At 53.6% G+C, this 221636-nt stretch overlaps 4 protein-coding genes, 2 long non-coding RNA genes and 1 other non-coding gene across 26 annotated transcripts; 5 read left to right on the top strand and 2 right to left on the bottom strand.

Moving 5' to 3' along the window:
- Window positions 1-17279: 17279 nt before the first annotated feature.
- DNAAF5 (dynein axonemal assembly factor 5) lies at window positions 17280-64912 on the top strand. Of its 2 annotated transcripts, none has more exons than XM_028091900.2 (13): window positions 17280-17916; window positions 19997-20181; window positions 28583-28707; window positions 29111-29229; window positions 40922-41154; window positions 42264-42476; window positions 46393-46536; window positions 48070-48238; window positions 50487-50634; window positions 53062-53212; window positions 53920-54076; window positions 56446-56637; window positions 63855-64912. In XM_028091900.2, the coding sequence occupies exons 1-13, from the start codon at window positions 17280-17282 to the stop codon at window positions 63989-63991; spliced, it is 2610 nt and encodes an 869-aa protein (XP_027947701.2). In that variant the 3' UTR covers window positions 63992-64912. The 2 variants fall into 2 exon arrangements, with proteins under 2 accessions (XP_027947701.2, XP_087872899.1); XM_088016773.1 differs by lacking the exon at window positions 63855-64912 and adding an exon at window positions 58515-58809.
- On the top strand, window positions 47223-47413 carry LOC114199966 (U2 spliceosomal RNA). The gene has a single exon (XR_003607374.1). It is a non-coding gene; the product is annotated as a U2 spliceosomal RNA (small nuclear RNA).
- A 6234-nt stretch (window positions 64913-71146) lies between the features above and the next one.
- LOC114199945 (uncharacterized) lies at window positions 71147-72756 on the top strand. Of its 2 annotated transcripts, XR_015766518.1 has the most exons (3): window positions 71147-71311; window positions 71689-71756; window positions 72512-72756. It is a non-coding gene; the product is annotated as an uncharacterized LOC114199945 (long non-coding RNA). The 2 variants fall into 2 exon arrangements; XR_003607367.2 differs by lacking the exon at window positions 71147-71311 and having other exon boundaries at window positions 71324-71756.
- Window positions 72757-85727: 12971 nt separating this feature from the next.
- Window positions 85728-92991, bottom strand: LOC148162889 (uncharacterized). 6 transcript variants are annotated; one of them, XR_015766429.1, is made up of 5 exons: window positions 92759-92991; window positions 90820-92290; window positions 90398-90496; window positions 89034-89091; window positions 85728-86868 (listed from the first exon to the last, which is right to left on the bottom strand). It is a non-coding gene; the product is annotated as an uncharacterized LOC148162889 (long non-coding RNA). The 6 variants fall into 6 exon arrangements; XR_015766431.1 differs by having other exon boundaries at window positions 90820-90973; XR_015766432.1 differs by lacking the exon at window positions 92759-92991 and adding an exon at window positions 92639-92748 and having other exon boundaries at window positions 90820-90973.
- A 288-nt stretch (window positions 92992-93279) lies between these two features.
- On the top strand, window positions 93280-145996 carry SUN1 (Sad1 and UNC84 domain containing 1). 7 transcript variants are annotated; one of them, XR_003607363.2, is made up of 24 exons: window positions 93280-93367; window positions 108036-108132; window positions 114341-114529; window positions 116202-116386; window positions 117379-117405; window positions 117520-117717; window positions 122473-122670; window positions 123236-123319; window positions 123601-123720; window positions 124897-124995; window positions 125499-125592; window positions 126577-126635; window positions 126771-126916; window positions 127327-127566; window positions 130592-130678; window positions 131874-131917; window positions 133567-133702; window positions 135009-135263; window positions 135759-135843; window positions 138654-138769; window positions 141275-141442; window positions 143202-143294; window positions 143668-144294; window positions 145420-145996. XR_003607363.2 is itself a non-coding variant. In XM_028091828.2 (23 exons), exons 2-23 carry the CDS (start codon window positions 108056-108058, stop codon window positions 143779-143781), a joined length of 2790 nt encoding a protein of 929 aa, XP_027947629.1. In that variant the 5' UTR covers window positions 93280-93367; window positions 108036-108055; the 3' UTR covers window positions 143782-145418. The 7 variants fall into 7 exon arrangements, 6 of the variants coding, with proteins under 6 accessions (XP_027947629.1, XP_027947627.1, XP_027947630.1 ...); XM_028091828.2 differs by lacking the exon at window positions 145420-145996 and having other exon boundaries at window positions 130616-130678; window positions 143668-145418; XM_028091826.2 differs by lacking the exon at window positions 145420-145996 and having other exon boundaries at window positions 143668-145418.
- A 2731-nt stretch (window positions 145997-148727) lies between these two features.
- Window positions 148728-166683, top strand: GET4 (guided entry of tail-anchored proteins factor 4). Of its 5 annotated transcripts, none has more exons than XM_088016769.1 (9): window positions 148728-148940; window positions 153741-153819; window positions 154129-154210; window positions 154739-154888; window positions 159810-159948; window positions 161236-161376; window positions 161485-161560; window positions 161699-161771; window positions 162075-162166. In XM_088016769.1, exons 1-9 carry the CDS (start codon window positions 148789-148791, stop codon window positions 162149-162151), a joined length of 969 nt encoding a protein of 322 aa, XP_087872895.1. In that variant the 5' UTR covers window positions 148728-148788; the 3' UTR covers window positions 162152-162166. The 5 variants fall into 5 exon arrangements, with proteins under 5 accessions (XP_087872895.1, XP_027947644.1, XP_027947645.1 ...); XM_028091843.2 differs by lacking the exon at window positions 162075-162166 and adding an exon at window positions 166395-166683 and having other exon boundaries at window positions 148731-148940; XM_028091844.2 differs by lacking the exons at window positions 148728-148940; window positions 162075-162166 and adding exons at window positions 149385-149936; window positions 166395-166683.
- A 315-nt stretch (window positions 166684-166998) lies between these two features.
- Window positions 166999-221387, bottom strand: ADAP1 (ArfGAP with dual PH domains 1). 3 transcript variants are annotated; one of them, XM_028091840.2, is made up of 11 exons: window positions 221104-221387; window positions 195135-195265; window positions 190744-190835; window positions 185440-185522; window positions 179021-179133; window positions 178299-178445; window positions 170869-170952; window positions 170625-170687; window positions 170044-170115; window positions 169604-169856; window positions 166999-169519 (listed from the first exon to the last, which is right to left on the bottom strand). In XM_028091840.2, exons 1-11 carry the CDS (start codon window positions 221183-221185, stop codon window positions 169491-169493), a joined length of 1149 nt encoding a protein of 382 aa, XP_027947641.1. In that variant the 5' UTR covers window positions 221186-221387; the 3' UTR covers window positions 166999-169490. The 3 variants fall into 3 exon arrangements, with proteins under 3 accessions (XP_027947641.1, XP_027947642.1, XP_027947643.1); XM_028091841.2 differs by having other exon boundaries at window positions 169604-169832; window positions 221104-221386; XM_028091842.2 differs by lacking the exon at window positions 195135-195265 and having other exon boundaries at window positions 221104-221177.
- Window positions 221388-221636: the final 249 nt, after the last annotated feature.

Genomic DNA, 221636 nt, shown 5'->3' with positions numbered 1-221636 from the left:
AGAGCTATACCCTACGGCCAAGGCTTTTTTTTTTTTTTTTTAAGATTTTATGTATTTATTTGAGAGAGAGAAAGGAGAGAGCATGAGTGGGGAGCAGCAGGCAGAGGGAGAAGCAGGCTCCCCGTGGAGCAGGGAGCCCGACGTGGGACTCAATCCCAGGACCCTGGGATCACGACCTGAGCCGAAGGCAGACGCTTTACTGACTGAGCCACCCAGGCGCCCCCACAGCCAAGTCTTGTAACCTGCTTTCCTACTCACCACTGGACTTCCGTCGTGGGTAGGCCTACCTAAAGCCGCCCTACCCGCCCCTGAGAAAGTGGCTATTTGCGGTTGAATTGTGTCCCCTGAAAGTTCACGTGTTGGGTTCCCAACCTCAGGACCTCAGACTCTGAGCTTACTGGTGACGAGTCTTTGCCGATGTAATCAAGTTATAATGAGGTCATTGCGGGGGGGGGGGGGCCCTAACGCAATGTGACACAGCCTCCGGTTAAGGAAGGAGGCCACGTGAGGATGAAGGCAGAGGTCAGCACCAAGGTCCTACGAGCCAAGGAACACCAAAGGCTGATGGCACACCATCAAACGCTTGAGTGCGGACTGCAGCCTGCAGGGCCCCCTCCCTGCCCATCTGCTCCTACCGCCCCCATCCACTCAGGGGTCCGGACGAAGCCCCAGGAGCCACGCTTCCTGCTTCTGTCCTCACTCCACCGGCAAGCCCTGAACACCCTACCAAACGGAATGGCCCGAGCTGGCCATGTTGCTCCCCCTCCGCTAACCCTAGATGCTTGACTAACTGCAGCCATTGCCACAGGTCCCCTGGGGGCAAAATGTCCCTGGTTGAGAACCTCTACTTGGGTCTCACTCTGCTGCCTCAGCCGCCAAGTGGGTTCCCCGACTCCAGCCACCCCCATCAGGCCCACCCCTGAGACACGTCACCTGGAGGGCATCACTTGTGAGCAAACCACGGGAAGTAACTGGGGCCCTGACAGAGTGAGGGTTTGAGACGGGGGAGGATGGACTGTCCCCTGCCTGATTCTCCCAGCACGCAGGGAACAGCACATCCCACAAGTCCCCTGTGGAATGCCTCTCCTCAACCACGGCCTCAAACGCAACCAAAGGAAAACGGATGAAGGCTACATGACCATCTTCATCTATCCTCTGAACAAAAAGAGCTTTTCAAATTAACACAGCCAAAGCTGGCTAGTGTGGGCAAACCACCAACCAAACCCCGTGGTGGTAGTGTACAAGGACGCGAACAAGATCACTTCCGCCCGGTATTGCCATTGGGAGTTTCAGTAATCCCGTGTCTGAAGACAAACAACGCCACACACAGGAAAAGAGTCTACATGGGAACGTGTTAGCGTGGCATTATTTTTAACATTAAACAAAGCTGGAAACAACTCAACTATCCAATTGCAAGGGAAACGTTGAGAAAGTATCAGCACATCTACTCAACCCAGCACTGCGCACCCACCTGAGTGAGGTCTGTGAAGAACGCGGAGCAAATGAAAAATGCACGGAGGGGACCACATGTGACTGTGACCCCTTCTATCTCTGAACTTTCCAAACTTGCTTTAAAAGCCATGCACTCATACTTGAAAATGTTTTTTTAATGGATTGTTTTAAAGGAAAGAAATTCACCCCTTTGGGTTGGAGCTCTGTGTCCACAGGAGGCCCCCATTGAAAGTGAAACACTAATGGGCGGGGACTCAGAGGGACTCAGATCTGAGCCTGACCCAGGGTTCCATTCACCCTTGAGACCAGGACAGGAACAGTGAAGTTGTGAGCAAGGGGCCCAGAAGAGGAGTCTTAGGTGCCGCCCAGAGAGTGTTCAGGGTCGGGAGCCGGAGGCAGGAAGGAAGGAGCCCACCACGGAGGGACAGGTTGCCAAGGGGCTCAGGGACCCCTCCTGCTCTGAGCCTGTCCTCCCACCGATGAGCCAGGAAGGGGTGAGGGACATCATTCACAGAGGAATGAGCTGGGGGGGTCCCCTCAGAAGAGACGTGTGGATGGACGTGTGCTTTCCCACGCTGCACGAGTCTGAGAGGCGTTCTTCTCTGCCTATGCCCACCTCCTCCCAGAGGCGCAGATTACTGCCGAATCCGGTCTCAAACGCCCCACGTCACATGCCTATCCCGGCTATGGCCAGCTATGTTCTAGCAGCCCAAATGCCAGTGGCACCTGTAACTACACCCGGTCCCCATCTCTGTCCCGAGTTGGAAACTGTCAGTGGGCCCCAGAAGCTATCTTCACAGTCAACTCTTCCCCAAGCTCTGCAAGCGGTAGAGCCTGTACCAGCGGGGGTCTGTGGCTGGGACTAGGAGCCCTGGAACGGGTGAGGCAAGGTCAGGCCCCACGGAGGACTGCTCTCCCCACACTCCCTGCAAGAGCCAGCACGACACAGGGAACAGGTGTGCCTCAGGGGAGAGCAGGGGGTGGTCGTCACTGACCTTCTCCAGCTTCTCGAAGTGCTCCCGCAGGAACTTCATGGGCCTGTCGGGCTTGGAGATGCACAGGTGCACGATGCAGTCCTTGAGGACCTGCTGAACGCCATGCTTCTGAACGTAGAGCTCACACCCCTTCAGACTCTCATCCTCCTCCGCCTGGTAGGACGACGGGGACGCCATGGTGACCCCGCTTCTGGCTGCCTGGTAGGGGAAATGCACATCACAGGTTGCTGGGGACGGAAGCCTGGGGCGGCACCCCACAGGGCCCCAGAATGTGTCATTGTAGTCCCATCCAGTGACTGATGGGACACGGTCTCAGGGTCCGTGCTTACAGGCCTTTCCTTCTGAAGGGCTGGATGAGCCGTTAACATGACAGCCACAAAGCCTTACCTTACAGATCTTTGCGGGCATGGAGGAGACTCAAACAGACTTGTACATGGCTGAGCAAACCCTCCCCTCTGAGAAATCTGAAGGTGGGGAGTGGGGTCCCCAGGGGCCTGAGTGGCCAGCCCAGCACTTACGTGGTCTCACTTGCCACCATCCCTCCTCCCTTTTTAGGGACAATTGTGTGAACCAGGGATATGGGGAGGTGCTGCTACAGGGTTGGGGTAGCCTGTTTGGCAGGAACAGAAAGAAAACAAGGCAAACAGTTGAATCCCAGCTGAGGGGCCTTCGGGAAGGATGTTACATGGAGAACAATGGCAGGGCCGCACATTCTCAGCCCGGCGTTCTCGGCCCAGCGCTCCGGGCTAAGTCACAATGACGGCTCAGGAACCGGGAGCCACGCAGCCGCTCCGCTGCTGGGACCCAGACCCGGGTTCTCGGCCGCCAGGAAGGCCCCAAGGCCGCGCCCCCTCCCCAGGCCCCGTGCCCGCGGTCCCTGCGCCGCCTCCCCAGGGCCCGCGCCCCTGGTCCTTGCGCCCCCAGCCCCCTCTTGCGGCCCCGCGCCCCCAGCCCCCGCGCCCCTTCCCCAGGCCCCGGCGCCTCCGGAGCCTGAGCCCCCGGCCTCTGCGCCTCTCCACGACTGCGCCGCGGGCACAGGTTCGGCCAAGGGGGCGGGAGCTCCCCAAAGGCCCACATTTCCCGGGGCCTCCGGGCCGGCCGAGCTCAGCCCCTCACCCGCGCAGGCCAGGGAGCCCGACGCAGACCCCATCCCAGCCCGGCGTACCTGGATGCGCCGCGCCCGAAGCCCGAGGCGGCTGCGCGGGGACGCAGCGGGGACGGCCGGCGAGCGGGTCCCGCACTGCAGCGGCGCCGCCCTCCGCCCGCCCCCGCGCCGCGCCGACCCACCCCCACCCCCGCGCCCGGCCTGTCCCCCTCCCCGCCCGCCCCCGCATCGGGCCTCCCCACCCCCCACTCTGCTGTGCTTCCTGCCCCCCAGCATCCCTCCATCTGCCCCCCCCACAGACCTCTCCCCACCTCACCTCTAGCTTACCCCTGTGCCCCCTCCTCCTCCCTTCCCCCCACCCCAACGACCCCACGCACCTGAAGGAAGCCACAGATTTTCATGCACAGGCAGCCAGGACAACCACCATTGCCCTCCACCACCCACTCCTCACACCTCAACCCCTCCCAACCCCCCCCCCACCGCCACTGAAGACCATGTGACGGTGCGTCTCAGGGTGATGTCCAGGACCCCCCACTGCTCACCCCAGGCAGGTTCATCTACACGTCTGCAGGCCCCCACTCTCCAGCTCAGGGCCAGAAGAGGTGGCCAGAGGGCCCCAGGCCACCCCAGGGAGAGGTGAGCTGATTTCCTTTTCTTAGTTAAGGGCACCAGCTTCATCCCAATGCCCCAGTGGGAAATCAGTGGGTCATGCTGAATTCTTCCCACCCTCCTCCAGCGTCCATGAGGTCCCTGAGGCCTGCGGAGTCCCTGGGGTGACTTCCTAATCTATAAGCCCAGACCTGCAGAAAGGAGGACTGCCCTTCTGTCCCTGTTGCCCAGCGTCATGCTTTGCCCCCCTTCTGGCAGGGGGTGGCAGAAACTTCATCTCAATCAGTTGGCGGTCCCCGCCCTTTCCATAGAGTGGTCTAAGCACCAGGAGAGGGGCTAGGGAGCTCAGGCCTTGAAGGGGAAGGTATCTGCTCACCTCTCCCACACTCCCCTGTCCCATACTCACCTGTCCACAAAAGCAGGCTGAGCACAGCGTGGCCGGCCTCCGCCGGCATGCCCCTGCAGCAGGGCTAACACTGCCCGACTTCCTCCTGCCTGTGTGAAGGGAGAGGAACAGGTCACACTCAGGTAGACAATCTGGGAACTCCTTTCTGCCTCCCCAGCCCTTGCCCTCAATGTAGGGGGAGGTCGTCAGCAGGGAAGCCAACTGGACAATCAGTAGCCAGCGCCCTTACGTGAGGATGGTAGGAATGTCCCTCACAGAGCTGGTTGTAAAAGCACGGGCACCACCATGCTGGCATTCACAGGTCGCCTCCCCACTGGATAGTGACAAACCCTGGCTTTTGTAGGGTGTCCAAGCAGCCACATCCTTCCACCAAAAACATACCACTGGTATCAGGTTACCAAGTAAATTGTGCTTGTCTGAGAATGTTCCTTCCGCCCGCAGGGAAGGACCACCCTATGTGCTCAGCCCTCCTGTGTTCCCCAGCAGAAGGTATTCACATTCCCCAGCTCCGGGGGGCTTTATTTCACCCCTAGAACCTGGGCAACCAAGCCTTGCAAAGACCCAACTTCAAAGCCACATTCTTTCCCAACCACTACCCACCCCCAGACTCCTGCCTCTGCCCGCTCCAGTTTACCCACCAAGATTCAACTTGAGTGTTCTTTCTGCAGGAAGACTTCCCTGGGGCACCGCACCTCCAGACGGGGTGGGGCTCCCTGGACTTTGTAGCTCTCGCGGCAAGTGCCACACAAGAACTACGTGAGTTTGTTGGCTTGATGCTGAGAGCAGTGCATGGGCATGGGCACTGTTCGTTGTATTCTTTATTCAGTCTGCATGGCACGGAGACTAAACACAAACATTCTCTGCGATGCAGAAAGGCAGACTACTCGTCCAACCCGGGTCTCTGGAGAGGTGGCAGAGTATCGTGGTCTGAGATGGGCCTGGCAGGGGACCACTCCGTGCGCACGGTGCCTTGGGCAGCGTGCAGACGCCCTGAGGGTTCAGAGGGTGGAGGAGGTGGCTGACTGCTGTTTACCAAGGGCTCGCTCTGGAATGACACCTGGGTGCCAGAACCTTCCTGGAGGAGACCCTCCCATCTCAAACAGGCGGATGCTACTCAAGTGCAGCTTTTACCTGAGGCTGGAGGTACAGGGAGGAGCACGCAGCAGGGGTCCAGTGACCATGAACACCAGGGGTTATTATTCTCAGGGCCACAGCTGTTCCTCAGGGAGAGAGCTAAGTCCCGTCCCCAGTACACAGGGTCAAGGGCCCTGGAGGGATGCAGGAAACAGGGCCACAGGGGAAGAGAGAGGAGAGCTACGGAGGAAGAGAAGGCAAGGGAGAGGCGGAAACCACCCCGCAAGCTCCACGCCTCCGAAGAAACTGCTATCGGCGAGAAATTCCCCGGGGAGGAGGCAGCAGGAGACGTTATAAGAAAACAGTGCTCATTTTCAGCTTTCACATTGCTCACCAGGTAGGTCTGAGATGTAAAATTTCACACCAGTATCGCCACCGTATGTCAGCGAACTCTTGATCATGCACGCTCCCTGGTGTGGCCTTGGGGTGTGGCCCCCGGCGGTGGCGGCCCAATAGCATGCACGGAAGCAGACACCCCGTGGAGCCTCGGGGGAGAACCCAGTGCTGCCTCGAGTGTAGCCGCCAGAGGACCCAGACTTCCCATCCGCAGACATGCGAGATCATCAGTGTGTGTTGTTTTAAGCCAAGTTCGTGGTGACCGGCATGCAGCCTGTCACGGGGGGAATCCAGGAAAGAGCCCAGCCCTGTGTCTGGGTTGGTGCTGGACGAGGTGGAAACCACTGCAGAAATGCTATAGGCTGAATGCTTGTGTCACCCCAAAACTCCTGCTTAAATCCTAACCCCGTGTGGGGTGCTAGGAGGGGCTTTGGGGTGAGTCAGTCATGGGTGGGGCCTTCTGGATGGGATCAGTGCCCTCATGACTGAGACCCCAGAGCGCGCCCTCGCCTCTGCTGCGGCGCGTGGACATCACAAGAGGGCCTTCGTCTCGGACACGGCCTCCAGAGCGGGGAGAAAGAAATGTCTGTTGTTCATAAGCCGCCCAGCGTGTGGTGTCTCTGTCACAGCAGCCTAGACAGACTCAGACAGGAAGAGGCGTGAATACTCAGAAAAGCCATATATGAAAATACATTATAGAGACAAAGGAATTAAAATATTATGAATCTGGCAAAGGAACGAACAAACATTAAGGGATCAGAACAAAGAGCCCAGAAATAAACCTAAACCAATATTTACAGGGATTTTGTATGTGATAAAGGCGGCACTGCATATTTGTGGGGATAATAATAATTCAATAATTAGTTTGGGGAGAATAAAGTCACCTGTTGGGGCGCCTGGGTGGCTCAGATGGTTAAGCGTCTGCCTTCGGCTCAGGTCATGATCCCAGGGTCCTGGGATCGAGTCCCGCATCGGGCTCCCTGCTCCTTGGGAGCCTGCTTCTCCCTCTGCCTCTCTCTCTCTCTGTCTCTCATGAATAAATAAATAAAATCTTTAAAAAAAAAAAAAAAAGATTTCCTTAAAAAAAAAAAAAAGTCACCTGTGCCTCTGGACTTAAATATAAAAGCAATGGAAGAAGCGTTGGGAAATGTCTCATGATCTCGGGACGCAGGAGGCCTTTCTAGTCCTACTACGACATCAAGGAGCCATGAATGTAAAAACCACATACTCTATAAAAATGAAAACTTTGTGCATAAAAACCCTCACACGTTCAAAATAAAAACAAAACAAGAAGTATATTTGCCACACCTATCACAAAGGGCTGATTTCCTTACAGGAAGACGACACCCAGCTACACTCAAAGTAAGAACAGTGCAAATTCAAAGTCCGTGGAGGTGCCCTGTGCCTCCTGGGAGGCTGGCCCAAGTCTCTGCGGATAGGGTGCAGGAAACGGGCCTCGCAAACACGGCTCCAGCAGAGCCTCTTTGGACTCCCATGCAGAGGACCTCGAGCCCAGATTCAAACGCACACATCCCAGCAACTCCACGTCGCTGGGTTTATCGATAACGTGATAAAAAATCAATACTGTCGCGACTATCCTTCCTCACACATTTTTCTGCTCACGGGTAAATGTATCTACCTGCCCAGGTGCACAGAAACACATGAAATAACAAAAGTGGGAGGAAAAACTAAGTATCCATCAACAAGGGCCTGATGTGACACCCCGCGGCACATTCGGACAGTGGAGTGTCACCCAACTATTCAAAAGGACATGACAGCTCTGAGGCAACGCTAACCTAGCTCCACCGTATGTTCCTAAGTGAAACAAAAAACAAAAACCATGGTATGAAACTTGGCGTGCATGCTACCAGACTTTACAGGGCACCTGGGGGGCACAGTCAGTTGAGTGTCCAACTCTTGGTTTCAGCTCGAGTCATGATCTGAGTCATGAGATCGAGCCCCACGTCCAGCTCTGTGCTCAGTGCAGAGTCTGCATGTCCCTCTCCCTCTCTCGTCCCCACCGCTCAGGCATTCTCTCTCCAAAATAAATAAAACCTTTTAAAAATAAAAGGGACTTTACAATTCGCACACGTGGATCCACGTAGATTTGGGCACAGGATACCTCTAGCCAGACCTGAAGGACAGAGGTGGCCTGAGGGGCAGGGAGGGCAGAAGTCCTAAAGTGACCATGTCCTTGAGTGCCGTTCCTATTGTACACCAAATACGTGTATTATCTATTCAAAAGTAACTTTCTGTCTATTAAAAATTTTTTAAATCTTCCTGGAAAAGACGGGGAATTCAAAACACCCATTATTTTCACTCTACAAACCACAATAAAATCACAATAAAGGGATTTTTTTAAAAGATTTTATTTATTTGAAAGAGAGCACGAGTGGAGACAGAGGGAGAGGGAGAAGCAGGCTCCCTGCTGAGCAAGGATCCTGATGTGGGGCTCGATCCCAGAAGCTGGAGATCATGACCTGAGCCGAAGGCAGAGGCTTCAACGACGATGGAACCTGACTGAGACCCCAGAGCGCGCCCTCGCCTCTGCTGCGGCGCGTGGACATCACAAGAGGGCCTTCGTCTCGGACACGGCCTCCAGAGCGGGGAGAAAGAAATGTCTGTTGCTCATAAGCCGCCCAGCGTGTGGTGTCTCTGTCACAGCAGCCTGGACGGACTCAGACAGGAGGAGGCATGAATACTCAGAAAAGCCATCTATGGAAATACATTAGGGATTTTGTTTTTAAAGGCACAAGCCCTCGAGGACTGGAAGGACCCAGAGAAGACCTTAACAAAATTCTGGGAGCCTGAAGGAGAACAGGAGAGTCGTCATTGACTAACTGGACCCAAGAACGCTGAGTGGTGAACTGTGAACATCAAGAGCCCAGTTCACACCACAGAATCCCCCAAAACCTCAGGAATGGTTTCACCAGATACCAAGGAAGTGAGAGCCAGTGGTGGGGGGAGAGTTGGCCTCATGCCCCACGGGGACTAAGACGGTCTCCAGATGGGGGGGTGGCACACCAAAACCAGGCAGATGCATCAATGCGTGTGCGCACCGGGTGCTGACCACGGCCCTTTACCAGAACGCCAGGGGCCCCGGGGCGCTGGGAGAGTCTTGGGAGGCTCACGGTTCACGACGCATGAGGCCCAGCTGGTAGGGCCCACGGGCAGTGGCCTTCCCACGTGCTCCCAGCTTCCGACCCCTCCTCAGCTTCCCCAGTGGGCCTGTGTGGCTCACAGAGCGAGTGATGCCGCATCCTGAGGCCAGATTTAAAAGGCCTTTAGAGCCCACCCGCCAAGCCACGAGGAAGCCTGCGTCACTGCCTCCCAGTGAGGCCCCAGCCTTCGACCAGGCCCACCCATCACAGAGCTGAAACCACTGTCCCCAGAGCACTCGGCGTCACGCGGAGGCTGTGGACTCGTGGGCGACACTACGTTAGATAACCAGAGCCTGCCTCCAGTTCTGCAAGCTGCAAAGCAGACGCTCCCGCCCTGCGAGGCTGGCCGCCACCCAGTGTTTGTGCGTCTGGGAAAGGCAGGGCCGTCTGTGCAGTTACCCAAGCCAGAAACTTGGAGCGCCCCGGACATCGCCCTCCCCCTCAGCCCCGAATCTTGCAGGTTCTGCAGAGTAACTCTGGCCCTGCCCACAGGCCCCACCACCTCCTGTCTCTCCCGCTGCCTCCTGACTCGCCCCCCTCAGACCTGTCCAGAGGCAAAGCCAGTGACATCTTCAGGCCACCCGAGGTCCCACACTCCCCGCCCTCTCCTCCCTCCCCAGGCCAGCATTCCCTTCCTCTGTGCCTGCTGAGCTCCTGCGCCTCGGACCCCACTTCCAGAGTCTCTCCTGGAGGCGCCTGCACCCCCGCTCCACGTCCCACTGCTCGAGGGCACTGTCTGTGTCACATTTGATCAATGACCTCCCTCCCGGCCATCAGCTCCATGAGAGGCAAATGCATCTGCTTTGACTCACCGCTGTATCCCTGTGCCTCACAGGACACCCAGAAATGTCGAACACCCCATAAATATTTGTTGGATGAGATTATGAATGAACCAACTACATGCTCTCTGCTAAAATCAGTTTATTATACTGACTTAAATGACACACTTTAAAATATATGTCACCAGAACAGTGAACAAGCAAGACTCCGGAACAGACTTGGAGATCACTTTTTCCCCACCTCTTCCTGGCTCTTTAGTATTTACTCAGTGGAGGAAGTTCTGTTCCTGCTCTAGATACACATTTGGACAGCTCCATCACATTTTGGCTCAAACAGAGAATTTCAAAGTTCTAGGGTCATGTTAAGATACAAACCCAGTGTCAACTCAGTCTTTCTAAGTGTCCGGGACTAGGAAGTAATGGAAACTCCAAACTCAGTTTAGAGAGTTGGAACATGCCCTCCTCCAGCGAGGCATCTCTGCGGCTTCGAGCAGGTGGGGAAGGAAAGGGGTCCGCTAGCTCCTCCCTGAACTCACTGAGGGGGCTCTGCCCTCTCCCTCTGGCCTCTAGAATTCCCAGAAGAAGGTCACCGCCCCGGACACTGTGTCACCACCGGGGACCTCACAGTAGAATCTACAATACGGGGTCTTCTGTGTCTCGCTTCTCACACGGAGCACTGTGTTTTCGAGGTCCATCCCCATTGCAGCCTGCGTCATCACTCCTTCCTTCCTAAGGCTAAATTACAGCCCATCGTGCAACGGACCACGTTGTGTTGCTCCATCACCCATGACGGACACTGGGGATGCTTCTGCCTCTCGGCTGCTGTGAGCATGGGAGCACAGGTATCTGCGTGATACCTTCTGGCTACAGAGCGGGACGTGGAATTGCTGGATCGTACGGGAATCCTAGGCTTAATTTTTTGATGAGCTGCCAGGCTGTTTTCCACAGCAGCTGCACAGTTTTACCTTCCCACCAGTGGCAAACAAGTTTCCAATTACTCCTGTCTTTGCCAATACTTGTTACTTTCTGGTGGTTTTTTTTTGTTTCGTTTTGTTTTGCTGTCTTTTGTGTTTTTAGAGATAGCCCTTCCCATGGGTGTGAGGTGCTGCCGGCTCTCTCCAATGCTGGGCAGAGAAACGGCTCACATCCTTTCCGCCACGTTCCAGGGGCCAAGGTGCGTCTGCAGGCCAGCTCACATTGGACACGAGGCTGGATCCATGTGCAGGCATGGGAGAAATGTCAGTGGCTATCTTTGGAACCTGTCCACTGCATCTAATAGGACATTTGCTATGGGATATTTGTCGTTGTGCCTTCTATTCCTCATTCGCTAAGCTGTTACCCTGAATAGGTGTCACGTTGCATCAAATGCTCTCTCTGCACCTATTGAGATGATCCCGTGATTTTTCTTCTTCAGTTTTTCTTAATGCAGTAAATTACATTAATTTCTTACATTAAATTAACCTTGTGTTCATGGAATAAACTCAATATATTCTTTTTAAATTCCTTATTTCCAGATTGAGTTGGTTAACATTTTCTTTAGGATTTTTGCATCTGTGTTCAATGAAAAAGGTCGATCCATAATATTCTTTTTGTGTAATGTCTCTGTCACTGTGATGCTGGCCTCACAAAACAGGTTGGGAGATGGTCCCTCTTTCTGTTGTGGGGAAGCGTCTAGGATGAGAGTTATTTCCTAGTTAAATGTTTTACAGTTAATAAAGCACATGTGCTTACAGCCATTATTGTGGGAAGCTTTTAAGTCACAAAGTCAGTTTCTTTACTAGGTACTAGATTCTCCTGCCTTCCTATTTCTTCTTGGGTAGTTTTCCTTAATCACATTTTCCTAGGAATCCTCCGTTTCATATACTTTGGGAGGGATAAAGTGGCTTATATGATCCTTTTGGTGTGTTTTAATGCTCACAACCTGTAGGGGTAACCTCTTTACACTCCATGTTATTTTATGCTTTCTCATCTTCTTCCTTTGCCAGTCTTGACAGAGATCTATCTATTTTATTAGGCTTTTAAAAGAACAGACTCTTGGTTTTATTGATATGCTCTATTGTATGTTTGTTTTTCTATTTCCCTAGTTTCTGTTCTAACCTCCACTATTCTCTTTCTGTTACTGGATTCAGATTTGTCTGTATATTTTGCTATTGGGTTAAAAAATCAACACTTGGGGGCATCTGGGTGGCTCAGTCAGTGAAGTGTCTTGAGTCTTCATTTCGGCTCAGGTCATGATATCAGGGTCATGAGACCAAGCCCCGAGTTGGGCTCCACACTCAGCATGGAGTCCGCTTGAGGATTCTCTCTCCCTCTGCCCCTCCCTCCGCTCACACACACTCTCTTTCCCTTCCTCTCCCTCTGCCCCTTCCCCCGAGTCACGCTGTAATAAATAAATAAATCTTAAAAACCAACTAAATGTCCGTGTAGCCCCCATCACCAAAATGCTTAAGTACTGTCACCACACACAGCTGCCCTATAGACACCTTTATGGCTGCACCTAACCCCAGAGAACACGAAGCTGCATCTCATGAATGCCATGTAAGTGGGATCATTCTGCAGTCACCCTTCAATGACTGACTGAGCATAATTCCCTAGAGCCGCCAGGCTGTTGTGTGTAGCAGCAGTTCATTCCTTTGTATTTGAGTAGAACCGTGTTGTTGAATTTCCACATTTGAAGCGTTCCTTGTTCTCTGCTGATTTTCAGTTTGATTCCATTTGTCAGAGAACATACTCTGTATGATTTCAACCCTTGACATTGAGTAAGGCTGTTTTACGGCCCAGGATATGGTCTACCCTGGAATATGTTCCATGGGCACTGGAAAACAATGTGTATTCTGCTATTGTTGGGTGGAGGGTTTCACAAATGTCCATTAATCCTGTCGGTTGATGGTGGTGTTCTTCTATATCCTTGCTGAGTGTCTGTCTAGTAATTCTAGCAATTGCTGAGAATGGGTAGGGAAGTCCTCATATGAAGTCTTCTGTATACTTTGAACGTCTGTCGTTTGGTGCATGTATCCCTGGGATGGCTAGATCTTCCTGGTTGATTGATCACTTCGTCATTAGGTAATGTCCCTCTTTTTTCCAAGAAATTTTCTTTGCTCTGAGGTCTACTTTGGCTATTACTATAATCTGCTTTTTAAAAATTAATGTTTACATGATATATCCTCTCCCATCCTTTTACTTTCAATCCACCCATGTCATTGTGGCCGAAGTGAGTTTTAGCATATATTAGACGACGCAGTGTCAGGTCGTAGTTTTTCTTCACTCTGCCAATCTCGGTCTTCTAACTGGTGTGTTTACACTACTTACATTTAAAGTGATCGACAGGGGCGCCTGGGTGGCTCAGTCGTTAAGCTTCTGCCTTCGGCTCATGTCCTGAGGATCGAGCCCCATGTCGGGCTCCCTGCTTGGCGGGAAGCCTGCTTCTCCCTCTCCCACTCCCCCTGCTTGTGTTCCCTCTCTCGCTGTGTCTCTGTTAAAAAATAATAAAAATAAATAAATAAATAATAAAGTGATCGACAGATTAGGGCTTCCATCTACTATTTCATTATTTGTGTTTTTTCCCTCTCTTGTGCCCCGTGAGATCTTTCAACAGGCCTTTGGAATTCCACTTAATGTTTTTGCTTGTACCACTGTTTAGTTTCCTAATGGCTTCTCTAGACATCACCACATACATGTGCACTTGGGGAAGTTGTGTCACATCGCGTGCAGTATAGAAACCTTACTGCCACTTGCATCCCTTCGCTATTCCTGTTTCTCAAACATAATTATCATAAATATTTCCTCCACATACACTGAGCACGATATCAGTGTTATTACTTTTGCTTCAACCATCAGCTACAATTAAAGAAACTTATGAAGTGAAAGGTGGTCAGTCATGTTTACTGCCATGTTCACCCATCCTACTGTTCTTCATTTGCTAAGGGTCCCTGCCTTCTTGTTACAACTTTCTTCTGTTTTGGAGAGCTTCCTTTAATCATTCACCAAGCGCAAGCCTCCTAGCAACACATTCTATTTGTCAGCCTCCGTCTGAAAATATCTTTATTCCTCCCTCATTCTTGAGGATGATTCTGTTGGTGGGATTCACTTCTCTTTCAACACTTGAACAACATGCCACTTCCTTCCGGCCTCTGCAACTTAGGATGAGACACCTGCTGTCATCCACATTGGCGTCCCTCCACAGGTGATGCATTCTCTCTAGCTATGTTTAGCATTTTTTTCTTCTGTCTTTAGTTGTCAGAAGTTTAACTATGATGCGTCTGGGTTTTTAGAGGTCTTATTTAGGGCTTGCTCAGCTTCTTTAATCCGTGGATTTATGTCATTTGCCAAATTTGGGGAGTTTTCAGCCATTATTTCTTTAAATCTCTCTCCAGCCCACATTCTTCCTCCTCTTGTTCTAGAACCCTGGTGATACAAATCACTGCCTTGCAGGTCTCAGCTTTTTCTTCCGTCTGGTCCATTTGCTCTGTCACTTAGAGGCAGTAAACACTACTGTTTTACCTTCAAGTTCCCCGAGTCCATCCGCTTGTCTCTCTGCTGTTGTGTCCGTCCAAAGGTGCAGCGATCGCTGTGTCCCACTGATGGACACAATACTAGTTTGGCTGTTATAATTTTAAGTTCTATGATTTCCATCCAGCTTATTTTCATAGTTTTTACTTCTTTGCTGAGACTTTTTTGTTCCATTTGTTTCAAAAGACCTCATATTTTTTTAAATATTTATTTTAGAAAGAGTGAGAGAGAGAAAGAGTGCCATGTGCACGAGAGAGAGGAGGGGAAGGGCAGAGGGAGATAATCCTCCAGCAGACTCCTGGCTGAGCCCAGAGCCCAACTGGGGTTCAGTCCCACAACCCATGAGATCATGACCTGAGCCAAAGCAAGAGTCAGTGCTCAACCGAGACACCCAGGCACCCCAAGACTTAATAAATGATTTTTAAAAGCGTTTCTATGACTGCTTTACAATCCTTGTCAGATAATTCTAACACCTGATCTATCTGGGATTTATGTCAGTTAATTGTCTTTTCAGCAAAATAGTGGTTTTCGTGGCTCCTGATAGGACAAATGATTTTTGATCGTATCCTGAACATTTTGCGTATCATGTCAGAAGACTTCAGGCATTACTGAAATCTACTGTTTTAACAGAAGATTGCCCTATTTAGGTCTAGCATATAGATTCTGGCCTACTTGTGTGGCTCATGGTGCCAGTGAGTTTCATTTCACAGCCCTGGCAATGCCCTCTTGGTCTGCTTTCTTCTTCTGGCTGTTGGGGGAGCGGGGCAGCACCTGCTGGTCCTGGGTCTCCCTGTGCCAGCAGGTGGAAAGCTGGAAGATACTGGGCTGCATGGACTCTGCCCCTGCATAGGAGACTGCCCGTCAGCACTACAAGAGTCGGTGGGCCTGTGGGGCTGTGATGCTGGTGCATACTGTGGGCTGGAAGTGTGGCTCCCCACTAGGTCTCTGCTGGGTCTCCCCTTTCCCAAGCCCTGTGGCCACAAAGACATGGCTTTTCTTGCAGTTTTCTTGCCTGTGCTCTGACTTTGTTAAATTAACATTTGTTAGATGGAGCCTGGGGTGTCAACAACGACTGTGTGGGGAAGCGGAAGAGAAAAGCTTATGACTCACAGCTCCTGAAGGTGCACGGCACAGCACGTGGGGAGATCAAGGCCGGGTGTAGGCAGAGAGAGGGTCTGTGGATGGAGTGCTTTGGGGTTTCTGGGCAAAGGCCGGACTGGTCAATTCAAATCAAAAAGAGCGGGGCTTTGGTAAGCTTTGCAGGGGCTTTATGTAAGAGGCGCACAGGGGTGGGCCCTGGGCAGCAGGGGGACATGCTTACCACAAGGGCTATAGGAGAGTCACATCAGGAACTTCACTAACTGTGACTCTGCAGGCTTTACCTAGGACATGTGCTCACGGCAGGGACTGGTGTTGGTCCAAAGCCCTGCAGGCCTCCTGGCTACGCTCCATGGACGTCGAGGCAGCAACATCACAGGCTACTTTAATGACACTCCCAGGGGGCTGCAGGCAGTTCCGGCTTGGGTTGCAGACCTCTCCGGCACCTGTTCTGGGAAGCTGTAAGAGAGAACAGGAAAACCCAGGGAACCCACGGTGCTGCCACCACCCAGTCCTGAGGACTGCAGCCAGCCAGTCTCCCTGCAGCAATCAGAGCCCCTTGCCCATCCACGGCTGAATTACTGGCAAGGTACTCAGTGGTACCTGGAGGAAGGGGCAAGGAGCAGTGAGCCTGCAGCACCTCTTCCGGGGGCAGGAAGCCTCCCCATGCTGCATGTTTGCCGTTCCCCACCTTGGGCAGAACCTCAGCCTTCAAAGAGCCTCAAGCCCTTCTTTCCACCTCCTCTTCCATGGCAGCCAAAGTAGTCTGGTAAACACGCAAACCTGATGGGGCCCACTTTCCCACCCCAGAAACCGTCCTCCAGTCCCTGTTCATTTAACAGAACGGCCCCGGTGGCCAGACCCAGCCGCCTCCCTGCTCCCATCCCTGCTCCCGCCACGAGGAGCTTCTCTTCGCCTCCCGGAACAGCATCAGGACGCTCCCGGTGTCAGTTCCCGGGGCAGATCGGGTGCTGAGTCCCTCCGTCTGGAGGCCGGAAGTCGGAGGTCAAGGTGTCGCGGGGCTGGGGCCTCCGGGGGCTGCATGGGGCAGTCCGCTCCAGGCCGCCCTCCCCGGCCTGCAGACCGCCATCCGCGCTCATGGCGTCTCCCCGTGTGCTGCGCGCAGCTTCAGGGCCCCCCTTTTAGAAGGGCACAGTCACATTGGCCTAGGGCCCCCCGATAACCTATTTCTAACTCGATGAGCCCTGTAAGGGCCCTATCTCCAAATAAGGTCACGTTCCGAAGCCCTGGGGATTGGGATTCCGATACAGGAACTCTGCGGGACACAATTCAATGCAGCACCCCCACCCCAGGGCCTTCGCCCCTGCCGGTCATCCCCCTGCAACGCCCCCCGCACCGCCTTCGCCGAGCGAACTATCACCAACCCTTGTCAGTCACCTGTGTTGGCGTTTCACGGGCAAGCCTCACCCGTCTATACCCCAAATTCCTCTGCCATCCACTTCCTCGGGGCCGTGCACCTCAGACTTGTGCCTCCTGTCGCTAGACTGAGCCCTCAGCCCGTACGGACCCCGGTGCTTCCGGCTCCCCGCCTCCAACGCGCCCCGGAAGTGTCCTGTCCGCGCCCGGAGCTGCCAATAAAGTTGTGTCCGGAGCCGACCGGAAGACGAGCCGCAATCCGCACCGCGGCCGTCGTGAAAGCGCCGGTCTCCCCTGGCGACGGGCAACGCGCGGAAGATGGCGGCACTGATGGCGGCGGAGGCTGCGGCGCCCCCGGGCCCGACCGAGGCGGCCGAGACGCCTGAGACGGCCGAGGCGGCGGAGCTGAGCCGCGCCCTGAGCCGCCTGCTGCCCGGGCTGGAGGCCGACAGCAAAGTGGGCCGGCGGCGCGCGCTCGAGGCGCTGCAGCGCGCGCTCGAGGCAGCCTGGCCCGAGGCACCCGACGCCGACCCTGCCGCCGCGGCCGCCGCCACCGCCGCCTTCCAGGGCCCGTGGGCGCGCCTGCTGCTGCCGCGCCTGCTCTACTGCCTGGCTGACCCGGCCGAAGGCTGCCGCGCGCTGGCCGCGCGCCTGCTGGACCTCGGCCTGCGGCGCGCCGCGCGGCCCCGCGACGCCCTGCCGCGCCTGCTGCCCGCGCTTGCCGCGCGCCTGGCGGGCCCCGAGTCCGCGCGCGGCCGGCCGCCGGAGGCCTGCGAGGAGCTGCGCCTGGCGCTCGTGCAGCTGCTCAGCCTGGCGGTGCGCCTGGGCGGCCCCGCGCTCGCGCCCCACCTGGACGACGCGGTGCGCGTGCTGCGCCGCACACTGCTCGACCCCTTCGCCGCCGTGCGCCGCGAGAGCTGCGAGTGCGCCGCGGGCCTGGCGCGCGCTACGCCAGGTGCTCGCCTGCCTCTCGCCGGGGTCGGGAATGGGGGCGCGGGGAGGTGGAGGCGCGGCCGCCAGCGGTGAGCCCCTCCCGGACCCCGGAAGCAGCCGCCGCTCTTTGAGATCGGTGGTTCTCAAAATGCAGATTCGGGGAAACCACCGCTGACATTGCTAAAAGGGTCTGGGATGCGGTGCGTTTCGATCACTGCCCCGCGCCGGGGTGAGTAATCCAGGCGGTTGTGGTTGTAGGTTTTGAGAAACACCGCTGCAGTATTTAACTTCTCATCCCCTTTTCTCGACAGAGTCTACCTGTCTTCCCTCTTTGGGTTGGACGGCTGTCTTAAATGGAGAGAGGCCGCTTCTCTCCTGTTTTCCTTTAATCCATTTCCGTGATTTAAAAAACTCTAATCTGATCAGGACAGTCCCTTTTTCTAAGTAGCCATTTCTGCAGGATCTTGCCCCGCTTACCTCTCCTTGCTGCCTCAGTCTGGGATGTGCAGTGGTAGGAGGCCTCTCCTTAGTCCCGTTGGGAAGGCTTCCTGTAGGACCGAACATTTAAGTTGAAGATCAGTGATCGGTTGTCAGGAGGAAACTACTTTTGAGAAATAAACTTGGCAGATCTGAGGAGCAAAAAGGAGGTCAAGGCGGCTGGAGGGAAGGAGGGCGGGCAGTGGGGAGCTGCTGGGGTTTTGAAATTATTAAATGCAGGGTGGGTGGAGGGTGTGGAGAAGGGCTCGAGAGGCGTAGATTCAGATTTTTTAAAAGATCACTCTGGTGCTCATGGAGAATTGATTACCAAGATGGCAAGAAGGAATGAGGTCAGTTGGGGTCATAATTAATCCATATTTAGATGATGGTTAGCTTGGACTTGAGTAGGGGTGAACAGTCTGCTAATAGAGATGGAGGAAAATGGATTCATGTTGATCATGGAGCTGGCAGGATTTCCTGTTGAATTGGGTGAGGGATGAGGGAGAAGGAGGTTTTGGTGGACAGGAGACAAAGGAAGAACAGGGATTCCTTTTGGCCCTTCCCATTAGGGACTGTCGAGATTTCCATTGTGAATCATAAGTTTGGGTTCAAATACTGCAGAATTCTAGTAGAACTGGGGGTGAGGCTTGGGCTGGACACAGCCATTGGGAATTACAAGCTTTTAACATATTTCTCATTGACCTCCCCCCCCCCACTTCACTCCCTGGTGTGTGCATCAGCCAGATTGACTGCTTCTCATGCCTTCCAGCCTTTGCATGTTCCCTCACTAGATTATAAGTTTGGGAAGTGTAGGACAGTGTGCCTTGCACATAGCAAGGTACCTGCGCACAACCCACGTGCCCGCCAATTGTTGAGTGAAGGACTGTTGCCTCTGCTTGAAGCATCTCCCTTCTCAGAACCATCTCCCTGCTCTGCCCTCTCTTGGTGAGGGGCCTCTCTTGGATCCCCATCACACTGGGAAGTAGTAGATTAATATCCTGCCTTGATCTGAGGACCTCAGGGTTAAAGAAGTCAACCAAAGCATCTCTGAAATAGCCATCTTTTGTATGGGTCTCAAGCAGCGGCAGAACTGAGGTTAGAACTCCAAGACCAGGACTATAAGAAACATTCTGGTTCCGACTTTCTGAGAGGCCCTTAAAATTGGAAGTGGAATGGCTTTATCCAAAGCAATGTTGGCCCTGCTGTCTACGGTAGCGCTGGGTGTCTGGCTTCAGGCACACCCGATGTGGGGACTTTCACAGTGTCCTCTAGACTTGATTTCTCTGCTTTGGTCAGCATCCCTCTCAGGCACCCAGTGCCACTGTCATCAGCTTCAGACTCTCCCTCACAGCTTCTGCCTCCAGCTGAGATGGGGTCAAACCCCCAGCCTTTTCCCTTTGGTGCTGTTTGGGTCCCATGCCTGTCCTGTGCCTCTCCCAGTGCCCGGGGTACAAACCTCTACTAGGCAGGCCTGAGCCGAGTGCCGTGCCTGCAGCAGGGACCTGGGTGGGGAGAGGAAGTTCCAAGGCACAGGTGGCCTATCCTCTTGGGGTCCCAGGGTGCTGGGCTGGGCCCAGGCCCCCAGGGAGCAAGCCTGGTAACTGGCGTCCTCCTCTGTCTCACAGACCACTTCCACATGCAGTCGGAGTCCTTGATCGGCCCCCTGATGCAGAGCATCTCCCACCAGCACTGGAAGGTGCGGGTGGCTGTCATTGAGGCCACGGGCACCGTGATCCAGTTCGGCAGCAGCAAGTCGGTAGACGATGTGCTTCCTCACTTTGCTCAGAGGCTCTTTGACGATGTCCCCCAGGTAACAAGAGTTTCTCCTCTGGGTGGTCCCTCCTCTTCACCAAAAGCATGCTGTTGGTAACTCACTCCTTTTTCTTTTTTAAACTGTTAACCTATTACACCAAACATCTTTTATCGTTTATCTTTATTTCAGTCACAAGGTGTTCTTAGTTCATGTCTCTGAGAAACTGGAGAGAGTTGAATTGTTTTAATATATTCGTTATTCTTAACTGTGAGGAATATGGAAGAGGACTATTTCCTCTTTGGAAAACAGTCTGTGTATACAGCACAGTTTCAGAGGCATCTTTAATATGCCGATCCATCAAGGCAGATTTACTTGACAAGCCACAGTGGTTGGGGTACCCAACCTGGGAGGGGAAGGATGGATCAGGGTAATCACTCTGTCGGGCCTTGGGACCCGCAGAGAGACAGAGAAAGATCAGAATACTGGCTTTTGTGTTGGCAAAAGTCAGCTTAGAGGCTGTGTCATGGATCTGAGGCCACATGTACTTGTAGAACTTCACAAACGCCAACAACGAGGAGCAGAGCGAAGGCCCCAGTGGGCAGGCCCCCTCCCCGGGGGAGGGGACAAGTGAAGCGGGAGCGTGTGCTTCTGGCCACATGGGGCTGGGAGGAGCAGTGGTAGTTGGCAGAAGTCCTCCGGAGTGCTTATAAAGTGCCCCTGCCTCATGGCTGGTGGGATATGAAGTGTCCTGAGGTGGCCAAGGACTGAAAAGTTGGTGGTGCGGTAGCGTGGCCTCTGCTGTCTTGATGGTAGAAGTGTTGGCTACATGCATGAAGCACGTGTGTGCCTTCCTGTCCTGCTGTCCACGCACCATCTCATTTCATCCTTCACATCAGCGGCTTGCACGTCCCCTGCAGTTGGGAGGTTATGTTATCTGCTCAAGGTTGCCCAGCTGGGGCTAGCCTCTGGGCCCAGGTCTGGTGACACCAGAGACTGTTCTCTGGCACTGTCCAGCCTCCCAGCCACAGGCACACTTGAGTTTTCTTCCAAGGTACTTTGGTTTTTTTTATTTTTATTTTTTAAAGATTTATTTATTTATTTTAGAGAGCGTGAGTGGGAGGGGCAGAGTGGGGCAGAGAATCTTAAGCAGGCTCTGTACTCTAAGCAGACTCTGCGCTGAGCACAGAGCCTGACACGGGGCTTGAGCTCATGCCCCTGAGATCACAATCTGAGCCGAAACCAAGAGTTGGACACTTAACTGATTTTGCCACCCAGGCGCCCCTTGTTTTATTCTTTTACATAGCTTTATTGAGCCACAACTCACATACTATGTAATTCATTCATTTAAGTGTTCAATGTTTTTGATACATTACATTATTTTTTTTTAAAGATTTTATTTATTTGACAGAGAGATACCCAGCAAGAGAGGGAACACAAGCAAGGGGAGTGGGAGAGGGAGCAGCAGGCTTCCCGCTGAGCAGGGAGCCCATTGCGGGGCTCGATCCCAGGACCCTGGGATCATGACCTGAGCCGAAGGCAGGCACCCGACGACTGAGGCACCCAGGCGCCCCAACATTACGTTATTTTCAAAGTATTTGGTAAAAGATACATAACATAAAATTTGCCATTTCAACCATTTTGAGATAAGAGTTCAATGCATTAAGTACATTCACAACATAGTGCGACCATTGCCACCAACCAAAATTTCTTACCATCCCAAGCAGAATTGAGCAGTGACTCCCCATTTCTGCCTGCCCGCCACTTCTAATAGCCTCTTTCTGCGTGACTGCGTCTACTGAGGATACTTCATAGAAGCAGAATCCATAAGTGACCGTTGTGACAGACCTCCTCCCCTGAGTGTGATGTGTTTGAGGCTCACCCGTGCTGGAGCACGCAGCAGTGCTCCCTTCTTTTCTAAGGCAGAGTGGTACGCATGGTGTGGATGGGCCGTATTTGGTGTGCCCCTTCATATCCATGAATGGACACCTGCATTGTTGCCACCTCTCGGCTGCTGTGAATAGTGCTATTCGAACATGAAGGTGCAAGTCTCTGAGGCCAGCGTCCCTTCTTTTGGGCGTGGGGTGTAGACCAAGGAATAGGATTGCTGGGCCCATAGCAGCTCTACCATTAGCTTATTGAAGAGCCACCAAACCATTCTCCACAGTGACTGGATCGTCTTAAATGCCCAGCAACAATGCGTAAGGGCTTCAATTCCTCTAGATTCTCCTAACACTTATTTTCTGGTTTTTGTTAATTTATAGCCATCCTAATGGGTGCGAAATGGTGTCTCAGTGTGGTTTTGACTTCTATTTACCTCATGATTAGTGACGTTGAGCATATTTTCATGTGCTTATTGCCAGATTGTCTACTTACATGCCATAAGATTCAACTCGTGGGGCTCATGATGCGGTTTTGCCTGCGGGCACGTGTGCACATGTGGATTGGAAGGGTCGCGATACCTATTCATCCACAGAAGGTTTAGAGTTGCTTAGCACCTGCTCTGGGAGTCCTGAAGAGGCAGAGGGGCCAGCGGGAGTGGTCTTGGCTCCTCTTCAGGACTGGGCGTGCCTCTCAGCCCTTGGGGCTTTAGGGGCCGGGACAGAAGGCCCCACTCAGGTGCGTGTCTGTGATGTCTTGCACCAGGGTCCAGGTGTGGCGTCCTGGTGGCATCCCAGGATGTCTGCTTCGCCTTGCTTGCCAGGGTTCATCCTCAGCGTGTCTCCCTGATTTGTAACAAGGGTATAGGCAGAGACGAAGGGACCCTCCTCCACCCAAGAACAGGTCTGTCCGTTCATGTCAGGGCCAGCTGGGTGGGTCAGCACGTCGCAGCATGGGAGGTGGGGACCCAGAGCAGAACTGGGCTCTGCCAAGGGAGGAGAAGGCAGGGTGGTAGGTCAGCGCTCATGAGAGACCTGGCTGCAGGAAGTGAGGCCCAGAATGGATTCCAGTGAAAAACAACAGCACTGCCCTGACTGGGACAGTGTCTCAGCTTGCTTGAGACAGAGCAGGGGCAGTGAAGACAGTGGCTTCCTTGTATCGCAGATGAAATGGTTTTCCTCAAATTAGTGTAGAAACTACGCACTGACAGCTTTCTATAAACAGCATAACTGTGTATCAACCAGGAGCTTCCTGTAAATAGCTTAGTTATGTCAAAGCTCCCTGTAGACAGCATAACTGTGTATCAGCGGGTCCCTGTAGACAGCATAACTGTGTATCAACCAGGAGCTTCCTGTAAATAGCTTAGTTATGTCAAAGCTCCCTGTAGACAGCATAACTGTGTATCAGCGGGTCCCTGTAGACAGCATAACTGTGTATCAGCGGGTCCCTGTAAATAGTGTAAGTATCGATAGCTCCCTGTAAATAGTATAACTGTGTATCGATGGGTCCCTGTAAATAGTATAATTGTGTATCCATAGCTCTCTGTAAATAGTACAACTTTGTATCGATACCTCCCTGTAGACGGCATAACTGTATCGATGGGTCACTGTAAGTATTGATAGGTCCCTATAAATAGTATAACTCTGTATCGATAGCTCCCTGTTAAAGTATAACTGTGTATCACTGAATTCCTGTAAATAGTATAAGTGTGTATCGATAGCTCCCTATAAACAGTGTAACTGTGTATTGATGGGTCCCTATAAACAGTGTAACTGTGTATTGATGGGTCCCTGTAAACAGTGTAATTGAATCAATGGGTCCCTGTAAATAGTATAATTCTGTATGGATAGCTCCCTGTAAATAGCTCTCTGTATATAACTGCGGAATAGCTTCTATCTGTTGAGCTTAAAACATGAGTGTTTGGTGCCCTGACCCTAGGTGGTAAGAGTTTGCATTTCCACAGAAGACGGAGGAAGTCTTCAGCTGATTTCTTTCTCTTTGGTGCCGCCAAAGACAACAGTATGTTTCTTTGGTGACAGGTTTTCGCAAAATTTGGGGCTGCAACTATTTCTTGTTACTTGATTTTCCAAAACAAGTGCACTCCACTGTTAAAAACTATTTTTGTTTCCACTTCTTCCCAGTGGTATTTGGTTTGCTCTATACAATTTCCAGGGCTGATTGAGGTAGGATTTCAAATCCAGCCCGGCTGCCACCCACCACCTTTCACGCTGATGCTGTGTGACCACAAAATTCCTTACCATAAGCAGTCAGGGAAGTCATGCGCCACCTTCCTGCGTCTGCATCAGCTCTCGGGCCCTCGTGGTCCTGGGCTCTGTGGATATTTGCTGGGACTTCAGGGGCTGGGCCACTTGCAGCCCAGGGCTGTGTCAGGATCCCACCACGCTCTGTGAAGAAGGTGAGGTCCTCACTGCTTTGTAACTTGTAGAAACATCTAGCAACTCCTGTGCCTACTCAGTGCCAGGTCCCTGAGCTACATGGTGAGTGGCCACCTGGAAGTAACTTCCTCTAAGTGCTTTGCCTGAATTGACCCATTTGGTCTGTGTGGTCCTCCCATGCGGAGGAGACTGTGATGACCTCCATCTCACAGATGGGGAAGCAGGGCAGGAGACACAGAGCTCACCTAGGGACATGGGGCACAGAACATGGGCGGTGTAGCTCCTGGAATTCTCCCTCTGGAGCTCTGTCACCTCGGGTCTCCAGGACATGTCTGAGGACATGGAAAGGGGGTGTCCCAGCAAAGCGGGCTAAGGTAGCTTCCCCAGAAAGTCCCACCCCATCCTCCTGCGTGCACCATTCAAGTGGAAGAGTACCAGCTAGGGTTATGCCATGATCCATTGTCATATGTGTCCATGACAGCCCTCGGTTGCCCCGGGGTCACCCTTACCTTCAGGAACCCCTCTACATTATCGCAGGTGATAATGTTTCAGTTAGAAGCTGGAATTGTGTGTGCTCTTTGTAGTTTGGATAAAACACTTCAACCTATTGCCAAAGCACCTAGGATGTGTGACCTGCATGGGTGTCTGCGTGGGAGCCTGCCTGGGAAAGCCAGGCTCAGCAAGCTGGAGCTTGGCTGGCCCCACCTGCCCCACTGCTGGTGGCCCCGCGGGCGTCCAGGCCAGGTCTCAGGCATTTCTGAGCACCTGCCCTCTGCCAGCATCCTGGTGACGCATAAAAATGAGCAGGTCCTGCCCTAGCCCTCGCAGGGGACTGAGTCTCATGAGCTCCAAGGACTTCACTGGTGCTGAGGAATGATCGGTGTAGGGACAGAGGGGTGCATGCCAGAAGGAGAGTGTTCCCCCATCAGTTCTGGTGACTTTTTAGAGTCTGTGGGATTGGATGTTAAAACTCCAGACCCTGCGGGGTGGAGTCCTGCCTGAGTGAACTTGAGCAGGTATCAGAATCCTTGGGTCCAGTCAGAACATCTTGAAAATAGAAGCCTGTTGCTCTATCAGAGAAGGGTTACACTCTGTGGCTATTTTTGTTAGAACAGGTCTGAGATTTCTACCACGTCGGTAAAAAACAATCCATGTGTGGGTGCAGGGGAACGAGGTGCAGGGTGGCTTTGCTGGTTGTGGTGACCCTGCCCCCCCTTCCCGCTTCCCGCCTTTAGCCCCGTCTCAGACTGAAGGAAGAGGAGCAACAAAGGACGGCAGCTTGCCCGCCCGCTGCACACCTAGTAAATACCATGGTGAATCTTCTCAGACGGAAAATAAAAATGTTACAGATTCAGTTGAAGCCCCTTGTGCTAATTTTTCTTTAACAGAATTTGGATACTCTATATTTGAAAAAAAGTTGGCTTGTTAATAAATATTGTGTTGATGCTATTAAAACTTTATTTTAAAAATGGGGCTTACTTAAAATGATGGAAGGTGCTTAAAATCCAAGGCCTTTGGTCAGCATGGGACAAAGTGGTGGTCTGCAGAGCAACTTTGCATGAGACAGTTATTTGCACTCAGGTGCTGGGCAGAGAGACCCCCTTGCCTCCCCCAGCCCTCACACGCTGAAGTCTGAAATGCTCGAGCTCAAGGGAGTGAATTTGAAAAAGGTGATTTCTTCCAACGGGCTGTGCCCAGAGCTGCTGCGAGTCTTGGTGGATGGAATGAAGAGTCGGCTGAGGGGTGCATCGTTAGCATCTGCCGAGGGCAGGGTGCAGAAATAGAGGGCCACCTGATGAGAACTGGACATTTCTTTCATCCTTGACTGAACAAACTGAGGTGAAACGTTCCAAGTTAAAGGAGAGTGGAAAATTATCTTTCGTTTTCATGTGTTTCCCCCGGCTCTGTGTGCTGATCTAACAGATCGTATGCCTGCGGGTTCTCCAGCCCAACACCCCGGGATCAGTAAACCTGACTCAAGAAAGTAAGAGTGCGTTTCTCTTTTTTTTTTTCTTAATTGATGGATTTCCTGCTTAGTCAAACTGTTACTTGGCAACTCTGTTCAGTGCTCTTTTCCTGAACTGGGTGAAAGGGGTAATTTGTCTCATGATAATGGTGATCAGCAGGTTTCTTGAGGCTGGCAGAGGCCTGTCTGTGTGGCTCGGGAGCTGCTGGGAGGCCAGCCCTCAGGCTCTCCCAGCTCAGAAGGGGAGACGCAAGAAGTCTCCAACCTGCAGAAGAGCCTGGATCTTGGGGGACGTCAGAGTGACTGTCCTGGGTGTGGGGCCCTCCTGTTGCCCCGACACGTGGGTAGGGTGTCATGGGTGAGCGCAGCCGGACGGGTTCCTGTGGGTCCCTACAGGTCCCTGACCCCCCAGCTGCTGGGGCCACCTTCGTTAGGAGTCCTCCGGAGTGTCTGGTGCCGGGCTGGGTTGCGGTTGGATTGTGTCCGTCAGGCTTTCGAGTGCCGCCAGCGTGTGGTGTTGGCAGAGCTTCAAGTGTGGTGCTGCTTCGTACAGGTACTTTTTCAGTAAGAATGACCCTCAGGGGGCGCCTGGGGGGCTCAGTCGTTAAGCGCCTGCCTTCGGCTCAGGTCGTGGTCCCAGGGTCCTGGGATCGAGCCCCGCGTCGGGCTCCCTGCTCCGCGGGAAGCCTGCTTCTCCCTCTCCGACTCCCCCTGCTTGTGTTCCCTTCTTACTCTGTCTCTCTCTGTCAAATAAATAAATTCCTTAAAAAAAAAAAAAAATAATGACCCTTGGGCCTCTCACAGCATTAGCTTTGAGGCACCTTGATTCCTCAGCAACCCCTCGGGGCCCTAGGATCATGCATGAGGACAACATGGAAAGATTATTCTGTGCTAAGTCAGTCCTCGCTGTTGCGGGTGTCCAGTTGTTTCTAGGTACTTGGACCTCTCTAATCGTGCATGTTTTTGTTGAAAGAATAGCTGAGATTCTCTGGGATCTTTAGTTGTGGTTTTGATTGTTAATTACATGCTTATGTCGTTAATAATAACCACCCTTTTATTTCATATTGTAACTTTTCATTTTAAAATAGTTTAACACAAGAAGTTGCAACAGTAGCAGGAGCCCGAGGGCCCTGCTCCCAGGCTTGTTTGCCTCCCACGGTCTGTGCTGTTTACACTGGCGGGCAGGTGAGTGAGCCAGGTGCCAGGGGCCTCCTGCGTGCAAGCACTGTGCCAGGTGCTTTCCCTGCTCGCCAGAAGCCAGTGGCACGTGTCCTGTTATTCTCACTTTCCAGAAGGGAGAATAAGCTTTGGAGGAGGCATCAGGGCCAGGGTGCACTCTGCTTATCTAGCTGCCTTGCTGGAGCTGGGCTGAGCAGCCCACCCCAAGTCCAAGTGCCTAAACATGCACCCTAACCTGGGTGCTGCCTGGGGCACACTTCACCTGAAGTCCCTGCGAGTGTTTCCTCTCCCATTGGCAGCCCCAGCCAACAACAGACACGCACCACCAGTGGTCGGCCCCCTTGCCCCTGGTGGGACAGCCTTGGTGTGGTGCCGTTGTGCTCCTGAGCCCCCCAGGATTCAGCCGAGCCACATCTCTGCTTGGCCTCTGCCCCATCCTGCTTCCCTCCCATGATGATTTAGGGTGTCTGGATTCCCACCTCAGGCTCTGCTCTCAGGGAGCTAGACCTTGAGCACCTGGTGTGTTTCTAAGCTCGTTTCTTCCCTGTGGTGGACAAAGTGGGCAGAGGCATGCACGTCACCTCAGGTCACCAGCAACAGAGCTGGGGGTGCCCTGCTGGCTTCCCCAGGAGGCCCTGGAGCTCCAGGACTGGAGGCCTTGGCGGTTTGGCGCTGCAGGCTGACATTTCCTGGTGGCTTGCCATCTACCGTTTAAACACCCACGGCGAGAGCGCCCAGCCTGGCTGGGAGGGCCCCATGCAGAAGACTTCGCAGGCGCCCTGCGTTGCCCAGGGCAGCGGTGTGGCCCTGCGCTAGCCAGCAGAGGGTCAGGCCGCAGCCCAGGGATGTGAGCTCTCTCCAGCAAGACGAGGTGGCCCTGACGTTTTCTCCAAGCCCGAGTGTGGACGGCAGAGCTGCTCTGGGACCTCAGGCTGGCGTCTGGCCCCCACGGGTGTGCACAGCGGGCCCAGCGCCACCCCGTGGTTAGCCTCCGCGTTCTTGGTGCCCGGCTGAAGCCTCCCCTTGCCTTTGCGTGTAGGTGCGGCAGGCGGTGACTTGTGTGGTGGGGGGCTGGCTGCTGGACCTGCGGGACCGCTATTCCTTCTTTCACAAGCTCATCCCGCTGTTGCTGAGCAGCCTTGAGGACGACATACCTGAAATTGCGTAAGTGCTGAAATCGTGCTGGTGGTGGCCGTGCTGGGGGGACTGTCGGGCCTTCGGTTTTATGGGGCTCAGAAGCCTTAGCTCTTGCAGATGTGGGTCCCTTTATTTTCTGGATTATCTGTCACTGAGAGCCGTGGTTGTTGCTCTGCTCCCACAGGGTCCCTCCCGGAAGCCCACCTTGTCCCCTTGTTCACAAAGAAGGTTTCCTTGGTTTTTAAATAGTCTTGTGTTTGTAGTGCTCAGGGCACACACGTAGAAATCGGTCATGGTCTCGTGCCATCAGCAAAGGGCTCAGGAGCCCGATGGAATTCCTGACCCCCGCGGGGAGAGACTCAGCGCCACGTCCGCAGGCCCCACCGGCTGCGCAGGACCTGCCTGCCCTGACCCGTACATTGTGCTGCAGGCTCGCGGCCGCTGGCCTCTGGGAGAAGGTCGGCCTGCAGTGGCAGAGAGAGAATGAGGACGACCTCAAGGACAAGCTCGACTTCTCCACGCCCCCCCCAGCCCATCACCCCTCACCAGGTGAGTGCGAGGGGAGGGTCTGTGCCCGAGGAGAAAGGTGTGCCCCAGCGGCACTGCGGAGCCGCGTGGAGCCCGGGCTCAGGCAGCACGCCCCAGACAGGCGCTGCGGGCAGGAGGAGTACCCCAGCCTCCAGTGCCATCCAAGGCCATGAGCACGCCTCTGTGGTGCCCTGTCCTCCAGGCCCGCTTTATTCAAGGGAGCGTGTGGCCGCCGCGACGCACTGGGCTGTGAGCATGGGCGGCTGCAGCTGCCGTAGGGCAGACCTTAGATTTGGGGTGAGGTGCGCGCTCCGAACAGAGGCTCCCCCTCGTAGGCTTCCATCCTTCCCTCATGGTGGTTCCCTGCCGCGCCGCGGACACACGTGTGTCGTGTGTGCGTGTGTCTCCCGCGCGCCTGAGTCCCACGTGAGCGGTGTTGGCGAGGAGCCCACCCCGCCCTCCCCCTCCTCTGCCCTGCGGACCCGCACACCTTTGTTTCTTTTGTTCTGGAAAACACTTTCTCGTGGAGACGAGGCATCTCCCGGTTGCCATCTATCTGCCGAGAGTCTCCGTAGAATAAAACGCTGATGAGGTTCACGCAGGCGGGGGCCAAAAGCGGTAAAGACGCACCCCGTCAGAGACCACAGCTGTGTGGGAGCCCGCGGCCCCAGTGCCCTGGCGCGGGCGCCGCACACCGCAAGGCCAGCGAGGAGACAAGCACTTGTAGGTTGTATTTGGTGTGATGTTGACTTTGAGGCCCCTCCTCCCTCTTAAGCCTGCGAGGGCCGTGACTGTGATTCTTCCTGCTCAGCGTGCCTTCTCAGGCAGCCTCGCCTCCTGCACTGCACGGTTGGTCTGAGGGGAGATCACACATATTTTAGAAAAGGGACAAAAATTAGGTGCCAGCAGGGATTGTTCTCATTTAGTAAAGTCCGACAACATAACGTCTTTTTAGAAACATAGGCCTTAGACATAAAGGTTGCTGTGGTTTTATTTTTAAACCCGACCTCATTGCCTGTGAGGGAAGCGCAGTTCTGAAGGGGGTTCCTGCCCCACCTGTGTGTGCCCTCTGCCCAGAGGCAGCGTCTCGCTGATCGGCCCTGGCGGCAGCCTGTGCACTCTGCTTACTTATGGGCAGTCTCACCAAGGCTGGGATACGGTGACCGACCTCGGATGTGAGGTCCGGGACGGCTCCCTCCCTGGTCCTGGACAAAACCTGAGGCTCTCTGCTGATAGCACTCCACGAGTCACCGTGGCTCTTTGCCCACACGTGGTCTGCATACACAGGGCTGTCCTCCTGCTGCAGAGACATTTGTACCCGGTGCTGGCGTGGCCTTGGGTCTGCTCTCAGGTCACCCTGCAGAGTGGGGTGCAGGGGCACAGCAGGCTGGCAGCGAGGGATAGGCAGCCTCCAAAGGCTTGTTTCAGTCCAAGCAGAATGAATTTAGAATGAATTACAATCACGTTGGCAGGATCAGGGCGCCTGGGCGGCTCACTCGGTTGGGCATCCCTCTTGGTTTTGGCTCAGGTCATGATCTCAGTCACGGGGTCAAGACCCATGTTGGGCTCTCTGCTCAGTGGGGAGTCTGCTTGTTCCTCCCCTCCCCCTCCCCCCACTCACGCCTTCGCTCTCTAAAATAAATAAAACCTTTAAAAAAAAAGTTAGCAGGGTAAGCACTAGATTTTGTTAGACTGTGGACAATTTTCTCCTAAAATTACTTCTTTAAAATTGGAATTTTATTTATTTATTTTTTTAAAGATTTTATTTATTTATCTGTCAGAGAGAGATAGCGAGAGCAGGAACACAAGCAGCAGGAGTGGGAGAGGGAGACGCAGGCTTCCCACCGAGGAGGGAGCCCGATGTGGGACTCGATCCCGGGACACCGGGATCATGACCTGAGCCGAAGGCAGACGCTTAACGACTGAGCCACCCAGGTGCCCTAAAATTGGAATTTTAAAATCTAAGTTTTCAGATTCTTTTTACACCATTTCACACGTCAGATGTCATCAGCCACTTCCTCGGAACCTTGCCACTGGCCGCCTGCTTCTGCACACACACGGCCCCCCTGCCGCCCCCGGCTCAGCCGCCGGCCTCCCCTTGGGTCCTACGCTGTCCCCCACGCCTCGGCCACACCACAGCCCCGTGAGATAATCCCTGTCAGTACCCTCACCCTTCGAAGGTCGAATCTGACAAGCACATCGCTGCATGACCACCACGCGGTAGGATCCGGGGCATTCTGTCAGCCCCCGACCGTGCCCGGCCCCTGCTGCCGGCACTCCCTTCCCTCTGTGTGGTTGTCTCCCAGGACGTCGTCACTCACACGGTGCAGGCCGCCCACAGCCTGTCTGACTTCAGCATTCAGCCCCTGAGGCTTGTCCGGGGGCCTGCCTTCCTGCTGTGGGGAGCATTCCCTTCCGTGGATGCACGTGGCTTACCTCGGGCCGGGTAGGCCGGGGGAAAGGACGTTTGGGTCATTTCCGGGTTTTGGTGATTTCGAACGAGGGTGATCTAAGCACTTGTGTACGGTCTTTGTGTGAACTCAGTTCACTCTTTGGGTTAAGCCCCGGGGAGTGGGACTGCTGTGAACTGGGAGCTGCCTTTCTCCTCTCTGTGGCCGGCTGCACGTTTGTGTCCCACCTGCAGGGGGCGGGGTTCCTGTCGGTCCCCGTCTGCACACTCAGTGGCCCTGGGCCTGGCGTGTATGTTACGTGCTCACGTCATGTGCTTGTCCACATCCCTTCCTCCGTCAAGCGTCTACTCAGACTTTTGTCCACGTTAAATTGGGTTGTCATCTTATGATGGAGCTTTGAGAATTCTTCGTCCGTTCTGGGTACGACCCTCTGTTGGATCTGTGTTCTGTGACACTCCTCTTTGGATGGGTTCCCTCTGACGTCCCCAGCTTGCTGGCAGCCGGTGGCCCTGGCGGGACCTTCCCCCACCCCCGCTCCCTGTGACTGACGCGGCCGATGACTCCCCTCCTGTTTCACGCGCCTCGCTCCCTGTCCCGATAGCACACTTCTCTAAGTGTGGACAGACAGACCTAATGAGGTGCACAGCTCACTGCTGCGGGGCCCGTGTCCTGTCCAGTCTGGGCCTGGTCCAAACACTGGGCCAGAGTCTTACAGAGCCCCGTGTCTGCTTTGCTGAGAAAACAAGGTGCACGTAGCATGGGCCATCATCTGTCATCACGCTGTGTGCCATTTGACAAACACAAGTTTCCTGTTCCAAAATGGAAATGAAGGTCCACTTTTAAAACCCAGCTATGTGTTGGGAAGATTGGAAGGGCGTCATTTACTGTCCCCGAGTCAGTCATTCCCTGAACAAAGTGCTCTTCTGGGGCAGAAGGGCAAGTTCATGCTTGGAGAGGATCTGCCCATCTGTTGCTGCCTGAACCGCCAGCAGCAGGATCAGGTGGTGACAGTGGGTTCCGGAGTCCTTTCTAAAAGCTGGAAGTTAGCCTCCTGTTTAAAACTGTTTTCCTTGGTGATGCTTGAGTGAACAGGGAAGCACCTCTTCATAATGATGAATGGCTTGCCAGATCTGACGCAAGAGAATAGAGTTGGTTTTTTCCCCCCATTTTAGGAATCAGTGGAGTTCCGTTTGAATAACTACCATTGTAATGTAGATCGCGTTCTTATGCCCTTCAGGGTTTTCATGTTTTCTTGAGAGCTCAGACCTGCTCTGCTTGTCTGTTTCATCCAGGTATTTGGAGAGGTGGAAGTTGTCAGAAAAGGTACATTGTGCAGAGGAGAGACGGGGGGGCGGGTTTGCTCTGGGGGGACCAAGTGAGGGTCTGTGGCATGGAATATTACCCACTTGAGCTAGCCTCAGGTACTAGGGAGCAGGGTAGCTCCCTGTTTGGTGCTATAGGAGAAGGGTGGGTTCCCACCACTCAGAGGCTGCAGGCAAATCTGGTTTTCCCCTTATCAAGTGTTGAGGCACCCAGGCCCAAAGGGGGTAGCAGCTTGTCAGGACCTGCACCCAACTGAGCCAGGTTCAGGTTCACACAGGTTCACGCAGCTTCAGGTTCTCCTTGGTGACCCTCCCTTACACTCTTCCCGATGTCCCCTGCCCCCTGCACTGAGGGGTCTCCATTTCTTCAAGGAGGTCAGTCTCTTGTCGTTTCTGAGATACCTCTGCTTCGCAAACACCTGGAGCCTTGTGCAGAACACCCAGTGTCATCCTGCCTATTTGTGGTGGTTTATAAATACATAGTACAGGGTAGGTCTGCCGTCTGAGTTAGATAAACTTGGTAAAAACAAAACTGATCATCTGTTTTTCTCGTTGCAATTAAATTACACTTTGTCTAACTGTTCAAAAACCAAGCCGATTTAATGTTCCATATGCTTCTGGCCCAGCTTAGTCAGGGTTTGGTATTGACCTCTCCTTGAGTTAAAACTCCAGTATGGTGGGGGGCGCTCTGCCCATTTGCAGACCACATCCCTCCCCTGAAATCAGGACTCATGTCAGGCTGCTGCTGTCTGCACCCGGGATGTCACCCCCAGGCCCAGCAACCCCCAGGCAGGGCTCACGCTCCTCATGACGGCAGGGGCTGTGCAGAGCTCTTTCGGGGGGTTCAGGCCTGCCTCATGGGCACCCGCCCAGATCAGTGATAAAGCCCCAGCTGAGCTGATCGGGGGAAAAATGACCTTGGGAGGAATCGGGCACCTGAGGGGAAGACAAAGCTCACCTGGGCTTTGAGTGAGGGTTTGAACTCTGACCCTCAGACCTGAGAGGTCAGTTCCCAGAGCCTCTCTGCCTCCTGTGTATACAGACTTGAGTTTTGACACCCACCTGGCTTTCACTTTCCTTCCCAACCCACCTTTACAAACGGCATCCCCTCCTTAGGTGACGCAGGATTGTCATGTTGCTTCACCGTTGGTTTCTACGAAAGTTAAGCAATTTTTTGTTGCCATCGTATTTAATTTTGTTTCAATTATGAAAACAAATTGGCTTTACGCGTATTTGCGTCTGGTCTGCTTGTTGTAAGGTTGAGCAAGCCTCATAACCGCAGCTGGTTCTGTGGGGCTGAGCCAGTACACCAAGCCATCTGCCCGCCCCTCTGCTCCTTGTCCACTTGAGCTGTCTTTGCATGCTTGCTGCTTGCGGAAGTACTGCAATTATGTTTTCAAAGAAAAGATTAGTAGATAGTGGCTGAGTTGTAGTCTGGACTCTGGACATAAGAAGTTAATCATCGCTCAGGCCTCCGGCGCTTCCTGGGATTCCAGGACAAACAGAAACACTGACCTTGCGTTGTTTCCTAAAATCAACAGTAATTACATATGGAAAGAGAACCCTCACACATTGCTGGTGGAAAGACAAAACGATGCAGCCTCTTTAGAAAAGAGTTTGGGAGCTTCTTGAAGTGTTAAACATGCACTCTCCGTGAGATCCCGTGACCCAGCTGTCCCCCACCCCAGGTAAACATTCAACAGAGATGAAAACCGCCCCCCCCAAGGCGTGTGCATGCATGTTCACAGCAGCATCATTCACAGAGCCCCAGAGTGGGAACAACCCAAGGTCCAGCAGCTGGAGCCTGGATCAACCAGTGTGTCTGTCCATGTGCCGTGCTGCAGGGCTCAGCCGTGAATAGGAATGAATTTGGACGCGTGCTGCAACATGAATGAAGCTCAGAAACATCATATTTAGTGAAAAAGCTCATTCATATGAGATCTCTAGGAAAGATGGAACTGTAGGCAGGGAAGGCAGACCCGTGGCTCCTTGGGGGCAGGTGAGTGGTTGACCACGAGCAGCACGGCACCCTGGTCGAGCTGGGAGTGTTCTGAGACTGCGTGTGCATCGACTCAGCTCACGGGGTTGAGAGTAGCTTCGATGACACATAGGTCACACCTCAGTAAAGCTGTTTCTAAGAAACTCACGGAGGCTGTGTCCATGTTAGCGGTCTGTTAGTGTTCAGTGAGCATTTCCTGGGGGCTCCCCACCCACGGTGCAGAAGACAGCAATTCGATGGCCCCTTCCCCTGCCTGGGACTCAGTCTCCAGGGATAGCCCTACAGTGATGGGCCTTGGAGCCACTGCACCCTCAGGGTGCAGGTGCCGGTGAGTCCCACTGCCCAGGAAGAAGGGCACCCTGACAGCAGGCTGCTGGAGGGGTGGTGGTTTTGCGTCACGTCTGGGTTGAGCATCTTGAATGTAGGAGCTGCTGAGGATAGGGCCGGGTCTGGGGCCACCCTGGCCACAGGCCATGGCTCGCCCGAGGTCTGCCTCGGGGTACAAGTCTCTGTGCTTGGCCACCTAAAGCTCTCCCAGGATTAGGAATTGCTGCTATGGCTCGTGTGTGCAAGGGTCATAGCTGTTGACAGTGCAGAAGCTGCCTGTGTCCCTGGGCCTGGCGAGCACCCCATGCACCACGAAGACCTGCCATCACCAGAGCTGAGCCACATGTGATGTGGGGAGAGTGATGGGAACAGCCAGGCCCAGAGGCATGTGCCCTTGTGTCTGGACGCAGCAGCCGTAGGAGTGGTGTATCCACCTGGGGGGCGCAGTCACTGTGGGCGGGTGGGATCCCTGGGCAGCTTAGCTCTTTATTCTCTTTGGAACTATTTGGTTGGTTGGTTGTTTTTTAACTTTGGTTTTGCATTACTTTTTTGGAAAGAAAAACAGAAAAATATCTCTCTTAAGTAGTGCTGAGTTCATACCCTCCTTGTGGGCAAATAAATACGTGGAGGTAGACGTAGGTAGATGGGACGGGCTTCCTGCATGTCAGAACACTGAGCATGGCCTCTGACCGTTTGTAGGATTTGTTCAAGTTATCAGAAATATGCAAACAGATGTAGTACGAAGATGTTCATCATAGTGTTAATTGTAACGAGAGTCCATAGATTATAAAGCTCTGTTCTCTTAGCTACTTAAAATCACACCCTGGATTCTCGAGTATTCTTTTGGTGAGTGCTGAACGAGAACGGTGACGGGAACGTTCTGTTTGCCGTCGGGACAGTACTACTGAGCACTTCGTGGGACCGAGAAACTAAATTGTGATTTATTTAAGCTTGATGAACTTCAGCCATGTGTGGCTAGCAGCTACCGTGCTGGCAAGTGCAACTCTGGCATCTAGAACGGGGTGGGGGGCCAACTTTTCCTGTAAAGGACCGTACGGTTGGTGTGTCCGATGTAGGGCCCCATGTGTGTGTCACAGCGGTTTTGCCTGCTGGGGTGACGTCCCCACGGCCCTGGACAACAGTAACTGAGCAGGCATGGCTGCATCCCACTGCCACTTGATTCCCAGAAACAGACGGCAAGCCAGATGTGGCTTCAGAATATTGTCATTTCCACTCCATTACGTAACACAGAACAGTGGGCTTTAGAACACACACGTAGTGAGGCCCCGTGTTTCTTTGCAGTTACCGCGTAGGCCCTCATGTCCCCAGGCTTGTGCCACCAGCCGCCCTGTTTCACGTACCCTCGTCCAACAGACTTACCACGGTGGATACGCCATCAGGAGCATAGTATCGTTTGCTTGTTCGTTAACAAGCGCATGTAAACAGCCAACATAGAATCATTGGAACTAATTTTCTAACATAGCATAAAAATAGAAAAGTAACAGGGAAAAAAATGAAAATGGGGTCTCATGGTAAAACTGGTGCTTACTAAAACACCCTCTAAACTCTGACCTGTCATGATTTCATCATCTTTAGAGTCTTTTAATTAAGAACTTCTTACTAAGTTTTTATTTTAATTCCGGTGAGTTAACATACAGCGTTCTTTTAGATTCAGTGTATAATAGAGTGACTCCACACTTGCCTGCGTCACCCAGTGCTCATCATCAAATGCACTCCTTAATCCCCGTCGGAGGCAGTCACCCATCCCATCTCCCACCTCCCTTCTGGTCACCGTCACTTTGTTCTCTAGAGTTAAGAGTATGGCTGAATAATATTCTAGTGTGTGTGTGCAAGTGTGTGTGTATACATTGCACCTTCTTTGTCCATTCATCAGTCAGTGGACGCTTGGGCTGCGTCCATAGTTTGGCCATTGTAGATAATGCTGCTATAAACATAGGGGTGCACGTCTCCCTTTGAATTAGTATTTTTGTGGGGTTTCTTGGTAAATACCTAGTAGTGCAATTGCTGGATTGTAGGGTATTTCTATTTTTAATTTTTGAGGAACCTCCATACTGTTCGCAGTTTGCGTTCCCAGCAACAGTGCACGGGGGTTCCTTTTTCTCCGTATCCTCACTGATAGCCACTGTTGCTTGTGTTGTTGATTTTAGCCATTCTGACAGATGTGAGGTGGTACCTCATCATGGTTCTGATTTGCGTTTCCCTGATGATGAGTGATGTTGAGCATCTTTTCATGTATCTGTTGGCCATCTGGTTGTCTTCTTTGGAGAAATGTCTGTTCATCTCCTCTGTCCATTTTCTTATTGGATTATTTACTTCTTGGGTGTTCAGTTGTATCAGTTCTTTATGTATTTTGGATACTAACCCTTTATCAGAAATGTGATTTGAAAATATCTTCTCCCATTCAGTAGGTTGCCTTCTAGTTTTGTTCATTGATTTCTTGGCCATGCAGAAGCTTTCTATTTTGGGGCACCCAGGTGGCTCAGGTGGTTAAGTGTCTGCCTTCGGCTCAGGTCATGATCCCAGGGTCGTGGGATCAAGCCCGACATTGGGCTCCCTGCTCGGCGGGGAGCCTGCTTCTCCCTCTCCCTCCTCCTGCTGCTGCCCCTGCTTGTGCTCTCTCTCTCTCTGTCAAATAAATAAAATCTTAAGAAAAAAAAGAAGAAGCAGCAGCTTTCTATTTTGATGTAGTCCCAGTAGTCTATTTTTGCTTTTGTTTCCCTCGCCTCAGGAGACAGATCTAGAAACATGTTGCTGCAGCCATTGTCAGACATTACTGCCTGTGTTTTCCTCTAGGATTTTTATGGTTTCAGGTCTCACGTTTAGGTCTTTCATCCATTTTCAGCGTATTTTTGTGGATGGTGTAATAAACTGGTCCAGTTTCATTCTTCTTAATGTTGCTGTCCAGTTCTCCCAACACCATTTGTTGAAGAGACTGTCCTTTCCCCATTGGCTCTTCTTTCCTGTTTTGTCAAAGCTGAATTGACCATAGAGTTGTGGGTTCATTTCTGGCTTTTCTGTTCATCTATGTGTCTATTTTTGTGCCAGTACTATAGAGTTTTTGATGACTACGGCTTTGTGATATAACTCAAACTGTAGAATTGAGATGCTTCCAGCTTTGTTTTTCTTTCTCAAAGTTGCTTTGGCTATTCGGGGTCTTCTGTGGTTCCATACACATTTTAGGATTGTTTGTTCTAGCTCTGTGAAAAACGTTCTTGGTATTTTGATAGGGATTGCATTAAACGTGTATTTTACTTTGGGAAGCATAGACATTTTAACAATATTCGTTCTTCCAATCCACGAGCATGGAATAGCTTTCCATTTCTTTGTCCTCTTCAATTTCTTTCATCTGTGCTTTCTAGTTTTCAGAGTATGGGTCTTTCACGTCTTTGGTTAGGTTTATTCTTAGGTATTTTTATTATTTTTGATGAGATTGTAAATGGGATTGCTTTCTTCATTTCTCTTCTGCTGTTTCATTATCAGTGGACAGAAATGCAACAGGTTTCTGTACCTCGATTTTGTATTCTGTGAGTTTACTGAATTGGTGTATCAGTTGTTTTCTGGGGGGAGTCTTCCGAGTTTTCTACATAGAGTATCATGTCATCTGGGAATCGTGAAAGTTTCACCTCTTCCTTACAATTTGGATGCCTTTCATTTGAGGCTAGGACTTCTGGTACTGTGTTGAAGAACAGTGGGGAGAGTGGACCTCCTTGTCTTGTTCCTGACCTTAGAGGAAAAGCTCTCCGTTTTTCCCCATTGAGTACGATGTTAGCTGTGGTTTTTTCATGTATGGCCTTTATTATGTTGCGGTATGTTCCCTCTAACCCTACTTTGTTGAGGGTTTTTCCCATGAATGGATGTTGTACTTTGTCAGACGCTTTTTCTGCATCTATTGAGAGGATCATATGGTTCTTGTCTTTTCACTTGTTGGTGTGATGTATCATGTTGATTGATTTGCAAATACTGAACCATGCTTGCGGCCCAGGAGTAAATCCCATTTGTCCATGGTCAATGAGGTTTTGTGTTTTTGTTGTTTTTTGTTTGTTTGTGTTTGTGTTTGTTTTGTTTTTTTAGAATAGGAGGATGGGGGGTGGTAACGGAGGAGCAGAGGGAGAAGGAGAGAATCTTCAGCAGGCTCCATGTCTAGGGCAGAGGCCAATGCGGGGCTCAAACTCATGACCCTGAGATCATGACTTGAGTCAAAATCAGGAGTCGTCCCATCAACCAACTGAGCCACCCAGGCACCCCCATGAGTGTTTTTAATATATTGTTGGATTCGGTTTGCTAGTATTTGTTGAAGATTTTTGCATCCAGTTTCATCAGGCATACTGGCCTGTAGTTCTCTTTTTTTGAGTCTTTCTCTGGTTTTGGGATCAGGGTAATGCTTGTCTCACGAAAGTTTTCTTTCCGTTTCTATTTTTGGAATAGTTTGAGAACTGAGTTTTGATTTTTGTAGATCAAACCTTTTTTTGTAGAAATTGACAAACATTCTAAAATCACCTGGAAATGCAGAGGACCTAGGGCCGCCACCACTTTGACAATGAAGAGCAAAGATGAAAGGCTAACACTCCTTTTTCAGAGTAACCCGTGGAGCGAGAGCACAGGACTCCAGTCCATGTGGGGCTGGCGTCCAGAAGACAGTGGGAGGGAGGTCAAACATTCAGAAGCAGATGCCCACATCTGTGGACAGCTGCTCTTGGACAGGCTCCATGACAGTTCAGTGGAGAAAGGATGGTCTTTCAACACTGATCACTAAAAATAAATAAATTTCAAAAACAATCCACTTTCTTAGTGGGCAGAAAGGTTTTTTAGGGCACCTCACCAGCAGAGATATAAATGAGCACATCAGGGAGTGAGTGTGAAGCCAGATAAGCACCACACAGCTTCTCAGTGGCTTTCACTGAGGACGGGCCACCCAGGCACAGTTGAGGACATGGAGGAGCTGAGCCCCTGCCCAGGTGGTGAAGACAGGAAACAGGGCATCCACTTTGGAAAACCGCTTGGCAGTTTCTTCAATCAAATGCTGCCTCCTGTGGAACCTAGTGGACGCAGCCTCGGGCACTAACCCTCAGGAGTAGCCATGCCCACACAGGCTTGCGTGCGGTGCTCGTCACAGATTTTTTGGCAACAGCCCAGCCCGGGAAGCAGCCTGAGGTCCATCAGCAGGTGACAGACAGGCAGAGGGTGAAGGCACAGCACCACGCGGATGGCCCCGGGATCACTGTGCGGGGGAGGCAGCTGGGCAAACTCGGGTGTGAGCCTCTCGGTTCTGCCCGGAGACGGTCCGTCCGTAGTGACGGGAAGCAGAGTGTGTCTGTCTGGGCAGGCAGGGAGTCCTGGGGTTGCTGCAGGGTCACAGGAAGCTTTGGGGTGATGGGTGCATCTGCGTTCTGATTAGAGTGTTGGTTTGAGGTGTGTCTGTGTGTCAAAACTTAAATCAAATTAGGCACACTTGGTGTATTTTATTGTGTGTCACACATCAGTCTCTGACACAAATTTTAAGCTAAATGAGGACATTGTGGCTTCATTTCTGGCCTCACGGTGTCCCTTAAACGAGGGACACGTGATGAATCCACTTCCCCAGGATCCGTGGAGGTTTAACTTGTGAATTTCCAGCTTCTTCTCTCTGCCTCCAGAGACTCGCCCCGTGTTGGGCTGCCGGGAGCTCGTCTTCAGAAACCTGTCCAAGATCCTTCCCGCCGTGTGTCACGACCTCACCGACTGGGTGGTGGGGACCAGGCTGAAGGCCGCGCAGCTGCTGCTGGTGCTGCTGTTGCACGCCGAAGACCACAGCACGCAGCACCTGGACACTGTCCTCAGGGCACTGCACCGTGCCTGCGCCGACGATGACCCGGCCGTGGTCCGCAGCGTGAGTTGCCTTTTCCTGGTCACGTTGGTTGCGCTGTAGCTTACGGGGTCGTAGAGGTCACCCGTGTCCGCTCGTGGGTCTGCAGGTTCGCATTAAGTGTGAGCAGCCGTGGAACTGCCTTCACAGCTGAGGTAACGTTCACATCGCCCTGAGAGCCCCTTGGGTCTTGGCATCCGCTGCCCCCCCTCGGCCCCCGCCCCCAGATCTGTCCTCTGTACCCGCAGAGGGCGGCATGTAAAGGTGACCCTTCAGGGGACCGAGCCCCCGCTCCTCACGCCTCCTCTCTCAGCTCGAGCAGGTGGGTTGGGGCAGGGCGCCAGCGCGCTTCTGACAGACTGTCCCCGTGAGCCTCGCTGGGGCAGGCAGGGCACCTCCCTGGCTCTGACGGCGCGGCCCTCGCGCGCCCACGGGCTCTGCAGGGAAAGCCAGGCAGGGGCTCCCGGCCTCAGTGTGACAGCAGGCGTCTCCTTGCCAGTTCTCGCTGCCGCCCACCAACCGGCCGGTGGTTAGTGCCACCGCCTGCGTGGATAGAAGCAGGTGAGCCTCAGGTTTGCTTCCCCTGTCCCGTCCGCCCCCGGAGCTTGGCCACTGGACGCCTTCGCTGAGCACTGGGCCACGTGGACCTCACTTTGGATGTGCATGGCATGCTCACACCTGCCCAGAGGATGCGTCGTGGGGCCCATGACAGTGGCCTGGCACACTGGGGAGCGTCCCCATATTATGTTATTTGGGAACGTTGTGTAACTGGAATCACGCAGTGAGTGTCCTTTAGAGATTGGCTAATGCCCGAGGCCCACTGTTCTGACTGCCGAGTGGTGCCCACTGTGTGGAGATGCCAGCGTGTGGCCGTTTGCTCGTAACAAGCTTAGGTCATTGGCAGCAGATGAGGGGCGTGAGGCCCTGTTAGGACTTGGCCCTCCTGGGAACCAGCTCCCTGAGGAAGCTCTGCGGGCCGTGGGGGCGTCCTGTTGCCCACACGCTGGGCGGACCTTCAGTCAGGGCTACGCGCCGGGCTGCAAGCGCGGCAGGCAGATGCGGGAGTGCCGAGGGCCGTGTGGTGGGCCCTCCAGGGCTGGGGCAACCCATCAGCCTCCTGCCTTCTCTCGCAGTGCACCAGATCTGCAGAGCTGGTTGGGGTGTTCGTCAGCCCAGAGGTGTTTCTGAAGCTGATCTTGTCCACGCTGAAGAAGTCGCCCTCCCCCTCTGGCCTCCTGGTCCTTGCTTCCGTCATCCGAGGCTGCCCTCGGGAGGCCCTCCAGCCACACCTGAAGGTCATCGCCGTAGAGCTGGCCCGGCCCCACATCTGTCAGGGGTCTGAAAACGTAAGCTGTGGGAAGGGTGGAAGGCGGAGCACGTCATGAGGTTAACCCTTCGTGCAGGGGAGGTGGGCGGCACTCCCTGCCCACGGCTTTCTACACATACCTGTTGATCACTATTAGTAGATCCCCACAGGCCCATTGGAGGTTTCCACCCAAAAGTACCGTCATTGACACCATCTTGTCTGGAGACCGGCGTGCCTCCTGCTCTGTCCAGTTGGTGGGCATTCACGTTGAAACTAAACACATGGAAAGGGCAAGTCCTGCCTCACGCTGGCCGCCTACCCCGTGGCCACTGGCCACTGTGCGGGACAGTATGGGATAGGGCAGGTCCGTGCCGGGGACGGGCTGTGGGGCCACAGCGCTGGGGCTCACGCGGTCAGCACCCTTCCTGCCACCACCGTCAGCCCTCAGCCCGTCACCACCACAAGCTGGTTCTTTGCTCGTGTCCCTCGGCATTGTCATAACGTGCTCAGAACAAGCAAGCTGAGCTTGCTGAGCTTGCTGAGCTTGGCTGGGAAGTGGGTATGGAAATCCACACATGGCTACGAGGTATTCACTTTATTCTACCTCGAAGCAGTCTGGGTAGCCAGACTTCGTCATTTGGAATAATTTATAATTGTCTGCTATTGAGAGAAAAAATAAGGACTTTGTTTTTGTTTGGCTGTGACAGGCTTAAACCCTGTAACCTTAGCACTGGGTGTGGCCCTCCCGCTCCTCTGTAGGGAACGGGGGTCTGCGCCAGCCCCTTGTCTGTCCCCCGTGGTGCAGGCTCAAGGCCCCGCAGCCGCTGCTGGGCCATGACTAACCTGGGGCTGGGGGACCAGCTACGTCTCCGGGCACGGCCAGCTGCATCGACTCATCTGGTCCTTCTCTGGCTTTGGGTGGCAAAGTGGTCCCATTACGGTTGCAAACCCACCGTGAAGGCCGCTCAAAGCACGGCAGGTGGGAAGTGGGGCTGAGGTATCAAGGAGGGAGTGTCGGTGAACCGTTCTGCCTGCTCTTTGTGCTTTTAACAGATCTCACCTTTTCCCAAACCCGTTTTTAACGTCATCATCAAACCATGTGAATTCTGCATTTTTACTCAGTGTGGCCTGGAAATGATTCTGATCCCTCTACATAGATTTGTGAGCCAGAAGCTTTCTTTTTCCTAAAAGGCTAAATTTGAAATTTTGCAAACATGCTTAAATACAGATCTTACAAGTTTTATAGGCAAGGAAATATAATTTTCATGTCTTAGCATTATTTACAGGAAAACTTAATCCCTTAATCCACAGAGTTCAGATTATGCCTTTGGCTCCTCATCTTCCAGTTTTTTTAAGGAAGAATTTCTGTAATGATTCGTTTTGTTTCGTTTTATTTTATTTTTTTAAGTAGGCTCCGCGCCCAGCACGGAGCCCAACGCAGGGCTTGATCTCATGACCCTGAGGTCATGACCTGAGTGAGCTGAGATCAAGAGTTGGTCGCTCAACCGACTGAGGCATCCCTGTAGTGATGTTTTAAACAGAGTATGATCACACCTAGTGTCTCCCCCGATGTGTTCCAGGCTCAGGCTGAGGAACCAGCCACAGTGAAAACCCAAGATGCGCATTCTGCCCCTTTCCTCACAGACTCAGACGTTTAGCAAAGGGGACGAACACTCAGGTTTAGGCAGAGGCACCAGACGCAGCCCTGTTCTCCCCAGGGCAGGAGAGTCTGGTGCAGCCGTGGTGACATGGGAAGCAGCACGAGCTTCCTGCAGTCCTTCCCCAGGAGCTGGGAGGACCGGCTGCAGACGTCTTTCAAGAACACACTGAGGTGTAGAAACTCCCTGTCAGCCAGACAGAGGAGCCCCGAGGGCACTGCTGGGCCGCTTCTTGCGGGGCCTCCTGTGCTGCAGGGCGGGGTCGAGGCAGGTGCCTCCCCAGGTGTGTCTGGCCAGTGCTGCACCTGGGACTGAGCTGAGGGAATTGGATCCTTTCCTTTGTAATGTTTGTTTTGTGACAGGTAACTGAGCTGAGGAAATAGTTTGATACCGTACGAATAGCTCATTTATTCATTCCTGCTTAACGAGCAAAGACCAGGAGTGCAGGGGCACAGTCGTCATAGAAATGTCAGCCTCTAGCACTTTCTCCCGTAAAGTTTTGACAACCTCAGATGACACTGGGTTTCAGGAGCAGAAACTAAGACATCACTTTGGAACCTGTCGCCTCCCCCCTGCCTTTGTCTCCCTCTGGGGTGCAGGTGAAGGGAACATTCTCTGCTTAAGTGGGAAGAATTCCATGAACGCTGAGACGCGGTTTCCCAGAGACGGTGCCGCACTCCCCGCAGGAGGGGACATCTGTGAAAGCATGAGGCTCCTCGCTGGCTCTGGGTCCGGCGCACCCCACGACCGCCAGCCCCGACAGCCCACCCACGCTAATAGTGGCTCACATCTCAGGAGCTGAATCCCTTCCTAACTGAAAGTGATTCCTCCATAAGCGTTTAGTATAGGCCGTTCTAGAGATGAGCTGAAATCACGTCCTTAGAAACTGGGTGGCTGCCCGTCCAGGTCTAGAAGAAATCGGGCCATGGGACACGTGAGAATGTGAATTAAACACTGGCCTGGCTTCCCCAGGGGAGCTGGACGCCATCGCTCGAGGCCACCTCCCATGCTGCACGTGAGCAGTCGGGTGTGTGTGGGCCACACTCCTCTGTGATCCAGCATGAATTCTTTGTTTGAAGTCCTGCGATTTATGTCACTTGTGCATGAGCCACAGAAGTCCAGAACTGCCTGTGCGCGGGCCCTTGTTAGTGAGACCGCGTGCGTGTACAACTTCAGTGCCAGCCCACTGCTTCGTGAGCACCACCCTTTCTGTCCTTTGTGAAACCCACGTGAGGCACACACGTGGAGGGATGTATGTGAGGAGCAGACACGGACATGGGTGGGAAGGGGTCCTGCCCCACGTTTGATGAGGCTGCAGTCCGGGAGGTGAGCGGCCGGCTGGATAGACCTGGCTGAGCTGCCCCCTTGTTGTCACCATCCATCAGGAAGCGTGTCCTGAACCACAGAATTGTATTTCTTTATTTTTTAAACTTACTATTACAGAAAGACTCAGAAACACATAGCAGTAAAGGGCATAGCAGATGAAGCCCCACATGCCCCCACCCAGCCTCAGTGGCCATGGGCTCTGGGGCTTCTGTTCTGTCCACTTCCTCCACCTTTTCTGTTACCTTGGGGGCGGGCTGGGAGGGCTGAGTGTTTGCAGGTGGCTCCAAGATGCCCTGTCGTTTCCCTTGTGAATTTTACGGGATGTGTGGCTAATGCATAAGAACGTCTTTAAATGTAACCAAGAGACTGCTAAGCATCTCTTTCTTGGGCCATGTTCAGTTTCCCCTGGTAAAGAACACCATGAAAGTTTTCCATGAAAGAAGGCACTCCTGTGGTCCGTGTGTTTCAATCTGTGGCCCTAGTGTGCTGTGTCCTGTCAGTGTGGGCCCTGGGGCAGGGAGAGGGAGCTGGGAACTGGGGTGCGGCACAGGGGGGCCCTGGGGCCGGGGGGCAGGATGGGGGGAGCAAGGGGGAAGGGAGCAGGGGGGCCCTGGGGCAGGGGTAGGGAGGAGGCTGGACCTTGGGGGGGCGGGGGGGCCCTGGGGTGGGGGTGGGGAGGAGGCTGGACCTGGGGGCTGGGGGGGCCCTGGCGTGGGGGTGGGGAAGCTGGACCTGGGGGGCGGCAGGGGGGCCCTGGCGTGGGGGTGGGGAAGCTGGACCTGGGGGGCTGTGGGGGGCAGGGTAGGGGAAGGGAGAAGGGCAGCCTTGGGGTGGAGGGAGGCAGGACCTGAGCAGAGGGGGGCAGAGGGTCAGGGGGGATGTTGGGGAGCTGTGGGGTGGGAAAGGGGTGTTGGCAGGGGGCGTGTGGGTGGGGGCAGAGCTGGCTCACGGTGCTCCCTGCTCTCTTCACAGCGCCTTTATGGGGAGCACCTACTGCTGTGTGTGCAGACGTTGGCTTCTGTGTGCCAGGAAGACTGCAGAGGGTGCAGCTTACAGCTCATGGAGGTGCTGGTGACCGTCATGGCCCTCTCGGGTGCCACGGGCCTCAGCGACAAGGTGAGGCTGCAGGGAACCCCCGCTTTGCTGTGTGGGTGATGGAGCTCATCCTCAGGAAGGTGCTCATCTCTGAGCAGACGGAACCGCTGTCTAGAAATCCTCCTGCTCTGAGTTCAAAGCCTCCGGCTCACCTGACTCAGCTGACTAGCAAGGTGGAGGAGTGTGTGGGACATTTGGGATGAGTCGCTCATGAGGTGGCCGTAGGCGTGCCCAGGATTCTGGAAAAGCCCCAGCTGCCTGCTTCTCATTGTCGCAGAGGTCAGGACAGCTGCTGACAGGCGGACAGGACAGGAGCCCATCCTCACCTCTGGCCTGTGGTTAAACACATATGTGACCAACAGCCCGGAGGGAAGATGGCGTCGTGATTTCCTGTCTAATCACGGGCCAGCCTTGCAGAATTACTTCTGTTTCTTCCCCTCTGGGTCTGAGCTTTAAAAACTCTGATGTCCAGGTTCCCTCGGGCTCTGGGACCATCAGGAGGCCGGTGTCTTGCCACCTCTCCAGGAGAGTGTGATTTTCGTTCTGGCTCTCTCTCGCCAGCCGCGGGCAGATCTCTAGGGGCTGACCCGCGTGATGGAGAGGCGCCCGGGCACGTCATGGGACCCCGTAACCAGGAGGCCCTCTGCCCTCCCTCTCCTTTCTTGGGCCTCCAGACTTTGTTTTCTCTCTGTAAAAACAACCTTTCCATCGCTTCTCAGCCTTTTGGCTAAGATCAAGTGTAGTGTCTGTTCTTAACAGTTTAATATCTGATACGTTCTCTATCTGAGGACAATATATTGAATGGATTCTTGGAGCAGGAAGATGGAATAGGAGCTTGCTCTGTCCACTCCACGTATGCACCTGGTATTGCAGTACTTCCAGGAACGGTGCACCCCCACCTAATTAAAAAAAAAAAACTTTCCAAAGGGCACATATCTTAGCAGGCCACTTGTCAGTACAGGGCCACAAACAGAGCTGCGTGCCTGGGACCCGAGCGGAGGAAACCGGCCAGCCGTCAGGCTGCAGGCTGGGAGGATGGCTGTTGGCCTGTTTCTGGTCCCCTTGCCCTCTGTCCCCCCAGAGGGCAGTTGTGTCCACCGGAAGGCCCGGTCACATGGTGATCTCAGGCCAGCATTGTGTATGTCTGCTCAGTCCAGTGCCCTGCTGCCACCTGGCGCCCAGCTCTCCCGCCGCAGAGGGGAATGCGGACCCCCAGAAGAGGGCGGTCTCCCAGGAAGCCTGCTGTCCCCAGGCGCCCCTGGCATTGTGCAGAATGAGGGCACGGTGGCTGAATCTCTCATAAACACACGTCTGTCTGTATTGTTACTTGTTGTCCAGATGGCATTGACGCAGTGTGCACAGTGGCTGTCAGTCGGGCTCCTGCCATCCTCACCGCAGCAGGCCCTCCAGGGGCTGCTCATGTCACACTTCCTCGCCGGTGGAGTGTTTCCGGTTGGCCTGAGCGGCTCTCACTCTCTGATGATAAGGATGGGTCTCCACGGGGCTTTTGAGCCTTAAGAGCGGGGTTTCCCAGCCTGTGGCTCACACTTGCAGGTTCAGGAGACCATGGACGCACTGGCCGCAGTGCAGGATGTGGACGGCAGCCAGGATCTCTACCGAGAGCACGTGGGCCCCCTCATGGAGTGGGTGGCGGCTTCGCACCATGACTGGACCATCCACTCCGTGGAGCTCCTGCAGTTCAACGTCGTGGTCACCCATGCAGGTGAGTTCCCGCCACGCCCAGACTGGTTCAGGCCACGCCAGGAGGCTCCCAGCTGAACCAGGAGGCCACAAGCCAGCTGAACCGTGGGTGACTCAGTCTCTCCGGCCCATGGGAACCAGCATTTTGAGAACCGAAACCTTAATTTTAAAAATGCAAGAACATTATTTTTGAAGACTGTATGTAACAGGGATCTTCAAAGTCTGCCAGGCAAATGGTTTTGATGTTAAGCCTCGAAGGTGTGATTTCTCAAGGCCTCCTCCTCTGTAGCCCATGTTCTTTAGGGATGCCTCAGCGTTGTTGAACTTAGCGCAGCAAACGGGCGTTCTGTGTGGGCCCCCACGCCCATCCCCGCCAGGCCGCGGGGATGATGGAAGAACATTTCCTTGGGCAAAGCTCATGCTCACACCCATGCCTCCTCCCTGCCTTGTAGAAATTCCTCTCTCGGACCAGTCGTGGAGAAGGTTTCACTGGACATACTTCATTCTAAAAGATGATTCTTGAGAAAAAACAACAAAACTTACTCTCAGACCCTGATCAGCAGCTTCCCTCCCCAATTTAGAAAGCAGCCAGAGGCTGCAAACCCACATGCTGTTGGGACTGATCAGGAAAAGCTGGGCCATTGGCCACAGCAGGGGCAGCAGATGGCCTGGGGGAGGCCCGGCCACTCTGCACTTTACCTTCAATGAATCAAGTGTTCTCTCAGAGTGTAAATATAGTGTATTTGCTCCCTTTGTTTGATAGCATCCTGTGTGTTCTGGAGGGGCTCATTTCCAGATGCCCTGCAACCTGGGAGGTGTGGGCATGCCTGCACACGCCGGTCGTGGGTATTGCTCTTCAGCTCTCCAGGGCCATGCAGTCCTTAAGGACTTTCTGCCGGAGCTCAGATTTACCCATCTTTTTATACCGTTAGTGCGGACAAACGCCCTGTAGTTTGGATGGGTTTTTTTCTCATTTTTACAGAGAGCGTTTAAAAGACTTGACATGCTAAAAATGATGGATTTTTGGTGCCCAGCTGGTAAAGAGGAGACCGTGTGTGAGCTGGAAGTGTGTTTACAGGAGGGGCAGGAAGACGTTCACGGAAACTCCTCTGTCCTTTTGCTGGTGCATTTTCTCTGTGTTTTGTGAGAAAGCAGTAGCTTGGTAACTACTCCTGAATGACCCTGCCGTCCTCCTCCAGTGAGAATCATCTGGACGTTGGCCTTCGGTGCGATATTGAAGGAAAATACACCACAGGGTGTGTGAGCCCTTGGCGCTCACCCGAGCTGGAGGTGTCCTGCTCCTAGGCCACAACGTCCTGTCTGGTTTTGTTTCTCTTTCTTCCCCGAAACCCACACCTGGCCTCAGGTTAACGAAAGGCCTTGTTTTTCCATCTTTTTTTTTTTTTTTTAAGATTTTATTTATTTATTTATGACCCAGAGAGAGAGCACAAGCACAAGTAGGGGGAGCGGCAGAGGGAGAGAGAGGAGCAGACTCCCCGCTGAGCAGGGAGCCCGATGTGGGACTCGATCCCAGGACTTGGATCATGACCTGACCTGGAGGCAGACGCTTCACTGACTGAGCCACCTAGGAGCCCCTTGCTTTTCCATCTTGCAGCTTTGATGCCGGGTTTGAGTTGGAGCATCTGAGAAGACCCCAGTTGCTTTGCTTGTTCTCAGGCTCGTTGCAGAATGAGCAGGGTGGCTGGGAGTGGCCCTGTTGGTTGTGGAATGCCGGCGGGGGCGGGGGGGGCTGTCTGGGCGGCGCTCCATGACCCATGTCCATGCGATCAGAGTGCGTGTCTACACCCCGGGGACTGTTTATTCCAATCACGACTCAGCGTGATTCCAGATACTGAGAGTCATTCCGCGTGTCTTCGGCCCCTGCTAGCTTGGGGAGACCTGCACCGGTGCCCACCCAGCAGCAAGCTTGAGAAGAGCGATGGTTGCCAAGTGTAGGGGCAAATATTAAACACCTTACGTGTTCTGAATAATTTATTTTAGTTGATGTTTAAAATATTGCTTGACTTGAATTTTTTTTTAAGAATCTGGAAAAAATATAAGGAAATAAGTTTCCATATGGAATGATTAGCATGATTTTGGGAGTTAAATGTTTTCTTTTACAATGACACCCACGATCTAAAAGGAGGGGAAGGTGGTGGGACAGGCCGTGGCTCCGCCTGCGCTGACGGCCCCTCTCCCGAGCCCGCGTGCTGTGGTGGGGCCCGCTGACCGCGAGCAGGACCTGTGGGTACCGCGTGTGTGTTTTCCAGGCCCAGCGCTGGGAGAAGTGCTGCCCCACCTCGTTCCCATCCTCAGGAGCTGCCTCCAGCCAGCCAGAGACCCACAGATGCGCCTGAGGCTCTTCTCCTCCCTGTCGCGGGTGCTGCTGAGCGCGAAGCAGACCGTCGACTCCCAGGGGTAGGTCTGCCCAGCCTCCGGCCTCTGCGGGGTGCTCTCGGGCCGGAGCTGGGTCACCCCTGGGCTCTGGTGCCGGCCGCCCTCCCTGGGTAAACAGACGGCTCTGGCAATGAGCGCCCACCTGGACAGACACGAAGTCAAAGTCGTTTTCATGTGGCCATTAAAATTCCATCAAATGAAGAGGTTTTAGGGAACATTAACTATTAATGGTTTATACATTAGGTGTTCTCAGTTTTAAAAGCCTTTCAAACCTAACAGAATGGATTGACTCACCATTGGTGGTTAAAGCGTTAGAAGAACCTTCTGTCCACACAAACCCGTGAAGGGCCTCCAACGTGACGGCTCTTCAGTGAGGGAGAGGAGACAGGGATGCTGGCGGGAGGGAAGGGGGCAACCTGAATCCGCAGCAGGGCCGAGGCCCGTCCAGAGCAGAGCTGGGTGCCAGGGGAGGGCAGGGTGATGAGGCGTGTGGGTGCCTGTCCCCTCGGAAAAGGAGCATGTCTGTCAGGAGCGGCGTCCTGCCGTGTCACTAGCATGCTAGGACGCATGCTGTGAGCTCTGCCGGCCCATCGAATTGCAGGGAATTCTGTGTCCTGCTCGTCAGCACGAACTCTGAGCCTGCAAGAGCCATAAAAACAAAGTGCCGCCCTGGGCAGAGCTCCGCCCTGGATGAGCCACAAGGGTGTGAGGGCACGGGTTGCCGGCCGCCCCAGAGCCTGTGCTCCCGTGTCCTCGCGAGGGGCCTGAGCAACCCCCAGGCAAGGGGAGCCCTGGGGTGCCTCGCTGACCCTCTACTGATGCTGGAGTGTGTCCACTGGCCATCTGCAGGTCCTGCTCAGAGGGCAGGTGCTGAGAGGGCTGCCCTGGGCCCTCGGCCTCACGAATATCTGACAGTGACGAGACGGGGCTTCTCAGTGTGAGAAGGTGCTGTTTTGGGGGGTCCCCTCCATGGACGGGCTGCTCCTCCCACAGAGCGCCCCCAAGCATGGGCCCTGGGTACCATCCCCACCCCCAGGCACACAGCCTCTGCTCTCCAGGGTGTCTATGGATGTGCAACAGGCCTTGTTGGCCACCACCTCAGCTCTGTCTGCTCCTCGAGGTTGACTGAGGACTGGGGAAGGGGTGGTAGGAGGTCTGTCTTCAGAGTGCTGCCTGCGAAGGTGGCCGGGGCTGAGGAGTAACGCACCCACGGTCTCCTTGGGCGGTGCGCTCATTCCAGCAGGGACCCAGCTGCAAACCCTTGTACAACTTCCCTTACACAGGAGGCGCCGTTCCAAAAAGTCAGGTGCTGCGTCTTCCTCCGTGATGTGTCGCTGCTTCCAGCGCAGGTTCTGATTGACCCAGGCTACACATGGGGCCTGCGTGGTGGTCCACGGCCGAGTGGCAGTCGGGCCAGCGCTTGGCGCTCCACTTTTCCAGCCACTTGACCTGGACACCTCGGGGGTTGGCACTGGGGGCTAGGTCTTTCTAAAGAGACCTCTTGTGAATCACTTTGCAAGAAACAGCAGCCCTTTGCATAAAAGTTAAAGATCATGGAAAACCTAATCCGTGTGTGTGTGTGTGAGCGTGCGTGCGCACGCACCTGTGTGTGTAAATGGCTCAGACCACAGTCATTCATTTACCAGCATTGCTGGTTCTGGGATGCCCCCTGCTGGAAGCCAGCAGGTGGAGCCTCCCGCAGAAGGGAGGGTCAGCGGGGGACGAGGCCGGGGACAGACCAGAGGGACGGCCGCAGGACATGGGGAGCAGCCAGGGTGCTGCGCAGCTCGGGCCTCGCCCTGGAGGCTTTACCTTTTCAGAATCCAAGACCAGCTGGTATTTGGGATGGGAGCCACCTTTGCAATATGCTTTGGAATAATGTTCAGAAATAAGTTGATGGATTCTTTGTTGATCCACATGTGTTTCGATGTAACGGTGGAGGCGCAGTGGGATTTGTGAGGACGCTCTGGTGTTCCTCTGTGCAGCTTTTAATGGGGTGCTCAGCGTGTGGCCCCACGCCGGCCAGGCCAACTGGGATGTGGGAGTTTACCATTGAGACGACGTGCCCTGACTGCTGGCATTCAAGCCCCGGGTGCAGACCTGCGGTGCCCTCCCCTTGGATGGAGGGGTGTGTGCCCACGGGGGACGGTTGGGGGCGGTGTGTGTAGGATGGACACACATGCAAGTGACTTTGCTGGCTTGGTCACCTCACACCTCCGCTTTCAGAGGCAGGAGGAGGGACAGGCAAAGCCCCTGCAGCAGAGGGGTGGGGGCACCCTGGAGGCTCAGAACCTGCCCTGGGCCCAGCAGAGGACAGGAGGAGCCCTCGAAGGCTGTCCGCTCCCCCACAGGGCTCTCCCTGCCCCGCAGGGCACCTGCGCCAGGGAAGCCAAGGCCCGCTGGTTCTGGCTCTCTCCTCTTCACCTGTGTTCCGTGTTTCTGCCCCAGGCAGTTTCACCACTATCTCAACACTGTGGCAAAAGACATCTTGGTCCCCAACCTGCAGTGGCACGCGGGGAAGACCGCTGCAGCCATCCGCACGGCAGCCGTGTCCTGCCTCTGGGCGCTCCTCAGCAGCGACGTCCTGTCGGAGAAGCAGGTGGGGCTCCCAGGGGCACCTGCCGCAGGAGGGGTGCACACACACGCAGCTGCCAGACCCCGCGTTCCACAGCCCACGGAGGGGAGGGAGCATGGGGGCTGTGGGCCAGTGTGCCCCACAGGCAGCAGCTTGTGTTTGATCATCGGGGGTTTTCCTGGGCTTACATGCTGAGTGTTGCTTTTGCAGAGCAGAGAGTGTAACCGCAGGAACCTCCCTGAGTTGGGCAGATCTCAGGGTTTCTGTGCTGCTGTCAGGGCAGCGGGGACAGCAGTTTGAAGGCCTTCCTGTCACTGTGCTCAGCCCCACGTCTGCACACCCTGGCCAAGGGCTTGCCTAATGCACAGGCTCCACTTCCCGCTACGCTGAACCACCCCGATCCAAGTTACAGCATTCTCCAAATCTCGTTGGACACAGTAGACACCATGCTAATAAGGAGCAGAATATGTAGGATCTTTGTCTCTCTAAGATTGTGTGAACAATGGATTTATCAACTCACCAAGTTAAGCAAAATTATTCAAGTCATCCAGATTTTAAAATCAAGGTTCAGGTTTTCTTATGTAAAAATTTCAGATGGTATTCCAGACTCCTTTCTGTTTGTATGAGAGCCAGGCTCCTTCTGTGACAGGCAGGGTGCACACGGCACATCCCAGGCAGCGTCCTCACCGGGCCAGGGCCCGTCACCAATCCCTCGTGTCCTCTCGTTGCAGATCTGGGAAGTGCAGGAGACGCTGATGCTGGACATTCTAACCACCCTGGAGGAAGACTCCCAGATGACTCGATTAATTTCGTGCCAAATTATTAACAGATTTCTAAAAACCTCCAGTGGTGTTGGCGATCCAGATAAGTTCATCAAGATTTACCCTGGTAGGACGTTTTTCTTTGTTTCTTTTATAGGGAAACTAGGAACTGCTCCTTTGACTCCCAGTCAGGTCGGTGCTGAGTCCCAAAGCGGCCGTGACGGATGAACCGTCTGTGGGTAGATAGCATAGCACAGGAAACAGGGTGGCCTGTGCCCAGGAATTGGGTGCCCGGGAATTGGGGGCACAGCCCTGCCGCATGGCAGGGGTCCCGTGGTGCAAGGGCAGGCACCCAGCCATGCCTGAAATCCCGCGTCTCCGCCCTTCTGGAGCCCAGGCACCGGGCGAGTGTCAGATATCAGATGCAGGAGCAGAGTAGCAGATGCAGAGAGTCCCTAAAACACCAGGAAAACCCAGCAGGAAGAAGGATGGCAGATATCCCCATCGCCGGGAGGGAAGATGTGAATTCTAGAACCCACCTCCACGTTCAAACAGAAATGCAAACGGGAACCAAGGTGCGACCGAGAAAGAGCCCCGGAGACCTTCTTGAATGCCGCGCAGAGACCCCAGGGAGGGGCCCCGTGGAGACGCAGGAGTGGGGTTGGCGCTGGCTGGGGCTGCAGTGTCCGGACACACCTGCGGCTCTCGATTCCTACGCCCGATCACAGCCACACAGCTGAGCCCCGGCACCTGTCCCTTCCCTGGGCCGCAGCAGGTGGCCTAATTCATGATTCTAAAAGGTGGTCAGAAGAATTCCTGAAAATGAGATTCAAAGTGGGGCCGCTGGGTGCACGAGACCAAACACGGGAGAGGGCAGACTCCGTGAGAGGAAGACGCGTGTCTGTGCGGAGAGGCTTGGGCTGTGCACACAGAGCTCCGGAACGAGGGACGGGTGGACGGACGGCCAACGTCAGAAGAGGTGGTGGCCCGGAATGTTCCAGAATTGCAGACCGTGCATCTTGATGAAACCTGAAGTCAAAGTCCCCTTTCCTGTGCATTCTTACAAGTTAGGTTTTGCTTTTGTGTTTGTTTCCGTTGCAACAACTGATGACCTCTGCACTCCTGTCTGTGAGCAAATCCAGCCGGCGTTTGGTTTGTGGACTGTCTGGACTTGTTGGGATTTTGCTCACTTTTTAAAACACAAGCCAGTGGAAAGATGGCTCATTTGGGGGTATTTGGGGTTAAGTCCAGAAGGATTTTCTCAGGGCCTCTGTTATTCTGTGGCAGCAGCTCGTGCTCCTGGAAGCGGTGTGTTTACAGAAGTATGGCTGCGTGGCCGCAGAGGGCAGATGTGCCCTAAGACCTCCCACGATTTGGATGCGTGCACCCAGCACAGGCTCCACGTGAGCCACCTGTCTTCCCGAGCCAGCCGGTGCCCATGACGGCTGACCCCCAACGATCCCAGAAGTGAACTTCCAGGCCATCTCTTCTACTTAAAACAAGAGGGTTAGGAGTCAGCATCACAGGAAAACGCACCACCCAACGTTGTCCCGTGCCGGCGGGAGTGAGCACAAGGGAGGGATCCCTGCCAGAGACGCGGGTGATGGTATGCTCGCTGGCCATCCCAGGACTGGGTGAGGTGGTGCTGGCCGCGCCCCTTCAGTCTCTACAAGGTTTGCTTCCATGAGGCCCAGAACCTTAGGAAAGAGCACCTCCCACAAGTTAACGCCCATCAGGAAGCCAAGAGCCACGTACTGAGAGCAGAACCGCGCAAGCCCAAGGCCCTATATGCCTGCGTCCAGGGGACAGGCCTCCCGCCAAGTGAGGCCACTGTCCTGCTCCCCACCGATGTCCACCTCCTGTCGTGCTCACTGAGTCTCCAGAGACACCCACCAAGGGCCAGAGGTTTCTTGTAGTTTGGGTGAGAAAAATGTACATTTGATAAAAACCTCACCCATTAACAGTGAGAGTTTCTACCCACAGGAGAGATGATTACTGTTTTCAGCGGCCAGGTGGTCCGGCCCCAGAGCTCAGCAGAAACAAAACTGATGCAGGTGCTGGTTGTCACCTCACCAGGCCCCGAACTCTTTCCCTAGAGCCCACAGTGTTGGGGGGAGGGCCATCTGCATGTCAAGGGGCCGGGGCAGCCAGGTGTCCGTGATGCCCGTGGTGACAGACTCTGAGCGTCTCGGAGCTACAGAGGGCCCGGGGCTACCTCGCAGGTGAGGAAACAGCTACAGAGCAGCTCAGGCCTGCCTACACACACGGCAGGCACAGGGCCAGGCACTCTGCCGCCCGCTGGCCAGTGTCCACCCTCTGGCCAGTGCAGTCGAGGGGTCCTAGGACACCGGGAGCTGCCCCCAGCCCCTTGCATGTGAGCACCAGTCTCCCGACAGGATGTGGGTTTCCCGGGGCCCAAGGGTGAGTATCCACCGCTGTGGGGTCAGGTCACTGCTCTGGCCTCGGTCTCACTGTCCTGTCCGGCCCTGTCTCCAGAGCTCCTGAAGCGTCTAGATGACGTTTCCCACGAAGTGAGGCTAGCGGCCACCTCCGCCTTGGTCTCGTGGCTGGCATGTATCCAGAACGACGACGGGAAGTCCTACTACCAAAGCAACATTCAGTTCCTGTACAGAGAGCTCCTCGTGTACCTCGATGACCCGGAGGGCGCTGTCCAGGACGCGGTGTTAGGTAGGCATGGCGTGACGTGTGCTTGGTTCTGAGACCTGTCTTGAGTGTGTGGAACTTGGCTCTTCGAGCACGGGGCAGCAGGTCCACGGCCTTGGGACCCCTTTGGACCGTCAGGGCCGACCCAAGGGCTGGGTGCCCGAGTGTGCTTGTGCGGTACAGCCTGTGATATTTGCCGTGTTAGAAAGTAGAGTTGAGGGGCACCTGGGTGGCTCAGTCGCTTAAGTGTTTGCCTTCAACTCAGGTCATGTCTCAGGGTCCTGGGATAGAGTCCCACATCGGGCCCCCTGCTCAGCGTGGGAGCCTACTTCTCCCTCTGCCCCTCACCCCACTCAATGCTTTCACTCACTCACGCACTCTCTTTCTGAAACAAATAAATAAGATCTTTAAAAAAAAAGTTAAAGTTGAGAAAAATCTTAGATATTTATTAATTTGTTTAGAGTAACAGTAAGCCCATTGTATATTAACATAAATGACATGTGGTTTTGAAAGATATATTTTCCAAAACAAAATAACGAGCAAGAAGAATGGCATTGTTTTACTTCTTTGCGAATCTCGATGAAAGACAGCTAGGTGTGCACAGCTTCTGCGTTCTGGAGGCCGTGATGTGTGTCGTTGGGTGAAGAACGTGAAGAAAATCTGGCCTCAAGCAGGTATGCAGCTGGAAGAGAGAGGCGCCACTTCAGGTAGTTGTGGGCATGCTTTTTGCTATTGCCCCACACTGGACAGGCGGTCATCCCCCGAAGGCTACCTGGGGGTGGACCCTGGCGATGTTCATGCCTGATGGTCTGTCCTGCATGTCAGCCGTGTCCAGAAGTCACATTGGTCAGCGTGGAGCTCAGAACAGTCTTGGGAAGAAAAGCTTCAGGAAGCTGTCTAGCTCACGGTGGCAGAAGCAAGTTTCCTATACTCACAGTTTCTGCTAAAAAGTCACAAACGCTGTCACTGGACTGATTTCTGAGCAGAGGTTCTGCTGGGTGCCCGAGTGTGCCTATGCTGAGTGTGTCCCGTCCTTTGTCAGTTGGTCGTTCTTTGCGGGAAAAGCGTCAACCTGGAGACCCAGGCACACCCCTGCCGTGACCCCGTCACCGCCCAGGATGCTCAGAAGGCGGGCCCAGCTGCCCCGGGGAGCGTGGCTTCAATGTCATCCCTGCAACAGCCACGGAAAGCATAATGCAAAGACGTAGAAGTAAAACGCCAATCGGTAGATCTTAGAGTGAAAGTGTAAAAAATATGCATATAACCCAAAAGAAGTCAGGGAACGCAGACAGGAAGAACACAGGAACAGGGACAAACAGCAAACAAATAGACCAAATCCAGCCTCAGCTGCAGGCTCGTGGAATGTTAATGAGCCAAACGTTCCAGTTAAAAGGCAGGCGTTATCAAGTCAATAAAAAAAATCACAACTCTAAATTAATGAATTAAATTAGAAGTTGGGTGCCAGAGGACTGACCTAATAAAGGAAGTTTTACTGCTTTGTTGAAGACATTCTTGAGGGAACTTGCCGGACGTTGGTGGCGGCAGGAGGCTCGTGGACCCCACGGCCGCCCAGCCCTTGCTTCCTGCCGCGCAGTGAGCAGATAGCCGCGCCTGGTAGTGTCATGGACACAGTTTTGACTCCCAGACCCAAGGGCCCGCAGGACCCCCCAGGGACCCTCACGCACACAGAGCCGCCACCTTGGGCCGTCGCAGGCGGGAGTGGGTGACCGTGCAGCCCGTTCGGACAGCTGGGCATTATTCTCCGAGCACCAGCAGCTGGAGGACACACGGGTGTCCTGGCTCCGCTCCACAGCCATACCCAGTGCGTGTGTGGGGTCTGGCTTACTCGGCCAAGTTCTCACAGACCCCACACCTTGCTCTCCTCTCTCCTTCCTCTCCAGCGAGAGAAGTGATGAGTTCTGTCCATCTCCGAATCTCCACATCCTGCGACGTGGTTCCCACCAGGGGGCAGTGTGTGCACCGTCCATCGTCCACCTTCCAGACGTGCTAGGACTCAGGTGACGCAGTCATGGCGGCAGGCCGACCGCACCGCTCCTTTCTTGCAGCCTCTGCCCCTGCACCGCTGACCTTGGGGTGCTTACGGCAACTCCAGGCTCGAACACATCCTGCCCCTTTGCTGTCCCATCTCAGCAGCCAGCCAGCCGTGTTTAGAGTCCTGTATGGACACACCCCAAACGCCCCAGTCTCTCCTCTCCAGTCTCCCGGATGACTGGCTCTCCTCTTCTGTGCTCCCCTCAACCCCTCGCGTCTCCTGGGCCTCCTGCCTGATGACCTCGCTCTGTCCCACTGACAAGGTGAAGCTCCCGCGTGCCCTCTCACCCCCCAAAGCCACTCCCGTCATGATGCCCATGAGCCTTGCTGCCAAAGGCAGCCTGCTGCTCGGGTCTCTCCTGCACCTGCATGCACTCCACAGGACCGCTGGTCACCGCCTCCGTCCTGTGGCCTCCAGGACGCCCTGGCTCCTGGTTTCCTCCCATCCACCTGGCCGCTGCTTCTCTCTGCACTCACTGTCTTGGTGACCTCTTCTCCTCTCTGACTTCAGATGCCACCCATGTGCTGGCAACTCCCAGATTGAAGTCCAGAGCAGATGTCTGCCCCCAAACTCTAGACACACACGTGCCCAGACCTCAGAGGGCACAAGGGTCTGCCAGGCATGGAGGCCGTAGCATGCAGACCAAGCCGGGATGGCGCCCCCATTCGCCGACCCTGCGCCCCCTGCTCCCCCTGCTCTGTCTCTGTGGCCACCAACGGCAATGCCGTCCTCCTGCGTCTGAGGGCAGAAACCTCCTGAGTCTGCTTGCCTGTATCCGCCAGAGTCGCCCTGCTAGATGGCGTGGATGACACCAGTCCTTGGCCCACAGTGCCCCCCGGGTCCCTTCCCACCCAGAGTTCAGCCGCCGCCAGCCCAGTTACCGCAGTGATCACCAGTAACAACACTGCGATTTCCTTCTTCCTTCTGATTCTTATCTGCTGCCCCCAGACTAAAATGTGAAAGGATCCACAGGATGGATTTTTTTGCCTGCTGTATCCACAGTGCCTGGCACGTAGTAGGCTTGCAGTGGGCGTTTGTTGACTGAATCAGCATCAGTAAATGTGATAAGAAAATTGATCGTCTTTCTAAGCCAGTTTATCTGCTAACACAAAAACTGTTTCTAAAGCCAAAATGCCACACAATCACCACCCTCGGGGATTTTGAAAGATTTTCATGATCCACTAACAACTCCAAGAAGGTTCTTTTTTCAAGTTCTTTTTGTCCACACTGTGACTATCATGTATTGCATCAGATGACTTTAAAATGCTGTAATAACTTTTAGGATGGTTTTCATGCCGCGGCTAAACTGAAGGGAAGGTACAGAAGTTTCCCACATACCCGCTCCCCCCACACATGCAGCATCCCTCCCCACAGGTGGTCCATTTGTCAGCAATGATGACCCACAGACACGTCAGCACCCAGAGTCCACGGTCCACAGGAGGGTCACTCTGGGTGGTGTGCCTTCTGTGTGTGTGCACAAATGTATGACTTGGATCCTCCGTGACAGTCGCACAGAAGTGGTTTCACTGCCCTGTGTGTGCAGCCTGATAGTGTCGAACCCCACCCCCCACCCTGACAGCCTCTGGTCTTTCACCATCACCACTTTTCCAGAATGTCATAGAGTTCAAATCCTGCAGCATGAAGCCTTTTCAGATTGGGTTTTTTTTTTTCACTTACTAATACACATTAAAGGTGCTTACATGTCTTTTCACAGCTTGCTAGCTCATTTCTTCTTAGCACTGGTTAGTAATCCATTGACTAGATGGACCACAGATCATCCACTGTTGAAGGACATGAAACTTTGGCAACTATGGAAAAAGCTGCTCTATGTATATGGATGCAAGTTTTTGTGTGGACCTAAGTTTTCAGCTCCTTTGCGTAAATACCAAGTAGCACGATTGCTGGATCGTGTGGTAAGACTGTATTTAGTTTTGTAAGAAACTGCCGAACTGTCCTCCGAAGTGGCCGCCCCATCTGGCACTGCCACCAGCAGCCCGCCGCTCCGCATCCTCTCCAGCATCTGCTGGGAGACGGTGTTGTGGATTTTGGCTGTTCTTACAGGTGTGTGGCTGTGTCTCCCTGAGCACACTCGAGGTGGAGCGTCTTCTCAGATGTGTTTGCCCTCTCTCTCTCTTCCTTGATGAGGTCTTCAGCACGTTTCTTACTTGCATTGTTTTCATATTGTTTAGCTTTTGGAGCTTTTTGTGTATTTTGGATAACGGTCCTTTATCCGATGTGTCTTGTTAGTATTTTCTCCCAGTGTGGCTTGTCTTCTCAGTCTCTTGATACAGCTTTTTGCAGAGTAGAAGTTTTTAATTTTAATGACATCCAGCTTATCGGTTATTTCTTTTGTGAATTGTACCTTTGGTGTTGTGCCTAAAGTCATCACCAGAATCTCTGGCTGCGGGCCAGTGGGGAGCATGGCGGCGTCTCCGAGCAGAGAGAAGGAGAAGGAGCTGCTGGCGGTAATAGCCCGCGAGAGCTTGTCGAGAGAACTTAGAGAAATGCTGGCAATTTCAAGAAATCAGAAGTTGTTGCGTGATAAGGAAAAGCAGGTCCTGGAGTTGTTAATTCACAGAGATGGGGAATTTCAAGAACTGATGAAATTGGCACTTAATCAGGGTTGTAAGTTTTAGAAAAGGAAGTGGAGAAGAGAGACAGTGATATTCAGCAACTACAAAAACAGCTAAAGGAAGCAGAAGAAATACTGGCTGCAGTGTTTACCAAGAAAAACACACATCAATAGAAAAGGCAAAGAAAGGTGCCATCTCCTCTGAAGAAATAATTAAGGGTGCACAAGTCATGCTGTGTGTGTCCCGCTGACCTGGGTCCCAGGGGACCCACGGAGACCACAGCTGGCGGGTTTAGAGAGAAGTGGGTTATTGGGTCAGATGAACAACCCTTCCACTAATGGCGTAAACGGCCATTTACTGGGGACGCATGGCAGTCAAGTGACCTAAGTAAATAAAAGTCATCGCCGCACCCAGGGGCACTGGTTCTCTCCCGAGTTCTCTTCCGGGATACTGTCGTTCTTCCAGTTTCATATGTCAGGAGTTAATTTTGGGGAAGGATGGAAAGTCTGTATCGAGATCCTCTCTTCCCTCCCTCCCTCCCTCCCTCTCTCTCTCCCTTCACACGGGCATCCACTTGTTCCAGACCATTTGCTGAAAAGGCTGCGGGCTCCCCCGTGCCGCCGCTGCTGTTACCAAAGGTTAGAGGACCGTGCGTCTGCGTCTGGGCTCTGTTCTGGTCCATCAGTCTGTTCTTTGAATAAGACCATGCTGTCCATTACTCTGGCTTTATGGAAAGTCTTAAGTCAGATCGTGTCGGGTCTCCAACTTTTCTCCTTCAGGGCTGCACTGGCTGTTCTGGGACTTTGGCCTCTAGATTGAGTTGGTCAGTATCTGCAAAATAACTTGCTGGGATTTTGATTGTGATCAAGTTGGGGAGAACTGGCATCGTGACAGTATTGACTTCCTATCCATGAACATGGGCTCTCTCCATTTATTTTATTATGTTTTATTTTCTTTTATTTATATATTACCTTTGTTTTATTTGCACATTATCTTTTTTTTTTTAAGGTTTTATTTATTCGTTAGAGAGAGAGCAAGTGCAGGGGGAGCAGCAGGAAGAGGGAGAGGGAGAAGCAAACTCCCTGCTGAGCAGGGAGCCAGATGTGGGACTCGATCCCGGGACCCTGAGATCATGACGTGAGCTGAAGGCAGATGCTTAACGACTGAGCCTCCCAGGCGCCCTGATCATGTGATTTTCTTTTCTAGCCTATTGATGCAATGGATTATATTAATTGATTTTGAAATATTGGACTAGCCTTGTGCACCTGGAATAAACCCCACTTGGTGTTCATGCATAATTCTTTTTATACATTGTTGGATCTTATTTGCTACTATTTTGTTGAGGATTTTTGTATCTAGGTTCATGAGAGATGATGGTCTATAGTTTTCTTGTAATGTCTTTGTCTGGTTTTGTACTAGGGTCATGCTGGCCTCGTAGAGTGAGTTAGGAAGCTTCCATCTTCTGGAATAGAGTGTGGAGAATTGGTATAATTTCTTCCTGAAAGTTTGGTAGAATTTACCAGTGGACCCATCCGGGGCTGGTGGTGCCTTCTGTTTCGTGAGGTTATTAATTATTGATTCCATTTCTTTGATAGATATAGGTCATCTGTTCTTGTGTGTCTTTCCAGGGATCAGCCCACCTCATCGGGGTCCTTACGTCTGTGGGCCACGACTTGTTCAGAGGACCAGCTTTTGGTTTTGTTGATTTTCTCCATTGATTTCCTGCTTCAATTTCACTGATTTCCACTCTAATTCTTATTATTCTTTTCTTCTGTTCACCTTGGATTTGTCTTTCTTTTACTAGTTTCCTAAGGTAGAAACTTAAGGTATCGATTTTTAGATTTTCTTTTCTCACATATGCATTCAATGCTGTAAATTAGCCTCCAAGCACTGTTTTCACTGCATCCCACAAATTTTGGTTGTGTTTTCCTTTTCATTCAGTTCAAAATGATCTTTAGTTTCTTTTCAGATTTCTTCTTTTACCGTTGCATTATTTGGAAATGTGTTGTTTAATCTCCAAATATTTGGGGATTTTCCAGTTGATCACTTGTTGATTTCTGGTTTCATTCCATTATGGTCTGAGAGCAGACATTGTAGGACTTTTTTTTTTTTAATTGGTTACGGTTTTTTGCATGGGCCAGAATGTGGCCCATCTGGTGAGTGTGGCAGGGGAGCTTGAGAAGAGTGTGTATTGGCTGCTGTTGGACGGAGGTGTCTGCAGATCTCTGTCATAGCCCCTAACGGATGGTGCTGTGGAGGTCGGCCACATCCTCGCTGACCTTCCGCCTGCAGGCCTCTCCACTCTGATAGTGGGTGTGGAAGTCTCAGCTACAGTGTGGATTCATCTGCTTCTCCTGCACTCCTGACCATTTGGCCTCGTGTACTTTGGTGCTCTGTTATCAGGCACGTGCATATTAGGGATCCTTATGTCTTCTCCGAGAATGGACTCTTCCTCATTGGGTCACACGCAGCCTCTGAGTCCTGGATAACTTGCCCCACTTTGCAGTCTGCTCTGTTTCTAGCTGTTTTAACTGGAATGTGCAGCTTACTCCCATAAGCAGCAGTTGGTTTACTATTGATTCCTGGTGTTTGAAGGGTGTGTTGCTGTTTTACAGAGGTCCTCAAAGCAGGCAGCGTTCTGTTCCCTGAGCTCCTGGTGAGAGAGACCGAGGCAGTTGTCCACAAACACCGCTCTCCTGCCCACTGCCAACAGCTTCTGCAGCACCTGCAGGCCCTGCCGCCAGCCCAGTGAGCATGGACGGCAGACGGCGGAGGAGCGCGGACGGAGGAGGAGCGCAGACGGCGGAGCCTGGAGCGAGACCCAGCTCCCGTCCTTCCCCGGGCTGGAGTGTGTGGCCTTCAGACCTCACAGCACGGCACCTTTTAGTCAACAGCCTGAGACATTCACGAGCAAGACTTTGATAGCAAGAATGTATTCCCTAAGAAATGTGCCCGGGATTCTCCTCAGATGGATCTCGAGCCCGGGAGTTTCGAAATAATATTCACTCTGTGGCTTCTATACATTTAGGTCTTATTTATACCATGACAGATCTCCCAAACATCTATAGGTAATTTGAAATTAAAACTAAATGGCATCTGCTGACACCGGCAGCCAAATCAGCCTGTTTGTTTGTTTCAAAGTTACATGCACCTGCTGCGCCCTTGAGTTAGGATATGTGTTTGTGCAAATGCCCACCCCACCAAGACTGTTTTGTAAAGCAAAAGTTGTTAAAAAGAAATTCATTCTTTCCTTGGGTTGTGTCTACTGAAACTTAGTATCACAGTGAACAGACTAAAAGGAACTTGAAATTTTTATCAATTAAATTTTTGCTGTTTAAAATATGCTGGAACTCAAAATGCTATATGGATACATTCTGTTACAATGTTTTTTCCTTATCTCAGTAATGCGAACAATGTTGAAAATAGAGTATTTAATCAGATAAAATTTTGGTTGCTCTCTTATAAGTAGGAGTAAAGTAAAATTGGGTTTTATTCTCTAGCACTTTCTACACCCAAGTGCCTAAAAAACTTCATTTTAAATGGGTATTATTTCCATAACCCAATTATTTATGTTAACACAGGGGGCGGGGAATATTGTGTGTATTTTCTAACAACCAAATATTAACATTTATGCTTAAGTGTTTGAAAATGTAATTAAAAGTATTTATTATAATATCTTGTACGCCTGTCTTAATGTGCTTGGTAGTTAATTGACATTTTTAGATTCACTAATTTTTCCCTTAGATCTAAATCTCACAGTGATCCCGGACACTCCCCCACTGCTTGGTGTAGTGCCCTTTCTGGACGCCAGGTGGCAGGCGCCCCAAACCCCATCAGGAGGGCGTCTGCAGGAGAGCCTGGCTGTTTGGTCAGGGCGGCAGGCCTGCTCTAAGAGGTGGGATCTGAATCTGCACCACAAACTTAGGTTACTGCCTCCCAGGCCCCATCTGCTTTCCCATCCCAGCTGTGACAGGATGTCAGCCTGTTCTGTGATCAACCGCAGCTGCAGGGGGCTTAGGATGCCCTCAGGGACATCACCCACCAGTTCCCTGATGGCCCCCTTATAGCCTCTGCTGTTTCCTTCCTCAGCATCACCTGGAAACCTGTGAGGAATGCAAATTATGGGGCCTCAGCCCAGATCTGCGATGGACCCAGTGGCCAGCCCTCCAGGGGACTGATCCCCTAAATTGTGAGGACCCTGCCCTGAGCACAGTGCATTTTCGTGTCCAGCAAGAGCTCCAGCTTCCATCTTTGATCAGTCACAAAGGGTCACGGGAACCAAACAGAGGTGGCAGACAACTTGGCTGGAGGTCACACACACAAGGCAGGCATGGTTGGACACTGGCATCGGCTGCCAAAGAAAGATGAGCACGGCATTCCGGTTTCTGGCCGTCTCTAAGGGGACGTATTCAGAGCATCACAGTGAATCAGTGCTGCCTGGCATGGTGTCAACAGGTAGGTGTGTTCAGAGAAAGACACAAAAACTCAGCTGACAAAGGTTAGTCATCTAAACACCTGAGAACCAACGCGTCCCTCTTAATTTTTTTTTTTAATTCTCGGGGTGCCTGCGTGGCTCAGTCGGTTGGGCATCTGCCTTCTGCTCAGGTCATGATCCCAGGGTCCTGGGATCGAACCCCGCATCGGGCTCCCTGCTCAGCGGGGAGTCTCCTTCTCCCTCTACCCCTCCCCCCAGCTCGTGAGCTCTCTATCTCAAAATCTTAAAAAAAATTTTTTTTGAAATTCTTGTCCACGCTCAATTAAATCAACTATTTGTGGAGCCCTAACTTTCCTGTACAAGTGGCGGAGAACAGGAACGTGTAAAATGTAGACCCTGAGAGTTGACGGTATCACTGAGATGTACTTACATACTGTGACAGTCAGCCTGCTAAGTGTACAGCTGGGTGAGTTTTAGCAAGTTTTCAGAGCTGTTTTAGAACACTTGTGTCCACCAGAGAGCGCCCCGGGGCCAGGTGCCGCCGATCCCTGCCCGCATTCCCATCCGAGCAACCGCTGAGCCGCTTCCGTCTCTAACCTGTCTGTTCTAGATGCTTCATGTGCATGGAATCATGTCTGTGGTCTTCGGTGTCTGGCTTTTTTCTCATAGCACAAAGTTTCTCAGGTGATTGATTTATTCATGCCGAGTTCAGGGGTCAGCAATCCCTTTCTGTCAAGAGCCAGATAATAAACATTTTAGGCTTTGAGGTCTCAACTCCGTTTTCTGTTCACCCGTTGATGGGCATTTAGGTTGAGGCCATAGTGAATAAAACTGCTCTGGGCTTTGTGACATGTGTGGGCATGTTTCCGTTGTCTTAGGTGGGTTCCACAGAGCAGAATTGCTAGGGCACATTTGATATGTGTCTGTAGCTCCTGATGGATGGATTGATTGCTGTTTTTAACTGCTTTATTGAAGGATGCCTGCCCTGCAGTTCACTGCACCCATTTAAAGCGTGCAGTTTGACAAGTTCTGACACATGCGCACCCACGAACCTCTCCACCCCAAAGCTTCTTCCTGCCCTCTCCCGCACCCCCACCCCACCCCCTCCAGGCAACTCTGGTCTGGTTTAGTCACTAGAGTATGCCCTGCACATTTTGGACTTCCACAGCACGTGTTTTCGGCTTGGCTTTTTGGTCTTCTTGCATGCGGCACAATTATTTTGAGATGCATCCACATTGTAGCGCCCATGGGTGGTAGCACGTTCCTTTTTGTTGCTGAGCGGTATTCCACTGGATGGCCACACTGCAACCCTGACGCGTGTTGGCTCCTGGCTCCCAGCTATCACAGAGAAGCTTCTCACAACACAGCAGTACAAGTGTCTGTATGGACATAGACTTTCATTTCTCCCAGGGGAACATCAAGGAGGGGAATGGCGATCACACTAGATTCTATTTAAGTTTTTAAGAAACTGTCAAACTATTTCCCATTTTATATACCCACCAGCACCATATGACAGTCCTGGTTCCTCTCTTTTTTGCCAGCATTTGATATATTGGCCTTTTTAGTTTTAGCCATTGTAATAGGAATGTGGTGGTATTTCAATATGGTTTTAGTATGCATTTCCTTTATGTTTAATGATGTTGATATTTTTTCACGTGCTTATTTGCCATCTGTAGCTCTTCATTGGTGAAATATCTTAAAATCTCTTGCCGATTTTTTAAAGATTTATTTATTTTGAGAGACAGAGCTCATGCGCACTCGCAAGCAGGGGGAAGGGCAGAGGCAGAGGGGAGAGAGAATCCCAAGCAGATTCCTTGTTGAGTGCAGAGCCAGACATGGGGCTGGATCTCACGACCCCGAGATCATGACCTGAGTCAAAACCAAGAGTCAGTCGCTCAACCGAGCCACCCACGTGCCCCACCCTTGTCCATTTTTTTTTAAAAATCAGGTTTTCTATTGAATATGAGTTGTTCCCATATTCTGGATACAAGTGCTTTATCATCTATGATGTGCAAATATTGTCTCTCATCATGGAGCTTGTTTTTCACTTTTTTTTAAGATTTCATTTTTAAGTAATCTGTACACCCAACATGGGGCTCAAGATCACAACCCAGAGATCAAGGGTTGCACGCTCCCCCAACTGAGCCAGCTGGGCACTCCTGTTTTCACTCTTTAACAAGGTTTCTTGAAGAACAAAAGATTTTAGTTTAAAAGGAACTTATCAGTGTCTTTTATTATGCTTTTGGTGTTATATCTAAGAAATATTTGCTTTAAACCCAAGTTTCACTTCCTAAATTTTAAGCTCAAAAAGTTACTTTCATAAAGAGGATTCGTCTACTTGCTGTACCATAGTTCAAAGGCAAGGTTTACTTCCTTTGAAAATCTCCTTTCTGTGATCTAACTGAAAATATGAGATCTCTCTGGGGTAAGTTCGTTGAAAATAAAACCCCTACCTTTTAATAACCAGAGACAGCCCCCTATGTGCCAGTATGGGATGATCTTTAAAATACATTAATAATCATAAACAAGGAATACAACACTAGGGGTGTCTGGGTGGCTCAGGTCGTGATCTCAGGGTCCTGGGATCGAGCCCCGCATCGGGCTCCCTGCTCGGCGGGAAGCCTGCTTCTCCCTCTCCCACTCCCCCTGCTTGTGTTCCCTCTCTCGCTGAGTCTCTCTGTCAAATAAATAAAATCTTTTTTAAAAAGGAGCACAACGCTGTATAGGATGAACCAGATGTAAAAGGAGGAAAGAGGTAGCAGCCGCTGACTCGCTCTCACGCGGATACACTATTCCTGGAAGGGTACAGAAGAAACTACGGGCGTGGCCTCTGGGGAGGGACCTGCATGACAGGGACTGGAGTGGGACTTAAGTCTACGCCTTTTGGTACCTTTGAATTTACTTTCTTGTGCATGTATTTCCTATTCAAAAACAGAACTCCGCTGAGCCCCACGGACACTGGTGGTGTTTTTAGCTCCTAGGTCACACCTGTTTCCTCTGTAGAGAACAGGGCCCTGTTCCAGGCAAGGATATTCAGGAGGTTTATCAAGAAAGCTGTTTTGTTGAGAAATGAAAATGTGAACACAAGTGTTCGTAGCAGCTGCGTTCCAGCCCCAAACGTCCATCAACAGTTATAAGTAAGCTGTCCACCCGACAGAACAGCGCGCCCCAATGGGAGGAGCAGACCCTGAGGCGCACCGCGGGCGTGGCTCTCTCAGCCATCCGCTGCCTTAAGGCGGCCAGGGTTTCAGTGGGAGTGCAGGGCTCTAGAACAGGCAGAGCAGATCCACAGGGGCCGTTCCACTCTCTCCTCTACTTCTGTTTGTCTGAATCTTGTGTGCTTTTTCATAATTGAAAGTGTTGAAACTTTAGAACAATCTTGGGATGAGCTTGGAAGGCAGAAGCTAAGACTGAGTGCTCTCGGGGGCTGCCTCTCCTCCAAGCCAGAGCAGGAAGTGGGATGTCCCCTTACACAGACCCGCCTGTCCACTGCCAGTTGCCTTACAACCAGCTCGGAAAACTAAGTCTTCTCTAACGATAAATCTTTCTTCCCGACTTTTCCCCATTTTCCAGGACTCTCCAAATACCCAGTGTCATCTAGACGTCCAGTCATTGCCCGTGTGATAGAAGACGTAAGAGAAACAATTACTGGATGTTGCTTGGGGTGGTGGGCTATGGCTAGTTTGTTTTCCTGGCTTTGAGTCATTTAGAATTTTAAAATCCTTTTCAGAGGCCATGGGCAGTGCTGTTGTGGGTGACAACTGGGATCTCAGAGGGAGGCCGCCGAGTCCCCAGCCTGCCCAGCACCAGCCTCCACTCAGCCGCGTCTTTGACCTAGGCTTGTCCTTGGCCTTGTTCCCAGGGTCCTGAGCCTCTCCTGTGACTCTTCCTATAAGCCAAGGATGGTTTCAGGAGCTGGCTGGGACACTGAGGCCGGACCCTACGCCAAGGACAAGGTGCTGATTTGTTCTTAGGCATCTGGGCAGGGTTTTCTGGTCTCGGAAAGTGTAATCTGAAGAGACACGAGGGTGCCTGTTGTTGGGGAACAGCAGGCGTAACCGTAGACGGAAGGATCTTGTAGAAGTCTAGGTGTTGTCTTCCTCCAGGGCTGTTAGTTTTCATATTTCTGTTCTTCAGAATGTGAGTTTACAGTTGTGGCTAAGACTGAGAGCAGAGAGAAGTGGTGGTGTTGGCACATGTGAAGCAGGGGACCAACAATGGCCTTTTAAATTAACAAAGGTGAACTAAGGGGTTTGGTGTGGGGGACCCTGGCTCTTTTTCAGAGTCTCCGAACAACAGGCATTTCGATTACGATTTTAATCCTTGTGGGCTCTCTGTTCGTGCAGGAGGTACTCTGGTTTTAATATAAGTACACACACCAATCCTGCTGTTTACAGGTAAACAGCCTGCTGGAAATTACCCTCCGGGAAGCCTGATCATCCCTGAGAAGGGGCCTTGGTCTTCACGGTGGGACGACAGCTTTAGCAACCAGCCCCTCTCATCAAAGTGCTTGAGCGTGTACTTCTTCCCCTTTCTCACGAAGTAAAATTGATGTTTCAGAAACTACTGTGTACTGTACGTTTCACGTACAACTCGAAGCGCTTGACAGGTAGTGCCAAAACCACGATTAGGCACTGCTAACCTGGGAGTGTATGACTCCTCTAGGATAAGACCCTATCTTCCTACAACCGGGCAGCGTGGGATGCCTCAGACCGGAGCCCTAGAGCCCCGCGCCCTGCGTGGCCCAGGTGCATGATGGCAGCCCCGGCCATCAACTAGCAGCCAGTCCACACCCAAGCACGCCAGGCTCCCTGCGCACACAGTCCCCGGCAGGCCCGCCCGCGCCCCCAGCATCCGCGCCCTCAGCGCCCGCAGCCCCAGGCCCCCCCAGCGCCCCCAGGCCCAGCACCCTCACCCCCAGCGTCTGCGCCCCCAGCGCTCGCACCGCCAGCACCAGCAGCCCCGGGCCCCCCAGCACCTGCGCCCGCACCCCCAGGCCCCCGCCAGCGCCCCCAGGCCCTCCAGGGCCCCCTGCACCCGCAGCCCCCAGCAACCCAAGTGCCCACACCCTCAGCACCCCCGCTGCCCGCCTGCGCCCCCAGCGCCCGGCTGCCTCCTACTAGCCCGACGGGTGCCCCTGCTGTAGCGGGAAACATGTGACCACAAGCCGGCTGCCCTGGTGACCCCCGCCTGCACCTGTCGCCGCCGCACAGCGCCCGCTCCCGCTCCCGCACCCCGCAGCTACCCAGGACCTCGACTACGCACTCGGGCCCGGGCGGTGCCCCACGGAGGCGGAGGTCGGCGCCAGCCACTTCCCAGCCGCCCCCGGGGCGAGGGCGCGGACACGTGACCCGGACACAGACCGTCGCGGACGCTGCCGTCGCCGGAAGGCAATGGCGCGGGCGCTTCTGCGCGTGCTCCGCCCGAGGCCGCGCCGGCGCCGCCGATTGGCTGCGTCCGGGTCACGTGACCGCGTCCCGCCGCCGGGAGGAATGCCGGCGGGGTTTTCCAGGTGTTTGCCGCCTGCGGTGTTGGCGCGGGCTCCAGCCCAGCGCTCTTCCCTCGCGGGTGACACGCCGTCACAATGACCTGGGCGAGGTCAGCGCGTCCGTCCCCGGAGCGTCGGTCTGACTGAAAGCAAGTACTGCGGTCACTAGGGCTCGAGGCATCCTCCCCATCCTCCCTCGCCCCGCCCTCCTGGTCCGGGAGGGGCCCCGGGGCGGGGAGGGCGCTCAGCCGACGGGTGCTCCGCGTCCCCGCCCTGCTCCTCCCAGCGCGGCCCCGCGCCGCGACACCACCCCTTGGGGAGCACCCGGGGCCCCTGCAGGGCTGGGGGGGGGGTGTGGTCCACAAAGAGCCACCCACCTGCTGTAGCCACATCCTTCCTGGTGGGACGTACACTTCCCCGGGGCCGCGGTGGGGGGAGGAGGCCGGGAGTGCCCTTCCTTCCTTCATCACCGCACTCTCCTGCTCCTCCAAATCAGCCAGCACTTACAAACGGGCCTCTTGAACAGGTGACCGATTCCGGGGCCCGGACAGGGAAAACAGGAGATGAGCCTGGCGCGTCGCGTATCACTAGAAAGTAAGGGGGTGCACACAAAGTGAGGCTGGGGTGTAGGGGGACTCAGGAGCCACGCTGGATGGCGAAAGCTGGGACAACATGAGCAGCAAAGTAAACCATCCTATCGAATCATAACTTACAGGGTAACATAAATACCCAGGAGTCCATAGAGATAAAAGGTAAACAAGTGAGGGAGAAAGGACAGCTCTTTCCCACGGAAATACCACAATTAGTAGATGTAGGAATAGGGAACTGGAAAAACAACTTTAGGCAAATGACAGCGTAGTACTTGTCGGGAGCCAGATCTAATGGATGCTAAGATTAGTGGGCAAAAGTTTTGAGACAGATACTGCTTCAAATCTCTCCCCCAAGATATTTATTAACAGGGACAAATAGCAACCTCAGAGTGGAAAAACCCGACCAACACACCTCAAGCAGGTAATCAAGGTGTAAGATAAAACAACAGCATTGACCCCTGATGTAATAATGCACAGAGAAAGACACAACAGCACTCCTGTGGTTTTCTTGCCAAAAATGCATACCCTCCATCAAATCATGGGAAAGCTTCAGAGAAATCCACGCAACGACATGGTACAACATAACAGTACTCTTCAAAAGGGCCGAGCTCCTGAAAGATAAGGAAATTCTGAGGAACTGCCCCACATTGGCTGTGTCTAGGACTAGGTTAAGTACTAGTGTGGAAAAACATGAAATCTGAATAAAGTCTGCAGTGTAGTTGACAATATTTGCCATAGACTGAATATTTGTTTTCCCAGAACTTCATATGTTGAAACCTAATCCCCGGTGTGATGGTGTTTGGAGGTGAGACCTTTGGGAAGTGCTTAGATCGTGAGAAGGGAGCCCTCGTGAATGGGTTCAGTACCCTTGAAAAGGAGCTGAGAGAAGACAGCTGTCTATGAACCAAGAAGTGGACTTTCACAGGCATCAAACCTGCTTATAACTTGGTTTTGGACTTCCAGCCTCCAGAACTGTGAGAAATAAATTGTTTTTTAAGCACCCAGCCTCTGTTAATTTGTTATAGTGGCCCAAACAGACTAAAGACAGTATTCCACCAGAATTGATTACCTGACTTTGATATTTGTACAATATATACGTAAGATGTTAACCTTAGGAGAAACTGGGCAAAGAGCATTTGGGAACTCTCCGTGCTTCTTTTTTGTTTTGTTTTGTTTTTGTGAAATACAGGTGGGCTATGGTGAATTCATCCTTCTCCTGGACCAGGTGAGCAAGGGATATTCAACATCAGGGTTGCCCTTGTGTCCCAGAAAGGGGCAAGCTGATGAGAAGCTCAGGCGGGTGCCCTTTCATGAACTCCCCGCTGCCCACCCTGCCTCTCCTAGCTTCTCAGGTACAAATGTCCCGAGCAGGAGCAAGCTTGGCAAATTGGAGAGCAGCAAGGAGGCCAGATGAGCGGGAGGAAGATGGCAGGAGGCGAGCTTGGACAGACAGCAAGCATCAGATGGTTGGGGCCCCATCAGGTGGGGCTAGAGGAGGTATTCTCACCTACCCCTTCACATCTTCCATCTCCATTTAGTACAGTTTTGTGCTGTTGGGTTTTTCTCAGTTACCTGTGTAACATTATGTAACATTTAGCACTTAAACGTCTGTATCTTGCCCAGCAGCGTGGGACGGTATCTGTCCTTTCCTACCACAGAAGATAGGGATCCCATCCTTAACTCTCCTCTGCTTCCACCCACTTCTCAGCTCACAACATCTAGACGTTTGCTTATACAAAGGTCAAGGTTGCTGCCTACCATCAGAACAGATTGAAAATACTTAATTTTTTTCATGCTTTGTTCGTAGATGGATTCCCAAGGCTAGAAATCCATCAGTGGTTTTTCTCTTTATGGCTGCATTTTCCTCTCTATGCTCAATGGCCTTAAAATGATTATATTCCATGAGTTGCCCAGAATAATGCCACATTTTGGTTTGCTCCGTATTTGGACCACAACTTATGTTACAGCTTTTGTTTTATTTATTGAGTTTCTAACTGCCTGTATTTTTTTTCTCATTGACAAAAAGTGTGCCTTCACCATATCCCTCACGTTGACCCAGCCTCTTGTGCTAAGTCTTGCCCCAAATGCCCACCGTTTCCCCTGGAGTTGTATGTCTGAGAGCCCTCGGGCCTCTGCAGGCCTGCTGCCCAGCCATCACTGTGGACATCGCCCCACAGGCCTCCAGACCACTGCTCCACTGGTCCCACGCTTTCCCTGTTCTTGGTGTCCTTTGTTCTCTGAAGTGCATTATAAGCATGTCCTCAGAAAGGGATGTCTGCATACCAAAAAGGCCTTTAATTTGCCCTCACAGCCAAACATAGACTTCTAGATCCCAAGTTTGCCCCCAGAATTGTGACCGCACAGCTCCGTTAGTGTCTTGCTATTGACAGTTGGGTGATCCTTCTTTTGTAGGAGTCATACGAGTTTTATTTCTGGATGATTTTAAGGTCTTTTTCCTAATATTCTGAAATTTCACAAGAACACATCTAAATAGGATCTTTGTTCACTTTGCAAGAGGGGCCCTTTCTCTTAGGTTCTTCCATTCTCTGGTTCTAGAAAGTCTGTGTGCGTGATGTTGAACTGATCCCCCCATAATTTCTCACCTAGTCCTCCTTTTTGGGTCATTTTTTCTATGTTCTGAATAGATATTTGGCTTTATTTTCTAACCTTTCTATTGACCTTTTTATTTCTACCACTTATTTTTAGAAGTCTCTTTTTTGGGGTACCAGGGTGTCTCAATGTGTTAAGCGTCTGCCTTCAGCTCAGGTAATGATCTCAGGGTCCTGGGATCGAGTCCAGCGTGGGGCTCTCTGCTCAGCGGGGAGCCTGCTTCTCCTTCTGCCCCTCCGCCTACTTCTATTCTCTTTCAAATAGATAAAATCTTGACAAGAAAAGGTCTCTTTTTCTTTAAATGAATTTTATTGATATTTGGTTTACGTACAACGAAATGGTCCCATTTTAAATGTATGTTTTGATGAGTTTTTGTGCAGTTTTGTAGTTACCACAGCAATCAAAACACAATTGTCTTGGTCCCCTTCCCAGTCACACCCCAACCCATACCCAGGCTTTGGGCAACCTCTGATCTGATCTGCAGATTGGAGTTGTGTTCTCTAGACCTTCGTGGTCGGCACAGTGTTTTTGAGATCCACATTCTTGCATCTAACAGGACTTCACTGCATTTTTATTGCTGAGTAGCATTCCACTGAATGCATATAACACAATAGTTAAACTGTTTATCAGTTGATGTTTGTTCTTTGCCAGTTCACTTTTGAATGATGCTTTATAAACATAAGTGCACAAGTCTTTGTGTGGACATGTTTTCATTTTGCTTTTGGGCAAATACCTAGGAGTGGCCCAGCTAGACTGCGTGGTAAGTATATATTTAACTACATACTAAATGGCTGATGTGTTTTCCAAAGGAGTTGTATCATCTGACGTTCCCACGAGAAACGTAGGCGTTCCGTTTGCTCTGAATCTTTACCATCACTTGGTGTGGTCAGAACGTTCTCCGTTATTCCAGGTAACTCTGTGTCCTTGATAGGCCTCCCTCCTCAGTAAGAGAGTTGACAGGAGCTTCATGTCCAAGGGTTCACCAGGCTCTTTTTGTGAGGTAGAGAAAGGAAGGAGCCATTAGACACCTTCCCAGATGCCAGACGGAGGGACTGAGGAAGGAATTACTTGGGAAGATGAGAGCTGCCCAAAAAAGCTCCCAAGCACTTTGGGAGAAGAGGTATGTGGCTTTCTGAGCAGTTGCTATGTGGCAGGCGTGGGGAAGCAGCCCAGAGCTTCAGTTAATCCCTGTGTGCCAGCCCCACCCCCAGACCTGGTCTGAGCCCCTGAGACCACAGGAGACACAGGCCCACCTCTGCCCAGACCCAGCCCCCAGTATCTACGCTGAGATGCAGTTCCTCCACCCACATCTCTGCCTGCTCTTCCCCTACCCCGAAAATGTCAAGTCTCTCTTCTCCTGCTGCCTGTGGCCTCCCACTCTGCTAGTCTCTGCCGGTCATCTCAATGAGGCCGCAGGTGAGAGGGAGGGAATTGCCTGTGCTCCATCTTCATCTTGCACTGGGGTCTGGATTTCTGTGGCCTGGCGGGACATCCACACGCATGGCTCGGTAGTGAAGGCTGATTATGAAACAGTATATGTAGCATCCACTTTTATGAAAATATGAATTATGTACAGAGAAAAGTGACAGAACAGGCCTTAAAATGTTTGCAAAAGTTACCTCTGGGTGGTGGGATTAAAGTAGTCTATACATCTTTTTAACTTCTTAAAAAACTGTCACATGCTTTCTGAAAACTTTGGTTATATGGACAGAGTCTGCATGGTGGCTGAAGCCCCAGGCTGTGGGGTCACCTGGATCTGGATTTTCAAGCGTTAGATCTGCCCCTTACTAGCCGCAAACTCTCAGACTCAGTGCCCTGATTTGCCATGGAGCTGTTCTGAATATTTGGTGAGGCAGTGCTGCCGGGCCCACAATGGGCAGATTTGATCAATGTTGGCCACTATCCTACTAACATTAGTTTTAAGATAAAAAACAAACAAACGGTAAACAATTTACACCGTCCAGCTCTGAGCTGAGAGCTTTCCTGGGCACTTTCCAGTGTGAATTAACTGCAAAGGTGCTAGCAGCCAGATACCCGAACCAACTGGCTTCTGTGGGTAAAGCAGTTGATTGTAGGGGCGTCTGGGTGGCGCAGTCAGTTGAGCATCCAACCCTTGGCTTCAGCTCAGGTCATGATCTCGGGTGCGGGATTGAGCCCCACCCAGCAGGGAGTCTGCTTGGGATTTTCTCTCTCCCTCTCACTCTGCCCCTTCCCACCCCTCACAAGTGCTCGCACCATCTCTTTTTTTTTTTCTTAAGATTTTATTTTATTTTTTTGACAGACAGCGAGAGAGGGAACACAAGCAGGGGGAGTGGGAGAGGGAGAAGCAGGCTTCCCACAGAGCAGGGAGCCTGATGTGGGGCTCGATCCCAGGACCCTGGGATCATGACCTGAGCCGAAGGCAGACGCTTAACGACGGAGCCACCCAGGCACCCCCCCCCCAGCACCCTGTCTTTCTAAACAAATCTTTTTCAAAAAAGGCAGTTAATCATAGGCATCAGTTGGATTCTGGGGAATATCTGCTAAAGATAATTTTGGTTTGGGTAGAGTTGGCATTGGATATTTCACTGTGACATTGCTTGGCTACCTGGACCAGCTGTTTATTGGGGCCATTTCGGAATGATCATCAACTCTCCATGCCAGATACTCAGCCACTTTCCCTAAGGCAGCTCATATAACCACCAAGGGACTTGATGCTCATGAGTAAGAACGTGACAGTCGTGTTAACCACCGGAGACCGCGCCTGACTCTCAGCAGCCTGTCCCACCGGACCAAAGTCCCGCAGACTTGGGTGAAACGCAGGTTTTCTCTATATATCACGTTGTTTATGCGTGCCCTGAAAGGCCGATGAGCTACTGAATGCTGACATAAACTGTCTGAAATAATTCTTGGCAGGCTTCTCTGCAAGGAGAGAGCAGCTGTGCTGGGAGCCCCTCAGCACCATCAGGACTGGACTGAGACAGGCCTGGCGCTTACTGGGGCAAAGCTGACCTCGAACATTTTCTCAGGTTTTTAAAAAAATATTTTCTGCCCTAATTTTTCAAAGGGGCGGGTGTCCATGAATCTAATAGATCAAGAGTCCATTTGTTGTGCGGAATCCATCCACCTGATATGGGTGAGGCCCTGTGCCAGGCACAGGAGAGCTGGAGATGGTGGCACAGGCCCACCCCTGCCTCCCAGAACCCAGAGTCTGGTACACCATGTCCAGCAGAAGTATAATGCAAGATGGATGGCATCTAAATTTTTCTAATGGCTGCAATAGAAAAAAGAAAAAAAGATGTGGGTGAAATTCGATTGGATAATATATTTTATTGCACCCAGACCCAGTATATTAAAAAAAATTTCACTAATCAGCATCAAACAGGATGAGATATTTTACATTCTTTGCTTCATACTGAGTCTTCCAAATCTGTTGTGTTTACACACATAGCATGTCTCTCTGACGACCAGTAGGATTTTCAACCATCCTGGTTTACGCAGAGCCACCTGGGTTCTGGCTCTGAAAGGCCTGCATCTCAGGAAAGACTCCAGGGGATGCATAAAGTGCTGTTTTTCCTGAAAGGGTGTGGAAGGCTGGGGAAAAGTAGAAAACTCTTGTGGCAGCCCCCAAATAGGAGCTAGAGCACACAATATTCTGTGTCCATTGGAAGCAGCATAAATGCCCCCCGCGGTTACTGCCACTGCTTTTCCCCAGCTGTTGGTGGCAGCCACGATTTGTAGTTTACGTAACGACCATGTGCCTTGCATCACTCCAAGAGATCCAAATTGCTAATGCAGTGTAGCGCCTGCCTTTAACGTTGGCTGGGGCTTGACTGTTCTGCTTTGTGTTGAGGTAGTGCTGGTGTAAGTTTTCACATGGCAGATGCCGTGGCCGTGTTGTCTAAGGGTTCAGATCGTGAAAATGAGAACAGGGACCGTATGAATGCTGGTGTGACCCAGACGTCGCTGATAAAGGAGGCTCACGAGTGTGACTTTGATGGCAGGTGAAGCACATACAACTGGACTAGGGAGCTAAAAACCAAAACAGCGTCCTGCGCAATATGCAGAAGAGACGGGGTAGGGATGATGAAGGAACAGATGAGGGCACATACAGAGACCGAACTCAAGGCCCAGACATGTCAGGAAGTTCTTCTAAACCAGTCACAACTTTTTTTGTCTCCCCCAAAGCCACCAATATTCAGTCCCCAACACTGGCCACGGAATGAGCTCAGGCACACCCACCCCCCTACTGAACTCACGTTGTCCACGCACTGCTCTGTGCAGCTAAGCGAAGAGACCCTTCCTCACCCATAGATTGGAATTAAAATTTTGAGAAGGGATGTGTATAAATGGGAGAAATTTTGATGAGCTGTGTTATCTACCCAACAATGTAGAATGGGTCTTGTCACATCCTATGAACCATGATGTTGTTGACAGTCTGTTAAGTGATGCACCGAATCCCGGCAGCGAAACGGTGTTTTCCCAGCTCCTCGTTACTTTGATTTGAAACAAAGAGTTTCAAATTGTCTTCTTGATTTCAATGAAGATTTTGATGAAATCAAAATGCAGAAAACATGACTCAAAAGATTGTTGATACCTTGTCCAAATACAAACTAGGGCGCTTGGGTGGCTCAGTCGTTAGGCGTCCGCCTTTGGCTCAGGTCATGGTCCCAGGGTCCTGGGATCGAGCCCCGCATTGGGCTCCCTGCTCAGCGGGAAGCCTGCTTCTCCCTCTCCCTCTGCCTGCTTGTACACTCTCTGTCTCTGTCAAAATAAATAAAATCTTTAAAAAAAAAAAAATACAAACTAGACTCTGCTCATCCATCTGTGTATTTGGTGACAGGGCAAGTGTAAATTCTGGCAAACTCCATTTAGCTGATTATCTTATTACCAAAGAAAATGAAAAGCTCTTACCTGCTCAGTGTCCTCCACACCTTGTATACAACACTGCTGTTAAGGTGAGGTCTGCTTACCTGTTATATTGGGGTTTCCAAAAGGAAAGTTTTGGGTTACCTTTTAGTTTCCTCAAATATGCGGAAACATGATTTTTGACTTTATAGAAATGGAAGGAGAAAGCCTTCCTACAAGGTGTCCGTCATTGTTGCCGTAGGAAAGATGTTAAAATGTTTGCCTGCCATAAAATCTAATCTTATTCCTCAAAGTGTGAGGCACGAGGAATGTCCTTCTCTAATTTGGAAATACATAAGGATGAGAACAAAGAAAGGGGTTACAGGAAAATGGAAATTTATATGCTGTTTTTCCAGAACTGCCACCAGAGTGTCTGATGCCCTGTGTAGACTGTGGATGAGAGCTCACGTGGCCAAAGAACAAACTCACTTCACGACAGCAGGACTGCTTCAGGACTCAAACGTGTCACCAGAAAAAGGTAACTAAATTTGACAGGACTTTCTCATTCCTTTAGTAAAACTATAACTTATTTGAAATCCAACTTGGATTTCAAGTTTTGATGACCTCTGTGCGTTAAGACCATTTCCTGAGAAAGAGAGTTTAACTTCTGGTGACTTCCACTATGCTTTGGAGTTTGTTTTTAAGATTTTATTTATTGGGGCACCAGTGTGGCTCAGTTAAGCATCTGCCTTCCACTCAGGTCTTGATCCCAGGGTCGTGGGTTCAAGCCCCACATTGGACTCCCTGCTCAGTGGGGGAGTCTGCTTCTCCCTCTCCCTCTGCTCCTCCTCCCCCCACACTCATGCTCTCCCTCTCGCTCGCTCACTCTCTCAAATAAATAAAATGTTTAAAAAAAATAAAATGGACATTTGAGACGTGGGGAACCAAAATGATAAATTTACGTATGCAAAGAGCCTGATTAACAAGTGGCTGGTCTACCAGAGTGAGCCTGTGCGTACAGGCGGGTGGATGTTCTTTGAGCACTGAAAACAAATTCCCACAAGTGCTCGTAAGGTGTCATCACATTGGACTGACACCAGGAATCAGAGTTTCAGTGGCTTGATAGGAACAGCGCTGTAAGTCAGCATGAGCTGTATGCTTGACTGCATCCCAAGTTTCCCACTGCCTAAAAGAAGAGAGGGACGTCCTGAGTTCAGAGACACAGTGTTGGAAAAGGAAACTGGAAGAGTTAGACTGCTCAGAGCGTCATGGGACAGAAGGAAGCGGGTCATGACCCCCTTAATTGGTCTTACCGTATTTTTGTTCTCCTTTTAAAGAGTCTTGCGTTATAGAGGATCAAAGTATGGGTATACACAACAGCTTGGACAAATGTCCAGGGAACTATGACAAGTTTAAAAGGCCAACCTCAGAAGCTTACCTCCTGTGTGATTCCACTTGCGTAACATTCCTTTTAAGTAACCTACGCCCAAGGTGGGGCTTGAACAGCTCATGACCTCGAGATCGAGTCAGAACGCTCCACCCAGTGAGCCAGGCAGGTGCCCCAATTTATATAACATTTTTGAAATGACAAAACTGTAAAAAGCAGGGCAGATTTGTGGTTTCTAGAGGTTAAGGACGGGGGGAAATGGGACCAGGGGCTGCAGAGGGTGGAGATGGTTATAGAAGTTTACAGGGGAGACCCCTGTGGGGCTGAAACTGCCCAAAGAACCTCACAGGTGCAAAAATCCGCAGAACTACACAACACACACACACCCAGGAGTGGAAATGAAATCGGGGAGATCTGAATATATGGGTGGATTACATCCACCTCAGTCTCCTGGCTGTGATAGTATATTGTAGTTTTGCAAAATGTTACCATTGGGGATGGAAATGGTGTATTATTTCTTACAACTGTATGTGAGTCTACAATTACCTCAAAAATTTCAGTTAAACAGAAAGTTGTACATGTATGTGTCTTCAGAATACTTAATAGCATAGACTCCAAAATTTAAATATCCAATAAAAGATTTCTTAAGTGTAAAATAATGTGTCGTAGTGGAAGACAGAAAGAAACATACAATTTTTTCATGATTTCTTCTATTCATTACTACTAATTGCACTGTTAACTAGTCCTGTGGTTAACTAGTCCTGTTTTGTTTAAATGTAACAGAAAAGTAAGTAATACAAAATAATGCATGGTTTCAAAGAAACACCTATTTTCATTTTTCATGTGAAGTGATAGCACACATGTGGGTAATTCTTTTCTATGAAAGCACTGTGTTTTGGGGTGAGGTCTGGAATGTCTTTGTCCCGGGTTGGCATTCTAAAACCTCGGCCCCTTAAGCCCATCCCAGGTGCTTGGGTGCACCTGCGGCTACAGCCCAGAGGGCATTGGTGGGGAGGACTTGGGGGTTGTCTCTGCAAGAAGGGGACGCACTACACTTCTGTCGAAGCTGAAGTGGCCATCACCGCTGGGGAGATAATTCGGGAGGCAGGAAAGTTGCTCATCTGGCAGGCACTTCACTGAACTTCTGGGCAGGGGCTCAAAGGGCAGGGGCTGCAGGACTGGAAGCAACCCACTTGAAGACACAGTCCAGAAAAACAGGCGCCTGGGGTTTCCTGAGGACATCTTCCACCAAGACCTGCAAAAGTCCCCAGACCCATCATCCTCAAATTAAAGTGATCTATGGCCCTTCTCAAATGGAAAATCATCTTCACAGACCCCCACCTCCATCCCAGCGTGTTTAAACTATTTTAATTGTAAACTTTCTTAAATACGTACAAATGTAAAACTAAATATGAAGTCCCTGTGTTCTTGGCACTCATGCAGCTATGAATCCAGCTGTGTCTACAAACTAAATCTTACCAGAAATGGTGCCCTAATTGGGCCCCAGTGGGCAATCCTGCCGTGGCTGAGCCCACCTCTGTGTCGTACCCTGAGTGAGGTTGGAGCAGTCTGGCTCTCCCCACTCCTCCCCTGCTTGAATCCCTGAGTGGCCCCAGTGCAGCAGTTATGGGTCCATTAGGGTGCAAATGAATCACTTTCATTGTTTTCTCTTCTGTCATCTTTGGCTCACAGCAATTACCCGAAGGCCCTTTCATGCCATTGTGTACTTCCTGAAACACCACACCTGCCTTCACAGGAGCCACTCACGGGGTGCCCTCAGTACCCTTCAAGAAACTCCTTGAAGTTAAATATAAAACTGTTCTAAAAATCTCAAAATAAACAAACTAACATTTCCCTAAGGAAGCTAGAAAAAGAAAAGCAAGACCCAAGACCAGCAGAAGGAAGAACATAATAAAGAATAGAGCCGAAATAAATGATAGAGAAATGAAAAAAAGCAAAAGAAGAGATCGATGAAACCAGAAGGTGTGGTTCTTTGAAAAGAATAACAAAATTGATAAACCTCTAGCCAGACTCATAAAAAAGAAAGAGAGAGGCCTCAAGCAACACCACAAATGTAAGAGGAGAAATAACACCACCACAGAAATACAAACAATCATAAGAGAATATTATGAAAAATTATATGCCAACAAACTGGACAACCTGAAAGAAATGAATAAATTCCTAAAACCATACAAACTACCACAACGGGAACAGGAAGAAATAGAAAATTTGAACAGACTGATAACCAGCAAAGAAATTGAATCAGTAATCAAAAATCTCCCAAGAAACAAAAAGCCCAGACACCTTCCCGGGAGTATTCTACCAGACATTTATAGAAGAGTTCTTCTCAAACTAGTCCAAAAAAAAAAGAAATGGAAAGAAAACTGCCAAATTCATTCCATGAGGCCAGCATTACTGTGATACCAAAGCCAGAAAAAGACACCACTAAAAAGGGCCATTTATCCCTGATGAACATGGAGGCAAAAATCCTCAACAAAATACTAGCAAACCAAATCCAACAATATATTAAAAGGATCATTCACCACGATCAAGCGGGATTTACTCCGGGCTGCAAGGGTGGTTCAGTATTTGCAAATCAATCAACATGATACATCACACCAACAAGTGAAAGGACAAGAACCATATGATCCTCTCAATAGATGCAGAAAAAGCATCTGACAAAGTACAACATCCATTCATGGTAAAAACCCTCAACAAAGTAGGGTTGGAGGGAACATACCGCAACATAATAAAGGCCATACATGAAAAAAACCACAGCTAACATCGTACTCAATGGGGAAAAACGGAGAGCTTTTCCTCTAAGGTCAGGAACAAGACAAGGAGGTCCACTCTCCCCACTGTTCTTCAACACAGTACCAGAAGTCCTAGCCTCAAAAATGAAAGGCATCCAAATTGTAAGGAAGAGGTGAAACTTTCACGATTCCCAGATGACATGATACTCTATGTAGGAAACCCGGAAGACTCCCCCCAGAAAACTACAACTGATACACCAATTCAGTAAACTCACAGAATACAAAATCGAGGTACAGAAACCTGTTGCATTTCTGTCCACTGATAATGAAACAGCAGAAAGAGAAATGAAGAAAGCAATCCCATTTACAATCTCACCAAAAATAATAAAATACCTAGGAATAAACCTAACCAAAGACGTGAAAGACCCATACTCTGAAAACTAGAAAGCACGGATGAAAGAAATTGAAGAGGACAAAGAAATGGAAAGCTATTCCATGCTCGTGGATTGGAAGAATGAATATTGTTAAAATGTCTATGCTTCCCAAAGTAAAATACACATTTAGTGCAATCCCTATCAAAATACCAAGAACGTTTTTCACAGAGCTAGAACAAACAATCCTAAAATGTGTATGGAACCACAGAAGACCCCGAATAGCCAAAGCAACTTTGAAAAAGAAAAGCAAAGCTGGAAGCATCTCAATTCTACAGTTTGAGTTATATCACAAAGCCGTCATCAAAAACTCTATAGTCCTGGCACAAAAATAGACACATAGATGAACAGAAAAGCCAGAAATGAACCCACAACTCTATGGTCAATTCAGCTTTGACAAAACAGGAAAGAAGAGCCAATGGGGAAAGGACAGTCTCTTCAACAAATGGTGTTGGGAGAACTGGACAGCAACATTAAGAAGAATGAAACTGGACCAGTTTATTACACCATCCACAAAAATACGCTGAAAATGGATGAAAGACCTAAACGTGAGACCTGAAACCATAAAAATCCTAGAGGAAAACACAGGCAGTAATGTCTGACAATGGCTGCAGCAACATGTTTCTAGATCTGTCTCCTGAGGCAAGGGAAACAAAAGCAAAAATAGACTACTGGGACTACATCAAAATAGAAAGCTGCTGCTTCTTCTTTTTTTTCTTAAGATTTTATTTATTTGACAGAGAGAGAGAGAGCACAAGCAGGGGCAGCAGCAGGAGGAGGGAGAGGGAGAAGCAGGCTCCCCGCCGAGCAGGGAGCCCAATGTCGGGCTTGATCCCACGACCCTGGGATCATGACCTGAGCCGAAGGCAGACACTTAACCACCTGAGCCACCTGGGTGCCCCAAAATAGAAAGCTTCTGCATGGCCAAGAAATCAATCAACAAATCTAAAAGGCAACCTATAGGGCGCCTGGGTGGCTCAGTCATTAAGCGTCTGTCTTTGGCTCAGGTCATGATCCCAGGGTCCTGGGATCGAGTCCCACATCGGGCTCCCTGCTCGGCAGGAAGCCTGCTTCTCCCTCTCCCACTCCCCCTGCTTGTGTTCTTGCTCTCGTGCTCTCTCTCTCTCTCTGTCAAATAGATAAATAAATCTTAAAAAATAAAAATAAAAATAAAAAAAATGCAACCTACAGAATGAGAGAAGATATTTGCAAATGACATCTCTGATAAAGGGTTAGTACCCAAAATATATAAAGAACTGATACAACTCAACACCCAAAAAACAAATAATCTAATAAAAAAATGGACAGAAGAAATAAACAGATATTTCTCCAAAGAAGACAACCAGATGGCCAATATACACATGGAAAGAAGCTCATCATCACTTGGCATCAGGGAAATGCAAATCAAAACCACGATGAGGTACCACCTCACACCTGTCAGAATGGCTAAAATCAACCACACAGGAAACAACAGGTGTCATCGAGGATGCAGAGAAAAAGGAACCCCCATGCATTGTTGCTGGGAATGCAGACTGGTGCAGCCACTCTGGAAACAGTATGGAGGTTCCTCAGAAAGTTAAAAGTAGAGCTACCTTATTTACAAGAAAAAAATATGTATATACACAAAAACACTAATTTGAAGGGATACAGGCACCCCATATTAATAGCAGCATTATCTACAATAGCCAAGTTATGGAAGCAGCCCAAGTGTCCACTGACTGATGAATGGATAAAGAAGATGTGGTGTGTGTACACACACACACACACACACACACACACACACACACACACACACACACAATGGAATATTACTCAACCATAAAAAAGAATGAGATCTTGCCATTTTCAGTGACATGGATGGAGCTAGAGGGTATAATGCTAATCGAAATAAGAGAAAGATGAATACCATATGATTTCACTCCTATGTGGAATTTAAGAAACAAAACAAAGAAAAAAAGAGAAACCAAGAAACAGACTAGTTATTTATTTGAGAGAGAGAACACAGGTGGCAGGAGGGGCAGAGGGAGGGGGTGAGGCAGACTCCCCACTCAGCGGGGAGCCCCGCTTGGAGCTCCATCCCAGGACCCCGGAGTCATGACCTGTCAAAGGCAGATGAGACGCTCAACGACTGAGCCACCCAGGCTTCCGGAGAACCCGACTCTGAGCCATAGAGAACACACACACTGATGGTCAGCAGAGGGGCGGGCTGTGGGGCTAGCACGTGGCCCACAGAATTCTGCCAAAGGACAATTGTTGGTGTTGTATGGAAGTGATGACTCACTCTGTTGAACACCTGAGACGAACGTTACACTGTATGTGTACTGACCGGAATTGGAATTTTAAAGTAAAATAAAAAATACTTTGCTAATTGCTTGGTAGCAAACATCCCTCTCCTCAGAGAACCTAGAGCATGGGGAGGCCCCGCGGCCTGAGCGACGCCGCCTGGCTCCGTGCTCTGCAGGAGGAGGTCATCTTCTCTGCTTCTAGGGAAGAGAAGCCATCAAAATATCTCTTGCCTTTGACCCAGTGACCCCACTTCCAGTAGTTTATTGAAGGAAATAGTTGGGCCAGAGAGCAAAAGTGGGTGTTCAGGTGGTGCTCCTTCACGGTGGGACATCTCCAGCCACAAGGAAACGCAATGAGGAGAATTCATCCAGACAGCGATAGGGGTGCTCACGAAAGAAGACGTACAGTACAATTCCAGTTTTGTTTTAAGAAAAGAGAGACGTATGTCAGAGGATGCTCTAAAGCGTGAAAGGTGGTTCTTTTTTATGGCTTGCTGCAGTGATGTCCTAAAGTGATATTAGGTACCCCCCCTTACTGGTTGTTTTTTTTTTTTTTTTTTTTCATTTTTTCCCTACAACACAGCTTGCCTTGAAGTAGAAGAATAATAAAAACTGAGAGAGGACTCCTCGCAGGGGTGGCCTCCGCTCCGGTCAGAGGGCAGCCTCCCTCTCTCCCGTCTGGCTCCCAGGTCACGGTGTTCAGGCTGCCCTTTCTCCTCCGAAGGGGTTGGAGTCCCCAGGCAGGTGGTTTCACAATCAGCGGGAGAATTGCATCCACGGGAAGACCCCGGGGAAGGCTGCTTTCCACATGGCCCACAGAATTCTGCTAAAACACACATAGTACACAACTTACCGTCTCAACCATGTTTAAGTGGGTAGTCGGTGGGTGGAGCACATTCACACTGTTGCGCAGCCGCCACCGCCAGCCATGTCCAAAGCTCTTGCGTTCTCGCAAGACAAATGGTCCCCATTAAGCTCGAGCCCCGCTCGGCCAGCCCTGGTCCCACAGCCTACTGTCGGTGAGTCTGACAACTCCGGGCGCTTACGGAAGTGGACCAAACACACCGTTTGTCGTCTTGTGTCTGGCTTATCTCACGGAGCATCGTGTCCTCCAGACTCATCCCTGTGGCAGTGGGCGTCAGAGTCTCCTTACTTTTGTAAGGCTGTGACATCCCACCACGTGGATGGGCCACCTCGTGTTTATCCATCATCTGCAGGAGACACGTGGACTGCTTCCACCTCTTGGCTGCTGTGAACGTGGGGGAGGGGTTGCTCAAGACCAGGATACGGACTTGGGCTTTTCCCCTGAGTGACCTGAGAGCCATGGAGAGGTCACAGGATGGAGGAGTGTTGACAGCTAAGGGTGGGTGCAGGGAGACCAGCTGGGGGGCCCCTGTGGTCATCTGAGCAAAGGCTGGTGGTGGCTCGTGTCAGGGGCGTGGCCACGGTCAGGGGCATCTGTTTGAAAGGTAGAGAGGAACTGAGGAGAGGTGGAGTAAAGGTAACAACATCTGCATCCGGAATTCAGAGGTTCCCGTCTAGAGGCATGCATCTTGGCATCATCAGCTTATGACGTGTTGAAAGGAATGAGCGTTGGATAGAAATAGGACATCCAAGGATGAGCCCCAAACTCCTCAGCATCCAGGGGTCAGAGGGATGAGGAAGGACCCGAGAAGAAGCTGAGGAGGAGCCAGAGACCCAGGGGAAGGGTGTTGAGGAGGAGCATGATCCAGATGAGGCTGCCACCAGCCACTGGCTTCTGTGAACCAGAGGTGCAGGGTGACTAAAACAGAAGCCCGTGTTGAGAGCGAGCGCATCCTGATATGGATCTTTGAATTCCAGAGTTTGGAACAGCGGGCCAGAGCAGGGACGGCCAGCGCCGTCTGCTCGGTTCCTTCTAGGAACCCCTACGTCTGTTGTGCGTGCGAAACCACACCCGGGCCGGGGAGCTGCCGATGCCAGCCTCAGGGTGCAAGCACAGGCGGCAGAGACCAGCATTCCCTTCTGGATGCCACCCCCCCCCCCCGCCCCCAGCCCCAGGAGGAGCCAGAGGTAGGCAGCACAGGAACCAGCACCAGGAGAAGTGAAATTGTTTCCCTCGAGGCACTGCTCCTGGTAATTTTCCTTCACCGGCTTCTCCGCCAGCCCTGCCTTCTGATCTCACGTTGGCCCCAACATCTAGATGCACAAAGCTCGGGCTTGGGTTTCTGACCCCGTCTTACTTACTCCTCTCCCAGGAGTCGGGTTCTGTTTACAGCTGAAGGTATGAGTTCACGGAGAAGAGAGGACTCTTCCCTCTGGCAAGGTAGCAAAACAGGTGTTTGCTGCCCTCCATCTGCTTCCCTGCTCTCAAGACCACGAGCGGACCCACCTGTCTCCTCTTTCCACTCTAGCCAGGCTGCTGGTGCAGCTTCTGCCTCAGTTTCCCTGACCAGCAGCAGTGGGAAGACAGGAGATGTCAGGGACAGGCTGTTCGCTGCCCAGGCAGAGAAGCAGACCCTGGCTGCGCTCTCCCGCCGCCTGTCCTTGGCCCTCCCTCACGTGCTCCTCCTGTTCCTCCTTGGATGGAGGCCTTCTGTGCCTCCAGCGTGAGAGGACCAGCACTCCCAGGGGCAAGGTCCTGGTACCGGGATGTCCACCATCTCAAGTGAGAAACCCAGGCAGTGGGCTCTGGGTGCAGAGCACAAGGACGTTGGCCCCCACAGGAGCCATGCCCCTGAAAGCCCTTGTCTTCATGCATGTGACACGTGACAATCGTGAGTGTCCCTTGGCCTGGTCTGCAGGAGTGCAAGGTAGTGCCTTGGGCCCACAGAGTGCTGGGGTTTCGGAGGTGTGTGACCCACCTGCCTGCAAGCCCACGATGGGGGTCCTGAGCCCCCTGCCTGTCCCCAGACGTCAGTGGGCTTTGGCCTCAGACTGCCTCTGCTCCACGGCATAGCTGTAGGCAGCATTTCCCACCAGCATCCCTGTGTAATGGACGTCACTTACCTATCGCTTCCAGAGGGCCAGGTGCTGCAAACACATTGCCTTCATTCTCCCAGAGGCCCTGCAGGCAGACATGATCAATCCTGTTTATAGTGGAGGCCCCTGGGGCCCAGGGAGGCCACGGACAGGTTGTGCCACACAGCTCCAGTTGGCTGACTGAGGGTGGGTGGGAGGCCAGAGCTGCTGGCCCCCCAACCCACACTCCTCCCACTTACCCCTCAGGGAAAAAAACCACTTACAATCTTCCATCCTTAAAACCTGTCATTATTTTATGCCACATCCATGGGTTAAGACATTGCAAAGTGGAATCTCTTTGCTATTTATTTAAGTGATGTGAAGTTATGTTGAAAAATTGCTTTTAGGGGCGCCTGGTTGGCTCAGTCATTGGGCGTCTGCCTTTGGCTCAGGTCATGATCCCGGGGTCCTGGGATCGAGCCCCGCGTCGGGCTCCCTGCTCAGAAGGGAATCTGCTTCTCCCTCTCCCTCTCCCCCTGCTTGTGTTCCCTCTCTCGCTGTGTCTCTCTCTGTCAAATAAATAAGTAAAAATCTTAAAAAAAATTATTTTTAGTTCCAAAACATGGGAAAGTCGCAGAGAAAGTTTGATTATGTTGCTTCTCTGCCTTGACTGAAACATTTCTTCATTAATTCTTTGGAATTTATGTAGTTGGAAATAAATGAATCATAGTTGCATTCATTCATATAATATACAAACATATTAAACCCACCTTATTTATCTCTATGATACATGCAGATATCTGCATGATATATAAATGTACTGTTTGTAATCATAATCTATATTTACTAACTTTTAAAAAAGATTTTATTTATTTATTTGACAGAGAGCAAGCAAGAGAGCACAAGCAGGGGGAGTGGCAGAGGGAGAAGCAGACTCCCCGCTGAGCAGGGAGCCCGACGTGGGACTCGATCCCAGGACCCTGGGATCATAACCTGAGCTGAAGGCAGACGCTTCACCGACTGAGCCACCCAGGTGCCTCTGTATTTAGTAACATTTTAATAAATGCTTTACATATATTATAAAATAATCTTTATGGAACATTTATTATAAAGATAATTTTGGTCTATCTATAACTGGTGACATGTTGTCTCTGCACTGAGAGGCCCTACTTCTGGGTAGAAGGCATGCCCACAGGTGGTGTTCACCATAGTGAGACGCAGGAAGGGCTTGAACACCCATCGGTACAAGAATGGTTGGGTCAGATTTGCTCTGTTCTTATCGTGGAGTATGGTACATCCAGCATAAGGAATGGAGTAGAGCCCTTGGTACCAAGGGGCTCCATCTCAAAGCCTAATGTGGGGAGCGGGGCCACGCTGAGCAGAGCGGCCGTGCACTGGTGGTCCGCACGCACCTGACACCCAGCGGCAGGGCGTGCATCCTTGTGGGAACCTGCTTGTGTGCGGGAGGGTAGAGCCACTGCGAATCTGTCCACGAGCCTCCCTGTTGAGGGCTGAGAAGGGGACCAGGGAGCTTTAGGTTTATGTATCATCTATCAATCATCTACCCTTCTCTTTACCTACTTAACTACCATCTATCTGTGTGATTGCTCCCCCCTCTCCTGTCCAGGGTGGAAGGGGGAGGTAATTCAACCCTCCTCTGTGGCTCACTGTCATTGTTGATCCCTCCTTATTTTCCCCAGTTAGTCTCCGTATCATTCCCTACTCCACTGCCGTTCCCTTCCCCGCAGGCACCCATTTTATGGTTGGTGTCTCTCTTTCTTGCTCTAAGTGTCCTTATTACACTCCAGCCCTCTTTGGGTGTGTTTTCACTCACCTAAATGGTGTTATGCTGTATAAGTCTGTGTTCTCCAGAGAAACAGAACCAGTGGAAGAACACACGCCGGGGAGGTGCATACACATGGAAGAGATTTCCTTTTCATTTAGCTTTCCAGTCATCTAGCAGTAGTTTTATTTCTTTAAAAATGAAACTTCAAAAATAAGAAAAATGTTAATAGTTAATTCGGGATAGTGGAATCAAGTTGCATGTTGCAGTACTTTTTTGTAGTTTAACGTTTAGAAACTTTTAAAACTTCTAAAACTTTGAGTTCATTGTGCAAAATACAGTAACATCAAATAGGACAAGAGCAATCTACGATGCCCCTACTTGGATAGAATCACTGGCATCATCTTTCTGTGCTCTGTGTATGTGTGTGAACACATGGAGTCCCACAGCACATAGAATTTTCAGTTAAAGGCTTGTCATTTCCTGAGTGCATTTCATGTCCCAGCCTCTACACATTTGTGTGACACAGTAAGGTGCTGTTTCTTTCCTTTTTTTTTTTTTTTTTGAAGATTTTTGCTTATTTATTTGAGAGAAGCAGAGCAGAGGCGGAGAGAGACAAGCAGACTCCCCGCTGAGTGGATCCCATGACCCTGAGATCACGACCTGAGCTGAAACCAAGAGTCAACGTCCAAACCAACTAAGCCACCCAGGCGCCTGTTTCTTTTTCCAGAACTAGCTTTGTTCTTGGACGTGTCTCTTCCATAATTTAAGTCTGCGAGGTCACGTTCACGTCACGTTCCCTTGTGACTTCACACTGACTAGCTGTCACTCGAAGGATCCTTTCCTTTTCTTTCCATCTGGAAGCCAGGGTCCACACATACTCTGCGTCCTTGAACAGTGAGTGAAGGCCTCCAAGTGTTTAACTCCCACCTCAGGGCGCTGGCGTCTGCGGTTCTCTCTGCCCAGAACGTTGCTGGTTCGCTCCGTCCGGGTCTCCTCCGTCACCACCACAGCAGCTTTCCCTGCTGCCACATCTACATCTGCAGGCCTCCCACGTCCTAGCCCTGCCTCTGCTTGTTTTCCTCCAAGCTGCTTACCCCGTTCCCCAGGCCACTCTCTGAGGCTTGCCCAGGTGCTGTTACCGCACAGCTCCGGCCCTGGAGTGTGGGGACATTGTGGGAGTGCAACCCCAGTAAGGAGGGTAGTGCGCCCAAGGAGCTGTCCAGGAGGGTCACAGGTGGGCCAGGTGAGTGGGGAAGGCCCCGTGGAGTTGCTGGCCCACAGCCAGAGGGAGAGGAGAGGGGCAAAGTGGGGGAGATGGGCAAGCAAGGGCCCCAGTCGTTCCCTAACGGGGCCCCGCAGAGAAGTCTCCGCCTTCTCGGGCCTCCTCCGGAGGGGTGGACCAGGTGCTCTCAGAGTACTTGTTACTTGGGCTCCCACCGCGACGGTAGCAGATGGACTCAGACCAATTCACTGGTACAGACGAGTTCCAGCCAGTGAGTCCAGACGAAGCCAGCACAAACTAGGTGGAAGCCAGTAAGGGTGGGTGTGGGTCCCAGGACGGACTCCAGGTGTGGAACCCGTCCCCTAGCTCAGGTGCTCACTGGAGTGAGCACCGGTGGGCCTGTGCCTGGTTTCGGCCTCTTTCCCCAGGTGGCAGAGACAAGACCCAGAGGACTGCGGGTTTCCTCCCGGCACTGTGTGTCCGCACGGGGGACAGTTTTATCCCTGCTCTCAACTGCTTCTCACTCCTCCGAGCATCCCGTCTTGCTTGTTAAATCCTAAAAAAGTCCCTCCCTGTTTTTGTTGTTTTTGCCAGAAATAGTTTTGCCCTCCCCCCCTCCCCCTACCTAGGGACCAAAACGTTTACCTGGGCGGCCACCTGTGCCGGCCGCTACTGCGCACGCGCGCGTCCCCCTACAGGACAGCGGACTTCTCCCGGCTCCTTCCCCGCTCCCTCGATCCAGCAGCCCCCCACCCCACAACTCACTCCCGGGGAACGCGCCACCGCTGCCCGAGAGACGCGGCCGTTGCGTGCGCTTGCGAGCGGAGAGCAGAGGGCTCGCCGGGGCCCTCCCGCCAGCCGGAGCCTCAGTCTCCCCTCCTGTAGAGGGGGCGGCAGTCGCCCCCGTCCCGCCCTACAGCGGTCCCCCCAGCGGCCCCTGCAGGGCCTGGGGCGCGGGACCCGCGGGGCGGCGGAGCGGTACGGGGACGGTAGCCTCACGCCCCTCCCCCCGCGGCCCCTCCCGCCGCGGCCGCTCTCCCGCCTCCGCCGTACGGCCCCCGCAGCGTACGTCCCCCCTTGCCGTACGGCCGGGCGCGTCGCCTCGCAGCCCCGCCCACTTCTCCGCCTCGGGACTCGGCCTCAGCTCGCGATTGGCCGGGCTCCTAGACAGGCCGCCTTCTCCTTGGCCGAGGGGGCTTTAGGTGGCGCGCTGCAGATTGGTGGAAGTCCGCGTTGCGCCCGCCCCGCCTCCAGGCGCGGCCCATGATTGGTTGGCGTCCGCAAGAGCTCCTCTCCGGATCTGGTCTGGGTGGCGCGGACCAGGCCTGGGAGGGCAGCGGCGGCGCCGTCTGTGGTGGCTGTGGCGCGAGGCAGGTGAGCTCCTGGGCGGGGGTGGGGCGGCCCGGAGCGAGGTCGGCTGGGGGGACAGGCCTGGGGCTAGGGCGTCCCTCACGGCAGGCGGGAGCTGCGGGCCGGGGACGGAGGGTACGGGCCGAGCCGCAGGCCCCGCCTGGGCCGCCAACGGCCGCCGCCCCCTCCTCGGCCCCGCGCGTCCCCGCACCTGGCCCGAGTCTGCGGCAGGCCTGTCTCGGAGCGTGCCCTCCGCCCGACGTCACTGGCGTGCCGGGGTGCCGGCGGGACTGTGGGGGCGCGTGCGCACCCGGGGACCTGTGTCGTCGCTGCCCGCCCCCACCCGGGCGCCCTCGACCCCAGCGCCCCGGATCCCCTGCACCCGGGAGCCCCCGCCTCCCCCGCTCACCCACACCCGGGAGACCCGGACCCCCACCCCGCCAACCCCCGGGAGCCCCCGCCTTCCCCGCTCACCCAACACCCGGGAGACCCGGACCCCCACCCCGCCAACCCCCGGGAGCCCCCGCCTTCCCCGCTCACCCAACACCCGGGAGACCCGGACCCCCACCCCGCCAACCCCCGGGAGCCCCCGCCTCCCCCGCTCACCCAACACCCGGGAGACCCGGACCCCCACCCCGCCAACCCCCGGGAGCCCCCGCCTTCCCCGCTCACCCACACCTGGGAGCCCCGCCTTCCCCACTCACCCAACACCCGGGAGCCCCCGCCTCCCCCGCTCACCCACACCTGGGAGCCCCGCCTTCCCCACTCACCCACACCTGGGAGACCCGGACCCCCACCCCGCCAACCCCCGGGAGCCCCCGCCTCCCCCGCTCACCCAACACCCGGGAGCCCCCGCCTCCCCCGCTCACCCAACACCCGGGTGCCTCCGCCCCCCAACACCCGGCAGCCCCCGCCTTCCCCACTCACCCACACCTGGGAGACCCGGACCCCCGCTCACCCACACCTGGGAGACCCCGACCCCCACCCCCCAACCCCCGGGAGCCCCCGCCTCCCCCGCTCACCCAACACCCGGGAGCCCCCGCCTCCCCCGCTCACCCAACACCCGGGTGCCTCCGCCCCCCAACACCCGGCAGCCCCCGCCTTCCCCACTCACCCACACCTGGGAGACCCGGACCCCCGCTCACCCACACCTGGGAGACCCCGACCCCCACCCCCCAACCCCCGGGAGCCCCCGCCTTCCCCGCTCACCCACACCCGGGAGCCCCCCCCCACCAACCCCCATGCGCCTCGGTCCCCTGCTCCCCTGACCCACACCAGGGTCCCAGGCTCGGACTCGGGGTGCTCGGCCTCCTTGGAGTTCCGGGTGGGGGTGGGGCGCCCCCTTGACCTGTTTTGCAGCCCTCCTACAGGATCAAGGAGTTTGCACCTTGTGCCCCTGTGCGGGCCGGTCGGGGCCTAGTGTTTGTGGGACCCTCACCCTCAGCCCGCACGTGTGAGCCAGTGTAGAGTGCACGCTACCCACCTGGCAGCACAGCGCTCAGGAACAGTGGGGAGGGGGCCCGGGGACTTGTTCGTGCGCCCCACGAGCACTCTGGTATGCCAGGCCTAGCATGCCAGGTGGTGCTCTGTCGTATCAGAGCTTCCAGGAGCTGCCCCAGCATGTGCTGCTCTGGTCTCAATCCGGTGTGTACAGACTCCCAGGGTCTGCAGTGCTCAGAAACTTGGGTTTTGGTTTATTTTCTTCCATTTCGTCGGACACTGTGTAGTTCTTCTAAGTCTGGAAGCTCATGATGGTTAGTTCTGGGGGATTTTTCTCTCACTGTTTTCTTTGACACTTGTTTTAGTTGTCTGTTTTCTGTGTGTTTGGGAAATACTATTATTTGGGCGTTGGACCTTTTGGACCCTATTTCTACCTTTTAAAAATAAAATCTTTCTCTCTCTCGTTTTCCATTTTTGTCTTTTTGTTTCACTTTGCCAGAGATTTCCCCAGTCTTTTTTTCTCCTTTATTTAGCATTTTATTTTAGCCATCGTATTTTAACCTTCCCAAAGCTTTTTTGGTGTTTTTTCCCTCTAAAATTCAGCAGTATGTTTCTTATTTCATAGATGCAGTAGTGTCTCATTCTCTTCTTCCATGACCTCACTTTTTGCTTGTTTTGGTCTGTCTTTCCTGAAATGTTGGGTAATCTTGGTTGAGCATATATATCTGAGAGTGGGACCCTGCCCTGTCCTTGGGAAGTTCTGTGCACCTGCTCTGGCGCTTTCACTGTTGGCTCATAGGAGTGGGGCTTCCTGGAGGAACCCTCAGCGGTATTAACTTTAGGTTCTTTTATTGGGCTTTTTATATTCTCAAGGGCTTTCCACTCTCCTGCCTTGTTTTCAAAGTTGGGTAGAAGAGTGTGGCTGTGACCCTCAAAAATTAGTAAGGAAGTGCTCACTCATCTCCCTTTTCAGGAGGCCATCCTGGAGCTTCAGGATTCCTCTTCTGCTGTAGAGACCCCTCGTTTTTTGTAATTGTTTTAAGATTTTATTTATTCATTTGAGAGAGAAACAGAGCACAAGCAGGGGGAGTGGCAGAGGGAGAGGGAAAGCAGGCTCCCCACTGAGCGGGGAGCGCAACATGGGGCTCCATCCCAGGACCTGGAGATCATGACCTGAGCTGAAGGCAGACGCTTAACGACTGAGCCACCCAGGTGCCCCGAGACTCCTTGGTTTTATCCTCCAGTCTTTTTTGAGGGAAGGCAGGAAGCAGGAAGGCTACCTACTACTTTTTTGTGACTTGTGAAATACACAACATAAAATTTGCTCCTTTGATGTGTAGGGAGCTGCATTAGGTATGCTCTGCAACCATCATCACTCTCTAGTTCCTGAACTATCTGTTTGCCCCCTTAGTGGAAACCCCATACCCATTAGCAGGCAGATCAGACAGTTCATTGCTAGTTTATAGAAATACAACTCATTTTTGTGTGTTGATCTTGTAATGTGCATCTTTGCTGAATTTGTTAGCTTTTATAGTTTTTTGCGAATTGTGTAGGATTTCCTATATATGAAATCATGTCATCTGTGAGTAGAGATAGCTCCAATTTGCTGTCTTTTGTTTCTTATTCCTTCCTAACTGCTGCAGCTGGAACTCCAGTACCATGTCAAATAGCAGTGCTGAAAGGAGACATCCTTGTTCTGTTCTTGATCTTGGGGGGAAGCTGTCTTTTACCATAGAGTATGATGTGAGCTATGGGTTGAAGTAAATGCATTTTATCAGGTTGAGGAGGTTCCCTTCTATTTCTGGTTTGCTGAACATTTTTATCATGAGAGAGTGTTGGATTTTGACAAGTGCTTTCCTGCACTGAGGTGATCTTGTGGTTTGCCTAACTGCTTTTAAACAGACTTTAAGCGTTCGATTCCTCCTGTATTTGCACTCCAGTCTATACTCTTCCAAATGGAGACGGGTGCCACTGTTGTAACCATTCGGGGGTTCCATGATGACAGCTGGACTCTTTCTCAGTGTTCGTCATTACAAGCTTGTGATTCAGCTTTTTCTGGCTTAGGTGTGTTTTCATTTATCCATTTGCATTCTAGCTTCTAGGTTTCTTGCTGTTGTCTTTTCTTCCTTTTGTTTTGCTCTGTGGTTATGTGCCTTTAGGAAACAATCTCTTTTTAGGAGGGGTATCAGAAGAGAGTGAGAGCTACCATCTTTGTTCAGTGTACCATTTTTAACTGGAAATTCCTGGGTGACCTATTTTCAGACAATACTGGCATTTGATGGAGTGTCTGCTCATAGCCATTGTTTCCTGGTTCTGAATTTATGGTGATCAGATGGTCTCCAGACTCTGAAAGTAGAGCCAGTTTGAATTTGCTCACAGTACAAATGCCAGGCAACATTATTTGGTAGAAGTGACACAGGATGGAACCATCCTTTAGCATTGCAACTCCTGCCCCTACCTAAGTTATTTCAAGGTGAGGCAAGAGCACAGGGAGTCACAGTGCCTGGGAGACCCCCCGGGATTCAGGGGAGGTCATCCTGAGCACATCGCAGAGGGGAGCACCCACATGTAGGTTCGCAGGGCAGGTGGAAATAAGACAGTGACAGCGTACACGCGGGAGTGACGTGGGAGCTGGGGTGTGCCGCACCTGGTTCCACGCGGGAGTGACGTGGGAGCTGAGGTGTGCTGCACATGGTTCAGTGGGTAGTGATGGTGTCCATGCGGGAGTGACGTGGGAGCTGGGGTGTGCTGCACCTGGTTCAGTGGGCACCTGTGCTCGTTCTTTCTTGCTCCCCTCCATCCCCAAATTTGGAACTCGTTGCTATTTTGGATTGCTCACCTGTCCTGATTTCAGGTAGAAGAGACTGGATCTGCTATGTGCTTTTGAAACCGTTTGCTTGCATTGGGCCAAAACAAGCAGGATTCGCCGATGGGAATACGGAACACACCGTTACTGCCCATGGCATATATTGTGATTGGTTCCACTTTGTTGGGGAACTTGTGTCGTTCATTAGGCAGTTCTGTAGTTTGAATCACATGCGTCATCAACCATGCTTGTTATCTGGGTGCTTCGTTCATTTAGTCACATGGGGCACTCAGTGAATGGTCATCGGTTGCAAGTTTCAGTTTAGGAGCTAAGAGCTATGTGACGCGTGCTTCTTGACTGTGCAGAATAGAGCTGCCGTCCTCGATGTAAGTGGTGGGGAGAGCGCTCAGGTACGGGTGAGTGACTCCCGATGGGGAACGAGCAGCTGCCCCCGGGGACACGTGTAGCTGGAAAACAAAGCTGTGCTTTGCCTGGTTGCTTTGTTTTTCAGTCATTGTCTGTATTTTATTGGATCTTCAATTAATATTATTGGATGATGTGAGCTATATCTAGAAAATGGAAAACAGATCAAGTTGATGATTTCTTCACTCTCTACTACTTACGCTGCAAACCTTTTTAATACCAGAAGACACTGACTTTGAGCCTGCTGCTTCATGTTTGGGAGGACGGAGCATGAAAAGGGTTATTGAAAACTGGTGTGGATTTAAGTGTTCACAGTACAAGTAAAAGCCTGTAATTGCTGTTCCTAATTCTCATTCCCAATTATAGTTAGAAGTAAAGCGCAGATGATACAACTGTTCCAACCGGACGAGCACACGTGAGCAGCACTTTGAACCATTAGTTATTAGTTAGGAGAAGAGTAAGGCCCAGGTGAGCGTGACCTTTTCTGCTCATCACACATTTGTATTGCTCTTGGCATGGTTTTGCCAGGTGTGGTCAGACAAGCAGCAGAGACTGGATTTTCAGATTAAAGGCAAAGCGAGGAACACGCACAGCAGTGAGTTCTCCCCACTGTGCAGGCACCTACATAGTGTTGATTTATTCAAGTGATGTTTGGGCGCTGCCCTCAGAGAGTGCAAGGTCTTGTCAGAGAGAAAGACTCATTAATAAGCAATTATTACAGTTTTTGTGGAGTGGTGAGTGCCGGGGGAGTGCTAAAGCTAGCAGCTAACTTGGATGTGGGGTTTGGGGCTCCAGGAGCGCTTCCTGGACGTGGAATCTCAGCTGAATTCTGAGGTTGGGCAGAAGGTAGCCAGGAGCATTTGGGATGGAAAGAGACCAAGGGAATGAGGGTGGGGAATCAGGAGGGCCTCCCAGACAAGGAAAGAGCATGGGCACTGTGTCCATGGGGTGAAGAGAAGAGCATTGTCTGAGTCCAGGCCCTCGTGAAGCTCCCCCAGGGGTGGGTGGGAGATGGAGAGGAGAAGTGAGACGTCTGGATGGAGGGCCTGGTGCCGTCTGTTTCTTGGGTCTTATCTGTGGGTGCTGGGGAGCCATGGTGGGATGTGAAGGCAGCGAGGCGGTCGATCTCTTTGTAGATAGACCATTCTGGCAGTATTCTGGCTTGAGGGGGCAAGGCTGGAGGGCAGGAACTAGTCAGGAGTGCTTGCTGGAAGCCAGCAGGAGATGGAGCAGCAAGAGGAACCAGAAGGAAGAGGTGGTGACCCACTGGGAGGGGAGGAGCAGCCTGAGAGGTGATTTGGACATGCTGGATTTAGTTATTCGTAGATCCCAGCGGAGATGCTCAAGTACAATCAGATGCTTACCTCGCTGTACACAGAGAAGTTACAGACAGATGACAGGAGTCAGGTCAGTAATAGAATCCACAACAGACTGTTCATGTGTTCTTGGGTTGGAGGAGGCCTTTCTGAGCCGGACAGGAGGGTCCAGGAACAGCCGACAGTGCAGCCCAAGTCACTGGAGGCCGGCAAGGGGGTTATCCCAGACACGGATGAGACACGTCTGGTTAGTGTCCTGTCAAACAGTAAGAAAAAGGCAGCACCCCCAGTCTTCCCGAGTCAAGAGTCGTCACACACAGTCCGGCCCTCCCAGGGCCAGGAGGGGCCCCATCAGAGAGTCACTGCCCAGCCCTGCTGCTTGAAGACATTGGCCAGGGACAGCATCTTCGCCACAGAAATGGCGTCCTGGGCAGTCCTTCTAACTGTGCTACTTATAAGGAAATTTAGTGCATCCTGGGTTTGAAGCAAATACAGTAAAACTATGTTGTCATGCTTTCTGGATTCTCAGAAGAAAGACCCTTTATATTAACACGTACAAAATAAATAACTTGACTTTGGGCTTTTGCTGAAACACTAGGATAATACCACTGTCAGAGGCAGTGGGTTTTTTATTAAAAAGATCTGGAGCACTTTTCATCAGGAGATATAAGTGTGTGATAACGTGTCTTCACATAGAAGTAATTATCTTCCCTAAAAGTCAGAGCTATTTTCTTACGTAAACAAGCCCATCCAGCCTACATCTCTTCCTGTTGTCTCATCATTCCCCCCAAAAGGGAAGAAGCACCCTATCTTGGCTGGATACTGTTTTTCAGTACAGACTTGCTGCTGATAATAACTAACTTTCATTGAGTATTTTTATCCTGTGCCAGGCAACACCAAGCAGGTTAGGTGTACTCACTGGTTGGCTCCTCCAGTAACACTCTGAGCAGGGGCGCTGTTGGTATTCCCAGTTGATGGCACCACAGAGGTGTGAGTACATTGTCCTCTGCTCCCGGGTTCTCACAGTTGAGTAAAAGAGCCCGAAGGGACCCCGCGGGTCGGCCTGCCCCCATACCACTCCACAGATGAAGACCAAAAAAAATTGGTTTTGGAAAATAATAGTTATTGGGTTAGTTGTTGAAATTATAAGACTAACACCTACTCTTTATTTATTTATTTATTTTTTATTTGAGAGAGAGAATGAGAGAGAGAGAGAGAGCACACGAGGGGGGGGGTGGGCAGAAGGAGAAGCAGACTCCCCGCCGAGCAGGGAGCCCGATGTGAGACTCGATCCCGGGACTCCAGGATCATGACCTGAGCCGAAGGCAGCCGCTTAACCAACTGAGCCACTCAGGCGCCCTAACACCTAACTCTTTAAAAACAATGTTGAACAGTACAGAAGGGAGTGAGGAGTAGAAGTGTCAGTCTCTATAATTTACCATTAAATTTAGTGGTTTTTTTCTTCAAGTTTATTTTTTTTATTTTTTTAAAGATTTTATTTATTTATTTGACAGAGATACAGTGAGAGAGGGAACACAAGCAGGCGGAGTGGGAGAGGGAGAAGCAGGCTCCCCACTGAGCAGGGAGCGCGATGCAGGGCTCGATCCCAGGACCCTGAGATCATGACCTGGGCTGAAGGCAGACACTTAACGACTGAGCCACCCAGGCGCCCCTTTATTCAAGTTTAAAAAACATTCAAGTGTGTATACACACACACACACACACGTAACTTGTAGCATTCTGTGAAGCTCTCTCAAGTATTTTTGTTTTAGTCATTTGTGTCTAATTCACTGTTGTACTCAGTTCATTTTTAGGATTCTCAGTATAAATCACAGTTTTTCATAAACTAACATTATTTTATTTCTTAAGATAAAAACAGATGAATGCCAATTCCTTTTTATATGGTAGAAGTAATTACACTGAACATGACGTTTGGAAAACACTCATTTCTTTTTTTTTTTTAAGATTTTATTTATTTGAGAGAGAATGAGATAGAGCATGAGAGGGGGGAGGGTCCGAGGGAGAAGCAGACTCCCTGCTGAGCAGGGAGCCCAATCCGGGACTCCATCCCGGGACTCCAGGATCGTGACCTGAGCCGAAGGCAGTCACTTAACCAATTGAGCCACTCAGGCGCCTGGAAAACACTCATTTCTAACCCAAATTATGATCTTTTTTATGGTCTTACTTAGACCAAATTATGATCTTTTTAATATGTAGGCAAAAATAACTGATTTTTTTTTAGTCTCTACATTATTTAGTTTTAACAGGACTGATATTGAGCAGAAGAGGTACATTAAGATGTAGTTCTAGGGTGATGGGCACTAAGGAGGGCACATGATGGAATGCGCACCGCGTGTTGTATGCAGCTGACGAATCACTAAACTCTGCCCCTGAAATAATGCTACACTATATGTGAACTAACTTGAATTTATATAAAATCTTGAAAGGAAAAAAAAATTAGTTCTAAGTTTTAAAGGGGCACCTTGGAATTTTATTCTGAAAAGTAATCCTCTTTGCAGAGGAGTGACAAAGGAAAACCAGTGTAGCTGCCCTCCAGGTGATAAGGATCGGCCAGGGCGGTGGTAGAATGTTGGTCAGGTGTGCATGTGCGTACGCACGGCCCCTGGTCCCTCTCTGGAAGGTCCTTGAGGGACTGCCTGGCCAGACGCGCCAAGGCTAGCAGGCCAGCAGAAGCCGTGTGTGGTCAGCGCCTAGCATCCAGCGTCCCTGTGGGATGGCACTTGTGGCAGATGGCGTCTGAAGCTGTGCTGAGAGCTGGGAGGAGCGTCTTGTCTGTTGCTGTCCCCTTTGATTGCTTCTGTCCCCGTGGACAGGTTATGGGCAAGAGCCACAGCTCCTGACCTTCACCTCGGGGACCCGCCGCAGGTCGTTTCTAAAGATTTCTGATCGGAAGGCGGCGTTGGCCTCTTCTGCCTGGACTCACTCTGTCTCAGCCACTTTGCCAGTGACTAAATCACCTGAGGGAAAGTTTGATTTTTAACCTGCTCGTCTCTAGAAACACAGTGCTTTGTGCACTGCTTGATAAACATAACTGTCAACTAGGTGGTGCTACTTGGGGTCTCCAGGGGGTAAAAGGAGGTTCCTTTTTCCAGTTTTTCTTCAGAACTGATAGCATTTCCTAAGAAAATGTTGTGTGTTGAGATGTTAGTTTTTTTTCTGTGTCTTTGGTTTTGCCATTTCCTTGAAGCTGTTTTTCAACCCTTGCATGACTTGTAATTTTTGAGATTTTTCAGGCATGTTTTCTAGATTGTTACTAGTTTAGTACATTCTAAATAGTAAAAATTCAAATTATATGTGCTCACAGAACTAAAATTCATTCTTGGTTAAAGCATTCAAGAACACAGCTTTATATTTTCATCTCTACTGTATGATGTCCGTATAGCAGTGTGTACTTAAAGGGCATCGAAGGAGAAGCCTAACTGGGGCACCTGGCTGGCTCAGTCAGTTAAGCCTCCGACTCTTGATCTCAGGGTCATGAGTTCGAGCTCCTCATTGGGGAGCCTACTTAAAAAAAAAAAAAAAAATCTTAACTCTGATTTTATTTTTATAACTTTCTTTAGACGTTTTTTTAAACTCTGATTTTAGAACCCTACTAAGAACTGCATGTCTGTAAAGGTACTTAATTCCTTAGGTCGTAACCAAAGTTCAGCCTGAACAGAGGCCCTCTCCTTTTGTGCTTGCTAGCATGCATGTTCTCTTAGCCACAAGTAGAATGAGCTACAAGGAGACAATGATCTTTTCTGCTCGCAGATGCTGCACTCAGCCCTGTGACCCCTAAGATGTGTGCTTTTCCCGGTTAGGCATGGCAGCTCAGAGTCTGATGCTGCCCGTCCTGAAGAAGCTCTCTTTTACCAGGGCGGAGGAGGTGCCCTCATGCACTCTGCCAGGCTGCCCAGCTGGGGAGAGTCCCACCCTGCAGCTCTGGGCCTGGGTCCTGCCATGACCCCCGACAAGGTCCTAGCAGCCAGAGCAGAACACTCTGAGGACAGTGGAGCCTGGACAGGGCCCCTCTTTTGTAGCACATGCGTTTGCAAAATGTCAACCTCAGATTCTTTTCAGGGTTTTTTGATGCCATTGAAGACATTTTCAATCTGCTTTTTCACCTACTGTTGTGTGAGTGCAAATCAGCTTTCCCTTGAGTCTCAGGCTGGGGCTGCTGGAGGCAGGGCCCTGAAACCAGCAGGAAGGCTTTGGCGTTACAGGGATGGATGTGGAGGCTGGGAGCAGCATTTTGAAAATGCTTAGGACTCAGTTTAGTTAGTAGTGGGTCTAGAATCAGAGTTCTGACATACTTCTGACGGGTCTGAGACTGGTGCCCCTCCCATCCGTCAGCTCCCCGTGGAGCTGTCCGCACTGCCAGTGGCCTTTGCCTATCCTTTAGGCCTGGGGTTGAGTCAGTGTCCGTCTCAGGGGTTGCTCACTCAGAACAAAAACAATCCATGTTTAAAGGATTGAGAGCATAGGCTGTGTAAGTTCGTTCTACCAAATATTGACGCTCACGGTTGAGTGTCGTGTGCCGGGCACTGCCTTGCACACATGATTTCATCCCTTTTTCCACTTTATTTCATTTTCATCCTCTGACTGTATTTAGTGCTCCCGTTTCATGGAGGGAACTCAAGAGTGATTGCGAGTGTTCAGGGAGAGAGGGAGGGAAAACAGGAAAGAGCAGGGTCAGTGGAGAGAAGGACCAGGTAAATTCCAGGACCATGTGCCGTCACATCCAGGAATTCTGTGCTGCAGTAAGCTTGGAAGAGAGCAGCAACCCTCTCTCCCTTCGGAAACTCTGCGTCCCGCGTGGTGGAGCCTCCACATCCACCTGCCTCTGCAGGTTTTGCTTTGCCTGAGTTTGGTCCTCTTGTGCTTCTCCAGGGGAGAAGTGGTTTTCTGGCCTGTGGACTAAGTTGTGGCCAAAACACCCCCCTGGGCAACGGGTCTCATGAAGCTGGGGCTGGGCTCCGCACGTAGCTTTGTACTTAGATGTGCTTCACTAGAGAACATGACATAGAATTCATGTGGTTTGGGGAGTGAAATCAGAATCAGCTGGCAGAAGTAAGCATGTGTGTCGTGCCCCGGCCCCTCCTGTCTTCCTTTCCTCCAGAGCCATGCTGACCGGTGTTCGTTCTAGAGTCTGGTGTCTGTCCACACTGGTCCTCTCTGGAGGGTGTCCTCTTTGGGCATTTTATTACATCTGTATCTCCTCTCCTGACACATTTTATCAGAAGTCTACCACTGTCTCTCATGTCTCCCTGTTCTCACCGGTTGGATTTTTGATGCAGTCACTGCTGGAATCCTGTCATTCCCGGGATTCCGTGATAGCCAGTAGCTGTGCTTGGTTCTTTGATTGGATTTATTTCAGACACAAGAAATTAAATGTATTTATTTAGGAATTTCTTTTTTTTTTAAGTAGGTTCCATGCCCAGCACTGAACCCAAAGCAGGGCTTGAACTCATGACCCTGAGATCAAGACACAAGCTGAGATCAGGAGTCAGACGCTTAACCGACTGAGCGACCCAGGCACCCCCAAATTAAATTTATTTAAAATTGTGTAAGGCCTGCCTGAAACCTGGCTAGAGGTGGGATGGCTCAGCCTTGTCCTCTGGCTCATTGACGGGAAGAACAGGTTGCAGGACTGTAGCTGGTCCTGCACCTCCTGTTAGCTTCTGAAAACACCATTCTTCCTGCATTAGAAATTAACCAAAATCTCTTTCAGGTGGTTAAAAATGTGAGCACATATAAATTAACTTTTTAAATGAGGCTGTGAGTTCTCACACATGTCTTCCTCAGGCTCTAGCTCTTCTGTGCTGAGTCATGGGCTGAGCTCCTGGGTCCTCGGTGGCCCTTGTCGGTCAGCTAGTAGAGGTCGAGCTGGGAGCCCAGATCTGAGGGCTCTGCCCTGTCCTCAGCGCGGCTCTAGTGTCTCTGTGTCCTGGTCCTGATCTTGGAAGTAAATGCTCAGGTATTGGCTTTAGGGCTTCTGCCGTTCTCATTTGTAACAGTGACCTCCGTACACTTCAGGGATGTAGTCGCTAAGGGCGTATCAGACACCAATTGTAGCCTAGTTGGGGGAAGTTAGCGATCAGGACAGCTTTTTGCTGGGGTTTAATCACGTTGGTAATGCAGGTATTGAAGAATGTTAAGGTGAAAGGTCACTTTGGGAATGAAGTTGGGAAGATTGGGTTTTGTTAATCAAGTGAGTAACTAATAGGGGATAAAAACCCCGTCCGGTGTCCACTCTGGAGAATGAGGACAGTTACGGGGCATTTATAGTGTCACCCTCCCCAGCATTTCACGGTTGCTTGGTGAGTGAGTGCTCAGCGTCAGGGTAGTCAGGAGCCATTGTGAGACGCTGCCAGGGCGGGGCTGGGGCCCAGGGCCCCCGGAAGCCCAGGAGCGCTGGGAGCCGTGCTGCTGGGAGGGGACGCGGCAAGAAGACGCCCGGTTCTGCTCTCCCACTGCCCCTGCGCCTGCGCCTGGACTTCAGTGTTGGCCAGAGTAGACACTCGGGGGTCAGGCAGGGGAACAGGTGGACGAGCACACGGGTAATGCCAGAGTTAATTTTATCTGTCCAAAGAGCTTGAAGTGTATGCATTAATAGATTGCCACATGCGGATGCCCTTGTTGAAGTGCGTTTCACGGGCAAGTGGGCTAGGTCTCTGAGAGGGACTGAGGAGTATTGAAATGTTTAAAATGGAGGAGTTTCGTGGTGTTTGTTGAAATTAGTAGGCAGGATAATTTTTATAATGTAAACAGTGTTTTTTATTTCTGTGTTTCTTAACTCCTTAAAGAGTATTTGTGGAGCACCCAGGTGGTCACTTAAGCATCTGACTCCTGATCTCCACTCAGGTCTTGATCTCAGCGTTGTGAGTTCAAGCCCTGCGTTGGGCTCTGCACTGGGCATGGAGCCTACCTAAAAAAAAATTGTTTTTGGACTGGTTCAAAGAAAATGGTGTGAATCAAAGTACTTTTGGTTTAGTTTGTAGACAAGAGTCATTTACACATAAATACTTTTTGTCCATGTTGGTCTTTAATTTTAGTTTTATCTTTCATAGATTTTTCAACAGTAGGTTATGAATCATATCACTACCATGTGGGTTTTTTTTATATTTATTTGAGAGAGAGAGCATGAGTGGGGAGAGGGGGAGAAGGAGAAGCAGGCTCCCTGCTGAGCAGGGAGCCCGATGCGGGACTCAGTCCCAGGACCCTGGGATCATGACCTGAGCCGCAGGCAGATGCTTAACTGACTGAGCCACCCAGGCGCTCCTGTTTATTTTTAATTTGGAGGGTGTGTGTGAGTGTGTGAGAGAATATTTTTAGCCAGAGTCATTCCAAAGAAATTCAGATGACAATCTGAAAAACAAAACTTTTATTTATTTATTTATTTTTAAGTAGGCTCCACACCCAGTGTGGAACCCAACATAGTGCTTGAACTTCCGTGAGGTCAAGACTTGAGCCAATATCAAGAGTTGGATACTTAGGGGCGCCTGGGTGGCTCAGTCGTTAAGCGTCTGCCTTCGGCTCAGGTCATGGTCCCAGGGTCCTGGGATCGAGCCCCGCATCAGGCCCTCTGCTCCGCGGGGAGTCTGCTTCTCCCTATCCCACTCCCCCTGCTTGTGCTCCCTCTCGCTGTGTCTCTCTGTCAAATAAATAAAATCTTTAAAAAAAAAAAAAGTTGGATACTTAACTCAGCCACCCAGGCACCCCAAACCTTTTCTTTTTTTAAAGATTTACTTATTTATTTTTAGAGCGCATGCTCGTGCAAGTGTGCGGGGGAAGGGGTGGGTAGGGGAGAGGGAGAGAGAGAATCCCAAGCAGACCCCTTTCCCTGAGCAGGGAGCCTGACAAGGGGCTCTATCTCACGACCTGAACCAAAACGAAGAGTCGGATGGTTAACTGACTGTGCCACCCAGGTGCCCCTAAAATTTTTTTTATGATTTTATTTTTAAGTAATCTTCATGCTAAACATGGCTTGAACTCACAGCCCAGAGATCAAGTTGCATGCTCCACGGACTGAGCCACCCAGGCATCCCCCCAAACCTTTTTAATTAAAAAATTATGGTCTTTGGGGGAAAAATAAAAGTGTAAGCTGTGCCTTCTGCTCGTGCATCGTTCAACCTACAGTTTTCTGGTTTGGCAGCGCATGGGCAAACGGCATCTAGAATGAGCGCTTGACTGTGGCCTAGGAACATCGTTTAGCGTGCAGTCTTCTGGTTTGGCAGCGCGTGGCAAACGTGGGCATCTAGAATGAGCGCTTGACCATGGACTAGGAAGCCATTCTGTTTTAGTTAATAACAATGAAAACTTAGTACAGGAGAGTGAGAACATTTTGATACCTTTAAGAATTTAAAAATACATTTTAAAAACGGTCTGAGTCCCTCTCCGTTTTTTGGAAAGTGCCCCAGTTTTCATAATTATAAATGAGTAATCTAGGGTTTCCCTTTTCACTCCTGTGGGTGTATCATTGTAGGGAGCTAAACATAACAGAAGGACTTGTAACTATGAGAAAATTTTGTCTCCTTTGCTTAACAAATAAAAAACAAAAACCGACTACTAGCTTTGTTTCACTCAAATTGTGATAGTGACGTTTGGGTCCCCAAGTATGTGCCCTGCGTTGGCTGCAACAGACAGGACTTGTCTGTGTGTTTCTACCCTGTTAACACCCTGCATTGCTTTTTCCCCACTTCTGCAGTATGACTTGAGGCCGTGACCATGGATTTTTCTCGGCTTCACATGTACACCCCTCCTCAGTGCGTGCCCGAGAACACTGGCTACACCTATGCACTCAGGTGAGCGTGCTCGCGACCCGTCCCATCGTTGCCCGGTCACCTCTCCGCTCTTGAATGCCTGGGATATGGGAGCTTCTTGCCACTTGCAACCAAATGCTGTCTTTTGAAAGGGAAAATAGCTGCAGAGTTCCTGTTGTACGAAAGCTTTACAAAACTGCTAAACCGTGGAGACGGGGAGGTTGTTTTGACAACCAGACATTGGGGAGGTTGTTTTGACAACCAGACATTCCGGTGACTCAGGGTGAGTCATTGCCAATGTCCTGTTTTAGACCCCACCCAAGTGGCTGTGGTCTTCTGGATGAATCGTTGTGGTTATGGGTACGGTTTTATGATTTGTATTAATGGCGGGGTATTTTGAAGTGAATAGAAATAACCTGGAAAGTGATTTACCTGTGAGAGGAGGAGGAACCCTAAACAGAGTTTTGAGGAAGCCCACGGTTTCCAGAGCGGCACTGTCAGAGGCTCAGTTCTCTGTGCTTACTCTGACATGATACTGAAGTCTGAAAGTGGCTGAGTGGCCCCTTGCCTGTCTAGTTCACCAAGTAGGAGGGATTGTTGAGACGCAACTGAAGAGTTACACACCACGGGTTAGTGCTAGAGAACACAGCACTCGGCGGGAAAGAGCGCTGTGTTCTGACAGGACCTTCAAGGCACACAAGGAAAATGCTTGTGTAAGTTTTTGCAATGGCTTATTTTCTGAAGAATAAAAATAGAAACTAATAAAACTGGAAGGTATTTTAACAAAGGTACTCTTTAACCACGTTAGTCAAACCTCACATTAGATGATTTTTTAATGTACAATTTTAGATTTTGTCACCTTTTGACTATTTTTGTCAAAAGTCCTGAAATACTTTAGAACAAAGGGAGTGGGCCAACTCAGGTAAAACTGTTCCTTATTCTGTATTGTAGAGCATAAAAATAATTACTCCTGGCAACTTATTTTTAGCTTTTAGAACCTATTTTAAAATACAGATTTTTAAGAAATGCACATGTGTAGGTCTCTGCCTTGGGGAAGCAGCACTGTGAGTTTCAGCACGCCACACTCCACAGCCTTCCTTCAGGTGGACATGTGGGTGGATGTGGGAGCAGATGAGAAGTGACGTAGGAAAGGTGGCGGGGGGGTTCGTGTGCCGTGCTGGGAGCTTGGACTTTCATCTGAGGGCAGTGGGACCCAGCGAGGGGTTTTAAGCTGGAAGTGGCCTGACCAGGCTTCTGCTCAGAAGGATGTTGAGGCCGGCAGCGTGGGTAGGGGGTGGGGGCTGCTCAGAGACCAGGGTCCATGGTGGCCAGCACCGGGTCCTTCCCCTCAGTGCTGATGACTGCACCTCTAGCCGACGACTTGTCCAGCACGTCTTCATTGTGGTCTTCTTTGTCAGCACGTCACTGAGCGCACGGAGGATCCGCCAACATCCTGGTCATTCCACTTAATTAAACTACTTCTCTACGGTGGTGACTGCCTTAGCGTGAAAGTCTGGGGGGCGGTAATAAGCCCCCTAACTCTTTCTAGCTTCCACCCCTCTGGCGCTAGGCCCCTCCCTCCCTCTCCAGTGGATTGTTGTGAAGCAAATCTCTAAAAGGTGATACTTTAAAAAACAACTAGCCAAAATACTAGTATCACACCAAAAGCTCCAAGTAATTTAAAATAACCCCCGATATCTCTGTAATATACTGGAGAATCACTGCTCAGTTTCCCGGATCCTCATTTTTGTTTTAAATCAACCTAAACAAGATTTTCCCATTCTTCTGAGTATTTACCTCTGAAGTTCTCATCTGTGTTTCCTGTGGTGATTAGATGCAGAGGTTTGATCAGGGCTGGGTTCGTGTGTTTGTTGGCGGGACTCCACACTTCCTTCCTGTCAGGGATGCCTGGCGCCTGGGTTGGTGTGGAGGCTGTCCAGTGCTGGGGGCTGGGCCGGACCGTCCCTGAGGAGCCCCCCAGCTCCACGCACGTTGGGGGTGCAGCCACTGGGACATTGCCTTGGGCAGGAGGCCGATGTTCCCAGAAGCCCTTCAGAGACCCCGGCCCCCCCAAAGACGAGGAGACCCCCCAGCTCAGGTGGCAGCCCACACTCTGGAGGCAGGTGTCTGACTGTGCCAGCCTCTGGTAAGTGCACCACGATCTCCACCGCAGAAGCCGAGAGCAGTGTCGAGGAGGGTCCCGTGCTGCTGGAAGGCCACACCAGCAACAGGACTGGGGCATCGCTGGTGAATCCAGCACCGTGGGAGTCTGTGTACAGAGGCAGCCTGAATGCAGCAATGGGGGCAGGAGTTGGAATGAAATGCGTTGAGGAGTGAGTGTAGACAACTTTTTCAACCAGTGTGCCTGGTCAGGGGAGGAGAAAGGACCCGGCTCTTTTTACATTTTGTTTTTCCCCCACCGCACCATGGGGACAGATGAGAGTGTGTCTAGGTGCTGATGGTTGGGAGCCATAGAGAGGTTGAAGGGGAGGGAAGAGGCCCTAGACAGAGAAAGACCCAGCCCGGAGCGCACAGATGGCTTTCGGATGGCCCATCTGCAGTAGCGGGAAGGAAGGGGAAAGGGCCGCATGAATGTGCGTCATTCCACAGGCTCCGCCTGAGAGGGGGCAGCAGTTCTCCCATGAGGCTGATGGCCTACAGAGAGGGAGCGGCAGGGCCTTCTGCACTGGAGAGCCAGAGGTGGGGGTGAGGCGGGACCTGGTGGCCTTGGGGACCTCGCTGCTGTGGTTCCCAGGGGCCTGCAGCCGTCTGGTACAGGGGCACAGCCGGGTTCATCCCGGGGCCCTTGCTGCTGGGACCCAGAGGCCAATGAACGTGGGGGAAGGGCTGTGACGAGAACCCTTATCCGGAGCCCAAGTGAGGCTGAAGGACACCTTCAGTGAAAGATCCCAAATGGTGGGTGATGGAGGCTCAGGGGCAGCCACGGAGGTCACATAGAGAAGAACTTGGAACCATGGGGGTTTGGGCAGGTTCCTATATGGGACTTGCTCTGCCCAGTCCCCCTGCCCAGTGGCCAAGCTGCTGTCTTATGACACTGTAGCTCTCGCAGCCCTGGTGGGAATCAGCACCACGAGCCCCCGTGCCACTGCCCTGCTTCACAGCTTGTGGCTGCTGAGCGTGCATATCCTCTGGCTTTCAGCTGTGGTAGATTTTTTCTCTAGTCTTTTAACTAAAAGTGCATCTAAATAACATACGTTTCTTTTTTTTTTTTTTAAGCGTTCATTTATTTATTTGAGAGCGAGAATGAGAGAGAGAGAGAGTACATGAGAGGGAAGAGGGTCAGAGGGAGAAGCAGACTCCCCGCTGAGCAGGGAGCCCGATGCGGGACTCGATCCCGGGACTCCAGGATCATGACCTGAGCCGAAGGCAGTCGCTTAACCGACTGAGCCACCCAGGTGCCCCTAAATAACATACATTTCTAAAAGAACAACATTTAATTCATGAAGGAACCAAACTAAAATCTGCTCTGAAGGATTCAGTCTATCATTGTCTTTGGGGTCTTTGTACTCTTCTTTTATTCTAGTTATAATAAAGTCCTGTAACACCACAGTAGCTGAGGTGCTGGCTGGGCTGGGTGCCCAGTAGCTCACGTCTCCTACAGATATTTGCACCTTTCTGCTGAGCTCTGGGCACATCTGTCTGTAGGAACCTTGTAGGAATGATGGTTGGGATCCCAGCCTAGGGCAGAGGGTGCCACTGGCTTGTGTGGCCCCTGGACTGCAGCCCTGGTGGAGGCGTTAGTCCCGAAGGTACCACATAAACGCTGAGCCCCAGACCGAGTGGCCTGCGTTAGCCCTGTCCCCGGGGAAGGATGGCCAGACAGGTGGTCCAGACTGAGAACCTGCAATGGCTGGTCCCTCCTCCCTTCCTCTGAGCCCTCCCTGCTTTGGAGTTCAGTGTGTCCAGCTCAGACTGAAAGGGCCTGAGGCCCCATCTGCTTTCAGCTCCAAAGGTAACCACTGTTACCAATTTGAAGAGAACCTTCCAGGTCTCTTCTGTGCCTTTCCCTACCTTTGTATGTATATGAACGTGTGCTTCTGTTTTTTGTTTTTTAAGGGATAGACTTTTTTTTTAAAGATTTTTATTAGAGCACGAGCCTGAGTGGGGGGAGGGGCAGAGGGAGAAGCAGGCTCCCCGCTGAGCAGGAAGTCCATTGTGGGACTTGATCCCAGGACCCTGAGACCACAACCCAAGCTGAAGGCAGATGCCCAACCGACTGAGCCACAAGGTGTCCCTCTGTTTTTTTGTTTTTTTGTTTTAAGTAGGCTCTAGGCCCAATGTAGGACTTGAACTCATGACCCGGGGATCAAGCATCGCACATTCCACCAAGCCAGCTGGATGCCCCGTGTGCTTCTGTTTTATAGTTTGTTGTAACATAAGTGGGATGATACTAGAATCTTTCTATTTAGCAGTATATGCAGATCTCTCATGATCATGTTAAAAGAATTCAGACAGACGTAGCCTGGTTTAATTAACCATTCCTCTGCTGGTGGATAGTTTCTAGTTGTCTGCTCTTGTAACATTCTTGTATTTTCTTCTCCCAGGGCCTTTCTAATCAGACTGACGGGTTTGGAACACCCTTCTGATGGCCAAGGCATTCCAGGTTCTGGGTTGGAGTACCGGGGCCCCTTCTAGATTGTGCAGGGGTAGTAGTGTTCCAGCCTGGAGCCCCCAGGGCCTGTGGGGCTGGGCTGCACACTGTCGGCTTGCTTGCCTTCTGCTTATTTCTGTAGTGGTCTGGAGTGACCACCACCTGGTTTGGGGCTTGGACCAAAGACTTTGTCTTTGGATGTTTGGCTGTCCTTAGATGAAGAGGAAGAGTGTGCTGGTGGAGGGGACTGGTCCATAGTTACACAACAAATTCTGACTTGAAAGAACAGAATTTTCTTAAACTAAGATTGTACTTGTATAAAATATTTTTGGAAGAAAAGTATAACCATACTTTAGATTATACCCAAATTCTGCTTAGTGTACTTGCGGTGTGCTCAGCATGGGTGAGCGTGGTATGTCTCTGCCCCTGCGCCAGCCTCCAGTGCAAGCGAGGAAGGGGCTCTTCCTGAAGTTGTGCGAGCACCTCAGCATGGATGGCTGGGAGCAGCTGGTGTTTACTTACTGTCGGTTCGCTTGAAGAGTTTTTAGTGTCAGATCTAATAACACTTATGGTGAACATGATTCTGAAAATACTTTTATAATCTAAAACATAAGACAAACTTGTCCTTAGCCCACTTCCTTTCCTTGAGAGCCTCGTGGCTCCTCTTGATTTCCAGGTGCTCAGCCCAGTCTGCTCTCCAGAGGGCGCTGTTGTCCTGCTCCCTGGACACCTCCGTGTGGGTAAGGGGGCCTGCAGAACACAGGCCCCCTCCAGCAGGGTGGGCAGCCCCTCCTCAGCCTTCCAAGTTTGCCTTCTTGCCCGCTTTGCTGCTGTCTTTGGCCAGGCCCCTCTGCCCACAGCACCTTCCCTGCCGAGCGTGGCTCATCTCTAGCTGTGGGTGTGGAGTCCTCACTGGTGGTGACCACACAGTCGTCACCTGGATGGTCTGGGCAGATCCGGAAGTGCGATGCCCTTCCCAGTGGAGGCACACAATAGGTGCTCAGTTAACGTGTCTTGATCTGGAAGAATTTGCTGACAGCACAAAAGAATGCATCTTTTAGTTTGAGATGATTACGTGGAAGGGTATTGAAGTGACTTTGTGACAAGCTTGTGTCTGGCTTTATGGTTGAGTTAGACGCAAAGTAGCGTTACGTACTGCCCAGTGTCTGGCTGCTTTTCTCCTTAAGGGATTAGCTGTCACATGGTCACTGTTTCCTTAACTGCTCTATCAGGCATAGAGCCTACTAGTAAATGCATTCTGATTTTTTAGTGATGTTGACCTAGTTCCCCATAGGTGGAGGTTCTTTTTTTTTTTTAATTTTTTATTGTTATGTTAATCACCACACATCTAGGTGGAGGTTCTTGTGAGCACATCCTAAAGCAGGTTAGGGTCAGCTCTAGACTGAAATATTTGGGTGCCTGGGGACTTTATCTCATAGATGGTGTGGCCAGAGCACGTCTGTGGTGAGCATCAGTTGTCCACCAATTTGGGTGACTTCTGCTTTGTGGAAAAGTCATCACACAGTAATGGCTGTCTTTAAAATCTGCACTAGATCAGTACATGTTCTGTTCATTATTTGCTCAGTATGTTTCAGAAACTCTGCGTTATTTATCTCTGACAAGTTTTTTTCCTTCTAGTTCGAGTTATTCTTCTGATGCTCTGGCTTTCGAGACTGAGCACAGATTGGACCCCGTGTTCGATTCTCCAAGAATGTCCCGCCGTAGTTTGCGGCTGGTCACCACCACGTGTGCCGTGGAGGATGGCCAGGCTGGGGACGCTCACTCCTGCACCAGTAGCACCGTGTCCCTGAAGGACCGAGCGGCCAGGTAAGCACTGCATCCTGTGTTCCCAAACATGCTCTAACACCATGAAAACCGAATGTACAAGCTTTCTAGTCTGCAAAACCACACTCTTGCGTCTAAGGATATGTATGTACACCATGGAAATTCACACCTAAAGTCGTAGATGTGCTGCAAATAAGGACTGAACCTAATCCTGGACCATGTGGCTTGCTGGTGTCGACCTTCTTGTGCAGGCGAAGATTTCTGGTTCTCTGGCCTTGTGCTCAGACCCTGGGGAGGAGCATGGGCACCCTGGAGCTGGCCTCCAGCATTGTCTGTGGGGGGTAGCCTTACCAGACGATCCTGTGGCACCGTGGATGAGCTCTGTCTGCATTGTTAACACTTGGTCTCTTTTTTTTTTTTTTTAAAGATTTTATTTATTTATTTGACAGAGAGAGACACAGCGAGAGAAGGAACACAAGCAGGGGGAGTAGGAGAGGGAGAAGCAGGCTTCCTGCCAAGCAGGGAGCCCGATGCCGGGCTCGATCCCAGGACCCTGGGATCATGACCTGAGCCGAAGGCAGACACTTAACCATCTGAGCCACCCAGGAGCCCAACACTTGGTCTCTTTATTAAAATCTGTGTGAACTAACAGACGCATCCATGAAGTTTAGCTGTTCACCTCCATTCGTGATTGCGTTCGCTTGATTTCTGAGCTCTCCATGTGCCCATCACATGTGCATACCCAAGAAGAAACAGTTGCAAAATCTTTGTGCCATTTCGAGATAGTGTTCTATTGCTCACATAAGAAAGACGAATATCCAGTCTGAAGGGTCATCTTTCACTCAGGATTGGGGTGGTTCTATTGCTCACATAAGAAAGACATAAGAAAGACGAATATCCAGTCTGAAGGGTCATCTTTCACTCAGGATTGGGGTGGTTCCTATGAAGAGAGGTGGTGGAATGCCAACTTGGAGCCAGGCTGGGCGTTGGCGGCCAAGGCCCCACGTGCCTCACACTCAGTGTGGGTTATTTAGAGAATAGGAGAATAGGATTGCAGCTCAGTAGGCTCAAGAAATGCACTTGAGGGCCCCAGTCGACTCCATGTGTGCGTGGCGCTGCAGCCAGGCTGGTTTTCTGCTACTGGGCAAGGCCACAGCCCGTGTGTGGGTGTGGTTTGCTCACACACAGCGGTGCTTCACTGTGTCCTGGCTCCTTCCCTTGCGGAGGGAGGATCTTCTCCCTGCCCCAGCCTGGTGCTGACATTCATAAAGTTTGTTTTTAGGGGCTTTGTTGTTATCTGTGCAGCCTTTCCTTGCTGTCCTTAATGCCATTCCATCTTTACCAGGGACTGAGAAATCAAGCGATGTGTGCGTGCACACACTTATTCTGAAAGGGGAGGGATTAAATTTATAAATCATAATTTTTTAAGTCTTTATTAGATTATTTTAGGTTTTAACCACTTTTGGGTTGTGGGACCCAAAATAATTGGAAAACTGTCTTGTGTGTACAATTTTAGAAGCAGCTCTGGGACCCCAGCTTCAGGATTCCTGTGTCAGGTTAATGGGTGTTTCATTACAGCAGAGAAGACATAAGAAAATGGCCTTAAAAATACTGTATTTGTTTTCAAAGATTTTGTGTTGGTAAAATAGAATCCTTTTGTATTTACTATAAGAAAAAAGTCTATAAACTTTTTCCTTTTATTCTTTTCTCTTAGAACAGTAAAGCAGCGCAGGAGTGCAAGCAAGCCAGCTCTTAGTATAAACCACACCTCGAGGAAGGTCGTGTCCTGCGCCGTGGGCCAGAGCGTTGCTAGCACGCTCTCAGGTGTGGCCTGCCTCCGGCCTCCGGTGCTGGATGAGTCTCTGATCCGCGAACAGACCAAAGTGGACCACTTCTGGGGTGAGTCGTCTGCCCCTTACAGGATGGGAGAAGCTGCAGGAAGGTCCGAGGTTTCCTATAGACTCAAGTTCAGAATGCAGGCAGCGGCTTCCAAACACCTGCTGCTTCTGCTGGCTGCGCTCACGCGTAATCAGTTGTGACATGGAACCAGCTGAAGTGGTCGGGTTGTAATCTGATAACTCTTTTTCTAGACGTGTTACTTCTGTAGGATGGGGAAGCATGGTTGTTAGAAAAATCCACTGATCTAATTTCAGGTTCCAGACCGCTCTCAGCAACAAGGCAGACGCAGTATTTTTGAGTCCTTAGAAAGGACAATTCGTCCACCCCGTGTGGACGAATTGACACTAGGAAGCAGTGTGGCTCATGAACCTTCTTATCTAAAGCAGCAACAGTGTGACCCTGTCCTTGCCCCTGGCAGGGTGACGGCCACAGAGACATGCAGCTGCTTGCTTGTGTCCACTCCATGTTCTGTTCGGCCCCTTTGAGGAGATGAGAAGATGCAGATCAGCTCCCAAAAGTTTGTGTGCTAATTTGAGGCAGCATTGGGATTGGTGCTTGCTCCGTTTGACTCAACTAGCAAGGGTGGTTCCCCGGCAATGCCGGAAGCAGAGGGTGCTGGTGGGGCTTCTGCCTCTCCATACTGGGGTCTTGTCTTCCTGCCTGTTCTCCAGGTGTGTGTGCGCGTGCAGGTATGTGTGCAGAGGCACGTGTGCAGGTGTGTGTGTGTGCATGCAGGTGTGAGCTCAAAGGTACGGGTGTGTGCCTGCAGGTGTGTGGAGGCGCTCTCTCCAGAGATGTGCTTCCACCTTGATTCAGAAGATCATGCCTGTATATATCTGGAGGAATTTCCATTAGTTGCAGGCATCTCAGGGAATAAATCTTGACCGTTGCCAAAATGCTGATTTATTAATCATTGTAACCTTTACTTTTTGTGTGTGTGGGCTTTGTTGTGATAATTCGAGCTCATGAGCAAACACGTGTGTATGTTTTAGGTCTTGACGACGATGGAGATCTTAAAGGTAACTATTTTAGTCCTTTTTTTCTACCCATTTTTCAAGATGGAAGTTTTTTTTTTTTTTAGGTATCTGTAGATTGTGATAAACTGGTTCCCTCTACTTTTTTGCAAACTTTAGGTGGAAATAAAGCTGCCACTCAGGGAAACGGGGACCTGGCAGCAGAAGCCACCAGGAGCAACGGCTACACGTGCAGTGACTGCCTCCTGCTGTCCGAGCGCAAGGACACGCTCACCGCGCACTCTGCACCCCTCGGGCCGTCGCCAAGGCTGTACTCGAGGGACACGAGCCAGAAACCTGAGTCTGTCTCTTTGAAAGGTTAGAAAAAGATTTCCTGTCCAAACATTTTTTATAAACCTGGTTTTATAAGCCTCTTGGCATCTGCACTGTTTCCTGTCATTGACTTAAACTCAAAATCGTCTGATAAAAGTTTAAGAAATGCACCAAAAATGAACTTTGTTCCTATTCATCCTCTTTGGATTTACATTTTTTGTGGTTCGTAGTGTCTGAAATTCTGTGAATTTGAGCTTTGGGTGAGCAGAGGCAGACCCCCCTTCAGGGAAACCTGGTGGCAGCGTGTGACCACTTTGTTTTCACGCGAGGTCACGGACACTCCCGTGAGTGGGAGGAACAGCTTGGTGGCGGTTTATGCCCGTGAGATGAGGAGCGTGTGGTCTCTGTGGTTACGTAAGAGTCCATGAGCTCGGGGTTCCTCGGGAATGTGCAGGGCTGGGGTGGGTGCTGGCAGCAGTCATTTACTGTGTGCCCGTGGCCCGTTCACCAGCGGCAGTGGGCTTCCAAGGCCGGGCTGCATTTGTTTGAACAGAAAGGCCCTCGGAGCTGGCCCTGGACCCACTGGGCCTGCCACAGCTTTTCCAAGCAGGCCTGGGGGGCACCCTCCTGGGTTGGGTGCTTGCTGCCTCTCCTCTTTGCCTGGGTCCCCTGGGAGAGCATAGCGACAGATCCCCGTCCAGGTTCCATTACACGGCTGAGACGTCCCTGCTGATTGGGGACCCATGCCTGTCCATGATTCCCTACCCTGTGGTCACGGAGAGGCCAGGGAGCCCTGGTTTCCAAGTCTGCGGTCCCCAGTCTGTTTTAAGCCAAGTGCCAGTCTGCGTGGCCAGGCTCGAGAGCATACTCAGGTGGGCAGGGATCCAGAAGGGCGGACCTGTCATCTGTCTGTCACTGTGTTCCTGGCTGTGCCCTGCACGTGAGGGCACTCAGTATTTTTCAAATGACTATTTTGACAAAATGAAGGATGGTAGTAGCAGGACTGAGAGTTCTTTCCATCTTATCCTTGTGGCTCAGGTTTCTGGGTTTGTCTACTTTGGGTTATTGACAGTGTTGGCATTAATGTATCAAAACGGGGAGGCGGGAGGGGGAGGTGGCAGAGTCGGTCCGAGGAATTGGTTCCAACACCTTTTGGATTGCAGAGGCCAGCATCGCGGGGCACTCTCTGGCTCTCCCTGGCCTGCGCCCCAGCCCTGCAGTCCTGTTGCTCTCCACATCTTCTAGACCAGCACACTGAGCTTTAGCTAGCTTAAGAAGCTCAATAGTTAAGTGAGGGAGCTGGGATCTGGACCCAGGCATCTGGCCTCCAGGGTGCTCTCCCGAGATACTGTGCCACCTCCTGAGGGCTAACTGTCCGGGTGGAGCTTGGGAGCCAGGCCTGGCACCTGACTGAACTCCGGGCAACCATCAAACATGTCATGTGTCTGGCTTTGTTGAGGCTGCGTTTCTGAAGCATGCCATCACCAAGAGGAGGATAGTAAAAGCATGTTCCACCATCCATAACCTCCTGCGGTATCTGTGCTCACAGACCAGTGAGCACGTGTAGAAACAGTCCCTGCTTTCCTGCAGCCCCTCACTCGCATCATAATAGAGGTCATGTCTGTATTCCCGACAGCCAGCTGTCTTCATCCTGAGGCTGTGGATGGGGGTCGATGGCCTGAGCTCAGCCCAGATGGAAGAGTGCTGGGTGTGGTTTTGGTAGTAGCCTCTGGAAGTCTTTAGCTTGAATTGGTCTTGAATGTTTTTGAGGGGAAAACAAGCTATATTTTTATCTGCTTTGGGCCTCTGCTTATCACCTTTCTTGGTCTTTTAAATTATAATAGTGATTACGACCAACACTAATTTAAAAACATCTGTTCCTAATTATTTGGGTAAAGCATTTATCAAAGAACATTTGGAAATCCCAGACATGCACAAGGAAGAAAATTAAAATCGCCTGGGACCTACCACCCAGAGGTGACCACACTACACGCTGGGTCCAGCCCGCTTGCTCCCATGGTTGCCTGTGGAGACCATACTGTGTGAATTGTCACACGTTACCACAGTTACCGAAAATATGTACAACTCTTCTCGAGCATGAATTATTAACACCCCACACATTTTCTGTCTTTATTTTTGTTTTTACTTATTCTGGTTGTAAAATCTTGGAATGGTACAGATAAAAGAAGTTCCTTCCCTTTGTCCTTCCCCATCCTCCTCTGGTCTCCCTTCCAGAGGGAACTGGTGCTAATAGTAAGAGATCGTGGCGAATTCTTCTGCTTTTAAAATGAGGTAAAATGCACATAACATAAAATTAACAGTTAATCATCTTAAAGTATACGATCCAATGGCATCTTTTCGTACATTCACAATGTGCGACTACCACCTCCATTTTGCTTTTGTGCGCCTATAGAAATGCGCGGTTTGTTTAAACGCTATCATAGTACGGATATGGCTTTGCAACTTCATTTCATATGCCAATTCAGATGGACTTTATTCTTTCTGATTCTTAACTAATATTGCATTTATGGTTATATCAAAATGTATTTAATCATTGTCCATCTAGATGGACATTCATGTGTTTTCTGTTGGTATGCTTTAAAGATTTTATTAGAGTGAGTGAGCGAGCGCACTGGCATACACATGCATGAACAGGGGGAGAGGCAGAGAGAGAGAGTCTCAAGCAGACTCTGCACTGAGCACAGAGCCTGACACAGGGCTCTATCTCACAACCTAAGCTGAAGTCAAGAGTCGGACGCTGAACCAGCTGAGCCACCCAGGCACCCCTGTGTATGCTTCTAGAAACAATGTTCTTTGGGTGTGTTTCCTCGTGTGTATGTATTTGTGTACACGGGCGAATCCTTCCCTAGGGTAGACAAATTAGAAGTAGAACAGATGCATTTGAGCTTACCAACCCACTTGAGCCGTGCGGTTTCTGAGTCCTAAATGTTTTGAGGTTCAGGGGAAGTGCAGCCTTGACAAAACGTGGATTTCTGGTTCACATCAAAAAGACTTTTTAAAAGGCTTGGAAGTCTTTTCCTTGGGTCATCCAGGCTCTACAGAGCAGGGTACAGATGGGATGTCTGCACGCAGACAGACTAGGTTCCTCCCGGGAAGCATGGAAAGCTGGGCCCTCAGGGCCTTCCCGGGCCTCACAGGGAGGCACCCAGGAAATCAGAGATGGAAAACAGAGTGTCTTCCATGTTCTCTGTCTTGCCTATGGCAGCTCTTAACTTAAAACTTCTGTTGGGGGATTATTTTAGGATAAGGTCAAAGCCTTAGGATAGGTTTTTGAAAAATTGTCATTTGTCTTGGTGGCTTAGATTAGCACGTAGCTTACTGAACCAGCCTCAGGCTTTAGAGAAATCAGGACTTAGGTGCCTGCCTCCTTTGGGCACGGCAGTAGACGCTGTGAGCAGCTGCAGCTTGAGCCCGCACGCTGCCTGGACACGGCTGGCGGCGGGGTGGGGGGCTGCGCACGCGCTCTTCCTATGCTGGGTGGCTCCCCACGGCAGCCACTCTCCTGAAGAAACTGTAGCTAGCAATTAAATACTTAAAAAGCTGTTCCAGTCTGCAGCTCCTAAATAAATATCACTGCTGGGGGAAAAAAAAAGTCCTTGTGCAATTTCAGTTTGAATAGATTCTTCCAATCGACTTCCCAAAAGACTGACCCAGATTGCTCTCCTGCGGTGGCAGTGTGAAGGTCCTCATTCTGTGTGCTCTTGCCATTTCTTCATTTGTTCATGTTTTCACAATTTATCCCGTTCCATGGGTGAAAAATGGAATTTCAGTGTTTTTGATTATCAGTGGAACAGACCATGTATTACCTCTTCATAAACGTTTTGTATTTTTCCGAAGCTTCACGGGAAATTTTCAGTGCCGTGTGAAAGATGGGCAGAGGCACAGTGGGAGATGCTTGGCGCTGATGCTGGGGGTGGGGGGAGGGGAGGCTAGCCACGCTTCTAGGGATGTTTTGATACAGCACTCCAAGTCAGCAACAGGCTACTAAGTAGGCTATTTGGGAAAAAAAAAAAAAAGAAAAAACTTATTTCTTTAAAATCCCTCCCTCTCAGACTTTACCGGTTCCAGCTGGCCTCACGCCGTACATTCTGAACTCACGCAGGGCTCCCCAAGCCAGGAGAGGGAGTGGACCAGTGTCAGAAGCACTCCCGGGTCTACACTCTGTGGAATAAAAATTTCTAGCAACTGTAGCTTGTAGAGGATCACCCTACACATTTCAGGTTAACAGAAGAAAAGTTGTCGGGGATCCTGTTGTATCTTGAAGCTGCACTAATGACACGTAGCAGAGGACAGTGGGCTTCCGTAACGGACCTGCTCCTTGCAGGTGCTCACGCCGGCGGTTTCTGTAGTGTCCCCATTGCTGCAGCAGGCGTCTCTGAAGCTGCTGGGCGCGTCTGGGGGTCCTTTTCCAGGCAGGTGACAGAGGACAGTGGGTGGTTGTTGAGCGGGTATCTGGACTTTGGAGTGTATGTAAGCAGGATTGGGGTGCAGTCACCTCAGACGGGCTCTTATGTGCAGGCTCGCCTGTGACCGAGACTTGGTATTCAGCTCTCTGGCACGGGACCGCTGTGTAGCTCTGTCTCCGTCAGGAGGTGACTTGTGTCACATGGGGCAGAGCGATGTTTGTCATTACGGCTCTTCCCAAGTTGTCATCTCTGATGGACACGTGAAAGGTTGATTCTGCTTTGCCCCAATGAGTAGTTTGGCTATCTGACTTTCCAGGGGGAGTAAATGTTGACGTTGTGGGAAGAAATAACTGTGTTCACGGTTTTTCAATAGGCGGTGCCCCTGTCCACATGGATAGGATTTTGTGGCTGGCCAAGGACACTTCGTCATCCTTGTCATCATTCTTAGTCCAGCTTTTTCGAATGGTTTTAATGAAGCTCAATTATGAATCAGAAAATTACAAATTGAAAAGTTATGAATCAAAAGATCGTGAATCAAAAAGCTATAAGTCAAAAAGCCATGAATCAAAAGGTATTTAAATCATTTTTTTCCTCCTTTTTCCACCTAATAATACTTTCAAGGTGGAGAAAACACTACCTTTCCAGCGTGGCGCTTCCTCCACGTTTCTCCTCTTGTGCTCTCATTAAGCAGACTTTCTTGTGGCGCTTTTCTGGGGTCTTTCTGCGCTGATGGAAGTTTTTATGCGTTTGTACTGTTCTGTTTTCTGAAAGGGGAGCAGCGTTTCAACATTTTTAAAGTCATTTTTTAAAAACTTGAGTTTTGATTCTTACTGCCTTTTTAAAGCAGAAACAATTTATTTGAATGACGTTTAGAATGTAGTTGTTTACAGCCATTTTTAAGCGGGCCTGTCTCTGTGTTGCATTGGCTGTGGTGCCTTGTTCAGCCAGGTGGGGCTTTAACCTCTCTTCTCCCTAAGCCCAGCCCTACCACCTGCCCCCCGCACCGCCCCCCCTTGCCTCGCCTGCACACATAAGCCGGTGGGGTTTGGTCTTGCATGCTCTCTCTCTGACCGTGCGGCCCCGTCGGCGTCTGGGAAGCATCTGAACTCTCTGAGCCTGTTTTGCGTGTATTGCAGCTCATTCCAGTCACTGTGGGACAGTGAATGTAGGAGGGCTTCTCAGAGAGGACGGCCACCTCAGTGTGAAAGGGGAGTCCTTGTGTAAGTATGGCGTCCTGGCGCGTGGGCTCGCGGGGCAGTGGTGGCAGCTCCCCACAGGTGGCAGTACGGGGCTGCAGACACAGAACAGACGCCCCCTTGCGCGTGCAAACTTGCTGAACCCTTAACAATAGACGGCAGGAGCCACCAGATTGCATTTTCTTTGATTTTTTTTCTTTTTTTGCGTAATTGAGTTTCCAAATTTTCTCAAACTGCCATTGTTGTGCACAGTTCCGTTGACCAGGTTTGCATAGTAATCTGTCCAATTAACTGCTTGTCACCAGCGCCCACAGGTGATGACTCTAGGAGGAAGGGGCTCCTTGAGACGCACACAGCCATCCGCTCGCAGTCCTCGAGGCCAGAAGGGGTAGCAGGGGCCATTGGGCACATCTTTTCTTATGCAGGTTGTTGTTTGTACCTTTTTATTTTGCTTTTATCATGTTCTTCACAAATGCTGTAGCTCCTTGTTTGTATTGGCAAGTCAAATGCTTGTTAAAAACGGACAGGAATAATACCAACTTTAGCTTGAAATACAGAGAACGTCTCTCTTGAAAAACTTCTTTGTAAATGTATTTAGTATAAGTTACATGTCTGAAAAGTAGCTTGCCTGAGGTGCAGTCAAGTTAGAAAGGCTGGTCACACTCCCGCGGGGGAGTTGATCCGAAAAGAAGCCACTTGTCCTGTCCGTGCCCGGTCGCTGAGACACACAGCCTCAATCCGGTGACTGCCGTGTCCTGAGCCTTTGCCACACACGGAGGCGTGCATGTGGAGTTAGAGGGTTTCCAATTTATACCTGTAAGTTTCTTGCCAAAGGGGCATCTTTTTTAGACAGCCTTTTTTTTTTTTTTTAAGTTGAGCTTCAAAAATAATGGTCTCTTAATTGGTAATAAAACAAAGTGATAGATTAAAGAATCCACTTAAACCATGTTTCTTCTCACCTCAAGGATAGCGTCAGGAGTCTCAACACACAAATGTTTATAGGAGCATATAACTTTCAGCAGGTACTCATAAAAAACTGAAACAAAATGGATTTCATAAGCAGTTTTCTGCCTTATATAATGTGTGATGTTTGATACAAAATTTATTGTCTTATTCTGTCATCCAGTGGTACTACCATTTGTAATCCCCAAATACTTTTTCACTGGAAAATGTTAGCTTTTAGAATGGTCTTGGTGTAATGAGCCCTCCTGGTCTCACCTGGAGCTGACTGCTGGTGTCTGCAGAGTTTTATCTGCAAGTTGTGGGGGTACCAACTGTGAACACTGCGCTGGGGGGCACTGCCCGTGGCCCCCCACCCCCAGGGAAGTTCACAGGGAAGTCTGCGTTTCACATTTTAAGTATCTGCAGGAAGAAGTGAACAACCATTCAGAGTGTAATAGAATTTCATAAGTAAATTTCAGAGTCTTGCTTAGTCTTAAAATGGTTTTTTTCCCCCTGAGAAGAGACTCTGAGCTGACTTGAGGGAATTTTGGTAAGATGCATACGAGGGGGAGTTTGTTGCTGTATTGTAAGTATGGAGAGTGGGTTTTCTGGTGTATGTTTTGAGTGTGCCCCTCCCGCACACATGTCATCTGTCACAGGTCACCTGTTGGTGCAGACGCTGCAAAGGATCGGTGCTTCCGGATGGTCCGTGTCGAAGACACTGTTGTCGGTTCTTTGGTTGGCCGTAGTAGCTCCAGGTGGTTATTTTGGCTTTCTCTGTTAGCATTCTCTGCCAAGTCTTTGGGCAGTTAGGCACCTGCAGTTAATGATTGATCCAACCAAAGGGAAGTGTCATTTTGGGGTACATGCTTTGCTCCTTGATAGAACATGTTTCATTCTTGATTCCTTAAAGAAGTGCTAACATAGTGCTTTGGGTGCATGAGCGTTCTTTGTTTCCCTGCTGCGGAAGTCCACCTGCTCCGTTGAACTGGAATGGAGAATGCATGGATTTGGTGTTGCCTCATTTGTAGCCTGCTCTGTGTATCCGCTTCGCTTTGTGTGCTTCTCAACATTCCTGTGTTTGAGTACATGGACACTCTTCTCAATATGCATCACCCCTAACTTCCTTTTCAGATACTTACATAGTATTTGTTAGCAGATGTCCTTGTGCTTCTCGCTTGACCTTCACAAAAACAGTCCATTTAGGAGTTTGATTTTCCAAAGAACATTTCTTTAGAATGTTTGGTGTGTTCTCTTTCAGGGAAGGCAGCCTCTGGAATATACTGGTGGCTAGGGATTGGATGGTACCAGTTTGTTACTTTGATTTCTTGGCTGAATGTGTTTCTTCTTACAAGGTAAGGAAACCAATATCATGTCAACTGGGTGTTTTTTAAGAACTGACTTTGTGCTCATTGCAGAATATAACTTTGATTTTTTTATAATGTTTTAGCTTATATTTACGTTGTTTTTATAGTTTGGTATATTAATGTCTTGCCTTTTTTATATCACTTTATATTTTACAAAGTGTTTTCATATTTTTATGTAATTTTTCAAGCCATTCCTCTGAGAAAGGGAAGGCAGCTGTCATTCTTAAAATCACAGTGTATAGGAGTGAGTTGCCTTGTCAGGGATTACACAGATCGGGAGGGCTGTGGTGAGGACTGGGAGAGAGGGTCTGGTTAACTCTGGGGCAGTTCACCCGTCCCCAGGTGACCTTAGTGGGCCAGTAGCCAAGGTCCTTTAGTGCCCATCATGGTGCCATGAGAATCAGTAGTGAATGTGTTTGTTACTATGGGCCAGGGGACACTATTTTATAGAAAGGTGCCCCTGTACACCTATACACACCTTGTAGATAACACCGTAACTGCCTTTCTGGGGCACCTGACCGGCTCAGTTGGAAGAGCGTGTGACTCTTCATCTCAGGGTCTTGAGTTCGAGCCCCACATTGGGTACGGAGCCTACTTAAAAAAAAAAAGCAAGCAATTGTAACTGCGTTTCTTTTTTTTTTTTTTTTTTTAAGATTTTATTTGAGAGAAAGAATGAGAGAGAGAGAGAGCACATGAGAGAGGGGAGGGTCAGAGGGAGAAGCAGACTCCCTGCTGAGCAGGGAGCCCGATGCGGGACTCGATCCTGGGACTCCAGGATCATGACCTGAGCCGAAGGCAGTCGCTCAACCGACTGAGCCACCCAGGCGCCCTGTAACTGCGTTTCTAATACTGAAACTTTCATCTTAAAATAAGAGCGTGGTTATTTTGTATAAAATTACCTAGAGAAGTAAAATAGAATGGTGACCCTGAGTTTTCTTATATCCAAGTTAAAATTTTTCTTTTTATTCCTAGGTGCCTTCGAAATATCTGCAAGTTTTTAATCTTGCTCATTCCATTATTACTTTTACTAGGTAAGTAAACTTTGACTTAGTTCCACGATGAATATCTCTACATGCGAAGATGTAAATGAGGGCAAAAAGTGAGCGTTTCAGTGCCTGTTTCACAGAGCATGGTACACACATGCAGCTGGCTCTTGTCCCCTTCAGGTGCAGGTCTGTCCCTGTGTGGCCAGGGAGACTTCCTCTCAGGCCTGCCTGTGCTCAGCTGGACACGCATGTACAGAGCCCAGCGGGCGGACGGCCCTGAGAGCTCGGTCACACCTGACGCGTCTCACCTGAGCCAGCCGCCGGAGGTAACCACACAGAAGCTCTCTTCTGTGGCATTCCCCGTCTGTGTTCCTCAGAGAACAGGCCCCCTGGTTCAGAAAATGTTGTTAAATGTCAAGTAAGCAAGCTTTATAGTTCCTTAGATGTTCTGAGATAGTTCAAGTGATGCATATGGAAGTAATCTCATTCAGTTAATTCTAATTTAAAAAACAGTAGTATGCATTACTTTGGAAAATATGGAAGGGAAGAAGAAAAGACAAGCCTCCGTAGTCTGCCCCGTAAGGAAGATCCCTGAGGACGGACATGGCCCTGTCCTGTCCTTTAGCATCTCCACACTCCTCGTGGGGCTGCTCCGCTGTGATCCTGTGCTCCGAGGTGGTTTGTTGCCAGGCCTGATGGCCCCTTTGTGCTATTGGGATTGCTCTCACTGCTGTAGGCTGGTGACGAGGCTTTCCACTGGCATCGGATGAGCGAAGTGGAAAGGCAGATGACCTCGCTGTCCGGACAGTGTCGCAGCCACGATGAGAAGCTTAGAGAACTGGCTGCTGTGCTTCAGAAACTGCAGGCACGGGTGGACCAGATGGACGGCGGTAGCGAGGGGACGCTGTCCCTGATTCAGCGTGTGGTAGGGCAGCACTTACAGGAAATGGGTGCCGACAGACTGTCGGGCTCGCAGGTAATGTGGGTTCTCGAGGGTCTGTTTTCTTTTTAGGGATGAAGAACGGGAGCGGGAGCGGCGCTGCTGTGACAAGTGGTCGTGCTCTTCGGCTGTGGGGAGCAGTTGCTGAGGGCCAGGGTGGTTTCCTGGTGCTTGCTGGAGACCGGGAACTATACAGCTCGGAGGACACCAGCGGAGTGGGCGCCCCGCTGGGGGCTGGGGGGCTGGGGTGTTGGGGATGGAGTTGCCGTGGGTGGCTTGTCTTGGGAGCCACGGGACCTGGTGCCCTGCCTGCAAATTGTTCCTGACGCACATTTTACTGAGAAAATGGATTGAACATAATAGTTCAGCGAAGTTTCACTGTTAGCTGTGATTTGATTTGCATTTTGTATCAACAGTGATTTGAAATGTTCAAATCTGTGATCTAAAAAATCTCATGGTAATGAAGTTCAGAGGAGCTGCTCTTCCATGTGGAACCCTGAACAAAAATGTCTTGTTTGTTAGGTGTTCTCAAGGAAAGAATTGTCAGTTTTCCCCAAAGCTGATGTTTATTTTCATAAGTTCCAAAATGAGTATTTATTAAATATTTAGGTACTTTGGAATGAAATCTTTAACGTACGTGTTGTCCCTTGCCTCAACAGCCTGCTTCTCGTGTCTCTTGTCTCAGAGCCCCTCCCCGCCTCAGCTGTCCGCACCACAGTCCAGGAGGAACCCCCAACGTCCCCCCCCCCCCCCCCCCCCCCCGCCTCACTGGTGCAGTCTGTCTCTGGCCTGGGGACTCCCAGCCTTTCCAAGGCCCTGCACAAAGCCTGGTCCCACTGTGCTCTTGAGCAAGCCTGGCTCTTGTCCCTGGAGCCTCCACCTAGACTTGGCCCCAGGCCGAGCGTCCCCTGACTACAACCTCCCCTCCCACCTTTCAAGTCACTGTCTTCTTACACCTGATAGTGAATGAATGACCCTTGACTCTGGTTTGGCCCGAGGCACATCAGTAGTTGTCATTGTAATGTGCTGCTAGCAAGGGGACCTCCAAGGTGACAGGGCAGGCTTGCACCTTGTCTACATAGCCCCGGGTGGCCATGCTTGGAGTTCCCGTATCTGCTCAAGGCACACTTGGTGTCCTGCATTGATTTCTCAGTCTTTGCCGATTTTCAGTTTCTTGACCATAAAATTGAGATGATTTTGGTCAGATCCAGTTGACACAGTTATGATTGGTCTGTTCTTATTGGCCATTTAACAACTTTGTCGGATGGTTGAACAGAACTTTGCTGGTTTTTGCAGACAAGATGGAACAGTAGGAAGGGTTGAAGCTCGTTTGTTTTAAAAACAAAACAGCTGGGGCACCTGGGTGGCTCAGTCGGTTAAGCGTCTGCCTTCGGCTCAGGTCATGGTCCCAGGGTCCTGGGATCGAGCCCCGCATCGGGCTCCCTGCTCGGCGGGGAGACTGCTTCTCCCTCTCCCTCTGCCTGCCTCTCTGCCTACTTGTTCTCTCTCTCTGCCAAATAAATAAATAAAACCTTTAAAAACAAAACAAAACAGCTGGATTGTTGTAGGTGGCAGGTCATGAAATCTGTCCCTGTAGACAGGACATTTCCTGGGTGAGCATAGAGTCACGCCAGGAAACATGTTGATCTTCAGGAGTGTTTCTCAGCTGGGGCATTCTGAAATATTGTCACCACCACAGGGATGATATGACGGTGAAATCCTAAAACAAACCAACAGAAGTGGTGAGCTGGCAACCTTTAGTTATGTTGATTTCTTTCTCTTGCAGAGAAAAAAGATGACCATTCAAAAAAAAAAAAAAAAAAAACAACCAAGCATCAGTTTGTGTCGTGTTCTGTAAACTATCAAATCTTAGGCAGTCTGGGCTCACTTTAAAACTAGGTTCTAAATTAGATCAGCTAAGTACAGGTTTATCCTGTTCTTCTCACCCCTTTCTCCACTATTCACCTGTACGTAGGTGTGACCGTGATGCTAATCCTGATGCAGGGCCCTCCCAGCTTGCTTCTGAAAAGGCCCCCCACGCTTGTCTTACCCCTGCGGTCCCCTGGGACTCCCCACCCCGCGCCCCCCAACGCTCCTCACTGTGCCATCCAGCACGCCACCAGCTGTGTGGGGCGGTGTGAAGCTAGTTTCTCAGCTGCAATGGCCACATGTGGCTAGTGGACAGCGAGAGTGGACCCTCTCATTCTGGCATGGAGTTGGGTGGCAGGCAGAGACGGCGAGAAAGCTCACAGCTGCATTCGTGGATGCCCTTTCTGTGCGTCAGCGACCTGGGTTCATCTTTCCAGCTAGCCTGTGTCCTTGTGCTCTGGTTTATTTCATTTTTAATCTTGTTTTTATATAAACTTTTATAAATTCACTGTAGTTATAATTTGGAAGAGATAGGATGTAATTAACAAGCGCAACTTCCAATAATGGAAGTATCGAATTACTTCGTGTCTCTGTATGTTGTGGCCTGGGTCTCAGTCGCTCAGGGCATGCGGTGCCCCCGTCCCTGCCGTCTGAGTGGATAGTTGGCAGTGACTTTTCGAGGGACTTTTGCCAGGGACTCTGACAGTTTCCGTGTTGTTCCACCTTCTAAGAATTGCTGAACAAATTGGTTGGACGTAGCTTGAACAAACTACAGTTTTTCAGCAGTTCCCTCTCTTCTCTGATGCGTTTGTCACTGTCTTGTCTCACTTGGTAAGTCCCTTTAGTCACCTGGTAAACCGTGCTGCAGGACTGTGCTCCGGTCGGGTCCTTCCCGGAACTGCGTTTTGTGTTGCGTGCTGTGTGTGAGCTCAGTGAGCGGGTCGGTGTGTCTTTCCTCGCAGTCCCCCTCCCCCCATTCTCCCTCACACGGGGGCCCCCCACGTGGGTGTCTTCTGCTGAGCACAGGCATGTGCGCGCTCTAGTGAGGGGTGGACGTGTGGACACTGAGGGGCCCCCCCAGGACGGCAGGCCAGGCTGTGACCAGGCGGTCCCGTGTTTGGGGTTCATGTGCAGGAGCAACTTCCAGGTCTTTTTGTCTATTGCTTAACTCCCACTTGTGTTCCTTTCCAAGACTGACGCCGTGACTTTCTACCAGGAGCACGAATTGCGCCTCTCGAACCTAGAAGATGTTCTTGGAAAACTGACAGAGAAGTCAGAGGTATGCATCTCGACCTTTCCTCAGCGAGAGAGCATCCGCATCCGTCTGTGTGCTTACGCTCCTCAGCCTGCAAGGAAAAATCTTTCTGACTCTTGCCTCTTGCCCCGTGGACCTCAGTTTACTGCTTTCATGTTTCACAAGTGTGTCTTTTTCATGGACTCCAAGGCATCTTTTCAAGGGGGCCTGAGTCCTTGTTTCTCCTTGAGGTCACACAGCCTCCTGCAGAGTGACTTTGTAGAGCAAGAATCTTTGACAGACAGCATTAATTTTCTGGCAAAAAAGCTGTTATTATCAGATATCGGTGAAGCAGAGAGGGGGAGGCCGGGATGTTTTTCCTGATCTGAGCCACAGAGACTATGGTGCGCTCTGATTCGGGGTCCCTGGGCACGTGGATGCAGGGGCAGACGTGGCGCAGCCTTGGGGGTGTTGGGGCGGCTGCCCTGTTCCTGCACGTGGATCCAGGCGAGTTCCAGTCACCCACTGACCGCAGAATCCGTGGTATCCATGGGGAGGGGAGGGCTGGAGAAGGAAGCCAGAGGCCAGGAGCGTAGCCCTCGCTTCATTTTGTGCCATGGGGATTCTGACCTCTTTCAGCTGGAGTTTGGATGCGGCTCCCCGATGTGGCGGTGTCAGTCCCCCATCTCTGAACGGACCCTGTTCATGAGTCCTATCTCCATGTGTGAATCTGCCATGGCCTTGTCCTTCCCCATTCAGAAACGACTTCCCAGAGGTGCTGGCAATGTTCTCCTTGGCCTGGGTGCTACAGGAGCTGCTCATTTTGAAAATCCATCAGGGTGTTCCGTGTGATTTCTGCACCTCTCTGATTATACGTTGTATGTCTTCTAAAAGTTTACTTTGAGGGGCAGCTGGCTGGCTCCGTCGGAAGAGCATGTGACTCTCGATCTCGGGGTCGTGGGTTTAAGACCCATGCTGGGTGTAGAGATTACTTAAAAAAAAATCTTAAAAAAAAAAAATGGTATAATCCCTAAAACAAACAAAAAACCCTTTACTTAAAAAAATAAACACCCCTCGCCTGCCAAGTGGTAGGCAGGTCTGGGCTTTGAACTGAGGGGGAAAAAATTCACAGATAAATACATGTAGTTCCATATAGAAATACAATGTTAATCAAGTGTGTGATTTATGGAATGTTAGTATATAACTCCTGTTCAAACAGGTTCTTTCTCATACTTTTTAGGCCATCCGGAAGGAATTAGAACAGACCAAGCTGAGAACAGCTAGGTAGGTTAATTTCAGATGAATTTATATTTTGTCTTGTGTGTTTTCTTGTAATGTGGAACCCAGCAATCATTCCCAAGGGAGCGCTGTGTGCACCACGAGTTACGGGCTTTCTGGTGGAAACGCTCCCAGTGCTCTTTCTGGGTGGCCCTTGGCGCCACCTAAGGACAGAGAGACTTACTGCTAGGGTGCTCTCGCAGTTGAGCCAGGGCCCTGGTGCAGGTGGACTTCTCTTTGTGAACTGTCAGCATCCCAGCAGCTGCTCAAGCCGGCAGGACGCCTGCTTTCCGGGACCACCCGTGTGTGTGGCTCTGTGCCGCCCCCGAGCTGTTTTGTGGCCATCTAAATGGCCCTTTCCCTGATGGTTTCCTGGGGGTGTGATATGTGGGCTGCTTTTGTTTGGCACCTTTGTCCATCCCTCCGAATTCTGCTAGAAGTATGGACTTTCCCTTGACACACTCACGGTGCCTATCTTTTCCCACACCCCTCATTTTATTGACACAGGCTCTCTGCACCGCCCCCATGTGTGTCTAGATGGGACACCTGTACCCTCCTGTTGCTCCAGGGATTCCTACAGCTCTGCGGGGGGCCGGGGGGCGGGGGGAACCAGACGATGAGCTTTAACTAAGCACCTTCCCACCCCTGGCTCCTGTGTGTGCTATAGATCCCATATATCCTTCCCGAAGGACAGATTTGGGTGTGACTACATCTTACTCCCTTTCAGAACCTTTATTTCCATAAAAAGGTGTGTTGATTTGCTGGTACATGGATCCTAAAAGGTTTATCCTGCAGTCTGCTTTTCTGAGTAATGAATTATTGGTGTCTCACCAACTACACCAACTTACAAAAGAAATATAATATTGCAATATTTTACATTATAATGTATAATTTCTACATAAAATAGAATTATTAAACTCTGAAGCCATACATTTTTAATTCAGTTATCCGTTCCATTAGCTTGAAAATTTCTTACTCAACTTTATGGTGATTATTGTTAAATATTGTCCCATTTCTGAAGTCTTTTTGTAGTTTTAGGGAGATAGACACAGGTATTTATTCAAAAGGTACAGGTGTTTAATATGAAATGGTCTTGAGAGCTTTCTCCTAGCACTGAAAGGGAGCTGCTGGTTACAGCATGTGTTAGACGCCCTGCCTGGGCACTTGGGCATATTTGTGTGTACGCACATGGACTGACATGGACGGGGTGCGTGTACACGCGTGAACCGGTGCGGATGGGGTGTGTGGAGTGACGCGGACGGGGTGCGTGTAGGCGCCGCATGAACCAACGCGGATATGGGGGTGCACGTACACATACGAACCGGTGCGGATGGGGTGCATGTACACGCGTGAACTGGCACGGATGGGGTGCGTGTACAGGCGTGAACCGGTGTGGATGGGGTGTGTGGAGTGACGCGGACGGGGTGCGTGTTGGCGCTGCGTGGACTGATGTGGACGGGGTCTCTGGGATTTTGACTTGAAGCTGATGGTTTGTGTCCCACCTTAAGGTGGGACAGGTAGAGGCGTGTGCAGTATCGACTGGTCTGGGGGTGGCGCTGGTCCCTCCACGATTCTATTGCCCGCGTTTATGTTACGCATGTGTGATTGGTGACGCCTGATTCCTTTCCTCCTCCCTCCTCCTGTGGACTTGCCAGCGGAGTTGAGGAAGAGCAGCACCTCCTCTCCGTGGTGAAGCATCTGGACCTGGAACTGGGTCAGCTGAAATCTGAACTGTCCAGATGGCAGCATTTGAAAACCAGCTGTGAAGAGGTTGATACCATCCAAGGAAAGGCAAGTTGTAAAATGTCTTCTCACAGAAAGGAAAAGAACGCTTGAAGTTTTAGGTTTATTAAGTTGATCTCAGTTTTCTTTAGAACCTTTATTTTCTTACATATGAAGTTTTTAAACATCCAAGATAGAGTGGTTAATATTCAACTCTCCTGGCATTTCCTGTGATACGTTAACGCTTCAGTGTGCTTTCCACACTTTCTTTACGTGCATACGGCCGTGTGCCAGCACGGATTTGGAGGTCCGCCGTTCATATGTCTTCAGCACAGTGGAGTCACATTGCACTCTGCAGCTCTGCTTGGTGTGGTCACGGATCAGGCGGTGTCGGGCCCATGCACCCTTATGCAAGAAAGGAATTCCAGACCTTTATAGCTGCGTGAAAATGAAAAAACAAACGTTTGAATGGCAAAAATCATGGTTTGGGTAAAGGCAGATAGTAGATTGGGAAAAAGTATTTGCGATACAGGTGATAAACTTATCTCCGCTCTGCAAAGAGCTCCTAAAGTTGCCAGGAAAGGAGACAGTGGGAATGTGGACAAAGCATGTGAGCAGGCCACTCAGTTCCACTAATTGGGTTTGCAAGAAGGAGATCAGTCGCCCCAGTGCTGACCTGGCGGCATCATGAACGCCTACAGCCTTTTGGGGGTGGGATGTCTTAGGGGATTTACCAGTTACAAAGATGCTTACTCTTTGCAAGTAGCAGCCTCACTCTTGGGACTCCCCCAACAGAAGTGAAAGCGCTGGGCAGACAGGCACGGGGAGGACGTAGCCGGGTGTCTGTGGCGTGGGGTGCCACAGAGCTCTGGGAGTGGCTGAGCTGGGCCTCCCTGCATTATTTCTCTGTGCATCTCTCGTGCCAAGCAAGAAGGGGAGGTGTGTAGAAATAACATGCAAGGGCATTTCTAGCGTACGTGAAGTAACACTTAAGTTGTTGGCATAACTGATTCCTTACCAGACTGAGTTTGAGGACAAGGGGCTCCCCTGTCTCCACACCTGACCCACGGGGGCGCCCTGCTTGGTAAATGCCCTCTGAGGAGCACACGCAGGAGCAGGCCGGCGAGGTGGACGGAGCCGCTGTCCTTGGCTCTCTCGGTGCACACTGCGCTTTTCTGTTCCCGTTCTCTGTAACATATTCCAGCATTTTTGGAGAGGTTCTCAAATTGTAAAGGGGAAGAATTGTCGCATTTACATTATGGATATTTGAGAAGCTTGGTGAGAGTTTCGAGGTGTTAAGGTGACAGAAGCGAAGTGTTGAGAGGGTTTTGTTAGAACAGTAACTTCATGTTCTGCTTGTAAATGGTCTTCCTAGGTAGACGCCCAGGTCCGAGAAACCATCAAACTCATGTTCTCGGACGGGGAGCAGGGCGGTTCTCTCGAATGGCTGCTACAGACGGTTTCTTCTCGGTTCGTAAGCAAGGACGACCTGCAGGTTTTATTACGGGATTTGGAGCTGCAGATCCTGAGGAACATTACACACTACATCTCTGTGACGAAGCAGGTTCCAGATTCTGAAACCGTAGTATCTGCTGCAAAGGAGGCAGGGATTTCCGGAATCACAGAAGCGGTAAGCGCACAGCGAGAAATGCAGTGCATGTCGTAATGGGGCTGGTGACCTAGTTACTGAGCTGACAGATGTGCTGGGAATGCCAGAGGTGCTCAGCACAGTGTGGGGTGCGGGGAAGCTGCGGCTGCTGTGGCTGTCACCCAGCTGTCCACCTGGGTGGCCACACACCTTGTGAAATCACAGGACTTGCCCAGGAATATGGTGCCGGGCTGCTGTCCCAGACTCTAGTCCTTGCTTCGTCGTATTCTGTGGAACCCACGGGTTCTCTGGCTCATGATTGTCATGGCTGTGTGTGAGAGCCCACGGTGACAAGGCAACCCCGTCCCACGTCCACGTGTCGGCCCCTGTGGTAGGGGCGCAGGACTGAACCCCCCGCCAAGCCTGTTATCCCCAAATGCAGTTAACTGAAAATGTATTCTTGATGGAAATGTCTGGTCTTCATTTCTACATTAACACTGAGTCTTGTCTCCCCACTGTGCACTTGGCTGTGTCCAGCAAGCACGTGTCATCGTGAACAACGCCTTGAAGCTGTATTCCCAGGATAAGACTGGCATGGTGGACTTTGCTCTGGAGTCTGGCGGTGAGTAAACTCCTGGTTACCAAAGACAGTGGTCACCTGTTGGCCCGCTGCGACCTGCCCCACTTCCAAGCAGTCTGGAACCCGATGCTGAGAAAGAGCATCACTCCAGGTACGCCCCTCACGCTCTTGCTTTAGGGGGCAGACAGCTTCTCCCGTGGAAGGGCTGCTGGTGACGCGTGTGGCTCTCACATCAGTTGGCATCAGCACAATCCCAGTTTGGAGGCTATATCAGAGTTTACTGCCACAGAAACACCGATTATGATCTTGCGTGTGGTGAAGTGCGTTTAAGTGTAGAAGTGCCGTAATGGACACGAGAGCAGCAGTTTTCAAACTGTTTCCCAGAGCGCTCAGTGACACGAACACGTGTCCCTCCAGGCATTTAGTGAGTGATGGGTTTGTGCCTACTGCATGCAGGGACCGTCCTGGGTACCAGCAGCCCCGGCCCCGCAGGAGCCTTCCCTCCATGGGGGAGATGGTGGCAGATAGAAAGCAGCCCGTGATACCTAGCCATGAGGACGGCTCCCGAGTGAGCGGAGCGGTGGGGTGCTGCTTTTGTTCCACAGAGAAATGAAGGGGAACGTGGTGGCCCGTTAAGTCGGGGAAGTGGTGCGTGCAGCAGGCACGCGGGCTCAGGACCCCGTCCTCAGGGCCAGGTGTATTGAGCCATCACAGTGGTGGTCTAGTGAAGTGTTGTGGTCCACACGTTTTCTGTCACCTACCCCCTCAGCGACGTTTGGGACAGTACCCCCGGATCAAGCACAGGGGCGTTTCTGTGAGGAAACAGGTGAATGTCCGTACTACACAAGAGGGGTGAAGACTCTGAGGGACATCACGTCTGTTTAGGGGAGGTTTGGGTGCCATCTGTGTCACTGAAAGTCTTGGTTTTCTGAGTTTTTAAAATTTAGGACTTGCAGATCAACAGCTGGTGAACCAGCATTTTCTCTCAGAGAAAGGGAGGTTCTTCGTGCACGGTAGCCGATGAAAGGGTCGGAGAGCCCTGCAGGTGACTTGGTTCACCCTCACCGGCACTGTAGGCAGTCTGCGTGATGCCCCGGCCAGGAGCCTGGTCCCCACAGGCCCTGCACTGGCCCAGAGCCGCCGCTGCGTGCGAACCCCCCCACATTCTCCCACGTTCTCCTGGTGTCCCCCAGGGGTCAGGAAGGCTCTGAACTGTTGTTAGCGTATGTTCTATGGAGAATGACTTTTTTAGACTGTTAAGTGATTTCAGTTAACATGTTTTTGAAATTCAGTGATTTATGAAGAAACCATATCAATTCAGAGACATCAAGTGCTGTTTTAACCACTCAGCTGGATAATTATTTTCTCAGGAGCACAGCTAATCCTGACAGACTTGTATGTCTGTAGAATTTTGGTAATGTTAATGTTCAGTGCATTACTCAAGGCATTCATTGACTCTTTGTAAGTTAAAAGAGTATTTTTTTATAGGGTCCGTATTTAAGGATTTTTTTTTTTTTAATGAGGATAGAATGTTTAAACAGGTAATCGAGAGGCTCAGAAGTTCAGGTCTGTTGATCAGCAAGGTCAACATCACTTTGTCTTCTTGTGCAAATTCCCGGTTCTGCCCGCTCACGATGAGAGGAAGAGTCACCACGTGGCCCCCACAGCTGCATCTGGGCGTGTGCTGTGGGGGCTTTGGTGGCATGCCCCAACTTGGGAACCCCGATCTCTTCAAATACAAACTTCTCAGCAGCTTTTATCTTTAGTTTATTTTTTATTTTTTTATTTTAAAAGACTTTATTTGACAGAGACACAGCGAGAGAGCGAACACAAGCAGGGGGAGTGGGAGAGGGAGAAGCAGGCTTCCCGCGGAGCAGGGAGCCCGATGTGGGACTCGATCCCAGGACCCTGGGACCATGACCTGAGCTGAAGGCAGATGCCTAACGACTGAGCCACCCAGGCACCCCAGCTTTTATTTTATATATTTTTTCTTTCGAGAGTTTGTTGTTGCTTCCAACACCATCTTGTTTGGTTTGGCACCAGCACCCTGTCTACCCTATTTCTTTCTTTCTTTTTTTTTTCTAAGATTTTATTTATTTATTTGACAGAGAGAGACACAGCGAGAGAGGGAACACAAGCAGGGGGAGTGGGAGAGGGAGAAGCAGGCTTCCTGCTGTGGGGAGCCCGATGCGGGGCTTGATCCCAGGACCCTGGGATCATGACCTGAGCCAAAGGCAGATGCTTAACGCCTGAGCCACCAGGCGCCCCTGCCCTATTTCTTGTTGAGGGTCAAATTGGACATTTTTTTAATGTTTTTTTTTTAAAGGAGATATAATTCGCATAACCTGAACTTCACCCTATTAAAGCATTATGATTCAGTAGTTTTTAGTGTATTCACTCCAGAATACATATGTTACCCCAAATAGAGCCATGGACCTGTTCTGTTAGCAGACGTGGCCCCCTGCCCTCCATCCCCCGAGCAGCCGCTGAGAGCGTCCCGTTGCTATGGCCTGTGGGTAGTGGGCCCTCTAATGACACACATGCGTGTCAGGGAACTCCTGCCTGTTGGAGTCGTTGCTCTTTCTTAGTAAAAGGCACGAAAGTTCATTCAGAGTCCCCTTTGCTAGAGTGGCAGACAGGGGTGCTGCTTTGGGAGGTGGCACCTGTGTGCTGAAGCAGCTGCAGACTTTAACCCCGAACTTGGAAAAAGTCAACGTGAGCCTGGACTGTTCTTTATAGAAGTTAAAAGCTTGAGAATGTTCGCCCCTTTCAGTGAATCCTTGTCGGGTAAGGAGACTCCTTCCCAGTGGGACCATTGCAGACTCTGAGGCAGCTCTGAACTCTGCTTTAAGGTGGGAGCATCCTGAGCACGCGCTGTTCTGAGACATACGAGACCAAGACTGCGCTCATCAGCCTGTTTGGGATCCCGCTCTGGTACTTCTCCCAGTCCCCGCGCATCGTGATCCAGGTGAGTCCTGATCTGGGTCCCCCCCCCCCCCGTGACCCCAGTAGGAGCCAGGAGCCGTGTTGTGGCCACTTTCACTGCAGCATCATGTACGTCCCTACGGAAGGGTGCCGACCCAAGGGCTCAGCTCCACGGGTTTGCACAGAGCAACACCCCGGCACCGCCCCAGAGGGGGGCCTCTAGTGCCCTCACTTTGGCTGTGCGTCGTGCCCTTGTCCTTCTGGGTCATCCCTGCAGCACGAGCCGCTGGTGCCCTGTTGCAGCCCAGGTGACGGCCGAGGGTGTTCCCTTGTGAGACAAGGTTGTGCTTCGTGGTCCGTGAGGAGGCAGAGCAGGTGGAGACCCCTCCCCTGCACCGCCGTGCGCCGCACACAGCACACGCCAGCTGACAGGGCTTCACACTCTCTCTCCGGAGCCTCTGTGGGCTGCTCTTGGGGTGCATGGCTGCTTGTGCCTGGCTTGTGTTACACAGTTGGTCACCGAGACTGAGGAGGAAGAATTTAAATTGTCCCATGTTTGTTTTCTCTCGTAAAGTGCTGTCTCGTATTACTGACTTCTTTGAAGAAGTTCTTTTCTTCTAAACAAGAATTCACAAATTAATCTGACCATGAGTGTCAGTAAGTTAAGATTTCCCTGCCCTAGTGCTGTCGTGGTTCTTCCATTGTCCTTGGGAGCCCGGCTGGTAACGAATGTGTGTGGGCGGCTTCTCTGCAGGCGTGAGCCCCTGCCAGGCCTGCCCAGCCGTCTGTTGGGGCGCCGTCGCTTCCCCGGGCACCGGTTTGTGGCCACTCACAGGACCCCTCAGGCGTTGCCTTGGCTGCCTCGGACAGTGCAGAGGGCTTGATGGTCTTGACGTCCCCACGATACCACACTGACCACGGCATTGTGCCTGTTAGCCAGCTGGATCCGGTCGTCCGGAAGTAGCCGGCACTTCAGATGTTAGATGTATGTGAGCGAGGGAATGCTTTGTCAGGAGAATGCCCACAGGAACTGGAACCGGGAGGGAGGAATAGGAGAAACTGTTACCTGTAATGAAATTGGAGGAATAGGTGATTGCCTTCTTAGAAGTAAAGAGAATTTTTATAGAATCTGGCAACAGCAGACACAGGATTCACTCTTACTTCCGTGACCAAGCCGGGGTGAGGGTGGGGACACATCTGAGATAGTGTCCCCCAGCCCTCCCGGGGCCCTGCCTTTTTGTAGAGGGCACAGCCAGGGCTCACTGAATCGTGCCACCCCCTGGAACACACGCGAAGCCCAGCCTCCGTGGTGCTGGGGAAAGCTGCTCCCAAGCAGGGGACTCCTAGAGGCACTTTGCTGTGCACAGCACCCGGAGGGGTGCCAAAGGGACCTGCAGTGTCCCTGCAGTGCCGTCTGGGGACAGAGCGTAATCCTTGGGGGCCCAGATCATTTTCATAGGGCAGGCAGACAGGACACGTAGATGAAGAACAAAAAGGCCTCAGCAAGAATGAGTACAAGCATAAGCACATGGTGGAGGGGTCACCGCACCCCTGCCCCACCCCCTCCTGTTCCACCTCGCGGGCGGCCGCGCGCCATGCACCTGACTCGTGCGCTTGGCTGCTTCTGGTCAGCACAGCACGTTCAGCTAAGGCCCCTGTCAGTAGGCATGGTGGCTCTTCTTTTGCTATTAAAAGTCCTCTCCCAACAAAATATCCTCAACGCCTGTCAATTTTGTATTTTTGCCAGGGTATCTTAGGGACGGCAGGGGACTGCTGGGTCAGAGGGTTGATGCATAAGGACCTCTGCTGGATTTTGCCAAACGACACTCCTTGAAGGGGGTACGTTGTGCGTACTGACCAGCAGTTAGCGTGCGTGGTTCCACAGGCCCTTCCGTTATTATTGATCTTTTCGGTGAGAAAGGATAACACCTGTGTTTGCCTCGCCCATTTTGTTGAAGGTGCTGGTTATTTTAACTGTTAGGAGGCTCACTCCCATACCGGAGACAGCCACCCTCTGGGGCTTAAGTTGCAAATGCCTCTCCCCAGTTTGTCATTTGATTTTTGCTTCTCATGGTTTTTTATTTTGCAAAAAGTCTTTCGTTTCTGTTTCATTGTTATTAGTGTTTTCTCTTTGTGTTTCTGTATTTTAAGTTTTAAAACGTCAGGCACATTCTCAAGAGCTTGTTTCACTACAGTTGACCCTTCATGGGGGTTTGAGCTGCGCACGTTCACTCTGGCAGGTGTGTGTTTATAAATACAATGCTGGAACAGTGTGTTTCCTCTTCCTTATGATTTCCTTAATAACGATTTCTTTCCTCCAGCTTATTTCATTTTAAGAATACAGCAGATCACACACGTATAAACCGTGTGTTGATTGACTTAATGTGATTGGTGAGGCTTCTGGTCAACTGTAGGCTGCTAGTGGTTAAGTGTGTGGGGTGTCAGAAGTTACACGTGGAGTTCTCACTGTGCCAGGGGTCAGTGCCCCAGCCCCCACGTCGATTGAGGGTCAGATGGATTAAGTCATTGTCTTCTGCCTCTTTCCTAGCCTGACATACATCCAGGTAACTGCTGGGCATTCAGAGGCTCCCAGGGGTACCTCGTGGTGAGGCTATCCATGAAGATCCACCCAACCACCTTCACTCTGGAGCACATACCAAAGACGTTGTCGCCCACGGGCAACATCACCAGCGCTCCCAAGGACTTCGCAGTCTATGTGAGTGAGCCGGGTCCCCGTTCTCCTCCCCCTCCTCCGCCCGCTCTGGGCCTTGCCCACAGATGAGCCCATCAGAAAAGGCTGTTCCTGGTATTGCTGGCTCCTGTCCTCCCCTCAGCCCTTCAGTGCTCTAAGCAGATGAGATGCCAAGGGCGCCACCCAGTCCTTTCCTGGGGAGGGCAGCTTGTAGGGAGTATGTTCTCTGCCACCCAGCCTGTGGACCTGGAGAGTCCGGTTTCCAGAGAACATGTGACCGTTGGGCTGTGAAGGCAGCTGTGTCAACTGTTTCCTGCCAGATCGACAGGAAACTTCCAACACGCAGGTTGGAAAAAGAGCACTCAGGATTCCCATTGTTCATGCTGCAGCATTTTCTGCATCTATGCAGTCAAGACAACATAGTTCATAAAATTTTGTTTCTTGCCTTAAAAAAACAAATTTCCCATAGATATTTTTTGATGGCAATTAACTTTTTTTTTTTTTCAAGATTTGAGTGAGAGAGTGGGAGAGGGACAGAGGAAGAGGGAGAAGCAGACTCCCCACTGAGCAGGGAGCCCGATGCGGGGCTCGATCCCAGGACCCCGGGATCATGACCTGAGCTGCAGGCAGACCCTTAACCGACTGAGCCACCCAGGCACCCCTGATAGCAATTAACTCTTTGCACACATTTTTAAATAGCATAAAATACCATTCTGTAGCTAAACCTGGATGTACCTCTCCAGTTTGTCGCTGTGATGCCAGCTGTCCTCCCTCCCTTAGACCAGACGCTCACAGCCCTGCATGCCTCACCGCGGAGGGGGCAAAGGGGTGGACGGGGTGTGAGTGTCTGCAGGGCCACTGACCCATTGCTGTGGGCAGGTTACCAGCACTGACCTCCCTGCGCCCTCTTGTTCTCATCTCTGCTAACTTGACAGGTGAAAACAACATATTTCATCTAAGTTGCTGTGCATTTCACATGCACTTTCCTTTTTTTTTTTTTGGTAGGTTTGTCTTGTTTTTATTCATTTATCTTACGGGATCTTAGTTTCCTTATGCATACCTGAGCTGCTTTCTACAGAAACGTTAGTCATGTGTCATGTACAGATGCACTTCCCAGTGTTGGTCCTTTGATGCTGTGTTTGGCCATGTTTGCCCATGGCCCATTGTTGCTTCCATGCATCCCACACCGAGCAATCCTTCCCCGTGATGACACACTCCAACAGTCACCTCTCTCCTGCTGGTGACTTCCTTCTTGTGGCAAAACACACACCAGAGTCACCCCCTTCCCCATCTGAAGCATGCAGTTCCCTGGACATTGGCACATTGGCACAGCTGTCCTTCATAGAACTTGCTCATCTTCCCAGACGGAAACTCTGTCCCCATGCCACACCAGCCCCTGGCACCCCCCATCTGCTCTCTGTGCAAGGCGGCGTATTGTCCTTTTCCTGGGCTCATCAGGCACCCTGGGGTTCCACTCTGGAGCGTTGAGGGCACCATGGGCCACATGGGTGACAGAGTGGTCTGTGCAGTTGGGCAGTCAGTCCTGTGTCTCTCGTTAGCTTGCCGGTTGCAGTGTGGTTCTCCCTATCTTGTGTGACAGGAGGAATAACAGCTGTCTCAAGGGGTTGTTGTGGATTGTGTGACGTCCTTAACAAAGTGCCAAGCTTTTAACAAGAAGGCCTTATTAATGCTTTCATCCTCCCAGATTATGTTGAGGGGAAGCAACCCTAATTAATGCAGTGTCTTTTTCCAGTATTTAAGGACTATCTGATTTTGGTTTCAGGGATTAGAAAATGAATACCAAGAGGAAGGGCAGCTTCTGGGACAGTTTATGTATGATCAAGAAGGGGAATCACTCCAGATGTTCCATGTTCTGGTAAGGACTTGCACGGCTCCCAGGGGCCCGTGGGTTCCTCCTGTCGGGTGGGCAGGACAAAGCTGCCCAGGGGTGTATGTGGGCATTAGCCCCTGAGAAAAGTGGAATCTGAGCTTCCCAGCTCTTCCCAAATGAGCCTTTGTAGTGTATATTTTGCTCTGCACACGGGCGTCCTGTTACACTCATAGTAAATCTGTGGCTCTTGAGGAGTTCCGTTTTGCCTGAGCTCTGTGTCCTGCAATAGATGACGGAGTTCACACTAACACCTAATTTCCGACGTGGCTGCTTCCTGTCAAATATGTCAGAGTTGGGGGGAAGTGATTGGGCCTGGGATGTTGTGAATTAAGTGTGACCCCTTCCCTTTCAATTTCAGAAAAAACCTGACAGAACTTTCCAGATAGTGGAGCTTCGGATTCTCTCAAACTGGGGCCATCCTGAGTACACATGTCTTTATCGGTTCAGAGTTCACGGAGAGCCTGTCAAGTAGAGACCCTCCTATGGTTCTTGTACATTTTGTATATACGGGGACAGCCTCAAACACTGGAGCCCTTCCTGAACCAGGGCACCTGGAGCATCGGGAGGACGTCACCCCTAAATAAACTTGCCAGTGGGAGCTGATGCCCCGCTCGCTCTTCTGTCCACAGGAAACACTGCATGTTGAATGCCTGGCTTCCCTGAGATCCGCCGGCCACAGCCCATCTCTGGGAATCCATTGGAACATGTGGTTGTTAGGGGGTTTGTTTTGAACATAAAGCTCTTGATACTTGTATTCTCTCAACATCAGGAACAAAGCAAGTGAAGCTACAGGTCAAAGTGTTCTTGAAGCTTTGATATTTAGCCTTTCACTGGCCCTTCTACAGGACTTTGGGGGCAGACCTATTTCATCTGTTCCATCCAGCGCACGTTTCTTTCAGGGAAAAACATTGCCACCAAATTTCAGAGTTCTGAACTCCTTTCCTTTAGGAGAGGGTTTCTCCTTTCTTCAGCACCAGTAGTTAACGTAAGTTCCCAGGTGGGGGAAATAACTGTTTCTCTACTTTATTTGCTCCTGCTTCTGAGAAAGACTTTCACAGTCAGGCCTGGGTGTGTTGTTTCTGTTCAGGATCCAGGGGTGATTCGTTTTGTCGTGGGCTTGAATTGGGTCTGATTTGAAAGGGGGTGGTGGTCTGGATCTCAGCCAACGCCTAAATGGAGCGCTCAGGTCTCAGCGAGGCTCCGCCCATTGGGGGACCACCCTGGAGTTGGACCTCACAGTGTTCCTAGGATCCCAGAAATCCAACCTTGGGGATGTCATCAGGTTGTGTTTTAAATTTTGCTGCAAAGTTGAACACTAATGTGCTGCCAGTCTTTCAGGATCTTCAGTTTTTACTCTACTGATGGTTCTCCAAGGAGACTGTCCAGTGCGGCAAATTCATCATTACGTTGTAATGATGAATGTGGTTTATAATTTTTCTTATGGCGGCACTTTCTTCCTGGCTCTAGTTGGGATTTGCCTCTTACTACAACTGTCGGCCATTCTCAATTCCTAGGAGACTCGTTTTGTTTATAATTAATATTTAATATTTAGACTATTTTACTGAGCAGACTTTATAAATGAGATATTTGCAAGGCACTTAAAGTGTTACAGATGTTTTAAAAATTATTTAAGTTTTATTGGGCTAAGAGTCTTTCAGTGTTCTCATAAACACTGTATTTTCAGAAACAGAAAGTGATGGTGCTGCCTGGGGTTTTATGTGTACTGCACAACTGTCCTCGACTACATAAAGTAGCATTTTTTCACTCTTAGAATTGGAACTAAATAAATGCCTATGCAGTTAAGTTGGATAAAATGTATACAGATGTTTCAGATATTACAGGATAAATATATAAATCAAAATTTCCTATATAAAACTAAATTTGGGAGTTGGGTGGAAATATTTTGAATATTTATTTTTAAAGATGCAGAATAGGACTTTGTGCACGGTATTTTTGTAAATGCTTTTCAAAATACTTGTCTTTGGTAGTTCTTCTTTTGCTGCCACCAAATTGATAAGATGCTATTGAAATGTTTAAATAAAGAGTTTAAATTTTTAAAAGTGCATGTGATGTTTCCAGTGAAGAATAAACGGTCTATTTCTTTCCTCAGTTTGCCTTGTTCCTGCCCATGGGTGTGGGGGAGGTACCAGTGCATTTCATGTTCCTGCTGCCTCTGCCCTCTGAGGTTCCAGGTCAGCAGGTGCTTGATCTCAAAGGAACACCTGTGTCATCAGGCTGTCTGCTACTGAAGGCAGGTGTGGGACACAAGCTCATTGTCAAGCCTACCCCAGGGTTGGTGCGTTGAGTGAACATTTATCGAGTGCCCACTGTGTGTGGCGCACTGAGCAAAGATTCACTGGTGAGCAAGGACGAAGCGCCTCTCCTTCAGGCGCTGCAGCGGGAGCAGCACAAGGGCCGTGAGTCCGGAAGGGACCCTGGAGGCGAGGACAGCCCAGGGCCAGCCGACCTTGTGCCTCCCTGACCGTGGATTTTCAGGGGCAACCAGCATTCCCATGTTGTGTTTATCCTTCTGTAAACCCCTCTGTCCACCAGCAAAGATGTGCGTGTGCTTCACCGCTGTTCACACAAATGATGGCAGACTCGATGTACTGTTTTGTGTCTCCATTGTTTCGGTTATGGAACAGATCTTAGAGATTGCCTATCCATAAAGAACTTGTTAAAAAACAGCTCTACTGTTGTTTGCATGGGTATACTCTTTAGTTTGAACCAGTCCCCAATGGACGGACATTTTGTTTGAATTTTTCCCTATACAAACAATAGGTGTGCAAAGAAGGAACGCTCTGTACTCCATACCCTTGGGAGTCTGGAGTTGGCTGACCCCGAAATCCAGGTGGCCTTCAAATGGAAAAACGGCTTAAGTTGTGCCTCCTCCCCAGTCCCTGTCCCTGTGCCCAGAACCGGTCCGTGCCCCCGTGCCCGTGCCCAGAACCGGTCCGTGCCCCCGTCCCCGTGTCCAGAACCCGTCCGTGCCCCCGTCCCCGTGCCCAGAACCCGTCCGTGCCCCCGTCCCCGTGTCCAGAACCCGTCCGTGCCCCCGTCCCCGTGTCCAGAACCGGTCCGTGCCCGTGCCCAGAACCCGTCCGTGCCCCCGTCCCCGTGCCCAGAACCCGTCCGTGCCCCCGTGCCCGTGCCCAGAACCGGTCCGTGCCCCCGTGCCCGTGCCCAGAACCGGTCCGTGCCCCCGTCCCCGTGCCCAGAACCGGTCCGTGCCCCCGTGCCCGTGCCCAGAACCCGTCCGTGCCCCCGTCCCCGTGCCCAGAACCGGTCCGTGCCCCCGTGCCCGTGCCCAGAACCCGTCCGTGCCCCCGTGCCCGTGCCCAGAACCCGTCCGTGCCCCCGTCCCCGTGCCCAGAACCGGTCCGTGCCCCCGTGCCCAGAACCCGTCCGTGCCCCCGTCCCCGTGCCCAGAACCGGTCCGTGCCCCCGTGCCCGTGTCCAGAACCCGTCCGTGCCCCCGTCCCCGTGCCCAGAACCGGTCCGTGCCCCCGTGCCCGTGCCCAGAACCGGTCCGTGCCCCCGTGCCCGTGCCCAGAACCCGTCCGTGCCCCCGTCCCCGTGCCCAGAACCGGTCCGTGCCCCCGTGCCCGTGCCCAGAACCGGTCCGTGCCCCCGTGCCCGTGTCCAGAACCCGTCCGTGCCCCCGTCCCCGTGCCCAGAACCGGTCCGTGCCCCCGTGCCCGTGCCCAGAACCCGTCCGTGCCCCCGTCCCCGTGCCCAGAACCCGTCCGTGCCCCCGTCCCCGTGTCCAGAACCCGTCCGTGCCCCCGTCCCCGTGCCCAGAACCCGTCCGTGCCCCCGTCCCCGTGTCCAGAACCGGTCCGTGCCCGTGCCCAGAACCCATCCGTGCCCCCGTCCCCGTGCCCAGAACCCGTCCGTGCCCCCGTCCCCGTGCCCAGAACCCGTCCGTGCCCCCGTCCCCGTGCCCAGAACCCGTCCGTGCCCCCGTCCCCGTGCCCAGAACCGGTCCGTGCCCCCGTGCCCGTGCCCAGAACCCGTCCGTGCCCCCGTCCCCAGAACCCGTCCGTGCCCCCGTCCCCGTGCCCAGAACCCGTCCGTGCCCCCGTCCCCGTGCCCAGAACCGGTCCGTGCCCCCGTCCCCGTGTCCAGAACCCGTCCGTGCCCCCGTCCCCGTGCCCAGAACCCGTCCGTGCCCCCGTCCCCGTGCCCAGAACCCGTCCGTGCCCCCGTCCCCGTGCCCAGAACCCGTCCGTGCCCCCGTCCCCGTGTCCAGAACCCGTCCGTGCCCCCGTCCCCGTGTCCAGAACCGGTCCGTGCCCGTGCCCAGAACCCGTCCGTGCCCCCGTCCCCGTGCCCAGAACCGGTCCGTGCCCCCGTCCCCGTGCCCAGAACCCGTCCGTGCCCCCGTCCCCGTGCCCAGAACCCGTCCGTGCCCCCGTGCCCGTGCCCAGAACCCGTCCGTGCCCCCGTGCCCGTGCCCAGAACCCGTCCGTGCCCCCGTGCCCGTGCCCAGAACCCGTCCGTGCCCCCGTCCCCGTGCCCAGAACCCGTCCGTGCCCCCGTGCCCGTGCCCAGAACCCGTCCGTGCCCCCGTCCCCGTGCCCAGAACCGGTCCGTGCCCCCGTCCCCGTGCCCAGAACCCGTCCGTGCCCCCGTCCCCGTGTCCAGAACCCGTCCGTGCCCCCGTCCCCGTGCCCAGAACCCGTCCGTGCCCCCGTCCCCGTGTCCAGAACCGGTCCGTGCCCGTGCCCAGAACCCGTCCGTGCCCCCGTGCCCGTGCCCAGAACCCGTCCGTGCCCCCGTGCCCGTGCCCAGAACCCGTCCGTGCCCCCGTCCCCGTGCCCAGAACCCGTCCGTGCCCCCGTGCCCGTGCCCAGAAGCGGTCCACTGGCCCCACGCTGTCCCGGTGCGCGTTCTTGTCCCCGTTTCCTCCCAGACCTCCAGCTCCGCGTTAACAGGAGGTTCTGTGTCCAAGCGAGCCGACGACTGCTCGTTCTCGAGCAATGACTTGTCACCTGGACGTGGCCCTCTCTCTGGTCCCCAGACCCGGTCACCCTCACCTCCCCAGGGCGGCCTGCGGCAGAAAGCATGAAAACATGGCTTTTATTTCAGAATCTTGGCATCCCAACGACCGCTGAACTGGTGGTGCTTAGGCCTCGGGCCAGCCGTCCCGGGCGCACCCGCGGCGGGTAGGCCCAGCCCCCGCGCTCTGCCGTCACGCGCCGTCCCCATTGTGGCGTCAGCGTGCCCCGCCACCGGGACGTGCGCGCCCGCCGTCTTTCCGCCCCGCGGCCCGCCCCTCGGTCACGTGGCCGCCCGCCGCAGGGTCTGCGGCCCCGCCCCTCGGTCACGTGGCCGCCCGCCGGCGTGCCCGCCTCCAGCTGCGCGCGGCTCCTCGCGGGCCACCGTAGAGGGCGTCGGGCGGCCGCCGGGACGGAAGCCGAGAGGCGCTGCCGACCGCGCCTGCGACAGCGTCAGCCCTGCGCGGAGCGCCGGCCCGATGGCGGCGGCGGCGATGGCCGAGCAGGAGAGCGCCCGGAACGGCGCCCGGAACCGCGGCGGGGTCCAGCGCGTGGAGGGCAAGCTACGCGCCAGCGTCGAGAAGGGCGACTACTACGAGGCGCACCAAATGTACCGGACCCTCTTCTTCAGGTAGCCGCGGTGCTGCGGCCGCCGCCTTCCAGGGCTTTCCGCCGAGCCCGGCGCCCCGCCTCCGGCCGCCTCCCATTGGCCGCGCCGCGCCGCCCCGCGCCCCCGTTGGCTCGCGCTGCTGCCTGTCGCCGCGGCGGTCGGAGCGGGCGGGCGGGCGGCCGGCAGGCGGAGGACGGAGGACGCCGGGCCCGGCCCCTGCCTCCGCCCGGCGTCTCCTCCCGGGCCTCCCCCTGCCCGACCCCGTCCGCCCGCCCCGGGCCCCCACCCGGCGTCGCCCGTCCGCGGCCTCGCCTGGAGCGAGCCCCGGGGTCTGCGGCCCCCGGCGGTCCGGCCGCGCGGGTGAAACGTGCTCCCGCCCCGCGGCCCCCGCGGCTCGCGCCGGAGCAGCCGTGTCCGTGAGCCCGGCCCCGCGCCTGCACCCGCGGCTACTGCCGCGGGGCGCGCTGAAGTCAAAGGTGCTTTCTCCGCGCGGCTCCGGCGCGTCGGCAGCTGTGTGGCCTGCGGCGATCCCCGCGTGGGCTGCGCGGTCACGGGAGCTGTGCTGTGGCGCGCTGCTGCTGTGGTCTGAGTCGTCGTCGCGCGTGGGGGGCGCTCGGCGGTGCTGGGCGGTCCGGGCGGAGCAGGGGGGGCCGTTCGCTGGGATGGGCCTGGACGACAGCCGTCGGGGTTCAGTCGGGTCCGTGGAGGGCCTTTCCTGCCCGAACTGTTGTGGTAGGGCACTGAGGGGCCGTTGGGGCGGGCCTTTGCACCGTTCAGGCCTAGGCTTTGATGTCTGTGAGTGAGACGATGGACCAGGGTCTGCGGGGACTCCGAGGTCCTGTCCCGGCCATGCTCGGGCTCCGCGGCCTGGAGGAAGCCCGCGCAGGAGCGAGCACAGCTGGGCGTAGGCCGCCTCCGCCTGGCAGCTTCACCGGCCAGAAGTCCGCGTGAGGGGAGCTTTCCCAGCGCTCCAGATTGGCCCGGGTGCTGCTGGCTCTTCTCTGGATTGCTACGCAGGTATTTACCCGCTGATTAATCAGCGAAACTGGATCTTCCCAAAAATAAACAATGTTTCTTGTTTTGAGACAGTTTTGCCCTGTGGGATGAGCTGTGAAGAGGCAAGTCTGTCTGCCCATGTTTGGGGGTGGTGATGGAAAGCAGGCTCTCTGCCACCCCAGCCTTGACTTGGCTTCGGATTCCACCTGTGCTCTGTGACCTAAGACCAGCCGCGGCTTCCTCCTGGGGCATCTGGGGTGCGCCTACACCGCTCGGGAGTTGGGAAAAATAAATCCTCTGCCGTGGGCCCCACTGGGGACAAAGTTAATGGTGGCATTCATGGCCATCCGTAAGGCCTGGCTGAACTAGCCTGGAGTTGTCCCTGACTCCCAGGGGACCGTCCCTGCAGACCTGTGATTCCAGTCCTGTTGAGACCCTCCTGGGTGTGCAGCTCCTGGACGAGTCTGATTCACTGGGTCATACTAGATTCTTGGTCTTTCTGTAAATCAATATATGTGTCTGTATTTAAGTGTTTGCGTGAAAAGTGCAGTTTGGTGCGTGTTGGCATGTATGTTCCCATGAAACTACCCCCAGTCAAGATAAGAAGAACATCCATCACCGAAAACGTAAAAGGTTCTTTTCTCTGTTCTCAGAATCCATCACTCACAACCCTTGCCCCAGGCAGCCAGTGCTCTCTGTGGCCCGTAGGTTGATTTGCATTTTCTAGAATGTTTTGTAAGTGGAATCATATCCTCTTTTTGCACATCTTGAGTTTGTACAGCATGATTATTTGGAGATTTACCCACTTGTGAAGCATTAGTTCATTTCTGTTGCCCAGTGGTGTTCTGTGCTGTGGATGGACCACAGCTTGTTACCTACTTACCTGTTGGGGTACATTCACCAAATTGCTGTGTTTTGTTTTGTTTTTTAACATTGTATTTATTTGAGAGAGAGCGTGTGCGCACACGAGGGCTCGAACAAGGGAAGGGGCAGAGCGGGAGGAAGAAGCAGACTCCCTGCTGAGCAGGGGTCTCAATCCCAGGACCCTGAGATCATGACCTGAGCTGAAGACAGAAGCTTAACTCACCAAGCCACCCAGGTGCCCCCAAATTGCACTGTTTTAATTGTGTTTCACGGCAGTTGAAGGAGAAGGGGCCACGCGGTTGGGCAGTGCGGTGGGTTGGATTTACTCCGTGCGCATGCCTCGGGTGTGGGCAGTAGTTGAGGCCTGGTGGCGCAGCTGAAGGCTCTGACCATTCAGTGGTGCTGGTGCCAGCGGGTGGCCACCCAGTGTCTTCAGATCTTTCTCCGCCAGGGCGAGGAGGGAGTCTGCTTTCAGGCCTTTTGCTTTATTGGCGCTCGGTCATTCTCCACCCCCTTTCTGGCTTCCATGGCTGTTTTGCGGGGGTGGCCACAGGGCCACTTGGCCCAGTATTAGGATCGTCACCTTCCGGGAGGGCCTCTGCAGCCAGCCTGCCTCCCCCTCAGGGGCCTTTCTGAGATTTGTGTGGTTTTGCCTCTTAAATGAAGAAAAATTTTTTAAAAGAAAAACTTACAGGGCCGCCTGGGTGGCTCAGTCAGTTAAGCGTCTGCCTTTGGCTCAAGTCATGATCCTGGGGTCCTGGGATTGAGCCCCGTGGGGAGTCTGCCTCTCCCTCTGCTCCCCCTCCCGTCAGTTGTTGGCTGGCAGATGACACCAGCGTGTGCCCACAAGGTGCGCCGAGCAGGTACACCTGCCGTTGGGGGCTGCATGCATGGTGCTGGGCTGGAGGGTCCTTGCTCCATCTGCTCTCAGCCCCCCGGAGCCTTGGACCCAGATACTAAATTCCTTTCCATTCCCTGAGTTCTGCAGAAAGAAGCACGTTCATTTCTCAGGGTTGCCTTTCACTGTTTGTTTTTGGCTTTCCTTGATCTGCAACAGGTGATTTCACCTGGATGGGAAGAGTGTTGGACGGGGTGCTTTGCCCCGCCCCCCCTTGGGCCCCCAGGCGGGTGCTTGAAAGCAGGCCCTGTTACCCCAGTGATTTGCTGTCACCTGCTTGTTAGCAACTTCTTTTATCTGGTGTCCTGAGAGGTGGTCTCTTGCTGTGCATCAGACAGAGGAGTGTAGAGTTCTGTCCTGTGTTTTGTAAGTAGCAGCATGCTGGCAAGATTGTCACTTGGGATAAGTGCCTATACATCCATGGAAGTGGCAGCATGAGGTGGTGTGCCTCCGAATACTTGTCTTTCCAGAACAGTCCGTGGCAGTGCTGGCCCCAGGTCATGTGCAGGGTGGCTCCCAGCAGGACCAGACTGGGATGAGCTGGGTTGGTGTGGGTGTAGGCTGTGTGTGTGCGCGTGTTCGAAGGAGAGAGAGAGGGATGGCTCTCAAAAGCGCTGTTGCAGAAACCACAGGCTGTGCAGATGACCTGCAGGCTGCTGGTGGTTTTCTTTCTGGGGGTGCAGGTTCTTCTCACCAGCCCCACCCCCTTGCCCAGCAGATGGCGTCTTCTGTTGGGGCTCTGTCTGGGCCAGGTGGGTTCCCCTGTGGATGACTGTGATGGGGTTGTGTTCTCCTGGGCAGGGGGAGGGGGGGCGGGCGGTGTCTGGTTGTGGAACCTTTTTGAAGAAAATAACCTTTTCTGTGGTTAATTGAACAGCCAAGCGCTTGCATTCCCACCTGACCCGTTGGTCCGGGTGAGCTGCAGACGGGCTCCCAGGTGCGTGTGTTTGGTGTTTGCCTGTCTTGGTAGCACCTCCGTGCTGCTTTAGTGTCTTTAATAGGTTGTGTCTTAACTGTGAGCCACAGACTTGAGGGGTTGTATTTCTTTTCTGATGATCATGGAGTTAAATTCCAGCCAGTGAAGAGCGTCTGGCACCACCTGTGCCTAGCTCCGCCTGTGCTTTGGGAAGCCACTTTCTGCTGCTGACTTTCTCTCCCACCCAGCTGTGCTTCGCTGGACGGGGTCTGTTGCAGGTGGACCATCCTCCCGTGGTCTGTGTTGAGTTAGTTGCTGGGCTCTGGCTGCTCTGTGTTTCTGTCTCTGCAGTTCAGGAAACTGAGAAATGTGCTCAAAGTGGGAAAGTGAGGCAGGCCGGAGGGGCTTTTGGGGGGTGGGGACCGCAGTGACATCGCAGTGGGTGCTGCGTGCATGTGTGTCCTTGTCCCCCACCCGGGAGTCTCCGTCCTGGAGCTCCTGCTGTCCCAACCCCCGAGCGCAGCCTTGAACTTGGTTCTCTGATGGACCCCAGTGTGCTGCTCTGTCCCTCACGCAGCTCCTACCACCCGGGCAGGCCTGTGCTTCAAGATGGAAGTCAACCAGCCTTTCTCTGGGTCCTGCTGAAACCGTTGAGCTGCTCCAGGCCTGTTGAGGCACAGACGACATCCCCTGCGGGCGCTGCTGTCAGATGTAGGGCACAGGTCTGCTTGTGCCCTGAGGTCCGAGCTTCTGCCAGCTGGGACTCCGTGTGTACCAGGGCAGCCTGGGCCGTGGAGCACCCCGGCGTGGAGCCTGGACAGACTCCAAGGGGGGCAGGGTGCTGTGACCACTGGGTGAGGCGGTGGGCCTCTGGAAACAGAACACAGCTCCACTCCATCTTTGGTAGGAGGCCTGGGCGCCTGCGTGCCCGTGTACGGGATTGTTTGCTTTATGAAGCTTTCATGTTGATGCAAACGTTTTATCTTTAGCATTTAATCTCCAAACTATAGCCATCGGGCTGGGCGAACGTCATTAACAGGGTATGTCAGACTCTGGAGGATGTGTGTGGTGGAGCATCTGCCTAACTGGACCTAACTGGGGCTCTGCTCTCTCTCTCTCTCTCTCTCTCTCTCTCTCTCTCTCACAGATACATGTCACAGAGCAAGCACACAGAGGCGCGGGAACTCATGTGCTCAGGGGCACTGCTGTTCTTCAGCCACGGCCAAGTACGCAGGGGCCTTGTCCCCTTCCCTGCTTGGGGCCTGCGGGTTGGAAGAGGACCGTCCAGGGAGAGGCCTTGTTGGCACTGGCCACAGCTGGGCGAGTGTCCACTGAGAGAGCTGGGTGCTGCACGTGCAGCTGGGGTCTTGGTCCTTCAGGCTGCACTGCCGAGTGAGCGCTGGGCTCAGAGTAGTGTCCTTAGCTTCGGTCCACCATGCGTTGTTAGCTGGAAACCAGAGTGGCCATCCAGCTTTGGCTTCTGAGAACAAGCCAGAGCTGTTTTTGTGATTTTTACTCACTTCCATGTTTTATAGCAAAACAGTGCTGCGGACTTGTCCATGCTGGTCTTAGAGTCGCTGGAGAAGGCAGAAGTCGAGGTGGCCGATGAGCTGCTGGGTGAGGCTTTATTACTGTGCATGAGGTACCTTCGCATGTGGAACATGACACCCCTGCGCACTCTTTGTGGCGGACGGTGGCCTCTGGTTTGTCCGGGAGACCTGGCTTGCCAGCCTGCCCCATGTGGTAAATGTGCAATGGGGGAAGTCCTTCTTAGGAGCTGCCCAGCCAGAGGGTTGGAGGAGGGGCCTGCTCCCCGCCTCTGCACCCCAGCATGTTACCTACCTGCCCAGGTCTTGCTCCTCTGCGGGCCAGCTCCCTGCTAGAGCGCCCCCTCCCACCCAGCTCCCCGACACAGGCTGAGCCGTGAGGCCACAAAAGAGCATGTGGCTGCTGGCTCTGCAGCTGAGAGGTCGGTTGGGGGGGTCCTGGGTGTGGGAGGGTGCGTGATAAGGACACCCCGGCATGCCAATTCCCAGGTTTTGAAGTGAAGGAATTGTTTTGGTGAACGTCTATAAGATAGAGCATCCAGAGAGCCGAGCAGCAGCGTGTTTCTTTGGGTAAGAGTTTGTGTTTGTGTTGTTTTAGAAAATCTGGCCAAACTGTTCAGTTTGATGGACCCAAATTCTCCAGAACGAGTGGCTTTTGTGTCTCGAGCCCTGAAGTGGTCCAGTGGAGGATCTGGGAAACTGGGCCACCCCCGGCTCCACCAGCTGCTGGCCCTCACCCTGTGGAAAGGTAGGCCGGGGGCACCTGTGCAGACAGCACCTCTCGGGGCAGGTGCCAGCCGTCCCAGGAACAGCTGTTCCTTTTTATGCCCCACGTGGCTTTTATTTGTGTTAGCCACTTTAATCGGGTGAACTCATGGGCCACAGGAAGTAAGGAGCGGAGATTTTGCTCTCCACCGGCCTGGCCCTTCCTGCCTGTGGGCCTTCACCGTACCCACACCAGCCTCCTTTCTGGGACATCCTCCCCAGACCAGCCCTCTGATGGCACCCTGCTCTGTGTTTTCTTCACATTTATCTGAGCTTCTGAATAAGCATTTGTGGGGGCTGTTCAGTCCATGAAGAGGGGGGATCCTGGCAGTTCCTGGGTATGGTTTCCATCCTGAGCTCTGAGTCTGCTCTCAGGCACAGGAAAAGGCATTTGGTTGGGTGCCCTGAACAGCATTTGTCCAGGAGAATTTGAAGCGCTGTCTCCTATGTGGTGAGCACCTTGCAGGCAGCTCATTCACAGTGCGTCAGCCTTCGTGGGGGGGTCCAACCGTACGCTGGGCAGGGGGTAGGTGAAGGGGTGGTGATGGTGGGCAGGTACCTTGGTGGGAGCAGAGGGGCAGCCTCCTTCACTTGGGGGCAACCTTCTACCAGAATGTCTGTGACAGCTCCTCCTGGAAAGAGCCTGCTCGCAGCAAGTGGCACAGTGGTCAGACAGGTCTGTCTCCTCCACAGTCAGCGGGCTCAGGGCGCGTTCCTGCTTGTGGTGGGCACCCGCCATGAACCCAGCCCTTGTTCATGCTGGGAAGCCAGCCGTGTGAGCATCTGTGGGCAGCGGTGCTCACTCCACTGTGTGTCCCCACCCGCTGTGACCCACGAAGCGGGAGGTTTCTCCATCCCCTGCATGCTGGCATGCCAGCCCTACCCTCACCCTGGAGGGACATGACGAGAAAACGGTCAGATGTCAATTCAAAGGTTAGACAGTCAAGGAAATGCTCCTTGGAGGGTGCAGTGGAAGCCCTCCCCCACCCCTACCCAAGAAGCACGTGGGGCCTGAAAACGAGCAGCTGATGCTTCGAGGCCGAGGCTGTGGCCGTCGCCATCGTGGGCTCCCTCTTCGGGCGCACATTCCCTGTGGGCGCCTTGCTCCTCTGGACTTGGCCTCAGCCCGCCACCCTGGCCTGCCCAACTAGCATGGTCCCTGTGTATTTTCTGTCTGTCCCGCCCACAGGACACTGGTGTGTCTTGTTCACTGACCTCGGTGGGAGGCCATCTGTGCTTGCCAGGCTGGCGGGGGTGCCCTGGCCTTGTCTTCCAGGGGCGCTGAGTCTGCACGTGCAGGGGGATGGCGGCGCCTGTGGCAAGCCTCTGTTGTCAGCGAGCATTGATTTGGCACCATTATGCCCGGTCTGTGTTTGTGGGGCGTGTGGGGAGACGCCAGGAAGAAAATGGGGCATGACCCTGTGTCTGTGGCTAAGAAGCAGAAAACGCTTCAAGAGTCCCTCATAGCCCTCGCTGGCTAAGAGCCAGCTGTAAGGCATGGATGTTTAATGGGACGATTTTAAAATTCAAGAGACCGCAGTTACACATAGCGCTTGAGGCACAAACCCCAAGGGAGAGAAGTGCAGATTCCACGTCCCGTCCTCCACAGTGTCCACAGTGTCTGGAGGCTGTGCTTAGGGATGTCTGCCGAGCTGTGGTGCCCGAGGGCAGGCCCGGGTTGCGGGACCTCCGGGGAGGTGTGTCCCCCGATGGGAGCGGAGCCACCTGCCGCCATGTTGGTTTGCCATCTGCGGCTCGCCTCCTCTTGGCATGTTGGCTGTGTGTGGCGTTCTGTTACTCAGGCGTCCCTCTGTTGCGCACGTTTTACAAAGTCAGGGCTTGTGGCGGCCCTGCCTTGAGCAAGCTTGCTGGTGCCACGTTTCCAACCGCACTTGCTCACTTGGTGTTTCCATGTCACAGTCAGTCGTTCTAGCGACAGCGCAGGCTTTTTCATTATAACTTGTTACGGTGATCTGTGAGTGTGGTCTCTGATATTGTCCTGGTTTTGGGGCACCAGGAACTGCGTTCATGGAAGAGGGTGAATTTCGCCGATAAATGTGTGTGTGCTGACTGCTCTACCAACCAGCCGGTCCCACGTCTCTCCCCTTCTTCCAGCCTCCCTGTTTCCTGAGACCCAACAATATTGAAATTGGGCCAGTTCATGACCCTACAGTGGCCTTTCTGTCCCGAGTGAAAGGAAGAGTCCCACATCTCTCGTTTTAAATAACAAACTACAGATGGTTAAGCTCAGTGAGGATGGCTTGTCCAAAGCTGAGGTAGGCTGAAAGCCAGGCCTCTTGTACCAAACAGCAAGTAGTGAACGCAAAGCACCGGCTCCTGAAGGACGTGACAAGGGTTAGTCCAGTGACACATGAATGATGGGAAACCGAAACAGCCTTATTGCTGATGTGGAGACAGTTTGAGTGGTCAGGATAGAAGATCGGCCACAAAATTCCCTTAAGGCAAAGCCTGATCCAGAGCGAGGCCTTGACTCTCCTCAGTTCCATGAAGGCTGAGAGGTGAGGAGGCTGCAGAACAGGGGTTTGAAGCTAGTAGAGGCTGGTTCGTGAGGTTTTTTAGGAAAGAAGTATTCTCCATAAACTAAAAGTGCATGGTGACTGAGAAGCTGCAGCAAATGACCTTGAAGATCTAGCTGATGTCATTACTGCAGGGGGCTGCACTCGACAGATTTTCAGTGACGATGGAACAGCCTGATAGAAGAAGATGCCGTCTAGGGCTTTCAGGGCTTACGTACCTAGAGAGAAGTCAACGCCTGGCTTCAAAGCTTCAAAGGACGAGCTGATTCTCTTGTTAGGGGCTAATATAGCTGGTAACGTTAAGTTGAAGCCAATGCTCATTTACCATTCTGAAAATCTCAGGGCCCGTAAGAATTAGGCTAAATCTACTCTGCCTGTCCTGTATAGACGTAACAACAAAGCCTGGATGACAGTGAATCTATTTACAACATGGTTTACTGAACAATAAGCCCACTGTCGAGACCTACTGCTCAGAAAAAAGATTCCTTTCAAAATAGTACTGCTTGCTGACAATGCACCTGGTCACCCAAGAGCTCTGCTGGAGATGGGCTGCAAGATAAATGTTGTTTTCATGCCTGATACAACATCCATTCCGCAGCCCAAGGATCAAGGAGTCATTTCAACCTTCAGGTCTTATTCTTTAACAAATATATTCCATAAGGCTATTGCCGCCATAGATAGTGATTCCTCTGATGGTTCTGGGAAAAGTCCATTGAAAACTTTCTAGAAAGGATTCATCATGCTAGATGTTACTGAGAACATAATTTATAGGAAGAGATCAAAATATCAGTAGTGACAGCAGTTTGACAGACGTTGTTTCTAACCCTCATGGACGAGTTTGAGGGGTTCAAGACTCCGTGGAGGAAGTCACTGCAGATATGGTGGAAACGGCAAGAGAACTAGAATCACCAGTGGAGGCTGAACGTGGGACCGAACTGCCGCCATCTCACACCTGAACGGACGAGGATCTGCGTCTTATGGAGGAGCAAATAAACTGGTTTCTTGAGATGGGATCCACTTCTGGTGAAGATGCTGTGACGACTGTTGAAGTGACCACAAAGAATTCAGAGGTTCATACGAGCTGAGCTGATAAAGCAGCAGCTGGGTGTCAGACGACTGACTCCCCAGGCTGAAAGAAGTTCTCCTGTGGGTACAATGCTGTCCAGCAGCATCCCACGCTACAGAGAAATCCCTCATGAAAGGAAGAGTCCATCAGGGCCGCAAACGTCAGTGCTGTCTGATTTTAAGAACTTGGCACGGCCACCCCAGCCTTCAGCAGCCACCACCCTGATCAGTGAGCAGCCATCAACGACGAGGCAAGACCCTCCACCAGCAAAAAAAGACTATGACTCCCTGAAAGCTCAGGTGATGTTAGCATTCCTTAGCCGTCAGGCATTTCTTAAGGCGTTTCTGGGCATAAGGCTACCGCACACTTAACAGACTCCAGTGTAGCTTAAACATAGTTTCTGTGTGTAGTGGGAAACCAGAAAGTTTGATTTGCTTTGTCGAAGAACTTGCTTTGTTGTGCTGGTCTGGAACCGGGCCCACAGCATGCCCGAGTTGCTCCAGGGTGGGTTCCAGTCCAGTTCTTGGAGGGAGACTTGTGCTGGGCCAGAGCACATGGGTGTCGTTTTGCCCAATTTCCCTTCTCATAGGATGCTCTAAAACCAAAAGGTTATTCTAGGGGGTCTGAGGGAGAGAGGAGAGGCAGCACAGGTGCACAAAGAAATGCTGACTCCAAATTGTTCTGCGTTCCTGAAGGCGGCATGCAGGGCCCTGAGAGCTGGTATTCCCGGTAGAAGGTGGCAGGCAGCAGGGGCCCGGGGCCAGAGCCCTGGAAAGGCGTGGGAACCAGGTAGCTTGTGAGCAGGACAGGGGCGTGATCCCGTCTGCTCCAGGAGATGGGCCAGGGTGTGGGGAGGTGGTCTGGGAGGTGGCTCGGCCTGGGCTGGGTCTCTGCCTCGGCACAGCTGCCACCCTGGGCGTCCTGTGCTCTGTCGGATGCGGAGCACACCCACTTAGCTGTGGCAGCCGGAAAAGGAGGGGCTGGGGTGTTGAGTCCTCAGTGTGGAGGGGGAGGGGGAGCAGGTAGATTTTTCAGTGATGAGTGGGGAGAGTAGGTTTACAGCCTGAGTCACTTACTGATGTTGAGAAGATTGGGATTTTGGTCATTTTTTAAAAAAAGAGAAATGCTTAAAAACACCTTGAGTGTTGGAGCAGACAGGCACTGTGGTGCTATTAGCCCGAAAGCTTCCTGCGTCGCTGAACTTGACGCGGTGGTGGAGCCCTGTGTGTGGGTAGGAGGGTGGGGGCAGGGACGGCGCACTGACACGTGCATATTCATCAGTGTCCCCCTTCCCTTTGTAGAGCAGAACTATTGTGAGTCCCGGTACCACTTCCTGCACTCTGCGGACGGCGAAGGCTGCGCCCACATGCTGGTGGAGTACTCGACCTCCAGGGGCTTCCGCAGCGAGGTGGACATGTTCGTGGCCCAGGCTGTGCTACAGTAGGTACCCACGCTCACTCGGTCCCATCTGTGCTCCATGGCTGTCCGGGTCCGTCCCTCGTCCCCTGGCCTTGTTGCCCTGTGACCCTGCTGCAGACCTCTCGGCATGGGACATGCTGTCCCTCTCAGCTCTCCCAGGCGGCTGCGGAAGTGAGTGTCCGGAATTAGCGTTCTGCTGTGACTCCCCAGTGTCTGTTTTCTCATGGTACCTCTTAGAGGTTTTTGGCTTTCTTAGCGTCAAGCCACTATTTTTTATAGGGCGTGCATATTTAATAAATTTTACAAGGTGTCTTGGAATGGGGACTGCGCATGCTTTTGAAGCTTTTCCAGGGCTGCGCCTGGCTTCCCGGACATCTCTAGCGTCCGTCCCCACTCCATCAGGCCTCCTTGCTTCCTCTCCCTGCCCGCAGCAGGCCTGGGTGGTGCTGGCACACACAGCACACGGGAGGGGTCTGTGGCCCGAGTTCCGGGCGTCTCCTGCGTGTGCTCCTCCCGCAGACACATACCAGTTTGGTGGCCGGGCATCGGAATAGGAAATGTCTTAGGAATTTCAAGGGGTTGGGGTCACAGAACGCTCACTGTATGCACTCGACAGCACCTCAGAGCTTCCACGCTCTGCTGCACAGCGGCGCGTTGCTGGCATCTGCAACTCAGAAACAGACGTTTCTTAGACCCCAGCGCTCCCTGCCCCGGGCTGTGGGGTGTATGGTGCACAGAGTCCCTGGACCGGACGGGATCATGTGCAACCACCAGGCACCTTCCCATCGGTCCCTTCCTATAGCTTAACAAGGTGGAGGCCCCCAGTGCAGATGGTCCAGCTGTGGAGATGTCCCCCTGGGGCAGAAAACAGAGCCTGTCCCCTGCCCGGCACAGCACCTGGGGCCTGCAGCCTCGTTCCCACGGACCCCTGGGCTCACTGCTCACGTAGGCAGGGGCCTGACAGGTGCAAACAGGCTGTAGTCCCGACAACTCCCTGCAGTGTCCGAGCTCTGCTGCCTTTGGACACTGTCACCTTCCGAAGCTTCATCTCTTCACCTATCAACTGTGGCAGTCAGGAGGTGCCCTGCTCACGGGAGGGGGGCGGCGCAGCTTGTCTGAGCACCGAGCCTGGCCCGGCGGGTCCTCGGTTTGCCGGAGCTGTGGGACGGTGCAGGTGCGTGGCCCAGAGGCTGTTGGACAGCTTTCTGTGCCCCTGGAGGCGTCCCGCATGCCGTGTTCACCTGAGCACCTGTAGAAATGCCGCTGCATTCTGCATCAGTTGCCCACTTACTAGGATGTTGCTTCCAGGTTTCTCTGTTTAAAAAACAAAAGCAGCGCATCGGTGGTGTTCACAACGTACACACAGAAGCACCCGTCCATCGAGAACGGCCCTCCGTTCGTCCAGCCTCTGCTCAACTTCATCTGGTTTCTGCTGTTGGCTGTAGACGGGTGAGTCTCCCATGTGTTTCGGGGCGTGTGCACGTGTGCTTTTCTTGTTCAGCTCTCTCTGATTTTCACGTGGAGACAGAGCTGGGCCCCGCTGTTCTCCTGTTTCAGAGGCAAACTGACCGTATTCACGGTGTTGTGTGAGCAGTACCAGCCGTCCCTGCGGCGGGACCCGATGTACAATGAGGTGAGAGGCTGGGGGCGGCAGCTGGAGAGCAAGAGAAGTCCTCCGTCCCCGGGCGGCCCCCGGAGAGGAGCGTGGGGGAGGTCTTGCGCATGGGGCGTGTTCTGGCTCCACAGTGACCCCGTGCCCGTCCTCTTCCAGTACCTCGACAGGATAGGACAGCTCTTCTTCGGCGTGCCGCCCAAGCAGACTTCTTCCTACGGGGGCTTGCTCGGTAAGGCCGGAGTGGGGGGCGCCTGCGGGGTGGGAGCGGGGCCGGTGTGGCAGCCTCACACCCTGGCCTCCCCCCAGGGCGCTGTCTCCGCTGGCACTGCCCGGCGTGCGGTGGCGCTCTCCCGAGGCTCCGTGTCTCTGGCTGGCCTCGAGGTCCTTCAGCAGATTCCCAGACACGCCTGAGAGGGTCCTGTCGGCCCTAGGGCTTCCCTCTCCTTTGGCCATAGAATCAAGGTGGATTTCTTCTTTTTTTATTCTGGTAAAATACACGTATCCCAAAACTTGCTGTTTAACCATTTCTTAGCATCCAGTTCAGGGGCACCGTCCCCCCGTCCGCCTCCAGAACGTTCCATCCTGCACACGGAGACCCTGTCCCCGTGACGCACGGACCCCCACCCGCCCCCCCCAGCCCCGGCCCCGCCGTCTGCCCTCTGTGACCGTGAGTCTGACGACTCCGGGACCTCGTGGGAGCGGGGACCCCGTGCGTGTCCTTCCGTGTCTGGCTCGTCCCCGTGGGGGCAGGGGTGGTTCCTTCCTTTAGAAGGCCGGGTCATACCCCGCGGTGTGGATGGACCACACTGTGTTCGTCCATTCCTCTCTGGTGCACCCCATAGTGCTGCTGTAAACGTGGGGCTGCGTGCATCTGCTTGAGCCCCTGCATCCAGTGCTTTGGGTAACACACCCTGAGGTGAGATTGCTGGGTCACGTCGAAATCTGGTTTAACTCGTGAGATGCTGCCAGCCTGCCTGCCACAGCAGCAGCCCCGTTTCCCATCCCGCCAGCCGTGCACAGGGCTCCAGTCTCTCCGTGTCCTCGCCCACGTTTGCTGTTGTCTGTGCCTCAGTAGTGGGTGTGAGGGTCTCACCGTGGCTCTGATTCACATCGCCCTGACGGTTAGTGATGTTGAGCATCTTTTCTTGTGCTTATTGGTCATTTGTATGTCTCTGTGTCCATTCAAGTCACGTGCCTGTTTTTGAACCAGGTTGGTGATTTCTCTATACTGGATACTAATCCCTTATCAGATATAAAATTCCTGAACATTTTTTCCCATCCTGTGGATTGCCTCTTTTTTTTTTTTTTAAAGACTATTTTTTGAAAGCAGTTTCAGCGGGGCATTTGGGTGGTACAGTTGGTTGAGCATCCGGCTCTTGGTTTTGGCTCAGGTCATGATCTCAGGGTCCTGACATGGAACTCCGTGTTGGGCTCCACACTCAGCATGGAGTCTGCTTGGGATTCTCTGCCTCTCCCGCTGCTCATGTGCACTCTCTAAAATAAATGAATTTTTTTAAAAAGGTAAATAAAAGGAGTTTTAGCTTCACAGCAAGATAAAGAGGAAGGTATGGAGAATATCCGTTTCTGTCCATGCCCCCTCACAGCTGTTACCGGCACCCCCATCAGAGTGGTGACTTTGTTAGAATTGATGACTTTACATGGACACCTGAAGTTCATGGTTTACGTCGGGGTTACTTTTGATGTTGTACGTGTATAGGTCTAGACACGCGTGTCCACCATTAGAGAGTTCTACAGAGTGGTTTCTGCCCTGAAAATCCTGTGCTCAGCCTGCTCACCCTTCCCCACGCTCCACTGCCTTTTCTCTCTGTAGGTACTGCCTTCTGATGCATGGAATTTTAAATTTTCATGAAGTCCAGTTTATCTGTTTCTCCTCCACTGCTCATGCCTTTGGTGTCCCATCCATAATGTCCTTGTCTGGCCCAGTGTGGTGAAGCTTTTGCCCCGTGTCGTCTTCTAAGAGTTCTACTGTTTTCAGGTTTACATTGAGATCCTTGATCCATTTAGAGGGTTTTGTTACATGGTGTGAGGTGTAGGGGTCCAGCATCCTTCTTTTCGAGGATGTCCAGTGTCCTGGCATCATAGGCTGGAGAGACTGTCCTTCCCCCTGAGTGGTCTGGAAGCCCTTGTCAGAGATGGTTTGACCCCTCTGCATGTGGGCTTATTTCTGGTCTCTCTGTTCTGTTCGGTGGGTCTCTGTGTCTGTGTGCCCACACCACACTGCTGTGCTCACTCAGGAGTAAGTTTTGAAATCAGGAAATGCGATCCCTCCAGTTTTGTTCTTTTTCAAGATCGTTTTGGCTGTTTGGGTCCATTGCAATTCCATATACATTTTAGGATGAGCTTTTCTTTTCTTGCAAACAAGAGATTGGATTTTGACAGGGACTGCATTGAATCTGTGGATGGCTGTGGGTGACACTGGTCTTTGCAGCATGTCAAGTCCTCCAATCCACAGACTTGGGAAGGACTTCCATTTGTTTATGACTTTAATCTCTTTCCCTGGTGGTCTGTGGTTTTCATTCGTGAGTCCTTCATCTCCCTGGTTAAGGTTAGTGCCTAAGTATTTCATTCTTTTTGATGCTGTTGCAAATGGAATGTTTTTATGATTTCTTTTTCAGATTGTTCATTGCTGGCGTAAAGAAATGCAACTGATTTTCACATGCTGAGTTTGTATCCCATTATTTTGCTGAATTCATTTACTCTTAACAACTTTTCTGTGGAGTCTGTAGGGTTTTCTGCATATAAGATATGCAAACAGATCATTTTGCTCCCTCCTTTCTACTGTAGATGCCTCTTCCCTCGTCCTCGTGCCTGGTTGCTACGGCCGGGGCTGCCAGTACCGTGTGGACTGGAGGTGGTGAGGGCAGGCACCCTCCCCTTGCTCCTGCTCCTCGAGGAGGAGTTGGCAGTCTTCCACCACCGAAGATTACAGTTGCTGTGGGGTTTTCAGAGACGGCGGGTACTGTTGGGGGGTGGGGGGCAGTCCCTCCTGTTCCTGGCTTATTGAGTGCTTTTACGAGAGCGTCACGTTTGGTCAAGTGCTGTTCCTGCAGCAGTTGAGATAGACGATCGTGTGGGCTTCCCCTCATTCTGCTGACGCGGTGCGTCACACCGGCGGCTTCTCACGGGGAGCCCTCTGTGCTTTCCACGATTAAAGCCGCTTGTTGGTGGTGCGTCGTCCTTAATGTGCTGCCGAGTCCTGTTTCCCAGTGGTCTGTTGAGGGTGTTGGCCTCCGTGTTCACAAGGGATACTGGTCTGTGATCTTCTCGTAGTATCTCTGGGGTTCTGCTGGCCGTGTCGGATGAGTTAGGAAGCGCTCCCTCCCCCTCAATTCTTTTGGAAAGGTTTGGGAAGGATTGGTGTTGGTTATGAAGTGTTGAGTAGCATTCATCAGTAAAACTGTCAGGGCCAGGGCCGTTCTTTGTTGGGAATTTTTGATGATGGATTCAGTCTCCTTACTTGTTACTGGTCTGTTCAGATGGTCCATTTCTTCATGGTTTAGTCTTGGTGCGTGTTGGAGGCCAGGCCTCTGCCCCTCATCTGCCTAGCCTGGCAACATGGTGTGGCCTTCCCCGCGGTCTTGTACGGACTTCTTCCCTCTGCCAGCCAACGGCCAGTTTAGTCATTCATCTGAACATGGATTTTGTGAGCCTGAATGTGGTGGGATTTTTGAGTAGATCCTGTTTCACAGAGTTCATCGTTCACCCACTCGTACTTAAACCGGTCTTGCCGTTGAGAGGTCTCATGCGGCCAGGCAGCATTGAGGCTCCCTTCCTCAGCTTCCTTCTGGAAATGACGTTGCAGAATCAGATGGCTGATCTATGTAAAGGATACATGTCCCCCACACTGATTGCACTGTGCACTGTGTTCCTGCCGGAGCTGAGGTGGCCCCCAGGTGACAGGTTCAGGTGGGGGCTTGTCCCACAAAGCTTGGTGATGCTGCTCCCGCCCTACTGCCCAAATCCAGGTGGGCACCCTGCCTCGTGGGCCCGGCAGGGTTGGCCTGGCTGGGCATTTGTGTCCTTTGAGCCATACCACGCTCTGTGGAAAGGTCTTTGGTCTGAGATGATTTTGAAAGTTGTTATACACAGTTGGACTTTCTACTTGTAAACTGTGTCTGGATTTGTCTCGTGGAAGGAACTCCTGCCATATCTGGGCCTGGGTGGGGCTGCGTGCATCTGAAGCCGAGGTGGTATTTGTGTGAATTGGCGTCTCTCGGGCGTGACGCCCCGCCCTCAAGCCTCGCCATGGGTGTCCTGACGCTTGGTGCCTATTCATTTCCCACCAGAACTTCAGACTTGCCCCTTCTGGCACCCAGGCCTCTGGTGGCCTGTTTGATGGACCTGATTTTGCATGCCCGAGTCTGTCCAGACAACATTGTTCACATTTCCATTTATTTTTTTTCATGGTGGTTTGGCCTCAGGGGACTTTCTCATCTCCTGAGTTTGTATTGAATCATTGTTTTTTGAATAAAAGTGTCAGTGGTGGCAGCCTGGGGGGGACAGTGGTCACCATATCTGCACGTGAACGCGTCCTGACCTTTGTGATGTACACGTGTGATGTACACCCGCGTGCCCGCTCGACGGTGACCTCCCCGTGACGTGGTTCTGCTGACGATTCTCCACAGCTGTCAGGCTGCCGTGCTCTGTCCCCCAAGATGGGCCCTCAGGGTCCTTCCCCAGCTGCCAGGGCCTTGCAGGCACACTGAGTCTTCCCAGAGACTCGGCGGGGGGGCCCCGGAACACGGCACCATGGAAGGTGGGGTTCCCTGGGCAGGGGGTGCTGACTGAGTGCTGCCGCCGTGCCCCTGACAGCCCCTGCGTTTGCTTCCAGGGAACCTTCTGAGCAGCCTCATGGGTGCCTCGGAGCAGGAGGGCGAGGACAGTCAGGACGACAGCAGCCCCATTGAGCTCGACTGACCCCGCCCGCCTGGCCTGCATGAAGACGCCCTGACCCCGGGCCCTCACACCCGGGGCTCCCGTTGTGAGGCGATGGCGGCCACGCGGGCGCCCGTGAGCTGGCCCGGGGCTGCGCGGCCTGCTGCGGCTGGGCTGGCTGGGCTGCACCTGCACCTTCAGACTGACCCACAATAAAGCACAGGCCTTGCCGCGCTACCACCCTTTCCCTGTCCTTTGTGTCTGGTTTGCTTTGGGAGGCGACCCGGCGTGTGGCGCAGGCCCGCAGGCCCGATCCCGTCGAAGATGGTGTAGGGGGTGGCTGCCGGTGGCCCGGAGAGCATCTGGGCGGCCGCTCTGGGGCACACCCTGAGGCCACGGTCATTTGGGATCAGGAGTCCTTTCCACGTTTCGTAATGCAGTATTTATTTTCATTGGGTGATTGGTTCCTTTGACCTGGCATTGTAGGTTTTAACCAAATAACCAGGAGTGAGCAGATTTGCCCTCTCTCACTGACGCTATACCAGAGGTTCCCAGAGCAATGACGAGAGGGGAAACACTTTATTTTTTCACAAATAAGAGTTGTAGATTAATACACAGTGATCATGCATGGGAAGGAGTTGAGATACACACTTTTATTGACTGTAAAATGGAATTTAAAGGAAGGTTTGTGTTACTTGTTGAGTTGAAATAAATCCTTTATACTGGGCTTTGCAGCGCTCGTCCTTTCTGAGTGAGCTCCTGGGGCCGGCGGGCGGGGAGCGGTTGCCAAGACCAGCGGTGGCCGGGCCTGCGTGCTGTGCCCGCAGGGGGTGCTGTGGACGGCCGCGAGCGGCCGGTGTCGGGAAGGTCTTGTGATTTGTGTGTAACTACGTGGTGGTTTCTTTAAATGTGAGAAACCAGATCCAGTGGGGTCCTGCCTTGGCACGGGTTCTGCGTTGCAGGCCACGGGGCGGGGGAAGGAGAGCGCCGAGCCCCCCCCCCAAACTACCCACCGGGGCTCTCTGTGGAGGGCGGTGGTGGAGGGAGTCCTCACAAGGGGCAGGCCCCAAGCCTGCGATGGACCCGCGGCTTGTGCCGTGATGCTTGTTCTGAAACCACAAAATGCATCCAGCACAGTCAGTCCAGTGGGAGGGACGTCGGAGCAGAATGCGGGTTTTTATGTTGAATTTTGCCCCAAACTAAGTAGATGAGCACAGACCGCGCACACCTCCTGGCGTCCCTCCGCACCCCCCTCGCGGTGGCAGCGTCTGTCTCGACCCTCAGCACATGGAGACCCCCCTCCCGGGTAGGAGACAGCTTTGCGGCCGTGCACCTGACCCCACTTTCCCTGTGAGCGCTGCCACTTCTTTCATGCGGTTGTGAGTGGCGCTGCCATTTTCCAGGAACGCTGCCTCCCGCTTGTAGCCGTGCGGGTCGCGGGCCACGTCTCCACGGTGGAGCACGGGGCGGGCGGACGGCGGCCCGAGGGCAGGGACTCCCAGCGGCCGGAGCTGTGTGAGGTAAGCACCGTGACCGCCCTTTGCGGGCCGTGAGCTCCCGACCTCGTTGGAGAACTTCTCCCACCAACGGTAGCACGTTCTGTTGTTTCTTTTTAACGTGTTAAGTGTCTTGGGCACAGTGCCCTTGCGTCTGGTCAAGACAGGGCCTAGGAAACCAGTCCCGGAGAATGCGTGGCTGGGGCTGCCCCCCACGTGGGGAGGGGGAGTCCTGGGGGCCTCCGTCTTTTCATTTCCACCCGGGATGAGACCCCCCCCCGCCCCGCCCCCCTCTGGGGCTTGAGGCTCTTTGTCTAGAAGCGGGGAAGACGGGCTAGCGATCACGGGGGGTGGCGTCGGCGCGGCTGGGGAGGAGGCACCTGCCTGGAGCGGGAGGGGGTGGGCGCCCTGGGTGACCCTGCGACTGTCCTCACCCCCCGGCCCAGCTGTCTTGGGGACCAGAGCTGAGATGGGAGTGAGGGGGGCACTCTCTCCTGCCCCTGCACCCCCCCATCCCGGCCTACACGGGTCTGAGCAGGGGAGCCTCAGGTGCAGAGGGGAGATGGGGTGGGGGGAGGCCCACAAGGGTAGGCAGAGGCCCCCTCCCCCTACACAGGGGCCACTTTAGGGTAGGACATGAGGGTTGGCATGACGGGACCCCCTCCTAGTTCTCTGAAGGGCTGGTCCAGGGCTGCCTTAGGGGATGACTGAGTGGGGGGGCCACCCAGTCGGTACCTGCCGCCTGCAGGTGCTGCTTCTCTGTGCCCCCGACCCCCCACTGGAGGCGGCTAGGTGGCTGTAAGTCCTGGCGGGCCAGCCGCGCGCTGGGTCCTGTGGGGGAGCCTGGGCCCCCATCTTCCCAGGGCTCAGTGCCCAGCAGGCCGCAGACAGGAGCTGACCGTCCACCCTCCCTCCCAATCCAGGCGTGTGGGGCCCAGTGCGCTGCAGCTCCCCCGTGCCTCTGACCCCCCGGGGCCCTCTCGCACGTGCCAGGTCCGCTGCTTGAGGGGAACCCTGTCCCCCATGCTAGCGCCCAGCACCCCATGACCGACACACAGCAGGTGCTCAATAAATACTTGTTGAGGGGGGCTTGGAGGGGGAGCGGGACGGGGAGGGCAGGCATGCAGGCCACCCGCTGTCCCCACGGCCCAGCCTCCTGCTCAGGGGCAGGCTCCTGGTTAGGTGGGCAGGGGGCAGGGGGAGTTGGTGAGGGGCTGCCGGGCTGCCCTGAGCCAGGAGGCCGGGCCTAGGCCTCAGAGGAAGAGTGGTTCAGTGGCCGGGGGGGTGGGGGGGGGGGGGCATGGCAGGGGTCACATCAGTGGGTGGCAGCATGGTGGGGTCAGAGGTCAGGTCGGCCGGCCTGCAGTGAGGTTCCAGAGAAACAGGTCCTAGTGGCTAAAGCTCAGGCCCCACCTGGCCAAGTCCGAGGCTGCCACTTAGGGCTGGGGCCAGGAAGCCGGTTCCTTCATCTGCCGGCCCCCCCCAGTCTGGCCGCTGCCTCCTCGATGGCCACTTCAGCGAGTCCAGTTCCCTCGGGCCTCCAGAACCGTCTCTCGTTAGGGTTTATGTTTGAAGTGGGCTTCCACTGGAAAAAGGACAGGCGTTTAGCCCTGTCACAGCCACCCAGGAGGCGTTGGGCCTCCTTCCCTGCCACCCCATCTGCACGCACCTGCGTACTCCTGGGGCAGCATGGGCCTGTCCACGACCTTCCGGAAAGCCTCTACCCAGGCCCGCTGCTCCGTCTCCGTCTCGCAGGCCAGCAGGAACCTACGCTCCGGCGTCACGATGGTGATGCCATGTGGCCAGTGGTGGCCCTGGGTGGACGGTGGGAGCCCGTCCAGCACCGTGTAGCCACTCTCCCTGCTGCCGATGAAGACTTCCCCACGAGCAAAGGCGTCCTGTGGGCAGAGGCCGGGCAGCCCCTAGGCAAGGGGGTGGCTCTGCTCATAGCCGGGGAAGCCCCGACCCCGGAGACCCAACCCGCCCTCCTGCGCCTCATTCCCGCCGCCTGTGGCCAACAGACGGGCCTGTCGCTCATCTCTGCGTTGTGGGGGCGGACACGTCCGCCCTGCAAGGGCCCAGCCGGCCTGGGCCGAGACCCGCCCTTACCAGGGGGTCTTTGAAGTACATGAGCCTCCGGTCATCCATGGTGAACCAGCGCTTCCGGAAGCCTTCTGTTTGCTGTGGGTCAGAAAGTGCCGGGGTCCCGCTGGTCAGCCTGAGGCAGGGCACCCCCACACGCATGCATTCACCCTTCACTCATTCGCGGCGCCTTCCGTGGCCAGTGCTGCACCCTGCTCTGTCCACCAGGTGGCCGCACCGAGGGCCTTTGCACGTGCTGCCCCTCGCCGGGCCTCCCCGGGGCCCCGTCTGGGCTGTGGGGCTACCGTGGGGGTGCCTCCATGAGGCAGGGAACGGGCTGAGCTGGCCCTAGTAGGGCCCGAGGAGGTGCACGGGGGGGCCTGGGGCGGGGGGGGGGGGGCAAAGACACGAGGCTGGCTCAGCCCTCGGTCCACAGGGCCCAAAGGTCTTGGGGTCCAGGGCCGTCCAAGATGATCTGTTCAGAGCCCTCTCCCAGGGGTGCTAGTGGCACTTTGACCCTCCACGGCCACCCCACCAGCCCCACCCAGCCCCAGGTAGCTGAGACGCTGATCTCGGAGGGGGCGCTCCGGCCAGCCGGTCAGACCCACCTTGGGCCCCGTTTTCTCCATGTAGCCTTCCTTCAGGTAGTTCCGGGAGAGCTTCGGCACCAGCTAGGGCAGAAGATGGGCTCAGGCCTGGGCCCTCTGGTCTCTCTCCCCCACGCGCCCCCGGCCCCCTCCCCACTTGCTTGCTGCCACTGAGCTGAAATGCCCCAGAATAAAGGAGAGGGGTACATGGGGGCCCTTGGCCAGTCCCCCAGCCCCCCAGCGGACACAAGCAGTCGCCACTTACATCAGCGTCACTGGCCCCTGGGAATGCCACCTGCAGGTAGTGGAAGCGGGCGGCACGGAGCGCGTTGAACCAGTCCACGATCTCCTGCGGGTCAGAGGTAGGTGAACACGGGCAGGAGGGTGGATGCGGGCCTGCCGGGGTGCGGCCCTGAGGCGGCCTGGGAGGACGGGGCCGGCTCCGCACGGGGCACGGGCCGGGGGGCCAGGGAACAAGCCATGCTGTGGCCAGCCAGCTCGGGATGGGCAGGGGACAGACGGGTGGGAGGCCAGCGGCCAAGCCAGCCAGCCCCCAAGCCCTGATGCAGATTTGGGTGTGGGGAGGCTTTTCTCCTCTCAGATGGGGTTATTTTTACAAACCGAGTATGTTGCCCAGAGCGAGGCTCATCTATTTTTAAATCCACCCAGAGCTGCTGCCTCCCATCTTCATGGGGAGGAGGAGGAGGAGAGCCGCTCTGCATGAGCCAAACCCCCTCGCTGGACAGGGTGGACCTGCAGCGCCCCCTCCTGGCTGCCATGCCCCGCCACTCCCGAGACACCTGCCCACCGGATGCTGGAATCTGCCCCGAACCCTGGATGAGCCCAAATATCTCCTCTCCCTGCCGACACCTGGCCATTGCCAGCCACAGGGCACCTGCATGCCTGTTAGGGCTCCAGAGCCCACTCCTGCTGAAGGGGTCATCCCGCAGCCGCCTGCGCCACAGCTAAAATTACTCCTCCGCCGCCACGCCCACCTGCTGCATGCCCCGGCCCTGCCCCTGGGCCAGGCCCATGCTGCAGTGTCCACACCAACGCTCTGTATTCCCCACCTGGTGCACAGGGTTCCCAATTCAGGCTGTGACTTTACACTCCGGGCCCTGCCCACAACTCTCTTCACCCCTGGTGCACCCAACCCCATTCGAGTCATCAGTGAACTCTCCAGTCCCTCTCCTGGGGCCAGAAGGCATTGTCTCCTGCCTGCTCCCCAGCACTGGTCTCCCACCTCCCTCAGGACTCCCTCAGATCATTGAAACCATGGCAGCTGGACAGGTCAGTGGCAGTTCAAGTTGGGCCATGACATCTTCCAAGCAAAACACTGCACCTCTAATAACGATACAAGTCCACAGCATGGCCACAGGCCCTGCAGGGTCTGCCCAGCTCAAATGCCCTTCCTTTCCTACCTCAGCCTTGTCAGCTTCTCAGATCTATTCTGTTCCATCTGGCCACAGGGCCTTAGCACATGCCATCCCAGTACCTGTCTTCACCTTTGGGATATGGTCCCCGCCCCCCCATTATGCAGAGTCACTGTTCCTAGCCCTCAGTACAGGTGGGATTTTAGTCGCTTCTCTGACTCATGCCCGTCTCTACTGGCAAATGGTGCAGTCACTAACTGAGGGCAGAGCCCTGTCAAACAGGCTTACTGGTATCTAGGCACAGAGCCCAGCCCAGAGCAGGTACCCTAACCACAACCCTCTTTGAGGGAGGGGGGCCACTGGGGACTCATGCCAGCAGAGCATCATGCTACACATACAGAAGGGCGCTGGGCTCAGTCTCCCAAGGAAAATGAGGGTGGAGGCTTCTGGATAAAGCTGAAGATTGGCCCATATGCCTTGAGCCGTGACCCGCCTAAAACCTGTTAATACCACATGCAATCTTACAAAACCAGATCAGGAAGAAACAAAACTTGAACACACTTATTACTAGTAACAAAATGGAATCTGTAACCAAAGAACACAACACATGGAAGTCCAGGACCAGATGGCTTCACCAGTGAATTTTACCAAACGTTTAAAAGAGAGTTAATAAACTATTGCAAAAAAAATAGAAGGAAAGCTTCCAGATTCATTCTATGAGGCCAGCATTATCCTAATAACAAACCAGACACACTATGAAAAAGAACTACAGGTCAATATTTCTGATGAACACAGATGCAAAAATCTTCAACGAAATACCAGCAAACCAAATCGAACAATACACTGAGAGGATCATTCACCCCAAGCAAGTGGGTTTCCTCCAGGGATGCAGGATGGCTCAACATTTGCAAACCAATCAACGGGACATGTCACATCAACAAAACATTTAAAAACCATATGATCATCTCAGTAGATGCAGAAAAAGCAAAGGAAAGCAACTGACAAAGTACAGCATCTCTTCACGATAAAACCAAAGCGGGGTTAGATGGGACATACGTCCACATGATGAAGGCCCGATTATGTGACAAGCCTACGGCTGACCTCGTGCAGTCGGGAACAACCAGCACTTTTCCCCTAAGATGAGGATCAAGGATGAAATGAAAGAACAATAGTAACTTGAGGCTGTATGGAGAGATGATATCAGGAAAGATCTGTAACTACTTTTTGTTATCAATGTGATATAAAAGACTAATATTTTGGGGTCGCCTCCCATGTTGGGCTCCCTGCCAACAAGGAGCATGCTTTTTCCTCTCCTCCCTGTTCATGCTCTCTGTCACTTTCCCTCTCAAATAAATCTGTTAAAAAATAAAAAGACTAATACTTTTAAAGAAAAATAATCAGGAATTAAAAGCTGCTATTACTGTTAACTTGTTTGTAATTGCAAATCTTGTTTTATACCTACATTAGGAGACAGTGCATTTAAAAGAATGATTGTATTTTGGGGCACACGACGTGTAAAGATGAAATACCGTGACATCGACAACCAAAGGGTGTCGTACAGACAGCTGTGAAGGAACAGGGTTTCTGCACGTTCCTGAAGTTAAGCTACTACAAATTCGATTTAGAAGGTTATAAGTTTAGGATGTTAAATATAATCTCCATGGCAACCAGGAAGAAAAGAGCTATAGAATATACACAAAAGGAAATTAGGAGGGAATTTAAACATTTCACATAAACACAGAAGACGACAGGAATGCAGGAAACGAGGGACCAAAAAAAGCTGTAGGCCACACACAACATAAAGGGCACAAGGGAGAAGGAAGTCCCTCCTTACCAGCATTCACATTACAGGTAAAGGGATGAACCTCCCCAGTCAACAGGCAGAGAATGGCAGGACGGACAGAAACACACGGTACAACCACTGGCCGTCCACGAGAGATGCGGCCGAGATCTAAAGACACAGCGGGTCGGAAGTCAAAGGATGGGAAAGGATACTGCGCGTGGACAGCCAGCGGGGGAGAGCCGGAGTGGTTTCACAGACATCAGACAGACAGACGAAGGAAAAGGCCACAGGGACGAAGGAGGACAGTCTATGTGAGTAGAAGCCTCGGCACAGCAAGATCTAACAATTACACTCACGCGCCTAATGACAGACATCAAAGTGTAGGAAGCCGAACCCGACAGAGCCGAAGGGGGACATCGCCAGCCTCGAATGACGGCTTGAGACCGTGACGCTGCACTCACACTGATGGACAGAGACATCCGGCGGGAGTGAGGGAACAGAGGACTTCCCACAACCAACCAGATCCAACCAGGCAGCACGTGACCAGGACGGCACACGCAGTCCTCCCTAGGGCCCACGGGGCGTCGTACCGTTGTACAGGATCGACCACACGTGAGGCCGCAGGTAAGTCTAGATTGATTTTAAAAGGCAGATGTCATACCGAGTATCTTCTCTGGCCACAACAGGGTGGAGTCAGAAGTCAACACAAAGAAAACTGGGACATTCACAACATGGCGGAAATGTAACACACTTTTAAACAACCAGTGGATCAAGGAAGAAATCACAAGGGAAATTAGAAATGAAATGAAATTTGATGAAGGAAAACAAAACCCGACACCAGAACACGGGATGTAGCAACGGTGGTGCTAATAGGGAAATCTGTAGCTATAAATGGTGACATTACAAAACAAGAAGGATGTCAAACCAACGACCGAACTTACAACTGAAGGAACTAGGCAAAGAAGAAACTAAACCCAAAGCTGGCAGAAGGGAGGAAATCATAAAGACTGGAGCAGAGATCAATGAAATAGAGAAAAGAAAACCAATAGAGAAAATAAATGAAAGCAAAAGATGCTTCTTCGAGAAGATCAATGAATCGGCATGCCTTGAGCTGGATGGTCTAAGAAACTGACTCAAGTCACTAAAATCAGACACAAAGCTGGGGATGCTGCTCCCAGAAATAAAAAGGTCTATGAGAGCGTGCTGTGAACAACCGTACACCAACAACAGGGTCACCTCGATGAAGTGGACAAATTCCTGGAAAAAGAAAGCCCACCAAGACTAAATCAGGAAGAAGGGGACCATCTGAATGGTCCTGTAAACGAGTAAGGAGACCGAATCTGTCATCAGAAATTCCCAACAAAGAACAGCCCTGGCCCTGATGGCTTTACGGGTGAATGCTACTCAACACTTAAGTAACACCATCCTTCCCAAACTTTTCCAAAAGAATTGAGGGGGAGAGAGCACTTCCTAACTCATTCTGTGAGGTGTTCTGTATTATACCCAGCATAACCTGGACACCAAAGCCAGACAAAAATACAAGACAACCACAGACCAATAGCCCTTGTGAACACTGATGTAAAAGTCCTCAGCAAGATACTAACGAACTGAATTCAGCAGTATATTAAGGATTATACACCATGACAAAGTGAGATTTATTCCTAAAATGCAAGGGATTCTCAACACGAAAACTCATGAAGTTAATACACCACATTAATAGAATGAAGGAAAAACAAATCACACGATCATTTTAGTTGATGCATGAAATGTATTTGACAAAATTCATATAGAATATCTGGGAACCCAAGTCGCCAAATAATCCTTAAAAAGAATAAAACTGGAAGCACTGCACTTCTAATTTCAAAACTTACGATGAAGTCACAGTCCAAAGAGCATATGGCACTGGCAGAAAGACCGACCAGAAACTGGTCAAATTATTTGTTGAGAAAAGGTGTCAATACCATTTAATCGGGAAAGGACTGTCTTTTCAACAGTGCTGGGGAAACGACATCCACGTCAAAAAGAATGAAGCTGGGGGCACCTGGGCGGCTCAGTCGTTAAGCATCTGCCTTGGGCTCAGGTCATGATCCCGGGGTCCTGGGATCGAGTCCCGCATCGGGCTCCCCGCTCCGCGGGGAGCCTGCTTCTCCCTCTCTGTCTCTGCCTGCCACTCTGCCTACTTGTGTTCTCTCTGTCAAATAAATAAAATCTTTAAAGAAAAAAAAATAATGAAGTTGGGGTACGTGCACCCCGATGTTTATAGCAGCAATGTCCACAATAGCCAAACTGTGGAACGAGCCAAGATGTCCATCGACAGATGAATGGATAAAGAAGAGGTGGTATATATACACAATGGAATATTATGCAGCCATCAAAAGGAATGAGATCTTCCCATTTGCAACGACGTGGATGGAACTGGAGGGTGTTATGCTGAGTGAAATAATTCAATCAGAGAAAGACATGTATCATATGACCTCACTGATATGAGGAATTCTTAATCTCAGGAAACAAACTGAGGGTTGCTGGAGTGGTCGGGGGTGGGAGGGATGGGGTGGCTGGGTGATAGACATTGGGGAGGGTATGTGCTACGGTGAGCGCTGTGAATTGTGTAAGACTGTTGAATCACAGATCTGTACTTCTGAAACAAATAATGCAACATATGTTAAAAAAAAAAAAGAAGAAGAAGATAGCAGGAGGGGAAGAATGAAGGGGAGTATGTCAGAGGGGGAGACGAACCAGGAGAGACTACGGACTCTGAGAAACAAACTGAGGGTTCTAGAGGGCAGGGGGGTGGGGGACGGGTTAGCCTGGTGATGGGTATTAGGGAGGGCACATTCTGCATGGAGCACTGGGTGTTATGTGCAAACTATGAATCATGGAACACTACATCCAAAACTAATGATGTCATGTATGGTGATTAATAAAATAAAAAAGAATGAAGTTCGACTCTTACATAACATAAAAATTAACTCATGGGGGGGGGGCGCCTGGGTGGCTCAGGTCATGATCTCAGGGTCCTGGGATCAAGCCCCGTGTCGGGCTCCCTGCTCAGAAGGAAGTCTGCTTCTCCCTCTGCCTCTGCCCTGACCCTGACCCCCCCCCACCTCCTGCTCTCTCTCGCTCTAATAAATAAATAAAATCTTTAAAAAAAATTAACTCAGTGGATCAAGGACCTAAACATAAACCTGAACCATACAAATCTTAGAAGAAGACACAAGGCAAAAGCTTCATGAAGTTGGATATGGCGATGATTTTGTTCATCTGACACCACAGACATAGGCAACAAAAGACAAATTGGAGTTTATGAAAATTTAAAAATTTTGTGCTTCAGGGGACACTATCCACAGAGGGAAAGGCAACCCACAGATTGGGAGACAACGTTTTCAAGTCGAGTATCTGCTAAGAGATCAAGATCCAGAAAATATAGAGAAGCCCTAAAACTCAACACCTGAAGAAACAACCAACCAAAATCCAAAATGGGCAAAATGGGACCTGAATAGACCTTTCTCTGAAGACATACAAATGGCCAACCAGGACATGAAAAGATGCTCAACCTCAGTCACCATCAGGGAAATGCAGATGAAAATCAAGACGAGAGCACCTCGCACACATCACGGTGCCCGTCAGAGCCCGGAAACAGCTACTGGAGGGTGTGGAGAGAGCCCTGGCGCCCTGTCGGTGGGAGCGCAAGCCGTGCAGCTGCCGTGGACCAACAGTGGGGAGGGTCCTCAGACGGTTACCACCCGACCCCACAATTGCACTTCTGGCTGTATAATCACAAGAGCTGAACGTAGGGTCTCAGGTATTTGTAGCCCCAAGTTCATAGCAGCACCCTTCATGAAACCACCGGCTGTCCGTCAGGGTAGGGGCTGATAAACAGCGCGGTCCATCCACACGACAGGCCACGCAGCCTTAGGAAGCGACCGGACCGCTGCCCCCACGGGGACCCCACTCACACAAGGTCCCAGAGTCGTGAGACTCACACAGAGTCGACGGCGGGGCCAGCGCTGGGGGAGCGGGGGGGGGGGCGGTCTGTGCATCACGGGGACAGGGTCTCCGTGTGTGGGGACGGAACGTTCTGGAATGGGCGGCGGGGATGGCTGCACAATGAACGTACCCAGAACCGTATGCTTACACATCACGAAAATGGTGAATTTTAGGTGTGTTTTTACACACGACAAAAGGGAGAAGAGAAGTGGTTGCCAGACCCTTGTGTGTCTGAAGCGTCGCAGACACGTTTCTCCCTTTCACTCACATGCCCATGTCGCGGAGGTAAAAACGGAAAACCGAGGCCACGAGGAGGAAGGGCCACCTGTGACGAAAGGACAGACCTCGAGGGCTTGGCTGGGGGCTCCCGGCGCCCTCACCCTGCAGGGGGTCTGCGTGCGAGGCGGCTGGGTCGGCCGTGGAGCAGGACGCGGTGCACGTGTCCCCAGCCCGTCCCCCTCCTGCGCAGGGGTGCTAGGGGCGCTCCCCGGCCAGGGCCAACCGGCTCCGTGCGGCCGTGCGGGGCGCAGCGCTCCGGCTCCCGGCACCCACCTTCCCGTCCTCGTGGTAGACAAAGATGTTGCGGGTACTGTTGTCCTTCAGGTAGGTGACCTGCAGGCCATGGGGGTGGCCGATCTTGGCTGGCTGGAAAGTGGCGTTCAGATGCTCGATCTTCATGACAGCCTTGGGCTCCTTGGCCTGGAAGCAAGGCCATGCCTTAGCTCCAGGCGGGCAGGGGAGCAGGCAGGGCGGGCCTGGGGGTGCCGGGTGTGCTGTGTGGCTTTGGGTAAGTTACCTACCCACTCTGGTCCTGGGCTTCCTGACCTGTAAGTCTGAGGTAACAGCACTGCCCTCCCCGGGGATGAGGAAGGGGGATGTCTGACACTTGGGCAGACCCCCCCTCTCCCCGACCAGCTCCTCCTCTGTCTGCTGTGCCCCCGCCCTGCTCCCGTCCCACCAGCCTGGCTTTCCTCTCTGCCCGGGAGCTGGCAAACTGCCCTGCGGTGCCCTCTGGCTCTGCGTGTCACCAGGGATGTCCTGACCTGGAGCTGGTCTGGGTGGGCGCAGGGCCCAGCCAGCCCCTCCCCACCCGCTGCCTGGATGACCCTGTCGGTCTTGGGAGTACCCAGCATTGCCAACCAGGCCCGGCCCCAGGGAGCGACTGTGACCAAGGGGTGGGCTCGTGTCCCCACGGAGCGGGCAGCCACTCCAGCCAGGAATCGTTTGAGGGCAGCTGGGGACAACAGTCACTACAGGCCCTGTGCCGGGCTCACATCGCTTCTGTTGAAATACTTCAGGGACCCTTCCCGTTCCGTCAGCACAAACTTCCGACTTAAAAACTGCCCATTGTCCCGGCCGCGCTTCCAGAGAAAGCCTTCTCGGTATCCTGGGGAGAGAAAGGGTGTGGGTCAGAGGGTCACAGTGGACCAGAGCGGAGGCCATCATCCTGACCCACACAGAGGGCGTGGGTGGGAGGACTCCAGCCTGCGGTCGGGAGACCTGTCGGCCTCGAGGCTGCAAAGCTTGGTGGGCGTGGGCCGGACTCACCAACGGCGCTGGGACCCAAGGCCACCCCCTCCCCAGAGGCTGCCCGCTACTACCTACTGTTTGGGGTGTTTTCCCATTTCCTTCCAGAAGCGTAAGAAACAGGGAAAGGGGTGCAGTGCACTACCCTGTGTGCAGGCCCACGGGCGAATGTGTGAGGAGACGCCTGTGTGGCCGGGACGGGGGGCGGGGGGGGCAGAGCAGAGCAAGGTGCCCACTGCTGAGTCCTCAGGATAGGACCTGCACGTGTCTGGAGGGTCTGGGGGCGGGCAAGCGTCCTGCACTGTCCAGGTGAGCCCAAGGTCATCACAAGGGTCCTCACACGCGGGAGGCAGAGGGAGAAGTGACTGTGGAAACAGGAGACGCAGGGAGGAGTGGCCCACCCCTCCACTCCAGCCCCCCGACTCTGCGGAGCTCAGAGCCCCGGATGCACCAGGCCGTCAGGCACAAATTCTGTGGCCCGCTGCCCCAGGAAGGGAATACTGTCTTCCCGTCATGTTCAGTCCTGTCACATTGCCGTCAGCGAAGCCAGTTCCAGGACCTTGTGCCCCAGAGGAGCTGTGCCCCGTGTGTCCCCATGCCTAGCTGTGCTGTCCCGCCACAGGGCAGGGCCAGGGGAGCCTGCTGCCGCCGTGCCCGCGGCGCAGTCCCGGCTCTTCCGGCTCCGCGGGACCAAGGCCCTGGGGACACCCGCATGCCGTGGGCGCGTTCCTTGGGGTTCGCCGGTCACAGTCAGGGTCTGTGGCTTTCTGTACAAACCGCCCAGCAGTTCTGCCCGGGGTTTCGGGGCACTCTCCCTGGGGAACCCGTCCTGCTGCCACGCCCGAGGCTGGCCCACGATGGGAGGAGATGGCTGGACCGGCATGCCGTCAGTGCCCGCACAGGCGGTGCGGCCCACCGCGGAGCCCAGGCCCCGACAGCCGGGGCTGGCTCGCATTCCAGACGCCACCTCTAGGCCCTGATCCGCGCCCGCCGCTGCAGCCCTGGCAGCCCCTCCCTGACACCACAGGGACAAGGAGCTATTTTCTCTGTGCTTGAGACATGCGACCCTAAAAAGGCAGCGGCCTGGCGTCGGGGAGGGGGCAGCTGGTGCCTCTCAGTCTGTGGCGGGACAGCGCCAGATGGGGCCTCTCCCCTCCCCCCCGGGCCCCCCGCGCACAGCACCAGCAGGCCTATCCCCACTGTGTGCACGGGAACAGGGCCTCCACCAAGTCCCCAGGCCCACACGGGGCCCTACCCAGAGCGACCACCTGAGCACTCTACCCAGGGCAAAGCTGCAAGTCCACCGGCCTGCAGGTCAGCCACGCTGTGGACGCAGGGACACGCCCGAGGGTAGCTTCTGCTCAGCAGCTGGAGCCGTGCCATCTGCAGGGCGGGTGGCCACCCACACCCCTGAACATTGCCCATGACGAGGCCCTGGCTGAGCACATCACCCACATGATCCCGTGCCGGCCCCAGGACTTCCAAGTTGTACAGAAGAGGAAACTGAGGCACGGAGATGCGAGGTCCTGGTCCAAGGTCACCCTGCCAGCCAGCGCCAACCTCGGGCCCCTGCAGGACCCCCTGCCCCATGCCCGCCCGCTTGCCCGCCTTGCCTGCTGGGCCCAGCAGTGCCTCAGGACGTGGGCCGCGGCCGTCTGAGTGGGGGCGGGGACCCAGCCCCACCGTCCACCCCACACATCCCCTGGCCCAAGCCAGGCTGGAAGCCGCGGGATGGAAGGGGGCGCTGGCCCCAAGTCGGTCTGGCTCCTGGGCCACGTGCCTGCAACGGCCAGCGGCCAAGGTGCCTAATTCCAGGCACTGGGACGGGGGCGGTAGCAACTTCAGACGGGCGCGGGCCAGGGTCCCAGACTTGGCCCCAGCCGAAGGACGGCTGTCGGGCCCCCCATGAAGCCAGCGGCCTGCCCATCCCGTCATGGCCTGGCCTCCCCGGGGAGGGGGGCCTGACCGCGGACGACTCCCGCCCACCACACTCGGGGCCTCCAAGCCGGGGTTTCCAGAGCCCTGCAGACTCCAGGGCTCCGTGCTGTCCTGACGTCTACACAGGCTCAGGGTGTCTGTGCTGCCCCACCCTCCCCCCACGCCCCTGCCGACCGCACCCCTGCCAGAGGGGTCTCCCCTGGCCGCACGCAGCAGGACGGGACCCAGCGGTGCCCCCCCTCCCCGGACACGCATACCTGGAGCTTGGCTGTGCTGGGGAGACCGCTTCCTCCCAAAGGACCGGCCAGTCCTGAGGCAGAGGCCCGATGCTTCACTCAGCATTTATTGAGCGCCTAGAGCGTGCAGGGCCCTACCGTGAGCCGGCACCCGCTGTGTGCCAGGCCCCACCTGCCCCGGGGCCTCCCTGGCTGCCTCCTCCCGAAGCCCCTCTGAGGAGCGCCTGGAGGAAGCGCAAGGATCCTCAGCACCGTCAGTGGCGACGGTCGGCCACCACTGGCCCCAGGAGTGGCCACACCCAGCCACAAAAACGGCCGTCCCAGGTGCAGGCAAGCACTCAGGCACGGTGCCCCCTTTGCCGGACGGACGGCAGGACAGTGGAGTCACTCGGCAAAACTGTTTAAATTAATGAGGAACCACCACACGCTTCTCACACGACCCAGAAAACCACGTCCACGTTTGAAAGCCTGCATTCACAGTGGCCTCGAACCGAACACAACCCGAGGTCCCCGGCTGGGGAACTCATCCGCACACGCAACACCTCTCCACACTCAGGACGGAGCCACGGGGACGGCGCGGCAGGGCCAGCCTCCGATGCGGATGGCCCCGTGGAATGACCCCGGAAGAGGCATGAGTCTGGGGCATGGAACCAAGCAGGGGCTGGGGGCTGGGGGCTGGGGGCGGCTGACGACAGCCTGCAGAGTGGGACTGTCCTGCATCTGCCTTGGTCACAGGACCATCCCCTGCACGGGGCACGGAGCTCAGATGTGGGCTGCACCTTACGTAAACAAGATTCACGTTCACCTCTTCATTGGAGCAGGGACACGCGGCCTTGCTCTGAGGGGCAGGAGAGCTTACCGGGTGGCCCAGGCTGGGTGTTCCGTACCCAGACCCCGGGTGGCCCTCCCAGGGCAGGAGATGGGCCCCACACCATGTGGCCTCTGCCAGGGGATGCCTGGTGGAAAGGTGTGCTCTGGGCACAGAGCCAGGACCCGAGAAGACACCAGGGAAACTGAGGCCCACCTTGGGCACCTCCGCAGAAGGGCCAGGACCTAGTTCCAGGCCTATAGGTTCTAGTCCCCAAGAGGTTGACATGGGGGCCCAGGCCTGGCCTCCTTTGTCCCTCCCTCCCTGGTACCCCGGCCACCTCACTGGGGGACCGGCACAACCTCCTGCACGGCCAAGTCTGTGCCCCAAACCCTGGTTCCTACGCAGATGCCCGTAAGCAGTCCTGAACCCAGTGGGGGGGGAGTGGGGGGAGGCACATCTGGCCGAACCCCACAAACACCTTCCCTTGAAGGGACCTGCACCTGCCACCCCCGGGATGCCTCAGGCCCACTGGGCGTGCATCTGACATTAGTCAATGCTTCCAATGACAACCCCATGCTGAGCACCGTGTCCTCCCCACTACACAGAGGAGGAAACTGAGGCCCGGGGGGACGGGCTCTGCCACGCAGGGAGCTCTCTGCTCACCCTGTGACACTTAGGACAAAGGCGGAGCAGGGTGGCAGCTCTGGGACCGGCCCTGCTTTGCATAGAGAGGAGGCAGGGGGATGGGGTCCGAAGCCTCGGCAGGAAGTGCTGTGTCTGTCGGTGACTGGGGGCGGCCCAGGCGGCCTGGTCCTTGGGACAACGGGGGGCATTGTCCGGCCTGTGAAAGGCGGCCATTGAGGCTGTGGCTCGAGGCGGGGCACAGCGTGGGGAGCGAGCCAGGAGCGTCACCAGGGCCGCCCCTGTGCGCCGGGGTGGGGCAGGTGGAGGCCCCTTATCTCCACACGTCCCGTGACCTTGGCTGCAACCTTGGCCGAGGGCGGGGAGCGCCAGGCTGGAGCCACCCGGAGCCCCGGCCCCGCGGCCTCCCCACACCCCTCGCTCCCTGGCACCAGGTGGTGCCTGGCCCGCCAGCGCCCCTTCACGGCGGCCCCGCTGCCGCCCCTGCCCCGCGATGCCCCCCGGGCACACACGTGCAGCCGCTTCTTGGCCTTGATGCCCCCGAGGAGTGCTGGTCAGCGAGTCCGGTCAGGGTCCCTCCGCGGGGCCCACCCGGCGTCTCCTCACAGCCGAGGCGAGGCTTTGCATTTTCAGCAAGAACATCACGGCAGCCACGCCGCCCGGGCACTGGTGCCCCGTCCACGCGGGGGGAGGCGGCTCCAGCAGCTTCTCGGCCGGCCGGGCCCTTTTCCTCCACCCCAATCCACATCCAGGGGAAGACGCTTCGAGACGCACAAATCCTGGCTCCCCCCAGCTTCCCCGGATTTCGGCACCTGCTCCGCTGGGGCCCTCGCTGCTGACCGCCCCGTTCCCCCGTTTCTTCCTCAGTGACAGTGGACCTCTTCTGTCAGAAGGGCCGAGCCCTCCTCCCTCCCCGGTCCACACCCTCCGTGGGCTCATGTCCTCTCCCCTGTGGCCCGTCTTGTCGCCCTCACGTCCGGCTTTGGGGCCTGGTGCCCCTCAGAGAAGTGTGCTGGAGCCCTTCCTCCCGGGAGGCCCGGGGCACCACACGCAGCGGGACAAGCTGTGAGCGGCGCACCCCACGCCCGCCACGCCCCGCTGGGGGCACGGGCTCCCGCCACCTGCTGGTCCCCGCAGCCCCTCTGAGCTGGGGGGGTGGGGTGGGGGTGGGTCGTGGCCGCCAGCCTGGGCCTCACGTGGCTCCCAGGGCCGCGGCCTTTCCCGAGGCCTTCGGCTCCCTTCCTCCTCGTGGGAGGGGCCGGGCCACTTCTGCCTCCGTGGGGCCAGGTGGGCGTGTCCTCCCCGGGCCTGAGAAAGTGCTCTTGCGGCAGGAAGTGCCCACGGGAATCCCCTGGTGCTCCTCACAGGGCAGGGGGAGCAGCCCGCAGAGGGAAACCAGAGGGCCAGGGACACCTCAGGGGGTACCCAGGTGCACCCGCTCCAACACCCCCAACACTGGGGCTGGCAGCAGGGGGCTCGGAGGGGCTGGGGCCTGTGCAGGCTTTGGGTCTGGGGGCACCTGGTTGGCCAGGCCTCAGAGGCCGTGGGCCGTGGGGCTCCTGGATGCCCCTGAATGCTGCCCTTCCTCCTGGAAGCCCCAGGGGGGCCTGTGGGGGCACTGGGGAGGCCCCTGCCGTGAGCAGATGAGATTTAGCAGCTGTGCGGGGCCAGCGCACCGGCCGCCTCCCCACGGGGCGGTGGCTTGGCGAGGACCTCGGCGGCGGCAGGCGGGTGGAGCCTCTGCCCCTTCTGCGGGCCCCGGAGGGGCTGACTGAGAAGCCGCCGGCTCCAAGGCCACCAGTTCCGGGCCCGCTACTGTGCCCCTCCCGCAGTCCCCTCCGCCCCTGGCCCACTCTCTCACCCCTGTCCAAGAGGGACAGGGCTTGGCGGCACCAGGAACTTGGGGGAAAGTGTTCTAATGAGGGACCTCGGGCCTGGGAGGGGGACACACGTGTAGGCAGGAAGGCTCCCAGCTTGTCACACGGTCATTACCACCTCCTGAGCTCAGCGAGGCAGGAGGCAGACACCGGGCCCTCGCAGACCTGAGCGCCTGGAACGGACCCAAACATGCAGGGGAGGGGTCTATCGGGGCTGCTGCCCTGTGCACACCCCCACTTCTGGAACCCAGACCCCACGTTTTCCCTGACAGGGCAGCTCCAGGACGCAGAGGCAGGCCCACATCACACCTCCCGTCTTTCGAGACTGGGCCCCACCGCGCGCCCGCTCCGCGCCCCCCACCGGCACCTGCTCACCCTGCAGACAGCCCAGCACGGGCCCACCTCCCCGACCAGCCAGGGTGCCCAGCGCGGCCCTGCCATCCCCACAGCACCCACCCCGTCTGAGCCCGGCTGCCGATGGCCACGGGACGACTGAGCACCAGGCCACCCAGCTCAGGGTCAGGAGGACCGGACACAGGCCCAGACCAATTAGCCGGCCCTCCAGATTCGAAATGAGCCTGGCAGTGCCGGGAGGGGTACAGGGACCAGGGCGGAGAGACAGAGAGACAGAGGGGGACGGAGGCACAGAGACGGGGCCTTACCTGCGGAGTAGGGCTCCTGCTTGTCAGGGTGGGTGAACTCCTGCCGCTCGTACTTGGCCCGGATCCACTGCTCACGCAGGAGTCTGGGAGGAGAGAACGTGCCGTGCTGGGCCGCACCGCAGGGCTCACAGAGGCTCCTGGCGCCCCGGGGGCACAAGGCCCCTGAAAGAACGCGTGCCCGCCTCCGGAAGGCAGGGCTGAAGGGCCGCCAGCTTTGATTTTTTAAAATCATTTGCTAATCAGATAGTTTTACCACTAATACTTCCCCTTAAAAAAAAAATTAGCTCTGGGGCGCCTGGGTGGCTCAGTCGGTTGGGCGTCCGACTCTTGATTTCAGCTCAGGTCTTGGTCTCAGGGTCATTGGATCGAGTCTTGACATCAGGCTCTGCGCTCAGCAGAGATTCTCTCCCTCCGCCCCTCCCCCTGCTCGTGCTCTAAAATAAATAGATAAATCTTTGAAAAACAAATTAGCTCTAGGGGCACTTGGCTGGCTGAGTCGCTGGAGCGAGTGACTCTTGATCTAGGGGTTGTGAGTTCGAGCCCCCCCGTGGGGTGTAGTTTACTAAAGAAAATGAACTTAAAAAAAATTAGCTCTAATTCACGTACCATCAAATGCGGCCACGGAAAGCGTCAAATACACAGGTTCACAGTCCCTCTCAAGGATGTACCGCCATCACCGCAGAGAGGACACCCTTGACCCGGGCCCAACCACGGTCCACTGCCGTGTGGATTGGCCTGTGCCGACGTGGCATCGGGCAGTGCATGTCATGTGGCCTTCTGCGATGGGCTTTGCGCACAGAGCAGTGTCTGAGGTTCACCCTCGAGGTGGCGTGTACCAGTCCGTGCTTTGTGTCTTCCCGTGGCTGAGTAACATCCCCTCCCCTCACCCCCGACTGCCAGGAAGGCGGCCCCAGCAAGCAGCAGAGGGGGCGTCTGCCCGGCCACAGAGCAGGGCTGCTCTGTGCTGGCCCCCACGGCCCCCCACCGGCTGGGCAGCACATGCCTCTGACGGCTCCCACCCCCTGCACACTCGGGCAAGATACCAGCTCCTCATCCTCCGAGCCCTGCACCTCGGCAGACACTGGGGCTCGGCCCCGGCCTCCCATCACTGCCGCTGCCCTGACCCAGGCCACCCCCACGGTCTGCTCTCCCAGAGCCGCTCAGAGCCCTCTGTGGCCCACCTGCCTCCGTTTTTCGGTGCTCACAAGACCCTCGTTGAACCCCAGCTCGGCCTGTGACCCCTCCCCATCCCTCCCGCCCCACCTCTGCACCCACCGGCAGCCCCCAGCCCCTCCGCTTCCAGCTGTCACAGCTGTCCCAACACCCGACCCCGAGGGCAGCCACAGCCTCCATTTCTACTTCCGAGTCACGTCAGCTTGGCTGGCACCACGGCGGAGATCGCTCAACCCCTCGGGAGGGGCCGTCCGGCTCTGGACGACACACACCCAGGTGAGTCTGGGACCCAGCACGGCCCTCGGGCTTGGGGGCTCCCCCCACCAATGCAGCAGACAGGGGCCCTCAGGCCTCGTGCTGGGCCCGTGAGGCCAAACCAGGCTCTAGGGGCCCAGCTCTGCGGGTGTGCACGTGGTCCTGGGGCCGCCCGTAACCCCCGGTCCACGAGGCCTCTGAAAGCCACCGGGATTTAGGGTCTCCCAGGTGCAGAGGTCAGGCCAGGGGCAGGCAGGCAGGCAGGCAGGCAGGGCCGGCTCCTTCTGCAGAACCAGGCCCCCCTCGGGCATCCTCGGCCTCTGCCCCTCTCCGCACAGACCCTCCCCTGGGTCCCAGTGCCTCCTCCTCTGAGGATACTTGCCATCCCAGCTCTGCCACCCAAAACCCACGAGCCCTTATTCCAGGCCCTTCGTGTCATCTGCAAAGACCCTGTTCCCAGATAAGGGCCCTGCACAGGTCCTGGGGTTCGGACCTGACCTGCCTTTTGGGGGACATCATTCAACTCCTGACAGGGTCGAGCTGTAGGACCCCGGGGAGCCAGCTCCCCTCCTGCACCTGCTTCTCTGTAACATGGGAACGCCATGCCTGGCTGCTCCGACGTGTGCGAGCCAGGGCCTGGTGTGTCAATGGGACGCAGACAGCTAACAGCCATCCCGTGGCCTCATCTGCACCCCATCACGCAGGGCACCCACGAGGTCCCAGACCACAGCCTCTGCATGGACGCTGGCCCCCGAGGCTCCACCCGGGCCTGGCGCAGAGGATCCCAGCGGCAGCAGGAGGAGGAAGCCTGGGCACCAGGGGAGTCCCCACCCTGCTGGACAGCCCGATCCCAAACCACTCGGTCACCAGGGGCCCCGACACAGACAGGGTGCCGCAGTACGGGACCCTGACCTCCTGAGACCACCTGGCCCAGGCTCCTCCACTAGGGAAAACCAGGGTCAGAGGGGGGTCCCACTGTCCACCGAGCCCCATGACGAGGGAGGCCCAAACCCCCAGCGGACACTGTTCTTGGAACCTAAGACCCGCCCCGTGTTCCCGAGAGCTTAGGGGAAACAGGCTTCACCGCCTCCCCCCCAAGTGCCAGGGCCCTCGGAGTCAATCTGGGTCCCCTCAACCCAGAGCAGACGCAGAGCCGGGACGTGTGCAGGACTGGCCGCCTGGAGCTGGGGGGGGCAGGGGGTGGCCAGGTGAGTGCGGCGACCACCGCCCCCCTGCGCGCAGCAGACCCCCCACCCTGCCCAGCCCTGGAGTTGCCCTGCTTTGACCCCCAGGGCCTGCCTCCCCCATTTCCACAGCCCGTCGGGGGCACCCCAGTGCCAGGCAGGCGGCGGACCCCTCCCCCCCCCCCCGAGCCTGGTGGAGAACCTCCAGGGGGAGTGTGGCTGCTTGCTGGCTACCATGTCAGGTGCTGGCGTCTGACCACCGTTCCCGACAGCCCTCCTGCCCCCGGCTCCGTCAGCCTCTGAGTCCCATGCTCTAGGACACTCTGCGAGAGGTTGAGGCCTGGGCTTTCCCTCCTGGGGAGGTGACTGCCCTTGGTGCCTCAGTTTCCCCTTCCACAGGGTGGGCAGCTCCCCCAGGCATTGTCTTTCCCTTCCTTTGTACCATGGGGAACCTGAGGATACACCCTCCTCACGGTGGTGAGCCCCTGGCCCAGCACGGCCGCCATCCACACCCGCTTGCCCTCTGAACTCCCCGAAGCAAACCAAGACCTCCTATCGCTTTATCTGCCTGATTTCTGAGGCTCTTATGGATTGAATTACACCCACCACCCCTAAAAATACGTGGGAGTCCTAACCCCCAGCACCTTGCAGATGAGCCCCATTCTGGAAGGAAGATGGTTGTGAGTTAACAAGTTACCATGCGTCAGGCTGGAGTGGAGGCACCCCCAGAGAGAGGACCCAGACAGACACAGGGTGGCCATGTCCAAGCCCAGGAGGGGGCTCAGGAGACGAGCCCTGCACACCTGGACCGCCAGCCTCCGGGAGGTGAGACGGTGAAGTTCTGTTGTGTGAGCCAACCCAGCTGGGGTTTTGCCCCCCGCCCCCCGCCCCAGCAAGCCGGCACAGAGCCCCATCCAGCTGGGAACCCTGCTCGCCAAGGGCTTGGGGGCGCCTTCGGGCTCCAGCCTCCCCCCGCCCGGGCCCCTGAGAAGGAAGCAGGGGGGCTGGCTTGCAGCAGAAGCAAAACCGAGAGGACCTCTGCTGACTTACTTCCCGTGGTGGCAGGACCAAGCCCGAGGGCAGCGGGGCGGAACCAGGATGGGGGCCCAGGTCCCCACCTCTGAGCCACCACCTGACACGAACATGACCTTTGTCCCCAGGCCTTCTGAGCACCGCTCCTCATGGGCTCGCCCGTGGGCCCCGAGCCCCACAGACGGGAGGCCGTGGAGGGGCCACACACCCCCTGGTTTTGTCCTCAGGACATCCGGGGGTCCTCCCTGGAGGCTGCTGCAGCCCCCAGCTCTAGAAGTGCCCATCTTGGGGGGGGCTGCACCCTACAGTTTACAAAGGGATTCAAACCACGCCTCCCACCACGCAGGGCACTCCTCGGTGAGCTCGGAATGTCAGCCACCACAGCTCGCTGGCCTTGCAGCCGCCCAGTCACAGCTCCCTGGGCGGGGCTCGGACCCCACCCTGCAGGCATCCGCACCCTCCTGGGCCTCAGGGGCTTGGCCTGGGCAGACCTGAGTGCCTACTGAGTGTGGGGACGGTGGCAGGCTCAGCTCCCGCAAACCTTCACCTAGCAGAGGCTTCTGGAAGGCGAGGCCTGCCCAGGGTCCCCTTGCTCCCTCCTGGGCTCCCTCCTGGGCTGCCCAGTCACCCGGAGAGGCCCTGACCGCACAGCCCCTATACAGCACAGGGATGGTCTCTGCGAGCATGTCTCAGGGACCAGGACGCAGAGGAAGCTGCTGGGCGTCCTGGCCAGGACACGGCCTGTGAGCCAGGCTGTCCCTTGTCATCCACTCTGAAGGGAGATACAGGGCATGCCTGCAAATAGGCAGACCACAGAGCAGCCTGCAGCCGAGGTGATAAAATCGTGTCTCAGCAACAGTTGCCCGGCCTCACTGATTCATACCGAGACGGCCAGGCAGGGCCTCAGGCTGCAGATTCCCCCTTGGGCCCAGAAGTGGCCGGTGGTGGGGCGAGTCTCAGGATGTGACCCGGTACCTGCACCGGGGTGGGTCCCTGGCAAGGCGTCCTGACCCCGGAGACCCTGTGGCCATCAGCAGCACCTCCCGGCCTGGGAGGCAGGTGGCCAGGTCCTCAGGCAGGTGGCCAGGACCGGGAATTCCCAGCATCAAGCCCATATCCCAGGTTCTGGTTGCAGCTCATCTGCTGGGATCTGTGTCTCTCACTCAACCCCTCTGGGCCCCAGGAGCGCCCTTGTCCAAAGAGGGCCATTTATCTCCGTGGCTGAAGCTGTGGCGGAGCCACCGTGGACACTGGCCAGCAGAGGCAGGGCAGCCGGGGGAACTGAGTAACACCTAAGGGGCCAGTCCTGTGCTGGGGGCACAGAGGGATGAGGCATCCTGGGGGGGCGACACCCAGGGAGGGAGGGGATTCAGGGAGGTCTAGAAGTGCTGGGAGACAGGGAGCCAGGCCAGGGGTGGATGGACGCTGCCCTGAGCTGCTCAGCACCCTCCTCCGACCGCCGGGGGGCACATGAGGCCCTGGAGACCCCTGCTGGGACCCACAGCGAGGGCCCCACTGCCCGCCCTCCAGCCACCGGCCACCCCCCCACTGCCCGGCTCCGGGGGCCCGGCCGCCCTCCCCAGCTCCCGGGTGGCAGCCACCGCCCCGCCTGGTGGCTCCTCCTGATGCCAGCCCCCGACAGATCCCCCCTGTGACTTACTGACAGTCAGAAAACGTGGGCCGGTAGTAGAAGGGAGGCACTTTGGACTCGTACGTGTCCCTCGCAGCGTCGTTCCCATGGGAGGCCATGAACTGCAGAGGGAGGACAGGGTCAGTGCTCCCGGAGGCCGAGGCCTAGGGCAGGGGCCGCCTGACCCCAGAGCCCTGGCGTCCCCAGCCCCTCCTGTCTCAGGGAAAGCAGTTTGCAATGGCCACAGGGACGCACCCCCAGTTCTGCCAGGGGCCCTGGAGAGGGTGGGCTGGGCCCTCTTCACATCCCCCGGGGCTGCAGAGCTGCTCCCTCCGCCCAAGCTGTCCCGTCCCTGCCTCACGCAAGGCCCGCTCTCTACTCATCTGACCCATGCCCAGCAGGCAGTCCCCGAGTACTGGGCACAGTGAGGGCCCCGAGATGGAGACTGGCCCGGGGAAGCAAGGTCTATGTTCCCCTTGAGGCGGACAGATGGTGGGAGTCAGGAACCTGGAGCAGATACTACACAGGCAGCGGGGGAACAGCAGGTGCAAAGGCCCTGGGGTCAGTGCCAGGTGTATTGGAAGAGATGCCTCCAGCTAGGCTTGTGCAGGGGAGCAGGGAGGGGACCAGCGGCGCCTGACGCACGGTGGCCTCGAGGACAAGGAGGGTGGAGGGGATTCCTTCTGCACCAATCCTGCCTCCTTCTGACCCCCGCCGCCACCCACCAAGAGAAAGCCTTTCTTCCAAACCCACTGAACTTTGAGGACCATCAGGCCATGACCATGGCCAACCCAAGTGGGTCAACTGGAAAAAATCACCAACAATAAGACACTTCAGCAAAAAGCTGGTACCAAATTAGAATTCCAAAATCAGTTGCTTTTCTATCTAAAACCTCAATCAAGAACTTGGCAAAATACTGAAGAGCCAGCCTCATGAGAAATGCTCAAAGTCTCCACAAAGACAGAACGTCCACGCCCCTGAGGGATGCTCAAGAAATCTTGCACAGAGACACACACTCAGAAGGGTAGACACACGCCGCCTCCTGATGTCGATCTATGTTGTTTTAGAAGTTGTCAAAAAAGTATTTTTTGAAGCTAGCAATGATTCTAAAGTTCATTTTAAAATTAACAAGCAAAAATGCTCTAGAAAATTCTGCAAATACTCTTCCTACCAGATATTAAAACCTGTTACTGACCAGAGAGCCAAATCAATGCAACCAATAAAAGGTCCAGAAATAGATCCAGTAAGATCTAATACTTCATATCGGATTTAATGCACATCTCCGATCGACGGGGGGATGCCCGTTAGCTGCCCATCACTGGGAGCAGGAAACGGGGAAACCAGCATAGAAAAAGCACAGCTGGACTCAACCTTTTAGCCATATAAGCTCCAACTGAATTAAAGATGTGATTTCCAAAATTAAACAGTAAAAGTAGTAGCTAGAAACTACGGTATAATTTTAAAAAATGATTTTAGGAAAATACGGGAGGAAATCTTTGTGACTTTGGATTAAGAAATGGCTTCGTAGGCGTGATCCCAAAAGCACAAACAACAAAAGAAAAAAAAAATGGAACTTCATCAAAGTTAAAAACTTCTGTGCTTCCAAGGACACCGTCGAGGGCGTGCAAACGTTAGGCTGAATGAGAGAAGCTGGACAGTAATTCCAGAGTGCGTGGCTGTCTTCGCAAAAGGTGGCCCCAAGGGGCAGATGCCCAGAGGCAGGACGCAGACGGGTGGCCGTGGAGGCGGGGGGGATGGGCCCCGGGGCTCCTCTGAGGTGCTGGGAAGACTTGGAACCAAACACAGGTGGGGGCTGCCCAACCCCGTGAATGTGATAAATGCCACTGGGCTGTTCACTAAAATGGTGAGTTTATGTGACTTTCACCTCAGTAATAAAAAACATACACATATCGCTCCTTCAGAATATAAACTGCACGTTTAGCATTGCAAACATTTTATTTAAAAAGGAAAGTTCAGGGGCGCCTGGGTGGCTCAGTCAGTTAAGCGGCTGCCTTCGGCTCGGGTCATGGTCCCAGGGTCCCGGGATCGAGCCCCGCATCGGGCGCCCTGCTCAGCTGGGGGCCTGCTTCTCCCTCTGCCCCTCTCCCCTCTTGTTCTCTCTCTCTCTCACTTCCTCTCTCTCAAATAAATGAATAAAGTCTTTAAAAAAAAAAAAAAAAAAGGAAGGTTAAAAGATAACCCGCAGGAGAAAAACTATTTGCAAATACCGTATCTGATGAGGGACTCAAGTCCAGAATATATAAAGGACTCTGAATATGTGCTCCTAGCTCAGGAATAAAAAGACAACCCGTTTTGAAAATCGGTAAGGGATCTGAATGGACAGGTTTCCGAAGAACACACACGAACGGCCAACAATGAAAAGATGCTCCCCGCCGCTAATCACTGGGGAAACACGAGTCAGGCCCACAGCAGGCGCCCAGCTTGCACCTGTGAGGGAGGCTGGGCTCAGACACTGGCCATGGGAAGTGCTGCGGGGGCCGGGACCGCCCTGCATGGCCAGCAGGCACGTGGCCCTGTTCCAGGCAGTCCGGACAGAGCCACGCCACTCCGTCTAAGAGAAAGGCCGCTTCTGTCCACACACGAGCTTGCCCAGGACTGTTCCCAGCAGCATTATTCATAAGAGCGGGAAAATGAGATGACCCAAGCGTCCACCGACGGATGGGCGGGTGTGTCAGCTGAATGTGGTCTGTCCACACAGCAGGAATTACTCCGCAGCAGAGGGGCGTGTGGCCGAGACACCTGCCACCACATGGGTAAAGCCGGGACACGTGGTGCTCCGCAGGGGGCAGGGGCCACAGAGGCCGCGGGGCGGGGGTGGGGGGGCGGTGGGTAGTGACAAGACCCTTCCAGAAGACTCGCATCCATCGGGACGGAAAGCACACCTTCCGGCTTCCAGCGGGGGCTGGGCGGCGGTTGTTGGGTGGGGGGTCTGTGAGGGGCTCATTTGGGGAAAACACTCCAAGATCAGACAGCGGGCATGGCTGTACAGCCGCGCGGTGGAGTGAAGCCTCCCGCGGGCGGGCTACATGGTTTGCGAATTCTACCTCCGTGACGCCCTGATGAGTCAAACCAGCCTGGGGCAGCGCAGGCCCATCGAAATACCCTAGAACCCCGAAAACCACAGAAGACTGATACGTTTGACTACATCAAAGTAAACAAGTTTCCACTGCAAAATCCACCACGAGCAAAGTCAAAAGACAACCCAGAAAAACCGTCTCCTACTACCACCTCGAAGGGTTAAATCCCCAAATAGAGCCGAAAACGAGAAAGCGAAACAGCCAACTCCACCCCAGCGAGGGGCCAAGGGCGCTCAGGGAAAGCCACAGACCCTAAACCGTGGCACAAGATGCTCAGTGTCATCAAGACACAGAAATGCCCCATGACGGCCCCACAGGGACATGGCAGAGGAGAAACACGGGGACCGGTGTGCAGGGATGCGGCAAAGGCTCTCACACAGGGCGGGGGGGTCTGGGGGGGAGGCACAGAAGCCGCTGGGGTGGGAGATTGCAGTCACGTGGTCTTGGACTCTGGCCTTGGACCCCACACTCCCACGTGCGGGGACAGGCTTCCTGGAGCTGCTGCGGTCCTGAGGGGCACAGGTGCGCCTGCCTGGCGGTCACTGAACCTCCAGGCGCCTGGTCCCATAGATCACGATTCTCCGCAGGAGGGCTTACTCCGTGTTCACCGGGAGGACGGAGGGCCCCACGCTCAGGGCACCTCCGAGGAGACAGAACGGCCGGCCGGGGGCCTGGGCCCCCCCCAGTCACGCGCTCCCTGCATGCACACAGCCTCAGGGAGCGTCCCGGTGCTCGTTGGCAGATGTAGAACAAGGTCCCTCCGCTCACTGGACGTCATCCTCTCATAAAAAGGAGAAAAGCCCAGACACGCACTAGAACGCAGGCGACCTTGGACTCGTGGTGCTTGGTGAAAGAAGCCAGACACCAAGGCCCCCCAGTGCCCAATCCCTTCCATGGACATGCCCACAGTGGGCACATCTGTGGGGACGCAGAGCAGATGAGCGTCCCTCCGGCCACATTCGGGACAGCTAGGGCATGGCTTTCTCAGGGGTGAAATGTCCTACAAGGGACCTTGGTGACGGTGGCCCGTGAACGCACCGAGGGCTGCTGAGTGGTGTGTGCAGACTGGTGACCTGGGGGCCAAGGGCACAGGGGCACGTCTCACCCCTCCTGGCCCCCTCCCCCACCCCTCCCCTCACCCCTCTACCCCTCACCCCCACCCCAGGTCAGCATTGGCCCCAGTCAAGAGCCTGGAGCACCAGGGGTAAAGGGACCCCCGGGGTGTCTGACCTGGGGGGCCAGGCCGAGGGCACCCAGTGAGCAGCAGGACTGCAGGGTCTCCTCCCTGCCCACCGCCACCCCCATCCGCTCGCAGGCCCATACCTCCACTTGGGCCTCCTCCCAGGCATCCAGCCGGACGGACTTCACCTTGCTGACCTGGGGGATATTCCGGTGGATTCCGGAGCAGCTCAGACAGATGAACACCCCCAGGGTGTAGGAAGCCCAGTCGGGATCTGGAAAGCAAAGGCCAGACGCTCAGGGAGGCTCCGCCCCAGGGAATGAGCGCGGCTGGGACTCTCTCTGGCCTCAGTCTCCCCATCTGTGCAAAAGGAGGCTGGCAAGGAGACCCCTGAAACTCACAGGCTCATGTCTCATGGGCTCGTGTCCCACGCGAGGTCTCTCCTGCCTGCCACAGGTAAGCAGCCCCACCCCTGACGTCCCAGCTGCTCGGCGGACACCCAAGTAGACAACCCGTGGCCACGGGAGACGTGCTAGACGATGATATGCGATCAGCGCCACGTGTGTCAGGCGTGACAGGGATGCTGGCTTGGCCACGCGCTCAGACACGCCTTGATGTCTCGCTCACCCGCCAAGTGCAATAGGAACACGTGTGTGCACGTGTGTGTGCAGCAATGTGCAGAGTGCTGACGGCCACGTGACCCCACTGGGGGTGCAGGTCCAGGTGGAAGCGCATTCGCAACTTCTCATATTGAACCGGGCAAGCGGTGGAATGTGGCACTTAACAAACTGGGGACTGGTGGCAGCTCCAGTGTTGTTCCTTGTGTTCTGTGCACCCCGTGCTAGTAACCGAGTGTGGGGGCTGGGGGCCAAAGGAGGCAAGCACCTTCCACTTGCAAGGAAAGCTTCTCCTACATCAGTGTGGTTTAAATCTGGTTTAAATCCAGACACCAGAGGCCCAGAGCCCCTCCTCAGACACCGAAGGCTGGACCACAGACCCACAGCACTGTGCTAGAAGTGTTTGCAGGGTGTGTGCATGTGTGAGTGTGTGAGTGGGCAGCTGCGGGTGTGCATGTGTGAGTGTGAGTGGGCAAGTGCGGGTGTGCACGTGTGTGAGTGGGCAGGTGCGGGTGTGCACGTGTGAGTGTGTGAGTGGGCAGGTGCGGGTGTGCACGTGTGAGTGGGCAGGTGCGGGTGTGCATGTGTGAGTGTGAGTGGGCAGGTGCGGGTGTGCACGTGTGAGTGTGTGAGTGGGCAGGTGCGGGTGTGCACGTTAGTGTGAGTGGGCAGGTGTGGGTGTGCACGTGTGTGAGTGGGCAGGTGCGGGTGTGCACGTGTGTGAGTGGGCAGGTGCGGGTGTGCACGTGTGTGAGTGGGCAGGTGCGGGTGTGCACGTGTGAGTGGGCAGCTGCGCGTGTGCACGTGTGAGTGTGTGAGTGGGCAGGTGCGGGTGTGCACGTGTGTGAGTGGGCAGGTGCGGGTGTGCATGTGTGAGGGGGCAGGTGCGGGTGTGCACGTGTGAGTGGGCAGGTGCGGCTGTGGGGGGCTGGTGCAGCAGGCACCTCTGGTTCCTGGACCAAGGACCCAGCAGCCCTGGCCCTGGGATGTCTGGCCCTGGCCCCAGACTCACAGCTGCCCGAGGGCACTGGCCATGCCTTGGGCCCAAGCCTCCCTCCCTGCCTGTTTGGGGAGACAAGCTCTGGCTTACTGTGAGATCCGAGAGGGACATGGGGGGCCGGCGGGCTGAGCAGTTGAGCACAGGGTTCTGGTGGTTACAGGCCTTGCTCACTTTCCAAACCTGACAACCAAGCTCACAGCATCCCCGTCCCCAAGGTGCCTCTGAGGCGTGCGACCTGCTCTAGGGTCTAGCAGAGGAAGTGGAGGCCAGGGAGGCAGATCGCTTCCAATGGCCCCCAGAATAGAGAAGTTTCGGGAGAAAAACAGCCATGTCATCGCTAGGGCCCCGCAGAGCCACACAGATGACTGTCCGTGGGGGCTGGCAATCCTCCCAGCCATCACCTCCAACTTTGCCTCGATGCTTATTTATGGGGTGGGGGTGGCTGGTGCAGGAGGGGACTCCTGGTGAGTCTGGGGGGCTGGGGAATGGGGAAGTGAGCCCACGCGCAGACATGGGCTCCTGGCCGGGAAGCTGGAGGCTGGCACTCTGATACCAACGGGGGCCCCAGGCCCCCACCTCCTCCCTGTCCGGGGCTTGGCTGACATCAGCCTTCCCCACTGGGGCCAGTGAGGGGTGCAGCCCAGAGAGCCTGAGGCCTCAGAGCCTCGGTTCTGGGGGCCTTACCCCACTCAGAAGAGCTGTGAGCAGAGGGGCAAGGCAGGCCACCAGCCCACCCACCCATCCTCCCAGACATCCCCTCTGTCCACCCCTGGCCCCCTGCCATTCCCCCCACGGCCCCCCACGGCCCCTTTGCCTGCTCCGCCCACAGCCACTGGCCCCGGAAGCCAAGAGCATCACATCAGCTTTCTGTTTGGAACCTTCCGGGGACTTTTCACCACCTCTCCTGGCTCCTCCCCGGGCACTGCTCCAGCCCCCGAATGCCTGGGCAGCCCCTCCCTCCCACATCTCAGTGCAAATGTCACCCTCACGGGGCCCCTGGCCACCAGCAGGGGGCACTCTCATGGGTCCTGCATCATAATGCCCTTCTCGGGTCTTCACACCATCTGCCGGGCCGGCGCTGACTTTCTTTGCCTGTTTACCCAGCACCGCCTGTCTCGACCCCTAGAATGTAAATGGGTCAGGCGCCTGACGTGCTTTGGGCCCTCTCCCAGCAGCCCGGTCCCCAGATGTCCACACAGCCACGTCCCTGAGCTCCCCCACCCCGCCCATGGCTTGGGGGACACTGAGGGACAGGCCACCACCCTGCTGCCCTGAGCACTGACCCGGGGAGGTGTCTTGGCCACAGGGCTTGACCGCAGCCAGAAGCCAGGCCTCCAACGTACTGGGGTCCGCACAGCAGGCAGGCCAGGCATGCAGGGGACCCAGAGAGTGGGCAGCAGGGGAGATCGGGTGGGGAGAAGGCCACATGCCCCAGCTCTGTGCCTCCCTGAGGGCTGGGTGGGGGTCAGAGGGCCAAAGACCCCCCCCTCTAGCCCACGCGTGCTCAGCAGCAGACAGAAGACCCCCACACGTGACCCAAGTTTCCACAGGAACCTGGGGATGCAGAGAACATGCAGAGAACAGGACAAGGGTCCGCGGCTCTGCATGAACCAACCTTCCACCTCTGTCCCCTACTCTCAGAAGACACTCCCTGCATTTTGGTAGCATTCTCCAGAAACTGCCAAGGGGGCACACCGAAGCCCCTGGTACTCCCCCCTGCCAGGCCCCTGCCCCACGCGCCCCTGTCCTGTGGCCACAGCCCACCCTCGGCAGCCTGCCTGAATGCCTGGGCGCACCCACCCTCCTTGGGCCCCAGGAGCCGCTCCCTCTTCCTGAAAATGCTGCCCCACCAGGAAGTGAGCCACTCCTCTGGTCTGAGAGAACACGAGCAGGGAGGACCCACGTGGGCCAGCCGCACCGGGTCCCACCCCCTCCCCACCCTTCCTAGCTGTGTGTCCCAAGGCGAATTACTTAACTGCTCTGTGTCTCAGTTTCTCCTCTGCAAAACGGACAGCATTCCATCAAGGACTGCGAGACCATTCATACACAGACAGCAGGGGGCCGGCCTGGTACGCAGAGTGCCCAGATTACGCAGGTCGTTACAGAGCAGCATGCACAGCCTGTCCTGGGGGATCACTAACAGCTTCCCCGGCCACCCTCAGCCATGTCCCGGTTCAGACACTCATCTCCTCAGCCCCCCTGAACACGGGTCTGTGGCAGAGACCACTGGGGCTCTCGAGCAACCGTCTCTCTCTTCCTCCCTGGGGTCACAGGGCACGACACTTCCCAGCCTCCTGGAATGTGATCAGAGGGACCCATGTCCCTCCAGGCCTGGCTGACGGCCACCACCCGCCCATGGTGGTCTGTAGTGTCCCCATCCTCAGCTGACGGGGGGCGGGGGGGAGACTGAAAAGGGGGGGAGGGGAGGAGGCCCCTGAGTCATTGTCTGGAGCAGAGAGGCCCCAGAGAGCTGGGACCAGGCACCTCTGCAAAACACTGTTTGAACAAGTAACAAGTCCTGTCTCTGAGATGTGGGGCTATTTGTTACAGCCGCTGGGCTTCCTAACAGTCTGTCTCCCCACTCACTGTGGGCTTCTCGAGGACATCAGTCCCCCAGGACCCAGCACAGAACCTAGCCAAAACAAGGGGCTCAAGGGCTTGTGATGAATGAACGACCAAATAGCCCTACGTCTGCAGAGTCCCCACTTCCCAAGAGAGAGCCAAGGCCTTCTCCCCCTGCACCGACACACATTCGCCGAGGGATGTGCGGCACGGGAGCGGTGTCGTGCGGAGCACAGCGGCTTTGTGGGGCAGAACCGCGTGGCAAGGGTGGCACGCGGTTTATAGTTAAGAGCTGTCGCGGTGGACCAAACCACGGCCCAGAAAGGGGAGAGTCCCAGTTCCCCCAGTGGGCTCTGTCTTCCCCAGAAACGTCCACCAAAGCTGCTCAGTCAACAGTTGTGCACAGAGTGCCCAGTCTTGGGCAAGGAGCAGCCCTTCTAGACCTCACCCTCCTCCTCTGTGAAATGGGACAATAATGGCGACGTGCAAAATAAGCCCAACTGGGAAAGTCACTGGGGTGCAGGAGAGACCCCACTTCTCACCACTCGCTGACGTCTGCTCTGGACCTCTGGCCCAGGCCTCTCTCCGCACAGCCTTCATTGACTCGTGTGGAAATCCTGAGATCGGCTGAGCAAAGACCACCAAACACCCCTGCTCAGCCATCCTCCATCCTTAGACACAGGCTCTGGGACAAGGCTGTCTCTGTCCTGGCCTGGAACACCTGTTTACAGAACAGGGATTAAGCAGGGATTGGCAAACCGTGGCCCTCAGGCCTGTTTCTGTAAATAAAGTTTTATTGGCACACAGCCACGCCCATCATTTACATTTTTGGCCCTGGCAGCTTCTGCACTACAAGGGCAGGGTTTGAGTGGTTGTGACGGAGAAGGTGTAGCCAGCAGAGCCTGAAATATTTACTATCTGCTCCAAGCCCTGTGTCAGGGGGAAAAAGGGTGAGACAGACGTGAGCCCAAGGAGGGCATGTGATCGGAAGGGGGAGCGTACGGCCACCACTGATAATCATCTCTCTGACAACAAGGCTCCTAGGCATAAGGAGAGGTTATAAACCTGCCTGACATCCTGCAGTGGGCCCCAGGACCCACTGGGACCCACACTTGAAGGCTGTTTGACCCCAGCCTGCCCATCCAGTGGGGGTGTGGGGCGATATGCATGCACGCCCTCAATCATAACTCAAGCAGCTGCTTCCAAGGAGGGCTCAAGGGAGCCTGAAATTAAGAAATGGAGACACTAGGCAACACAAAGTTATCGCTTGTGCCTTATTAAAGAAGCTTTGGTGGTGGAACCCCGTTACACATTGCGAGAATGTGAAAGGCCGACATGACCAAGTGATGAGGATGAGAGGGGCTCGCAAATGGCACCAGCAAGAGTACAAGTTGGTTCGACTCCCTTTGGGAAACCGCGTGGCAGCTGCTCACATAACTAAACATCTCTGTCCCGTAAACCAGCAATTCTACTCCTCGGTATTTACCAAAGTGAAATGAAAACATGTCCACAAAAAGATTTGCATACCCAATAATATACAAAGAAGATAAAAACATGACCAACAGCGATTTATACCGGAATGCAAAGCTGGCTTCATGTTTGAAAATCCACGTAATTTGCCATATTTACAGATTAAAAAAGAAAAACCGTATGACTGTGTCAATACATTCTGAAGAAGCACATGATAAAATGTACCATCTTGGTAAAAATTCTCAGAAAACTAGGAATAGCGGGGGACTTTCCCAACTTGATATACAGCATCTGTGAAATCACTGACCTCATACCTAATGGAGAAAGACTGAATGCTTTCCCCGAAAATCAGGACCAAGACAGGAATGTCTGTTGTGATGACTTCTATTCAAAAACTGAAGTGGCGATTCTAGTCAGTGCAATAAGGCAATAACAGAAATAAAAAGGTGGGGCACCTGGGTGGCGCAGTCGTTGGGCGGCTGCCTTCGGCTCAGGTCATGGTCCCGGGGTCCTGGGATCGAGCCCCGCATCGGGCTCCCTGCTCGGCGGGAAGCCTGCTTCTCCCTCTCCCTCTGCCCCTGCCTGTGTTCCCTCTCTCGCTGTGTCTCTCTCTGTCAAATAAATAAAATCTTAAAAGAAAAAAAGAAGTAAGAAGCTTCTAGATTGGAAAGGAAGAAATAAAACCTCTTTTATTCATATACAACATGATTATCAACGTAGAAAATCTGGTGGATTCTACAAAAGCACTACCATAAACAATAAGGCTGCAGGACATAAGACAAATATACAAAAGTCAGTTACACTCACATATATATCAGCAATAAGCAGCTGGAGACTGAACGTTTAAAAATACCGTTCACATCCTGGAGATTGTTGCACAACAATGTGAATGTTTTAAATGCTACTCAACTATACTTAAAAGAGGGTAAAATAGTAAATTTTACGTTATATATATTTTCAAATATATATATATATATTTGAAAAGTTAAAGACACCATTTACAATTGCAGAAAAAAATGAAATACCTAGGGGTAAATATGACAAACAGTACACTGAACACTACAAAATCGTGCTGAGATACATCACAGACCCCCCAAATATGTAGTGAAAGGTATGATTTTCATGGGTTGGAAGACTCGGTATCATGAAGATGTAAATTCTCTCTAAATTAATCTAGAGATTCAACGTAATCCCAATCAGAATTCCAGCAGGATTTTTAGAAAGTTTTTTAAAGATTTTATTTATTTATTTGACAGCGAGAGACACAGCGAGAGCGGGAACACAAGCAGGGGCAGAGGCAGAGGGAGAAGCAGGCTTCCCGCCGAGCGGGGAGCCCGATGCGGGGCTCGATCCCAGGACCCTGGGACCACGACCTGAGCCGAAGGCAGACGCCCAACAGCTGAGCCGCCCAGGTGCCCCTCCAGCAGGATTTTTAAAATATAAATTAACAAACTGATTCTAAAATTCATATGCAAATGCAGGGGACCTAGAGTAACTAAAACAACCCTGAAAAAGGATAAAAACAGAGGACTAACCACTACTTGGTTTTAGAATTTATCGTAAAGTTATAGTTCTCAAGACTGCGTGGTATTGGCATAGAAACAAGGAGATCAATGGCCCAGAACAGACCCACACGTGTTACTGACGAAGGTGTAAAGGCAATTTAGTGGAGAAAGAATCATCTTTCAGCACATGGTGCCGGAACAGTTGGATACCATCTGCAAACACATTAAAGTTCAATCCGTGTCTCGTGCCATGTACAAAAAGTCATTCAAAATGCATCATCGCGCCAAATGTAAAACCTAGAGCTATAAACCTTCCAAAAGAAATCTTTGTGACTGTGGGTTAGGCAAAGCCTTTTGGCCACAGAAAATTGAAAAAATTAAATAAATAAGATAGCTTCATCGGAATTTTAAGAAAAGATCTGCTCTTTGAAGGATGCTGGTTGAGACAAATTAACACTGGGAGAATTTGCAAAGGCAAATCGTGTATCTGATAAAGGACATGAATCCAAAGTGCACAAAGGACTGTTCAAACCAAGTAATAAGAGTACAAACATCTCGGTGACGAGAAGAGGCGGAGGGAAATGTGTCTCCGCAGAAGGGATGGGGGCGCAGGGCGGCCAAGGCCCCACGAGTCCGCACTCTCCTCCCCACCCCCTGGCAGGCTTAGAAGGGGTGCATTTTATTGTGTGTGAATCACACCTCCATAAAGGTGAATCTAAGAATGCAGTGGGTGTTTCTAGGGCCCCAGCCAACCCCCAGAGACTGGAGAAGCAGAAAATCAGGGCCTCTCACCCTGGTGCAGCCTGCTCTGCGGGGTCAGCAGGAACCCGCTTTCTCTATGAGATACGCCCTCCCTCCCTCCCTCTCCCAGACCCGGCAGCCACGCTCTCCCAAAGGCTACATCCGGCAGGCACCCGGGAGCCATGTCAGCCAATCCAGGGGCCTGGCCTTGGAGAAGGAAGCAGGAATGTTCCGGGCATCCTCCAGAGCCTCCCTGGCCGTCCCGTCGACCTCCCCACACCCCCTGGGGGCTAATGACTGAGCACTGTATCGAGCCTGGTCCCACAGCTCCATCCGAGGCAGATCCTGCTGTTCGTTACTGCCCTTCCACACGATGAGGCAAATAAGGCCCAAGGTGGGTCAGACACTTGCCCGAGGTCACCCAGTGGCAGACTGGAGCGGACCAGCCCTGGGCTCCCGGAGCCCGCGCTCCCCGCCCTGAGCTACTTTCCTTCACAGGTTTGACACAGGCAGGCGCCAGACAGGGGAGGGAGAAGGGGGTCCTGGGGGTGGAGGCGGTCTCCCAGCTGGGCATCTGGCCAGGCCCACAGGCAAGACCACTGCTCACGGGTGGTCACTGTGATCCCCAGCTGCCGGCAGGGCTCCCCAGCACCTCCTGACACCCAAGAGTCAGCTGACTCACACTTAGGCTCTGAGCCTTCCAGCGGAAGAGGAGGGGGATCCCTCGCCCTGTCCCACAGAAAAGCTGCATTGCAGCGAGGCGAAGGCCACCAGGAGAGGCGAGGTGCCGGGGAAGCGCCGGCAGGAGGGGGCCTGGGCTGGACCACCAGGAAGGAAAGAGTAGAAGCTCAGGCAGCTGTGCGCTCCGGCAGTGTCTGCAGCAGGGCTGGATCAAGCAAGCGGGACGCTTTGACCTCACGCGCCCAGCGTGCCTCCCCCAAAGCTCAGGCTAATGGTTCCGCAGCATTTGGTCTGGGTGCCATCTGCCCAGCAAAGATCTGCCGCAAACGTCACCTCTCTGGGATCGCACAGGATGCCGCTGAGCAACTCGGCCGGCCTGCGTGACGCACCTGCACACCGAGTGCGCGGCCCACGGAGGGAGATCCTACAAGATGGAGGCGTGGGGTAGCAGCCTCCCCCGGGGGCCAGCCAGCCAGGAACACAGTCCTGCTGCCCTCAGACTCAGCCACCCTAGAGGGCCCTGTCCGAGCACCCCACACCCGAAAAAGTGCCCTGGGGCCTGGGGTGGCTTTTCAATCGAGAGCCCTGATTTTAAAGAAGGATGCTGACTCCGACAGAACAGTTCTTGAAGAGACTGAGCAGCAGTTTAAGACTCCCGGGCTCCCGGAGAGGGAGCCCCTGCCCCCGGCAAGCCCCCGAGGGCGGAGTGCCAGCAAGCTGGTCCCACACTGGCGCCCACCTGGCGCCCCAGGGCAGCCCCAGCACCCCTGTAGGAATCAGGAGCATGTGACTCCCCGACTCCCTGGATTCCAAACCCCACCCTCCTCCCTAAGAAAGCCTCCGGGCAGAATCTCAGGAGGGCCACCCTGACCCTATAGGCAAGGACCTCCGGAGTGGGTCTGTGTGCACACTCAGGCGGTGGGAGGACACAGACGGCTGGACAGAGGCAGGCAGGAGGTCCCCAAGAGAGGAGGGACAGAGCTGATGCTTTCACAGTCCAGGTGGCCAGGCTGGACCAGGTGGCCAGGCTGGACCTGGAGGCTCAGCCGGGTCTGCCCACCTGCACAAACGCCCACAGCCCCACATCGGAGCCCAGAAAGAGGCTCCAGGTATGAGGTGTCTGCATGTCTACATAAGCCTCACACTCTGAAGCTTAGAGCCCCTCCAGGGCAGGAGGGCCGCGGGCTGGGGTACCCCAGCACCAGGACCCCTTTAGCCCAGGCAGGAGGGCCCCACACCCCACTCCAGGCTCTGCTCCGGCCACACCCCTTCCCCACCACGCAGGGAGCCATCCGGAGCCTGCCCATCCTCTCTCTGGGCACCAGGGACTCGGGGATTCCTCGCCCAGTAGCCTGGAGTGGGCCTCCAGGGCCTGTGTCCCCCCAGCACAGACCACACCCCAGGGCATGTGCTGGTCTGCATGGACGTGCTGCAGACAGAGGCGAGGGCGGCAGAGAGGTGCTGGGCCTGAGTCTGCATCTCTACTCCTGCCCCAGCCCCACGACCACACCAGGCTGCCCAGCACACCTCCAGGCCACAGCCTCGCCCTCCGTGCGGTGGGGTGACATCACCTGCCGACCCGGACAAACTATGCCCCAGGCCACCAGCCTTCTCCCAGCTCCTCCCAGACACCCCTTCCTCTTCCTACCCCCTCCCCTGCCTCCCAGGGCTGTCACTGCCTTCCCTTCTCCCCAGCCCCCCCCTCCCCCGCACTGCTCTGCTCCTCCCCACTTCTCCCTCCCCCCTGCTCTGCCTTCTCCCCAGGGGCCTGGAGGTGAGTCAACCCCGCACCATGAGCAGAGGCGAGGCATCTCGGCAGGTGAGACACATCCTGGGGCTGGGCTGGGCTGAGCAGGTAGCGTCACCCCCCCCCCCCACCAGAGCCCAGCTGGGGAGGAGAGCGCAGGCATGGAGGTGTGGGTCTGGCAGGGCCCTGTGGCCGGCTCCCGAGACGTCTGCCCGTCCCACACTGAGGCCCAGGAGTGAGGAGGGCACAGGTGGGGGGTGAGGGGTGGTTTGGGGCCTCCCGGCTGCCCTTTCTGGTTTGTGTTCTCAAAACCTCCAACACACTAAGCGCTGTGCTGTTTGCTCGACCCTCCTTCTCCCTGCCGGAACCTAAGCTGCAGGGGGCGGGCATGTTTGCTTTCACACACCCTGTGGACGCACCGAAGAGGGGACCATCTATGGATCTAGGGAGCAGGCGCTCAGTGAGCCCCCGGAGGAGGGAGGCTCGCACCTTCCCCTTTCTCCCCACCCAGTGGGGAACTCAGCCTTCCCCCAGGACCCTCCCCTCCCGCCTGGCCCACAATCCCTTCCCTCCCCTGGACCAGCCCATTCAGCGCACCTGTTGCCAGATTTCAGCGTCCCTCTCCTGACCCCCAGTACCTTCCAGCCCCTGCCCGTGTACGCCCCTCCATCCCCCAACCCCTGTCACAGACTCCACTGGCCTGCAGGTGCTGCACTGGGTCCTTCCCCCTGAAAGTCCCCCCCCCCCCGCCCACCTCCAGGCTCCGGGGAGACCCCTCTCATCTCCTCTTCTGGTTGTAAAAACCGTATTTGGGAACTGAGTGCCTGTGCTGGTCACACAGCACTGGGAATGTTCTAAACGCCCCTGGGCTGTTGGGTTTTGATGGTCAATGTTATGTTATGTGAATTTCACCTTGGGGAAGAATAAAACAGAAACAGAAAACTATGTACATCTTCGGCTATCGGCTACTTGGTGTCTACCTCCAGCCTCTTTCTCCAGAACGTTCCTCAAGCTCGAGTCTCCGCTTGCGGTCTGTGGCAATTTGCCGATCGTGAGCCCTCACGCCAGCAACTGGTCTCCACCCTTCTTCCTTCGTCCTTGGCTCTAAGCCGGATGCCCTCCTCTCCCCCGACCCGCGCCCCACACCCCACGTCCCAGCACATCTTATTCCCCAAACTGCAAAATATATCCAAGATCCGACTTCGTACCGCACCACTGCCATCGCGCTAGACTGAGCCACTGTCCCCTCCCATCTGGACGACTCAGAGCCCTCTAACGGCCTCCCGGCACACCCTCACCCCTGTCGGCCCAGGACCCTCCCCTACAGCGGGCACAAGGCCCTGCGTGCACCATGCCCCCCGGCCAGCCTGTCCCCCACTCTCCTCTCCGGACACGCTCGCTCCTTGCCTCTCCTTTGAACACACGAAGCTCAGGGCTCACAGTGGCGGGGGCTACGCCCACCCCTCCTCTGGGGGAGCTGTCCCCCCTCCTCCATGGAGAATTCTGGATAACCCCAGCACCAGAAACCCCAGGGTCTTCTTATCCACCTCTCCCCACATCCCCTTCCAGTGACATCCTCCTGCTCAGGGAGCCCCAGACCTCACCACTCCCCAGGACCACACCCTAACCTTGGCCACTGCCACCTCAGTACCTGCGCTCACCCAAGGCCTGCCCTGATGTGGGGGGCCCTAGTCTACCCCCTGCCCCTTTCCACGTCGCCCTGTGTCTTCGCTGCACTCCCCCATCACACCGTGTACAGCCCATCCCTCCACTGAAGCCTGTGCCCGAGCAGCTGAATGTTTTAGAGAAAGACACAGGACCGTGTAGAAGGTGCTTGGGTTAATTTGGGACCAGGGGAAGGTCTGGATGGTAAGCTGCAGTTACTTGTGGTCAATGTCAGCTCTTAGCACAGGCCCAGCTACCCCTCTGGACCCCTGGACGGGCAAGAACCAGGATGGGCAGCAAGGACCCCGTCCTCCAGGTATTGGGCCAGTGCTCTGTTCACTGACCGATGCCCCTGGCCAGGAGGGGGGCAGCCACTCCCCTCCAGCTCACGTGACTTCTAAGGATTTAAAGGCCTGGGTCCCCACCCTTGGAAGACAGACATTAAAGAGTGGGCAAAACAGCTGCATATAACAGGAAAAGTTTACAAATGAACACAGCAAAGCTTAGAAAAGACCCGAGAAGGGGCATCTGGGTGCTCAGCCAACTGAGCGCCCATTTCTTGATTTCGGTTCAGTTCATGATCTCAAGGTCGTGGGATCAAACCCCGGGTTGGGCTCCAAGCTCAGCAAAGACTCCGCTTGAGATTCTCTCTCTCCCTCTGCCCCTCCCACTCACGTGCTCTCCCTCTAAAATAAATGAATAAAATCTAAAAAGAAAAAAAAAAAAAAGACCCAAGAAGACATTAAGTTTACACCTCAGGCTGATCCTTGGCAGACAGTCTACAACAATCAAAACAAAACAAAAACAATGACTAGGCGAGCAAGCCCTGGGAAGAGGGGAGAATCTGATTTCCTAGTGCCCACATTATTAGTTTCAAATGTCCAACAAAAACAGTCACGAGGCATAGAGAGAAACAGAAAAGCATGGCCCATTCAAAGGAACAGATGAACAGAATCTGTCCCGACAAGGATTTAGTGGCAGACGTATTACACAGATGTTAAAAAATTTTTAATGTGCTTGAAGAAAAATGCCATATGTGAAGAAAGTCAAGAAAACAACGGACAGACAAAAGGGAAACAGGAATAAAGACAAAAAAACCTACAAAGAAACCAGAAAGAAACTTCTGGATGTAAAAGCACAGTAACTGAAATAGAAAATTCACCAGAGGGATTCAAAGGCAGATCTGAGCAGCCAGGAGAGAGAAGCAGTGACCTTGAAGACAGGACAATGGAAGTTATGGAGGCCAAGGAACAGGCAGAAAGAAAGATAGAAGAAAAGCAAACAGAATGTAAGGGGCCAAGCGATGTGCATGGGAGACACAGAAGGAGAGAGAGAAAGGAGCAGGGAGAAGATCTGAAGACATCACGGTGTGAGGAGACGTGAGCCATGAGGCTCCGTGAACTCCAAGAGGCCACACACTGAGACACACAACTGTACCATGTCCAAAACCCAGACCCAAGGATCACGAAGGCAGCAGGAGGAAATCCACTTGTTACAAGAAATCCTCAAATAGATGAAAAGCAGATTTCTCATCAGGAACTTCAGAGGCCTGGGACGCCTGGGTGACTCAGTGGTACTGAGCAGGGAACCAGCCTGCTTCTCCCTCTCCCCCTGCTACTCCCTCTGCTTGTGCTCTCTCACTCTCTCTGTCAAATAAATAAAATCTTGAAAAAAAAAAAAAAAGAAGAAACTTCAGAGGCCAGAAGACAGTTGGCTGATATATGCAAAGTGTTCAGAGGAAAAAACTGTCAACCAGGAATCCTATTTCTGGCAAAACTGTCCTTCAAAAGTGAGGGAGAAATCGAGATGTTCCCAGATAAACAAAAGTCGAGGGTGTTTGTGACCAGAGCTGCGGTACCACAAAGCCATATGGAGAAACAGAGATCTCAGAAAAGGTAAATACATGGCAACTACAGAAGCTAGTGTTTTATAACAATGGTTAGTTGGCATTCGATGGTATTAAAACTGGTTTTCTATATGATTTAAGAGACTAACTCATTTGATAAAAAAAATTATTAATGTAAAACTTAGTACTACTACAACTTTGGTATTTAACTCCAGATCTTGTTTTCTACATAAGAGACTAATGCATTTAAAATAATTATTATTTATGGGGACACCTGGCTGGCTCAGTCGGAGAAGCATGCCACGCGTGATTTCAGTTGGGTGGAGAGATCACTTAAAAAAATGAATGAATGAATGAATGAATGAATATTTATGTCTTGGGGCACACAACGTGTAAAGATGAAATACTGTGACATCGACAACCAAAAGGTTACAGACAGCTGTGAAGGAACAGGGTTTCTGCACGTTACTGAAGTTAAACTACTACAAATTCGATTTAGAAGGTTATAAATTTAGGATGTTAAATGTAATCTCCATGGCAACCAGGAAGAAAAGAGCTATAGAATATACACAAAAGGAAATTAGGAGGGAATTTAAACATTTCACATAAACACAGAAGACGACAGGAATGCAGGAAACGAGGGACCAAAAAAAGCTGTGGGCCACACACAACATAAAGGGCACAAGGGAGAAGGAAGTCCCTCCTTACCAGCATTCACATTACAGGTAAAGGGATGAACCTCCCCAGTCAACAGGCAGAGAATGGCAGGACGGACAGAAACACACGGTACAACCACTGGCCGTCCACGAGAGATGCGGCCGAGATCTAAAGACACAGCGGGTCGGAAGTCAAAGGATGGGAAAGGATACTGCGCGTGGACAGCCAGCGGGGGAGAGCCGGAGTGGTTTCACAGGCATCAGACAGACAGACGAAGGAAAAGGCCACAGGGACGAAGGAGGACAGTCTATGTGAGTAGAAGCCTCGGCACAGCAAGATCTAACAATTACACTCACGCGCCTAATGACAGACATCAAAGTGTAGGAAGCCGAACCCGACAGAGCCGAAGGGGGACATCGCCAGCCTCGAATGACGGCTTGAGACCGTGACGCTGCACTCACACTGATGGACAGAGACATCCGGCGGGAGTGAGGGAACAGAGGACTTCCCACAACCAACCAGATCCAACCAGGCAGCACGTGACCAGGACGGCACACGCAGTCCTCCCTAGGGCCCACGGGGCGTCGTACCGTTGTACAGGATCGACCACACGTGAGGCCGCAGGTAAGTCTAGATTGATTTTAAAAGGCAGATGTCATACCGAGTATCTTCTCTGGCCACAACAGGGTGGAGTCAGAAGTCAACACAAAGAAAACTGGGACATTCACAACATGGCGGAAATGTAACACACTTTTAAACAACCAGTGGATCAAGGAAGAAATCACAAGGGAAATTAGAAATGAAATGAAATTTGATGAAGGAAAACAAAACCCGACACCAGAACACGGGATGTAGCAACGGTGGTGCTAATAGGGAAATCTGTAGCTATAAATGGTGACATTACAAAACAAGAAGGATGTCAAAGCAACGACCGAACTTACAACTGAAGGAACTAGGCAAAGAAGAAACTAAACCCAAAGCTGGCAGAAGGGAGGAAATCATAAAGACTGGAGCAGAGATCAATGAAATAGAGAAAAGAAAACCAATAGAGAAAATAAATGAAAGCAAAAGATGCTTCTTCGAGAAGATCAATGAATCGGCATGCCTTGAGCTGGATGGTCTAAGAAACTGACTCAAGTCACTAAAATCAGACACAAAGCTGGGGATGCTGCTCCCAGAAATAAAAAGGTCTATGAGAGCATGCTGTGAACAACCGTACACCAACAACAGGGTCACCTCGATGAAGTGGACAAATTCCTGGAAAAAGAAAGCCCACCAAGACTAAATCAGGAAGAAGGGGACCATCTGAATGGTCCTATAAACGAGTAAGGAGACCGAATTTGTCATCAGAAATTCCCAACAAAGAACAGCCCTGGCCCTGATGGCTTTACGGGTGAATGCTACTCAACACTTAATAACCAACACCATCCTTCCCAAACTTTTCCAAAAGAATTGAGGGGGAGGGTTGCCTGGGTGGCTCAGTCATTGGGCGTCTGCCTGCAGGTCAGGTCATGATCCCAGGGTCCTAGGATCGAGTCCCGCATCGGGCTCCCGGCTCCACTGGAAGCCTGCTTCTCCCTCTCCCACTCCCCCTGCTTGTGTTCCTGCTCTCACTGTCTCTCTCTGTCAAGTAAATAAGTAATATCTTTAAAAAAAAGAATTGAGGGGGAGGGAGCACTTCCTAACTCACCCGACACGGCCAGCAGAACCCCAGAGATACTATGAGAAGATCACAGACCAGTATCCCTTGTGAACACGGAGGCCAACACCCTCAACAGACCACTGGGAAACAGGACTCGGCAGCACATTAAGGACGACGCACCACCAACAAGCGGCTTTAATCGTGGAAAGCACAGAGGGCTCCCCGTGAGAACCCGCCAGTGTGACACACCGCATCAGCAGAACGAGGGGAAGCCCACACGATCGTCTATCTCAACTGCTGCAGGAACAGCACTTGACCAAACGTGATGCTCTCGTTAAGGTATTCAAGAAGCCAGGAACAGGAGGGACTGCCCCCCCCCACACACACAGTACCCGCTGTCTCTGAAAACCCCACGGCAACCATAATCCTCGGTGGTGGAAGACTGCCAACTCCTCCTCGAGGAGCAGGAGCAAGGGGAGGGTGCCTGCCCTCACCACCTCCAGTCCACACGGTACTGGCAGCTCCGGCCGTAGCAACCAGGCACGAGGACGAGGGAAGAGGCATCTACAGTGGAAAGGAGGGAGCAAAATGATCTGTTTGCATACGACATGGTCTTATATGCAAAAAACCCTACAGATTCCACAAAAGAGCTGTCAGAGTAAGCGAATTCAGCAAAGTAATGGGATACAAAGTCAGCACATGAAAATCAGTTGCATTTTTATATATTTTTATTTACTTATTTCTTAAGTAATCTCTACACCCAACATGGGGCTCAAACTCAGCACCCTGAGATCCAGAGTTGAACGCTCTACTGAGCCAGCCAGGGGCTGCAGTCAGTTGCATTTTTATACAGATTGAGCAATCTGAAAGTAAATTGCAAGAACAAAACAACTTACAATAGCATCAAAAACAACGAAATACTTAAGAAATAACCAAGCAGGTAAAAAAAAAAAAAAAACTTGTATGATGAAAACTATAAAATGTTGTAGAAAGAAATTAAAGACATAAATACATGGAAACATATCCCATGTTATGGATTAGAAGACTTGATACTGTCAGAATGTCAATATTACCCAAAGTAAATCAAAGACTCAATGTAATCCCTACCAAAATCCCAATGACATAGTTTGCAGAAATGAAAAGCCCATCCTAAAATCCACCTGGAATCTCAGGGGACCCTGAGTAGCTAAAACAATCTGGAAAAAGAACCACAAACCTGGAGGACTCACACCTCATGACTCAAAATCTAATACAAAGCTGTAGTCATCAAAACAGTGTGGTACTGGCATAAACGACAGACATATCGGCCAGTGGAACAGAATAAACCAGGAAATAAAGCTTCGCATAGATGCTCAGGTGATATTTGACAAGAGTGCTAAGACCACTCAATGGGGAAAAGATAGATTTTTCAACAAGGGGCACTGGGAAGAGGCCCACATGCAAAAGAATGACATTGAACCCTCACCCAACAGCATATACAAAAATTAACTCAACATGGATCAAGTACCTAAACCTAAGACCACAGGCCCACATGTTGGGCCTCAAAACAAGTCTTAATAAATTTAAGAAGATTAAAATCACGACTCATCTTCCGACCACCATGGTGTGAAACTAGAAATCCATTACAAGAAACCTGGAAAATTCACACGTGTGTGGAGATGCAACAACATGCTCCTGAACAACCAGTGGGTCAAGGGAGAAATCCAAAAATAATTGAGACAAATGAAAATGGAATACAACACACAGCAACTCAGAGAGCCCAGCAACAACTGTGATGAGAGGGAAGTCCACAGTGGCAAGCGCCGGCCCGGAGAATCGAGAAAGGTCTGTGATAAACAACCTAACTCTGCACCACAAGGAACTAGAGAAAAAAAAAAACAGAGGAAGCCCAGGGCGCCTCGGGGGCGCGGTTGATTAAGCGCCTGGCTCTTGGCCTGGGCTCAGGTCGTGATCTCAGGGTCGTGATGTCAGGGTCATGAGATGGAGCCCCACATCGGGCTCCATGCACAGCGTGGAGTCTGCTTGAGACTCTTTCTCCCTCTGCCCTTACCCCCACTCGAGTGTGCTCTAAAAAGAAAAAGGAGAGAGAGAGAAACAAAAAGATAATAGAAAGATCAACGAAACGAAGAGCTGTTTTTTGGAAAAGACAAACAACACTGACAAACTTCAGCGAGACTCACCAAGAAAAAAAGAGAGAGGACTCAAATCAATAAAATCAGAAATGAAAGAGGCGGCCTACGACTGAGACCATGGAAACACTGAGGATCGTACGAGACTATCATGAATAATTACCTCCCCACAAATTGAACAAGAAACTGATAAATCCCTAGGAACATACAAGACTGAATCATGGAAAAGTAGAAGATCTGAACACATGGATTAGTAGCAAGGAGACTGAATCCGTAATCAAAAACCTCTCAACGCACCTCCAGAACCAGACGGCTTCACTGGTGAAGTCCACCAGCATTTAAAGAAGAAGCAATACCAATTAATACCAAAAAATAGAAGATGAGGGAACACTTCCAACTCCTTTTATGAGCCCAGCGCGACCCTGATGCGAAAATCAGACAAGGGCACAATTACAGGCCAACATCCCTGACGAACACAGATGCAAGAGTCCTCAATGATAGATTCGCGGACTGAATTCAACAACACATTAAAAGGATCACACACCATGATAGGCTGGGATTTACTCCAGGGATGCAAGTTTGGGTCGAGAAATCCATCCGAGCAGCCTCTCCTTTGCTGTCCTGCCCACTGACCCCTTGCAGCGTGTCCAATGAACGTCTATGTCCTTAGGAAGAAAAAAATCAATTTGGCATCCACAAATCAATGAATGTGATATGCTCCACTAACAAAAATGAAAGATAAAAATCATATGATTTCAACAGATGCAGTTTTAAAAGCACTTGACAAAATTCAACATCCATTTATGAGAAACTCTCTGAACAAAGTGGGTACAGAGGGCACGTACCTCAACACAACAAAGGCCATGAAGGTCAAGCCCCCAGCTCACATCACACTCAACAGTGAGAAGCTGAGAGATTTTCCTGTAAGGTCAGGAAGAAGACAGGGATGCCCTCTCTCTCCACCTGTATGCTATCTGGTGCTGGAAGTCCTGGCCAGAGCAACGAGGGAGGAAAATTGATAAAAGGCATCACAACCAAAAGGGAAATAGTAGAACTGTCTCTATTTGCAGATTATTTCACTATTTCTACACATTATGTGTAGAAAACCCTAAGGATTCTCCACACACGTGTACCCTCACTCACACACACACACACACACACACACACACACACACACGAACTGAACAATGAATTCAGTGAAGTTACACGACAGAGGGTCAATGTACAGAAGTCAGTTCTGTTTCTCCACACTAATAACAAACCATGAGAAAGAGCAATTAAGAAAACAATCCCATTGACAGGTGCATCAAAAATAATAAAACACCTGGGAATAAAGTTAATCCAGGAGGTGAAGGGCCTGTATGCTGAATGCTATTAAAACCTTAAAGAAATTGAAGACACAAGTAAATGGAAAAACAGTCCATGCTCATGGTTGGAAGAATTAATACTGTTCAAATACCCATACTACCCAAAACAATCTACAGTTCAATGCAGTCCCCACCAAAAGTCCAATGGCGTTTTTCACAGAAATAGAGCAACCAACCCTAAAATTTGTATAAAATCACAAAAGACCCCAAAAAACCAAACAATTGTGAGAAAGGGGAACAAAGTTGGTGGCTTCATGCTTCCCAATTTCAAAGTATTTTACAAAACTACAGTAATCAAAATACTATGGTACTGGCATAAAAACAGACACACAGATCAGTGGAACAGAACAGAGAGCCCAGAAATGGACCCACCCATGCATGGTCAATTAATCTAAGACAAAGGAGCCCAGAATATACGACGGGGACAGAACAGCCAATTCAATAAATGGGGCTGGGAAAACTGGACAGCCTCGCACCATACACAAAAATCAACTCGAAATGGATTAAAGACTGGAGTGTAAGACCTGAAACCATAAATCTCCTAGAAGAAAAGAGAGACGGTAAGCTTCTTGACATCGGTCTTGGTGAGGATTCTTTGATTAGGCAACGAAAGCAAAAAGAAACCAACGGGACCGCATCCAACTAGAAAGCTTCTGCACGGCCCAGCAAATCATCAGCCAAAGGAAAAGGCAACCTGTGGAATGGCAGAAAATATTTGCAAATCATATCTAATAAGAATATCTAAAAAAATATAAAGAACTCCCACAACTCGGTAGCAAAACAGAACAACAAAAACACCCAACAATGCAATTAAAAACTGAGAAGCGGCTCTGAACAGTCTTCCAAAGGGGACACACAGGTGGCCAGCAGGTCCACGAGAAGGTGCTCATCATGATCGTCAGGGAGAGGCACATCAGGACCGCGGTGCGATCCCCCCTCCCACCTGTCAGAATGGACAGTCACTGTCCAAAGGACAAGAAGGAACAAGCGTTGGCGAGGATGTGGAGAAAGGGGAACCTTCGTGCTCTGCTGGTGGTAAAGCAAATTGGGGCAGTCACTGCGGAGAACAGCATGGAGGTTCCTCAAAAAATTAAAAATAGAACTACGGTAAGATCCAGCAATTCCACTTTTGTGGAGGGGAACACAGACACTAACTAGGAAAGTCATCCGCACCCCCGTGCCCACTGTGGCGTCTTTCACCATGGCCAAGACACGGAATGGCTAAGTGTCCACAGATGGACGAGTGGACATCGAAGATGCCGTGTGTACACACGCACTGGAATAGTGTTCCGCCACAAAAAAGAGGAGAACCTTGTCCTTTGCAACAATACGGACGGGTCCTGAGGGCATTATGCTAAGTGAAATGAGTCAGAAAGAAAAAGATAAATACCATATGTGGGTCCGAGGAAAAAACCCCTGAACTCACCGACACAGAGGACAGCCTGGTGGTTGCCAGCGGGGTGGGCGAGATGCGTGAAGGGGGCCGAGGGGCACCAACTTCCGGGCAGAAGATAAGCAGGTCCCGGGAAGTAATGCACGGCGTGCTGGCCGGAGTCAATAACACGCGTTGTATATTTGGAAGTCGCGAAGGGAGTAGATCTCAGAAGTTGTAACTGTGTGCTGACAGACTGTTCACCAGACTTACTGAGATCATTTCACAATATACACAAACCCCGGGTCACTGGGTTGTGCACCTAACACTAATATCATGCTCCATGTGAATTGCACCCCAATTTCATTTTTTTTTTTTTTTTAGATTTTATTTATTTGTCGGGGAAGAGTGCACAGGCAGGGGGAGCATCAGAAGCAGTCTCCCCGCTGAGCAGGGAGCCCGATGCGGGGCTCGATCCCAGGACCCTGGGATCATGACCTGAGCCGAAGGCAGACGCCTAACGACTGAGCCACCCAGGTGTCCCTGCACCCCAATTTTAAAAAGGAAGGAATTTTGCCACATGCTACCATGGGGCTGGCCCTGCGGACACGAGACAAACACTGTGGGACCCCACTTCTCTGAGGGACCCGGAGTCGTCAGGTTCACAGAGGGCAGCGGGGGGGGGGGGGCCAGGGAGGGGGGCGTGTTTTGTGCGGACGGAGTTTTAGTCGGTGAAGGTGGAAAGTTCTGGAGACAGCTGGCTACACAGATGTGAAGGCGGTGAAGGCCCTGAACCGGACACACCCACATGGTTAAGACTGTCCGTTCTAGGTTATGTGTATTTTAACACAATTAAGAGAAGGGGGGAAAGAGCCGGTCTCAGCCACTGCTCTGGGCCTGACGGGGCCACAGGGAACAGCCGCCAGGAGGGCAGGTGACAAACCCACGCCTGCCAGCCTGGTGGAGCCCCTTGCGGCTCTTCTGTGGGGGTAATGGGACCGAGCCGCCAGCTCACAGGTGTGGGCAACAGCGCTAGCAGGCCTCTGGCCAGGAGCAGGGCTGAGTCAACAGCAAACGAGGAGGGCGGGGCAGTGTCACCCGCCTGCCTTCACGGCGCTGCCTCGCAACAACGGGGCCCAGCTCACACACCCTGGCCCGCCCAGCAGCTCCGAGTCCCCTCTGGGGCGATCTCAGCCTAGTGAGTGTCTCCGGCGTGGCAGAGAAGGGTGGCTGAGCCTCCCCTGCTGGGGTGGAGGGGGGGCAGCTGCTCCCCAGCCCCCCATACATGCGCGGGCACCAGGGGCCTGCTGGCCTGTGGCCGAGCACAGAGCCAGCTGAGGGACACCGCCTGGAGGGCCCCCCAACCCTCAAGACCAAGAATCGCCTTGTGGCCCAGCCGTTCTACTCCTCGGGCTCTGCCCGAGACTCAGACTCGCAGCCCCGCGTTCACAGCGGCCAAGATGGGGAAGCCACGCAGGTGTCCGCGGCTGGGCGGTGGGCCCAGTGTGGGGCGTCCATATCACAGAAGCACGGACACGCGAGTGTGGGAATGAGCCAGAAACAAGGCGAACGCTGCAGGACTCCCTCACTCGAGGTCCGGGAGCCGTCAGACCCACAAACACAGCAGAGCCGGGGGGTGGGGGGCCTGTGTTTCCGGTTTACAGGATGCTAAGGGCTCTGGAGACGACGGGGGGGGGGGGGAATGGTGTACTCAATGCTCCCACATACCTAAGACTGTTAGGAGGGGGACTCCTGGTTTCAGCTCAGGTCATGAGCTTCGGGTGGGATCATGCCTCAGGCTGCCTGCTCAGCGGGGAGTCTCCGCTTCCTCTCTCCATCTGCCCCTCCCCCTGCTTGTGCAAGTCCACACGCACGCCCTCTCAAATAAATGGTTAAAATGGTAACTTTTATGCATATTTTACCACAATAAAAATAATCATTTTTTTTAACCCAAGAACCAGGTGGGTTGGCTGCCCCAGAGATGGGTGCTGCCTGCCCAGCCCACTCCTCAGCAGCCCCCTGCCAGCCACACGCCCACCCAGGGGACCCTCTCCCAAACGAGGCCAAATTCCTGGAATTCCCCCCAACCAAGCTGCTCTGCCCTGGCTTACAGCAAGTTCAGCAAGTTCTGGAGAGTCATGTCCGCCACGAATCCTTCCCGGGCTGAGCGAGCAGCTTCTGCTCTGAGATCACCTGCCTGGCTGAGCAGATACCACCTCGGGTCGTGGCTGAGCCGCAAGGACTGTCCCCCCAGGCCTCTCAGAGCCAGACCGTCTGGGTCCTGGCTCTGGAAACGTGCCTAGAGCAGCCCGGCCTGCATGCAGCCGTCTCAAACCATCTGTCTTGTCAGAAACGAGGACTCCCTCACGGTGTTGACCGTGCACGTCAGAAGGCCCAGGTGCTCTCAGAATTGGCTTTACCTGGGTGTTTCCAGGTAACTCAGATGTCCAGGGGACATGCATCAAAGGACCACACGATTATCACCCACGGCCAAACCCAACTGAAGACGTGAGAGCCCCCAAGTCCTTCCGGGGCATCAGACCTGAGGCTCAAAGGAGAGAATCTATCATTTGTTCCAACTAGGTAGGCAGCTTGGAGGACATGCAGAGGCCCACCCCCCTCCCTTGACCCCAAGAGGAAGACCCCCACCCAGGCCTTGCCGGGGAAAGGGTTGCAAACGCACCCACTCCCTCAGGCCTGTCACTTCTCCGGGAGGCTGTTAGCTGGGTCCCACGCGCAAAGGAGAGGGGAGCCTACTACTGAAGCAAGTCCTGTGGGGCTGCAAGGACTCCCTCACCCCAAGGCTGCCTCCCTCCCAGGAGTCCTCACCTGGCCAGTTGGCCCACAAGGGCCATGGTGGTTAGAGGTGGCCCAGGCCTGCCCTGCCCCCTGGCCCCGGCAATGCCCTGCTCCCTGTTGGCTGTGGTCAGGCAGGGCAGCCATGAGCCAGTCCATGTCACCACAGAGTGGCCCCTAGCTGCCCGTCTGGGCCAGGGCAGGCACAGTGGCACAGAACCTGGACAGACCAGATGGCTCCATCCAAGCAGCAGATACTGTGGGCGGGCATTCCACTGGGGTCATGAGGGAGGAAGCAGGGCAGCAGGCCTTGCCCCGGACACCCCTGGAGCAGTGGGGAAGACCAGCAAGGGGGGGGCAGGGCTACATCAAGAGACCTGCTCTGCGTTTGAAGCCCCACATCCCCCAAGGTGGCTCAAGTTTCCAAAGCCTCAGTTTCCCCAGCTGTGAAATGGGGGCAATGGCCAGCATCTTGCCTGTTCCACAGGGCTGCCAGAGAGATAAGGCAAGATGCTGGTGTCATGGGCCAATTCTGAAAAACCAGAGGCTTGGCCCAATGCCTGGGAAAGCTGGGCTTGTAAGAACTGACCACTCTGGAGCCCAGCGTGCCTGCCTCGGGGCAGTGGCCTCTGGCTGGGGGGGGGGGGGGCAGGGCATGACACTGCCCACTGGGAGGGGAGGGGCCCCTGCAGGGCCCAAGAGGCCAGGAAGCCCCCTGTCCCACCTGCCCACCCCGCGAGGTCACTGGAGGGAGGCTGTGGGTCCAAAGATGCTGCTCCTGAGCAGTGTACCCGGAAAGGAGAGGGACAGGGCCAGCCCCCCCTCCCCCGACCCCCTGCCCGAGGCTCTCCTGAACAAGGGAAAGTGCAGGTCTGGAAGAGGGAGGTGGGGAGCGTGTGAGCGGCGCCAGCCAGCGGGCAGGAGCAGAGCGCGACGGCGGCGCCAATGCGGCCCCCACGGCACCCTCAGGGTGGGCCCCGCGACTCCCCGGGGCTCAGGAGGCTGGGGGAGAGGCCACCGCAGTTTGCCCGGCTTCCAGAGAAGACTGCCACCGGCTGCGGGGCACTCTAGCTCCTGGTACGGCCTCTCTTGGCAACACCATAGCTGACCAGCAGATTCCCAGGACCTGGGGCTGCCAAAGACCCCCCCCCCAGCCCAGTGGGTGGGCAACAGAGGAGGGCTGGTGCCCGGGTCCCTTCTGGAGTGCCCAGAGGCTGCGTGTCTCAGACAGCCATCTCGGGACAAACGCAGGCCCCCTCCTTGGGGGGCTTGCGCTAGGTGTGTCCTGAGGAGTCTGGCCTAGGAGCCCCCAGTGGGGTGTCCAGTGCCCCCCTGGAGTGCCTGGGGAACAGCCCTTGAGTGGGGCCACCCTCCACCCTGGGGTGACATGAGCAGGTGAGGCTGCCCCACCCCCACCCTCAGCAAGGACTAGGGGTGCTGCCGATGGCTCAGAAGCAGGGTGCTGCCGGCCTGGAAGCACGGCCTCTCCTTTTCCTGACCATCCCAGGGCAAATCGCCCCAGGAAGGGAGGGGAAGCTCCTCAGGACTCTGGCACCTTGGAGATCACCCCAGCGCAGGGCCACCCAGGAGCAAAGTCCAGGAGATGCCTGCTGGGAGGGTGGGTGCAGGTGGACCGGGAGCTTGTTACAGGCTGCACCTGCCCGGGGGCCCCACCTGAACTGGCCACCTGCCCAGAGCAGCCAGTTGCCAGGGTGGGGAGAGGGGAGCCCTTTCCTACAGGCTTCCTCCCCCAGCCCCCTGCTCAGGGCGCGTGCAAAAGGGGGGCCCCTGGCGGAGGGGGGCGGCATGACGTCACCTCCAGGTGGTGGGGAGCCAGGTGGACCCCCACACCCACGCACAGAAGCCCCCAGGGCGGCTTGCCCTTTCTCTCCCTGCAGAGGCTCGCCCGCGCGATTTCCTCTTTCTCTGCGGAGCCGAGGTTTCGCAAGGCAGCGGCGGTCCGTGGGTGACAGCGAGACACGCAGCCCGGGGGGGAGGGGAGGCGACACAGCCACAGGCCCCGGGGCCGCTGGGAGGCGACGTCCGGCTCCATGCAGGTGCACCCGGGGCCCGCGCCCCCCCCCCCGCACCCCGGCCACGCAGGCGCCGCAGCACCCTTCCCAGTCCCCGGGGCTGGCATCCAGGCCGGCACCCACCCCGGGCCGCACCCATCCCGGCCCCGCACCCGCTCGCGCCGGCGCCCACCCGGGCCCGCGCCTCCCAGGGGCGCACCCACCCCGCCCCACATCCAGCCTGGCCCCGCACCCACGCGGACCGGCCACGACCCTGGGCGCACCCACCCGGCCCGCACCTACCCGGGGCGCCGCAGTCGGCGCATCTCGTGTTTCCCGGCCGCTGCAGCAGCTCCAGGACGGCCCTTCGCCGCTCCTTGGCCATGGCCGCGATGCTGGCCGCCCGGGATGCCGGCCCGGGGCCCGGAGCGTCCGCCGCGCCGCGCTAGGGCCCCACGCAGGCTGCCCGCCGCCCGCGGCCCTGCGCCATCCTGGGCGGCCTCAGCCCGCGCGCCGGTTCCGCATTCCTGCCGCCGGGCCCGGCTCCGCCGCCGCCGCCTTCGCCGCCGCCGCTGGTGTCTCCGCCGCGGCTGCCGAGCGTGTGCCGGCGCGGGGCCCGGGGCGCACGGCGCGCTCTGGCCGGCACGGCCCGCGGGCGGCCCCCAGCGGCGCGGGCGGGCGGGCGGCCTCCTTCCGCGCCCAAACCGGCCCCCAGCCCCAAGGTCTCCCCGCTGCCCACCCCCATCTGAGCACAGCGCCACCGGCCACACCGTGTGGGGGGCTTGAACAGGCCTGGGAGGGCTCCTCCGCGCGGCGCTGGGGGCGGGGAACAGCTC

This window comes from Eumetopias jubatus, unplaced genomic scaffold (genome assembly GCF_037043125.1).
Source record: "Eumetopias jubatus isolate StellerSeaLion01/CBP00866 unplaced genomic scaffold, mEumJub1_p1.0 scaffold_12, whole genome shotgun sequence".
Lineage (NCBI taxonomy): Eukaryota > Metazoa > Chordata > Mammalia > Carnivora > Otariidae > Eumetopias > Eumetopias jubatus.
This window is presented reverse-complemented; position numbering and strand designations above follow the sequence as displayed.

What these genes read in the sequence shown, in the direction of transcription:
- DNAAF5 (XM_028091900.2), top strand. Translation starts at nt 17,280, where the DNA reads ATGGCGGCACTGATGGCGGCGGAGGCTGCGGCGCCCCCGGGCCCGACC. An exon ending in GACGACATACCTGAAATTGC is followed by an intron (nt 28,708 to 29,110) that starts GTAAGTGCTGAA and finishes ATTGTGCTGCAG; the next exon opens with GCTCGCGGCCGCTGGCCTCT. An exon ending in CAGACCGTCGACTCCCAGGG is followed by an intron (nt 50,635 to 53,061) that starts GTAGGTCTGCCC and finishes TTTCTGCCCCAG; the next exon opens with GCAGTTTCACCACTATCTCA.
- SUN1 (XM_028091826.2), top strand. Translation starts at nt 108,056, where the DNA reads ATGGATTTTTCTCGGCTTCACATGTACACCCCTCCTCAGTGCGTGCCC. An exon ending in TGTGAAAGGGGAGTCCTTGT is followed by an intron (nt 123,320 to 123,600) that starts GTAAGTATGGCG and finishes GCTTGTCACCAG; the next exon opens with CGCCCACAGGTGATGACTCT. An exon ending in CCCCGCGCATCGTGATCCAG is followed by an intron (nt 138,770 to 141,274) that starts GTGAGTCCTGAT and finishes CCTCTTTCCTAG; the next exon opens with CCTGACATACATCCAGGTAA.
- GET4 (XM_028091843.2), top strand. Translation starts at nt 148,789, where the DNA reads ATGGCGGCGGCGGCGATGGCCGAGCAGGAGAGCGCCCGGAACGGCGCC. An exon ending in GGTGGCCGATGAGCTGCTGG is followed by an intron (nt 154,211 to 154,738) that starts GTGAGGCTTTAT and finishes GTGTTGTTTTAG; the next exon opens with AAAATCTGGCCAAACTGTTC. An exon ending in TTCCTACGGGGGCTTGCTCG is followed by an intron (nt 161,772 to 166,394) that starts GTAAGGCCGGAG and finishes GTTTGCTTCCAG; the next exon opens with GGAACCTTCTGAGCAGCCTC.
- ADAP1 (XM_028091840.2), bottom strand. Translation starts at nt 221,185, where the DNA reads ATGGCCAAGGAGCGGCGAAGGGCCGTCCTGGAGCTGCTGCAGCGGCCG. An exon ending in CGCCGACTGCGGCGCCCCGG is followed by an intron (nt 195,266 to 221,103) that starts GTAGGTGCGGGC and finishes TTTGCTTTCCAG; the next exon opens with ATCCCGACTGGGCTTCCTAC. An exon ending in TGGAGAAAACGGGGCCCAAG is followed by an intron (nt 170,116 to 170,624) that starts GTGGGTCTGACC and finishes TCTGACCCACAG; the next exon opens with CAAACAGAAGGCTTCCGGAA.